The 229975-nt window shown below is 43.4% G+C and overlaps 3 protein-coding genes, 1 long non-coding RNA gene and 1 pseudogene across 17 annotated transcripts; 2 read left to right on the top strand and 3 right to left on the bottom strand.

Annotated features, from left to right (window-relative positions):
* Positions 1 to 26023: 26023 nt before the first annotated feature.
* Zcrb1 (zinc finger CCHC-type and RNA binding motif containing 1) lies at positions 26024 to 41761 on the bottom strand. 2 transcript variants are annotated; one of them, XM_060388776.1, is made up of 8 exons: positions 41621 to 41761; positions 40766 to 40851; positions 38068 to 38096; positions 33601 to 33712; positions 33206 to 33313; positions 28071 to 28183; positions 27904 to 27979; positions 26024 to 26206 (listed from the first exon to the last, which is right to left on the bottom strand). In XM_060388776.1, exons 2-8 carry the CDS (start codon positions 40847 to 40849, stop codon positions 26075 to 26077), a joined length of 654 nt encoding a protein of 217 aa, XP_060244759.1. In that variant the 5' UTR covers positions 40850 to 40851; positions 41621 to 41761; the 3' UTR covers positions 26024 to 26074. The 2 variants fall into 2 exon arrangements, with proteins under 2 accessions (XP_060244759.1, XP_060244758.1); XM_060388775.1 differs by having other exon boundaries at positions 41504 to 41644.
* On the top strand, positions 41658 to 125297 carry Pphln1 (periphilin 1). 11 transcript variants are annotated; one of them, XM_060388773.1, is made up of 11 exons: positions 41930 to 42003; positions 42753 to 43019; positions 50861 to 50952; positions 59278 to 59484; positions 62444 to 62505; positions 80850 to 81058; positions 90136 to 90192; positions 93385 to 93464; positions 98325 to 98444; positions 103761 to 103901; positions 122874 to 125297. In XM_060388773.1, the coding sequence occupies exons 2-11, from the start codon at positions 42980 to 42982 to the stop codon at positions 123066 to 123068; spliced, it is 1203 nt and encodes a 400-aa protein (XP_060244756.1). In that variant the 5' UTR covers positions 41930 to 42003; positions 42753 to 42979; the 3' UTR covers positions 123069 to 125297. The 11 variants fall into 11 exon arrangements, with proteins under 11 accessions (XP_060244751.1, XP_021520446.2, XP_060244755.1 ...); XM_060388768.1 differs by lacking the exon at positions 42753 to 43019 and having other exon boundaries at positions 41658 to 42003; positions 80940 to 81058; XM_021664771.2 differs by lacking the exon at positions 42753 to 43019 and having other exon boundaries at positions 41658 to 42003.
* On the bottom strand, positions 103267 to 103555 carry LOC110566867 (enhancer of rudimentary homolog; annotated as a pseudogene).
* A 5045-nt stretch (positions 125298 to 130342) lies between the features above and the next one.
* Prickle1 (prickle planar cell polarity protein 1) lies at positions 130343 to 220701 on the bottom strand. Of its 3 annotated transcripts, none has more exons than XM_060388764.1 (8): positions 220490 to 220701; positions 142282 to 142471; positions 140616 to 140729; positions 139754 to 139891; positions 139094 to 139297; positions 136147 to 136333; positions 134212 to 135075; positions 130343 to 132547 (listed from the first exon to the last, which is right to left on the bottom strand). In XM_060388764.1, exons 2-8 carry the CDS (start codon positions 142411 to 142413, stop codon positions 131694 to 131696), a joined length of 2493 nt encoding a protein of 830 aa, XP_060244747.1. In that variant the 5' UTR covers positions 142414 to 142471; positions 220490 to 220701; the 3' UTR covers positions 130343 to 131693. The 3 variants fall into 3 exon arrangements, with proteins under 3 accessions (XP_060244747.1, XP_060244748.1, XP_060244749.1); XM_060388765.1 differs by lacking the exon at positions 220490 to 220701 and adding an exon at positions 148425 to 148534; XM_060388766.1 differs by lacking the exon at positions 220490 to 220701 and adding an exon at positions 147909 to 148128.
* LOC132655762 (uncharacterized) lies at positions 140641 to 144102 on the top strand. The gene is made up of 2 exons (XR_009593583.1): positions 140641 to 140771; positions 141265 to 144102. It is a non-coding gene; the product is annotated as an uncharacterized LOC132655762 (long non-coding RNA).
* Positions 220702 to 229975: the final 9274 nt, after the last annotated feature.

Below are 229975 nucleotides of genomic sequence, written 5' to 3'. Positions count from 1 at the left end.
CCGCCTTTTAATGCCACGGGCGCTCTCTTGGCCCCACGGGGCTCTGCTGCAGTGGCTTGTTATGAAACGGAGGCTCAGAGCCTTCCTCCGACCAACGAGCCTGCCAATGCCCCGGACACCGCCTGTGCTTCGGATGTCACATCTCGCCCCAGACCCTAACAAGGCATCCCACTGGTCCTTTAGGCTCTGCCCCCACCTAGCCGGCAACCCACAACTAGTCAGCGAGCCGTCATCCTCTGATGGATCAAGAGGCGACCTTAGCATGGCAGTCGGTGAACCGCCTTGAGGAAAGCTGGCCCCTGAAGAAAGTAGATGAAATCCATCCTTCACAGAGCCCTGTCTTTTAGGTCTACTGATGGAGGCCTTGAAGCTTAGCGTCAGGTTTAAGTAACTAAAGAGGACCCAGTTCAGGCACAGTGGACTTACTAGCTCTGTGACTCGAAGATGGGGTGTACTGTAAGGGTGTTCAGAAAAATCTCCACCCAGCTGGGACAGAGCAGGATGGAGCAAGTTTTCGTCACAATCCTCATAGCAGGGGGGCAACTAAAAAAAAATGATGAGTTAATTATTTATGAAATCCTTAACACTTCGAACTATATTGTCTGTGGGTAATTGAAATAGGAGAGCAAAGCCTCAGCTAAGGGGAGACTACCGTATTGATGTATTTCTCACTAAGCAACAAGAGCTAATAAGCTAATAACCGAAATAGGAAAAGCTATCTTTTTATCATTGGGAATTAGAGATTAATTGGGGTAATTAAGAAGGAAATGGACTACAAGCCTCTGAGAAAAGGAACTCAAAATGAAGTATAGCAGAATGAGCGAGGTGTATTGCTCGGTGGTGGAGCAGTTGCTTTGCATGCACAAGGCTTGTGTGCTAAGGTTTGAGGAAAAAAAAACATTTAAAAGATTGATTCGTGTGGGTTTTGCTTGGTTGGTTAGCACTACTTTATTTTTGCAAAACAGAGATACTGATTTAGTTCAGGATACAAGTTACATATTAGAAGCTGCATTAATTTCCCAAGGTAAAATGAGTGTTAAAGGAAAAACGGCTTATGCAATGAAAATGTGTTTTCCCAGAATACTGGAGGCTCCAAGTAAAAGATAAGGATGCCAGCCAGGCTGGTTTCTCCGTGGGCCTGTTCTCTTTGCTTGCAGATAGCCATCTGTGTAGGTCCCACTTTCACAAGGTCATCTTTGTACGTGGGTCTGTATACTACTCGCTTTTTATCACGTGTGCCTATGTCTCTTATTCATTGGATTAGGGACTAATGACTTCATTTTTTTTTTCCAAATAATCTACATGTGCATTGGTGTTTTGCTTGCATATATGTCTGTGTGTTGATGTTGTGTCTCCTGGAACTGTAGTTAAAATTGTGAGCCGCCATGTGGGTATTAGGAATTTAACTGGGGCTCTCTAGGAAGATCAGTCAGTGCTCTTAACTGCTGAGCCACCTCCCCAGCCCCCTAATGACCTAATTTTAATTACCTCTTTAAAGAGAAGCAAGAAGACCAATGAAGTCAGTAGTGGAGAAACAATCATCTTCTACTGGCTTTATGCTGGCCCTTTACCTCTCCTGGCAGAACCTACAGACATATACCTATCAAGCAAATAAACTGTGTTCAGCATCTGCAGTCTTCCTTTCGGGAGTTGCTCATGAGGTCCTAGTTGATATTGGTTACTTCTCGATCTGAAACTTACTAGCTATGTAACCTTGGGTATTTAATCTGTGCCTCAGTTTTTACATCTTTAAAACAAAGTAATAGTAATACATATTTAGGATTGTTATGATCGTTAAATATGGTTTTTCTGAGATAGTTCAGTAGAATGGCTGTAGAAGGGTGTCATCCTCAATCATACTCTGCCACCTTTGTTTGCGACCAGGTCTGTTATTGAACAGGAGCTCTCTCACCAATTCAGATAGGCTAGATAGTCATCAAGGTCCAGGGATCAAGCTGTCCTCAAATTCCAGATCCACCTGCCTCTGCCTCCTTCAGCAAATCCTACCAGCCTGAGCCACCAGAACCGGCAAGATCCAGCTATACCACTCCTAGGCATATATCCAAAAGATGCTCAAGTACACAACAAGGATATTTGCTCAACCATTTGTAGCAGCTTTATTCATAATAGCCAGAACCTGGAAACAACCCAGATGTCCCTCAACAGAGGAATGGATACAGAAATTGTGGTACTTTTACACAATGGAATACGACTCAGTAATTAAAAACAAGGAAATCGTGACATTTGCAGGCAAATGGTGGGATCTAGAAAAGGTCATCCTGAGTGAGGTATCCCAGGGGCTGAAAGACACACATGGTATACTTTCACTTATGTAGTCCTATAAGATAGGATAAATATACTAAAATATGTGCACCTAAAGAAGATAAACAAGAAAGAGGACCCGGGGTAAGATGATCAGTCCTCACTTAGAAAGACAGATGGGATGGACATGGGAAGTAGGAGAAAACAAGAAACAAGACAGGAGCCTACTGCAGAGGGCCTCTGAAAGACTACCTAGCAGCTTATCAAAGCAGATGCTGAGACTCATAACCAAACCTTCGGCAGAGTACAGGGAATCATATGATAAAAGGGAGAGTTAGTATGACCAGGAGAGGACAGGAGCTCCACAATGACAAAATATATCAGGGTATGGGGTCCTCTAGGAGACTGTTTCTCCAGCCAGGGATCATGTATGGATATAACCTAGAACCCCAGCTCGAATGTAGCCCATGGTAGCTCAGTATCCAAGTGGTTTCCCTAGTAAGGGGAACAGGAACTATTTCTGACATGAACTCAATGACTGGGTCTTTACCTCCCCACCCTCCAAGGGAGGAACAGCCTTGCTAGGCCACAAATAAGGACATTGCAGCCAGTCCTGAAGATACCTGATAAGCTAGGATCAGATGGAAGAGGAGGAGGACCTCCCCTAGCAGTGGACTTAGAAAGGGACAGGGAGGAGATGAGGAAGGGAGGGTGGGTTTGGGAGGGAATGAGAAAGGGGGCTACGGCTAGGATATAAAGTAAATAACCTGTGATTAATATTAAAAAAATAAAAATAAAAAAAGATCCAGGGATCAGCCTGTCTCCCCAAAGCACTGGGGATTTTTAAAGGACTTAATGCCTGCAGGTTCTCTCACACTGAGGACCAGACTGCCCTCAAACTCATGGCAATCTTATATTTCTAAATTGCTGAATTGATAAACTCCTGAACTACTTTGAAATAATAGAATTTTATGGATTTAAAGCTACCTAAAAACTTGCAAATCCAATTATATATATTGCTAGGTGTCATGACACACACCTTTAATTCGAGAGGTAGGGGAAGGTTGAAAGCCAGTCTGGTCTGTATAGTAAGTTCCAGGCCAACCAGGGCTACATAGTGAGAGCCTGTCTCAAAAACAAAACTCTGTGTGTGTGTGTGTGTGTATGTGTGTGTGTGTATGTGTGTGTATGTGTGTGTGTGCACATTCTTGACTGTAGACATGTTTGTGTTGGTGAGCCTGCATGCATGTCGTGGAGGCAAAGGATAAGGGTTTTCTTTCCTTGGGAACTTTATTTTTATCCTAGTTTTTTGGATTTTTATTCATTTGTTTGTTTTGAGCCAGGGTTCCTCATTAGTCTGGAAATGGGACCCTAGGGATCTGCTCGTCCTTGCCTCCTTGTTGCTGTAATTACATGCATGTGCCACCACGCTCAGCTTTTATGTGTGAGTTCTGGAAAGTGAACTCCTCACTTTTGTGCAGCAAGCACCTCAACCATTAGCCATGTCCTCAGCCCTCTCTTGCAAGGTTTGAAAGTTCACATTGAGGGCTGTGGTTGATTTGAGCAACCTTTCATACAAAGCTCAGAGTGAGAGTAAGGTATATGCCTCACGTCAGATCCAGTTAATTCAGAACTATGAGAGTATTAGTCCTTTCCTGTTGAATTGCCTTTGCACAATTGTTCAGAATCAACTGGCTGCGTTTTGAAGGGTTTATTGCATGACTCTATTATGTTCTATTGGTCAGAATGCCTGTTCCTCTTGCCAAGCCCAGGCTGCGTTGGGCATTATAGATTAGTAGTTAATGTTGGAACCTAATCTAATAGACTTTGGTAATGAGGTTCCCCGTGCTGGGATTACAGGTATGCACCACCATGCCCTCCATGCTATTACGTTTTACTTTTATTTATTGGTTTCATTGTATCGTTGCCACTTTTATTAAAATGGTGACAGTAGCCTTTGACTTGGGAACAACTGGATGTTTACATGAGCAGTCTGTTTTGCCTTGTGTGGGGCTTGAACCAGGACTTTGTACACGGCCGTGCACTCTGCCGCTGAGCCACATCCGCAAGCCTAATGAAGTAGTTTTGGTACGCTTATTTATCGTGAAATAAAAGTAAGTAAAACTCACTATTTTAACTTCTTTTGTTTGTTTCTTTTTGGTTTTCGAGACAGGATCTCTCTGTGCAGCCTTGGCTGTCCTGGAACTCACTCTATAGACCAGGCTGGCCTCCAACTCAGTGATTCACCTGCCTCTGCTTCCTGAGTGCTGGGATTAAAGGCGTACACCATTACCAGCTGGCTATTTTAACTATTTTTAAGTATACAGTTCTGTAACTTGAGCTACATTCACATTGTTAGGTTACATAAGCCCCGCCAACATTTCCACCAGCTTTCAACTTTCCAAGGTGAAATGTTAAACACCAACCAACACTCCTTGTCCCCAGCCTCTGTTGACCACCGTTTCCTTCCTGTCTTTGGGAATGTGACTACTACCAGGTACAGACAGACCCAGAGGCCTTGTCCTTTCGTGCTCATGCTTGTTTCACTGTATGTCTTTGAGGTTGAAAATGTGTGAAAACTTCCGTTTCCTCTAATGTTGAGTCATGTTCCACTGTGTTCTAACAAGTACAGCTTCCCTCATGCCTGTGAAAAGACAGAGTCACCACCAAGTGTTTTCTCAGTGTGAGCCTACAGTGTGTCCTAGCTGGAAACACACAGCAGCACGCCGGTCACGCCGCGCCCACCACTGGAGAGCAGGGGGGAATGCATGCTGCTCCTCAGCTGGCTTTCACCTTTGGATTCTGTCCGGGACCTCCACATAAGGAAGGGTGCCGCCCGCATTCGGGCTAGGTCTTCCTTGCTCTGTTGAACCTTGCTGGAAATGCTCATATTGAGGTGTATTTCTATGGCAGTACCGAATCTAGTTGGGTACATAATGGAGATGAATCACCACAGGCGTCTACACTAGTTTGTTTTCACCCATTCATCTTGCCGGTCCTTAGGTCGCTTCCCCGTTTTCGATACGGTGGTGTTGTAGACGTGAGTAGATAAAGAACTCTGAGTCATTGATTTCAGTCCCTTTGGGCGTGTCACTGGATTAGAATTTATTGGATTGTGTATTATTTCTATATCTAATTTTTAAAGAACTGACATACTAATGGATTATAGACTTCAAGGAATGATGTGGTTATTTAACACTGAATTTTACATTAATGAAAGACCTATAGAAATGATATAGAAAAAAGTGATTTTTTTTTTCTATTAATGGGCAACATAATAGGTGGTGGAAAGGGCCAGGAAGGGCAGCTGAGGAAGACATTCTGTCTTTTCCATGAGCTTTACTAGTATTAACGATGCAGTGTTCTTCTAGGGTCATTGTTTGCTTTTAAAAAAGAATTATTTGAATTGAATTGATGCACACACCCATGGATGTCTATGTCTGGGTGAATGTGTGTGGATGCCTGCCCAGGCCAGAAGAAGGCATAGGACCCCCTGGAGCTGGGTTACAGGAATCTGCAAGCCACCTTATATGGGTGTTGAAACCTAACCTCAGGTCCTCATGACTGAGCAATAAGTGCTCTTAACCATTAAGCCATCTCTCCAGTCACTTATTAGTTGCTTTTAAAATGCTAATGTTTGTGGTATATTCAGCATCTGAAACTTGGAATATTTTATTGCCGTTTAAGTTATGTATTTTCTTTATATATATGGAATTTCTTTGTGTGTAGCCCTGGCTGTCCTGGAACTCTCTATGTAGACCAGGCTGGCCTCAAACTCACAGAGATCATCTTTCTCTACCTCCAAAGTGCTGGGAGTAAATGTGTGTACCAGCCCTGCCCGGCTTAGTTACCTTTCTATTGCTGTGAAGACACCACGACCAACAGAGCTTATAGAAGGAAGAGTTTACTGGGACACTAAAGTTCAGAGGGTTAGTCCATGCCTCATGGGGGGGAGCTTGGCAGCTTCCTGGCAGGTGTGGTGCTGGAGCAGCAGCTGAAAGCTTGCATTTGATCCACAGCCAGAAGGCAGAGGTAGCTAGATTTGATGAGGTCTTTTAAAACCTCAAAGCCTGCCCCTCATCACAAACCTTCCCCAAGAAGGTCACACCTCTTAGTCCGTCCCTAACAGTTCTACCAGTTTGGGACCAAGAGTTCAAATATGTGATGCTATGGTGGCCATTTTCAGTCAACCGCCACAATTACTATTCAAAAAAAAAAAAAATCACACTCAAAAGAACTTAGTCCTGGAAATAGTTTTTCTATAGGGGTTTTTAGAAAATAAGCCAGGTGTGTATGCCATGCTTATAATCCCAGCACTCAGGAAGCTCAGGTGAGAAGACAGCTATGAACGTGAGCCATGCTGGATTACCTAGTGAGTTCTGCAGAAAAAAAAAAAAAATATATATATATATATATGTATATATATATAATGATATTTTATATGCAATTTTATACCCTAATCCAACATTTGTTATAATATTTTAAGCCTATACGGAGGTGATATCTTTGTTGTCAGAAGGAACAGAACACACATGTGTATTCATATATACATAAAATGGGGTTTATTGGATTATAACAATGGCTGAGTGCACACAGGAGAGGCCAAGGTTGTTGAGTTCAAGAAGCCCCTGCAGTGCCAGTGCAGCGCTGAAGGCTGGGAGCTCCCCAGGGTGTTACAGCTGTGTCTATGCTGAGAGTCTAAAGAAAGTGACGTCCACAGGTGATGGCAGCAGTAATAAAAGTACCAGCTTGGGAAGAACGGAGCTTTAGGGCACTGGCTGGCTCTGTCTGGGAACTCCCATATTGCCTGTCTTTACTGAATGGCCAGCAACAGGGATCATGCAACGTTCCGTTTAATACGCCAGTGAAGTGTGAGAGTTCTTCACAGAACTATAGAAAAGGCCTCATTTACTGCGACACGCCTGAGGTTTGGACTGTTTTTATTTTTATTTTTTTTAAAGATTTCATTGCTTTATTTTACGTATCAGTGTTCTATCTGAAGAGGGCATCAGATTCCGGTATAGACGGTTGTGAGCCACCATGTGGTTGCTGGGAATTGAACTCAGGACCTCTGGAGGAGCAAGGCAGTGCTCTTAGCCACTGAGCCATCTCTCCAGCCCCGGGACTGTTTGTAATCTCAAGGTCCACCCTAAAACTTGGCTTACCTCCATCATCGCCACCGTTACAACTGCAAACTACTGCCTTCTTCTCCAGCAGCAGAAGACTATAATAAGGAACTACTCTGGCGCTCGCTGCTAACTGCTCCTCTTTCCCTGACGCCACGTTCATACCTTCATTCTATTTCTGGCATCATAGTGCTGCCATATCAAACAACCGTGACTTGTGAAACTTCCATCAAAACTGGAGTGACTTAGCTGGTCACGGTGGTGGCGCGGGCCCTTAATCCTAGCACGCATGAGGCAGAGGCAGGCAGGTCTCGGTGAGCATGAAGCCAGCCTGGTCTACAAAGCAAGTTCCAGGACAGCCAAGGCTACACAGAGAAACCCTGTCTCAAAAAACTATATCTATATGGGGGGGGAGCTCTATTGGCATTTTTGTTTTTTGTTTTGCCAATGATATTTAAACAGGAACCTTCTTCAGAATTGCCTGGCAAGTTATCGTTTTACTATGTAAAGGGGCAGCTGTGACATGAAGCCCAGGTTGCTAGTATCCTGGGCTTCAGTCCCCCCAGAACCTTATAAAACTTGAGTTCAAGGCCATCCTGGGCAGTGTGAGACCCTGTCTCAAAAGAGGATGAGGGCCAGGCACACATACCCCTTCCCTCCTGTCTCCTGCCTTTCCCTCCCCTTCCCTTCTCCTCTGTGACTAGAGCTTGAGGCTGATGGACAGGCACACGTGAGGGACAGACATATACTGCCCCTTTCCTTACCTCCTCTCCCTCCTCTCCTCCCTCCCCTCCTCTCACCTTCCCTTCCTTTCCCTCCTCTTCCCTTCTTCTTGTCTATGACTGGAACATGATGGCTTGTTTATTACATTTCATCTTGCTGCCCTGAGAGCTACCTGCCAAGAACGGTGCAGCAGGAAGCAGAGAAGATCTTTCCCTGATGACTTGTTGAAAGCTCTGACACTAATCCTGCAATTCTTAAACTTCTTGTCTCCTAAGACTCATAAGTTGCCCATCTGATCAATCCTCTCTATGTTAAGGTTTGTTACTGCCTCTCATATGAAAATTCTCATGCTCACACATGTGCTGAACCGGTGTTCCCACTAAACAGTGTTTGCTGCCCTTGCCTGCTCTCTATTTTTTAAATTTTTTCACTTACTCACTTGACATCCTGATCGCAGCCCTCTTCTTTCTTCCTGTCTTTCTTCCTATAATGTTGCTTCCATGTTGCCAAGCATAAGGAAAACAGGAACTGAATAAAAATCTGAGGTCTTCTGGGTAAAATTTATTGTCATTACAACTAATATTATACCTTTTCATTTTATTTGTCACAGCTCCACTATATATGCTTGTATGCATGTGCACACACACTCCTATTTCTTGGTTATATTGCAAGAAGGCATTCAGATTAATATCTTTTAGATTAATAGGCCATAGAATTATACAGGAATAAAACATAATATCTGTATGAGCTTTGTATATAGATCATATGTGGTGAAACTAGCCTACTTGCAAATCAATACTCTAGTACTTAAATCTGCATAAAATGCAAATGGCTTCCTCATTAATCCCATTTTCCTAAGTTTTATTTTCCTACTTTTATAACATTGCATCCTCAAAAAAAAAAAAGCATAGACTTTTATATAATCATAAAATAGAAATATCAAAAATATCAATGGTTCTTACTGCCAGTGTTATGGCATTTTGTCGTTAGGTTATATGAAATTACATCTCTTGGCATGTGCATAACTTGTCCTTTATTCCTACTCCTACACACGTTAACTGAGATGGGCAAATTAACTAATGCATTACTGATGCTATTTTAAAGGGCCTGTCATTAGATATCCCATCCCTTGTCCTAACAAAAGCAGCAAAACTAAACCCTCTGTCAGCCCTCTCTGCAAATGAGCTCATTAGTCCTGCCTAACAAGGCAGACAGGACTCTAAACTCCTTCATTGAGAACAGTCGTAGGAGCTCCTCATTAACCCTGATATATGTGAAGATAGACACAAGAGAAAAGCAAATAAGCAAATTTGGGTAATCTATTAGAAGTTCCCAGGTAAAATTAGCTGTGAGGTCTGGGTATGGAAGAAAACATTCTCCACTAGGATTCTGGTTTGTTTATTAACATAGCTGACGTCAAAGCTAGCAATCCCAATAAAGGTCCCAAGAAAGGTGATAAATGTTCTCCTACATTAAGAGCCACTGGCAGAGCCTTTGCAAATGGGCCAATTCCTGCTGTTCAGAAAGCAAGACAAATAGGGCTTTATCACTTTATTTGCTGATTTATCACTGGCAGGTCATGTGCCTGAGTTGTTTCCTGATAATAGAGACAGATTTACACCCATTCTCATGCTTTCTGGCTCAGCACTTGTGCAAACACCTGAGTGTATTTAAGATACAGATGAATGGTGTGTGTGTCTAAAGAAGAAAAATCAAAGCACCTGACCACAGGATCTCTTGTTAGCCTCTATCAGAAGTCAGGTTTGAGGGCTGTAGGTCAGTGACAAAGCATTTTCCTAGCATGAGCAAGGCTCTGCATTTCAAACACATACATTCGCACATGCACGAGGCACATCAGGTTTAGTGCAGCATGTCCTTGAGATCACTGAAAATCAAACTACACAGCACATCTTATTGGATTCTACAAAGTTGTTTTTTTTTTTAATGTTTTTCCTTGGTTTGACTCTTTTAGCTCAAGCTGACTTAACCCGAATTTTTTTTTAAGGTTTCTCTCTTCTATCTGTCTCGATCAGCTTTCATTGTCATTGGACGACATGGCTTCTGTCCTTTGGCGGTCTCTGTTTCTGCTTCTGCTTTATTTTCTGAAGCCTTGTTGACCTGCTCATGTCATGCTCTGTATCTGGCTCCAAATTGTGGCCTGCTTTATCTTAGCTGGTGTCTAACAGTCTGGGAAGCCCTTGATCTATCTCACAGCCAAAACAGAGGCATACATTCACACAGCGGGAGCTGGTTCTGTTTGCCCTCTGACCTCTGTCTGCTAAAATGGTTTCATTTGTGGGCTGTTTAGTTGAAGCTGCCTGACAGCCTTGGGTTACTGGCCTTCTGGTAAGAAAGCTGCAATATAGATGAATAGAAAATAAACATTTCTTTCTTGCTTCCTATCCTTCCCATTTGTAGCATGAACAGTTGCGCCTTCGTGATAGAAAGTGCTTCCTTCATTTACCAAACAAATCCAAGCAGAAACATGTTAATTTGGAGTTATTTCATAAAAATAAATGTGGAATGACAGCCCTACTAATTGGAGATTAAAATCAAGAAAAGAAAAATCTTAATATATTTTTGCAACTAATTGCCAAATGTGTCTTTTTGTGTATGTTTGTTTGATGATTTTTCAGGTTTGTTTAAGCTAAGGCAGTATACACTACACAGTAATGTTTACTATTTTAACTATTTCATTATTGCTGATATCTAGCAAATTTTTTTTTTCAGTTATTGATGGATCATTGCATTTCAGAAACTGTGTTTCGTATAAAGACTCAAGACAGAAGAGTACATAGCAAACTTGCTCCCGTAGTTTGTTATAATTACATTTAGTGAGGAATATCTGAGGTTGGTGTTGGGCCTGTTACTCCTGTCTGTGACGGCATTGGGGAGCTCTCTGCCCCCAATTGGATGAAACAGGACAAAACAATCCTCCACTGTTAGCTTCTACCCTAATGTGAATCTAGAGAGGTTAGTAAAATCTAGAGAGCTGTGTTCTTGGGTCTAAGGACACAAGAACCTTTATCCAAAGCAAGTGGAATTCCCAAGGGGAATGATGACTTATCAAGTAGTCATATAAAAGTGAGTAAACGACCTTTGTATATTTCCTAAACAATAAGATTTCTGAGAAATATGCAGCAGTCAATTTATATTTAGTGAACACTCAGAATATATACTTATGGTTCTTTAAATATACAAAACAAAATATAATAAACTGAAAATGTAGCCAGGAATACATAGTGAAACCTTTTCTTGAAAAACCAGTAAATAGAAATATAGAGAGATGGCTAAATCTGAAAATGTAATATCCAATGTATAGAGTACTGATTATTATTGTCATATGGTTTGTTTTAATTTTTCACAGCTCCAGAGACCACCCCCCAGAAAGCCTTCCGCTCTGGCTTAGTACTGTTAAAAGTCCAACAGAGAATTCTTTGTCAATGCTTATTTGAATATATCTTCCAAAACAGTTCTTCTGAAACTGATAGTTTGCCTGGTGCGGGAGACTGAACCCAAGACCTATGCATATTAATTTCTTAATGTACCAATGAGTAAATACGCCCCAGCTTGATTCTTCCCTTAATCTGTGAGTCAAATCATGTTTCCTGAGGGAAAAGAATAGAGTATGAAGCCAAAAGAAGTAAAAGTCTTCCTCCACATGCTAATCAGTTGTATGCATTGTCACTGTGTTAACAAGCACGAGAAAACTAAACTTAAAAGGGAACACGACAGCTTGATCTCTAGCCCCAGAAAACAGGAAGAAAAGAAAAGGGAAAAAAATGGAGTTAAGATGTGTTTTAGGGGCTGGAGAGATGGCTCAGGGGTTAAGAGCACTGTCTGCTCTTCTAAAGGACCTGGGTTCAATACCCAGCACCCATATGGCAGCTCACAACTGTCTGAAACCCCAATTCCAAGGGATCTGACACCTTCACACTAATGCACATAAAATAAAATTAAATAAATTATTTTTTAAAGATGTGTTTTAGTTCAGTGTCGTGTTGGTCCATCATGGTAGCTAACGTGGCAAAGCAGAGCCATCCAAGCTAGGAAGCAGAAAGGGGACTCCTGCATTTTCCAGCCTGGTTCTTTCTCTAATTCCATCCACTTAGGCTCCTGGTCCTTTAAGTCAGGGGTTTAGCATTGTCCCTGGGGGTTGCCATCCTGGTTCCTTTCCTCATGCTTGAAAATATAAATATTTGACACAGTGTGATATGTAGAATGAGTCAGGTGCGATAGTAGACTCAGAGTTGTGGATATGCACTGACACTGGCATAGTTGGTGCCAAGATTCACTCAGAAGAAAGTGATTGAGGTTGATGAGGTCTCAAGGGTGCTCAACAGAGAGTTTTGTTTTAAATGCTGTAGGTGTGGCCATTGAAGAAGTCAAGAGACTCCATTCTTCTGTTGGGCAAAAAGTAATCTGTAGGTGTGGCCATTGAAGGATGGATGAGTCAAGAGGCTCCTTTTTTCTGCTGGCCAAGATCATGGCCTCAAGCCTTGACTGGAAAGAATTGTTACTATGAAAAATATTTCTAATTACAGTGAGATATCAAAACAAAAGCAGACATTCACAAGTTTTTCAAAAGAAGAAAAATTTCATATCTTTTGATTTAATGTAATGTTATATGTATGAGTGTTTTGTCTGCATGTGCTTCTATATACCATATGCATGGCTAGTGTTTACAGAGACCACAAGAGAGGAGTGGATCCCCTGAAAGTGGAGTCACGAATGGTTGTGAGCCACCGTGTGTATACTGGAAATCAAACCCAGGTCCACCAGAAAAGCAGCCAGTGCTCTGAAACGCTAAGCCATCTCTCCAGCCCCTCTTTTAAGGTTTGTTTGTTTGTTTTTTAAACAAAGTTATTTGTGTATGTGGGCTTGCATATACACATGAGGGTACACATGGCCCAGCTCATGTGCAAAGTTCAGGAGATAACTTATAGAAGTCAGTTTTCTCTTTCTAGCAAGTGCATCTAAAGGACCGAACCCAGGTCTTTTGGCTTGGTAGCAAGAGCCCTTACCTACGCTGAACCATCTTGATAGACATTAATATTCATGTCTTTGATATTGCTTTGTTCCCAACTTAGGCTCCAGAGGTTTGCTCTTGCCTTTGGGAAGGTGTGGTGGTTTGAATAGGAATGGCCCCCCATAGGCTCATGTTTCAATGCTTAGTCCCTAGTCAGTGGAACTGTTTGAGAATTAGGAAGTGTTGCCTTGTTGGAGGAGATGTGTCAGTGCAGGTGGACTTTGAGTTTTCAAAAGCCAGCCTGGTTTACAGAGCCAGCTGCAGGACAACCAGGGCACAGAGAAATCTTGTCACAAAAAGAGACAGCAACAAAAGCCGGGCGCAGTACACACCTTTAATCCCAGTACTTGGGAGGCACAGGCAAGTGGATCTATGTGAGTTCGATGCTAGTCTGGTCTTTAAAGTGAGTTCCAGGACAGCCAGCCCTATACACAGAGAACCCTGTCTTGAAAACAAACAAACAAACAACAACAACAACAAAAACAGAACAAAAAGCAAAAAAAGCCCAAGACAGGTCCAGTCTCATTCTCTCTGCAACTTACAGATCTGATGTGAGCTCTCAGCCTACTGCTCCAGCACCACACCTGCCTGCCAGCTGCCACACTTTCCACTATAATGATCATGGACTTACCTTCTTAAACTGTAAGCAAGTCCCAGTTAAACACTGTCTTTTAAGTTGCCTTGGTCACGGAGCCTCTTCACAACAATAGTAGAGAGACAGGTAAAGTTAGGGCTAATCAACCATAACCAGATGTTCTGAGCATGATTAACAGGCCTACAGGAAGGGTTGGGGAGGAGCAAACTCAAAATAAGATAGACAGAAACAAAATGAAGACCAAGAAGCCAGGCTTTCTTCCTGTCTTTGCTTAGCTTGAGGTTCCAAGTGAGAAATCAGTGGTTTTCAGCAAAAATAGTTTTTAAGTTCCTGCTATAAAAATACCAAACTGTGTCCTCCAGACTGCCCCCCCCCAAAAAAAAGTTCTAGATAAGAAATTCACAGGAAGTGAGGCCTATGAAGTGGCTCAGTGGGTGTAGGCACTTATATAGTCTGATAAACTGAGTTCCACCCCAAGAATACCCATTATGAAAGGAGAGAATCAAATGCACGCACACACACACACACACACACACACACACACAAATATAACAAGTTCTCAAATAGAAGAAGGAATTAAGAGACCTCAAGTATGGTAACTGTAAACCCAAATGAGCACAGACTATACAAAACAAGAGTAGCAGTTTCCTGTGATGGTCAAACAAATAGGAAATGTGTGATAATATTAGTTATCAATATTCTGACCAATTTGTGTTAGAATTTGCTAAGTCATGAGTATGTTCTCAAATCCCAGCATGAATCCTTGTGTCTATTGTGAACTGATTTCCAGCAAAGACACTGGGTGATTCAATTAGAAAAATTGCTTTACAGTAAAGGATAGTTTCTTTACAGTTATTTATTTACTTACTGTATGGGTATCTGTGGGTATATGTGTAGTGATATGTGGCAGTCAGAGGACAACTTGGCAGTCAGTTTTCTCTTTCCATGGTGTGAGTCCTCAGGATCAAACTCAGGTCATCAAGATTTGCAGTGAGCCTTTCCTATGGAGTAATCTCACCAGCCCAGGGAGGCTGTGTTTTGTTTGTGTTTTCTTTTAGTTCTTCAAGCAATGTTGGCTGCCCACAGTACACAGGTTCATACCTTGTAATGTTCAGGAAACTCAACTCAAAATGGACTGTAGACAAAAATGTAGGAGCTAGAGCTACAAAAAAACATTGGAAATAGAAGAGAACTTCACCTTATCCATAGGGTGAAAAAAAATCTTAAGGCATCAAAAGCACAAATGATAAAAAAAAAAATGTAGTTTGTATCTTATAAAAATTAAGAACTTATCCTTCAAAGACCATGGAAATAAAGTTAAAAATAAAGTCACAAACTGGGAAAAATGTAAATTATACATCTGATAAGGGGCTTGTATCTAGAATATACAAAAGGCAGTTACAACTCAAGACTAGGAAGACAAAGCGAAAACAATTAAGAAAGTATACGAACGTCCTGTGTCCTTGAAAGCTGTTCAGCATCATGAGCAATGATCTACATGTGCACATGTGGGCAGTGGAGACATAGTGAGGGGCGTTCCAAGCCCACAAAGTGACAGATGGGCTTGGGGTGTGTACAACGACACTTGCCTATCATTTCCCTAGTGCGGCATGAAGGCCCAGGTTTGATCTCTGAACACAGACCAACAACAACAAAAACCTCAAAGGCAGCAATAAATTGAGAAACTGAAACCTCCATATACTGCTCTAAGGAATGTAAACTCTTGTAGCCAGTCTTGAAAAAGCATGACCATTTCCTAAAATGTCAAACAGCTCAGCAATTTTTCTCCTTCACATTTACTCATGATAAAAGAAAACATATGTCCACACAGAGATTTCTATACAAATAGCCAAAGAGGTATTATTCACAGTAGCCAAGAGAAGAAAAAGCCTCAACACTATAAAATGGAGCTGAAGAAATAGCCTGGAGGTTAGGAGCACTGGCTGCTCTTCCAAGAGTTCTGGGTTCAATTCCCAGCAAGCACATGGTGGCTCACAACCATCTATAGTGAGACCTGCTGCCCTCTTCTGGCGTACAGGGAGAACACCATATAAATAATAAATAAATCTAAAACAAACAAACAAAAAAACCTCTATAAATGCCTATAATCTCAACACTTCAGGCTTAGGCTCAGACACAGGGAACTCTTGAGACCTTATTTGTAAATATAGCCTTTTTGGTTTTGAACTCATTATACAGCTATAAATGACCTTGAAATCTGACCTCCCTGCCTTCCCCTTCAGAATGCTGGGACTACAGGCATGTGCCGCCGTGCTAAGGTTTAAGTGCTGAGGATAGAACCCCAGGCTTCATGCATGCTGGGTAAGCTCTGTGCTTCATCCCAGCCCTGTCAGGACTCTTGTTAATCTGTGTTTAGTGGCATTCTGTGATGGCTAGTATTGACTGTTACCTTACAGTCAACCTTAGGGTGCACTGAGATGCCTGCACTGTTGTGGCTGATGTAGAGGGGACCTGCCGCGCCCCTTAGCTTCTTTCTCACCTCGTGTACAGCAGATGGGTTTTCAAATAGGGCCCGTCATCAGGATCAGCTTCCAGCCATCCGACCCCAGGCATCAGGACTCCTGGCCTTATATCTTAGTACCTAACATATACTAGCCCCAAAGTGTGTTCACTTTGTAGTAAAGCTCTTTCCTAGTGAGGGTCCCCAGCAAAACCTGTCTTTGTTCCTTTGATTGTTGCTAGATCTCCCATCCTAGCTTCCTTCTCCCCAACCCCATGAGTAGCTGGTACTAACAGAAATTTCACCTGAGATCCATTTTATTTATTATTATTTTTAAAGATTTATTTATTTATTATTTATACAGTGTTTTGCCTGAAGGCCAGAAGAGGGCACCAGATCTCACTGTAGATGGTTGTGAGCCACCATGTGGTTGCTCAGAATTGAACTCAAGACCGTTGGAAGAACAGTTAGTGTTCTTAACCTCTGAGCCATCTCTCCAGCCTGTGAGATCCATTTTAAAGCTACTCTATCTAACCTGAAACATATATTTTTTTCCCTATTTTTGGGCCAGTGAGGTGTCTCAGTGAGTAAAGGTGATGAACAAAATTTCATCCCTGGGTCTCACATGGTAGATAGAACTGACCCCTGCCAGTTATCCTTTGACCTCAACTTGTGCCCTGTGGCATGCACCCACACATATACACACACACACATACACACATACACACACACACACACACACACATAAATATTTTAAAAATATAATAAATCGTTCTTATTTCATGCACTAGATGTTGATGTGTAAGAGGTAAGCGAACATGGGTTTTGGGGGCAAGGGCTCTTTCTATTTGCTCAGCTGCCAACTCCCCACCAGCACCACACTGCCATTACCACCACCATCAACACTCAGGCTTTGCTCTATTTCCAGGAGTTTTTCCTCTATTACTTGGATTCTATTGGCCCTTTTCTTTACTGGTCCCTTTATTCGCTCTTTCCAAGAATAAATGGTCTCAACCTGCTTGGTGTAAGGGAGACATGGCAAAGTGTGAGGAGCTTGGAAAGGAGAGGGCCCTCTGTGGGGGCCAGGGTAATGAAGCTGTGGCCTGACCGTGCACTGTGGATGGGGCAGAGTGCAGAAGGTCCTTCCTACAAGGTGGCCTTCTAGGAAGAGTTACGCAAACTGTGGTGAGTGCACGCACGTGAAAGCAAGGACATGAAGAAGATGCCCTGACGTGACCACACTACGTCTGTGCGATGAAAGACAAATTCGTTTGCTCAAGTCACTGTCCACTCAGTGATCACACACAGTAGCAGACAGACCTGTTAGACCAGATTCCGTAAATGACTGCCGTCTGCTCTTTTCCAAAGACGTTTCCTTTCCAGATATAAACTGTTTCCTTGGACTTGGCTTGAGTCCCAGCACTCAAGTTCTACCTACAAAGTTACTGTTCTTCTGAACCTATCTTGTGTCCATATGAGGACTCTGATTGTAGTGTGCCCTGTAACTAATTTTAATACAGAACTATGCACATTTTATGCCTATATGTGTAGCTGAACACACACACACACACACAAACACCGTCTTCGGTAGGTTTTATTACTGTGAAGAGCCACCATGACCACAACAGCTCATAAAGAAAACATTTAATTGGGGCTGGCTTACAGTTTCAGAGGTTTAGTCCATTATCGTCATGACAGGAAGCACGGCAGCTTTCAGACATGGAGCTGGAGAAGGTTTTTGGGTTTTGTTTTTTTGTTTTGTTTTGCCTTTGTTTTTTGAGACAGCGTTTTTTTTTTTTTTTTTTTTTTTTTTTGTAGCCCTAGCTGTCCTGGACTCTTTTTGTAGACCAGGCTGGCCTCAAACTCACAGAGATCTGCCTGCCTCTGCCTCCCTGAGTGCTGGGATTATAGGCGTGCACCCCCCACACACAGTTTAGGGGCTGAGAATTCTACACTTTGAACCACAGGCAATAGGAGACTAAGTGCCCCACTAAGCCCTCCGCCACAGTGACACACTTCCTCCACAAGGCCACACATCCTAATAATGCCACTACGGGCCAAGCATCCAAACATATGAGTTTATGGGACCATTCCTATTCAAGTCAATACACACACACACACACACACACACACACACACACACACACACACGTCTGTCCTGATACCTTGGATTAGTTGGCCTTATAAGCAACAGTTATCACAATATTTTCCCATTTGCTCCTTAAGGAATGAGATAGAGCTATGAACCAATCTGCTAAATCTACTTGAGTTTACTTTGAAAAGTCACTTTGTGGGGCAGGTATTCCATGTTGAGTATAAGAGATTGAAGAGATGGTGAATCAGGATAGTAACTTAATTCCCAGGTAATACACAAATCATATAGAAAAGGAATTAAGGTGGTTTTATTTGTATTATGACAAGTGAATTGAGGTGAAATAGAATATGGCTGGGCCCTGGTATCACACACCTCCTATAATCTGAGCAGGAGGCAGAGGCAAACAGATTAGGTGTTAAGGTAATCCTCTGACACGTGGTGAATTCAAGGCTAACCTGGACATGAGCTGCTGTCCAAAGGCAGGGAAGAAAGAATGTGTTTTCTGGGTTAGATGTTTTCTGTTCTAGTAATAGTTTGCCTGCTCTCCCTCAGACTCTAGATGATATTTAAAACCTTTAAAGTTTTATTCAATATTTACTGATTGATTGACTTAATATATTCATTTAATTTTGATACAGAACTCTCAGTAACAGGATTAAATAAAGTTAACCCTAGTCAAGAGGTAGAGCAGGTAACCAGCTGACAGGGATTAAACAGAAAGGAGGGACTTTGAGTTGAAGGGTATTTAAGGTAGAGTGGAGAAGAAAGGGCTTTTGGCTTCTTCCTTCTGGGACGTGAGCTGAGTAGGAAGGTCAGCTGGGTGCTTTCTCTACCTATCTGAGCCAGTAGGCTTTTACCCCTGAATCTGGCTTCTAGTCTGTTGCAGGATGTCTAATCCCACTGTGAACCCCCAAGATTGTGAACTGTAAACCCTGTTTCTTCTTTGGTGTGGTTGAGTCCTAACACACACTTTTAATCCGAAAACATTCTGTTTATTGTAAACAGATGATTATGGTGTGGTTCAGCCAGCCCTAACACTCACCTTTAATCCAAGAGTTTTCTGTACACAGGATTTAATAAGGTTAACCCTAGGTCAAGAGGCAGAGCAAGAAACCAGCTGTCAGGGATTAAAGAGTAGAGGACTCTGAGTTGAAGGGTATTTAAGACAGCATGGAGAAATAGAAGGGGCTCTAGCTCTCTGGGGTTTTGGGCTTTTTGACCTTTGGCCTTGGCTTTTTTTGGCCTTTACTTCCTGGGCTGGTGAGCTTTTTCGCTCTTTTCCTCTGAGATGTGAACTGAGTAGAAACATCAGCTCGGTGCTTTCTCTGCTTCTCTGAGCTAGCAGGTTTTCATGCTAGCATCTGGCTCCCGAGTCTTTAGTAGTAAAGATAAAACTATTGGGAATTTCAATCTTTAATAACAACATGAGTCTTCTTTGGTAAAATCAGACTGGGATTTTCATTCTTTAGAACAACAGTCTGAGATTCTTTGTGATGACATATATTAATACCTTCCCCAAGAGCATCTACCATTTCAGTCATAATTTCATCATGAGCGGTGTCTGGGATTGCAGGAATATTAATTTGAATACCCCATTGCTGTAAATGATAACTTTGCTATAAATTTATGGGTCTGACAGCCACATATGGTCTCAACTTTCCTGTTCAACCTTCCAGGCCCACACATTTAACCCATTAGATACTGTGTTTTATTTGAGGTAAGTTTCTAATTCCTCTTATCTGTGTATAAACTTGCAGTGGCCATTCTAATTCCAAAATTTTGGGGAAATGATAGTCACATCAGCTTCTGTATCTAACAAACCTTCTATTCTAACACTATTCACTTGGAATTTTAATTTTGGCCTCTGATCTTTAGCCACTGTTTGCCAGAACACAGGTTTTCCCAGTACTTCCAATTCCCCCGGTTCTTTCTACTGGAGTAGCTTTAGCCTTTAACATAGGAAAACAATAGCAGCTGTGTAATCCTATCCTTCATTAATTTGCATTTCTTTTTCTACATAGACTATAATTTTAATCTATCCTTTGAAATCCCCATTTATAATTCCTGGATGCACAATGAATCCTTGGGGAATCAATCCACTCCTTCCCAAGATCATCCCTACTGTCCCTGAGGGCAAAGGACCATAAACTCCAGTGTTTGTTTTGTAGCATTGAATTTTGGGGGATAGGGCAAGTGGTTGATCTGTGGCCTAGTCTAGAGCAGACTATCTACTCTGTGTGCATGAGATCGGTAATACTTAGTTGTGTTTTTTTCTTCCTGCTTGTTATTGCATGGCTGACAAAAGGAAAATGGCTCTTTTTTTTTTTTTTTTTTTTTTTTTTTTTTGCTGTGGGGTCTCAACTGTTAGGCCCACCATTTTGTTTCCCGACAGCAAGAAGTTGGCTTGGATATCCCTCTTGGATTTGCACTCATTGATCCAATGGGTGGTCCCTTGGTCCCTTGCCGAAATGTCTGCAAAGCACAGGAAGCCTAGGCGCTCTATTGGAAAACCCATTGTGGAAAGTACTGTTGGTAAAAAGTACTGTATTTCTCACAGTTAATGCACACAACATTTTGAGATCTGAGGCTTTTAGTGGCTTGGTCACAATTTCCTTGTAAATGACCAAAATTTCCATAGTTGAAGCACTGGGCATTTTGATACTGAAGACCTTTAGGTTGTCCTATGATATTAGCATGTTACTTGTGAGACCCAATATTGGTCATGTCCCTTATCCGGTGGTCTATTGGTGCTGTCCATGCCTTTAATGGTCTAGTAACTCTTTTACATTTGGTATTTAAATTTTCAAATGCAAGGGTCAACACCTGCCTCATGCCAGGGTCTGATAAAACTTTGTTCAAAGCTGAGACCAATCTTTGTAAAAAATTCAGTGGAGGCTTTCCCAGAGCCTTGTATAATCTTAGTAAATGAGGTACAGCTTTTCCCAGATTTCTCAGCTTTGTCCCAGTCTCTTAAAGTTGCTAGACTGTTCTCTAGTGGCATCATCTAGTCAAATCTGATCTTACAGGTCAGATTACTGGCTGTCGCCCAGAAACTGATCTTTGACAATATTCATTTCCCTTGCTCTATTTTGCTGTCCAAAATTCTCGGCTTCTTCCCTCTACCATGTTAACCATTGTAGCTGCTGACTGGCTTCTAGCACAGCTGTTACCAGCCTCTTACAATCTTGGTTCTATATTGTGAGGCTCAATTACTTAGAAATTGTTTTACATATGGTGACTGTATGCCATAGGAAATCATGGCTCCTTCAAAACTGCCTCAGGTCTATTATTTCTGTAGGACACTACCCTATAACTTTCAGGAGACTGCACTTATAAGGTATACTGACTGAAATATGATGTTTATATTGTTTTGTTTGTGTGTTTTTGGAGACAGAGTTTCTTTGTGTTCCTTGGCTGTCCTGGACTTGCTTTGTAGAAAAGGTTGGCCTTGGCTCACAGAGATCCACCTGCCTCTACCTCCCCAAGTGCTGGGATTACAGGCATGCACCACCACACCCACCTGTTCTAAGTCACAAAATTTAAGGCAGTTTGTTATAGTTGAAACAGAAACCTGCACTGATAATTTCATCTTTCTTTTGCTTTTTTGTAAAAGCTTTTATTTATTTATTTATTTATTTACATCAAGTATATGAGTGCTCTGTTTTTATGAATACCAGAAGAGGAAATCCATTTCCTTACAGGTTATTGTGAATCATCATGTGATTGCTGAGAATTAAACTCAGGACCTCTAAAAAGAGAAACCAGTGCTCTTAACCACTGAGCCCCTCTCAAGCCATTCTCTTTCTTATGTTACAGTAGCATGTGCCATGCAAGATAATCCTTCACTCTGCTTTATCATCTAGCCAACAATGTTGGCTATGGCAATTCCTATCATCTCTTGTACCTGTAAGTTTGGTAGCACTGTCTTTTCTTTCATATTCTATCTGTCCATCCATCCATCCATCCTACATCAAAAGGTATCTCAGTTTTATTGATGTGGTGAGCTGAGCTGACTTTTGGCCTAATTGAATTTTGATTACCATTATGAATTTTGTTTCTTTGTTTTCTGCTAGATTTGGGCAATGCTTAAGCTAGAAACATTTTGCTCTTATTTTTTTCTGATACAAGTGATTAATTTAAATTTAGAACTAAATCTATGAATTAATTCTAAAGCCACAAGTTAGCTCTAGCATGCAATGTTTGATATATTGAATTTTTAATATAATGTAGATAAAGCTTCCAATTTATTTCATTTTAAAAGGTTTTATTTATTTTATTTTAAAATTGTGTATATGTGCATGTACCCACCATAGCCAGAAGTTAATTTTGATTTCCCTGGGTTGGAATTAACCTCTGTCAGAGGTTAACACTCATTTCTTCAGTGTGTGTGTGTGATGGGGGCAGGGTTGGGGAAAAGAGGAGAGGAGAAGAAAGGGAGAGAAGAAGAGGAGGGGAGGGAGAGATATAGGAGAAGGGAGGAGAAGGAAGAGAGGGAGAGAGAAACAAGATCACAAATGATGTAGTGCAGGTTGGCCTCAAACTATTTAGATACCTCATATATGTGAAGTCATAAAATACTTATTTTCAGTTTTACTGTTTTTCAGATAACTCCGGTTACCTACACTGCATAGTTCACAGGTCTATGTGGCAATAGGGCCACTGAGATGTAGGTTTGTCTGCCAAAAACAACTTTCTGAAACAGAGTTTCACTATGTAGGATTATAGTACCTAGAATTTTTATTTATTTATTGAGTATGAGTGTTTTGCCTGGTGTCTGCAAAGACCAGAAGGTGGCAACAGATACCTTTGAACTGGAGTACTAGATGGTTGTAAGCTGCCATGTGGGTGCTGGGAACTGAACCCAGGTCCTCTGCAAGAGTAGCAAGTTTTTAGCTGCTAATCCATGCTTTTAGCCTCTGGCCTCATATTCTGTCTCCTGCCTTGGCCTAGGGAGTGCTGGGATTACAAGTGTGTATCCTCATGATTGACTACATACCTGCATTTCTGATTATCACTGTGGAATAAAACAGGGCAAGACTTCTGGTCCAAAGAATAGAACATATTTGATACTTACTAAATTATGAGCCACATTTTTGTGTATATTTTTAATTGTCTTTTAATAAGGCTTCCTGTAGCTCAGCTGACATTAAAATCTTGAACTCCTGCTTCAAGCCCCCGGTGCTTTCAGTTTTTACAGCATGTTTTCTAGTTAGTAGGTGAACTAGAAGTACTCTGTTCTTCTGCCCTGTTACCTTATTGAAATTTGGAAGATAACTTTGTTTTAAAGCTTCACTATTAAAAAGTGAGAATTTTTATATTCAAATTACAGAAACTTAAATAGAACATTAAAGACTCCAAAATACCATTTTTACAGAACTAAATAGAAAGGATTTAGAAAGGCTTAGTCATAAATACAAAGAAATATAATTAAAGACATGAAAAATATTTACATCATTATTGCCCTTCCTTCCCCAAATACAAGAAATATCTAACACGATCTAAAAATAGTGCAAAGATGGAGGAAGGCTAGGAGAATAACAGGAAAAAACGACAAACAAAAAAACCAGAAGAAAAAAACCCTGCCTTATCCTTTTACGAATGGGCAAAGGCCCATTTTATTTAGCAACATGTACAAAACCATGAAAGGGGATGGCTAACGAGTATGTGCTTCTAGGGAACAGACGTCAGGGCACAGGCAGCAAACAACTGTTTAATTTTAAGCCTTTTGGAGCAAATTTAACTATTTCATTTTGTTCTGTTAAGAAAGGGTGGCTGGGCGTGCTGGTGCATGCCTTTGATCCCAGCGCTCAGGGGGCCAGAGGCAGGCACATCACTGTGAACTGGAGGCCGGCTTAAGTTTACAGAGTGTCCAGGACAGCCAAGGCTACACAGAAAAACCCAGTCTAAAAAACAGTACCCCCCCAAAAAAGGATGGCATCACACTCAGGCATAGCTCAGACTCTCCTCTCACTGTGTGTCCCCATGCAGAGGTTCGTTTCATGAGGATTGACAGTTCATTCAAATTGGGGCAAAGCACTCATCTTTTTGTTGTTGCTTTCGATTTTTCAAGGTTTCTCTGTGCAGCCTTGGCTGTGTGTAACCTTGGCTGTGTGTAGCCCTGGCTGTCCTGGACTCACTTTCTCTGCCTGCCTCTGCCTCCCGAGTGCTGGGATTAAAGGCATGCTCCACCGCTTCTGGCTAAGCACTCATCTTTAAGGACACTATTCTTTCAAAAAGTTTAACAACAGATCATTTATTGTTCAGCCTTCATGGAGTTTTTGGTTTAAAAACTGCATTTGGAAGAATCTGAGAGATGGCTCAGTGGTTAAGAGCACTGGCTGCCCTTCCCTGGGTTTGTTTCCCTACACCCATACAGTGGCTTACAACCTTCTCTAACTTTAGTTCCAGGAGATCTCATTGTAGAGGAACTTTAATTCAGAACATGGCTGTTGTGGCAAGAGATCATGTCCAAAGACCTTCAGCTGAAATATAAACATGCCTTTAATCCCAGGAGACATAGGCAAGCAGATCTGAATTCAAGGCCATCCTGGTACAGAGCAAGTTTCAACTAAAGAAAACCTGGTACAGGCATGATAGTACATGCCTTTAATGCGAAACAATGAAGGTAAAGTTAGTTTGTAGAAGGAAGCACACACATTTGAAAGTGATGCCTAATTGAGCAGCAGAAACAGTGAGGAATCACAGAAATACTTGACAAAATAGGATATGCCCACCTCTAACGAGTAGAGGAAAGAGAAGCTACTTAAGGGGCAATGAGAGGGAGAATAGGCAGTTTTACCAGGACTGTCATAGAGAGGTGGGTTGCAGAGAGAGAGAACTCAGGTGAAGACTGAATGAGCCAGAGAATGAGAAGGAGCCAGAAAACTAGATGAAACAGCTGGAGTTAGTTTGAGGCCAAGTAGAGCAATCCAGAGGTCAGGAAAAAAAGGCACATTGAATAAGTCCGCTTAGAGGAGTTTGAGCCAAAATAGCTGAGTTGAACCAACCAGCTAAGAGCTCAGAAAGATCAAGGGTGAGCTTCTTAGCAGGAAGTCTCAGAGGCTGAAAACATTTTAGGCCTAGGTTAGTGTGTACAGAGGTTAGACGCTTCCAGGACTAGGTCTAGAATATCTGGAGGAAGCTAGAAGCCTCCGAGGCAACTAAAAGGGGTGAATAAAAGTTCTTTCTACATCTCACATCCTTCTTCTGGCCCTCAGGGGCATTGTGCGCAGATGGCACACAAACATATATGCAGGCAAAAAATTAGAAGTTTTCCACAAGTCCTCACGTGCAAGTCAGGCAAAAATGAAGCATTACAATTAAGTTCTCAAAGAGTTTTGCCATCTACCCGTATACTTCTGATAGTTGGCAGTATTATGTTTTAGTTTCAAGATTATTTATAAAAAATTCCGATTTCAGTACAAATTGAGTGTACTAAATGTGAAATGCTTTGGAGTACAGTAGCTCAGCTTCTGGTATAACTGCATATACATAGAGATATTTAGGTAATAACCTAAATATCTAAATGCAAAATCACTTATGCTGCATATACACAGCATCTTCTACAGTATCAACAATGTTGGGAGTGGAAGAGTTTCACCGACCCACTTGAGACATCATGTTGGTACTCAAAGTTAGAACACTTTAGACACCGGAGTTTCAGAGTTAGGATTTGCATTGTGTAAGGCAAGCTAGAAACTTTACTAAAAACAGTCTCTAATCCACAACTGCATTTGGTACTGTAAGATTTTATTTGAATAATATTTACAAAATAAATACAATCTTAATCACTAAGTTCTTCTTCATCACTGAAATATGCACTTTTCTTTATCCTTGGTCGTCTAGAATCATCTGAGGTTGAGGGACCCCCTGGACTGGGTCTCCATTTGTTTTGCTCCTCTTCAACTTTGGCTTGCTGTAATGTGATTCAGAAGCAGAACAAAACCAGTTATTATGGCATATCATGTTCATTCAAAAGAATTACCATGGAAGAACCAGAACACAAATACTTTCCACCTCCTGGGCCATACTGACAAACTTGGTCCCCATTACAGCCCTACTCAAAATTATCGTAAGGATTTTTCTCCTTCTTCCTGAGATAGAAGTGTTGAATTCCCTAGGTAGGAAGGACAACTTTGAACTTCTGAGCTTTCTGTCTCTACTTCCATAATGCTGGGACTTCATCCCCAGATTTATGCAGTGTCCTGGAGAGTAAACCCAGGGCTTCGTTCATAACATCAACTAAACGAAATCCCTAAACCCTTCTCCCCACCAAAGCCCCATTTGTTTTCTTTTGACACAGAGTCTCACTATGCAGCTTCTGTTGGCCTGAAACTTGTTAGGTAGCCCAGGCTAGCCTTGACCTCATTATCTCCTGCCTCAGCCTTCTCAGGTGAGACCACAACTGTGCAATGTGATTATTAGCTCCACTGGATGCAATTTCTAAAGATTCTTTCTGGATGAGGTATAGAGATGTCTTTTCAATGATATATTTTTATTTCATGTGCACTGGAGCTTGTGGAACTTGAGTTACAGACAGTTGTGGGCTGCCATGTGGTTGCTGGGAATTGAACTGGGTCCTCAGGAAGAGCAGCCAGTATTCTTAGCTGCTGAGCCATTTCTCCAGCTCCAAGCTATAGAAATTTTTAACAAACTGTTTTAACTTAAACAGTAAATTAATTTCTGAGATCGGTGTCATGTTGCCCAGCTTGGCCTTGAACTCCTGCCTCTACTTCCCATATACTAGCATTACAGATGTGTGGTAACTCATCCAGCTAATCTAATACTTCCATCCAATTTTGTTTAATAATATACTAAAAGTATGTGAGACCTTACAATTTAGAAAAGCAAATGAGAATGTTTCATTCAGACAAAGATCTTAGAATAATGTGTTGTCTCAAATTTATGAGGTGAGAGGGAAACATAGACGTTACTATTGAGATAGGTAATCAGTACAGTGATATAAAAATATTAACTATAGCCAGGCAGTGGTGGCACACAGCTTTAATCTCACCACTTGGGAGGCAGAGGCAGAGAGATCTCTGAGATAGAGGCCAGCCTGGTCTACAGAGTGAGTTCCAGGACAGCCAGAGCTACACAGAAGAACTGTCTCAACACTCACCCACCAAATAAACAAACAAACAACATGAAATATACCATGGTGCCGTGGATAATTTATAATTTTTTTATATTATTTATTCAGTTTTTGAGACAGGGTCTCACTCTATAATCCAGGCTGGTCTCAAACATGTAATATTCCTTCTTTAGCCTGAGTGCTGAGTTATAGGTACGGAACACCATGCCTACCACATTTCCCCTTTTTTCTGGGTTCACAGGCATGGACCACTGTGCCTACTACATCCTCCCTGTTTCCTGAGAAAGGGTGTCCCTGGGCTGGTCTTGAATCCCTAGGCTTCATGGTTCTTCACCCAGGCTCCTGAGTAGATAGATAAAGGCTGTAGCAGCTCTCAGTTAAATCCCCTGGAACACTAAACTCCACACTGTAACACAGCATTTCCTGGCCTCTCCCACCCCCCAAATCCAGTCCTGCCAAGCAAGCCGTCCATCTTGAACCTTGTCCCAGCCACCAGTCCCTTCAGAACAAGTCAGTACCTGGAACGCTATGGCCTGACTCAGACTGTCCAGAGCTGGGTCCTCCCCCTCTTCTTCACTCACTTCTACTTCCTCACTAGGGCAACAAAGAGAAAAAATTCAGATGTGGTCAGCTGACAGTAAAAAGGCAAAAGAGCACACCATCTCATTGAGCAAGATATACATACATTTCTTCTTCTGGTTCAGGGACTTTCTTCTTCTTTTTCTTCTCTTTCTTCTTTGGAGGCTCACGCTCTCCAAGCATGTTTTTAGGACAGGCATAACTTAGGTGTCCGCTTTCCTTTTGTTTCATATTAGAAAAGAAAGAAAAACAAACAAACAAAAAACCCACTATAGTTGCTGTTACTGATAGAAACCTGCCCTGACCCTATGACTCAAAGGCTAGAATCCAGGAAACAATATACTCATTGTGGGAACACAGGACCAAACCTGTCCCTTTCGCATAGAGGAGGCCGATCCTGGGACATTCTAAGTGCTGCCACGCTACAGTAGCATTGGGGGAGCAAAGAAGTACTCTTTTCTTAAACATTTTAAATCTCAACTCTCACCTACAAAAGAACTATGATCTAAATGATCATCAACTCTAATACAAGTTTTAGATTAGCCTGATAAACGGGGATAAAATTATTTCTGCTAACTTGTAAGATGTTGCTGAATATTCAGCTTTAAACCAAGCAGGGGCTGGCAAGACAGCTCAGTGACAGCGTTCCTGCCCGGCAGGCACAGGGCCCTGGCCTTGAGCTCTGGCGAGCACCACACTACATTTTCTCTTCCTTTTTTACACATATGGCTTGTATTATCATCCCATTTTACGGAGCTGGATTAGTCCAATGAAGCAGAATACTGAATGTAAAACATAGAACTATAAACTGCAATCTGTACATCAGCTCACTAAACTACATGAAATAGTACAATGTTAACTTGTGTAGGAGACTGAACCAAGATTATAACACAAGGAGAAAATTATTTCACACTGCCTCAGATAACCTGTACTTTGTTCTTGGCATATGGCTGAACCCAAGATGTACTATTTTCTGTTAATTTACATTTTGAGAGAATTCGATTGTTTTGGAATAACAGTAACAAATGTTAACACATATCACTAAAGGAAAAGGTTACTAGTAAAACTGCTTTGGGAAAACTCAGATATGTAAATGCAAACAGATCTTGTTTTTAGGGAAGAGTTAAGGCACTATGGAGATGTACAGTGTAGGAGCAGGATGCAGCTCAGTTGCTGCAGAGCCTGCCTAGCCTGTACAAAGCACTGGATATGACTGCCCTGCACACACACAGCAAGGGCGGAGGCTCGAGTCTGCAAGTGGAAGAGGATGGGAGGTTTAAAGACATCTGCTACAAAACAAGTTTAAGACTACCCTGTGTTAGAGACACTGTCTTTAAAAAACAAAATGTATTGACCCTGGTATGGCAGTACAAAACTTTGATCTTAGCACTTGGCAGACACAGGCAGGCAAATCTTTCTTAGTTTGAGGCCATCCTGGTCTACCAATGAGTTCCAGGTCAGCTAAGCTTGCATAAGGAGAAAAAGTAAATAAACCCCCCAACACTAACAACAAAAATGTACAAAACATGACAACAAACCTGTCTGAATCCATAAATCAAAAGGAGTATCTAATTCACACATTTATGTAGTGCTTCTCAGATGATCTGTATTCATTCTAAACATGGAGAGTAAGGGAACTATCCAGTAAACAAACAACCTACTGAGACAGTGTCTCTCTGTGGTCTAGGCTAGCCCAGAATTCCTTATGTAGCTCAGGATAATCCTAAGCTGGAAGTCGTCCTGCCTGAGCATCCTGACTGCTGGACTACAGGCCTGTGCTACTTTGCTCAGCCAGCACTGTTCTTTTCACAAACTCAATAATTTTGAATAGTTTCCAAATAATCTTTTAACAGGATTTAAACTCTGAACTGACCAAATTAGCATGCTTGCTTTCTCGTCATCTATGCACCTGTCCACAATGTATCTTGGGAACAGAGGGAAGGGGAGGCGGCTGAACAACAAGGGTGTTTGAATGAATGAGAATGTCCTCACAGGCTCAAGTATTTGAATACAGGGTTCCCAATTGGCGTCCCTGCTTGGAAAGGACCAGAAGGTGTGGCCTTATAGGAGTTGGTATGTCACTGGGGATGGGCTTTGACGTTTCCAAAGACTTGCAGGGATCTCAGTGTGGCCCCTTGTTGTTTCCTGTTTCTGGATCTCATAGGAGCTCACAGCTGCTGCTCCAGTGCCATTTCTGCCTACAATCATGCTCCTGCCAGGATGGTAACAGGCTCCTATAGCTCTGGAAGCGTAAGCTCCAAATAACCCCTTCCTTATGTAAGTTCCTTGGTCAGGGTATTTATCACAGCACTAGAGAAGTAACTAAGGTGCTAAGGAATTTCAGGTGTCTTCCCGGTAACTTTATAGCTATGACAATGCCTCCAGACATCACCTCTCTGCCTCTCCATTATATGTCTGGATCCAGTGTTTAAGTATTATACAGTCATTTTGTAGGAACTTTCAGCTATGAGACTCAGACAGAAATCCTCTTGGTATTAAAAATTAAAAACAGGTGTGGTTCAGCACACCTGTATAGTAATGGCTACTTAGAAGGCCAAGGTGGGAGAATCACTCTAGGCCATGGGGTCAATACCAGCCTTGGGAACATCTTGCAATCCTGTCCCAATAATAACAAGAGAAGTTCAATATATTATCTTAGAGCAGAGGTCATATGATCACACTGATAGTCAACTCTGATGCTTAAACACTGGCAAAACAAGATCAAAAACACATGCAACTATTAACAGAAATTAATATGAGTTAATTATGAGTTACTTAAAATCTTTTAAGACATTAAGATAACGAGCCTTGTATTTTTAGAAAACAATTTTGAAGGGGCTGGAGCGATGGCTCAGCAGTTAAGAGCACCGATATTCTTCCAGAGGACCTGGTTACAATTCCCAGCACCCACATGGTGGCTCACAACTGTCTGTAACTCCAAGATCTGACATCCTCACAGACATACATGCAGGAAAAATACCAATGCACATAAAATAAAGAGAAATAAATTGTTAGAAAAAAAAATCGGAAGACTTAGAAGCTAGTAAAATAACTTTGTATTCCTCCTCAAGGTATTTTTATTCTTTTGTTCTTTTTTGTGCTCTGTGATGCTTGGGGTTGAACCCTCACCCTTCTGGGTACCAGGTAATCAATCCCCCTGGCACTCAGCTCTGCCTGCAGTCCTGCTCCAGGTATCTCTAGATACCACTCTTTCCTTTAAACTTTACTTATTCTTGTGTGTGGACGAGCGTTTACTGCAGCCTGAGTGTGGAGGTCAGAGGACAAGTGTGGGTTAGCGTCTCTTCTCCACCTTCATGTGGGTTCCAGGGTTGAACTCTGGTCATCAGGCGTGCATGGCAAACACCTTTACCCACCAAGCATCATGCTGGCTCCTGAATACTACATTTCAGTGATGTTTACTCAGATCAGTTCCAAGTAAGATAGCTTTTATTTATTTATTTTAGATTTATTTATTATGAATACAATGTGTGTTTCCATGTACACTTGCATGCCAGAAGAGGGGATCAGATTTCATCTTAAAGGGTTGTGAGCCACCATGTGGTTGCTGGGAATTGAACTCATGACCTCAGGAAGAGTAGCCAGTGCTCTTAACCTTTGAGCCATCTCTCCAGCCCCGTAAAATAGCTTTTATAACCTGGTGACCAGGAGGTTAAGTTCAGATGGTTCCCTGCTTGCTTAGCATGCACAAAGCCTTAGATTTGATTCTCAGTAGCTCATAAACTACAAGTGGTAGGACATGCCTGGAGTCCTGGCACTCAGGAGGTGGACGCAAGAGAATCATAAGTTCAAGGTCATCATCTGCTACTTGGTGAGTTAGAGTCAGCCTGTGCTACATTAAACCTATCTCAAAACAAATTGAAAACAATCTCAACAAAAACAAAATTATGAAGAGGCTAAAAAGATGGCAAGGAAGAGTGCTTGCTGCCCAAGCAGGAAGAGCGAAGTTCAAATGCCCAGACCTCACATAAAAGAACAAAAAGATGTTCATAGAAGCTTTATTTATAATAGCCAGAACCTGAAAACAACCCAGATGTCCCTCTATGGAGGAATGGATACAGAAATTGTGGTACATTTACACAATGGAATACTACTCAGCAATTAAAAACAAGAAAATCATGAAATTTGCAGGCAAATGGCAGGATCTAGAAAAGATCATCCTGAGTGAGGTATCCTAGAAGCAGAAAAGACAAACCTGGTATATACTCACTTATATAGCCCTATAAGATAGAATAAACATAATGAAATCTATACACCTAAAGAAGATAAACAAGAAAGAGGATCCTGGGCAAGATGACCAATCCTTAGGCAGAAAGACAAATGGGATGTACAATGGAAGAAGGAGAAAAAAAGAAACAGGACAGGAGTCTACCATAGAGGGCCTCTGAAAGACTCTACCTAGCAGTGTATCAAAGCAGATACTGAGACCCATAACCAAACTTTGGGCAGAGTTCAGGGAATCATATGAAAGAAGGGGGAGTTAGTAAGACCTGGAGAGGACAGGAGCTCCACAAGGACCAAATATATCTGGGCACACGGGTCTTTTCTAAGACTGATTCTCCAACCAAGGACCATGTATGGATATAACCTAGAACCCCTGCTGGGATGTAGCCCATGGCAGCTCAGTATCCAAGTGGTACCCTAGTAAGGGAAACAGGGACTGTCTCTGACATAAACTCTGTGGCTGGATCTTTGACCTCCTCCCACCCCCCGAGGGGGGAGCAGCCTTGCCAGGCCACAGAGGAGGATATGGAAGCCAGTCCTAAAGATACCTGATAAGCTAGAGTCAGATGGAAGGGGAGGAGGACTTCCCCTATCAGTGGACTTAGACAGGGGCATAGTAGGAGATGAGGGAGGGTGAGATTGGGAGAGAATGAGGGAGGAGGCTACAGCTGGGATGCAAAGCGAATAAAAGGTAATTAATGTAAAAAAAAAAAAAAAAAAAAAAAAAAGACAGGCATGGCTGTATGTGTGTGAAACCCCAGCAGTGTGTGTGCACACAAGACTGCTGCAATGTGCAGGTCACCAGCTTAGCCCATGTTACGAGAGAAACGCTCGTTAAAAGGGAATACGTGACAGAAACAGCCAGCACTTCTGAAGCCTTGCATCCTCTACCCACCTGAGTGCCCCCTCCATGCACACCCCCACTGGTGGTCACCACTGAAAGACTAATATGAAGATCACTTTATACCACAGAAGAGGCAGAGTTCTGGGTTTACTCACCCCACATTCATAGCACTTAGATTTATCGAAGTAGTTTCGCCTCCGGATGAACTCAGCTGCTCTTCCATTGTCAATAGCAATGCTCGCCTTGATCACTCTACCAAACAACTAAACCAGAGAACAATGTCAACGCAGAAGGACGTGGTCGCCAACACCTAGTTATCAGATACCATTTCCTCAATTCTTGTTGAAATGAGCATGTGATAGACTCTATGCTTTAATTTTCTCACTTAAGATTTTTTTTCCAGTGTTTAGATAATCAGTACAGTGTTGACATCAGCAAAATGCTCCTGAATTACAGATATTAATCAAACTTTACCTCCTGCACCCCCATAGCTTTTGGATTAAATGAACAGAGATTTTGGATTAAAAACCTGATAAAATGAATGGCTTACCTGTTTGTTATTTATTGCTCTGGTGCAATTTAAGGCAGAGTCTTTATCCAAAAACAAAATAAATGCAACACCTTTACTCTTCCTTGTATCTTTGTCTTTCATTATTGTAACCCTTAAAGCACAAAGAACCAGTTAAAAGTAAATAAAAAACATGTAACTACTCAAGAAGCTCAAGATCATTTCTATAAGGCTAAATAACGAAACATTTGAAATGATAAATAAAAAGAAAAAAATCATGCTTAGTGGTAGATGCTTGTGATCCCAGTACTCAGCAGGGGGAGGTGGAAGGAACAAGAGATCGGGACATCCTTGGCTAGAGAGCTTGAGGCCAGCCTAGGCTATGAGAGCCTCTCTGAAGAGAGAGACTGATTTAAACCATCTGGCTCTTCAAAGTCATGAGGGATACAGGAGAATGGAAATGAAGTGACACTGACAGTACAGAGGAACACTGGGGAGCCAATCAGAGCTTGAAAGGGTCCAGCCAAGAGACTGTTACATCATTATCAAAATGTATATCCTCTTCCGTACTAGCCCTTCATTTGCAAAACCCAATACATAAATTGAGGTATTCTCTTATATACAAAAAACAAAATGATTTACCGCTTTTTTTCAAGTTATATATCCAAGTGTCTGTCTTTCAAAGACTCTCCAGTTTAGTGCTGCTTAGCCCTACCTCAGCACCCCTGGGTTAAGAGGACTGCTATCCACATATGCAACTGAGAAGAAAAGTGCTGGAGTCTGATGTGGTGGAACATGCTTAGAATGCTTACACACAGGACACTGAGGCGGCAGGACAGCACCAAGCTGAAGGCTAGGGTAATGTAAGTAGCAAGACCATGTCTTATTTACTTTGAGAGTTTTATTGTATGTGCATTGTTGATATGATCTTTTGGAATGTATACACCTTACCCTTGTTCATTCAAATGCTGATTTCTCTCCCCAACTATCTGGTTTCAATCTGGACATTGCATTGTGATACTTATTCTAAGCATCACCTGTCTCAAGTTTGTGTAAACAGGCCACCATTTGTTCTCCAATTTGTCAATTAAAATAACCAGCCACAATGTTGAGCAATGGAGAGGATAAGGTGGGCATCCTGGTTCAGAGTGGGAGGAGAGGAAGGAAGCGGTAGGAGGGAGAAGGGAGGTACCGGAGGAGAGGAAGGAGTAGGAAGGAGAGGGGAGGAGCCGGAGGAAAGGAAGGAATAGGGGGAGAAGAGGAACAGAAGCTGGGAGAGAGAAGCTGGAGGAGAGATCTTGGAACAACCTGGAGAAATGAACTGGGCCTAAAATACATGGAGTAACTATTGCCCACCATTGTGTTCTAGGTTAACCAAATAAATCCTAGTCTCAGTGTGGTGATTTGGTTATACAGCTGTTTAGAGTAACTGAAGTTTTACTAAAAGATATATCAATAGTAAATATTTAACAAATACATCAGTGCATGGATGTTTTGCCTGCATGTATGTCTGTATACCATGTTATACAGTGTGTGAGTGCCAGGTGCCACAGGAACTGGAATTACAGTCAACTGATAGCTGCCAAGTGGGTGCTGGGAATTAAACCTGGGTACTCTGGAAGAGTAGTCAGTATTCATAATGGCTGAGCCATATCTCCAGTCTGAGACCTCATCTTAAAAAACAAAGCAAATCAATGTTTTGCTGAGCTCTATGGGAAAAAACAACGGTTGCTTTTAAGTTGAGCAGGGTGGAGGCAAGAAGAACCTGGAACTTGAGGTTACAAGAAAAAAAATTAAACAAAACATGAACATAAAATAGAAGCCAGCTAGTCACTGCCTACCAGCCAACTACAAGACAGAATAAACAGACAAAATAGTGATTAAATTATGAAATACGGGAAAAGTTAGTGCTTGCAAGTCCACATGAGTGATAAAAATGTGAAGAAGGGAGCCCAGCGACTACTGCTAGGTACACAGCAAATGCTGAATGAGGAAAGCACCACTTTGCAACACTCACGGTAGAGATCAGATCAGAAAAGAACCGACAGCACAGGTTAAATAAAAAATGATGCTCTTGTGCAAAAGGGTACTTGTGCTGCCCCAAACACTGTTTATTAATTGCTAAGGGAAAATAAAGCATATACTGAAAACAAAAACAAAACCAAAATGGACATCACCTCAACCGAGTCATGAAAACTATCACCAGTGGACAGCAGATGAACAAGTCTCCAGGGATGGTTCCCTGAACAGGCCACATCACCATCATCTGCTAAGTACATGAACCAGAAAGACATGATCAGGATCTAAGTAGGGGAAAACACCAGTTAGAGGAAACACTTGGCTCTAGAGTGAACCATGCACCAGAGGGAAAGGTTCCCTAGGAATCTACTACCTCAAACGACAGAACAGGACGGCTGTCTGGTTCAATAAGAGCTTCCAAAGAGGTTAAGAAGCTGGCAACTTTGCTGTGCTTATATAAGGTGCACCTTTAAAACACATTAAGTAGACAGAAAGGAGAATGAAGTTTGAAACGCATGAAAACAATGTGCACACATACACGTACGCATTCACAGTCAAGAGAGTGAAGCCATGGAGCAAGCTGAAAGGCACCACGGAGCAAGCTGAAAGGCACCATGGAGCAAGCTGAAAGGCTGAGGACAGGTTAATTTGGATGAAGGATCCCCCTTTTTTTAAAAGAGAGGGGTGACACAGTGCTTTGCTGTAGAAGCATGGGGCCCTGGGTTTGAATACCGGCACCCACATGAAACCTGGGCACACATGCCCATACCCTCTGTCTTGACAGGCAGAAACTGGTAGATCCTGGGGGCTCACTGGTAAGCCTAGCAAAAACAGTGAGCTTCAGGTTCCGTGAGAGACCCCCTGTCGACAGAGTACACCTGATGTCCTCCTGTCTTTATGTGCACAGGCCAGGATGTACACACACAAGCAAAAAGGGAGGGGTGGGGAGTTTATGTTAGTTTCACCAGAGCAGTGGTTTTCAACCTTTCTAATGCTGCGGCTGTTTAATACAGCTCCACATGTTATGGTGACCCCAACCATAACACTGCTCTTGCTGCTACTTCATAACCGTAAGTTTGCTACTGTCTAATGTAAATATTTCTGGAGATAGATATTTGCCACAGGGGCTGTGACCCACAGGCTGAGAACCACTGCACTAGATACTTTGTTCTTATTACTAAGCTAAAACCTAAAACGCTACACGTGCTTTTGGATGACTTTAAAACCATTAACTCTGGACTCAGAATTAAACACTTTGAACACTGCACAAAGAAGTCAGAAGTAGCCGGGTATGGTGTTGCCCAGACAGAGGCAGGTGGGATGGCTCTGAGTTCGAGGCCTGCCTTGTCTACAAAACCAGTCCAGGACAGCCAAGGGACACACAGAGAAACCCTGTCTTGAAAAACAAAACAAAACAAAACAAAACAACAAAAAGACAAGCACATTCACCCTCAGGAAGAAGTTCAGAGTCTAGTGACAGAGACTCTGCAAACCACTTACAACAGGGTCTGTCCTTAAAGATCTCTTCTCTGGTAATAGAAAAAGAAAATCACAGCAAGGACAAAGAAAACAAATCTGTGATGACCTCCAAGTTCCTGGCATGCAGAAAGAGATAGAGCAACACTGTTTTCAGATGCAGGTCTGAGGGGCTCATTCAAGCAGACACTATCTTGTGCACCTGGAAGCCACCAGACACTATCTTGAGCACCAGGAAGCCATCCGGACACACCCTCCTTGTTCATCCAGTCCTTGTGTACACCGAACAGTCTCTCAAGGACAAACAGCCTTTTACCTGACCGTCCTGTCCAGGTTTCTTCCCTTGTGTAATTACAGATTTCAGTTTAGCCATCTCAATTTGCTGAAAGTAACATCAGACTGATCTATAGTATAGGAAATTATTTGGAGCCAATAATGATTGTTATTAATCAAATAGATTCAAATAGTCCTGTAGAAATGCTCCACAAATCTATAAAACAGTGCTGTAGTTACTGCTTTAAAACCACAAATGGGTTTGAAATCAAAGTACTTCTTTGTCCAGAGTTATGACTTGGTTCAGTGTCAGTCTCTAAGTGATTTGGGGGATACATAGGTCAACAGAGGTCAACACATGGGGTATCGAATGGGAGGTCTATAGCCAGTTCAAAGGTTTTGCTATAGAGATTCTCTGATGTGGCTTGACAGTACCAAGAGCATGATGTTGCTCCACTGTGATATTCCCTAGACATTTCCAACTAAGCTTTGCACCGCACAGGAATGAGTTGTGGAACCTTTCAGGGGCTCAGTGTGTAGCTCAGGGATAGGAGTTTACTTAGTGCCTGGAGAGCAGCTCTCAGCAATACCATTAAACTATTAAATCTTTACAGTACACAGTCATTTATGGTATGAAAACTGTCATTTGTTTGTGTACATGGGAAAATAACTGAACTATATGTAAAAGTGTTAACAGTATTATTCATATTTAACCGAGCATCTTTTAATGTAAATACTTACTTCACAACTTTGCCATACTTGGAAAATATCTGAAACAAAAGATCACAGAATAATTTATAATTTAAAATATTACCAAATTAAATATTCAGATTGTATGCACTGATCAGATTATATTATTTTATGAAATATTTCAGCCTTCAGTCTATACAAGAGGCTTTACAAAAAATACTCCTACACTTGGGAGACTGAGAAGGAGGATCACAACTTAGGGCAACACAGCAAGACTCTGGCACAATAAACCAGAGAAATATTGCCTAAGTGAGTAGAATAATACAGTCACTGGCCTTGCAGGTAATATGCTCCAGTGCCTAACCTCCTAAGGGGTGGGCAGAGAGAAAGACCACTCAGCATGTCTACATCTATGGCGTATACACTAGGTAGCAGCTGTATTCCTGATCTGTCTGTGGGACCATCAACCCCACCAGAACTCCAGCTAAACCAGTGCTTCAAATACCAGTGCTGTTGAATAAAACAACACAACTGATTTAAGCAATCAACTGTGCTAAAGACAGCTCTGACTGCATATAACGCCAGAAACTTCCTTTAATGAAACAAGCATCTCTAGCCAGGAGTGATGGTATATGGCTATAATCCTAGTATTCAGAAAAATGAAGCCAGAAGGCCAGGAGTTTGAGGCAAGCCCAGGCTACAAAGCAAGACCCTGTTGCCAAAGATCAAAAACAAAACAAAAATCTTTTTATTCCTATAGGTGCAGTACTTTTCTCATCATTTATTATTTTATATCTGATCTTTTCTTCCTTTTACTTCAACATATCCTAACAAACTTAACCATTTCTATAGTTGCAGACAATATCTAGATATTTACAGTTGACTTATCACTTAACATATTGTAATGTGCTTGAAAAACAGCAAGGCTGTCAGGAGTGAGATTAGGAACACCTTTAGTAACAGTAACTAGGTAACACCCTTAAGGCATTAGGCAATGACAGCTGATTAACAGCTGACACGTGTGGAAGAGTGGTAAACTAAGCAATGCCCTGGAACAGGGTATAAAAACCGCAGCCTTCGGGGCTGGAGAGTTAAGAGCACTGTGTGCTCTTCCAGAGGTCCCGAGTTCAATTCCCAGCAACCACATGGTGGCTCACAACCATCTCTACCCTCTACTGCCCTCTTAGAGGCATTTATTTTAATGTGTATAAAATAAATATGTCACACTCAAGTGAGGAGACTACAGGATCGCCAATAACCAGCCAATGCCTGAACTGCTATTGATCAATCCCTGGAAGGCAACATGCGAGAAACCACCACATCCTGGAAGACTGGCTGACAGTCCTTGGCTTGCTGAGACTCTGAAACCAGAACCTCCTGGAGGCAACGCGTCCAAGCCCTTACCTGCGCTCAGGTTGTATTCCCCATGGAATGTGTGATGTGTTATGCGACCCTAAGATATTTGTGCGATTAAAATAGCATTCAAAATCATTCTGGCGTTGGCTCTTATCAATACCCTGCTGCCCTTAGAGGCGCCTCGGTTAAAAGTCCTCCAGCGTAACTGAGTGCTCGAGACACATAGAGAAATAATATTACCAAGAGAAGGCTTTTAGAAGATCTCATCACATGCACTTCAATAATGAAATATTAAGTTCTGAGTCATAGATTTAACAGCATTAGATTCTAAGGCCCAGCAGTGTCCTATATAACTTTTTAATGGGTTCTCGTTTTAGAGTGACAGCCTGCATGAGGCCTGTAAAACCAGAAGAGAGTGGGTTTACTTATATTCCACCCTTCCTCTTCGAAAATGCTGTGCTTTGGACAGCTGTACAACTGCCTCCTATTGCCCCACGATTTTATTCAAGACACCTTTTGTTTGTTTACGACAGTGTCTCATGCATTCCAAGCTTGCCCCAAAGTCCTCATGTAGCTGAGCATGACCTTGAATTTCCAATATCCAGGCTTCACCTTCCGAATATTGGAATCAGAGGTGTGCACCATCAATGTCTCGTTTGCATGGTACTAGGAATTCAACACAGGGCTTTGTGCATGCAGGGCAAACATCCCACCAACTACATTAAACTCCCAGCCCCCACCTACGTTTTAAATAGGTTTTTCTTACCACCCAGTCTAAAAACCCCTCTTTACTTTTTCCCTTTTGTGAGACAGGGTCTACATTGCCCAGACTGGTCTTGAACCCAAGCTCTCCTGCCTCAGCTTCCCCTCTGCTGGGGTTAGTGTGTGGACTATGCTAGGCAAGTGCTTCACCACTCAGCTACATCCTCAGCTTATTTTTTGAGACAGAATATTGCTATGTCCTTTCAGCTGGCCTTGAACTTAGAATCCCACTGTCTCAGCTTTCAGAGTGTTAGGTTCATGGGCACCCACTACTTTCTCCTTGTTAATAAAGCACACACTATTTTCTTAATATAAAAAGAGTAGTGGCACAGGCCTTTGATACCAGCACCCTAGAGGCAGAGGCAGGTGGATATCTGAGTTGGAGGCCAGCCTGGTCTACAGAGTGAGTACGAGGATAGCCAGGGCTACACAGAGAAACCCTGTCTTGAAAAAACAAACAAATAAAAGAAGGAGTTTAAAAACTCTTTGGATATATATATATATTATTATTATTTTTTTCACTAAAATTTGAAGCTATAAAGAATTTTCCCAGGGAGCAGTATTGGCTTAGCTACAACTTCTCTCTTAAAGGGAGAATTCACTAGTTAGATATATTGATACTAAAACTTACCCGGTATAAATCATTGTTTGTCAGGGAGAAAGGCAAGTTGGACACATAGACCGTGCTCTTACTTGGAGCCAAGCCACCGCTCATTTCTAAAATGGAAAACAAACCATCAGGAATCTTACTCCACGTAAAACCAAACACTGGCGAAGTCTGTGGTAAATAGGGCAGAATTCCACACCATCCATTCATTTAAAGAGATTAGAGTAGGCCAGTGGGGGTGGGGTGTGAATTTCCTTTTCAAGCAGCGCCAGGTAGGTCTCAGTGCGGCACTGCGGTTGGAGAAGAGGGCTTTTAAAGAGGCGGGGAAGCCACGAGGCTATTATTGACGTCTTCTTAGGCTAAAAGCAAAAAGATGCTTTCCAAGTATTCGCCACATCCTTTGGAACAGCTATTTATCTCCCTGTTTTGTTTTTCTACTCAACGTCCAGCATCTACGTCTGAAATACTGAGATTACAGATATAGGCCGCCAATGCCCGTCTCATTTTTGTTAATTTTGGGTTATTTTCACATTTTTGATAAAGTTATTTAGAATCTTTAATGTACACAACCAAATTACGAAATGACATACTTTATTATATGAATTACGTGCTTTGAATAGAACATAAACCTGTACCATGCTCAGTAATCACTTTCACTGCTTACAACTCTGTAAATTACCAGTGAAAATTATATATCGGACCCAAATGAGTTCAAAAATCTGATTTTCAACCAGCGCAGGAGTCGGCAGGAGTAACGAGTACCTGGAATAACAAAGTACGTGCTCTACGAATGACAATCGACGCAGGAATCCGGAAGAGTGCTTCACGCTGGGCGACTGGGAGGATTATTTAAAAAGCCTCAGGGTAGCCAACACCTGCCTGTCACTTTTCAAGGGTCGCAGGCTGAGGAGCGGGAATGCAGGCTGGACGTCCCCGCGTCCGAGTCCGGGGCGGCGGGAGTCGCGAGGCGTGGGAGCTCACCGTCAGCGCGGCGGCCGAGGGCGGAGGATGCGAGCCCGCAGCGGCCTCGGCCCCCGCTGTTCTCCGCCCCGCGCCGAGGCGCGGGCGTCGGCGAGCACGGCGCGGTGCAGGGCTCCTTCCTTTACCCCGAAACCTGGGCGGACGCGGGCCCGAGGCCGGCGCGCAGGGCGACGTCACCCCGCGCGCCGGAAGTGCCTTTTGGCGGAGAGGACGTCTGCCTTCGCGGGTTTCGGCGGCGGCGGCGGCGGCGGCGGCGGCGGCGGCGGCGGGGCGGAACGTAGGTGAGTGAGTAGCTCTCGGCAGAGGCGCGAGGGGCGCATGCGGCGGGTGGGGGTGGGGGGCCCGGGTGGCCGGGCGGGCGTTTCCTGGCGCGTTGAAGGTGTGCATTCTTCTGCGCTCGCGCTGGAGCCTGGAGGCACTCAGTGGAATTGGGCGGAAAGCAAAGTCTTGAGTGTAAGACGCAGGTTCGGCTTCTAGTTAGTAGTTTAGTATGCAAAAGGAAATGCGAAGCTTAGGTAACTTCAGTGACTGCAGGTCGGTCAGGAAGTCTCTAATTTTTTATTTTTGGACGTACCCAGCTCTGTAACGGGCACTTTCAGAGACTGAAAAAAAGTGCAGAAATTGCCCACTTGCTGTTGAGAATGTCAGCGTGGCTGGGAAACAAAGCCAATGTGGGCAGAGCTGGATTCACAGAGTGACCCATTCTTGAGTACTGGCATGGACAGATGTTAAGCTACTTGGTACCTTTTTTTTTCTTTCTGTAAATATGAAATGGGCACGCACTGATTCTTCTTTTTTGTTTTGTTTTTTGAGACCGGGCTTCTCTGTAGCTCCGGCAGTCCTGGAACTCGCTCTGTAGACCAGACTGCCCTTAAACTCAAAGACATCCGCCTGCCTCTGCCTCCCAAGTGCTGGGATTAAAGGGGTGCACCCATGCCCGGATACACTGATTATTCTTAAGAGCTCGTCATTTCTACAGAGAAATCAGAAAATAATGCATGGTAGTTTAAACTTAACTTCTACCCACCAGCACACACAGACCAGGCCTGTAACTACTCCCTGGGAACCTGCGTGTCAGCAGCCCGGAGCCCAGAGCCTGTCCTGGAGCCTGCACAATCAATCCTGACTGAAGCGGAGGGACGAAGTGCAATCCATCCAGGGCGCAGCTGAGTTTTGAGAGGCATTAATGCCTTGGCCTCCACCAAGGGACCAGTGGGACTAATTCTCTTGGCAAACTTGTGGCCAGCCAAAACTACCATGCTTCACATCCCGGTTGTGCTTGGTTATCGCCCAAGATGTAAGCCCCTTTGGTCTTCTATGCATTAATTATCCGTGCTGTTTTGTGCTTCTTCTCTCTTGATTTGGGGCATCACTACTCCTTCCTCAGTTCACCCCTGAGCGCGTTGTCTGAGCTCCTTGGAATCGGTTTTTGTCTGCTTAGCAAACGCTCACCTATTTAGCCCTGTTTTGAAACTGCCTTTCGTTTTCTTACCCTAACTAAGGAGTGGCTTTCGCCTTTAAATTGAACTATTTCTGACACCTGTGTTTTAAGATTGGCTGTTGCTCCATCTATATCGAATTGATTGCATTTCCTTAAACGTGTTTTTTTTTTTTTCCCTCCTCAATGTCCTGCTAAGTCCTCATTGTTCCTTTTGGTCCTATGATTTCATCCCACCTTTTTTTCCCCCTCTCCTTCTAAGCAGGGCCTGGAACTGGTGCTCCCTTCCATCCCCATTTCCTCCTCCTTTTTTCCCCCCTAAGGGCGGGAAACTGGCGATCTTCTTGTTCTGCTGCCTCAGCCTTCCTGTGTTCTGATTGCTGTTCCTCCCCAGGCTTAGTGGTGCCCTTTTTTTTTTTTTTTGAGTAGTCCTTCTTTAAGTGCCCTCTATTTCCCTCCTAGCAGGAGGTTGTGTCTTTGACTTTATATTTAAATTAAGCTGTGAGGGAGGGTGTATTTGTTTTTTTTTCCTTGGAATCCTTGTGGTTTTAGGAGTTAGGGTAGCTCATTAATGAGTATGTAAGTAGCAGGATATGGCCTACAGCTACTTGTGAGATGTGAGCTCAGTGTTGCTGGGTCATCCAGTTTGTTCAAGAAACAGTTCAGATATCCTTCTTCCCTCCCTCCTTCCCTTCCTTCCTCCCCCCCTTCCTCCTTCCCTCCTTCCTTCCATGTGTGACGGTGGACAGAAGTCTGCCTGCTTCTGCCTCCCTAGTGATTAAAGGCTTGCACTATACCCAGCTCAAATACTCTTAACAAACAGCAACAGAAAACACCCTGCATCTCAGGCCTCCAGCCCCCCAACCTCCAGGGTCTCACGGTTTCTCTGTGTAGTCCTGGCTGTGTTTGAATTTACTCTGTAGGCCAGGCTGGCCTTGAACAGTATTCAACTGTTTTTGACTCCCATGTGCTAGAATTAAAGCTGTGTGCCACCACACCAGGTTTATTAGCTTTTAAGTGTTTTTCAGATAAAAGTCACTTGTTGCTGATCACTTACCAATTTGAGTTCTCTTTTAGGTGTTGGAGAGTTCCGATGATTTGTTTTTAGTGATTTATGAGTATGGTTGGAAATTGAAAGTGTACAGGAAGAAGTACTCATTCCTCTTTGGTGAAATCCAGGCTAGCAAATGTGGGGCAGTGAGGCATAGATAATGCTTTTGTCTAGAATAAGTTAGGAGAGAAAAGAAAAGACTATGGAGGGTAGAGAAGTTTGGACTTAGGTTTAGTAAGAAACTATTTGGATTCTTGATTATGAAGCCACTCATGATTATACACTAGCTATTGGTTGACTATTTTATGTGAGATGGAGGGAATGGCTGTGAAAGGAGGCTGATCAATTAAGCTCTTAAGCTTCATACAGATGTGAAGATTTGGGTTCATAAATATACACAGGCATATGTTTGGCATTCTTGCCTACTAACATAATTTTAGTTAATTCATCAAATGCAGTGGACAATTAGGCATTTTTTTCTACGTATCTAATGAAGTACAGTAGGGTTTATAAAAGGAGCAATTTAAATATATTGTTGACACAAAACTTTGGGGATTAGAATTTATTCTGGGGCCAAGCGCTAGTGAGTGTGCCTTGGAAACACAGATTCCAGTTACTGTCTTAACATGGTAACAGTTTCAAAAAGTTTTTATAGTAACAGCAAGGAAAATCATAATTTGAGGCATTTTTAAAGTACATTGAGGAGCTCACCAGTTAAGAGAATCGGCTGCTCTTCTAGAGGTCTTGAGTTCAATTCCCAGTAACTACATCTGTAATGGGAATCTGATTCCCTTTTCTGATGTGCAAGAAAACAGAGCAGTAGTATACATAAAATGAAGAACTCTTAAAAAAATTACTAGATACATCAGGTAGGCAGCTCCATTACAGCAAAGTGGGAGATCTCAGCTATTTTCTTAGCCTTTTGGTGGGTGACAGCCAGTGGTCTAGTTACTACCTTTGAAAAGGTTCCTGTTAGTCACAAGGCTATTGGATCAAACACAGATAAGCAAGGAATGTTAGGGGGTTAAAGATAGCCCAAGGTAAACTGTAATTAGGTTTCAGGCTTGCAACATTCTAATCTCTGCGCTCAGTGGTATTCTAATAGGTTAACCAACATTTCTGGAAGTTCAGAGTAAGATGTGGTTTCTTCATTCACAGTTGTGTTGGTCATGCACTGTTTGTGCCGGCGAAGACCACATATTACTTATTAAATATTAGTCTTGTCTCAGGTCATTTATTCCTAGGATCTGACGTAAATGGGGTTGAATGGCAGGCAGGAGAGCAGTTTTTCAGAGAAATAGCTCTTCAAGCCATCAAGGAGAAAGCTCCTGGATCTTCAAGCTCTAGGATCCTAGTGTGACTTTATCTACTTTCCCCTTGAATGTGGTATAACATGACATATAATAGGAGTAATATACCTAAAATGAAAATCTAGAATGCTTCACAAAATGAAAGAGAACAGATGAGGTAAATGTAATTTAACCAACTGAAATTACATTGTTTAAAAACCAGATTAACTATGTCTCTCTGTATTTACATATTTTTGTACCCTATGAATTATTTTTATTTTACAATTGGAGTATGTAAACAAATTAATTCTCTTAATTTTAATGCTTTGAATTATTTTGGGTGAATTTGATTCTCTGCATAACCTCATGTGGAATGGTTAGATTTCATTCTTTGTAAAGTTTGGTCTTTGGTATCTAGACACCCCATCACCACCACCAACACACCCACAGACACAAGGTTTCTCTGTGTAGCCTTGACTGTCCTGGACTCACTATAGACTAGGCTGGCCTTAAACTAACAAGAGATCTGCCTGCCTCTGCCTCCCTGAGTACTGGGATTAAAGACATACCATTTGTGCTCTGCTTGGTATCTAGATAATTATAATTTATTACTCTTAAGTGTAGGTACTGACTTGCTCTGCTTTATCTTCTTGGTGTAACACCAGATTTTAGTTTGGGGAAGAAAATTAAATTACAGAATAAATCAGGTAACAATATTGTATTCTTGTAGATCAGATGCATTCAGGGTGGTATGGCTGTAGATAGAGAAGGGCAGTGCAGTATTTAAATTTTAACAAAATTGGTTGGGTGGTGGCACACACAGGCAGAGGCAGGCAGATCTCTGAGTTTGAGGCAAGACTGGTGTTTTTATGCCACCCGCCAGAAAGGGGGATTGGAGTCGGCCTGACATCGTTCGTTCGTTCCTTCCTTCCTTCCTTCCTTCCTTCCTTCCTTCTTTCTTTCTTTCTTTCTTTCTTTCTTTTGTTCCTTCTCTTTCTCTCTCTCAAACTTGTTTTTTGGTTTTGTTTTGTTTGAGACAGAGTTTCTTTATGTGGGCCTGGCTGTTCTAGACTCACTTTGTAGACCAGGCTGGCCTACAAAGTGACTCAAATAGGTCCCTTTTTAAAAAAGCAGTATTTGTGGGGGGCAGTGCTATTGCACACCTTTATCACAGCACTAGTGAGGCACAGGCAGGTGGGTCCCTGAGCTCTAGGCTAGCCTGGACTGCAGAGCAAGTTCTAGGACAGCCAGGGCTACAGTGAGAAACCCTGTTTCAGAAGAATCAACAATCAACCAAACAAAATATAACTAGCTTTAATCCGGCTAATTGTACTATAGGACACCGTAAGTAATCAAGAAACATCAGCTGAATAAATTATAATAAATAAATATATAAATTAAATTAAAAAAAGAAGAACCTCAGTTGTTGAGGTATAAATAGCCTGTACTGTGACCCTGAACACTCACATCTTAGGCTGCACTGTCACTGTCACCAAAGCTCATCATGAGTTTTTCAGAGGGTCAGTGGAACTTTTCGTTTATACTATTTGAAAATTTTCTTTTAAAATTTTATTATTTTATATGTATGGGTGTTTTGCTTGCTGTGTGTGTGTGTGTGTAGCACATATCTGGTGCTCACAGAAGTCAGAAGGCATCGGATCCTCAGGAAGTGGGGTTATAGACTGTGTTAACCACCATGTAGGTACTAGGAACCAAACCGGGGTCCTCTATAAGAGCAACCAGTGTTCTTAATGGCTAAAGCCATCTCTCCAGCACCTACTGTTTTTACCTTAGGTAGAAAATCATTCAAGATGTGTGTATTAGTGGGGTAGCATCTAATGTTTCAATACATGTATATATTTCATAATTTTGGGCCAGGATAAACATTTCCCTTCATATACCATATTTTTATGGCAAAGTCTTTCAAAATTCTTGTACTTTTTGAAGTGAAATAGCTATTATTGTCCATAGCCATTCAACTATACAGCAGAACACCAGGACGTCTTGCCCTACCTAACTATAACTGTGTCCCCATTCATTAACCTCTCTCCAGCCTTTCCTTCTCCTGCTAGTTTCTTTGGTTCCCAGTGACTACCATTTTAGTCTCAACAGGGGTTTGCCTGTTTCTTGACAGGGTTTTGCTACATAACCCATGCTACTTGAGATTGGCTATGAAGGTGTATGCCCTGCCTCTGCTTTCTGGAGATCTTGGTTTATAGACATGAACTACCACATCTGGCCTAAAATGTGTAGAGTGACTTGTGAAGCTAGTAAGAGTGAAATACTTTAAAGGTGCAAAATTGTGGGAGTTCCAGGTTGTTCTTCTTAGTGGAAGTGAATCTCAAACTTCTGCCCTCTCCCCTCCTAAACTACCCCTGGTCTTGTTGCTCCTGTCCTTGCCAGTCCATTTTGTATGTTCATACATTAACCTTCTGAAATGATATCCTTCTCCCTTTTATTCCCAGGGCTAAAAGCCTGTGCTGAATGCCTTATCTAGATTTTTTTCATTATTTGATGTCTGGAACCTGTTCTGTTTGCTTGCTTCTTTTCTGATATTGGGAAGACTCAACTCTGGAATTTCAGTTTTTGAGAGCCTCAAAAGTTTTTATGTAGAAGTGGGAGATTGTAACTCCATCATTAGGATGTTTTCGATAAAGGGTTTAAATGTTTTGAAAGTTTCTTGCATTTGGAAGCAAATGAAAATTTGTCAGATGCTAGAGTAGGTAGGGTTATTTATCATTGCTTTGTGATCTTTGGTTAGTTCTTTCTCATGCCTTTTCTTGGATTCTGCTGTTCACTATTGTCTATTCATTTGAGTCATCACTCATGATTCTATTTATTTTTATTTTTTAAGCTTTCTATAAAGTTTTTGTACCTCATTCTTCATGCTTGTTCTTAAACTAGCTCTCACTTTGTAGTCTTGGCTGGCCTCAACCCCTCAGAGCTGAGCAATAAGTGATGTATCCGTACACGGCATACTCTTGAGTACCAAGCATCACAGAGTTCTAGGTGGGAATCTGAGTGGTTTAGGTGCTATCAGTGAGTTTCTTTCAAAGACTTTAATTATATTCTAAAAGGAAATGGTTTTGGGTTTAGTTGTCTGGAATTTTAAACATTTTCTGCCAGAAGGAGTCTTACAGTTTTTAGCTTTAGGTCAACCCTTAACGCCTCCTGGATATCTGGAATAAGTTTTCTTCCCTTTAATCTGGGTTTTAGCCTTAAAATGACCTTAAGCTCTGAAAGCACTGAAATCTTGCCAAGGGCGTTTTTGGGGACTTTGAAAAGGTGGGAACCTGGGTAGTGTTGCTCTTAGAAAAGTTCCTGATGTTGCTGGTGTGCAGCAATTGAAGTTCACCTGGGAATGCTCGATTAAAAGTTCCTCATCCATAGCTGGGTATGGTGGCCTGACTTTAATCTGCCTTTAATCTCAGGGCTCAGGGAGGCAGAGGCAGGGCGACGGCTGTGGTGGCATGGGCCGCCACACCTGGCTTTATTATCCTTACCTTTAATGTCTGTTTCTTTTTGTGATAATTTAAGTCCAGCCCAAACAAGGAATTAGCTGAGTTGCAGAATGCTAACATATGGAATGGTGTGTCAAAAAAAAAAAAAAAAAAGGCACCCTAGGCTCAGGACCCAGGTTGGTTAGAAATCCCTCTTTTCTAGGTCACTGTTCTGTGGCTGATTCTTAGAGTGCTTCTAATGTCTGAGGTATCTTGTCTTCTAAGGTGGTAGGCAGAAAATTCCAAACTGGACCAGGAACAGCCAGAAAATATGCTCTCCACTTTGCCTTCTGGTAGTGTGTCACTTCCTGAAATGTCTGTGTAGCTAAGAGAGCACGGTATCTGTAGGAGAGCATCCGGCTAGCCTTCGGATTTCCTGTGAGGTACTGAGTGACTTGCACACCATACCCACACTCTTAGTGAGCCTTGTTAGTGCTACGATAAAACACCATGACCAAAAGCAAAGTTGGGGAAGAAAGGGTTCATTTGGCTTATATTTCTACATCATAGCCCATTACTGAAGGAAGTCAGGACAGGAACTCAAACAGCAGGAACTTGGAGCCAGGAGCTGATACAGAGGCCATGGAGGGGTGCTGCTTACTGGTTTGCTCATCATAACTTGCTCAGCCTGCTTTCTCATAGAACCCAGGACCACCAGCCTAGCTGTCCTGAAATTCATCCTGTCAACTAAGCTGGCCTCAAACTCAAGAGATCCGCCTGCCTCTGCCTCCTGAGTACTAGGATTAAAGGCAAGTGCCACCAACTGGCTCTTTGTCAGATTACTTTTTAAAATTTTAAAAATTAAAAAAAAAAACCAAACATCTTTTAGAGAAAGGGTTTCTCTGTGTAGCCTTGGCTGTCCTGGACTTGCTCTGTAGACCAGGCTGTCCTCTAACTCACAGCGATCCACTTGCCTTTGCCTCCCTGAGTGCTGTAATTAAAGGTGTGCACCGCCATGCCTGGCCCAGATTTTTATATGATATATTAAGCACATCTTTAGATTTACTGATTATTGAGGACTATGATGGTGCACTGCTATAATTCAGCGCCTGGCAGGAGGGTCGGTAGTTTAAGGCCAGAAAACCAAACCCAGGGCTTTGTAAGATGGTTTTGTCACTTGTCACCAAGACCAATGAATTTGGACTCTGGAACCCCCATGATAGAGCATACTCCTGCTGTCCTCTGACTTTCACACACATGTACATGCCTATGTGCCTACACATCATGTACACATATACAAATAAATTAACATACTTTTTTTTTGTTGTTTGCTTTTCAAGACAGTGTTTCTCTGTGTAGCCTTGGCTGTCCTGGACTTTGTAGACCAGGCTGGCCTTGCATTCACAGTGATCGGCCTCTCTGCCGTGTGCTGGGATTACAACTGTGAGCCACTGTGCCTGGCTAATGCAAAATTTTAAAATACAAACTAAAGAAGTCAAACTGTAGCATTACATGCTGGGATATACCTGTAATCCCAGCACTTAGGAAGGCTGAGACAAGGCTGCTGTTTCCAGGCTAGCTTTGGCTACATGGTGAGTCTGAGGCTAACTTTAATTGGAGTAGCTATTCTGGTCTGCTTTTCAAACTATTTATCAAATGGTATCCTTTCTAGTTTTTAAAATGGTTGGGTGGAAAAGTTTTATTGAACTTTTAAATAACATTTAAAATAGAAGGAAGGTAGGCCCACATATATACATACACAAACAGGCATGTTTTTCACATGTCGAGGGAGGGATACTTTGCTTTCCTCCCTGTTGCCCTCACTCACCCTACTCCAGGTGTCTTGGCAGGCATTTGCTTCTTTACTGTCTCTTCCTTGCTGACAAACAAAACCCAGAGTTGTTTTTGTTTTCTTTTTAGTGGCTTCCACAAGAGATGAAATGTGGTCTGAGGGACGGTATGACTATGAACGACTTCCAAGAGAGCGAGTGCCTCCCCGGAGCCATGCCAGTGTGAGTCGCTGCCACAGGGAGAAAATCTCATCCTGCTATGTCATTCTGTCTTCATCTTCTCCAATGCTAGCTTACCAGCCACCTTGAAAAATAGGTCCAGGTCACCTTTTAAAAGCCAGAAAATGCAGTCATATTTTACTTAAGTTAAAAGCAAAGCCTGTACTTTACATTAAGTTATTTTACAAAAAGGTTTTGAATTTAATTTAGTTGGAGGAGAAAATTTTTTTTATAAATATTATACTATGCATTAACAAAGAAATGTTGAACATCTGTTTCTACTTGTGGCTGCCATTTATTTGTCTTCTTAAAATATTTATAAATTGAGCTTGTTACGCATTTACATGCCTTTCATCAGCACTTGGAAGGCCATAACAGGTGGATCTCTGAATTCAAGGCGAGGCTGGTCTACATTGCAAGTTCTAGGCCAGGCTACCCAGTTTGACAACAATTACAACAATGACAAAATTAAAGTTAAAACATAAATTAATATGACATTCTACCCAGAGATTTTTTTTTTTCTCCTCTTCTGGAGCAGAAGCATATTGATATCCTGGTTAGCATTCCAAATGGCATGCCTCTGTCTGGTCAGGTAGATTGTAGGTTGAGAAGAATCCTGGGGGCTCAAGGGACAGATAATAATTCTGATCACCTTTCTCTCTGTCTGTCTCTGTTCTGAGAGTGGGGAATCTTGAGCTGGACTCTTTCTCATAATGTTCTTGATAATATTGTTTACTACGTCCAGAATTGTATCTAAGAGGTTCAGCATTTGTTAAGTGAGTGGATATAGTCTCCCATGGAGTTCTCCATGGAGAACTAAGGGGAGGTTTGGAAGTCAAAAAGCTGTTGATCTTCTGCACAGATGCATCTTTAACATTGGGGCATGAGGGTTTCAGCGTTAGACATTTTATCTACCACAAAAGGCATAAGTATTTGTGTACATGTCAGGAATTTTTTATTTATCGTATTAAAGATTTGTGTGTGTGTATGAGGAATTGAATCTAGGGCTTTTCTCATGCCAGACAAGCACTTGACCACTGACACACTTGACCCTTAGCCCTTTGTTTCATTTCCTATTTTGAGACAAAGGTCTTATTAAAATTCCTAGTTTGACCTTAAATTTACTTTGGCTCCTATGCAGGCCTTGCCCTAGTGATCTTTCTGCCTCAGCTTTTCAGGTAGCTTATAGGACTATGCAACCAGGCCTACTTGACAATATGTTACTTATCCTGTACCTTACCTGGATGAGCATTGTCATCTTCAAGGTTGTCGTTCATTGGCTTGAATTACAGCTCAGTTTGAAATTGATAAAAATGATTTAAGATAGAAAGAAAAGCTGGGTGCAGTGGTGGATGCCTGTAATCCCAGCACTGTGGGAAGCAGAGGCAGGGGGATTGCTTTGAGTTTGAGGCCAGCCTATTCTACAAAGTTAGTCCAGGACAGCCAAGGCTACTCAGAGAAACCCTGTCTCAGAACAAAAAAACAAAAAAGAAAAAAATGGAGGAAGCTCATTATATTAAGATGGACAGACCTAGTAATTATCCTGTCATTCCTTTCCAGGTTTTTCTAGAGACTTTCTAATAAATTTTTTAACTTTATAAATTTATTTTATGATTCATCTAGAAGGATTAAAAAATAATATATGCTAAGTGTCATAGCTGTAGGATACCTTCCAAAAATGTTTCATGTTCTTTTTCCCACCAAAAATATATGAGTAGAAATTTTATTTCGCCAGCTGGGCATTGATCTGAAGATTTGAGTGTGGTTTTTACTGAGTAGCATACTTGTGGATGGGAAAAGAAGATTGTATGGATTTAAGATTGCAAGATGATTGCCCAGGCTGACATTGAAGAATTTGACTCAGAATCATTGAGGTAATTCATTGGGAAATGACCTCATGAAGAAGAGAGAACTGAGAGGGAACTAGTTTAAAAGAAATGGGGTTTGGGGAACAAGGAAAAGCTGCTTGAGGTCTAAGGCCACTCTTTTGGTAGAAGGATAGGCAATTGGTGTTTTAGAACATGGATTTCCCCGGGTGGAAGTATTATGGATGAAGTTTAGTATGTTGATTGGCCAGAGTGTTAGTTTAAGGATTAGAATTGAAGGGCTGAGGATGTAATTCAGTGAGTGCTTGCCTAGCATGCGGGAGCTCCTGGACTGATCCCAAACACCTCAGAAGAGAAAAATCTGGGCATGGTGTCGCACGATTTTAATCCCAGCACTGAGGAGGCAGAGGCAGGTGGATCTCTGTGAGTTTGAGGCTAGACTAGTCTACAGAGCAATTCTAGGTCAGCCAAGGCTACACGGAGAAACTCTGTCTTGAAAAACCAAAAAGAAAAAGTAAAGAAGTCAAATTGAATGAGCATTTTATAGTAAAACATAAGCAAGCATTTTTATCTAATGCCATTTGTGTGTGTAAATGTGAATAGTCATCCCTGACTCCTCCTCCTCATGGGGTGTTGGCATCAGTAAGTAGGTAGGCAGAGATGTTTTACAGCTCCAGCGTGTGTGTTTATGATCACAGTAATTGTGTTTAGATGTCTGTTCTCCATGTCTGGCTGCTTAGGTACTGATGGTGGAGGCTGAACTGCTCTTCCTTGAAGAACACAGAGCCCGTCCAGACCTGTTTATTACTGTTATTTTCTGTACCTCCACTGGCTGAGGTCCCACTTTATTGGTTTGTGAGCCTTTATTCCTATAGCTCTCTTCTCTAGAATTCAGATTTCCACGCCTCTGGTGAACTTACTCTTGTGTGAGTGACTTGAAGCTTTCTTTTTGCCCTCCATGTATTTTGCTCTTCAGAGGGCTCTTGGAATTGGTCCCTTTGCCTTCTTTGTCATGCTTACAGTTTAGTTAAGTACAGTGTAAGTTTTAAATCTTTTTGCCCTTTTACTTACCCAGTAAAATATATGGATCACTTCTCATGATGCTCCCACTGTCTTTCTGGAGGTAACTTTCTGTGTATTTGAGGCTGGTCATGAACTTTCTGTGTATCATCTGAGGCTGGCCTGATCCCTTTTACCTTTTAAGTGCTGGGATTATAGACATGCTTCATCACACCTAGAATGATGCCTGAGATCCCTGAGGTTGGAATACAACTAATAAGGTATAAAAAAAATCTGATGTTTTTAGGAAGATCAGTTTTGTTACTCTTTTTGCGTGTGAGCACCAGTGTGCATGTATGGGTGGGTGAGCGGCCAAAAGAGGCTTTTACATCCTTTGGAGCTGTTGTGAGATAGCTTGTGGGAACAGTAAGAGTCGTTAACCATCAGGGCCAAATCTCTAGCCTGCCCCACGTCACCCCCTCCCCATCCTGCCTGGGCCCCCTATTTTATTTTATTTTATTTTATTTTATTTTATTTTATTTTATTTTATTATTTTTTAACGTTTTTGAGACAGGCTCAGGTATGGCTCAGGCTGGCCACCAACTCACTGTGTACTTGGATAAATTTGAACTCCTGCTCATTTGGCCTCTTCTCCCAAGTGCTGGGATTATAGGCGTGTGCCACCTCCTGGCTTTTATTTAGTTTGTAGTCCAGGCTGATTTATAATTCTCTGTAGGAATTATAGACTAGGCTGACCATGGGCTCATGGCAGTCCTTAGCATCTCAGGTGCTGAGCTCACAGGCATGAACACCTAGCTCAAAACCTCAGTTTCTGATTTAGTAAGACTTAGTTCCTCAGAGGGTGTGTTAGCTTTGCCGTTGCCCTAACACTACTGGAGATAAAAAGAAATAAGCTCATTTTGGCTTTGGTTTTGGAGGTGTTACTCTATAATGAGTTGGCCATTGACAGTATATTATGAGTGTGTTCCAGGTCCAAACTACTCACCTCATACCCATGGAAAAGAGACAGACAGACAGACAGACAGACAGACAGAGAGTAGGGTGCCACAGTCCTCCTTGAGGACATTCCTAGTGACATGATGATTTCCTGTCAGGTACTAGGTCCTATATGCGATATCTCAGACATTTAATGGGAGACATTTAAGGCCTAAGCTATAGCAACAGGTGTCTAAATATTAAGAGGTAGTGAAAGGGATTGCTTTAAATTAGTGATGAGTATACATGATTGAGGTGTGAACAGGTAGCTGGGACCTGATGTTTTAGTTGCTTTTCGGTACTGTGATGAAACGCCACTGCCAAGGCACTTTACAGAAGGAAAGGTTTGTTTAGGCTTACACTATCAGAGGGATATGAGTCAGTAAGCTGCAGGCATGGTGGCTAGAGTAGCAGGGTCAGTCTTAAATTGCAAGGGCAGAGCACAGAGAATCAAAATGGTGGCCTCTAAACTCTAGAAGCCCAGCAACATACCTCTTCCAACAAGGTCACACCTTTTAAGCTTCCCGAAATAGCACCACCAACTGGGAGTACGTATTCAGATGCCTGCAACTGAGGACACCATATTCAAACTACTACATTGATTTGAAAACACTGATGACTTCTGTTAATGACAGTCACAGGTGGCTCTTGCTGTTGTGTTGTTTTCTATTTAGGAAGAATAGATTTTTTTCCTTCTTCAGCCTTCTTCAGCTGAACAGTGCTTACAGTCGTGCGCCTTGTGAAGCTAATTTTATATTCATGTCTGATGTAAGCGGACTCACTGAATTTGCAGAAGTGTTTAACAGTAGACATGTAAATGCAGCTATTGTTTCTGACATTGGACTTAGTAAAAACCTACCCTACTTAAAGCTTTAAGGAGCTAGAGAGATGGCTCAGTGATAAGAGCGCTTACTGCCCTGGAAGACTCATATCAGGCATCTGTCAGGTGACAGGTGTCTCATGTCAGGTGACTCACAGCTGCCTGTAACTCAAGCTGCAGGATACCTTCTGGCCTCTGGCCTCTGGCACCAGCACTGAAGTGGCATACATTCACCAGGCACCCACGTACACACAAAAGTGAATAAAGTTCCAAAGTCTTTGAGATCCAGAGAACATCTAACATTATTTTAAAAATCATATTGTCTGTATGTTTATAAGCAACATTGCTAAAAGCTTCAAGCTGGCAGCAGCCTGAATGTTGAATAGGAGAGTGAATGAGCTGTTTAAATAATACAGCAGTTGGGTAAGTGGCCTACTGCCAGATTCAGCAACACGGTTGAACTCCACAAACAGCTCTGAAGGCCGGAAGCTGGGCTCAGCAGTGTATCTCCTAGAGTTTCTTTATATAAACATTTCAAACAAGCCAGAATAACCAGAACAGTGATCACTACCAGGAAGAAATACTGGGAGAGAACCCAAGGAGAGATTTGTTCTGCTAGGCACGTTCAGTGACTTGATCTGGGCAATAAGTTCATTGCCAGCTTCCAGGAAAATTCGCCCAGCAGCACTTGTGATTTGCAAGGAATCTGCTTTGTGTCTAGATTCATTCCTTCCCTCTGTATCTACCTCCTTTTCCCTTCGATAAGGAGCTCCCCGCTTTTCCCCATCAGATCTATAGTACCAAGCTATTGGCCTTACCCTCTTCCCACCTTCTGTATTAACCTCCCCTTGGGAGCTTCCCTTTTGCCATCTCCCCCACCCCACCAGATCAATTGTGCCCTGCCATTCTCCTTGCAGCTTTTTGTATTTAAAGCCTTCTCTCTTACCTATCGATCCCTCCCCCTTCCCATTTCCTCTATCCTGCTGTTCCCTTCTCTGCCCTCCAGACTTATCCTGGCAATGGTCCAGGTTATGTTCCTGGCTTCTGTAGTTACTGTAGGCAGTGTACTCATTCTTCTGGCTTTCAGGGACTCTGCTGAGAAATCGGCTGCTATTTGATAGGTTTTCCTTTATATGTTGCCTGTGTTTTTCTTTTGCACCTTTCCGTACACTTCATTTGACTTGTTATGTGTACTTAGTGGTTTGTTTTTTGTTTGTTCGAGACAGGAGTTCTCTATGTAGCCTCAGCTACCCTGGAACTCACTCTGTAGACCAGGCTGTCCTCGAACTTACAGCCCTGAGTGCTGGGATTAAAGGTGTGTGCCATCACTGCCTGTGTTGTATACTTAGCGTTTTAACTAATATTCTGTGGGAATTTTCTTTTCTGCTGGGAGCCAAAGCTATTTACTGAAGTCAAAGCCAAATAGTGAGCCAAAGCTATTTACTGAAGCCAAAGCCAAATAGTGAGCAAAGGTCATTTTAGTGGAGACCTAAGGCCAATTAGTGGAAGAGTTATCTAGGACCCTAGGTTATGGGTGATAGATTTGTGAGGACATCCATTTGTTAGTCTTAGAGCATCCGTGAGATATCTTAAGAAAACATCCTTATGGTATCTTGCAGGTGCAATATTTAAGCCATGAAAGCACTCTTGCTATCTTCTGCAGCAGTAAATTAGCCTCCCCCCTTTCTTGCCTTCTTCCTATATAAGTTGGGTAAAAATTTCTAATAAATGAGGGTTTGATCAGACAAACTGACCTGGCCTCCTCCTTCGTGTCTTTGTCCCACCATTCTTTTCACCCTTCCTTAGGAACCTGTTGAACTCCCGCTGGACAGGAGTTTGCTGTTGTGTGTGCTGCTTATATTTGTATGTGTGTATCCTTAGTTTGGGGAAGTTTTTTTCTTCCGTGATCTTGTTGGAAATGCTGGTATATTGATATGGGATTTTTCTACCACAATGTTTTTGTGCTAAAATAAGTTCACATATATTTAATTGGTGGGTTTTGTTTTGCTTCAGGGAGTTAACCCAAGGCCTTATGAATGCTAATCCCTGCTCTACAACTGAATCCCACCCTTCTCAAGAAATGCTTTTACATAAATGTCCTAATCCATTTAATTTGTGTCCAGTTAGCTATGAGATTTAATATTTGTAGAGTTATGTGTCAAGCTATTCAGCTATTTAGCTAATGCTTTTACCTTCTAAAATGAACATAGCTTTCATAGTAGAGTTTTAAAAATTGGGATATATAGAAAATTAAGATAATCATTTATTTTTAAATTAATTAGTCAATTTACTTATTGTGTGCATGCTAAGCCACCTATAATTCTAGCACTCAGGAGGTTAAGACAGGAGGATATCTGTTCCAGGCTCCCCTTGGCTATAGGATTAAACCCAACCTCAAAAAACAAAAGAAGATTGTGCTCTGGAGGCCATCCTGGACTGTGTAGTGAGATCATGTCTCAAAAAATGTAAAACTGCTCGGATTTTCCTTATAGGTGGATGTTCCTTACATAGCTTAGGTCAGATTATGGCACATGTACTGTATAGTTCTCTTCCTCTTACCCTAATAGCTTCTAGCTCATATTAGCTGCTAATGTAAGATAGACTTTGTTTTCTGTCTTATTCCTCAAATCACACAGACCCCTTTTGGTGACAGTTTTTTAAAAAATAAGTTTTATTTATTATGTATATTAGTCTTTTCCCTGCATGTATTAAATCTGTGCAGCATGTACATGCAATGCCGAAGGAGGCCAGAAGAGGACTTCAGTCTCCTGGAACTGGAGTTCTACCATGATCTGCATGTGCTGAATGACTGGATTCTCTGAAAGAGCAGTCAGGGCCCTTTCTTTACCAGTGGGCTATGTCTCCAAGCCCAAAAAGTTAGTAAAAACTTTAAGTCATTGAGACTGCATTACTTTTGAAACTAGTTCTAATGTTAGATTAGCTTTTATACCTTCTGTCCAAACTTAAAAAGCTAGAAGTTCCCTCTCTCTCCTGTGCTTCTGGAAAAATAGCAGAATGTTCTCTTTTGTTCTTTCTAGTTCAGTACCTACTTCCCTGTTTGCTGGTTTATGGGCACAAGTCCTGTGTTAGAATACTGATAGAATACTTTAAGCATAATACACCAGACAGTGTGCTGTCCTTGTTGTCATTAGGAGCAATGCTGCTAGAACCTTCTTATTGGGTGCGGGTTTTTGGTAAAATGACTTTTTTCACTTACACTACATTACTTAGATTTATTTTGCGTGTACAAGTGTGTACCATGTGGATACAGTACCTACAAGGGCCAGAAGAGAGTGTCATATTCCTTGAAACTGATTTTACAGACAGTTGTAAGCCACCGTCTGGGTGCTGGGAACTGAACCTAGATCCTCTAGAAAAACAGCAAGTCCTCTTAACCCCTGAGCCATCTCTCTAGCCCCCTTTTCCTAAAATTATGATTGTCATCTTGTATTGTTGTGTGTTATTTTGGATGTTTGAGATCGTTTTTCATAGAATAATTTCATTCCCATTTATCTATATGAAGATGTTACTATTAGTAATATTCACATTTTTCATTAGCGCGTTTTAGTTTGCTTTTACATTTACTCTGTTGAATTATGGACAAGAATTCCTGTGCTTGTAAGAAACATTTCCAAAGCCAAATAGAGAAATTAGTGATGTCTCTATATTTCTTTTTGTCTGTTTTAGGATGGCTACCATAGAGTAGTTAATGTTGTGCCAAAGAGACCGCCTCTGCTAGACAAGAGACCACCTCTGCTAGACAAGAGACCGCCTCTGCTAGCCAGACCTGATGAAGGAGGCTACAGTAGATATTACAGTCATGTTGATTACCGAGAATGTGACGAGGGCCGCAGTTTTTCTCATGATCGAAGAAGTGGCCCACCTCACAGAGGAGTATGTAAATTTCCCCCGTGTACTAATTGTTCTTTCTTTCAAGTTTAAAATTCGTGTATGTGCAGGCCTTGACAGTAGAATAATCACCTGCTGCTTGTGTTCTGTTATGTTGCTAGGCCTGGTTTTATTTGCAGCCTCCCCTACTTCCCTTTTGCAATAGGGTCTCACTCTATAGGGCAGGCTTGCCTGGAACTTGCTGTCCCCCTGTCTCAGCCTCCTGGGTGCTGGAGTGCTAGGTTTTTAGGGCTTGGTTACCATTCCAGTTAGATGCTATTGACTGCCGGCTGTAGCTCCAGAGGGTCCTAGCAGTCAAGGATCTCATGATGCTGGATAGTGAGCGAGCATCCCGGAGAGCTCTGAGTGGTATTAGCATTTCCAGTGTGCTTGCTTTGTGTGTGGTGCTGGGCAGCAAGGCCATGGCCTCCCTCATGCTTACCCCATGGTAAGCACTGTCCTGAGCTGTATACCCAGCCTGTAACTTTGTTCGCCTTTTTACCTTAAGCTTGCAGGGCTTTGCAGACTCACGCAACTTAACACCTGACAGTCAGCGGTGAGCAGGTGCTCAGCACTGCCACTTCATGCTTACAGTTGCTTTATGTTAACACGAAACACTGCGTGAGGTGGGTTTAAGTCCATTATCTCATGTTTCCTTAGAATTCTTAAAGGTCTTTACTTTTCAGATTAGAACTCGGTCAAGTTACTGATTCAGATGGCAAACAGTTTTAAAATGTAAGCTACTAAGTTTATTAACATGTTCTTGATAATCTAGAAGCTATTTAAGGTTTCTGATAATTTATTACTTTTATCAAAAAATCGGAAGCAATTGCTATGTCTGAGCTTACAAATTTACAATACTCCTTTTCTATACTGTTCACCTATTTTTTTAAGATTATTTATTATTTATACATTATTCTGCCTGTATGTATGCCTGCATGCCAGAAGAGGGCATGGGATCTCATTATAATGGTTGTGAGCCACAATATGGTTGTGGGAATTGAACTCAGGACCTTTGGAAGAACAGCCAGTGCTCAACCTCTGAGCCATCTCTCCAGCCCCACCGTTTGCCTTCTTTTCCTCTTTTCCTCCTTCTCTATATATAATATATAATATGGTATACATTATATCTCTATATATAATGTATAATATGGTAACCAGTAGCATATATTTAAACACTGTACTGTTTGACCTCATGTTGGCAATTAAAGAAATGGAGGTGAGTGATTTCCTCAGGGTTAACAAATTCCAGGACAGCCAGGACTATAGAGAGAAGACCCTGTCTCAAGAAACCAAAAGAAGTTTAGGAGTCCAGTTCTCATGCTCCTTCACAGTTTTGAGTCTGACAATTCTGAAGTACTGATGAGACTTTGTAGTGGTTTCTGAGAGGGTGATTCTTCCTGAAGTTTGCAGGGCAACAGCTTCCTTCCTTGCATCACTGGCTTTTGCTTGTTTATAGTGTCATGCTATTCCTTTAGGAAGGTTCTCCATGCTGGGAAGAAAGCATCATTTCTCTACTAGAGCCACTGGGTTTTCCTGTCAGACCCTTCTCCAGGGAGGCTCAGGGAGAATGGATTTGCTCACACCAAGAGCATCTTGTACTCTTTTGTCAAAACTCCTTGTGGCTGTTTGAGGAGTTTTGTTTTCACTGGGTCTTTGTTTGATACCTCATGATCGTGACTGTTTTTCTAAAAGCTTGTAGTAGTGTTTCAGAAACAACACAGTTGCTTTACTTCATTCCTCCAGGTTGTCTGTGCTGCTCAGCTCAGGGGTGAGAGTTCTTGCTGGGCATGTCGTGGTCCTCAGTACCGCAAGACAAAGCCATGTTAACACAAAAAAACTTAGAACTTTTAAAGCACCAAGTTTTATATTGAATTTACTTTGAATTTATATTGAATAACTATTTACTGGATCTAGTACTTTATTATAGCTTTGGCCTTTTTATTTTCTCTTATTTCTATATGACATTAAGAAGGAAAATATAGATACATTTTATTTACACACGTGTTGGGTTTGTTATGTTATATGAGGAACATGAAAAGTAACATTTTAGCTATATCAGTTTCTCTTACTGTAAATCATTTGCATTTGTGTTTATTTTTGTTTCTTGAGACAGGGTCTCTGTAGTCCTGGAACTTGCTATGTAGACCAGGCTTGTCGTGAACTCAGAGATTTGTCTGCTTTGGCCCTGGCATGCTTAGATTAAAAGCATGTGCCACTTTGCCAAGTTTAATTTTATTTTTATTTTATGTTTATGGGCATTTTGCCTGCATGTGGATCTGAACCACATATGTTCAGTTCCCATAGAGGCCAGAAGAGGGCATGGGTGAGGCCCCGGTGAGTGCTGAGAATCAAGCCTGGGTCCTCTGCAAGACCAGCAAGTGGTCTGAAACACTGAGCCGTCTCTCCAGCCCCCTATGTGGTTGATTGTGTGTGTGTATGCATCTTCACACATGTGTCTTAGAGGACAAAAAGTGCTTCATTTGATTCATTCTAATTTTGTATCAGATATTATAATATTTCTTATCAGTGCCAATTCTTGCTAGATTGCTTCTAACTCTGCATTATTAAGTGATAAATGAGAAAAGAAAATAAGCAAAATGTGAAAAGCACTAAGTTCTTCACTGAACTTGAACATGAACATTGGTCAGAGACCTTGGACAATGAAAAAGTTGATCATTGTCCACTTGACTGGGGCCCTTGTCCCCAGACAGCCAGTCTGTTTTCATGTTGTTACATGTATCTGTGGCACTAAGTCTGTGAATTTACAGGTAAGTGGTGTGGCAGGTTCAGTCATCTTTAGTTGCTGAAGTGTGTAACTTGTAACCTTTATTTACTCTGTTTTGGAAGCTCAGGAATTCCTAGAGAGGTTTTACTCTCTTTGTAATTTTGCCTCAGATGCTGTTCAAAATAGGTAAACAAAGCCCAAATTATCAATCAACTTATTTATTTACTTATTTTGCAGGATGAACCTGGCTACAGATGGACAAAGGATGATCATTCCACAAGCCGACAGCCTGAATACAGGTAAAAAGATAAAAATAATGAGTACTTGGATCTGATTTTGTGATATGTGTTGTGGGAATCTCGGGTGACGTGCATAGCTGAATGGCCTCAGTAGGGCTTGAATTTGAAAGCACAGCAGTATCTTCTCTTTGTGACTGTGCTGAAGTAAATAACTGGTGCTCCTTATTTGTTGCAGTTTATAATTGACTATATTTTAAAATAAGTCTGGATATTGCTAGCTTTAACATTATTAAATTATCTTAATGTGTGTGCATTATGGGGTATAGTTTTGCTAAACTGGAAAGTAAAGCATTTTTCATTTTTCCAGAGGTAGCCTTTTGAAAATACTGAACCTTACAAAGTGTCTTCTGTTATAAGGTATTTTCTCTGGTGGTCTATTTCTTTACATGTTTGAATTACTTTTGTTTATTTGTATGTGTGTATTTCTGTGTGTCATGGGCTGTGTGTGTGCTGTGTGGAGGGAAAAGAACAACTTTGGGGGTTGATTATCTCCTTTCACTGTGTAGGTTCCTGGAACCTGTGCTTTGACTAGGAAGTGCTCCCGGTAGGCTTATGTGCCCTAAGCTGTCGATGCTATTTTGGGAGGAAGTTAGGTCACCTTGGTCTTCATAGCTACCGGAAGCGAGTCTTCCACACATGCTCCCAGTGCTATGATGTTTTGTCTCATCTGGTTAGGCGACTCACCTTTTCCAACAAGAAATTCTCAGCACTTGGAGATAAATGGAAGTACTTTCATTCTCGTACAGCTGTGGCCTCTAGCTAGGGCCTCTAGAGAGGCCCTGTCAGAAATGTTTCATAGCTTATATATGCATAGTTGTTACCATAGTCTTGTCTATGAGACCATCCTAGGGTGGTCTTTTCATTGCTACCCCAAAGGAGAGTTTTTTTTTTTTTTTTTTTTTCAGAGCAAAGCAAGTTTTACAGAAGGTGAAATTTGCAGGTTTCTAGTCAAGTTAGTTTTATGTTTAAACTTGTTTGCTATCTGTGCTCATTTCCTGAAAAAGAGGGAGAGGAAAAGCAGGTTTAGAAAAACAGACAGTGGTAGTTGAGTTTCATCTCTTTTGTCTCAGGTGAGAGTTTCTCGTTGTTTTCTCATTCCTATGTAACTGTTACCAAGCAAGCTTTTTAATCCCACTTAGCTAACATCAGAGCTTGCTGCTTTTCCTTCCCCCCTGTGCCTGCGCCCCACAGCAGGGCTATAGAGCAGACTCTAAAATTGGGGTCAGATGGGTCCTGAGTAAATCCGTGGTCCCCAAAGTTGCTGTTTCTCAGCTCTTTGTTACGGTGAATGAAGTATCCTAGAAAGTGTTGGGCGGAGTGTGTTGCTGTGGGGCCATGGGCCAGTGGGAGCGCCTCTCGGAAGGATAGCTTTACCTGCTGCAAGTAGGACTTACCGTGGTTCCAGAGAGAGCTCAGAAGCCGAGCACACAGATAAGCATTAAGCATGTGTGCAGGAAGACCATTCATTAGCTGTCAGGCAAAATGGAGAAAGAATACTGTCTGTAACTGTACTGGAGGCCAGTCATGCATGTTATATTGTGGCAAAGCCTTGCGTTTCATCTTGAACATGTCCTGAGCCCGTGCCAGCTGAATTTAATAAATGTGCTGAAAGAGAGTGGAAGGCAGCCTGGTATTTAGGTTGCAGTGTGTTTATTGCTGGTCTCTTACATCAAAGTTTACGGTGAGAATCTGAGCAAAAGGCACAGTGGGAAGGTTTAAAAGTTTGTAGTTTGCCCAGAAAACAAGTAAAAATGTATGAAGAATTCAAGACCAAGCAAAGTGTAGCTGCCAAAGAGATCTGAGCTATGAGAAAGAAGCTGTGCACTGGGGATGCAGTTCAGTGGTAGAGCACTTTGTTATTCTTGTTATTCTCTTTTTCTACTACTTCTTCCTTTTCCTCCTCTTTAAGATTTATTTTAATTTTATGTATATAAATATGTTCCTGATACCCAAGAAGGCCAGAAGAGGGAGTCAGATCCCTTGGAACTGGAGTTACATACAGATGGTTGTAAGTTGTCAGATGGGTCCTGAGAACTGAACCCAGGCCCTATGAATGAGCAGTAGGTGCTCTTAACCAATGAGTGATCTCTGTAGCCTCAAGTAGAACACTTTCTTAGTATGCTCATGGCCCTGGGTTCCATCTTTAGCACTTAAAAAAACAAAACAAAACAACAACAACAACAACAACAACAACAACAAAGGGCAAATACTTGGATATTAAAGAAAATGCCTTAGATCATTTCAGGAATTGGCTGTTCCCACCTTTGAATTTCCTGTGCTCAACTGTTAAGCCACTCAGGCTGCTGTAGGGTGGAAGGCCCAGATACTGGTTCCACTAGTGACTGACCTTGACATTGTCCATTGACTTTTTTCAGGTAGGCAAAATGGAAGTGTGGAGACTTCCAGAATTTCAAAGGAAAGCATAGGAGGCAGTGCCTGCTAGGGTTGGAGTGCTGGCATCTGCCCCAGGGGTGATGTTTGAAGCTGTTGAGTGAAGCCCAAGCCGCAGTTAATATCTGAGGAGCTTGGAGATGTTAGGAATGTGGAACATTTGTTCAGGAAAGCTGTAGGTAACCCACAAGATAGGGCTTGCAATAAGGCTGCTGGGGCAGGCTGCTAAGCTTTTTGGAGTTCTTATCATGACACCTGGTACTTTGTTATAGTTAATAAAAAGTAAATATTGGTGTTTATTATTAATTAGCCCTTTGATTATCATGGAGGTATTATCTAACCTGCCATCACAAATAATGACACAGACACCTGTTAGATTTATAATTGCCTTATTTACTGTCAGCTGGGCAGATACTCCTATCTACGCTGTCTGAATCACCATACCATCCATCTCCCAGCTCTCATCCAATACCATCCTCCTTAACCATCCTATCTTCTATCCATAATCTTGTAAATACTTGCTTTTATTCTTCATCTGGGCCTTTTCACGCCTTTATTGGAGTTCTTGGTGACCCCATGTGGTTTCTTCTCCAGGCTAACCCATTGCAGTGTCCACCTTCTTTCTCTCTTCCTGTCCTTCCGTCTGTCTCTGCCTCCCGTGATTCTTGTGATTCTTCCATCCTCAAAAGCCTGGGAACCCTAGCCAGGCCTACCCCCTTTTGCCTTGCCCAGGTACAGGCCATTTAATTAACCCCGTCAGGTAGAACATTTTAGGCAGGTTTACACAAACAAGGGGCATGGAGCTACAGGATTTGCCGTTTTGCACATGCATTGGTTTGGTTCTTTGCTATTCAGTTTTTCCTTTTGGAGTGGGTGTTTTTACTGTTTGCCATTGGATTCCTTAGTTATGGGGAGGGGGTAGGCTCATAAACTTAAAACTAGTGACACAAGGCCCAGGGAACTCAGTGGCAAGGTTCACAGAGCCCCTCTCCTCATTATAAATGCAGTGAACAAGGCAGGCTGAGGCCAGAGATCCCAGCAGAGCTGACTGTCCTGCAGGGAGCTCCAGAGATGTTGCTTTTTGTGTCTTGGCATCTTGCCAAAGTGGGCTTTGGAGTGACACAGCTGCCTTGAGTCACTCATAGTGTTGTAAGTAACCTGAGGCCTCAGTAAATCCGTATTTTGGTTTGGTTTAGTTTGGCTTGGTCATCAGGGCCTTCTTTGGGGAAAGGAAGGAAAAGTCACACAGCACATTATATATTGGAAATATGTGACTTGGTTTTGGAATTTTACAAGGGCTCACAAGAGTTTGTTAGGAGTCTTTGAAGAGATTTTGCTCTTTGGCAGAGGCTGGTGGGTCTCAGAGTTTGAGGCCCGCTTGGTCTGCATAGTGAGTTCTAGGCCAGCCAAGGCTAGATAGTAAAACCCTCAAAAACAAACAAACAAACAAACAAACAAACAAAAACACATAATAATAAGACTATGAGGAACTCTTGAAAATCAACTGAATACATTTTGTGTTCTGGAATGGAAGTGAGCCCTCTGGGGCCTTGTATGCTACAGTTTGAATATAAAGTGCCCCTCACAGTGCATATGTTGAACACATGGTTCCTAGTTGCTGATAATATGTAGGAAAATGCTGGAAACTATGAAATGGGGCTTTGCTGGGTGAGGTGTGTCACTAGGTGGGCCCCAACTTAAACCTGAAATTGCGATCAGTCTGGATGTTGTCTTCTTTAAGTGGCAGTGAGAAAAGCTGACTGTCACTTAACTTTTTCATGAACTGTGAAGGAAAAGGTCCTGAGTCTCTCAGAGAATTGTTTTGGGGGCCCATCGATGAGGGCTGGTCATCTAGGGGTACCATTTTATATGTTGGAGGGAAGCCAGTGAGGGCTGCAGAAGAAAGGCTTCTATTAGACAGTGAGCTGACAGGAGACAGCGTAGGCAACAGCCTTAGGGGGGGAAGTACACAAACAACAGAGGTTTATTTAAGCAACAGCTCCCAATAGGATGATGAGAGAGACCCTGGAAGTGGAAGTGGGGAGCGAGCCTGTGAGCCAGACTTTTCACAGGGTCTGGGGTCTTCTCTTTTTCAGCCTATTCCCTGTCCCTTCCCACCGTCATCATTGGTACCACTAGCCATAGCAATCTGTAATAGTTACAGAGTCCTAGAGAGGAGGAGACAGCGCTAGTGGCAAGGAATAGCTACTCTTAAAGGGACCGATTCCTGTATCCCAGGTCAGCTGACGTTGCCTTGCTCCTCCTTTAGAATGCTAACTGCCACAATTCTATAGGTTTCAGAATTAGACACAAATCCATTTGATCCAAGCAAGTCAGTTGCTATTCCCAGTCAGCTGAAGTATTAGTGTGGGAGCGCCAGTTAGCCACTCCAAATCTCAGAGTGTGGTATAGTTGCCAGAGATGGTAGGTATGCACAATTGGCTGAATTTGGGCTAAGGAACCCCTTATCAAGAGCCAGAGCCTTGCCTAGAAGCAGAAACCAATTCTCTTTTTTTGTGAATGAGTAGCTAATTCACAGTCGTGCTGTGATCACCTTAACCTAGATGATTGTCTCTGTATCAGCTATTTTACTGCTCAGTAGCACAGGGTAATTAAATCTTAATGTTTGGCAAATTCAGATCCATTGCAGACTCTGTCCCCAAAGAAGCAACAGAAATAATGACACTCAACGAAAGAGTTTGTAGACGTTCAACAGTGTTTGTGTAAGGTATATAGCCAGTTGCAAACAGAGAGAAGGATAGTGACTTGATGAGCGTCTATTTGCTATTCTGAGTGGTGGTGTTAGGACATTTGTCTGCACCTGGTATTCCTGCTTGCCCTGGTTATGCTACTTATCTTAGCTTGTACAGTAGAGAAAGAAGGGTTAGTGTGAAAAACAAAACAAAAAGCAGCAAAACTATTTAAAGACACTTCTGCCAAAAGTCTGGGGAATCCTACTGACTATTGGAAAAATTAGAAAGTTAGCAAATAATAAATTAACTATCGGGAGCATAAACTAGAAAATATTTTAAAATATTCCAGCATAAGAAGCGTGTTGAGTGATAAAGGAAATGGCTTGATTGATAGTGGAGTGTCACCAGGCATTCTTGGGCTGAGGAGAGCACAATAAAGATGTCAGTTAACATCAGGGTGTGAACTTACTGTTTCCATTAAAAAACAAACACATTTCAACTTTAAGGTTTTTTTTTTTTTTTTTTTTTTAATAGTAGAAATTGATAAACTGGATCTAAAGATAGCATGAAGAAATAAAGGGGCAAGTGGGGAAAATAGCCTTGAAAAAGGTATGAATACTATAAAATATATAAATACATATATGTGTGTGTGTGTGTGTGTGTGTGTGTGTGTGTGTAAATATAAATAAAAGACTAAAGCTACCGTTTGGGACAACACTATGGACACAGTTGTATTGTGTGGAAGAATGAAGCAGGCTAGGAGGAGACCTAGCTAGATGGAAGGTTTGAGCTATAGCAACAGTGTGGTCCATGCTTACAAACAGAGAAAAAAAGTTTTGAATCAACCATGTTGGGAGAAATATTTGGAGAGATAAGAAATACCAAGCTTAGTATGCCCAAATAATGTCATCTCTAGCTTGCATCTTCTACTGATCGAGGTATCAAAGCAGAGGCTGGGTGAGACCCATAACCAAACTTTGGGCTATGAAAGAAGGGGGAGATAGAAAGCTTTGGAGGAAACAGGAACTCCAAAAGGAGACCAACAGAGCCAAAACAAACAAACAAACAAAAACCACAAAACAACAACAACAAAAAACCCCAAAAAACTGGGCCCTGGGGTCCCAGCAGAGACTGATATCCCAACCAAGGACCATGCATGAGAGGACCTAAAACCTGGCTCAGTCTCCAAATTGGTGTCCTAGTAAGGGGATCAGGGGCTGTCTTTGGCATGAACTCATTGGCAGGCTCTCTGATACCCTCCCTGTGGGAGGTGTTGCTTTGCCAGGCAACAGAGGAAGAAAATGCAGCCAGTCTGATGGAAGGGGAGGAGGACCACCCCTATCAATGGACTAGGAGAAGGGCATGGGGGAGAAGAGGGCGGGAGGGATTGGGAGGAGATAAGGGAGGAGGCCACAGCAGGGATATAAAGTGAATAAATTGTAAGAAATAATAAATAAAATTAAAAAAAAAAAGGGAAAAAAGACCTAGCCTGCAAAGCAGGTTGCAAAAGTTGCTTTTGTGTTAGATTGGCTAGTGGTTTGTCTTTTTCTCCTAGAGAAACAGTTCTTAAGACTTTACTGCTTTTCTTCTTTTTTTCCCCCAAGACTGGGTTTTTCTGTGTAGCCCTGGCTGTCCTGGCGTTTGTTCATGTGTGTGCAGTGCTTATGGAGGCCAGAAGAGGATGTGGCGATCCTGATGCTGGAACTGCAGAAGGTTGGGAGCTGATGTGGGTGCTGAGAACTGAACTTGGGTTTTCTGGAAGAACACAGCTGACAGTTAACCACTGAACCATGTCTCCAGCCCCCACGCTGATTTAAAAGAAAAGTTAGAAATAGAAACTAACGGTGACTGCAGAAATGTCCCAGCAGTTGCGAGCACTTGCTGCTCTGCGGACGTGGTTTCCTTACAGTCCCAGAAGCTTGACTCGCTCTTGGCCTCTGTGGTTCCAGGCCATGTGTACACACACTACTCATACACATACAATTAAAAATATTTTTAAAAAGAAGCTAACTTAAAAGGTATATGTGGCTTCTAATATCCATAGCCATGTTAATATATATTGGCTATAGTATATTCTGTATTTTTACCCACATTCATAAATAGAATTTTCAGTTTTGCTTGTAGGTTCATGTTAGACATACAATTTATACATTTTTAAAAAAGAGTTGTTTCTGACAGTCCCACCAAGATTCTATCTGTCTGTCTGTCTGTCTGTCTATCTATCTATCTATCTATCTATCTATCTATCTATCTATCTATCTATCTATCTATCTATCTCTCTCTCCCTTCCTTATCTGGTAGTGCTCAAATAATAGTCCACAGTGTGCCTGGAATGCCAAGAAATTTAGTCACTAGTTTTACAGCCCCAAAGCACATATAGCAGATCCCAGTGTGTAGTAGCTTTATAGAACATTACTTTGGTTTTCTGGTAAGTTGTCAAATGAAGAATTTTTGGATTAAAGGGAACATGTTTTTGCGATTTGATAGCTGTCAGTATGCCTTTTTTAAAAAGCTGAAAAGTATTTCTATTAAAAAAATTAATTTTAATTTGGATGATTTTGTTTTCTTTTTTCCTTAATATAAATAAGCTTGCTGTTTCCTTTATGTGACTGCTATAACTGTAACCCATAAGTGTGAGGCCTTTTTATTATTCTCGTCCTATATTGGCGTATTATAATTATTTTCTGATCATACAGTGCTCCCTGTAATTATTCTACTTTGAATTTCATTTGCCATTAGTACATTTTCTAATTTGTAATTTCTAGTACATTGTCAATGGGTATTCAAATAAGATAAGTCTCTTTATGATATGGAGTTCATTGTATGGGCTATCTTCATTTATTACATTTCTTTTATGCCAGATACTCTTCTTAGCCTCTCTGAGTAAAAAGGTGCTGCATTCATGTAGCCCTCATTTGTATAATGCATAGAAAGCAACTTATACATAGTAAATAGACATTAATTATGCATCGTTGACAAATAACAAAGCGAGTTTTTTTTTTTTTTTTGTAATTGTTCTCCCATCCAGTGGATTATACACAATGATTATTGAATTGTGGGAAGAAACTGAAAGAACATTTGAAGTTTTAAATTTATATACAAGTTAGAACAGGTGTCCCTATATTGGAGGTCTTATTAATGTCCCCAACAATGACCTTAAGTGGTTTAGAAAGATTGGAGTGGGTTCACAAATAACCTTTTGGGGGGGTCAGTAGGAGGCATTCAAGAAAGGGTTTCTTTGTGTAACAGAGCCCTTGCTATCCTCGACTCACTTTGTAGACCAGGCTAGCCTTGAACTCATAGAGATTCACTACCTGCCTCTGACTCCCAAGTGCTGGGATAAGGGTGTACCACCATGCCCGCCCCGCAGATTACCCTTAAGGTAGACTTTATTTTGGAACAACGTAAGTCTTTCCTCAGGGCTCCTGTTTTTGGCAAGATGTACAGTGGGAAGGTATTCTAAAAGTGTTATATGCAGTACTTAGGGACTGAGTCTAGGTCCTTACATATGCCAAGCCAACATGCTGCCACTGAGCTTCATCCCCAGCCCCAGATTATTTTTGTGGCATGTTCTCAGTAAAGTCTAGTATTTCCTCATGATTAGATCTGGGTAGACATTTGCTGGGCATCCCCTAAAGTGATGTGTTCTTTTGAGTCACATACCAGGCTGCACATGTTGTTTTGCAGTTTTATGATACTGATTTTGTCTCTTGTTGAAGCTGGAATTTGTAGACATTTCTACTGCGAGTTAATTTTCCCTTGGGAATCAGTAAATGGCTTTTGATGGCTGTGCTTTAAGTCTGTGCAACTGCCAGTCTTTATCCCCTTTTCACAGAACTCTCATGACACCAGTTTTTCTAGCCTGGATGACTTATTGGAGTTAATGTTCTGACATATCTTCCTTCAAATTCATGTTTTGAAGTTTATGTTTAATTTTGTTTTTTGTTCATTCATTTTGTTTTTTAAGTTAGGGTCTCATATAGTTCAGGATGGTCTTCAGCATACTATATAATAGAGTGTGACTTTGGGTTTCTGATTTTCCTGCCTGTACTTCTAATGCTGGGGTCATAAATGTGTTCAGCCACACACCTCGTTTATGTGGTGTTGGGGATGGATTCCAGAATCGTGTATGCCTGACAAGTACTCTACCAGCTGAGGTACATCCCAAGCTCTATGGGTTGAAATCCTAATCCCCAACAAGATGGTATTAAGTCAGGCTTTGGAGAGGTGTTTTACGCATGGGGGTGCAGTCCACTTAAATGGGATCGGGGCCTGTAGTAAGAACATTGAGAACTTAGTTCTTCTTCAGCATATGAGGCTCTAACAGGGAAATCAACCAACTGCAAATCAAGGTCAAGGACTTTGCTAGACACAAGATCTGCTGGTACCTTATCCTAGCTTTCTAGCCTCTGGAGCTCTGAGGAATAAGCATATGCTAGGTGGCCTTTGTACAAAGGGGCCTGCACTTTCCTAACCATTTGTTGTATTCAGTATTTACTTATACTGAGGACCTGGAATCTGTTGCACAAACATTTTCTTTCTGTCAGCGAGGGCTCTGGCTTTGAGAGGTCAGGAGAAACTCCTGTCCTCTGTGAGTTTTTGTTCTTACACATCTTACCAAGGTTTTGAAGGGCCTGACTACTCATTACTCAGGTTACTCATTACCTAGTTAGTGTTTGCAGTGACTGACTTTTCCTCTTTGTTCATAGTATAGGCTTGTTTACTACTTGATGTAAAAATGTTGGAGTCTGCATACTCTGAGTTCCTCACTTATGAGTTCTTCATTTGTGACCTGAGCCATGCATGCATGCATACAGGTGGTATACATTTAGACTGGAGAGCAGTGGGGACTGATGCTACCATGCTAATACTCTTACTGATTGCTGCTGAAACAGAGTTCTTGAGTTTGATAAAGAAAACTTGTTTCTGCTGCCAGCATCTCTGAAACATTATGTCATGTATGAGCTTGGTAAGGCACAACCCCATCCCAGACCTGACCTCAGTATCAGTTTCTGCTCTGTATTTATTCATGTTCTTTATGCAGTTAGTCTTGACCCTGCAGATTTTACTTTCTAGTACTTTTTTGGTTTGTCATTACTGGCTTCCACAGGACCACCTTGCTTTCATGTTCCTCTGTAAGCCTGTCACCGGCAGTTGAACTTCTGATTTCCTAACTTTTCTTATTTCTCCTTTGTGGCATTTTACAGGCATGTGAGCTTCATGCAGCAAAAGAGAAGTGTTAGTGCAGCCCAACACAAAATCACTAACTTATTAAGAGCATCTGAAGGGCTTTCTTCTGATTGTGCTGCCTGCCTTCCTGTCTGCCTTCTCCACTTCCCTTTCTTCCTTCCTTCCTAACTTGGTAGAAATGGGTCATCTGTATGTCACGTATTTACAGTTATGTTTCTTTTTGTTCAAAACACGTTTTAGATAAAATTCAGAGTATTTTAGTCTTTATTTTGCTTTTCACTAAAGGAGTATCTTATGCTTTATGAAGTTACTGATTCAGACAGAAAAAGGTTGATTTGCACAGTCATTTCCTGCACTTTAGTTACATGGTCTTATATAATGAATATTATGATGTAACAGATTTAAAGTATTATTTAATGTGTAAAATTAGGGAACAAGAGTCAAGTGGTCAGCAGAAATGAAGTGGTTTTTCTGTATTCATATGAATGCTTTTTTCCTTAAATATTAATGGTTCAGCATTTTCATACTTACTGTTATTTTTAATTTTATCACAACAGAATACTTTTCTCATCTTGGCCTCTTAACAAGTGACATAGAAACACAGATAGGTAATGGGGTTTGTGTTGAAGGTTGTGTTAAGTGATGTAGAAGGGTAAGAAACACATTTGTCCTGTTGGGAAACTCACTCCAAGTAGCTGATAATATGAACAGATCTTGAAAGAAAACTATTTACCAAGAGAGGACTTGTCAGTTTTTAAAAATTTTTATGTATCTTTATTTTATATTCATATGGGTGCTTTGCCAGCATGTATGTATGTGTACCTACCACATGTGTGTTCCTGGTGCCTGTGGAGGTCAGAAGAGGACATCACCTTCTTGAACCTTGCTTATAGATGGTTGAAAGCCACCATGTGGGTGCTGGGACTTGAACCAGGATCTTTGGAAGGTCAACTAATGCTCTTAACCCCTGAGCCAACTCCTCAGCTCCCCCAAAGAGGAGTTTGCTTGTATGGAGCTGAACAGGATAGAGGTATCAGCATAGGTGGATAACTTGTTAAAAACACCGTGAAAGGAGTTGGAGAACGTTGTTAGCTGGAGAAATCCTGGCTAATGAGAGACCTTTGTGTCACCTCTTCTTGCTTGCTGTGGGTGGGTATGTGCTCAGGAGTACAGGTGCCTGTAGGGATGAGAGGCTTTGGCTCTTCCTGGAGCTGGAGCTCTAGGCAGTCACTCCCTGATAGGAAACCAAATGCCAGCCCTTGACAAGAGCGGAGTCGTGAACCTGCTGGGTCACGTGCCTGCCCTTACTATTCACAACACTCAAAGAGAACGGCTGCACCTCTCACTCTCCATTTTCCACACCTGGGACCTGACTTCAGGGAGGCAGTATTTTCTCAGCTCCCATGCTTCCTAATTTTTGGATTTGTGAGATGCATTCTGGTAATATTTCTTATTCCTCATTGCTTACTCCAAGTCACTGTTGTCCTTTGAACTTGCCCACTTCGATAACCCCACCCTTACCTATGACACATTTGTAGGATTTCACCCTTTTTCCTTGATAATTAGAATTTCTAGCTCACATTATTTTTGGCTCACTTTGACTGCCTGCCCATCTCTAAAAATATAGAACAGTTTTTGTTTTTGCATGTTCCAGCTATCCAGCAGGCATGGTCAAACCTAGAATCTTCTCTGGGAATTGCTAGAGCTCTATCCTGAGCTTTGAATTTCCCTTCTGTCTTCTAGCTTGTGGAAAATTCTGTTATACATATATACTCACATATTAGTAAGGTACCCTGTTTCAGTCCTTCTCAAAGAAATTCTGTGAGCACAGGAGTCTCCAAGGAAGTGTAGTGGAAATTTTAATGTCTTTGAAAACTCAGTTAAGGGGGCTGGAGAGATGGCTCAGTGCTTAACAGCACTGTCTGTTCTTCCAAAGGACCCGGGTTCAATTACCAGCACCCATTTGGCAGCTCACAACTGTCTATACACCAATTCTAAGGGATCTGACACCTTTACACTAATGCACATAAAATAAAATTTAAATAAATTATTTTTAAAAACCTCAGCTATGTTCTATAAACATATTTTTGTTTTAATCCCAGGTGTGGGATATGGGGCTGCTTTAGGTTGTTCACAGCAGCAAACTTGTTGCCTTGTGCAGGCTCTGAGAGGAGAATGATCTTTGCCAGTTGCAGATAGTTTAATTCTAAGGACTCTGGAGAGGGAATAAATGCTAATGCTGAGAGTGAGGGGGCTGGGTACAGATGGACACGCCTTTGAGGAAAAAGGCTGCTGCTGTTCCTGGTTGCTGTTGTTGTGGTTTGACAAAGAAAAAGTTGGAGAAAGTTGAACTGAAGCTTAGACTTGCCTGAAGGAAGTTCTAGCCAGCAGGAAGTAGCTAAAGAGAAGCACATCCCATGTCTCTGCTAACCTTCTTTATCTCTATGTGGTGTTGGGGTGTTGGAAGGGATCTGGGTGGAAAAGGGAGGTAGAAACATAAGAAACCCAAATAAAATAGATTTAAAGACAGCTTTTCTACAGAGAAGCGTTGATGACTTTTAGAATGCAGAGTTAGAATGCCTGGGGGTTCCCATGTGGCTAGGGGTGGAGCCTCCTTCGATCTGTATTCTGTTGTGGTTACAAGGTGATATTGACAGGGGTTTGGGGTTGATTGCGGCCTGTTGCCCCATGCTTTCTCTTGGCACCCTCCGTTGCCACTTTGCTGGGATGAGCCCTTCTAATGGCGGCTACCTACGACTTCCTGTGAAGTTCCAGAGCGCTCTTTCCCTACTCTTTGCTTCATGGTCTTTCTTGTCTGTCTGTTCTCTTCATTGCTTTTCTCTCCTATTGAATGTCTAGTACCCCCCTTCTTTTTGTCAGATTCTTATATGTTGGATTTTCAGTTCCCATTCTGCAGTAAGATGGCTTTCTTGCTCACCTTCCACCGCAGATAGGCACCTACCATCCCTTCTGCACAATTTTCTCTCTCTCCCAACTGAGAAGCATTAGCTTGACACTTTAGTGACAGGTGTTTGATTCATAATAATTGTTTTTTTCCCCAACATTTTAGTAGACCAGCAAGTCACATGACTTCTAAATCCTAAATGTAGATTTCTCCTAACATCTATAGTATTTCATAAGAACTTTTCTTATGCTTTCTGCCTTTACTTTTTAGTTTCTCTTCTGATAGTTTTTACCCACAATACCCTTTAATCCCTCTCTGTGTGCTGTGGGGCTGACATGCTTTCTTTGGACCTGAATCTGGGCTTCCAGGATGCAGCTGTCTGAATCTGGTGGCCTAATTAAAGCACTTGAGATTTGACTCATTTAAACAGAGTAAGTATCCTATAAGTGAAAAATAAATAACCATGGATTTTCAAGGTTTAAGATGAAAACACAATGTAGGTTTCCAAGTAGTGATTATATGTTGATAAGACAGACATAGTGGCAAAGTGAGCTAAGTTGGAAGTTGCTAAAATCAGTTTCATTTGTCTATCTTATCTCATAGACAGGCTCTCACTATGTAGCCCTGACTAGCCTCACTCACTTCTTTAAATATGGTTGCTGCATATTTGACTCACTGAATTCCTACTACAGTGTTGACCCAACTGTCAATTTTCCTAAAATACCTAAATCATCATTTAGGTTTATTGTCAGGATGACCACTGACTTCACTAAGTAGCTAAGAATGTGTGTGATTGTTTTGTCTGTTTGTATGTCACCATGTTCTTACCTGATGCTTGAGGAGGTCAGAAGAGGGCACTGTGTGCCCTGGAATTGGAGTTATGGATAGTTGTGAGTCTCTGTGTGGGTTCTGGGAACAACCTGGGTCCTCTGTAAGAACAAAGGGCTCTTTTTTTTTTTTTTAAATTTATTTAGTTTTATTTTATGTGTATTAGTGTAAAGATGTCAGATCTCTGAAATTATAGACAGTAATGAGCTGCCATGTGGGTGCTGGGAATCGAACCGGGTCCTTTGGAAGAGCAGACAGTGTTCTTACCCCTGAGCCATCTCTCCAGCCCGAGTAGCTAAGAATGATGTTAAACTTTGTTTTTAAAAAACACAAATTTAGCCGGAGGTGGCGGCTCACACTTTTAGTCCCAGCAAAGGCAGAGACAGTCAGATCTCTTGAGTTCAAGCACATCCAGTGCTTCACAGAGAAAGCCTGTCTTGAGAAAAACAAAATAAGAACAAATTTGTTCATTTTGTATGTGTACATGTCTGTGTAAGTATGGGTGTGCTCCTGGCACAATGGGCATGTTGGTTCTCTCTCCACCATGTTGTTTTTGGGGTTTGAACCCCGACTGTCAGGCTTTATAGTAGCTGCCTTGTCATCCTGATTCCCTTGCCTCCATCCTTGGAGTACTGCTGAGCTCAGCATTATGTGTACTGCAGATAGAATCCGGGACTTCATGCAAACACCCTTCCAACTCAGAGCCCCACATCAGGTTTAAAACAAACAAACAACTTACTAGTGAGACTTTAGAACACTCACTCAGTCTTAAATGGGATGTTTTTCATCAGATGCCTTCCCTTACGTGTCAGGGAGCTACTAGAAAGAGGAGAGAGAAAGTTTTTAAAAGCCAGTGGGGCTGGCAGAAAGCAAGGAAAGAAGGCCTCCCAGACACAACAGCACTGGTACACACATGAACTCAGACTGTGGCCCATGCACAGGCTCTCCACACGCCTCAGCCGGATGAGGTCCCAGTGCTGAGAGAAAAGGAGCTTGCCAGTCCCCACCCTAACCCTCAAGCTATCTCCAGTCAACTGCATGCAGGTGAAAAATTAGTTCTCCAAGGGAGTCTCACTGGGAAACAAACCCCACTTACGGGCAGCTGTACCCAGCAGGAGATGGCCAGCACAAAACAGACTCAATGTTGCTTTTGGATGTTCTTTTGTCATTGCTTTGTTTGGGCTTTTTTTCTTCTCTTTGTTAATTTTACAGAATTTTTTGTGTATATGGTTCCCTAGTATGTTTTTAATGGGCCTTCTGTGTGTGTTTGTCAGCATCTGTATGTGTTTCTTGTGATTTCTCTTTGGCTCTTTTTTCCTGTTTGTTTTGTCCTATTCTGTTTTTTTTTATTTTATCTTATTTTGCTTTATTATTATTAATTTTTAGGTGCTTGTTTTTATTATAGTGAGGGAGAGAGAGAGAAAGGGCATGGATTTGGGTGGGTAGGAAAGTGGGGAGGATCTGGGAGGAATTGGGGGGAGGAAAAAATAATCAGAATATAATGAGAATAATTACTTTCAGTATGAAGTGAAAAAGAACGAAAGCTGAAAAACAACAACAACAACAAAAGAATAAAACGAAATGAAAATAGGCCCAGCAAGCCATGAGGACAAAGCCAGAGCAGCACTCCTTTAAGGCCTCTGCTTCAGTTCCTGCCTCCAGGCCCTGGCCTTGTGTTCCTGCCCTGTCTTCCCTCAGTGATGGACTGTGACCATGATGTACAAGCCCCACCTCCACCTACCCAACCACCCCCCGCCCCCCAAAAATAAAACCACCCACCTTTCTAGTACATATATACCAGTATGAAATTGTAGAACCAGCTCCTTTGGACATTTACCACCAATCCTGAGACTGACGCTAAACTTCCCTGGAGTCACAACACCTATTAAGTAACTGACATAGTCCTGCCCAGATAGCTGACAAAGTATTAGCACTCTGCCAAGCAGGTACTTAGGGAGTTGTTTGTTGTGACATTGTTGCTCACTCTGGTAGGCAGCAGCTAGGCTTGTGTGAAGTGGCTGAGCAGCAGCCTAGCCACTGACTGCTCATTTTGAGCTGTGCTTTACTTGACTGCCCTCTGGTGTTGGGATTAGGAAACTAGCTCAGTGGTTCATCTTTTCAAGACTGCTGTCTTCTGATTGCTTACCCAGATATTGCATGCATACTTCACGTTTACATGCTACCATTCAGATGCCATACATCCCGTCTCACCCATCCTGTTTCTCAGATTGGCTTTTCTCACTTCACCAATACGTCATGCTAGAATTCTGAGAATCTGCATCCTGGGTCTTTCATGCTTGTGTAATCAAATAGGCACCATCCCCATCTAAGCTACCACTGTTTCTTCCCTGGAATACATGAATTCCCTTGAATTCTCCCGCCTCTTCCTGACTGCGTCCACATGTGTTCTAGGCCAGCTTTTCCTCCTGTCCTCAATTCAGGGATAGCAGGATCCTATAGCACCGCTGCTGGCATCTGCTTCTCCATTGGGTCTGCAATACAGTTCTTAAGACCTGCATACATAGACATTTACTGATTACTGATATTGGAGTGAACCATACTTAGTTATATTACGGTTCTTGAGTGCTTCCTTTAAATACTGATGCTTCATATGAGTTCACTTACATATAAATTAATTTTAGATGCCTTTTACTTTTTCCTAGGGAAACTTAATTGTTACTATTGGGCACTATATTTGGGGAATTGATTATCTAGCACTCAATTGAACTTAAGACAACCAGCTACTCATGTAGTGGGGACTGATAATCAGTTTAAAATTATTTTCAGAAAGAGCTGTGGGTTTGGTCTCCAGCCCTGGGAAAAGAAGGAAAACAATAAGCAAGCAAACAAAACACATCCTTGGTTTGCATTGGCACTTGTCTGTATAAGGTACAGTGCCTTGGCAGGTCTGGTGATACACACGTGTAATGCCAGCTCTTGGGAGATTGAAATCTGAAGATCGCTGTGAGTTTGAGGTCGGGTACATAGCCCAGGCTAAGAGTAAGACCCTGTCTCAAAACAAAAGCAACAAAAATAAACAGCCAAGTCCTGGAGAGATAGCTCAGAAGTTAGCTCTGGCTACTTTTCCAGAGGTCCTGAGTTCAATTCCCAGAAACCACATGGTGGCTCACAACCATTTGTAACGAGATCTGGTGCCCTCTTCTGGCCTGCAAGCATTCGTGCAGTACAGATGCATAATGATAAAAAATCTTTAAACATCATTACTTAAATCTAATATGAAAGTATGCTTATTTACAGCTTTCCTTGGTCATTCTTTTTATAGAGGTTTTAATTTTAAGATGTCTTGTTTTTATAATATCGATGTTTATATCTTGATTCACTTAGAAGTTTGATTTACTTTGTTCTCCTGTGTAAAGTTTTTCTTCTCTCTGCCTCTTCTACTTTTTTCAGTGCTAGTGTCACACCCACCATGTCACACATTCAGAGTGATCGCTGCAAACTGAGCTGTATCCTCAGCCTTGCCTAAAATTGTAGTAGGCTTGCTTGCTGCTTAATAAAGAAACTGAATTTATGAAAAATCAGAGTGATTTATAAAGGTGGTAGGATTCGTACCAGTCTATGTACTGAGGACACGAGGTCGGAGAGTAAGGATTTAGTAGCTGGAGACAGGGTTGGCATCCATAACTTTTGGGTTAGATGGATTGCTTTAGTTTGTATGGCTTTGGTGTCTTGGGTATTATAGGATTCTAATGACATCCTTGGCCACTACCCATCAGTGCCCCCCACACCCACGCCAATGGCCATGAAAACAAAACGTCTAGCTACCAACTTTGGAGATAAAAGACAATGGTGGAATATCTCTTTAGAGAGGCTTAACATGAGTTTTCTGATTTATCTTTTTAAAACATGTACATAAACTATATGGAGCGAATATCCCTGGTGTGAACTCTGAAATGTGGCAGAGTAGGAAACTTAGTGAGCATCTTGGGAGTGGATGCAGGTTTGTGACTTTGGAGCTTTTGGATGAAGGATGTCCATTACATTTAGAAAGGAATGACTGGATGTGAGCTGTTTTTCTTGGAAGAAATTACAATTCCTGGGTGTTTCTGAGAGCAGAAGATACCATGTTTGTGTTTTCACATTTTGAAATAAAGTAGCTTTGCACCTGATAATCTGGCTCTATCCCAGGCTGTGAAAAGTGGTACGTTCTAAGTCATGTTTTACTGAAAGTTTTGCTTTGTTAACTGACTTCAGCATCCGGTTACTGTTAAAAGGGGGAAGCAAGACTTCAGTGTAGACAGTAATTTGATCCTTTGCCATTTGTGTAAATTTTTGTATAGAAGATATGATTAAACTTTTTTTTTTTTCCTTCAAAGGGACATGAGAGATGGCTTTAGAAGAAAAATCTACTCTTCCCATTATTCGAGAGATCGGTCTCCCCATAAAAGGGACGCTCCTTTTTTCAGAGAATCGCCTGTAGGCCGGAAGGACTCCCCACACAGCAGATCTGGCTCCAGTGTCAGCAGTAGAAGCTATTCTCCAGAGCGAAGCAGGACTCACTCCTTCCATCAGTCCCAGCATAGAAGTATGTATGCTTTTCTTTTTCATGTTTTCTTTTCTTTGAAAGGTTTTTTGATACTTTTCCTTTTAATCTCCACTGATGAGAGTGTAACTGAGTCAGACTGATTTGGAGATGTAGGATGAAATATTTTTTTCTTGAGTAATTTCAGACATTCAGAAACTTGGCAGAACAGTGTAATAAGTACATACATGTAGCTTTCCTCAGTTCCCTGTGTGCAACTAGAGCCTGTGTGACAGTCAAGTTTGAATTCGTCAGTGTGTGAGAGGGAGGCCCTTGCTGCCATCAAGCCATCTTTCTAGTAGTCCAGATAAGAACTTCAGCAGCCTTTGTCTCCTCCTCCCACCAGTCCTCAGGTTCGCTCTTAGTAGCTGTTGTTGGATTCTTATGTTCAACAAATATCTATAAGTTGTCTGCAAAGCAGTGAAGCATCACAAAACACATGTTTGCGTGTGGGTGTGTAGGTGATGACTGAGGTAAGAATGTTGTTCGTGGGCAGAAAAGAAGGCCCATTGGACAGAAGCACTGTGTGCACAGATTTTGATCCTCAGAACCTACGGAAAGGAGAGGCGCAGCGTCTACTCCTGGCCCTCCTAGACAACGGAAAGCTTGCAGACCAGCTAGCCTGTCGCCTACAGTGGTGAGCAGTGGCACCCACCTCATACACGGTAGAGAGGAAGGACCGACAGTCAGGGTTATCAGAGTTCCTTGTGTGTGCCTGACACATCCATGCCTGTGTTCCCATATGTGAACATGCACACACATACACAAAGAAAAAAGGTTTTTTTTTTGTTTGTTTTTTTACTTCATGTGTATGAATGTGCTGTGTGCTCCTATTCCTGTGCATCAGCCATTATTCTTGTATGTCTCTGCCTGCCAAGTGTCCTAGAAGGCCAGGATGGAGCATTGGATTCCCTAGAATTAGAGTTACAAATGGTTGTAAGCCACCATGTGCATGCTGGGAATTTAACTGGGGTCCTCTAGAAGAGCAACAAGTACTCTTAACCACCGAGCCATCTCCCCAGACCCGAAAATAAGCTACTTTAAAAGTATGTTCTTTGAAGAACAGAAACAAACAGCAGTGTACACATGTGTGATTGCGTAGGAACTCCTGGAAACTGTGAGTTGTGCTATAAAGGTTAGTGTCTGTGCATTTACTCATTTGCTTGTTTTTTTCCTCTGATCCCCCCAACCCAGGCAGCCACGTCTCTCTCCAAAAGCTCTCAAGACAGTAGACAACCTCTAACTCTACTGAATGCTATAGTGGGTAGAGAGATACTAAAGAAGGCACACCTTCAGGCTCCCCCACCCTCTTCAGAAGAGGACGTCTTACCAGTTTGCTGGAAAAGAAAAATATCTTTGAAAGCTGATAGTGAAGTCTGAATTAAACTTAAAATAGTAATGGAAACAAGGCTCTTATTTGATAGCACCTAGAGAGCCTAACCTTCTGTTTATACTCTAAAACAGAGATTGCTTTCTTTTGGTTCTGAGACAGGATTTAGCAATTATCCCAGGCTGTTTGTGATCTCATTGTGCATCCCAGAATAGCTTTGAGCTCTCAGTAGTCCTCCTGCCCCAGCCTCCCGAGCACCAAGTGCCACTGGACCTGGCTTGCAGCAGAGGTTTCTAGGGAAGCATTTTCCTCTGTCTCCACTTTGGGCTGCCATGGCCCAGACTTGGGAATTTGAAGAGGAGTGTGAGCCGCTATGTGGTGTTGGTCAGGGTCTCCAGGGCTGTGTCCCACCATCCTGTGTCTGCAGTGACATAGCAGTAACAAAGACAACAGAGTGTGAGGTAATCAGCAAGCAGACCATAGGGACTTGCTAAAGCCACCATTCTTGTTTTCTTCGCCTTTGGATTGGAATTAGCTTTTGTAGCTAATATGCTCTCTTACTAGTTACTTTGACTCTTTAATGAAAGCTATTCTGAGACAGTGTTTTATATTTCTTTCACACTTCAGAGTACTCAGTAGACCAGCTTACAAAAAGTCAATGCAAAAGTCTTGTTTTAAGCAACAACAACAGTAATTATTTTGACAGTAAGTAGCAGGTTTGCTCTGGTCTGAAAGTTTGTGTGCCCACAGCTCCTCCATTACTAGTGGCTTGAGTGAAATTGATTAGTAGTGTGTTAATGTTTATAAGTATAAATATAAGGTCAAGATAACAGTTTTATTATTCCTTGTGCCCTTATTGTTTTAGTTCTTCAACCTACTCCCTTTCCCCCAACTAGGGACTGAGCAAGAACTTTGAAGACACTAGTTTCATTGCTGAGCTAAGTTTCTAGCCCTTCTGTGTGGATGTGTGTGTGCACATGTGTGTGGGGGCAAGAGGACATCCTTAGGTATCACCTTCAAGAAGGTTGTCCACCTTCTTTGAGACGGTGTCTCTCTGTTATTGGGCTGGAGCACACCACTTAGGGTAGACCAGTGGTTAGCAACTAGGGATCTGCCTGTGTCTGCCTCCTCAACACCAGGATCGCAAGCATGCACACCATGCCTGATTTTTCTGTTTAATTTTCAAATTCTATATATTGTGTGGAGGTTGCTCACATATCTTGGCCCATGTGTGGAGGTCAGAAAACAACTTGTAAAAGTCTGTCTCTCCTTTCATCGTGTGGATCTTAGGGACTGAACGTACCCTCATAAGGATGGCCGAAAGGGTCTTTACTCACTGAGCCATCTCGCTGACCACATTGCTGGCTCTTTTACTGGGGTCCTGGGGCTCAAACTCAGGTCCTCGTGCTTATGAGATAGGCACGCAACTGCTGCAGCCGCCTTTTCCCAGACTTCAGTTCTTTATAAGTAGTAGTGCTTTTTAATTTGCTTTTGCCGTGTATGTTTGCGTGCGCACATGTTTACAGTGTACACATGGATGTCAGAGTACAGCTTAGGGAGAGCCAGTTCTCTCCCTCCACTGTGCGAGTCCCGTTTAATTTAACTCAGGGTGTCAGCCTTGGCAAGGTTTGGAATTTCAAGTGACTGAATGACTTTGCTCTCCTTTTGTTTGTTTAGTTGGTAGAGGGCCTCATGTAGCCCAAGTTGGCTTCACCTGGCTGAGGACTCCTTACCTGCTAGCTCTGCCTTCTGAGTTATGGGGTTGTGGGTTTGGCCACCATGCCCAAATCGTTAGATCGACTTCACTACTTTGAACTTTTGTCTCCATCCCCGTAGTGGTACTGATGTGAAGACAGCTGTGAGCTCATTGGTTTTAGTTGTCCATATTTAAATGCTAACTGCATGGTGACCTGTTTTGCTTTGCTTTCTTTTCTTCTTCTTTTTTAAAAAATATTTATTTATTTATTTATTATTTTTTTTACAGCATTGTGCCTGCCTGGTGCACCAGAAGAGGCACCAGGTCTCACTGTAGGTGGTTGTGAGCCACCGTGTGGTTGCAGGGAATTGAACTCAGCTAGTGTTCTTAACCTGAGCCATCTTTTCAGCCCTACTTTACTTTACTTATACTTTAATCATTTATAATTTTTTATCAGTAATGTGACACCAGAACTATCAAGTTCAGTCTACACACCCATTCTTCAAAGTCCTTATGTTTTTTAAATCAGTATATATTTTTATTATGTCTGTAATGTTATTTGTGTGGTCCCTTTGTATTTGAATTTTAGAGCTTCCACTGTTAAAGAGAAGCCCAGTATAGACTCTGTGTTGTGGAGTTTGTTTCTTGCATTATAATATGTCTGGCACGTTCATGCTTCTTAAGCCCTGCACTGAGTACAGTAGTTTGATGACATAGCCCATAACTTCATTATCTATGCTCATATTTTCTGGTTTTGGTTTTCTACAGTATTCTTTGTTATTATATGATTTGTAAAGAAAGAATAGCAGTTGTTAAAGTGGATGTCTCTGGTTACATTTATCTCCGCTTTTAGCAGGAAATGCTATCTCAGGAAGAAAGTATAGTAGTTTTATTTACTGTTTGAAAACTTTGTGCATGTATTCAGTGTTTTGATAAATCTATTCCATATTCTTGTCCTTCTATCTTTTCCTAAATCCATCCCTCCCTCCCTCGTTGCCGTGTGTGCATTGGTGTAGGGTCAGCACTGCAGTATGAGCAACCTCTTAGGGCTGCATCCCCGAGGAAATGGGGTCTCCCTCTCTGCATAGCTGTCCATTTCTCCCCCACCTCCCCAGGTAGGGGTAGACTTTGTGACATCCCCTGTCCGTGCTGCAGTGTCGGCTGGTCTAATCTTGTGCAGGTCACAGTGCACAGCACTGTGAGTTCTGTTGTGTCTGGAAGACAGTGTTTTGCAGCAGTCTTCCAGAACCCTTGGCTCTCAACAGGCTTTCTGCTCCTCTGCTTCAGTGATCCCTGACTTTGGGAGGAAGGGGTGTGATGGAGTTGTGACATTTGCAATTTGACCAGTTGTGCTCAAGTCTCTGCATTAGTTGATGTCTACTACAGAGTGAGGGTTCTCTGCATGGGTGAGAGTTCCACTCGCCTGTGGGTGTTACAAGTGAAATTGTGAAATGTGCAGGTAAATGAACAGAGTTGGAAATCAAAAAGTGTGATTTAATTCTTTGAGACATGATCATGCTGTATAGAGCTGGCGGAACTGTAGCCTAAAATCCTAACCTGGCTTAGAACTTGCAATCCTCCTGCTTCAGTCTCTTGAGTGTCTGATTATACGTATGCACCACCATGCTGGGTATTTCACTTCTTAAATCATAAATAGACAAGATTTTTACTTTGTTCCATTACTTTCAAAATTTCTGTTCCTTGATTTCTTTCCTACACCATAATATAAAGATCAACTTGTTTATAAAGGGGAGGATGTCTCCTGATAGTGAGCCGAATCTGATGTAGCTAATAGCACAGTGAGTGTACGAGACAGATGGAAGACTGTTGTGTTCAGCTTCAGTTGGCACCAAGGAAGACAAGAGGAGCAAATAGACTGAGATTAGGTAGACCACTTAGAATTGGAACAGGTTAGACAACACAGAGGAAAGAAAGGTGTGGCCAGGAAGATAGAGAAAATGGCACTAGGGCATGGAGCATACCCAGAGGGCTGTGTGAGGAAGGAAGGCTTAGTCCTTAGCCCAGAGTGCTGGGAAATGGTGTGGTGAGAGGAGGGTCCTGTTTGGAAGAGGTTAGGTTAAGATTTGTTGGAGTCACAGAAGTGTATCTGGGTTGTCTTCCTGATGTCCCTGCTGAGATAAGTCTAGGCCTTCCCTATCACTCGCGTCTCCATGGTTACCATGTGACCATAGATTATAGTAGTTGGGCCGAGTAATTGCAGAGTGTGGTCTTCCAAATTCTGAGGCCAAATAAGCTTGTTTATATTCTGTTTATCTTGGGTATTTTTTCTCACTGTGGTAAAAGCTGAACGGCACAGATATAAAAATCAAATATTAACATCTTATTTATGAGTCATTAAAATTTATTGATGGAGAAAGAGTGAGTCAAGTAATGCAGGCTAAAGCCGGTTACTTGACTGTCTTTCTAGGGCAATTGGGACCGCGATTTCCAGCTGGACTGGGCATGGTAGAATTCTGTTTTGAAATGTTTTTACTTATTTATTTACTTACTTATTCAATCACTTATTTATTTATTTATTTGTTTATTTATTTATTTATTTATCTATTTATTTGTTTATTTATGGTATTGGCCTGTTGGGTGCTGACCCTGTGGGTGGCTACAAATTAGGGTCTTTTTGTTATGATCTATTAATTCCCCTTCGGTGGGGGTAATTGCAGATACTTTGGAGGAACCCTTGGTTTCTTTGGTTTTTCAAAGAAAGATCACAGTCTTGCTGACTATGTGGACACACTGTGATTCCCTCTGTGACCCTCAGTGGAACATATACTGGTTAGAAACAACCCCTGAGTTCTTTGTGTCCTGGCGAAAGGTCTGATGACCTCCTGACCTCCTGGTTCGGTGGCAACCTTTGTTGAGTTATCCTCTGGTCTCCTGAGACCTGCTTGACCGGAGACAAGGGTAGAAATACTGCTTGTTGTCTTAGCTCCTTACTTACCATTGGCATTCATCTGGAAGCATGGCTGCTGAACATGTCAGTTAAAACAGTCTTGAAACAGGAATAGTAGTTTAAAGCCTGTCTTAAAACATAACCAAAACAAAGTTTTAAATAAATTCTAATTCTTTTTGGACTTAATTAGCTAAAAGCCTGACAAACTCGGTAGAAAATCCCAAGCTATTATCTTGACAAAATATAAGGTCATTCATTGCTCTTTAAACAAGTATTTTTAAAACCAAATCAGTGTGTGTGTTTGTGCCTGTAGGGCCCAGAGAACAACTTTGGATGTTGGTCTTCAGGCACAGCATGCTTTCTTTTCTTTCCTGCTTGCTTCTTTCTTTTCTTTTCATTCTTTTTTTTTTTCTTTTTATGTTTTGAGACCTGGTTTCTCCCTGTAATAGCCCTGGATGTCCTGGACTGTCTTTGTAGATCAGGCTGGCCTTGAACTCGCAAAGACCCACCTGTCTCTGCTTCCCAAATACTGGGATTAAAGGCCTGTGCCACTGCCCCACAGTCTCCCAGACTGATAGCTATGGTCCTCAGGTTCTCTTTATCTCTGCCTTCCCAGCACTGGGGTTACAAGTATAGACAACCACTGTGGCTTTTAAAAAATGTGGGTTCTCTGAATCACAATACACATATCCTTGTAATTGCAAGGCATTTCTATACCACTTTTTTCTGGTTTTTTTTTTTTTTTTTTTTTCTGTTTATTTTTTTTCCCTGGGGTTGGGGGAGCGTGGGGGCTGGACAGACAAATTTCTTTTGGCTCTTAGTTCCTTAGGGTACAATCCATCATATTAGGGCAAGAGCTTGAGGCAGCTGCTTAGATGGCACTTACAGTCAGGGAGGAAAGATCGTGACAGATTGTGCTCAGTCTGCTTTCTTCGTATTCAGTCGTGGGTGGCTCCATAGTGGGTGGAGCTTCCCTTCTCCGTTAGCCTAGGTTGGTCTAGTGATTGTAGATACTGTCAGGTTTGAGATTGTCCATCACAACCTTTTACTCTTCATACCCATATATTCACAGTCATCTCCTAATGCCAATGTGTTCAGTCCAACTCCCAGCAGAAACTCAAGGCAACCTCTTGTCTGCACGCGTGTGTTTCAGAACTATATGTATAGTGTGACACAGAGTTAACATTCTCACTCCAGAAGGGGAAATTCAGGCCATAGTAATGAGGGATCATTACTATGTGTGTGAGAGAATCTAACAGGGCAAACACAATCCTGTAGCTTTTCATTTGCCATCTGGGCTGGTGATGGAAAAGATCAGGCTCTAAGGGGCTTAAGGTCACCCTGCCCCACCAGCTCTGCTGCCTGCTGCACACCTGACTTCTCCCTTGGCCTGGCTCCGCAGACATCCTGTGGTCCTGTCATCTCCAACATCCTTGGCGGGGTGGGGGGGAGGGGGCACTTCAACTTAGGCTTCCCCTTTACAGCCTTCAGAGCCTTTTCCCAGGGAATCCTGGCTTCAGTGGGTTTCTGGGAGCCTGATGCAAGACTCTCTGACCCGCTCATCTCTTGAGTCTTGTATCTGCAAAACCAAGGCTGCGTGTATAATGCTGCCAAGTTCTGCTCTCAGCTCAGGGCGGAGACTGACCCACTGGAGTGCAGCTGCGTCAGCTTGTGTGTGCTGACCAGTTTGACGGTACAGTGTGTCATGTCAGGGAAGTCATGGTGACAGAGCTGGAGGCGGCTGGTCACTACCTCTGGACTCACAGAGCAACAGATGCTCCTTTTATCCTTAGAAGCTAAACCAAGACGAGTTATCTTGTAAAATATTTTCTGTTTTTTTTTTCCAGTTTTTCTTGTTACCTTTTTTAATGATTAATTTCTTTTTTATTTTTTTATTACATGCGTGTGCACACATGAGTGCAGGCTTCTGTGGAGGCCCCAGGTGTCAGATCCTTTAGAGCTGGCTGATTCGGTTCTGGGAATCTAACTCTCATCTGTGTACTCTTAACTGCTGAGCCCTTTCTGCAACCCTAATGTGTGTGTCGTTGTAATCTTTACTTTAGGAGTTTTGCTTGAGTAGATAAGAAGTTACTATGGAAGGCTCCCTATAATAACACCTTTCCCGTTTGAGAAAGGCAATGTGGAGGGAAGCTCAGGAGTTGTTTATTTTGTAACAGTTTACTGGGTCAGGCACTGAGCAGCGAGGGTCTGATTGTTCCTGAGTGGGGGATTCTGCTTTTGATCTTGGGCACTTTATTTTTGGTGTTGTTGTCTATATAAGAAGATATGAAAGTGATTTGAGATTCTAAATATAGCATAGTGAAGGGTTCAGCCAGGATGGTAGCCATAAATTTGTATCTGAGGAAAATTCAGGTATGAGAGACTTTGTAGAGAGAATCAGTTTTTGTTATTGCAATATTAGAGTATTGGTAATTCCTCTGTAGAGAACAAGTCAGAAAACTTTTTTGTTCGTGTGTTTTATTTCTGATGGTGACTTTCCTTCCAGTGTACTGACCGACTCCTTTCCCACCTGGTATGTGATCCTGTGGCAAATCTTTGAATGTGAACCTTATGGTTCTTGCGTGAACAAATGCCGCTACTTAATGTTTGATATCCTCTCATGGCATCTTTGCCTGGTCTCCCCCCAACACTTCTACTTGTTTGAACTTCATAGAGAAATTACTACTTCTGTCATCTCTGATAGGTCGTGATTGAGAAACTGATAGGAGACCGGCCAGATAATTGGACTTTAGAATTTTTGAATACAGGTTACTGGTTTCTGGTGGGAAGATGTTAATAAGCTGTGGGTGTTTGAATGGTTGGGCACATATGAAAGAAAGCTTTTCTTAGGACACTCATAGTCTCTGGTGAGCTCTGAGTTGTTCTCAGACTAGGTGACAGTCTGTCTAGCTGTGCTGTTAAACTCTAGTCTCTAGACCCTTTGTTAGATAGGTTTAGGGGGCTCATACAAAGCCTTTTTTTTTTTTAATCTACTTAATAATCTAGGTAAGAACATTTGTCTTGTTAAAAGATAGTTTCTAGGAACATTTCGGTGTCTGTTGGCTCTCTGAGTGGCCACTGCAGAACGTTTGGCTCTTTCCTGTTCTGCCTTGGTTTCTTCATTCCTCCCTGCCACCTTTCCCTAGAGTCTGCGCGTGTTGGTGCTTCCTACAAACAACAGAATGAAGCAAATCCAGGAAGAGGTGAGTTTGGACGTGTTGATAAGGGTAAAGTATCTTCCTGCTCTCTCAAGTCCTCTGTCACCAGGGTTGGATAGCAATACAGCCAGGTAGTTGGTTGTCTGGACCAGCCATTCCTGGTCAGGAATAGCTGCCACAGGAGGATAGAGCCTGTAGAGTAATGAGTCTGCTGGTAGTGGAAGCTAGGGATTTCTACCCACTTTGCGATTTTGCTCTGTGTTTGTCTTGTCCCTTGCTTCTTGCTTGTCCACTCATTTATGCAACAGGTATAAATGAGTGTGTGTAAGAAACTGTCTCTGTACTCAGCAATCCTTTGCTTCTGCATACCAAGATTGGTTGATGTCTGCTTCTGTTAGCCATTGAGCATCTGAAACAGGAAGGTTCTGGGCTATACTTGGGGTCACACCTGGCCTAGCTACAATAGCAATGTCTTATTTGTAAAGCAAAGTCTGAGATTGACAGCTGTTTGAGTTGTTTGCCATCTTTTCTGTATGAGTTTTGCTATTTTTTTCTTGTGTTCTAGCTTATGCATGCTAAAATTGAGTTTATAATTGGAACCAGGATTTTGCTCTGGCCATCCATGAGCTCCCTATCCCTGGGACCTTGAAAATTGTTAGATGAGGCACACGGAAGGTAGCATATGAGATAATAGGTGCTGCTCGAGTACAGAATTGAAAGGAGCACGCTTGAAGGGTGAGAATGGCCAGTGGCCAAAGGGACCGTTTCTCCATCTACAGTCTTTCTAGTATTTCTAAGGTCTCTAGGACCAATAGTTTGTCCAGAAGGGTGTGTTCCTACAGAAGTTATTGATAAGCCCATTTGGATTAACTCTTAAAGAAGACAAAAAAGTATATATTTATTTCTTTTAGCTCCACAGTGATATTCAGATCTCTGCATAATCAAATGCTATTTTTTGACCCATAATCAAGTTTTCTAGTTTTAGTTCTTAGTTTTACAAATTGTTGTGTTTGAGGGAGAGGTCTATCCCCAATGACTGACCTTTAAGCCTACTTATACACAACTACCACAATTATGCCTTTATTTAGCTTGGGCTGTGCTGATTGGCCCAGCATAATCTTTCAAAGGACTGGTTAACAGGCAGAGAAGACATTGTACTCTAAGTGTAGGAAAATAAATTGGTTTTCTACCTGACTTTGTGTGCCTACTCATGTTCTGAAGTCCTCAGACTGAGTTGACCATAACTATTAGAAAGTGAGAGTGTTCCTCCAGAACAGTGGTTCTCGACCTTCCTAATACTACAACCCCTTAATACAGCTCCTCATGATGTGGTAACATCCAACCATAAAAGTACTTCCTTGCTAGCTTATAACTGTAATTTTGCTAATGTTATGTCGTGTGGATATCTGATGTGCCACCTCCAAAGGAGTCATGGCCCACAAGTTGAGAACCGCTGCTCTCAGAGCTTTTTGCAGTAGGACAGGCTTTAAGTGTGGTGTATAATTTGCCACAGGTATTAGGAATACAGTAAGGAGTGACTCAGTTGTGTTCTTGGCTATTGGAGGATGTCATGATGGTTTTATCATTTTTTTAAAATTTAGTAATTTATTTATTCTAAAAATAGGGTCTTACTAGTTAGCCTTGGCTGGCCTGGAACTTATGGTACCGGGTTTACCACAGGAGTCTAGATTCTGTGTTTTTCAAAAACCTGTTGAAACTTCAGAACTGGAATACTAAACCTAGCACATGGGTTCTCAGCCAGCCTCAGCATTGTTGAAGCTGATGATTCTGGGTGTGGCTCCCCCCATAGAAGCCACTCATGTCATTTTTTTTACCTGCAGTTGTGTATGCCAGTGGTATTCTCTCATTGTAAACAACCAGAACATCTTTACACTCTACCCAGTGCCAGGGTGGGAAGAGCAAAACTGTCTCTAGCTGTGAGCCACTGGTATAGAGTGGCACCTGTCTTCCGGACCTTGGAAAGACCTGTTGTTTAATACCACCACAGGTGCTTAGAAGCCTGAGTCTCTAGAGCTTGCTTAGCTGTGGCAAGAAAGTTTGAGGAGACACTCCCTGAAAGCTGGCTTTGCTGCACTCTGCAGGTGACCTGGCATCTGCTTTTGCTCTTACCTGCGCTCCTGGCTTTCTTTCCCTTTCTAGGCTTTAGCAGCATTTGTGTGGCCACTTTCTAAGACAATGTTGTTACTAATATTTTGGGTTTTCCCAGGATTTAAGATTACGGGAGTGATTATGTATTAAAAGGTATTAGTAAGGGGTTTAAAAACCAGGAACAGCTTACTTTTAGTAATTTCTATAAACTGGTATTAAAACAGTTTAAGTAAATTAGCTAACTAAAAACGAAATTTAATTAAATAAGTTTTGGTTGTTGAAACTACTAAAGTAATATTGTTCATATGTTTTCTGGCTTATTTTTCTATTAATAATGGTTCCATGCAGCATCATGTAAGTATCTGAAATAACTAACGATAGTGACTTTATCTCATAGAGATTTATCGTAAACAAAAATATTTGTTAACATCATTCATGCCAAGCTCTGCATCAGTTTTCTGAATTAATGGATATCTAAATTTTTTTTTTTAATGGTGTGAATGTTTTAAGATTATCTGCTAAATTTCCTGTGTATAGTACCCTTTGGGCCACCCTTAACTGACAGCTCTGCAGTATCTACATACTAAGTATAATAACATTACATGTGCTTATATTACACTATGTTAAAGATTATCTGCAATAGGAAATGTCATGATTTCTTCCCACTGCCCAGGGGCAAAGTGGGAAGAGAACTGTCCCTGGCTGTGAGCCACTGGTGTAGACTGGCATCCTGAGTTTGGGACGTGTTGTTTAATATCAGCCAGGCGGGCAGAGGCCCGGGTCTCTAGAGCTTGCTAAGCTGTGGCAAGGAAGTTTGAGGAGACACTCCAATTAAAATGTGTTTTGCCTTTCCCAGCATCTCTATGATTACACTTAGCAGCTGATGTTGCTGTGGCTTAGACTGCCATTTATGGCATTATTTCATTCTATGTTACTTTAATGTTTTGTGATGTTACTAAAAGAGGTAAATTTCGATGTTATTAAAATAATATGGTGAGAAATTTCAATATTGAAGTGCATATATGGCTTTCCCTACTAATTCATCTACAAAATTAGAAACACACAAAATAGAAAATCACATCTTACATTGTTTCTTTTCCTGTATTCTTTCTTAACATTGTTATATAGGTAAAGAGAGATCTATCCAGTCTTTGAAAACTTCAAGAGATACTTCACCCTCAAGTTCTTCAGCAGTTTCTTCATCCAAGGTTTGTTACTTTTCAAAAGTTAGGTAGAACTACAATGTAAAGATGGTGGGTGTACAGCACAAATGTTATGTTGCTAAGGGACTCATCTGAAAGCTTGAATCCTAAGTCATCACAACTTGAAAATATTACAGAGGCCAAAAAAAAGATAATTTTTCTAATTGATATTTTTCATAGCTTTTCTATGTAGCATTTGGCCTTCACCATAACCATTTAGATGGAGTGTGTGTTCATAGGGTTTGCTTCAGTTTGGGGGACTGAGGACATAGACAGAGGCTTAATGTGATTTTAGAACTGCTCAGCTCTAATATTCGTCATTTCCTCTCTTACTAACTCATACAAAAGTCCTATAGGTAGATTTAAACCTCAGCCTTATCGGAACTCAAGCCAAATCCATTCCTGAAAGTACTAGTTGCTCCTCCTACCATTATTTCGCTTTCCCGGCATCTCAAAACGTGTTGGAAAGGTGGAGCTATGTGTCTTTGCTTAGTTCCTTTATCACCCCCACACCCCATCTTTCTCTCTTAACTTGTTTTAGGTAGTCTTTACTTTTTGTTCTTTCTTTTAAAATTTTTGACATTTTAGCAGAAATACTTATCATCTGGCAATCTGGTATTGGTCTATAGGGACAACAGTTTCTTAGCCTGCGAGGAAAGTGATCTTTCTGTGACATTTTATCACTGGGATCCCCTCAGAGATCTTAGGATTCGGGAACATTGGTTGCATTTGCTTTCTTTTGTGGCAGTGGATGGTGAGGTCCTGCCCTTGGAGATGTTGGACAGATGTTTTTACCACTGACTCTCATCCTGGCCCTAGAAAGTCACGTTGTTGAAAATTTTGAAGTGTGTTTTGGAATTGGACCTTACTAAGTTGTAGCATAGGCTGGTCTTGATAATCCTGCATCTGCCTCCTGAGAAGTTCCATGCGATAGCTTTTCAAGTGCACACACCCAACAACTGGAAAACAGAAAAGGCATGATGGTAGGCTTTACCTGCTACAAGAACTCATAAATCGGTAGCTTGCTTTTGCTTTATAATTCATTTTGATTTTTTGAGACAGGGTTTCTTTCTCAGTGTTGCCCTGGCTGTCCTGGACTCACTTTGTAGGCCAGGCTGGCCTCAAACTCACAGTGATCTGCCTGCCTCTGCCTTCCCGAGTGCTGAGATTACAGTTGTGCGCCATTGTGGTTGGCTGTTCAATAAATCTTTTAAAAATATAAACCTCTCTTAAAAATTAAGTATACATTTTCTTGAATAGGCTCTTGTTTACTTTAAAAATTTTTTATATATTGTCTTAGGATACTATTTTAACCCTCTGATATGTGTAGGCATCTTATGCCTATAAGTCCCCTGCACTTGAAGGCGGAGATAGGAGGGTTGTATAAGCATGAGCTAGCTTTGGCTACAGATTGATACCCTGCCTCAACAACAAAACAAACAAACAAACAACCCAAACCTAGATTGGTAGAGAATTGAAATGAGGGGTGTAAGCTTATTTAATGGCCGTAGAATATATTTTGGAGGTAAGCTGTGCATTTTCTCTCTTTCTTCTGTAGGCTTGATGATTTTAGTCCGAAATGAGTGGACAATAGACAGGTCTGAGGAAGACAAACATGAGAATTTGTATGCGTGTGGCAGCCATACAGCCAAGATCACATATACAAGGCATCAGTCCTTAGCTAATCGTATCCTGCAGTGTGCAGAGGCCTAGAAGCTAGCATTGGTTGGCTGTCTTCTTTTGCTTTGTTTTCACTTTTAAAGTAAAATTATTTTAAAATTATATATATGCATGGGTGTGTGTATGTGAGTGCCAATGCCAGAGATCAGAGGCAGTTACAATAACTGGAGTTACAGGTGATTATGAGCCAACCACTTGGGTGCTGGGAACCAAATTGAGGTCCTCTGTAGGAGCACCGTAGTTCTTAGCCATTTTAGCCATCTTTCCAGTCACCAAAACTATCTTATGCAGACCAATTCTCCCAGCTGGATCACTGTAGTAGCCTTTCTAGGCTGTTCTTGTGGCCTGTGATCAGCTTTCCTCTCACAGCTTTTCCTTACTTTGTTTATGTAGATTTCTTGTTATAAAATGATAGACAGGTTTTTGGAGCCATTTTTAAGTTCACGGAGAACTGTGGTTTCTCTCTGAATAATTAAGTCAAAATAGTCAAGTATATTTGGAGCAAAATATTTTTTCTTTTGCAATGTTATTTGTATATCATGATAAATATTGCTCATGGTCAGCCTGTCCTTTGGTGAGGCTTAGTTAGGTGTAGAAGAAGCCCATGTACCCCTTCCTATCTGTATTTGTTAGTGAGCTTAGACGTTACTATTACTGTTACTGTTTTCTAATTTGAGGTAATGAGGCCTGCCCAGGTTCCTTTTGTGGAGCTCTATCAGAATGTTGTTTGGTTTGTATATAGAAGTACTTTGTTCATAGCAGTCTGCCAGTACTTCCGAGGTGTTTTTGTTTTGTGTTTTCATTGGAACTATACATTAGGCAAGGTTTTCTGGAGACTTGAGTAGAGCCTCCCCAGTGTACATGGGATGGAAGGGTAAGTAAGCACTACACCGGCTTACATGACAGGGGCTGTGTAGTCTGTGGGTAGCATCTGCACACAGCAGAGGCCGAGGACCTGAGCTGCTCAGTCCACACGGCTGGATGCCTCTGTGGTCTCAGTCTAGTGCTGAGGCCTGAGAGACTCCTGGACTATTGCTGATGCCACACCTGTGATGGAAGGCCAGAGAAGCTGGGCGCAGATACGTGGAGGACGCCAGCCACAGCACAGCCTTTTCCTCAGACCTCTTCATGTCCAGGACACCTGTTAGATAAGCCTTCCCCCACGTAGGCAGTCCTTCCTGAAAGCTGCCTTACAGACCCACCAGAGGCATGCTCCTTTCTTTCCTTTCTCTTTCAAGCTTTACACACTTGTTTGTTTGTTAGTTTAATATATATGAGTGCTCTATCTGCATGTATACCTGCATGCCAGGAGAGAGCATCAGATCCAAGTATAGATGATTCTGAGACACCCTATGGTTGCTGGGAATTGAACTCAGGACCTCTGGAAGAACAGTGCTCTTCATTGCTGAGCCATCTTTCCATGCCCCCAGAGGCATATTTCTTAGTTGATACCATATTCCTTCAAGCTGAAAATCAAGATTAGTCATTATAGACTGTCATCTGGAGGAAGGAGATATTTGTAGTCAGTGACACACCCTTAGAGAAGTAAGAGATGGGATCAGATTAGAGGTGATGGCACATAGTTGGCAAACATCGTCTTAGGAAATAGGATGAAATCCGCAGCCTACCATGACGGGGCTAAGGAAAGGTGTGCTGTAGCTTCACTTATTGGCGTTACTGGAACTGAGGGAGCCAGAAAAATATTTTGCCTTTATATTTCTGCCACGAACTCACTCATCTTTTTCAAATACATCTTAGTATAGGAGATTTGTCAGTAAATATAGAGAAAAGGCTGGGTGTGGTGGCGCACACCTTTGATCCTAGCACTTCTCTTCTAATGTCTGTCCTTTTTGCTATTCTGAATGAGCATCTTGTTTAGCTTCTTTAGGGCTATAGATTTTTGTATGTTTATATTATATGGCTAATATATGCTTATAAGGACAGGATCCAGGCAGTCCTGATCAGACTTGATATGCTAGGCTCAGATGGCAGGGGAGGAGTGGATTAGGGGAAGGGAATTGAGGAGGGGGAAGAATGTGACCAGGAGGAGATGAGGGAGGGTTCTACAATCAGGATATAAAATGAATAAACTGTAAAAAATAAATAAAATTTTAAAAAAGCCCAGCACTTGGGAGGCAGAGGCAGGTGGATCTCTGAGTTCCAGGCTAGCCTTGTCTACAAAGCTATGGAGTCCAGGATAGCCAGGGCTACACAGAGAAACCTTGTCTCAAAAGAACCAAAAAGAAAAAAAGAGAAAGTGCCAGATATTATTATATTTTATTTTTATTTTATAGATATTTTAGTCTCACAACTGCTTTGTAAGGGGAAATGTTCTTTTTGCTTTATAAGTGATTGAATAATATTGCATGCTGAGATCTGCCTGTAGCTCCAAAGCCCATTCTCTGACTACATTTTGTTAGAGAATTTGGTTAGAGAAAGAAAGTGTTACACCAAAACAATGAAATTTAAGTCTTTAAACGCTTGTGCAAAGAGTATGATTTATATTATTTATCACAAATATTAAAGATAACATCTGGTCCTTTTTCATACATTAAGAATTTACCTTAGGGGTCAAGAAATGGGTCTCCTAGAGTACCCGAGTTAGATTCCTTCTACGTAATGCATGATGGCTCACAATCCTTGGTAGTTCTAATTCCAGGGAATCCAGTGCCCTGTTCTGGCCTCTGGGTGAGGCACAGACATACATGCAGGCAAGAAACACCCATACACATTAAAAAATAAATACAACTTAAAAAATAGATTTACCTTAATGAACTTTAACCATTGTTTTCTTTCATTTGAACATAATTATAGAGTTGTAATCAGTATGATGTTATATGTATCCTTCATACAATTTGTGTATATATATTTGTCAGTGTTTTTTGTACTGGTTCTTTAGATGAAGAATGAAATTATGGGTGATGTGGTCCATGTGTTTAATGTGTGTAGTCCGTGTGTCCTAAAGGAATTGCCACTTACAGGAATTCTGGATTGAGTTTTGTGTTTGTTATTGTTATTTTGATACTTGCACTTCTCTCTTAGGCTTCTTTGTTTCATCCTGCCTGGTTCTCTTTTGGATGTTTTTGCAGGAGTGAAAAGAGGATATGCTTGCTTTCAATGCATTGTGCTTTCTGCTGTTAGAGGCCCTTAAGAATGCTTACAAAGATGTCTCTCTTTTTCTCCTAGGTGTTAGACAAACCCAGCAGGCTAACTGACAAGGAACTTGCAGAAGCTGAAAGCAAGTGGGCTAATGAAAAGCTAGAGAAAGCAGATGAAAATAACTTGGATGAAATTGCTGAGTTTGAGGTATGGTTTAATTTCACTTTTATGTTTCACACCAGAATGTTTTGTCTGGATTCTAAAGTGGATGGAAGTCCAGTATAGTACCACACCCCTGTAATACCAGCATTTAGGAGGTACAGGCAGAGTATCCTCAAGGTTTTCATCAGAGCATGCGTGAGAACAATGTGGTGTGCATGAAATCCTATTTAAAAAAAAAATAAAGCAAAAAGAGTTTAGAAAATAGTTGCTTTATTTTAGCACCTCAACATGTACTTGGAAATATCTTTTGTGGATTATTGAATTTACCACACAAAGTAGGAGTATGTTTTGGGATGACTTTAATGAAAGACTTTTTAAAGAATTTTGCTTGGCTGTGTGGTGGTGAGGCACACCTTTACTTCCAGCACTTGGGGAGGCAGAGGCAGGTGGATCTCTGAGTTCAAGGCTGGCTGGTCTACAGAGCAAGTTCTAGGGCAGCCAAGGATAGACAGAGAGACCCTGTTTCAAAAAAACAAAACTTTTTCTTTTTTTTTTTTTTTCTTCTCTCCTTTCACATCTTTTGCAGTCTGGGGATCAAGCCTAGGGACTGCCGCTTATATCCACCCTCATGGAAGGTTTTATGATAGACAGTTGTTCATGGATGTAACAATAGTATCCTAACCCATGTCTTCATGCATGATAAACAGATCATCCCTACATGCCTACTTATGATGTGCATAAGTCAAATGGTTAGACGTGGAGTCTGGATTTTTTCCCTTTTGTGTGTTTGTTTATTGTGTGGGAAATGGTGGTTTGTCATTTAGATAGCAATTCCCTTAAACAGGTCATTTTATGTGTAATTATATTTTTAGTATTCTTAAAGTAAATGTGTCAAATATATCAAGCTGTTCTTAGCACTTAGTAATACTTGAAGCACAGACTAGAAATATTGAATTATTTACTTAATGTTGATTATTTTAAGAATTTAGACTAAAAGTCCTTATATTACTCCTACTTAATAGGTCCAGTTTGAGAGTAAGACTGGTTTCTTATCTACCTAGTTTTTTGGTATTATTAATATATGGAAGGAAGTTTTGCTAATAGATGACTATTTATGGTCTAGTCACCTGTCTCCATGTAAGACACGTTCATATGAACCCCGAGAACCAGACATGAGCTACAGATACCTTTACCCACTAGTCAATCAGAAATTTAGTGTGTGTGTGTGTGTGTGTGTGTGTGTGTGTAAGTATGTGATGTGAGTTATGGTGTGTGTGGACGACAGTAGAAAATTTTTTTGGCATCGTTTCTCTTTTCCACTATGGGATGCAAGGATCAGACTTGAGTCATCAGGCTTGAGGGTCGAACACTTTTACCTGCCAAACTGTTTGCCAGCCTCAGCTTGCTTTTTGCTTTTACAAAATCTCCCGTTACCTGTGATGTGTTCAATATGCTCCCGAACTCACATCTTTGGGTTTGGGATGAGGTGTTGTTCAGTTGTGCTGCTGACCCAGGGTACCTGCCTGAGACCAGGCACTTTACACAGACCAAGACTTACTTTTCACCGTCCAGAATCCAGGGAAACCCAAGGTCAAGGTGCTATTAGCCTTGGAGTCTAACATGGTTTTGAGTCTGACATGACACCTTGAATGCTCTGTACTCTGGAAGGAGGAGATCTGTTCCTCACATGACAGAGAGCAGAGAACTCATCATGTAAAATTCCCTTTGAGTGTATCTTTTAAGTTTTGTTTTAATTTTCATTGAAAAATTCATATGTATGTGCAGTGTATCTTGATCATTTGTGTCTTTTAATCTCACTCTAGTCCAACTACAACTGGGCTTCCCCTAACATATATCCTAACTGTCTACCTCCAGCTCTGTGTGCTCCCATTTTTGGTGTGTGTGTGTGTGTGTGTGTGTGTGTTTCTCTCTTATATTAGCAGCTAGTAGAAGCAGGTATTAAGGCCTGCAGCTACCACTACCCATGGCAATAAGAGGAGTCTTTGATCACTGCTGGGAACAGCACAGCCCTGTGGGTATAGACACAAACACTTAGAAGGCAGTTTTAAGACATGACCATTTAGCAAACCAACACCAGTAGGTTACCTCCTCGGGCCTGTGACTTGGGTTTGCTCTATTAAGTACAACTTCATTGCTGTGGAACATTCCTGAAATCCAGTCAGGAGAGCAATTGACTGTGCCCATACATAGAATGCCATATTGTGCCCTTGGGCACATCTTGCCCAATAGCTTGGTTGTAGGGCATTTTATTGACTAATTGATGAGGGATGGCCCAGCTTACTGAGGGTGGGGGTCCCAGTGTGACTCAAAGCAAGAAGTTCTGGGTTGTGCAAGAAGGCATGCTAAGCAAGCCAATAGCAGTGTTTCTCACATGGCTTCTGCTTTCGTTTCTGCCTTGACTTCCCTCGGTGTTGGACTGTGGTCAGGATGTGTTGATAAACCCTCTTCCTCCCTCCACGAATGGTAATGGTGTTTATCACAACCTAGAATAGATAGTTAGGAGTTCATGTACAGAATAATTATATTGTCTGTAAATAAGGGCAATTTGACTTATTTTTTGGTTGGTTTTCCTTTTATTTCCTTTGCGTGTCGTACTGCTCTAGCTAAGACGTCAGTCTCTATATTGAGAAGTAGTAGACCCAGTGGACACCTTTGCTTTGTTCCTGATCTTCATGGAATGCTTTGAGTTTTTCTTCATAGCTCCATGGTAACTATAGGTCTGTTTACACAGCTTCCATCACATAGAGATATGCTCTGTCTATAATCCACTGTTACTTTTCTCAGGAAAGGGTGCATTTAATGAGATGGTCGTGTGTTTTCTATGTTAAAGTATATTTACTTGATGGACATTTATTATTTTACACATTTTGACCTTCCCCACATTTCTTGAATGAAGCCAGCTTGGTTGTGATGAATGATCTTTTTCATATTGATCTTAAGTTCAGTTTGTCAATATTTTGTTGAACTTCATATCTGCTCATCAGGAAGATCATTCTGTAATCTCTTTCTTTTTTTTTCCTTTCTTTTTGTTGTGACTTCAGCTTCATAAAACAGTTTGGAAGACTTTCGTGTTTTTTTTTTTTACTTTATGGGATAATTAAGTAGTATTTGTGTTCTTCTGATAGAATTCTGGAGTGAGTACATTAATTGGGAGACATTACTGCTCCAGTCTCATTGCTGGTAATGGTTCCCTTTCAGCTGTTTATTTCATCTTTTTAAAATTTTGCTATGTTGTATGCATATAGAAATTGTTTTTCTTTTAGATTTTCCAGTTTAATGTAATAAAGGTTTACAAAATTTTATTTACTTATTTTATGTGTATGAGTTTTTGTCTGAGTGTATGTGCCTGTTGCCTACAGAGGCCAGAAGTGGGTGTCGGATCCTTTGGGATCAGAGTTTCGGACCGTAATGCCGTGTGGGTGGTAGGAAGTGAACCTTGGCTTCCGCAGGGTCACTCAGTGCTCTTAGCTGCTGAGCCGTTTCCAGCCACTAATGTAATAGTATTAAAAAGTAGACTTTATGGCTTTCTGAATTTCATAGGTATCTCTTATGCTTCCCTTTTCATTTCTAATTTTACTAATTTGGGTTTTTTTTTTCCTCTCTTTTTTAAGCTGGCAAAGCATTTGTTATAGAACCAGCTCTTCATTTGATTCTTTTAGTTTGTGTTATATTTATATAGTTATATATTAATTGAGAAAAATGCCTTACAGCTGGATCTCATGGAGGCATTTCCTCACCTGAGGCTCATTTTTCTGTGATGACTGTAGCTTGTGTCCACACAAAATCAGCCAGCACACCTGTCTTGGTAAGAGTAGTGTAGAGAAAGCATTCTCTGTTCCTGTTTGGGGTTAATTTGATTGCTTCTAGATTACTTATTCACTATTGGTTTGTTTGTAACAGAACAAATGACTGTTGCTTTGTTGTGTCATTTCTAATGGTTCTGAGAAAAGGAACAAGGTGTTTAGCTTGTGAACTTGGGCACATTCCATGCTTTCTCTCAGTGTGATCTCCCGTTTACATTAGGGCCCTTTCTTCTCCATGGTCCATATTCCAGAAAACTGTTTAAGGAATAACCATAAGACAGAATCTTTGAGTTATATCTTAATCTGTATTTAGTATATTTATCATAATTTTAGAATGGCATAAGGCTTGGTATTATAAAAACTTAAGAAAAGTAGCAATCACGTCCTCTAGCCTTCTTCACATATGCACATTGTGTATCATGACAGTAGACTGGTTTTTTGTTTTGTTTTGTTACAACTACAGAACAGTTCTTTAATTTTTACTAAGACTTCCCCAGAGGACATAGTTAACCTCGTCATACACACATACACCCAACAGAGGGTTAGTGCTGTAAAGCAAGTAGAGGGGTTTCAAGGACTGGAACCAACCTTAAATGACAAAAACACTTTTTATCTGAATTATCATAAAAAATGTTAAGGGGCTGGAGAAATAGCTGAGTGGTTAAGAGCACTGACTGTTCTTCCAGAGGACCTAGGTTCAATTCACAGCACCTACATGGCAGCTCAAAACTGTCTGTAACTCCAAGATCTGACACCGTCATACAGACATACATGCAAGCAAAACACCAATGCACATAAAATAAAAAGAAAGTTAAAAATATTTAGTTAAAAAAAGAAAAGAAAAGGGGCAATAGGAGTTTCAGAATGAAAAGATCATTCATGTTTCATGTAATGTATGCAGTATTCTTGGCTGTACATATGACAAATGGAAACGGGATGACTATCATAAAAATGTTCACTGCAGCATGCTGTATGCACCTGTTCCAAGCTCAAACCAGCCTGTAATGCTTCCAACTCAATTACTGCTCCCCCCATTGGCACTGTCAACGGAGGAGCACATAGATCTTCTGTTTGATCCAGTCTTTGTTATAAGGCTGGTATGTCTGTGTATCAGATCAGTAAACAAGACACCTGAGATCTGTCTTGTTTGTCAATAAAATCAAACAGCTGACTGATATCATGGGGTGGGGAGGCTGTTGGGACCCATTGTCTTCAGGTGTTCTTTATATATTTTACAAACACCTGGTAGGCACCCATTCACAGACTCATAGTCAGCGTTAGTCCTGCCTCAGGCCTCTTGGTGGGCTGGACCAGCAAAATGGTGAGAGACATCAGGTCAGATGCTTTGCTGCAGCCGCTGCTAACGCCACGGCTAACACTGCCGCCACCACACATGAGCTCAGCCTCCCACTTTTTTTCTTAAAATTGGTTAAGCAGCACTTCCTTTTAATATACTCTTCTCTTAGTGACCACTTACATCATCTCAAATACTCTCTGTCTTTTAAGAAAATAACTACGGACTTCCTCTGTTTTCAAGGTGGAAGCCACAGCACCCTTATTTATCGACCAGACAGAAGAACCCGAGTCAAACACAACAGATGGCACGGAATTGTATGAAGACAGCCAGCTGAACAGTCGCTCTAAAGCAATCGCATTAAAAACCAAAGAGATCGAGCAGGTAAGAATGTAGTCTTCCACTAGACACAGCTGGTGGTTGTGACACTGCACACACACATATTTGCACTAAATAGATACAATGCTCTTGCTTTGTCTTTTCCACTTGTAATGTGTGTGGAAGCTAGGGCGACCTCAGGTTTTTTGGTCTCCTTTCCCGAGACAGGGCGCTGCAGGAAGCTAGGATGCACCGGTCTCCATCTTCCAGGCACTGTGATTCCTTTGTTTGATGGGGTCTCATACTGTAGCCCTGGCTGATAGACAGATGCTGTCTTTGAACTTACTGCAATCTTGCTATGTCAGTTCTCAAATGCTGGGTTCATGGTATGAGCCACTAGTCAGCAATTTTTTTTTTTTAATTCACTTGATGTGTTTGTTCACTTGTCTCTTACCATAATAGAGATTTCCCAAGAAGCACTACTTTATTCTGCTTAGTGGTGTATCTCTACTTACAACAGGAGTTCATGCATAGCCGACTCGTGAAAGTATTTGTTGGATGGATGATGGTGTGAAGTCATAGCTCTGACAGTGGCCCTTGAGTGGTTCCTGAGTCACTTAAAATTGGGGGTGGCCTTATGTTACTGTCCACCTGGCTTAGGTGTCATTCCTAACAGTGAACATTAACTCATTCAGTGAGTGAATGAGTTAATGTTCTTTTTTCTTCCTATGTTATAGCGCTCTCTCTCTCTCTCTCAAGGTTCAATAATTTTCATTTTATGTGTTTGTGGATATGAGTGTTTTGCCTGAATATCTGTCTGTGCATCACATGTGTGCTTGGTGCCTTCAGAGGGTGAAGAAGGTATAGGGTCTCCTGGAACTGGAATTACAGGCAGTTATAACCTGCTATGTAGGTACTGGGAGTTGAAACAAAGTTTTTTGGAATAGCAGGCAGTGCTCTTAACCACTGAACCAACTCTCCAGCCCCCTCAGATGTAGGTTTTTAAAGACAAGTTCTCTTAAGAATGAAAAAGAAACATTTGATAGAACATAGAAGAAGGAAATATTTTCTCTTGTCATTTATAAATGTTTTCATTATTTCTTTGTATTGTTATTAATGGTTGATGTCTTTGATTGTGAGAAAGTTATCAGTAAGTTATACAAACTGGCTTGATGGTGCACTGAAAATTATTTAGCATGAAGCCGATTATATAGCTCTGTGTGGAAACCTGCACATGTTTGAGCTAAAAGACTATCTGTTTAGAGCTGCTGTTTAAACACATGGAACAGCTGCTGCTAAAGCATGTGGAGACTATTGCAGGATGACAAGTGACCTAAAGAAAGAAAAGAGAACCAGGTATGGGTGTGGTGCGGCCGCTATGGGTGTGATTCCAGTGCTGGGGGCAGAGTCAGGAGGGTCTTTATGAGTTCCAGGCCATCCAGAGACTGTGTCAAAGAGAGGATGAAGGGACAGGAATGAGGGAGGGAGAAGAGGGGAATAAAGAAATGGAGTTACTACATTTTGGTGTTACTGGAGGAGTAAAGGGGTTTCTGAAAGAGTTATAAAATAGGTGGGCATGGTACAGGTACCTGTGGGAATGATGTGGGAAATGGATGCAGGAGAAAAATGATTCGATAAGCATGAAGTACATCCTGAGACCCTGTCTTGAAAAAGTAGGTATGGTGATATAAAATAGAAGATACATAGAGCTTTCTCTTCTGTTTGAGACTTTTGCTTTCACACATGAGCAAGAAGTAAGGCCAGAATCCCCCCAAATTCAGGAAGCCAGCATATAAGTATACGCTTAAAACTAGTATATGCTTAAAACTTCTAATTACTAAAATAAATAATAGCAATTATTTTATGTGTATGATTATTTTGCTTTCATGTATGTCTGTGTACCACGTGCATACCTGGTGCCATCAGAGGCCAGAAGAGGGCATCATATTCCTATAATAGACAGTTGTGAGCCACCATGTGAATGCTAGAATTGAAACTGGTTCTTGTGGAAGAGCAGTCAGTGCTCTTAACTGACAGCTCTCCTTAGGCTTTGAAATCTGAAGTCATTTAATTGAGGCAATATTATAGCTTGAATAAAATTCCACTTGAAAATTTTATAGTGACCACAGTGCTACAGTTCTTGATGTTTAAAGACAGACAGATTGATAGACTGTACTGAAATTACCTCCGTATGGGGACATACTCTTTTGATGTATTGTCACCTTTTCATCCCTGGGCATTTAAGAATTTTATCAGAGTTAAGGGTGTAAGTGGTGCCTTCCTTCCTTCCTTCCTTCCTTCCTTCCTTCCTTCCTTCCTTCCTTCCTTCCTCCCTCCCTCCCTCCCTCTTTCCTTCCCTCCCTCTCTCTCTCCCTCCCTCCCTCCCTCCCTCCCTCCTTCCTTCCTTCCATCCCTCCCTCCTTCCTTCCTTTCTTTCTTCCTGTTTGTTTGGTTTTCTCTGTGTAGCCCTGGCTGTTCTGGACTCATTTTGTAGACTAAACTGTCCTCAAACTCATTGATCCACCTGCCTCTGCCTCCTGAATCCTGGGATTAAAGGTGTACTACCACACCTGGCACAAATGATGTTTTTTATATATAAGATTCAGGTTAGAATTATACATGGTATAATTAAAGATTGTATAGTTCATTATACACGGTATGGTTAATGAATAAATTCTTCATTCAGAAATCCATTCATTTCTAAGCATCACTGTCTTGCTAGAGATGAGCAGCATGTTTGGCTTCCTTATGCTTTGGACTCTAGGCATTCTCTTTTCCCCTCATTTCTCTGATTATCCTTAACCAAGGTTGGTCCATCTTTCATATTAAATTATTGGTTCACTTTTCTAGGGTTTCCTGGCTTCTGAGCTTAGAGCACAACTTTTAGGATTTCTCCTGGCCTTTTGCTAATTCTAAAGAGATCTAATCCCAAGGTCATGTGGGATTGATACTCATTCATGTGTTTGTCATCAATCCCTTGACTGAGATCTTGTGCAAGCCATCATACATATATTGTAGTTATAGTGACTTGTAATAACATTTTGTTGCTTGATATTTTACCAGTGATAAATTCTGTTTCTTATTAAGTTGTCACTTAAGTAACCAAGTAATATCCTGCAATTGCATGTCTGTTCCTTGCAATGTGGTAGCATTGCTCTTCAAAGTCCTTTCTGCTTTGATAAAATGGTGCTAAGTCATAGCCCATACTTGAGAGCCTGTGTTCGTGGTGTTCTGCCATCAGATGTTACTTTCAAAAGTCTTCTCTTCTGTCTTCAGATACATAAAAAACTGGACTATGTAAATGTCCACATGGAATGACAGTGAGGAACAGAAGCCTTCCCCAGGGAAGTAGCTGCTAGAGAGCTGCTGAGGGGCTAGGATCCAGGGACAAACTCGTCTTACAGAGAAAAGGGAGCCCTCAGGCTCTCCACTTTCAAGGTGCACATTCTAAGTCTCAGGTGCTTTGGTTGTAAGATAGAGGACTCTGCAGGAAAAGGTGCTTGTAACACACACCTGGCAACCTTAGTTCAGTCCTAGGACCCATGTAAAGGTGAACGAGAGAACCAACTCCAAAGAGTTGTCCTTTGTCCTCCATAGGTGCAGACACACATGCCCAAACAGATCATATACGGTAATGAGAATATTTTTAAAGACACATACATTGTGAATTTAGTGTAATATTGTTAGGTATCAGAGCTTCTAAAAAGCACTTATTGATTACTTGTATTTCATCAAAAGTCATATTCTTAATCGGTATTTCTGAGTGGGGTATTAAGATTTGAATTTTCTTACATATTTCTATTTAATGCTGATTCTTCTTCCTCTATTTAGAATGAAATAATTAGAAAAAGAGATCTTTTTACTTCTGTTGCTGTAAACAGTGCCACTTTCATTATGCGGGTTAGAAAGTTCTATATCTATAATGTAAATTGAGGTACAGTTAATGAACAAATAAAATGTATGACTTAAATATTCATTTGAATGAGTTTTGACAGTTGTATGTCCATAGAACTTCATTTTAGATGAGTACAGACAAGAATGTGGCATTTAAAAGCCATGACATGATGCTGTACAGTGTTTCATTCTGCTTAAAACCCTGCCAGTGTTCATCAACGTACAGATATGTTGGCAAAAAGTAAGCTGATAAATACGTAATTCTGATAAATACAGAAAAAGGCAAGCAACTTTTAGACATTTTATGATTTAGAATTCGCCAGAATAAGAAAGTATCTCTAGGGTTAGCATGATGGCTCAGTTATAAAGGTACTTGTAAGTCAAGGCTGATGACCAAAACATTTGATCTTAGAGAGTCTACATGATGGAGCTAGAAAACCAAGGTATCTGAACTCTAATGGCGTGTATCTGCGTGTGTACACACTTGCAAATAAACAGACAACTGTAAAAATGTTTTCTCTACATGCTCTGCACAAGATAGAGGGTAATGTTTTGTAACAGTGTTCACCAGCTTCTTTATCTTCTTCAAGCCATCTCTGTTAAGTTGCACCTTAGAGTCAGGAGACATTATTAATCAAAGATACACTTCTGGAGCAGTGTAGATCACCAGAGGCCAGGGTCTCATTACAGCACCCAGTAAAGTGTATAGAAGGGCATTAAATAATCACCATAGGACTTGGTAAGAAATTACACTGTCGATGGCTGACTATACCTGATATGGATGTATGTATGTGAGTGGGTTTCAAGACACCGTAAGCACATTTCACATGCTTACCAGAACGGATCTTGTGCTTTTTGTTCAGATAAATCAGTCATAACCCAAATATTTAAGGCACAGTTCCTTTAAGCTGTGGCCTGAGAAAGCTACAGATCAGTGCTGTGACTTGGGAGGCTTCATATCACTCTCCAGGTCTTTGCACCTCAGTCCATTTCCATGTTACTTGGCCTCCTGCATAGTGACTGAACCTGTGGGTAGTCAGGCTGGATGGTGGTCACCATCACCAAAAGCCAGTCGAGGGCCACAGGAGTCACTTTATGCTCTCCTACTAGAGAGCATAGAATTGCTTTAATTCTATGCTTTAGTTCTCTAACCATTTTTATAGTTGCATTGTTTGATTGTGTGTAATAGTATATCTTGTATTTTTATATGTCCTTTCCAAGAGCACTTTGACTCACTGAAGCCATGTTAATTTGGTTAACACCTATTCAGTGTAGTTATGAAGTTTTAAAATTGAATGCAGAAACGATGCAAAGAAATGGTAATCTACTTGAGTGTCTTCCACTTCCGGTCCTTTGTGTTTTAATGTGAAAATGTAAGAACTGAGAAACGAGCCTGCTAAGAAGCCGAGCCTGCTAAGAAGCCGTTGCTGTTCAACCCCGCAGTCCTGGGGCACCTCAAAGGAAGTGCACTGCGGTTAAGCGGACAGGCCAGAGCTTTTGAGTAGCACTGTGCGGCTTCACCACAGCACGTCTGTGCCCAGGTGAATCACATGGTAGACTTCTGGGTGGAAAAATAGTGGATTTGGGTATTTATCTGCATAAAGGACATACTGTGTGATAGGCAGTCATCGCTACTGCCCTTTGCAAACATGTTTTTGACTGAGAACAACTGAAAACTAAGACAGACTTGCTCATTGAAGACTGTGACCTAGTCGTTCAACTGGTTCTGTTGTGGGATGGCTGACAGGAAGGCCACCACTGGGAGAGCTCACCTGCAGTTAACAAGAAAGGGGACATTGGGAATGAGCTCTTCTAGGGATTTATTTTAATGCGGTGGGTGTCACACACCTAGAATTATGTCTTATCAAGTACAGAGAAGGACTGGTGTGTTTGTTTGTGAACTAGTGGAGTTAAATAGGGTTACTTACATGAAGATGAATAGAGGGTTATTTGTAAGAGTACAGGCAAATCAACAGTGGCTACATCACCAAAGAAAATGTCTGTCCCTCTTGCAGCAGTGACCAATGTCTGTAAATCCTTGCTGGGAGTGGGGCCTTGTCGGCCTCCTCCCTCCAGGATGCAGTATTGAGGGGCCTGATCTTATGAGGGTGATCACATCTGCTGAGACTTCAAGAGTACAAAGGTCCTCTCATGCCTGTAAATGTTATTTCATAACACCTTGCCACATTCTGTCTTCTGTAATGTTCCCTGAACCTAGGAGTTGGTGACATAGATGTTGTATTTAAAACTAAGCATGTAACATCACTCACTTTCAGTACTTTGACCATTTTTGAGCCTCTACAGTCATTGCTCACTGCAGAAAGAAGCTTCTGTGCCAACATGGAGAGTAACTCCAGTCGGTGGCCATAATTGTTTAGAGGGTAATTAACAAGCACATCGTATCCATGCTAGCAAAAGGTAGTGGTCCCTTGCCTACTAGGATCTTTGCTCTCTCCAGCCCCTGCCTTTGACCATGTGTACAGTACCAGGTGTTTGCTCCTAGGGATCAGAACTCAAACCAACCAGGAAACAGTTGCTGACCACTTTCACCTGTGGCCACATCTTGCCTCTGTTGATGTTGCATGTTGGTTCTGCAACTTGGGGGCACTCTCCGCTGAAGCAGCCTGCATAAGCACCAGTAGGGGATTGCTGAATGGGGTTTCGGTAGTGCCTGAGTTGGCTGGAGCGCCTAGTTGATTCCCACTTTTGTAGATTCTGAGTCTGTATTATATTTTAAACCACTTTGTAAGTAAGGCTAAAGAGTACAGTATATGAATATGCAGAGAATTCTTGGTTTCTTGCTTGTACTAATCACTGTGAATCTTTCTTTAAAGTTAGTAACTATAATTAACAAATTATAAACTAATAAAATTGTAGGAATGTTTGAACATCACCCCTTTTATCCTTGCAGTTTTGTGTAGGCTAAACTTAAATTTCTGTGGCTTAAGCAGTGGCTTGGATGACAGGCGCATCTTCTGCCTGGCCTAGATGCATTGTTCATGGTATTCTTCAAATCATAGGAAACGACTGTTTGAAGGGGCCCCGGGTTATGCAAGATGTTTTCCTTTGTTTGTAATAGTGAAAGAAGGTACTCAGAATTCACTTCTAAACCTCTGGCTCTGTCATGTGTCCTAAAATACTGCTGCTTTATGAAACTTTATTTGCCTACTAAAATTTGGACTGTTGTTGTTTGTTTGATAATTCCTAGATGAATGTGGTAGGAATCGGACCTCGGTTGATCTTATTTTAAAGGCGGGATTTTTCTGGGTAGCCCTGCTGTTCTAGAACTCTCCATGTAGACCAGGATGGCCTCGAAGAACTCAGAGATCCACCCGCCTCTGCCTCCTAAGTGCTGGGATTAAAGGTGTGCGCCACCAGTGCCCGGCTTGAGGATAGGACCATCTTCAGGAAGGGTGCCCTGCTGTTCCTCAACATAAAGAATAGAGTGAATCCTGTGTGGCTGTTCTGGTGTTCTTTTAACTTAAAAAGACTCGTGCTGTGTCTGTGCATGTACACATACTGCCAGTGCACATGCACGCGTGCACGCACACACACTCACACACGTTCTTGTCCAGGCGCTGTTAGTCACAGGCCTGGCATGGGTTGTAGTATAATAGGTCATAGCTATTCAGGAGATCCAGCTTCCTTAGAAACATCTAGAAATCACTTCGTTCTCTGCCTAGTCATTAGCAGATAAGCTAATAGATGTATCAGTTTGTAGTTTGCCTTAATTTTTACATTCTAATTCTTTTTGTAACTCAGTTTTTTATTTTTTCTGTAAAGGTTAGACTACATAATCTTGGACTTTCATTATTTAAATCATTTGATGTTCAGAGCTAAACCTCCTTCTGTGGCTACAAACCTGGTGCTTGTTTTCCTGTCGCCCTGGGGCGCAAACCCAGGCCCTCATGTGCTGCGCAGGCGTGCGGCCGCAGGGCTGTGTGCCTAGCCCTCTGCTCTCTCTCTTCCCTATCACTTCACATTTAATAAGAGCATTTGGTGTGTTCTTCGTCTTTAGCCTTGTTTTCACGAAGCCCTCATGGGCCCTGCTTGTGCATGGAGCCATTAATGCTTCCTGACTAGAGCGGAGTGTGCACCCTGTGGCACACAGTCAGCATATCAGGACTGTGGCTTTCTGCTCACAGGGGCTGCTCACAGCTTCTGTCGGCAGCTGCTGAGTCCCAGCCCTCTCCTGAGCGGATGACCGTGGAAATGTTAATGAGAATGTGGACACAGAATCAGCTTTCAGTTTATGATAGGTAAAGATGAAACTTTTCAAATAGAGGAGTCCTGTCTATTGCTGTGTGTACATGAGGGAAGCATTTCGCCTGCCTCCCGTAATAGAAGCGTCCTCTGTTTTTCCTTGTTATCAGACAAGTTACAAATGTTCTTAAGAGTACAGCTCTACTGTGTGCTATCTCGTCTAGACATCGAGTCTACCCAATTGTATGTAACAGTCCGTTACCAGCCACTTCTTCAGACTTCGCATGTATAGATCTAGTAAAACACCCCCCAAGATTTGCCTTTGAAAAAAACTCTAGCATAATTAAAAATCATTTATTTTCGCCAAATTATAAGGTTTTTGAAACGTATGGTTTACAGTTAAATCTCGCTTGCAGTATTCCTATAGGGAATGTCTGCTAATGTGTTAGGGTAAGGTTTCATTTTGAGAGAAGTGTGTGGGGCTGGGGACAGCACCACGTTGGTAGTTATCTGGCGTGCATGAGGCGCTGCATTTGATTCCCCAGCAGATCATAAACTTGGTGTGGCGCTGCCACCTGCAGTTCCGGCACTCAGGAGGTAGAGGCAGCAGGCTGGAGGAGGAGCCAACGAAGTATGAGATAAGCTAGTACATTGGAAGTATCAAAATTAAGTCTCTCAGCCTTCTTATTTTAATTAGTCATTTTATGCCTGGCATAAGTCCATAATAAGTTTAATGACCTTTTCCAGTAAAAATATAGACAGTATGAATTCCAAACTTTAAGAAAAAAACCCATTCTGTAAAATGGTACAAGGATTGGTAGCCCTTCTAGACCTTATCCTTAGGGATGCTACCCCAAGGGAATGCAGAAAGAGCTGTTTAGGCAAAATGTTCCAGTAAGATTAGGCCAAGCGCAGGCTACTCCCAGCCACTCCCGCCGCTGTTCAGTGTCCTGTGACTAGAAGACTTTCACTGGTGTAAATTACAGTTCCTGCTACTCGGTTGTTTATTCTAAGTCAGCAGTTTTATTTGTCACGAAATAAAACATTAAGGACATTCATAAAGCACAGTGCAGTTGCCACCAGTCTCAGTGCTTTATGAGCTTGAAGCCCCTTCCCACATTTATTAAATTAAGTGCTGGTTCTGTGGCGGGCTGACGGCCTGTCTCTGACAGCCCCCTGTAGTGGAACCCCCAAGGCCTCATGCCAGCGCTAAGTAAACTTGCCTGACTCCTGGTGACTTGGAGGTAATGACTGCTTTTGGATTCCTTCTGGGGAATCTTTATAGCACTCATCTATCTATGGCAGGGCTTGGACCCCCTCCCTCTTGTGCCTGCTGCTCCATTTTCTCCCTATGGAGCCCAGGATGGTCTTTCACCTTCTCCTGTTCCTGGCTTGGTCTATTATTTCCCACTTGTTTTTTCTGCATACAACCTGTACATAACCCCCATAAACTTATTCTTAGCATTTTTTTTAATGTAACATTGGTCAGGAACTGAACTCAGGTTCTCTTCAACACCAACAAGTCATCGCTCCAGCTCCTCCTTTATAATGAAATAAAATGTAATTTAAACAAACAGCAACAATAAAAAAAAAGAGGGAAAACCCTTGATGGATGGATTAAGCAGTAAATCAGACAAAGTTGTAGTTAAGAATCAATCCAAACCAAGACAACCTACAATTTACGATTAAAAGAAAAATTGGGGGTATTTCTCCATGGTAGGATGGTTGCCTAGCCTACCTCAGCCCTATGTTTGATCCCAGATATGCCCCACTCCTACTCACCAATAGAAAAGCAACAGCAAAACAGTGCTTTGGAATTCACCTGTGATGCCAGCACTTTGGAAACTGAGGCAAGAACATAAGTTCAGGGCCAAAGTGGACCACAAGTGCCCACTTCAGTATTGTCCCATTCAGTGTTCAGAGAGACCTTTTATTTTGTGTTATTTTATTACTTTATTTTATTTTATGTTAAACAGAGTCACTGTAGCTCTGGCTATCCTCTATGAAAACCTGGCAGGCCTTGAACTCCCAGAGATCTGCCTGTCTCTGTCTCTTGAGTGTTGGGATTAAAGGTGTGTACCTCCATGCCTAGCAGCAAGGGCATTTTATAACTTAAATAGCTTTAATGAAAATGTAAATATTCAAAACGGAGGCATGAATTATCTTAAATATAATCAATTTTTCAAAAGATTCATATCTGGATACATTAGAGGAAACTACATGTAATAGAAATATATTTTGAAATAAAAATAATTTCTTACTTCCTTCTATTGTCAAGATCAGTTAGATCACATAATTTTTTCATATTAATCTGCTCAGTATGTTTCAACCACATAATAAATTTATGAGAAACCCTTCAATCTTGTGGACGCAGGAGTCATTAAAGTCAGCTTTGCTTCTAGCTTCTAAGTACTTGAAAGGAAACACTGTGAAGACTGCCTGTAGCATTGAGATCTACTGGCCTGAGTTAACTGATGGCAGAACCAGAACCAAACTGCACAAGACAGAGGGTCGTCATGCTCCTTCAGGGCCACTGTCAGCAACGAAGTGGACACTGTTGGCTGACTAGAACAAAAGTGCAAGTGCCCGCTTAAGTGAAGTTTACCTATGAAAAGAGCAATGTGGTGGTTGGATACATTCTGTGCCTATGCAACTGGCAAGCAGTTGTTACCTGAATAAATGGTAAAGTCCAATCAGTAAACATTTTTCCAAGTAAAAATTTAATAGCCAAGTATGCTGTAAACACACACACAATTCCTTTTTGCTAGTTTCAATTGAAGATCAGCTGACTTACTATTTACTGTTGTTTGGCTTTACATTCAGCCTGTAATCATAAAAATCATGGTATGGAAAACTTTTTTTTTTTTTAAAAAAAAACATCTTTATGTGAGATTATTCTCATGTAAAAGCCTCATTTTTGGACTTGCTCATATTAAAAAACACGTTATATTTTGTCCTGGACAACCTCAGCACCTGTAGCCCCAGAGTTGAGTTCAGCAGCTGTATCTGCTGGCTCTTACTCATTTTTAGAAAGTTCCCTCAGGGCTTGAGATTTGGAGGTGTTAGTTTGAATTCAGAAATTCAAATTGATGTGGATTTCCACCGGAAATGACATCTTCTTACTAGAACAGCTCAGAACCCAAGAAGGCTCTATACGTCTATGATTTACTGCAAAGGGTCCAGCAGGGAGGAAATGCTGTTTCATTCCTGACTATTCCAAATTAGTATAGATCCAACAAGATAAAAGGCACAGTCGGCAAGGATTAGATGTGAAAGACAGTGTTAGTATGAAGCACATTTACTGGAACTTGGCAGAAAAAATCAGAAAAAATATAGTACCTAGCCCACAGTGGCTATATAAGCACGCGTGGGTTGGGGGCAGGTTTTTGAAGAATTCTGTTGGTGGGCAGAAAAGCTTAGGGATGAATTTCTAGCACAGGCACACTGTGGTCAGCATGTTTTGGACAGATTAGTGCTGGAGACATGTAGAGAGTCTGGATTAGAGTCGGGCAGTGTCGGAGAGAGTGAATCTGTTTTTGTTAGTTGAGGAGGGAAACTCAAAGGAGCTAACTTTGAAAGTTCCTAGCAACCCTTTCCTGAGAAGAAGGGAGAACAGAGTGGTCCTCTTTTTTTTTTTTTTTTTGAGGTGGAAAGAAGATAAGTCGGGAAAGAAACAATTTTGCTAAGAGCAGAGAAACAAGATAGCAAAGTGGGGAGTCCTATCGGCTGCTGTAGTTCCTGAACTGGGTGTGGAAAGGGCTTAGAATACTCAGCGTGTTGAATGCTGATACAGAAGTCTACCAGAGAGTAGGGAGTTCACAGTGGATTGAATAATTGCAGTTTTGGACTTCTTCCAACAATTCATAGCATCCTGTGAGTAAGGGTAGACAAGGTAAACCAGACTGCTTAATTAACCAAGTTGTAAACCTTGCTGGCTGATCAAGTGAAAATATTGTACATGGTACCGAGTAACCAAAAATACTCACTCATCAAAGGTGATGATTTCATTAAAAAGTTACAAACTCTCTTTAACCATTAATTATCTCATCAGGTTCTTGAGCCAGTAGATGTTGCACAGTTTAGAATTAAAGAAGCAAGTGATAAAAACAAGCTTGTACCTATAACTCCGCTCTAGGCACTGATCATTAAACATTCAAAGGATGAGGGGGACAAAACATTCCCCACATGTTAAACATTTTAAGGAAAAAAATGGGCAATACATTTCATTATTTAGAAATTTCAAACAAAGGACAGCTCCTCAGTACTTGGCTTGGTTTTACCAGGTAGCCATGTGGAGTGTTGGATGGTGTGTGCTGTTCTTTAGCCTGTAGGCCTGGAGTATAGTAGTTTCTTTGAATCCCTTCAGGTTCACCATGTTTACTATTGAAACGCAAGCTCTGGAGACTGCTGGTCCTCACTTCTGTCCCTCCCTCTGTGCATTGGTTTTGGCACGGTGGCTGGCTTTTCAAGGGAAGATGCTTGTAAGGCTGACTGCTGGAGTTTGCTCTCCAGAACCCACATGAAGATGGTGTTTCCTGATGTTCTCTCAGCCCCCCCAGGAAAGTCCTGTGAGCTAAGGCACTATAGTAGTCCTTACATTATGGCAAGATTAGGGGAAGGGCTCACAGCACTCCAAGCCTATAGATTGTGTGCCATAGACTTCATCATCACTGTGCCTTATTCCCATTACAGTCCACTAAAACTCTGTGCTGTGAGCCACCTCTTAGAGTAGTTGTATAGGGAGTTTTAAAAATGAGACTTTTTTTCTTCGATTCTGAAGATGAAACTATTTAAGTTAGATTTTTGTTGTTCAGTATACATGCACAATACTCATAGACCTTTTTTCTTTTTTGCCTAAAATGGAAAGAAAATGATACTCATTTTTATCTCTGATGGTTGTTTTTGTATTTTTTTTTCCTTTTGTGACCATGCCTATAGATATGAAGGGGTTTCCAGGGTTATAACAGTTGGCTCTCATTGTACAAAGTACTGAATTTGAGTATTTGACTGTAATTCTATTTGTGGGAAATCATTTGGAGGCTAAAAGACTGTTTAACCTGGTTCCCATTTGGCCTGTTGGAGACGTTCTGTGCATGTGAGCAGAATGCTACTTAGAACAGAAAATTTGGGACATTATTATCAAGATTTGACTTAATGTTGTGTTCGGTTGTTCCAGTTTAACATGGTTTGCCTTGCCTCTGAGGCTGAAGTGGCTACTGTTTAGGGAGAATAGAATACAGAACACTGCAGGAACACAGCTGAGCTGTTTGGCATAAATATTGCTGAACTCACTGGAGATGATGACTCAGAATCTGAGAAAGGATGCCAGATCCTTCCTGCCTAGCTGCACAATGGAGACAGAAACAGAAACTAGAAACATTTCCCTCTAACTGTTGCTTGTCTTGTACTGTGTCATCCTTTTGACTTTTTGGTTTTTGCAAAAGATGTATTAAAACATTTCTCATTGTGTCACTTACTAGTGATGTAAACTCCAAATGGACAGTGTTGTATTGCATAGGCCTTGTTTGTGGTATAACTGCAGATGCAGAGCCAGCAATCACTAAGGATGCTTGAATCTAGTTTCACCACTGTGGTTGGGACCTCTGAAAACATGTAAATATTCCTTTTTAATATAATGCTCTAATTTATCAGGTAACTTACAGGAGATTGGGATTTATTCAAGAAATAAATCCTAGAGTTTTAATTCTCACAGTGTGAATACATGGAACTCCCTAATGGTGGAGCTACGCTATTTTAAAGTTTGTATTTTTATGATCATATGATCCTGGAAATATATTTGGAGATGAGAGTGGCTTAAAGCATTTTTCCAGGGTGTGTTTATATGAAAACCCCTGTGTCTGTTCTATCTATATGAGCACGTGGCAATCCAGTGAGGGGAAATTTAAAGAGGAAATGACCGTCTGCCATTCCTTTGGCTCACATGGCAAGGTGGGAGGCCTTTGACCCTTATTATGTTTTAACCAATCAAGTATTCAGTGACACCAGTCCAAACAAAAGTTTTCTTTCTGGTTTTCCCTGTTTTTCTTACTCCAGATTTATTCATTATTCTGGTGATTTACTAAACAAAAGAAGCAGTTTTTACACCAGTAACTTGTAGGCATACTTTTTAAAAGCTCTTTTATTTACATTTTTTAAATCGTTTTCTCCCTACTTCACCCCAATCCCTTCCAATGCCCCAACCCAGGTAGGAGAAAAGCTTAGTAGAACAGGGGACGCAGTTCTCTTAGCTACTTTCTGCTGCTGCTGGTTAGAGTCGTTGGGTTCCTTGGAGCCAGTCCAAACCTAGTTTCAGGAGATCTCTGTCTCACAACAGCAACCAGAAGCAACCTTGTTCTTTCTCCTGGGCTCTGGCATTTACTCTCTCTCCAGAGTCCTCAGATTTAAACTGTCTGCAGCTGGCAAAGGGCTCCGCTCAGAGCCCGCAATAGGCAGATAGTCTGCTACTGTGGACCATCTGAATAAACCCCACATCCCATACCTAGGACCCAAACAAGCACATGTTTATACCCACAGCAGTAGCTCAACTTTGGGGAAAAAAAATCCATTTAATAGACTGTACTAGAGTAAAAATACAGGTAGGAGCCTGGGTTCAACCTTAGACTTACAAGAAAGCAAGCAAACAAAAAAACTTTGCTATCTGACACATCCCTGATGCTTGCCAAGATGTTGTTAATCTCCACAAATACTTGGGGGTTTCACAGCTGCCTTCTGTGAAACCGCATTTCTACCTTCACTGCTCATGTAATTCATTTGTGATGAATTTTAATCATCTCCATTTTCCTCTGTCATCAGTATATGACCTGAAGCAGGACATAGAATATTTTAAGAAGATGAGTTTGCTTTAAGGAAATGTTTTGAGATGATGAGGCAGCAACCGGTAAGGAGCGTTGGAGGCTGGTGTAGAGCAGGGTACCCCGCCCCACCTGCTGCCCTGACTGATGGTCAAGGTTCGCAATGCATGTGCTAATGGCAGCTTATCTTGCCCATGGAATAGACAGTAAAAGTAGTGTTCTTTAAGAGGAGGTTCATATCCTAACAACCTGCTTTGTTTGTTTAACTACTTAGTACAGTGCCATCAAAGACGCATGCTTGGCAAGCTGTCTGCCAGCTCACCTACCTGTCCAGTCCCAACAAGCCATTTGAAATAGAGCAGTTTGCTTTGCCAAGATAGCCTTTAGATTCAACTGAAAGTATCGTTTAGATTCAACTGAAAGCAATACCGTTGGGTTTGATCTGAAAGCATAATTAGTAACCAAAGTTCTGACTGGTTATTTTAATATATTCTTTTATTCCTAGAAGTCCTGTGTGAGAAGTTGGTTGCTAACACTTGCCACCATAATAAAGGGCTGTGAAACCACATTGGATGGTGTTTATATTCTACTGACAAATTTAGCTGTCTGTGTAGGGTGTGTGAGCTCCACCCGGACATTGACCTGCTTCCTATTTTTGATGAGGTCCAAGCACAACAAAACCTGCAGCAGAGTCTTCCTGTGTGGCCTGTAGCTATCAGATCTGCAGGTTATTGATGCATTTCCAGCTAGGGACCATAAGCAAACAAGCTTTAGCAGAGAGCCACACCCATCCTGCGCGGGATTGGATTCACTGTGGAACAGATTTCGGAAATCGGTTTTTGACAGTTTCAAGTAGTGTTTATAAAACCTTATAGGGCGAGGTTTTCCTTTAGCTAAAACTATTTCCTATTTGATGTCCAACTGGTCGTTTTTAAAAGACTTTGAAAAGGATTTCTCTCAAGTAGAGAATTACGTTGCTTTCAGTAGTTTTGGTTACTTCTTTAAAGAATAAAAAAGCACAAACATATTTGTATTCCAGTGAGTAATTCAAAAGGACTTCATAAAAACATATACTAGCCAAGAATGCTTGTGGCCTGTGACAGGTTATGGTCTCAATATTAGAATTTTAGGGTGCTTTTTTCATACACAGATATGTGTGGCACAACTGTCTTCTGTAATGGGCTTTAAGGAGGAAGCAGATTGACATTAAAGATTTTGCAGGTGAGTTCAGTGTAACATTACCTTCATCTAGTGCATCTGTTATTTTAAAAAGCCAGGAAAATAGTAGGCCACCCACAGAGCAGGCTGCTGAGGCCTGCAGTTGGTGTTTGCTGGGATTTACCTCAGTGCAAGCAGAGTGACTCTACTTCCCACAGGACTGTGTTCACTTGACTGGGATAGCATGTACTGTGCCTGTTGCCATAGTACCACATGTAATGCGTGTGAACAAAAGGCTGTTTCTACTTGGTTTGTAAGACGTAAATGATAGGTCTCTGCTGACAAAATGAGCCAATTCAAGCTAAACTGAAGTACATAAAGGCAGGTTTATTGGGGGCAGCTCTCTGATGGGTTCATGATCTCACAAGTGGAGGTCAGGGAAGTTGCCCTGCAGACTGGGAGACAGAAAAAGAGACAGAGACAGAATGTCTGGATATATAGTGAAGAGCCTTTGGGGGAGAGGAGGCTTAGCCCCTGGGCTGGAAAATTCAGGTAGGGACTTGAGGGATGCTGGGAGAACCTGGAGGCCAGGTCCACTTTGGTATGTTAAAAATGCCTTTGCTGCTTGTCCTGGGTCTGAAAACCAATAACTAATACCAATTCCATGTCATGGAAGCCTTAGGATAAACTGAAATAAATGGCTGAGTTGGACTTGATAGGTCACAAACAGATTTTATCATATTAGAAAAGTATGTATGTTTATTAATATGTAAATATGTATGTGTGTGTGTTTTTCCGCTAATAAGGCAGTTTCATTACTGTGTTGCGTGTGTGTGTACATGCGTGCATGCGTGCAGTTGAGAGTAGCTGAGGTTCTCCCCTGCCATGTGGGCTCCGACACTCAGGCGCGCAGGCTTGGCAGCGAGCCCCCGTTCGTTTACCCATCCCCCGCTCCCCTCTGCCTCGCAGACAGCAGCTTATGCATTTATTCTACTGTCATGTCGTTGTAAAAACTTTGTCAACTTCCTTGGAACTGGCAAATATATTTCCTTTCCTTCTTCCTTCTTTCCTTCTTTCTTTCTCTTCCCTCCTTTCTTCCTTCCTCTCCCTCCCTCCCTCCCTTCTTTCCTTCTTTCCTTCCTGTTTGTATGCTTTGTTGTTGTTACCATGTTTTTGTCACATAGGATTTTGTGATGTCTCTCAGCCTGGCCTTGAACCACTCAGGTTAGCCCAAAACTGATAAACATGGTCCTGTTTCTTCAGCTTTTGTGAGCCCACAATACCACACCTGCCTTTATGAGTTAACTTAAATATTATCATAATGAGTTTTGTAACATTTAGCAATGTAAATTCAGTATGAGTCCTTAAATAGCCGTTTTTTTTAGCAGTTAAGATAAATTGCAGACTTCAAGACACATACTTCAGTGAGCCTTAGGTGCAGTGGCTCAGCGGCTAGACGTGCTAGCCTGACAGCCTGAGTTCAGTCCTGTGAGCCCACAGAAGGTGGAGAGAACCACCTCCAGAACAGCTGCTTTCTGATGCTGTTCTGGGTGTGTATACAGAAACACACACACACACACACATCCATATGTATAGATGATCTACACGCAGTGTGTATATGCATATCCAGCTACACTCAGTGTGTATACACACACACACAGATACAGATCCACACATCCACACATTCATATATACAGGTCTGTCCACACTCAGTATGTATACATAGACACACACACACACATCCACACATATATACATTCATATTTACAGCTCCATCCAGTCATACACAAACATATATACAGATCATCTGTACTTGGTGTGTATATACATACACATATACAGATAATCTGTACTTGCCTTATGTATACCTACCCGGCTGCACTCACACATACACAAACCCACTTACAAAACAGAACCTGTCATCAACCCATTTGCAGCTCAACTCTCTGACTTCAGGATGAATAAAATCAGTTTCTGGAGAAAAATAGTATGTTATTGTACATTAGAAGAACAAAATGTAAAGAGATCTTTTGAATCAAATCTCTAATTCACATACATTTTACAAAGACTTCACATTATTTTTCCTTAGGTACATGAACAAAGGTGTACAGAAATTAGAAAAATACATTTTATAACTGCAAAAACTAAGAAAATGATTTAGTGTAGAGGAAATATACATTTACTAGACAACAAATACCCAGTTGCTATTAACAAATTTACATATTTTGAAATAAAAATATGACCATTAAAAATACACCACATGCATGTGTATTTATCATGTACATGAATATTGTGTGCACACCTGCCTAGGCATATTCTATTGCTTTAATCTTAACCCTGTTTTGGTAGCTTTGGTTAAATATTTTTAACCAAACTGTTTCCCCTCAGATAGATGCTCAGCATTCTTACCAATTTTTGTTGTATTCCAAACAATTTTGAATTTGTCAATTAATTGTGATTCAAAGAATCTGAAGTTCAAGAACTTTTTCTGGTGTTTGTTTGTTTGTTTGTTTGTTTGTTTTGGAGATGAGGTATCACCAGGTGGTAAGCCTGGCTGCCATGGAACTTGCTTTGCAGACCAGACTGGCCTCCAACTCAAATATCCCTCTGCCTCTGCTAGGAATGAAAGTGTAGCCACTGCAGGGGCTAGCCTTGTCCTTCTTAGCGAGTGAGTGGGTGATTCATTTGCCGCCTTCTGTTCTTACCTCTGCTCTGACTCCCTCCAAGAAGTCTGCCCTGCTTCAGATGTGCACTGCACTTCTGCTCTCCTGGTTGTGTCACTGTCCGTGCTTGCTCAGTTGTGAGCCCATGTCCAAGACAGCTTCCTGCAGTGCCTGTACCGGTCTTGGGAAGGGTCAGCCGGGGTACTGTATCTCCCTCGTAGATTTCGCCATCATAGTTCTGACAGCTCAGTTAGCCATGTGTTTGTTTAATTTCACTCAGCTAACCAAATTGTATTTCACCATTCTAGGTTTACCGACAAGACTGTGAAACTTTCGGGATGGTGGTGAAAATGCTGATTGAAAAAGATCCTTCATTAGAAAAATCTATACAGTTTGCATTGAGGCAGAATTTACATGAAATAGGTGAGCGGTGTGTTGAAGAACTCAAGCATTTCATTACGGAGTATGATAATTCTACTCAAGATTTTGGAGACCCTTTTTAGAAGAGTTAGCACCCAGGTCAAAACAATGTTTTTAAAGCTTCTAGATCTTTTTCCCCCTTGGATTGTGTAAAACCTTACTATTTTGTGATGAAGAGAAATACTTTATGATAGCTGACCACATTTCTAGTATTAAATAAACATCTACAATGGCTGATAAGGCATCATAATCAGAATGTTTTTCCTATGTGTAGACTCTTCTACCATCTTCAGCTCCTCCCTGCAAAAGAAAATTATGTTTTTTTAATGTTTGAAAGAACAGTTCTGGATCGCAGTTTTCAGTACTTACATTCAGTAGTCTTCCATAGTGTGTGATCATTTGGTCTCAGGAGTGTAATTTGCAGTTAGAGATCATTCCAGGTTGCATATCATAGTGGCACTGTTAGCATTTTGAGTTGTGAATTCTACTTGCTGCTTACTTTTCTTCAGCCTTGTAACTTTTGGTGATGTCAAAATATGCTGTCTTAATGAATTCGAACTTTGCTTTTTGATATTTGCCTTGAGAATAATTCTTATTAGTATAGGGAAAAAAGCACTTGAAAATCTGTAAAAGGCACATTAGAACAAAATCTTCTTCCCAAGTCAGTAGACTTAGTGCATCTCTTCTATGAAGTGTTCCTGAGGCTCCTGACTGCTCTCCGAACACTAACAGGAGGGAGCTTCAGTTGAGATTCCTCAGAAACCCTTCTGATGGATATAATACAAGATGAGAATATACAAGAGCTCTGGAATTTTCTTTTAGGCCCACACTGTATTTAAAAGCGACCTGACCTGGAATGCATGCTTGGGATTAAATCACAGATTACTCTGTTAATTTCATAGACTTAGAGGATCTCACTCTTCCCAAATGTCCTCATAGTATGGAAGCAGAAAATAGCAAGGCCGACAGTTCCCCTCACCTCCTGAGTGAGCCAGTGAATAAGTGAAGAGACAATTAGGACTGCCCACTCATTTTCTGTCCCCTCTAGCACTGCATTGAGCCAAAATACATAATCTATAGCATGAGGTACCTTAAAGATTGGGATTAACCTCTTTATAGATCAGGCTGCCCCTAAACTCAAAGGAAATCCTTCTGCCCCTGCCTCTCACATGCTGAGATAAAACGCATGTGCCACCATGCTCAGTATCCTTTTCATTTTCATTCAGTTCTTCCCTTTTTACTTTTTTTTATTTGAGATAGGGTCTTACTGTTCATTCTAGACTGGTTTTTAGCGCTTGCTTTTCCTGCCTTAGCTTTCCTGAGTGCTAGAATTATAAGTGTGAGCCACCATGCTTGCCATTACTTTCAGTTGCCTCTTTGATATTGTCTACAGAGAAAGCCCTTAAACTGCATACAGATTATAGTGAAAGTACAAATAGCTGTATGAATAATTTTAATGAGCCCTGCAATGGATGTGTTAAGATATGTATTATGCCATTTTGGAAATAAAAAAAAAAAACTAATTAAGGACCTTTTCTTTATATACGTTTCCTAAGTGAGAGCACTTGGTGTTATTTTTTTGGCACCGAGATACTATACATATCTTTTGTAAGGATATTCCTCCTTAATGCAAGCAGTGGTCAAACTACTGATCACTTCAGACAGACTGAAGATACTGATGCTATTTTTTCTTTTTTCTTCCCACTAATTTTTAGCTCTTTAAATCAAGCTGTTAATATATATATATAACTATTAATTTTTTTTCTGTGTAGTCTTGGCTATCCTGGCCTTGCTTTGTAGACCAGGCTGGCCTTGAACCCACAGCAATCCACCTGCCTCTGCCTCCCCAAGTCTGGATTACAGGCATATGGCACCATGCCTGGCTGCAAATGAATTTTTCATTTGGTAGAAATTGATTAAAAAGAGAATCTTACTAATAGGTTTATTTAAATGTAGGACCAACCAATAATCTCCTTCCCTTAAGTTACATTCAGCATTTGAAGCTATTTTTAGTTTGCCATCAGTGTTCTTCTGCTTGGCTTGTCAAGTGTTAAATGTCTTGTTTATTTTTGTTTTTTTTAAATGCCTTTTAATGTCTAATTTTAGCATGTGTACTAGAATGTGTATTTTGTTAAATGTTTTTGATTAGGGAGATTGTAAATTAGCCATTGTTTTTGAGTATACCTAATCTGTGTGATAACATTTTCATTGTCTTACCATAAGGCCTTGATGATCAACATGGGGGAAGCAGATACTGTAACATTTTTTTGTGAATTTTAAATATGCAAAATAAAGCAACTGATACTAAGTAATTAACTTGTCTTCTCTCATTTCCCCAGCTCATATTATGTGACCAAAATGTAAACTTTTTTAGTCTCTGCCTCCATATTGACTCTTGACTGTTCATATTACCACTCAGCAGCTGGCTAGAAGTTGAGACACTTCATTTCAAATATTTCTGGAGTTGATGTCACAGAAGCCAGTCGTAAATAGTGCCTAGCACATGATCCTCAGTAATTACATACTTGTGAGTGTGATTTTTCAAAGAACTGTGGGATTGAGAGTCCTCCCTCAGAGCTGTCACTCCAGCAGAGTAAGACCCTCACTCCTGGGCTGGAAAGATGGCTCAGCGCTTAAGGGTGCTGACTGCTCTTAACCTTGCTCTCCGTGCCGGTCTGGTCTGAGCACAGCTCTCCATGGTGTCAGCCTAAAGCTGACTTCAACTTTAAGTGAAACTTGACCCCTGGGACTCAGAGAAATATGGTTTATTCAGACTGAGAATTACCAGAGGTTCAGAAGTACAGTAGTGAAAGGTCAGTATAGGCCTGTGTGGCCACAGTCAGTTTTCAGTGCTGTGACAAGTACTGGAGAGGAAGCAGGGGAGGATTTATTCTGTATTGTGATTTCAGGCATGTTAGCCCTCGTCATTGGGCTTCTTTGTTTCCGGGTCTGTGGTAAAGAATGACTTCACAGTGGTGACCTTGGAGCAGAGCTGAGTTGCTCACCCCATTGCAGCCCGGAGGCATAGGAGGGAGGTTGGGAGAGAGGGATGGTTACCACATTCAGGGAGTGTCTTCACTCTTAATGTCCCTTCTCTAGCAATAGCTTCGTAGGTATCCTTTTCTAATAATCTTCTAGGTGCTTCTCAGCCCAGTCAAGTGATGGTGATAGCCATGACTTTATATATGATGAAGAGCGTGAAAGAAGCAAGACCAAAGGCCTCAAGCTGAAGATGCAGTGTGGAGCTCTGCCCCTGTGTGCGCACCACAGGGCCAAGACTGAAGGAAAAACGTCTCTCACAGTGACGGGGAGCCATTGAAAATCTGCCCTGCCAGGACCAGCAGGACGGTGGATCTCTTCAGCACTTCCGGAACCTCTGAATAGAGTGATGTTCCCCACCAAGAACAGAAAAGGAGTCTTTCAAGAAAGTCCACCCTTTTCACCCTTTCCCCACTCTGCTTGTCTAATGATTGGGTCTAAATTATTTAAAAAGATGGTCAGCTCAGAGATTTCTGCTGTAGCAGATTTTCTTCACATAAATTAGCTTGTATTAATTATACATAGTAAGTTCCATTATGTTTTTCATATATGTTAATCAGATTCATCTACCATTACTCCCTCTTGTCTTGCTTCTACTGATCCTCTTTCAAGTAGTTGCATTCTTTCCTGTGTGTTTTGTTTGTTTTTGGTTTTTGTTGTTTTTCTTAAGTGGTGGCCCAGTATCACGGGGATTTTGTTACAGAAGCATAGATGAAAATTTATATATAGGATCAGATCATCAACACCTTACTAATGGCAAAACCAGTAAAGAAGAACCATTAAAGTAACTATTAATCTTCAGAGACCCTCCTGAGCCCCTCCCCATTTCATGACAAAATGTTGGTGTGCCTAGTCTTCTATGGGTATATGCAGGTAGTCAGAGCTGCTAAGAATTCAGGAATATGCTGGGATGGCATGTCTAGAAGACAGTTTCACAGCACTTTACCCCATTCCTCTGGCTCTTACATTCTTCCTGTTCTCTATTCTATGATATTCTCCGAACTTTGGGCAGGATGATCTCGTGACTTTGAGTATCTTCAGTTACTGCTGCCCACTGCAAAAAGAAGCTTCGCTGATCAAATCTGACACTGGTGTTAATCTGTGGGCATTTATATATTATTTAGAAGGTGATTCAATTAGAACATCTCATGCTCTCGTAGCAAAATAGCAACTGTAGTTTCCCACTAATGTAGTGGGATTGGTTTCTTTAAAAACTCAGTTATGTTATGTAAATATATGGGCTATAGGGTTGCCTTTGTTTATCCACAGCTGATAATTGCCTTGTATGGCCATGGTCTTTGCCAGATGTAGTTAATGGAATTCTGAGGACTGGAAGAGGTTATAAATACCAGAGATGAGACAGAGAGAGAGAGAGAGAGAGAGAGAGCTCTTCAAGGAAAGCCCTGAGAAAGAAGGCTCTCCTCACTGATGCTGGTTCTTCCTTCTCTGGTTACTGGTTAGATGGACTGCTGGATATCCTGACTACAAAGATCGGAGTTGCCCAAGAAACTAAGTCTAAAGAGGTCTATACACACTTTGCCTTCTAACCTTTTTTCTCTCCTCCCTAGTGTTTGGGGTTTGGTGCTACAAGGGATAAGAGATGTAGAAGTATAAGAAAGCAATAAAGTAGATAAAATATAAGCCAACACTAGGGCCTGTGTCCTCCCTAGCCATCAGCTTTTGTTCAGATTTATGGTATTTTCTTCATAAAAGTTTTGCTCAACATTTCCCACTTCTCAAGTTTGAGGTTGCTCTTCTTTTAGCATTTCTCCGCAGTGTGTTCTTCGTTGGAATGCTGCTCAAGTCACACTCATTCCCTGCTGCTTTGAGTAGCTTTTTTCTTCTGAGCAAAAGCACTGCACATGTTAATATCTTGCTTATGTTTTCTTACTCTCTCTTCTGTTACAGGTTTCTGTCCAAACTACAGACTATTTTTTTTTATGTATGTGCGTGTGCATCTGTCTTGTCTGTACATGTGTTTGCAGAGTCCCAGAAGTGTGCCATATCCCCTAGAGCCAGAGCTACATGTGTTTGAAACCTGCCCATTGTGGGTCCTGGAATCCCCTACTCTGGTCCTCTGATTGAGCAGGGAGCACCCTTCACCACTGAGCTTACTATCCAGCTACAGCCATTGGAGATGAAGAGTAAATACATCTTCCTTCTACGGGAAAAGGTAGGTTACAGTACAGTGTGAAGAATGTTACGGCAAGCTTGTTGCTTTACTTCAGAATGAAATTTGAAATTACATGAATTATGTTATTGCCAAAATTCAGCTGTCAATTGCTTCTTAGCCCTGAGGCCAGTTCACAGATCCTGTACCTCATGGACCTGAAAGCCAGATACCCCTAAGAAACAACTCTGCTGTGCTTTGCCAGAATCAATACTCATGTCAGTTTCACCACAGGTTTTGTGTAACACCCTAACCTCTGAGGTAGGCTCTTACAGTTCTTTGGCTACTGCTTTGGGAGATTGTGATCTTTCACCTCCAAAGGATTCATTGGGGGCCAACAGTCAGCGTTGGAGGTGGCCCATTTTTTCGGCAGAGCTGGAGCTGTTGAGAGCAAAGGCGAGAGCAAAGGTCTGCTTGCCAGACCAAGGGTGGGCTACACATGGTGTATTGTTTTCATGCCGACTCTTGAGAGCATTGATGTTATCCTACCCTATTCAGTAAACAAGAAAAAAAAAAAAAAACCCAGCTCCAGGGTACGGTGAAACAAGTAACGTTGCCAGCATATAGTAGTGGAGTGACGGACACTGAAGAACCCTGACTGTATTTCCCCTGCCATCCTTGTGGTTAAGCATGTGAACTAAGTTCTTATCTGTGGAATTTCAGAGGAGGTGCTGCTCTGGACGGGGGTGGGGGCGGTCCTCTGCTTTTTATCCAAGCATAGGAGCAACAGCAGTGCAGCCTTCCTGTTGCTGCGAGTTAGGCTGCTGGATGATGTCAGGGTGAATGTCTTTAAGTGCATTGCTGTGTGGCAGCCTGACATGGAAGTGATTTACTGCAATTGGGTACTTCATTTTGTCAATGCCATCCGAAGCTTAGCTTCAGTAATGTGGGTCATTACTTAGCCTGTGCTGGTCACACCCGTTCCACTTCGTCGTCCTCATCTTGGGTTGGGGGGAAGGAACGGAAGGTGTAAAGGCTCCACCAGTGCTCTGAGGTTATCAGTGCACATCCAGCTGCATGTGACAGACGTGACAGTGACCGAGGGCACAGCCTAGTATGCACTGGGTTGCAGCAGGCCCAGCATCCCCATAAGATGGTGTTCCAACGCTAGGTCGTTATTAGTATAGTTGTAAGGTTTTCCCTCCCCATTATTTGGAAAAGGTCTTTCCACTACCTTTGTAGAGTAGATAATACTATATACTACATTGACTACAGCTTTATTATGTTGAAGATTATATTAAACTCCGAGGAGCGGCTAATCTCTAATTCACTGTGTGAACAAGGTTCAACTAACTTCCCCTGCAGTTTCACTATATGTGAAAGTCTTTTCACATGTAATCCTTTGCCAGTGAATTTTTGTTCTCCGGTGCTGATGAAGCCCAGGCCTAGTAAGGACTTTGCTCCTTGCTTTTGGTGTTGGTAACAAGAGAAGTTACACCTTAGTTGCTGCAGGAGGTTACCTGTCAGGGCCAGAGAGAGCTTTAACCCAGTCTTTCCAGTCTGTGATCAGAAGTGTTGGAAGAAATAGAAAAGGTTCGGTTGTCATTCACAACTGGTTCAAATCCTGACCCCCCAGTGCACATGAGCTGTTTGGTGTATATGTAGCCAATATGTAATTTAAGTGTAATGGATTATATATACAGTTAATAACATTGTAAAACCACTTGGAAAAATTAAAATCTTGCTTGGTGTACCTCCCTCTCTCACCCCCTCCATCCCTCCGATTGCTGCCAGATTACTAGCAAAAATAACCCACCTGAAGTGGGTGCGGGGCACCATCTTCAGCTTAACACCTGCGCTCAGGCCTGGGCGAGGCTGCTCCATGCCACACAGCGCTGCCCAGGGCTGCGGTCGTTTCTGAGAGAGCACTACTGCGGCGTAGGCGCTCACATTCACTGCAGCATTTCTGAAGGGACTCTTTCTCGCCTCGCCCTCTAGGGATGGGCACTGCGAGGGCTTGTACCAAGGTTTACCTACTGGCTTCACGCCTGCCCCTTTGGTGGCTGCTTTCCATAAACACGCAGTTTCTGCTCCTGAAGTCTGGGGTTCAACAGAGATCTGTAGTGGTAGGAGGACTGCGGGACCAACTGCCCGAGCGCCGGCCTGAGCGCCGCCAGAGCGAAGTGGAAGATTCATACAGAAAGGTCATTTATCATTTATTAAGCCTTTATTAAACACCTCCCTGAAAGGCCCAGGATGACACTGGGACCTTTAGTTAGAACTGAGATGTAAATGCAAGAACAGCACAGACCAAACCACTTGCTCATTAGTTCAAATCCAACATAATTTTCCACTGAACCAGAGCCTCGTGAATTTGAAGTACCCTGGCTTGATGTTCTAACTGAAAATTTTTAAAAGAAAACTGCAACTGGAAAGCCAGTTTTCAAAATTGCTTTTAAAGGCCAACAACCAGTTGGAAGGGAAGGGCAGAAGAAATAACCTCTCTTTTTACATAGTAAGTCTACACAGATGGCCACAGAAAGCTCTTTGTGTGGATGGCCCTCACTTGCTGAGACCTACCCCTGCCCGGGGAAGACCGCCCGGACAGCCTCTCCTTGGTTTCACCGTATGCTCCAGAGGTATGTGTGGGGTGTGTTTTTTACATTTATACAGTTTACAAAGCTTGACCCATAAATAACACTTGTGATTAACAGGGCCTCAGTAACAAGTATGTACATAGCCCCACCATGCATACAGAGCCTTTTTTTTTTAATATTGAAGGGAAAAAAAAACAAAACAAAACAACTTTCCATCACTAAGCAATATAAATTGACTGTCTAAACTGATAAACCCTGACTAAAATACAAGCAATCGTCTCATCCATAAATGCTGTTTCTGATCTCCTAACAACTCTAGCACGGCAGTGTAACAAACATCTTGCAATTCAGGGATATAAAAATATCAGCTTTAAAATCTGAACTGTACAGTATATACATTAATATTTGCACCGTTAAATTAGGAATACACTTAGGTCAATGAAATACTACATATAAATAGCAAGTCCTTTCGCTCTGTAGCTGGAAGTAATACAGTATGATTACCTGGCTAATGAGGGCTGAGGGGGAACAAGCTCGCCTCACACAAACGGGACGCACGGTGTTAGCTAGGTCATCGTGGTGACAAGGCATGCCTCACAACAAGACACCAGTCAGGACCTGAGCCAACATGACTGAAGTACGGACTAGCACTATTGCTTACAAAGGTAGCCATCCATCTTCTCAGACACTGTCCAGTCACCTGCAGGCGGTTTCTGGGGTGTTCTCTTGTAGACCGGGGACCAAAGCAGCCGTGATCTACCTGGCACTACCCTGGAAGGGTGGCTGGGGAAACCACCCCTTTCTCGTGTTACTTTGACTGTAAACAGCAGTAGGGCTCTCATTTACATAGGCCGAGAAAGCACTTTACACTATTTTAGCGACTTTCCTATGATGAATAAAAGGTCAAAAGTCCAGGCTGAGCGACTTAACGTTTTAAACAGATAATCTCCCTGTCTACTTGGTTAAGAGATAATACAGTTTTTGCCCTTGTGTCCCTTTTTCTTCTTGGATTTAGTTGTCCTCTGACTAAACTGTGGGGTGGGCAGTGCAGAAGCTGGGCTAGAAAGGTCGTCTGTATAGTAGGTGAATCTCTGTGGCCTCGGCTGAGGAATTGGCTGTCCCAGAAAATACCCTTCTTCTTCCGAGTCGGAGGAGGAAGTGGAGGATGAACACCAGGAGTCGTCATCACCGTAGAGCCCCAGAAACCGGTTCATTCCTGGGTTCTGCAGGGCATAATCAGACGTGGCGTGGGCATACTGGCCGTACAGGTTGGCATTCTGCATGTAGGCTTGCAGCTCCCGGGCGCCTTTATTCTGTATGAATTTCTCATAGTTATCAGGGCTGTACAGCCGAAGTCTGTCCTTGGCAGGGTACTTCCTTTCTGTGACCAGGTTCAGGGCATTGTCGGAGCGCGACTTCCTGCTTCGCCGGTGGCGGTGGTGGTGAGGCCTGGATCCCCTCTCCTCGAAGTGATACACGCGTCTCCGAGTCCTTTCGCTCATCGGAGGCTGCCGGATTTCGATGTCATAGCTTCCGTTGTCAATGACGTCGTCTGAAAACTTGACCTGCTGTGGTCTGGACTGAGACTTGGATCTCCTGAGCACCGGCAGGTGCACTGGTTTTTCTTCGGGCATGATTTTCTCGGCACATAACTCGGAGTTGAGACTTTTTAAGGACTCGGCACTCCTGTGCAGCATGGAAGAATTCAGAGTGCCCATGTTGCTCATCTTCTCACAATCCTCCGCCTCTATCTCCTCGAAGTTTTGGAGAGAGTATAAGGATGGTCGTGGCTTGCTTTCTCCATCCACCGATGCCCCTGTAACAGAACCCAGAGCACGGTGTCATTCTCACAGCTGTTAAAGATGGTCCGGAAGAGCATCTCAGGGGAAACTTTCTATTTAACTATCTGATTAAAACACACCGGGGAAAGCACCGTGCATTGTTTACCAGCTGAGAATATGACCCTCGTCAATGCTAAATTAACACCTATTCACAACAGAAGCCTCTCCATCCCTTTAACAGAAGGTATGACACCTACACGTTCTCATCTGTGTCATCCGTGAACCCCTTTGGTGTGGGCGGTGGTCTTCATCTTAGACCGGCAGCCTGCCCTGTGTGGTCACACCGGAGCACAGTGGCACAAATTTGCCCATACGCTCCCTGGGGCTGCTTCCCCCAGTGGCAGAACTGAGTAGCTTGGGCAGAAAGTATATGACCTGGCTGAAAGGGACGGTCAAGCCAGCCCTGGGTCTTGTCAGTTATTCCACTTCAGTCTGTAAAATACACCGCCTCCAGACTGCTCGCATTTCTCAACCAAGATCTGCTAGAATATGATTTACTCAAAGGTCTGTGGGCCCAGGACAGGCAGACTGTCAAGACTAACTCCCTCCCCATCATTCTCAAGGGCTATCAGCCTCTAGCATTTTTAGATTTTAGTTTTCAGCATTGGGGGTTTAAACCGAGGGCCTTTTTCATGCAGAGTGCCTGCTGCCCTGAGCTTCAGCTTTTGACACTTCAACTTCCACCTAATTGTAGGGGGTCTGGCAGACAATCTCACCCACCACGCTTCCTAGAATCTCCTTTATGACAGAACTCATGTATGACAGGCCAGGAGCGGAGATGGAACAGTATCTCAGCCTTCTACACAAATCCCTCTTGCAGGAGACAGTATATGGCCCTCTCCTGGCTGTATTATAGCCATACAACACACTGCTTTTTACACCAACCTAATCTGGGTTAAACAGCCTAATCTGCTGTTAAACTCCCATTTAAAATACGCTTTCTATAGATCAGGGTTATTTTAACAAAGTATGGGTAAATAATAGGAATTTGCCTTGAAAACACTATAGCACAATTTACTTTTTGCTGTCTATCATCTATCTATTTATCTATCTAGCCATCTAGCTATCTACCTCTCTGTTTAACTGGTTTCTTCAAGACAGTGTTTTTCTGTAGACTTGTCTGTCCTGGAACTCACTTTATAGACCAGGCTGGCCTTGAACTCACAGAGATTTTCCTGCTTCTGCCTCCAAGTGCTGGGGTTAAAGGTGTGCACCACCACCACCTGGCTTAAAGTGCAATATAATGAGAAAAAAACGTTTAGGTTTTTGTTTCTTTGTTTGCTATCTCTTGCCACAGAGCAATCTAGACATTTTTTTCCCCAGACTTAAAAATCTTATGTTCCGGCTAATTTTAATATTTTAGAATTCATACAGTATAATCTAAATACAGAATCTCTAATAATCCAGACACAGACTCCCTTATCCAAATCCGTTTTCTCCTGTCACAAAGATTATGTTCAGAATGTTACACGTGTGTGCTCAAGTACACGGATACATCCATTTTCCTAACCTGTGGCACGTAAGTGAACCGCCTTCCTTAGTCCAGAGTTTCAAACAACCCGCCCTCTAATGGCACTCGGCTGTAATTTGTAATTTAGTGCCTGCTTTTCCAAACACCCACGACCCCTGGACGACATACCTGTGATATTGGACAACGCCAAAGAATCCATAGAATCCCGGACACTCTGCTCTGGTTTCAGGTCCGACAGGCACTCCAGCGAGTCTTCATACCACTGGCTTTGGTCCTGATGATAGGCTGCGGCGCCGTGGTCCAGATCCAGCTCCTGCAGCCTGCGGCTGCTGGCAGGCCCCGGATGGCTGCCATAGGCAGAGTCGCCCAGCCCGTCTTGGGACTGCGCCCAATACATGTCGGACTGATACTTCTTACTGGCGAGGCTCTGGTGGTTCGGCTTTACCTGGGGCTTACCTGGAACCATGCTGTCGGGTAGCCAGTGCTCACTGGCTCTGACGTCCGCCTCGCCCGACTGCTGCGGAAAGAGGTTTTTGTCGCCGAACTTGAGCAGGAGCTGCGTCATGTAATCTTCGTGCTCAGCCCATTCTTCGGGGTCTTCAGAGGCTTCTTGATCCGCTCTGGCTTTCCAGAATTCCTCATTAGTGAAACCTGCTCCCTGCCTGGAGAGACTCAGGTCATCCAGCTTCCGAGAAAGGGTGTCGTCAGCATTGCCAGAAAGCCCGGGGAACTTGTAGTTGAGGGCGGGCGACAAGAGGAGAGACTGCCTGCACTGGTCCGCGGAGCGGCTGCTTCTGCCCATGCGCACGCTCCGGCGGGAGTCTCTCGAGCGGGCCGACTGGAAGGCAGAGTCAGAGGAATCAGAGGCGTGGATGTCTTCACCCAGGCTGCAGGTCTTGGAGCAGTAGATCTGACCCTGTTTGGGAAGGAAGGGGCATCCCAGCAGAGACGCCTTACACTGAGCACAGGAGAAGCAGGCCTCTGTGGCGTGCCAATGCTGCCCATCGTAGGTCATCTGCGCATGGTCCACACCTGTGTTCAAAGAGGACGGGCGGACGGTTAGGTGCTGGGGAGAGCTGTGGGCAGGGGGAGCTGCGGGTGGTGGAAATGTCTCTGGCTTGGTTTTGTTGTGAGGCAAGGTCTCACTATGTGGTCCAGGCCAGCCGTGAACCCAGGCTGGCTCTGAGTTCCTGCTCCTCCTGCCCCCGGCCTCTGGGTGCTGGGGCTGCAGGTGTACATACACCACACAGCTGGCGCTGTGTTTGCCTTGATCTTTTCACATGCGCCTCACACACGCTCAGCGGACCTTCCTTGTTTGTAGAAGATGTGTTTTCCAGTTTACCCATTCAAAAACTCATCGGTAATCCCCAAATTGACAGCCGTAACGGGGTCACGGGCAGACCTGCAGAAGGATCACGACTCGAACTGGCCAACGTGCTCCTCACTGAGGCTACACAAAGGGACCCACCCTCTGGCTTTACCTCCCGTACTAGAATCCAGTTTCCTGCACCTGATGTGTTTAGCATCAGGTGACTTCCGTATTTCTGTGCTTTTCCTGCTGGTACTTCTGCAGCTGAAGCCCTGTCTAGCCTGCGCACACGCAGATACACGTATTACATAAGCTCTGACCACGGAGACCGTGCTGCTGGCTAAGACCTCATCGTTGGCCTGCTGCCAGTGTATTTTCAGTGAGAGGCTTTAACACCAGGCACACACGAGACAGGTGTGTTAACAGACCGACAAAAACGCCTTTCTTAGTTTCTGGGTTTTGTTCCCAGGACCACCAAACCAAACCGAACCCTGGAGGCTCCTGGGACTTTAACCGCGCACGTGCCCGGAGTCACAGCTCAGCGTTCACTGACTCCGTGTTTGCTGCTTGCTGTGAATAATCAGAACCCAGCGTTCATCTGACAGCCGCTGGGGTGCCGTGCACTGGCTGCGGCATGCCTCGATTCTACCTCAGTCTTCACAAACGTTAACAAAGGAGCCAGGCTGCGCCGAGCGACAGGGCAGGCGGGGGCGTGGGTGGGGTCGGTAGAGGGCAGGCGGGGCGTGGGTGGGGTCGGTAGAGGGGCACGGGGCCGTGGGTGGGGTCGCACCTACCGATGTGTTCCCCGCAGGTCTCGCAGTACTCGGCGTACAGGGACTCGAAGCAGCCGCAGCAGAAGGGCCGGCCGTCCTTCATGATGTATCTCTGCCCGCCCAGGACCGTTTCGCACTCGAGGCAGCAGAAATGCTTCATGTGCCAGTGGCGCCCCTCGGCTTCTGTGCACTCGTCGGCGAAAATTATCTTTAGAAAGAAACACCGAGCCTCAGGAGGAAGATCAGCACGCGCTGTCTCGAGAGACACGCTCCCATCTCTCAAACCGGAGCTGAAAGGCCCTGATGCAGGTCTCGGGGGTTCATTTTGTGGTGACGTTCTTGCTGCAGGGGGCCCTTGTGAAGGCTGTAGCCCTCTAGGTCACCCAGCAAGAGAAAGAGGTGAGGAGTGTGTGTGAGGAGCTATAAAGTGGCTGTGTCCACTTGTAGTGGCACAAGTCACATGCCACATCTTGAACAAGTACAGGCTGTTCGGACGAGACCCAGCAGTGAGGCGAGGAGAAGGAAATGGGAGAAAAATCTCACCAAGGAGGAAATGGCATGTGATGGAGCAGGAAGGGTGACACATGGACAGGGCACCCAGACGTGGAAGCAGATTCCCAGTAGAAAAGCTCTTGCTCCCGGGACTTGGCAACAAGAGACCAATGGAGTTTGCCGGACAGTGCTGAGTGACAGTATGCAGGATGTGAGGGGCCCAGGTGTCTAGAAGTCAGAACAGCGTCAACAGAAACAAAGCATGGTACTGCCCAGGGGAAACCCAGGCCCAAGCTGTCCTTGCGCTTTTATTTGCTTTTCAAGCCTTAAATTGCAAGCTCTGGACTTTTACAAAGAAACGTGGAAAAGAGTACACGATAGCTTCGAGTTGAAGGGGGTCTTTGATCTGGAAGGTAACTATAATTGTTCTAATTTTCTATCCTTCTGCTCAGTTAATCCTGATCGGGGTCCTTGGTGACCTTGAAGAAATAATACTTTCCTACTTGTTTGATTTGCGCTGGTCTGAAGAGCATAGTACTTTATTTGGTTTCTCAAGACAGGGTTTCTTTGTAGCCCTGGACTGTCCTGTCACTTTCTAGACCTGGCTGGCCTGGAACTCAGAGATCTGACTGCCTCTGCCTCCTGAGTGCTGGGATTAAAGCCATGTGCCAGCACCGCCTGGTGAGCATGGTGCTTCATAGCCATAGAAAATCTGACCCACTGACTTCAGTTATAACTTTAGTTATATTGTGTTTATACTCTTGGCGTTCATCATACATGTAAGAAAGAAATGGTCAACTCTACTATGAAATGTATCTGTATAGATAGCTACAGGCGGGTACTGGCCTCTCTCAGTGCTTTCATTTCACTGACAAAGATCAGTCTACAAGAATATGAACTGACAGTGTTGCAAAGGGGAAACTAAATAAATCGGCTTAAACACGAAAGAACATTTCTTCCTTGGAGGTAGAATTCATTCGTCACACTTTTATTCCCGAGGATCATTTCGGTAGCATGATCTGGCAGAGCACACGCTGGCAGTCACGTAACTTTTGGTCGGTGCATGTTTTAACTGAAGTAAAGTGTCTGTGGAGTGGACAGAGCCACAGTGATGCTGGGGCGGTGTAAACAGTATGTGGAGTGGACAGAGCCACAGTGATGCTGGGGCGGTGTAAACAGTTGTGTAGGAAAAGCTTCATCTGACCCCGCAGGGCCACCTGCACACTAAGGACTGTAAGATTGTCCTACTCCATTGAAGAGATATATGTGTAGGTATATAAACTGAGAACTTTCTGCCCCAGACTGAAGAAGACATGCCAGGAGCAACACTGGATTGCACCGTGGAATATTAAAAGGACCCTAGAAGGTGACCTGGGAAGTTAAAGCAGGAAGATCATTCCTGCTCCCCAGGTTCAGCGTCATTCATTCTCTACATGAGTTTGAGGCCAACCTGGGCTACACGAGACTCCTGGCTCTTTTAAAGGTGAGGCTCATATGTTCTCAACTTTTAAACTTACTTTTAAGCCTTACTTAATCTTTAAACCTTCTTGTAACTTACATAAGCTATCAGAGGGGCGCTTATGTCCTTTGAGCACTGTGACCCTGCCAGGCACAAAGTTATCTTTGTGTGTAGCTGGCCACCGTGTCAACCCTGTACAACATCTTAGGAATCACATAATGCCCTGTTTCTATATGACTCTGCCTGAGTAAACTCACTGTTGGCTCCAAAACAGGGAAATGAAATCTAAGTAAAACCCATAGCTATAGGCACTGCTTGGTAGTTCCCGCTCTTGTTCTCCACTATTAGGGAAGATGTTAGCACCAGGGAGCTGGAAGAAAGGTGTATAAGGGGCTCCGTCCATTATCTGGTTGACGCTTTCATAACTTAAAGTTACTTTAACATAAAAAGCTCGGTGGGCATCGCAGTTTGTATCTACTATCCCAACAACACTCTGAAAGCAGAGGCAGGAGGATAGGGAATTCAGTAGCTCATTTCAGCTACATAGTAAGTTGGAGACCTGCCTAGATTCATTGGGACTATTTCAAAAATAACAAGAACTTTATTGAAAAAGATAATAATAATGTAAGAGACAGCAGCAATTCATCTTACACTGTCATCCATCTTCTACTACACCCTGTACTGACCTGGTCCATCCATATCTTTGCTGACTATACGACAGCATTGAGCTCTTTCTTTCCTGTATTTTCAAAAAGGATCATTTTTTTTAAAAGACCATATTCTGTATGTTCTTCTGCAGTGTTTTTTCCCCCTACAGTTGATCAGACACAACACGGACAAGCAGAGGCACCTGCTGCCCTCTATTTATCAGCTACATAGAATTCCGGTTATCTTCAAAATACCCATACAGAACAAAAGCGGGAGACTCGCTTATTTTGCCTAGTTGGGAGCAGTGGAATATTGGCTATTATTATTTTTTCCATCATTAAGGGATGAACTTTTTTTTTTTTTTTTTACCTCATCACAGGCCGAGCACCGAGGTTTGAGCAGCTCTGCATGGTGCCTGCCACAGTGAATTTTTCCATCCTGATAGAAGTAGATGAGGTCGACCAGTAGCTCATGACATGTGAAACAGACAAAGCAGGATGGGTGCCAGCAGACTCCAGGGCCCGCGCGGGAGGCAAACACTGCCACCTCGCCTCCGTTCATCTGTAACCCACACTAAAAACAAAGACTTGAAGTTAGAACGGCCCTTCGTTTTCAGCTTTTCCCGCTTTAAAATAAGCCACAAGTCTGTTAGGATGGCTTTAATTTCTGTCTGCTCCTGCTGGCGATTAAACGGCTAGCCAACCTTTGATGGCCTTACTGAGCCACTCTTCCCAGCTCTGTCCAGTATATCTGAGCTGATCCCCATTTTAGAGGCTTCCCACTGGGGTGCGTTTCCTACTGAGAACCACTAGTAAGGGGCCAAATGCCTTCACTATAATCTATGTTTTACATTTAGGCTTTCCCCCCTGCAAGGCAGTTTCATTCAAACAGACCCACTCCTGTTGTCACAGGAGTCACAGCAGTGAAGACGTAAGAAAACGATTTTTAAGGAGTTCTTGTAGGGTGTGTGCACCCTTGCCAGCCCCCTGGATCACCCTGCAGCACCCCCCCCCCCCCCAGCGCTCCTACCTGCTCGCACACCGCGTGCATCACTGCTCTGGACAAGAGCTTAATGGTCCCTCTCCCGAGAGCTTCTTTCTTCCTTTGAGCACTGAACACCTGCAACTCCTTTTTCTCCTCTTCACTTAAAGACTGGCAGTACCGCACCTTCATAGGAAAGAGAACCGAAGAGCATGCTGGGGGACCGTCATTACTGGTCTTCATTCCCAGAGTTTTGGGAAGTAAAATACTAAAACTCACTGCCCTGCCCCAAATCCTCACTTATAATATGGCATGGCTGCTCATGGTGACACCCAGCTCCCATGACCCAGAGACCTGTAGATCTTTAGGAGTTCGAAGCCAGCCTGGTCTATATACCCAGATCCAGACCCTGTCTCAAAATAAATAAATAAATAAATAAATAAATAAATAAATAGTAACATGGACCTCAAGCTCTGTAAACAAGACACACTATCTGACAGAACGGTGTGGCTTACTATTTTCTAAATGTGAACTAATCTCGGTCCTTATCGGCAAAAGAGATACCACCTTCCTGAGAAGGTTGAAACTGGGTAACTGCCACTTTCACTCTGTTCTGCGGGCACTCAGGCCTTCAATCCAGAAGGACCCGAAGTGCCCACCCTGCATGTACAAGCAAAAGGTACCGATAATAAGTGGGTGGCTGAAAACTATTAGAAATAACCTTCGTAAGGGGAAGGAAGCTTCCTGCTGCGGAGCTCTCTCATCTTAAAATTAGGAAAAGCTGTAGTCTTGGGGTGCGTCTTAAGAAGGGCCATCGAGAGGCCTACCCAGTGAAGAGATTTCGAAAAGGTCCCTTGACGCTTCCTGTTTATTTTCTTTTCACTAACGAGCTTTCCTCCTGTTACTCTACCTCGTTATCATGCGGCGGCAACTGGTACAGAAGCTGCTTGATCCGGTGCTTCTCTCCGGGGCTGTTGACATAAGGGACCTTCTCCTCTGGCAAGCACGCGAAGTACAGCTGGATCTGTGGGAGCAGCGCGCGATGGCATCAGTGCACGGAGGGAAGGTCTGGGCTGCCCGGCTTTCCCTTTCCCTCCTTGCAGGGTTTGGCCTCCTGCAGCTAATGAGGGGACCAGCTGAGCCGACTCAGCAGCCGTGCAAACCTGCATCTGCTAGCACCCTCTCGCATCCAGCTGCTAAATTGCTCCTCAGGAATGCAATTTGTAGTGACAATTAAGGGCATCATAAATTACGTGCTATCAAATGTGCGCATTTATGGTTACTGTTCCCCAGTCTTGCAGAGGTCAGCTGAGGGATCAAGGGGGAGTGCTGGGTGAATTCTGCAGACGGGCCACACAGGCTGCGTGACAAGAGCCAAGGCCCAGCCTCTAAGCATGGTTCTCTCCAGCATGAGCTTTACAGGCTCCCTTGGGTGGGTGGTATGTACAATAGCCATCTCCGGTTTCCCCAGGAAGCAGGCGAAGGGAGCTGCTGAGCTGGTCTTAGCTCGATTTGAAAAGGGGACTTAACGTCATTTTCATGTTTCTGTTGTCTTTTAGGAACATCCCTTGATGGACGCTGCAAAGGACATTGCAATGCTGAGATGGAATCAGGGGCACTCGAGGGAAAGATTAGGGACGCTGGGACTCGCCTGCTAGCGGCAGTTCTACAGACCCAGACCCACCCGGAGAAGTAAGGGAGTCTCTCCGCAAAACCGTTTGTCAAAATTCCACCTCCAAGTGCAACAACCAGCATCCCTCTGCTTCCCGTGCTGGTCTAGAAGCTTTCCGGTTACCTGACTCTCACTAACCACTTAGGGTCTTGACTGTATAAGGATACCTTATCTCAAAGGGGTCCCCTCCCCCCTTCCAAGAAAGGTAATTCGCAACCAGACATGGGGCTGGCATCTTTTGTTTTGAAGGATAACTTTGCCTGTGCAAGGTCTACCGAGAATTTTCAGTAGCTTCATCGTGAGGAGGTTGGAAAATAAAACAGGCATACAGATCATTTCCACCCTTCCAACGGCGGTAACAAAGGAAGTGCCGCAGTGACACTTTTCTAATCCCCACTGCACTTATCAGGCCACAGTTACTGGCAGCACTGCATGCCTCTTCCATAGAGAAGCAGAATGGAGAACTGTTCTGGGGACAGTCCTTTTATTTCCTTTTCTTCTTTCTGAAGCTTTGAAATGTGTAATAGTGGCACACACCTTTAATTTCAGCACTTGGGAGGCAGAGGAGGGAGGTTGGAGGCAAGCAGGGATTATACAGTGAGTCCTCATTTTAAAAGACAAACAACACCCTCCCCCAAAACCCCAGTATGGGGGGGGGGATCCAAATCAGGTAAGTTTCTCTTCCTCCCAAGTCCGAACAGAAACACCCATGGTGCCCTGCATTTTATTACTCAATACAGCAGGGCAGAAGCAGGACTTTGCTGTGGGGCAATGGGATCCATGAGTGCCATGACAGAAGCGTCCACTGAGAAACCAAACCAGACCTTAGAAAGCAAAGGCAGCCAGGGAGGAGTGGAAGAGAGCGGAAGTCCCTGGAAAGCAAATCAGAGAAGCCAGTTCCTACCTGCTCTGGCCTCAGGCCTGGTGGCACCCAGGCATACTCTTCCAGCGCACAGCCGGAGTCATCATCTGATGTGGAACTCCTCTGGCACCCGAAGGCCAATTTGCTCATTTTGGGCTCCATCTCCAAAGGCATAATAAGAATGAAGTTTCAAAACCTGGCTCCTCAGTCACAGGACATCCAATGGCGGTTGCTGTGGGTGACAGAGGAGAAACAAATGTTGAAAAGGAAAATGTGTCTCTACCAAGAGTCACCACCTGCAAGCCCAGTGCCACTCAATTAGGGAGTGACACCCCCCTCCCCCCGCCTCGCGCCTTACACAGCTCAGTACCGAAGAAAAAGGCCACCAAGATAGTGTTGTCGGTTGCCTTTAGAGGATGCTTCCTGCTCATGATTTTACTTGGCAAGGAAAGTACTCTGCTGGCTAATTTACCTACAAATGAAATTCTGTGAGGTCTTAAGGGTTTAGAAAGAAGTGTTGGGAAACAGGCTCTCTGCCTCACCCACCATCAGCTACCCAGAAAGATGGCGGCAGAGACCCTGCCCCATCATCTGAATTTCCTAAGACAGGCCAGTGTAGGCTGCTGAGAATGGATTCCCTAAGCCACAACCGCAGTGTAGACTTTAATCCCTAGCACCAAACCTGACTTTCACACTAGTCAACCAACAGTAAAGGAGTACAGAAGCCGGCCCCCATGTCACAGTAAAGTCCAGCCTGGTGACTTGATGTTTAATCTCACTATCAACCAACATTTAGGAATGCTTATTGAGTGTGAAATGGAACGAGCCCACTATTGTTCAAAGTGAGGTGTTAAATCCCAGAAAAGGGACACTAACTGTGTCAAGATGCTGCTCCTGACCCTGGCTTTGTTAGCTCTGTCTATTCCCTCTGTCTTCTAGTTCTTAAAAAATCACCCCTCACACGTAAGGCACTAAGAAAGAAAACAAGAACCTCCAAGACTCCAATAGAAAGAAAATTGTGATTAGTCCAGTGTCCAGTTGCTTTGGAGAAAGAAGGACTCAAGGACAGCAGATGACTTGTACAAAGGTCAAGGCCTAATCCTTCTGATTTAGCAAATGCCCTCACTGGCTCACACTTGTGGGAGAGGGTGAAATCTTAACCAGTCCCAGCCCGAGGTGATGTGGTCCAGTAGTTCTCAATGCATCACTAAAGAGTTAAGTCTTGTTGGGTGGGGTGTGGGGGTGGCTATCAAAATTTAGTTTAGTTTTTTTTTTTTTTAATAGAAATCCAAGGACATTTTACACTTCATGCTTTGAACAGCTCACAAAGGACTAGGGTTAAAAGAGCACCTGCCTTGTGGCTGCAGTCAGTCCCGCAGGAGAAAACGTGACTCAGCAGATACTGTCACTCGGCTAGTGAACTGGGCTTTCATCCACCCCGGCAGAAGGGAAGGCGGCAGAAGGGAAGGCGGCCTCATTTCCGACGCCTAGGGAGGCTGTCACCTTCTGACCCAGTCATTTCACACAGGTGCAGACCATTCTCGGCTTAGGAAAGGCTCTCCAAACAGAGGTGCATTCCTCGAACCCCTCAATAAAAGGGGACGTGTAAATGAAAGTCAGAAGACAGGCTTGGGTCTTTCCCTTTTGCCCTGAAAGACCCGCCCCCAAGTGTCAAAAGAAGAGGATAGAGATTAAGACTTTAATTAGTAACTCACTGACTCTCACCAGGAGAACTGGTACTTTCAATGCAATTTAACCTGAATTTTGACATGGGAGCATTTGTCTGGTTGCCAAACCTGGCTGGGGGCTGGGTAGGATGAAAATAATAGAATATAAATATTAAAAAAGAACCTAAAAACTAAATGTTACTCTTATTTTAAAAGGAGAAAAATGAAACAAGATACTGCAAATTATAACAAAACCATGGTTTTTTTCCCCCTAAGCTTTACTCAACAATGCCAAAGATCTGCGTCTCTGTTTAGAGCTCTGCTCTCTGAAAACATGGGGTGCATCATTCTCCTGATGGAGGTGAATGGTGTGAAATAGCACCAACCCCCTCCTCTGGTTATTTGGACATACTGGCCACAGTTCAAGCCTCACACTCTCACAGGTTCATTCCAGCCTCTTGGACTTATTTCTTGACAACATGAAGGGTACCAAAATTTTAGGCAAACAAACAAGAGAATCATTTTCATACCAACGGCAGTTTCCGGTTTTACTGGCAGTGTGGCCAGCTTGCTTGCTACTATTAGCGTTACAATATTTAAATGCTACACAAAGAAAGAAGTGTAAACCGGGAGGTGTCTCAGTTCTCACATACTGCGCCTCGGGACCAGCTGTCCAGGGGCATGGAGTTTAGGAGCCTTGCAGCCAGACCCATCTGGAGGTTGGCAGAGCTAGAATACTTTTCCAGGGGTTATCCTGGGAGTGTTCCCTGCAACCCAAGCCATAGGAGTGTGAACACTTCCACTTCCCTCCTTTGTCTTTTCTCACCCCCTTCTTGAAAACTAGCTAGCTACTTTCACCGTTTAAGAAGATGGAGGACTTCTCAATCATCATATAATTGTCAAGAGAAGATCTCACCCAAGATGCTTTCTTCTGGCTTCCTTGGGAGCCAGGTGAAGGCGCAGTGTACAGACATACATGCAGGCAAAACATGCATACGCATACAATTTTACAAGACAAAATTAAAAAGGTGGCAAGCGACATTCCGTAGGGAGCCAGGACTTTGAGTGAAGGTAGCCGGTGCAACGGGAATGCTTCCAAGCTCCCTTGCTTCCTTAGTGAGAGCCTGTGTGTAAATTACAGGACTGAGCCTGTGGCTGGTGACTTGTTTTCGTTTTGAGCCCAGTGCAAACTGCACACGCTTCTTATTTGGAGAGACAGTAGACAGAATCCATCTGGGTGACCTAGACACCTGCCGTTCACCTGAAATGAGGGACACTGGGGTTATCCCCAGCACAAGGAGCGGGAGTCCAGGGTTCCAGTCTTTGACCTTTGATGTTCTAAGGCCTGTCAAGCTTTCTGGGGTGTCTTCCTCAAGCTGTCATGTTTGTTTGTTTTTCTTTTTTGCTGTTTTCAAGACAGGGTCTTATAGCTCAGGCTGTCCTGGAATTCACTATTGGCCTCAACTCAAACTCACAGAGATCCACCTGCCTCTGCCCCTGCCCTGCCTTGCCTTCTAAGAGTTGGGGTTAAAGGTATGCACCACTGTGCTTGGCTCGCCACTACCATGTTTTGATTCCACCATACCTGCCTGTTATTAAGTAGCTTTACCTTTCTGCCCCACAACCAACAACTTGGAAAGCTTTACAAATCTGTCTTTCAATATTTTGTGAAAGTACGAACTGCTTGCATTACAGCAAAGGCCTGTGTCCCTCTGTCAGCACAGGAGTTGCTGAAGGCTTTCAGGACATGTCAATCAGCCTAGACAGCTCCTTTACTCTCCTCCCTCCCCCTTCTAGTTTGGTCATTTGCCATCACTTTATTTTCTTTTCCACATAGGATGGCTAAGGGTTAGTGTTCTGACTGACCCTGAGTTGTGAAAATCAGCCCTGGCTTTTGTTTTTTCTGGCTCAGTGGCTCTCAATCCTCTTGACGCTGTGACCCTTTAATACAGTTCCTCATGTTGTGGGGACCCCCAACCGCAAAACGATTTTGTTGCTACTTCATAACTGTCATTTTGCTACCGTTATGAATTATAACGCAAATATCTGATGTGCAGGATGTCTAATGTGTGACCAACCCCTGTGGGGGTCGTAAGCCACAGGTTTGAGAACTGCTGCTCTAGAGCGTTTTCTAAGGCAGCAGTGGAAAAGATGGCTTTCCTAGGAGACAGATTCTCCCAAAGAATGGTACCTGATCAGACTGCCAAAAACCGTACCTGCCAGGCAGGGTACTTTAACCTTGACACCATAGGCAACGGAGAAGAACAAAAGATGCCACGGGTTATTTCTGGCTTTCTAAGAAGAGTGACATTGAGAATTATGGCCAGGAAAGAGGAAAAAAAGCCTGGGAGGGGCACCTATTTCCTAAGGAAGCGGATCCAGCGTGTCTTGGGAGGGGAAAGCAAAACAAGCTAGCAGGAGAGAGGGAAGTCAGTCGAAGCCAGAGTTTTGAGATGCTACAGTTGGAAGAAGGGAGGGCAACTTGGAAGGGGAGTGAGGAACTGAGGGAGTCAGGAGCCTCCGGAGTTTGTACTTGTGCTGTGGTTTTTATTAGTCATCGTTTTCTTGGACCAACTCACCAAATCACATCAAAAATTATGCAAATATAAAATAACTGCGGGGGGGGGGCTGGAGAGACAGCTCAGCAGTTAAGAGCACTGAGCAGACCCAGGTTCGATTCCCAGCACCCCCTATGGCAGCTCACAACTGCCTGTAACTCCTGTTCCAGGCGATCCACGGCATCAAGTAGACACGCACATACATGTGCGTGCAGGCAAAATACCCACACATATTAAATCAATCCTTAAACAACTGTCCATGTTTTCCTGACTATGAAGTCTAAGATTATATTCCTAATTGTCAGTATCTCCCAATGAAGTTCCAGCTAGCTGCTAGGTGAAGGTTGCCATGGTAGTGCAGGATCCTTAAGAGACTCTGATTACCTGAACAGACACTGATCTGCGAAGTCATCGGGCGGGCTGAACTCCCCTAGTCGTCTCCCTGCTGCTCAGTGCCACACAGGTGAACAGCTTCTCTTTGTTCATCTGCTTGTTAACGAGACCTCAGTGCACCCAGGAAGTCACCCCACGATCCTTACTCAAAACGACTCTAATCCTTCCAGCCTAAATGTACAGGTCAACTAAGGGTAACCAAGAGCAAACATGGCAGAGCACAGGTCCTGTGTACTCTGTCCTCAAAACACCAGTTAGAAACAGCTTTATGGAAATACACCTTTCCTTGCCGGTGATGTCCTTAACTTAAAGTGAGCCCAGAGTAAGCAAAAGCGTTGGAATCAAGATTTGAACTTCCCAGCCACACACACGATGTCATAATTTCTTTAAAGTTTTCACACACCTCAAGAACTACTTGAGACAAAAGCCGGTGCTTACACAGCCCGGGTCAGCTTCATACGTGCTGGAACGCTAGCTACCCTCAACAGAGCTCCGAGAAGGCTGCTAACGCCACTTCCCCTTTGAAAGAACTTCACAGCAGCAATCGCTGGCATCTGGGCATTTGCCACTGGGTATTTTCCAGGTAAACGTCCGTCCCATTCGCCCGTTTCCCCCGCTGTTATGTGCCACCAGATACCAAAATACTACGCAGTTTTTTCCGAGAGGGAACGCGCAGCTCTTCGACAGCCTTCTAACTTCACTCACAAATAACATTCCAGGACAGCAAGAGGCGGCTTAACAAAAGGAGGAAATTCCGTGACAGGGCTCGGTTCCTTGTCAGAGAGACACTTCTGGAGAGACCTGCCCTTGCATAGTGTGGCAAAGCCATGTCTACCGACGTCTACCAAGACCATCATTTTCCACAGTGGGAGACACATTTTCCCAAAACTGTGTTCCCGTCAATCTCTGACTTTTTTTTTTTTTTTAAATTTCTATTTTCGGCAGCGGCCCAAGGAAACGGCGGCCAGACCTGACTCCAATGTACACACGGACTCGGGTTTCACCCCGTCACCTGTTGGCTCCAGAACAACATCCCCTTTGTGAAACTTACAGCTCTCCCGAAACGCGTTTCCCGAGAAAACGCTTCCATTAAAGCACGCGAGAAGAGTCGAGTTGTGAAAACAAACCACTCCGCACACCGCCCGCTTTAGCCACACGCGGACTGAAAAGATGGGCTGGGAGAAAGGATGTCTCCGTCTCCGGGGGCCACCCAGACCTCGGAGCAGGCTGGGTCCTCGCGCAGGCGGCGGCGGTGGCTCTGGCCGCGAGGGGGCGCCTCGCCCCGGTCTGCCCCGCGCCCGGCGGAGGCCCGCGACCGGGCTCCCCAGACCCGGTACCCGCCCGGCGCCCGCACCCAGCCAGCACCGCGCACTGCCGCGCCCGGCGAGCCCGATCCCCACCCCCCACCCCCGGGTCCCCAGGGCGCACGGGCCCGTGGCGCTGCTCCGCGCTCCGCCCGGCTCTCCGGGGCCACCGGTCGCTTTCCAGGAACTGTCACGCTGACCGTCCGTCCCCTGGCAGGTGTCCACCCCGGCCCGCCCGCGCACGGCCTTCCTGGAAAACTTACCCAGACGCCGGAGCACCGCCGCCCGCCGCGCTCCATCCCCGGCGGCGGCACAGGACTGTGGCCCGGGCGCCGCGCACGGCCCTGCCAGCTCCTGCAAACTTCCCCCCGCCCGCAGGTGCACGGGCGCAGGCGAGTGTGCAAGGGGGCGGTGCCGAGCCTCGAACTCACGGCCCCTCGCGGTGGGCTGGGCAGGCGCTGGGGCCCAGTTGTTACGCCCCCGGCCCCGCAGGGCTACGGTTTACGCAAACCATCTCCACGCTGTTCATAACAATGCCAGCAAATGGCGTGTTTAACCCAGTTCTCACTCGAAAGGGCTTATTAACATACGAATCCTCCCCCCTCCCCTTAAGACTTCCTTGTATTTAAATAATTCCTGCGGCTTTAAAGCCGGAGATTTATTTATTTATTTTATAGGTAAATAACAGCAAAAGCAAAGGAGTCAGGCACACGAGGCACTTAAGTAGCTAGTTAAGAGTTGTTTTGTTTTGTTTTTAACTGTTATCCTTGAAACACAAGAAAATGCCCCACTCACGTTCATGTTAATCTTGTTTCTGTGCTATTTATAGGGGCTCTAAGAGGGGAGGAATTTGGCTTCAGCTGTCTACAGAAAGGGCTCAGAGAAACAAAAGCTGGACCTCAAAGCCAGCCCAGGAAGCAGCGGCAATTAGTAATGATCATTGGCAATTAGTAATCGGGAGAAGTCCACATTCTCCTGGGCTACAAGCTATAGTCCGGATGACAGCTTTATCAGGTGAGGGGAGGCCACGATAAGGGACAAGGAGCAAGCCTGGGTGTCCCAACCTCCCTAAAACGCTGACGAACAGACGCGCCTTGACCGCCACGAGTTTCTACTTTAAAGGGCGATTTTGCGACAAATACTTATTTATATAGAGGACAATAGCCTATTGTGACAGTGATTTAAAAAAACACAGCTTGCCAAAAATAGATCCCTCAAGTAAACGGTTGTGTGGCCGAGTTCTGTAATCTCTGGGGCAGAGCGCGGCGGTGGAGGGCAAGCTGGGTAAAAAGTTTGTTTGTTTGTTTGTTTGTTTTTGTTTAAGTGACAGAGACCAAAAGGTCTGGACTCTGTTCTCAGATTAGTTTGGAAACACTAGTTCAGACATCACAGACCATTATTTGCGATTCAAGTCGACTCAAGCTTTGCAGATGACTCCCGGAGTGAGCGCACCTCTGGCCCGAGGGCATGGGAGCTTGTGGGGAAACCTCTGACGGGCCCACTTTCCCCGTTGATCTGTGAAATTCACCATGATCGTGAGATTGTGTTTTATGCTATTATGGACAGGGTTTTCCATTCAGTCTAGGCTGGCTTCTGACTTGCTGTGTGCCCTAGCAGGGCCTCCTAAGTGCCGACATTATCAGAGCTGCGCCCGCCACTCCTGCCTTAAATTTCCCCTTTGCTACTTAATTCTCTGAGCTTCTCGGGGAAAGACATCAGCAAAAGGCATCCATAGAACAAATTGCAACCAGTTATTGATATACAGAACCCTCTAAACTGACCTGTCAGTAAAATACAGATTATATGCGGCCAGGCTGACCCTTTCCACAAGGGCTCTTAAAGGAGAGCTAGCTCCACACTGAATGTTGAGAAGCACACACACTCCCACTGCATCCTGCAGTGAGGCTTCTCAATATAAAATGTAGCCACCGTGGGCGTGTTACAAGGTAACTACTTGTAAATACCGTTTGCCACGTTTCCAACAGGTACTGTCAACTTGTCTATTGTGTTTCTGCCAAGGAAGCAGTTTGGGGACAGTTAAAAACTTCCTACTGACTTTCAATCTGAATGAAACACTTTCCTCAGGTCTGAGAGGCGGCACTGCAGTCTACAGTGAATTTATGCAGATGGAGAGCAATGGCCCCAGCTGGCATCCTTTTGTTTCAGCCAGGTAGAATATTCAGTAGTTTGCAGATCACACTTTAGGGGGCTGAGAAAGGAAACTCAAAAATTCTCAGGGCTTAGCTTCCTCCATCCTGATCTCTATTCCACAGTCCCTTCCACTGAGAACCGCCCCCCCCTCCTTTGGCCGCACCTAGCACTTAACACGGAGTGCCTATTTAGTCATTGCCTTATTGTCTTCTCTTCTGCCGGAACTTCTGGAGTTCGCCACTGTGTTCTCAGTGTGTGCCCTCCACATTGGGGAACAGTGTGGTGAGCCTGCCCTAAGTGAACAAATGGCCTTCACATGTCCACACCTTATCCAAGTAACTCCATTTCTAAGCTTAAAGCATTGTCCTAAGAATGGAGTTGTTTTAGGAAAACAAATGTGGCCAGGGCTAGAAACAAAGGGCTACTATTTTGTTAAATGCCAGATTAGCCTTGTTGAGTCTGGTAGAGAGAGATAAAGCCCTGGGCGTGAGCAAACCTCGGTGTTGGCGTTCTACAGTGACCTTGGTCTCTTTTGTGAACACTCTTCCCTGGGCTGGGGAGGTGGCTCACTGGGTAAAGTGCAAGCATGAAGACCAGAATTGGGATTCTAGCATCCAAGTAAAAAGCAGTGGTGGCTGTGCACATCTGTAACTGTAACATCTATGACTGAGGCTGTAAGAGAGACAGGTGGGTCCTAGGAGTTCAGTACCCAGCCAGTCTGGTTAAGACCTCAAGCTCCAGGTCCAGTGGGAGGAGGGCCCTGTCTCAAAAGTAACATAGACAGCCATACAGGAAGACAGCTAGTGTGGACTCTGAGCCTCCTCATGATCGTGCATAGCTGAGCATACCTTCACTCACACACACACACACACACACACACACACACACACACACACACAGAAGCAAACTGCGGACTTCTTTCTTAGTGTTAAGGCTGTATTGCCTTGACTTCTTAGCTATTGTAAAGGCGTTGATAATGGAATGCCAGTGATCAGGATGAGTACATTCTCATTAAAAGTCTTTTAAAATCAGGAGACAGGGATAACTGGCTCCAGGATTCATTGTACTGGCTCATTTACCTTACTCTGAGAGGCAGCTGACAAACAAGGATGGTTTTCGTCTTCAGTGGGGGATGGGTAGGACAGCAGTTGGGTTTTCACGATGTACAGGGTCCCCAGATTCAGCCATTTGTAGAATCACCCACGATTCTTGCTCAGACCAATGAGCCAAACGCTGGAGGGATAACTTTACTAAGCTGTCTTATTCCTGCGAGTTGGTACCAAATGCCTCTGTTGTGGCCTGGGCAACCACAGAGCATTTGGAAGTCCTTAGTCCCATTAGCTGAGTCTGCTCCACCCCAGGGAAGGCAGGTGGCAAGGTCTTTCTGGAGTTAGGGGCATTATGGAGGTTTATGATAAGTTTCAGCTTCACGAGGTCTCCAATTACTCCCTTTACCCTTTGATTATATTTAAAGCATCATGATTAGAGAGCACCATCCCATTGTATTTATGACCTGAACCTTCCAGCGACCCATCTCCCCCACCCCCACCTCAGACAGCGGGGTGGGGTGGGGGGGCATCTTCACTTCAAAGTACCGTGGTCCACAGGGTTTGTAGTTAGAAGGCTAAAGGCCTATCCTCTCCTCTGGTACTTGGCAACACTAGGATAGATCATTTATCTAAGGCTAGCCCTCGTGACAATGAGCATTGTATCTCTAAAATGCCTGTGTTGGGGTTACGTCAATTTTAAAACCTCTGGGGTAGACACACAAACCACTTTTTCAAGTCAAACAGATCTTCTGACGTAGAAACAGATAAGAGTGACGTTGCTCTCAGGAAGTCCATCCACAGACCCTGTGTCAAGCTGCCTGCCCCCAGCACTCCAGTAGCTCCAGTGATTCTTACTCTAAGGGTTTGATTACTGATTGTGGCACTCCCACCAGATAGGGGCTCAGGGCGGTGCTGTCTCCAGACCTCAGCGCAAGCCTGGTGAAGAATGCAGATCTGTGGTGCTCACCTGATGTTTGCTCAGGTTAACACCTAGTGAAGACCAGCAGCCACATGGGCTCTTGCTCTACAGTCCACTCCCAACTACCCTCAGGCACTTCTTTTCACACCCCGAAGATAGGTTGGACAAACAAACTTGGCTCCAGCACAACTGAGAAAGTTGCCTCAGAGTCTGACCTTCAATGTCCTCAGTTTCTTCAGGTCTGGGGTTTTAATACATCTTTAAATTTCACACTTAAAAGCTACCAACATGGAAAGAAATGAAGGAGAAATCTAAAACTCATCGAAAGGGATGTACAATGGCTCATTATCCAAGTTGTATTCAGACATTATGACCACAGTGTTTAGCTGGGAACTTACAACACACACACACACACACACACACACACACAGCAAAATATTGACAGGATATAAAGAGCAAAATGCTAATATGCTTTGAGGGGGGGGAGACCCATTTGAAACTACCATTTTTAAGATTATATTTATAAAATAAACATGACATCAAGAGGGGACCAAGATGAGTGAGGGCAGAGCTGTCCCTGCGGAGCCGTCAATCAGGAGTGAGAACCTGAGGGACACTGAAGTAGGAACAGGTTAAACCATCAAAGGCTGAAGAACAAAAGACAGCTTTGGGGGTGGGGGGAAGTACTAGAAAGTGTGACCAAAGGCAGAGCCAGGGTGTGAATGGCTGGGGAGACACCCACGGGCTCACTTCAGTTATTCCGAGTCAGTGGGGAGCCACAGACACTTCAGTACAAAAGAGTGGTATAAACTATCCATGTGTTAGACAGGAGGGTGACGGGAACAGGGCTGGGAGCCCCAAACAGCACCACAGCAGTCAAGAGCGGGAGCAGCAGGGCCTCACCTGAGGAGGGTGTTCTGGTGGGGGTGGGGCAGGGCAAAAGGCTGGACTATAGCTATACCTGCCCAGTACACGGGGTTGGGGATGCAGGGGTGAGGGGTGGCTGGCAAGCCTGGCATCCCGCAGTGAGTCAATACACTCCCATAGCTTGTGTGAGAGGGGCTGAAGTTTAGCCCTGACACAGGAGAGACTGCAACAGGAGAGACAGAGAATGCAAGGCAACCAGGCACTTCTCAGCCTAAATGTTCTCATTTAGTAATCACCTTTAAAACATAATGCTTAGGTGCTGGAGAGATGGCTCAGTGGTTAAGAGCACTGGCTGCTCTTGCAGAGGACCCCGGTTCTATTCCCAGCACCCATGTGGTAGCTAACAGCCATCTGTAATTCTGGACCCAGGGGCTCTCACCACCTTTTCTGACCTCTGAGGGCACCAGAGCTGTGGGTGGTGCACACATGTACATGCTTTACATACATAAAGCAAAATATTCATATATATAAAACATGTGTGTATACACATACACACACACATATATATATATACATAAAATACATTATAATGCTTACATATCTCAGGGTAAAGAGCTCAAACTCATCACTCTGAAATTAGATGGACCCATGATCTTTATTAGCAAATTCTATGAACATGACCTATCCAACTGAGTGCCAGTGCAGAGGCCCAGATGGCGCTGGGAGCAGGGCTGTGTGGTGGTGGTGGCTGGCATGGTCTGCAGGTCAGCTGTATTTAAATGACATGGCGAAGGAATAGCACTTGATGACCAATTTTAGCTTATGGAATGTTTAGCTTATAGAATGTTCATGTGCTACTTGCTCCACTCAGTTTTGTGTATCACCTGCTTCTGTTGGCTATTTAAGACCCCCGCCCGCTAAGAGAGTTGAAAATGTAGGCAGACCAGTTTTGAACATTGAGACTGGGTGCTGTAACTAACCAGCTCGTTATTTTTTTCTAGAGGGGCATCAGCGAAGGACTATTTCAAGCGGCCAGAAGCCTCTTGCCAAGAAGAAAAAGGCCAGCTGAGCATTCTGTACCACTTCTTTATCTTATCTAAGATCCCAAGGCCCCTTCTGCAACAGTGGGAGTAGAAGGAGTGATCCCACACTGGAGACCGGCCTACCAGCTGCGGCTCTCCTGACGCTCTCAGCTCACACATGGTCTTTGACCAAGTTGTTTGGGCATTTCCTTGCTCCCCTGTGCCCATCTGGACCTTCAGGGTATTCAGCACTGAGTCTGCACTAAGACTATGCGAGGTCCTGGTGCTTTTGATGCTCTCTGGCTGGGGCCATCAAACGTGCCGGTTGGCACACACGAGTGCTTGCTGAGTGGGATTGACTTGCCTGCTCTGGTTTGAGCCTCCACAGGCTGACTTGGGGCCTTGCATACTCTGTACTCATATGTGCCTTAGTAATATCCTGTTCTTCTTTATTTGGACTTTTAAGTAAAAGTGAGTGCTGGGGTGTGGCTCACTGATAGAGATCCTGCTTAATATGTGTGAGGCTCTGGGTTCAATCCCCAGCACAAAAAGAAGAAGAGGAAGAAGGGAAGGAAGGGGAGAAGGAAAGGGAACAGGAAGAGGAAGAGGGTAAAGAAAGGAGGAAGAGGAGGTGGATGAGGAGGAAGAGAAAAGGAGGAGGAAGAGGACAAGGAAAGTTGGGCCAGCAAGAGGGCTCATTAGGTACCATCACTCTTTAGGTACAAGGCTGACAACCTGAGTTCAATCCTTGGATCCCATATGAGGACAGGAAAGATGGGACTCCAGAGAAAAGAGTTGTCTTCTGACCTACACAGACACCATAAGTAAATAAACTTAAAAAATATTATGCCAATTAATTTGAGGTTCAATGTATAGGTTTTTGGTGTGTGAGAAACAGTCTCGCTGTGCAGCTTGGGGGCCTGGAATGTTCTGTAGAACCCAGGATGGCCTCAAACTTGCAGCAATCCAATCTCACTCAACCTTGTGTACTCAGATTACACTGGTGATATGTCATACCTGGCTTCAACGTTCTAGTTTTAATATTTAGAGGAAATTAATTTTTGTTTTGGCTTGTGGGAACCAACATGAACTAAACTAATGGGCTAATCTTGGTTTCTAATCCATAGAGCCCAAAGCCATACCCTCCTCATTCATCCCATATTCCCGGGGTGGGCGTGGTCCTCTGAGGATAAGCAAGATCCGTCACAGCAGTCTGGAGCCTTCTGAGCTCCAGCTACATCCTCATAGCCTACGCTTGTCAGTTACATCCAAGTTACATCTCTTTTCTGACGTTTCCAGGCAAGGGAACTGCTCTGAGCCCAGGGACTGGTGGCAAGCCTGTGCCCATAGCAAGGCCCTGTGTCTGCTATCTGCCCTGCAGTCCCTGTGCCTGGAGACAAGAGCCCGTGCCCGTGTTCATTCTCCTTCACGTGACATCACATTCTTACTTTACATATCTCTTTCCTTGGATTTTTTTTTTCCTTCACACTTCCATGGGCAAGAAAGAAGGCCTTTCATTTGCAGCCCACGACATCCCCCAAGTCACCTGTCACTTGTCACTCCTCCTCTTTGCCTCTAAAATGGGTGGCTCGCGGTCCTGCAAGGCTGCTTCATGACCCTGCCATGTCTTCTACCTCATAGCCTTGGTAACTCCTACTTCAAGTCTGAAAGCGGAATAGCCCAGGAGGCTGCCATGCTGAGACCACACTGGCCCCCCACACCCCGCTAGTCCCAGGCCTTATTCAGGCCAGGCCCTCCTGGTTGTTGTTGGTGGTGGTTTTTGTTTCCTGTCAGAAGTTCTATGGCCTAGAGTGGAGAGTTTAGCTTGTTTTTAAAACTCTGCTTTATTTGGGATGTTTAGGCCTCAACCTCTCATCCAACTTCCCAATCCTACATAGGAGAGAAAAGGTTAGTAGGAAGAGAGGCCCCTTCACTTCTCCTGGCTGTTCAGGGCTGAAGGGTCTTTTAGGGTCTATACCTCTGTCAACAGCAGAGGCAGCCAGCAGTCTCCTTCATGCCGCTGCCCTCCAAAGTGTTTCTCTCCGTCTGTCTGCTCCAAACCACCACACCATCTCCGGTCTCTCCAAACGGCCACATGCCACACGCCAACATCACAAGCCACACACCTCTCTCTGGGCTCCCATATTTATAGTCTCAGAGTCCTAGACCACACCCCTCTCTGTGCCACACATGAGAGGCCGTGACCCGCTGGCAAAAGCCAGCCCCAGCCCCCACACAAGACAACTAACAGGTGTGGACAAACTATTAGTCCAACTAAAAATCTCACCCTTGGGATTAAAACAAAAACGTATTTACATAACATACAAAAAACGTAAAACTTCCATTACACTAACTAGAGTGACAAGGTTCCCTTCCTACATCTGTACACCCACGGAATAGCCCAGAGGCTCCGTGGGCCACTTGGAATCCATCTTCACCAGTGAGAGTATACATCATGGATGTTTTGGTTGATATTAATTGGATATACACATATGTGACACACACAGATATATAACATGCATATACACATGTACATCATGCTGGGGACTGAATTGACCACGTGCAGAAGGCATCTACGCAGAAAGAAAAGAGACTTTGGAAGGAAATGGTGGCTACGCAGTTTTCACGATGCTCAGCGTGGAGACGCTATTTGTTGGGTGTAGAAGCAGGGTCTGGGCTGACCTGGAAGTTCAGACATCACCCACACCCTTTGGAGAGAAGGAGTTTTTCCTTGTGGTGTCCCTGGAAGGTCTGGCACAGGGCTTTCCTGCCAGGTTCTACAGGTTTGAGACTTAGAGGCAATGGTAGAATCAGTATAGAACGGGGCATCAAAGATGTGTTAGAACTGGAGTTATTTTGGGGCGTATCATGTGGTGTCGCTATCTTGGTGATATATTGGGCAAGAAACCAAGAGTGTCAAATGAACCCCACGGTACTAATATGAGAGCTTTGCCTCATGAAGAAGCACTGAGGGAAGGGGATCTTACTTTCCACTTTTAACAGACAAGAAAAGGAAAGAATGTTATTCAAAAGTATCAGCTAGTTAGCAGAGAAGCCAGGATCCAAGTCTGGGTTTCACTTCGAGGCTTATCCTGCTGAGTACTGTATTATTTGTCTCTAAAGCAGTGTTTGTTTTTCAGGACAGTCTATTACACAGCTCTGGCTGGCCCAGAATTCACTCTTGTAGACCAGGCTGGCCTCCTGCTCACTGGGATCTGCCTGCCCCTGCCTCCTGAATACAGGGAAAAGTTGTGTGCCACAGTGCCCGGCATAGAGCACTGAGACTCAGCTAAACAAAAATAAAAATAAAAAGTTTGCCTTCCCAAACTTTTCCCTCAGCAGCAGCACTAGAATCCAGAAGGGAAGTCTGCAAACCTGAATGCCAGGTTATTTCAGCCACTAATAAAGCACTGGTCGTCAGCCTCCTTTAGGACAACTCACCCACAATATATTGCTTTGCTGACCTGCAGAGCCAAACATTTGTGTAGCTCCGAGGCACACTCATGAGGAGCACCCCCCTGACTCTGGAGATCCCTTAACTGAAGTTGACTGTGCCGCTCCAGTCTCGCACACACACATCTGATTGTCAGCACCACGGTCTTACTGAGCTCTTTGCAGGACAGACGTTCTGCTGCCTCTTCATCGCAGCCCGCGTCACTGCATCCTAGAGTGCAGTCAGCAGCTCGCTTACCACCTCGTCAATTCAAAGCCAAGAGTTTGCAGAGCGAGGGACAGGCCTCAAGATCTGTTCCACTGAGACTCTGTGTAACCCATTCTACCACCTCTCACGTGACATCCCAAAGCCAAAGACACCAAAATAACGCAGCCATTGTAAACTTGTCAAAGAAAACTGATGACAGTTCAAGTCATAGGACCATAATGCTTTAAAAAAAAAAATGACCAACATTCTTCAGTCGTGACAATAAAAAAAAGAGGGCAAAGAAAGCAGCAGGATAATTGGTGTCTGGCGGTGCCTGTAGGAGATTCTGCTGACATGCTGCCCAACAAAAAACTCTGCACATGAGCTTAAATAATGGGGGTCCATGAGGACTGGGAATGAAAGCTCATGGGGAATTCACTTCCTTCCACACACACTCTGGCGGCAGCTTAAAACTGCCTACTGCATTGCTGATCGAATGGACTAGGCCACACTGCTGTGACCAATCATGTCTGAGGCTTTTATTAGCCTCCATACCGTATGATCTAACAGGATCCCAGGAACCTCTGAAATGCTCCGTCTTATATGAGGGTGTGAGGCGTTATGCTGGGATCAGATCTAGGCTTCCCCTGTGCTAGGCAAGCGCTCTACCCCTGAGCTACCTCACCAGCCTTGTACTTCTGGGGAGCGTGTGTCCAAAGAGGACAGAGCGAGGGAGTGAGGAGTGACAGGAACATATAGGATGGTTTTTATGCCATATGCCAGACTGCATTTTAGGATGTGAAGTGATGTACATTTTTTTTTTTAAGGATCTGACAAAATGGTTAAACTTGGGGGGGTCCCACTCAAAAAAATAAAATAAGCCAGGGTTGGAAAAATAGCTCAACCAGCAAAGCACTGGCCCTGCAAGCATGAAGACCTGAGTTAGATTCCCCAGAGCCCACTTTTTAAAAGCAGAACAGAGACACCCTGCTTAAAATCCCATTGCCTGGGTAATGAAATAAAGAGGTTCCTGAGGCTCACTGGCTGGCCAGCCTCAGTATCCTGGCAAGCAGGGAGAGACCTAATTTCAATAAAGCAAGGTGGTCAGCAACTGAAACCCAAGATTGACCTCTGACCTCTAAACACATACACATATGTACATCTGTACCCATTCCCACAGGTATCTGTGTGCAGATGAACATGCACATATATGCATTCATTCATGCACAAAAGAAATAAATACATATACATATTTATATTTTTCTAAATAAATACATATATGTATACATATATATATATATATATATATATTATTATTTTTTTTTTTCTTTAAGGACCACCAGATAGCTACATAAGCAGTGCCAAGCATCTTCTTGCTGTTCCAGGATCCTTCAGAATGACACATGCCTGATCCCTAAGGATGCCTTTCAGGAAGTGTACTATGTTTTTAATACAGTCAGGCAAATTAAATTCTACTACTATGTGCCACTCCATTCCTGGTGCTTCGTAAGAGTCTTCAAAGAAAGGAAACACGATGATCATACGTGCAAAACGCTGGGGATGCTCGTACTATGAATACAAGGAGCAAAGCGATTCTAAACACCCATGAGTACTGGCATTCCTGGAAGCAATGGGGAGAGAGCAGGCGGGGTCTGTGCCATGCTGTCTGCCCCGGCCTTCTGCAGGTTTGGCAGCAGCAGCTCTCACTGGAGGTTCGTGGAGGCAGACTTTAGTTTAGTTTCTGTTGTTATTTTGTGCATATGGACGTTTTGCCTGCATCTATGTCTGTGCACCACACCATGGGCATCAAGTGCCCACAGAGGTCCAAGAAGGGTGCCGATCCCTGGTACTGGAGTTACAGCCAATTGTGACTCCCCACCCCCCACCCCCCTATGTGGATGCTGAGAATTGAACCTGGGTCCTCTGGAAGAGCAGTACTCTAACCACTGAGGAGAAATCACACCAGCTCCCCACCCCAAGTTTTTTAGGGTTGAGGAACCAGCAGTTAATGTAGAGGATGGCCTGGGAATGATGGATATTATTTGGTTTTGTTTGTTTGTTTCATTTTGGATGATTCTCAAATGGGAACTACAGGCTCTTCTTAACTAGGGTCCTTCTTAGGTATGATCCTTAAAAAAAAAATTTACTTTTCTGTTCTCTACTTCCAAGGACCCACACTTCACACTGGAATGTGCTTTTCGGGAGGGGCTCAGATGTGTCTCCTCTCTGTCCTTCCTTCCCTGGGAGGCTTTTGAGAGTTTTCTGATTTAGCTTCCACAGCTTCCTAATGCAAACCAGGCTAAGGAAAGCAGCAGACCCAAAAACCACATGTTGCTTCGGTTTGCTTTTCTGAAGCAAAATTCAGTTTATAAGGAGGCTACGCAGACTTCGCAGTTACACTGAAATTAAAGATGGTTTAAAAGGTTCTTAGCCCCAGTATTGGCCATCTTGTAATATTTTAAACCATAAACTGAAACATATGATCATGATGAACTCTGATTCTACTTAAAAGCAAACAGAAGATGTTAAACCCGTGGGTAATGGCAAACTAAATTATTTTTGACTTATGGGGCAATCTGAACATTTTCACCCAGGCCAAAGATAAGAGCCACAATAAAAATTCATTTTAAGCATCCCGGTGTGAAATCAGGACTCCTGCAGTCCTGCATAAATTATTCAGAACTTTTATGGCTCAATTCAGCTGTCAAAGAGATGGGCCTGACAACACCTGACAATACCTCACCTGTTACTTATGTAGTGAAACTCCGTTACTCCCACCTGGGAAGGGCATGTCCAGACTTCCCTCAAACTGGTTTATACAAGAGAAAAAAGGTTCTTTTGAGTGGTGAGTAGTAAAGAGATTAAGACACACTAAAAAAATCCCTGGAATTTCCCCCCAAACAGAATATCTCAATGCTTATCTAACACAGGCCGCCACACTAAGCCAGTAGAAGAGAAGTCTATCTACACACCTAAACACACACACTCACACACACACACACACACAAGTAGGGGCCACTGAGCTGGAGTGTAATCCCAACACCCAGGAGGCTGAGGCAGGAGGCTTATTGTGAGCTCCAGTCCAATCTCGGGTATGTGGCAAATCCCAGACTAGCCTGGACTACAGAATGAGACTTGAGAGGCAGAGGCAGGTGGTATCTCTGTGAGTTTGAGGCCAGCCTGGTCTACAGTGTGAGTTCCAGGACAGCCCTGCCTACACAGAGAAAAGGAACCCTGTCCGGAAAAACCAAACAAAAGGCAAGCCAACAAAACAAAGCAATAACACCACCAAGCCCCAAACACTTCTTCACAAAAAAACCAAGTGTGGGTTTTAGAAGTTCTAAATGTTAATGAATGACAGCAGAATACCAGCTTTCTTAAATGGAGGAAACAAGATATCAGGGAAAGCAGAATTTGAGGGGGAAATGTCATAGAACAGGGGGACAATTGGAGAGCTAGAAAGCTGGGGACAAATGCACAGTCCTTGGAGGTAGGCGCCCCCCCCAGACCTGTCCCATTGGGCCAGAGATGAAATGGGGCGGGCCATCTCACTCATCTTTGTCCAAATGCCTTTCTCAAGTGGACGTTGGCCTCTCCTTTAGTGGGTTAGGACAACTGCTCTTCTGAAGTGGCCTGCGGCATTGGTTTTAACACACAGAACCTTTGAAAACCATATATAGCTTTCCCAAAATGTTTGCAAAAGGAGGTTTGAAAAGAAAACGTGAACCGAGAAAATTTAGAAATCAGCCATTTCATCATCTAATATCCAAGCCTACCAATTTGGAGACAGGCAATGCTTAATTTTACTTATGCAGTTTCTGCGATTTCGACACATTTCTTTTGCACAAAGCTCCGTTTCTGACAGCTCCCTTAAATCACTTTTCAATTTTATTTTTACTCCTCTCTTCTAGAAGCACGGCCATCATGTATAGCTAAGCTCTGTTGATTAACTTTGAAGTTTCCGCTTAGCTCCATTTTTTTTTCAACATCAAAACTTTTTTTTTTTTTTGATTGCTGTAAACCTTTGGCTTTTAGCTCAGTTGGATTTAAAAAATATATATTTAAAGCATTTTGGTTAATTCTTCCATGACCCTAGTATATCTTATTTTTCTACAGAGCCCTTAAGAGTTTCCACAAGCAAAATAAAGGGCTAGCTCCTTCCTTTCTTTTCCCTTCCTTCTTTCTACACAGCCTGGACTCCGGCTTCTGAGACAATGCATCTTCCCATCCTCCTAAGTAGCTGAGAACACAGGCACACCCCATAACTCCGCTTTGCGGCAAGCGCTGCCTCGGAGGGTATACATGAACCACCATCCCGCTGAGGCGGACTGATGGATGTGAAGGCTTGTGGGGCAGCTGCTGTCCCGTTGACTGTAGAGTCTTCATTAATGTCTCAACGTTTGGACCACCTGTCATTTTGGGGTGGGGAGGGACTGTTTGTGGAAAATACTAAGGAGATCAAGTTATACACACAAAGCAAAAAGCAGACAAAACGCGTGACCTCACACCGAGGGGAGCAGCAGCTTTTGAACCTTCTGTCGGGAGACCACGCCCCAATCCCAGCAAATTGACCACTGACAAATGAGACCATCTGGTTATAATTCTACTTCTTCCTCCTTACTGTTACAGTCTTTCTTGGCCTTTCTTCTTAGACCAGTCGGCAGCTCTTCCCTTGCTTGGCCCTCTGGCTTGTTTTATTGCATGTAATACTTTTTTGAGCTACTATTATCCTATTACTGTAAGGAAGACTATCCTGAAAGAACTAACCTCAAATTCCCATCACACCGTCTTTGAAGGCAGAACCGCATGAGCCAACGGCATGGCCTACATGATGTTGACTGACATTTTCAGAGCCACGGCATCTGTGTCGGTTTAATGCCTCGATCAGAAGATAACCGCAGCCAGGCAAGTGCCAGGCTAGCCATAAGCTTAGAGCTGGCTTCAGTCACTGAACGAACAGGATTAGCTTTTGCTCATTAGCCAGAGAACAAGGTGAATCTATTGGAGGCTAGGCTAGGGTTACGGTACCTGTTCCTATGGAGCCATACTGATGTCGCCCTCATTTGACTCAACCCATCAGTTTGTCAAGTTAGCTCTGGATAAACAAACGATAGTGAAAACTCATTTTAATAAGGACTGAAGCACAGTTGTTACATTTCTTTTTTTTTTCCTTTTTAAAAGACATATTCGCCGAGAGGTGGTGGCACATGCCTTTAATCCCAGCACTTGGGAGGCAGAGGCCAGTGTGGTCTACAGGACAGTCAGGACGGTTTCAGGACAGTCTGGGCAACAGAGAAACCTTGTATATACATACATACATACATACATATATATAACAATATATACACAAATTGATATAAACATATTGCTACATATATAAACATTGTCATACATATTGGTATATATACATAGATACATATACACCAATATATCTATATGTGTATATTTTATACATATGAGTGCTCCATCTTCATGCAAACCAGAAGAGGGAATTAGATCCCAGATGGTTGTAAGCCACCGTGTAGTTGCTGGGACTTGAACTCAAGACCTCTGGAAGAACAGTCAAGTGCTCTTAAACCACTGAGCCATCTTTCTAAACCCTAGTTTTTATAGTTCTTTCTTTCTTTCCTTTCTCTCTCTCTCTCCTTTCTTTCTTTCTGGCTGTCCTGGAACTCACTCTGTAGACCAGGTTAGTCTCAAGCTTACAGAGATAGGCCTTCCTCCACCTCCCAAATGCTGGGATTAAAGGTGAGCACCATCACACCGGGTTCCATGATTACACTTCTAAGAACTCATGAAAATGATCTTTCATAACGGTCACAGTGGAAAATGAAAAGTACTAGTAATCTGAGGAAGAAGGAGGGAACAGGGAAGGGGGAAGGGGAGAGTGTTGACCCAACACTATGTATCTTTGCACAGGATTTTCCGCGTTCATGCTGCCTGAAGGCACAGTGAACCTTGTTACACAGCAACAACCCAGGCAGCCACTTCCCTGTTAGAGTGTACTGTACTTCCTGGACATTTTGGCCTAAAATTCTAATGGGTCTGAATCATGCATAAGGTGATTAACACAAATGAGCTATTGTTCGGGGGGGGGAGAAAAAAGCAAGTGGTAGCAAAAGCGTATTCCCTCCTGCAGTACTACCCTCTGCTGCTCTGGGCCCAGGTTTTATATATGCGTCTACAGAACGTACTGGATCAGAAAGCGCACCCTCATCCACAGGACTAGGGACAAAGGATGACTTCATGGACAGTGGTCCTTCAGAGCAGTGGTTCTCAACCTATGGGTCATGACCCCATCTGGATATCCTGCATATCAGATATTTACATTACGATTCATAACTAGTGAGATTACGGTTATAAAGTAGCAATGAAATCATTTTATGGTGTGTGTATGTGGGTGTGTGGGGGGTCACCACAACATGAGGAACTGTAACGAAAGGGCTGCAGTGTTAGGAAGGGCGAGAATGACTGTGTGAGAGCTTCAACCACCTGAAGGGACATTCGACTTAGGCGGAGCGTTCAGGAAGCATCTCAGAACCGCCTGGTTTCTAACACAGATGGAACGGGAGGCATCAGACCGAGGGGCTTGGCTTCTGGTTCTTGGGAGGCTGCAGTCCTCTGTCCTACTTTCTGGCAGAGTGAGAAGGACTGGCCTTGGCTGATGCTTCTGTCTCTGCCACTAACTGGTCAGAAGACCTCTGCTCTCTGGATTTGTGTTTCTAATGCGCAAAATGGCAGGTAGATAGATACTCAGATCTCCATGCTGGGGAGTCCTGGAATTTTCTGAATTCTTTACGAAACCTAGAATGGAGATCGGTGGATGCAGGAGGAATGCAGGATTCGGCTAAAGCCGATTTGCCAGGAACAGAGGACAGGTGTACAGGGGGAGCTGCAGGGGCGGAGGACAGGTGTACAGGGGGGAGCTGCAGGGGCAGAGGACAGGTGTACACGGGGGAGCTGCAGGGGCGGAGGGCAGGTGTACAGGGGGGAGCTGCAGGGGCAGAGGACAGGTGTACACGGGGGAGCTGCAGGGGCGGAGGGCAGGTGTACATGCGTTTGCTGGCTAAATCGACTGCTATACTAGAGGCAACTCCACCCACTCCCCCGGAGTGCAGCCACCTGGGGTTGGGCTTGCTCTGGTTTCAGTGCAGCCAGCGAAGGGCCTGCAGGCCGGACTGGCCACACAGGCTCTCTGTCGTGAGAGTTTCCAACTTCAAATGAAGGTTTCGTGGCATTTACCCTACATTCTCCGTCTCAGCTGCAGCTCCTCAGTCTGGAATGGAAAATTCTATTTTGGGAGGCTGTCTAGAGATGCATTTAGGCTCACACGAGGGAAAGCTGGAAGGCGCCCTTGGACACAAAGCATGCAAATACCCAAAGAGCTGCTGGAAAGGCGAAATTAAACCCTTAATTTAAAGCATACTTCAGAATAAGGTTCCAGGAAACTTCAGCATGGAGCAGAATGGCCTAGCAGCCCCTGGCATGACCCCTCCGTCTTCCCTGCACCCTTCATATTAAAGTGTTCATTGTCTGCGTTGTGCTGGAGCAGGAGACTAACTCCAAGGGTACAGTATCAGTGCTGTGTGTGACGACTCATCTCAACACCAGCTTGAGCACAACAGGTTTGTTGAATGGCTGAGGGATGAACGCACAATCTGAGACTCTCCAAGGTACAGAACACTTACAACTCAAATGCTAGCTTGAAAAAGATTACCATTCATTGCTTGTCTCCTTCCCTTTCTCCCAATGGCGTTTGCTAACAAGTCACAGGTGCCATTTGTTGTGAAAGACAATCAAGATAATTTTGAAAGCATATAGTTTGGTTTCATTTATGTTTTCTTTCTGGCATAGTGGATTTTTTTTTTTTTATCAAGTTTAGACTGATTCCTCTAGTGTGGAAATATTTTCCCCAAATACCTTTTTGGAGTTGGGCATTCTTAAAATAACTCCCCATGCCTGTACTGAAGGGCCTGGAATGCCATTATTTACATGCCTTGGTCTGTAAAGAGCTCCAATAAAATGTGGCCGATAACAAAGCCTTGGTCTGCTTATCTGAGGACTCTTCCTAGTTCAAAGGGTCATTTTCACACCAGGGTCCCAAGTCTTATCAGCTGGCTCCTCAGGTCTCACTGTTGTAAAACAAAGGGCTCCTCTAGTTGGCACCAAAGCTAGATCACCACACTTCAAAAGCAGCAGCCCAGCCTAGAGGATGTGGCGTTTACCCCCTGCTGCGATGTGTGCGTAGCTTCTAAGAGCTCACCCTGCCTGGGACAAAGACTAGGCAGGAGAGTCAAGGGCGCTGGATTCTGTTCTTCCAAGAACACAGGGAGAGGTCTGTGTACCCACCATTTACGCCCACTAAGGGTGGGTTCTCACTTTTCTACCATGGCCAGAGGCTGTGGAGGAGCAGAAACTGGCTGCAGAAACTGAATCGTGAGCCCTAGATGGGGCTGGTGGGCAGCAAGGTTTGTCTGTAATAATCCAGTCTTTAGGTATCCAGGTGGCTTTTGAAGATGGCCCTGTCCTGACATTCACGATACAACAGAAAAGTCTGAAAGGGGAGGCTTGGAGAGGGCAGTAGCTACTGAATGCCCTCAGAGGCTCTGGCCTTGCAGTAGGGCTCCGTTGGCCTTATTTGGGAACCAAATTCTAGCTAGGCCAGTGGTGCTGGAACACATTGGTGGTGCACACCTTTCATCCCAGCATTTGGGAGGCAGAGGCAGGAGATCTCTGAGTTGAGGCCAGTCTGGTCTACAAAACAAGTTCCAGGACAGCCAGGGCTACACAGTGAAACCCTGTTTCTAAAAACCAATAAAGAGATGATAGATGATAAATAGATAGATAGACAGACAGATAGATAGATAGATAGATAGATAGATAGATGATACGTATCTAGGTAGGTAGGTAGGTAGATAGATATCCAAATCTTATCCTGTCAAATCATATCCACAAGAAAAGAGATATAGAAATCCAATGCCCATTGACAGGCTCATCCTTAGATTTCCTCAGCACTTGGAGAGCTCTATGCACTGACACCCTCCAGACACACACACACACACACACACACACACACACACACACACACACACGATGCCCAGACAATGGCTCTGCAAGCAGGAGGCCAGTGGGGAAGAGCTTCATTTGTTCAGGATCAAAGTTTACTTACAAGGTGTTTGCTTTTTCCCCTCAAAGGTAGGACCTGAGCGTTCTTGGATGCCAGGGATTTTTAGAAACAAGCAGCTGCCCTCCTTTGTTAGGGAAAGGATGAGGCACGGGGCTCGGCCGCCACTCTATCCATCCCAGTGCTGGTCAACTAAACATGCCCTAGTTCTTATCTTCATCTTTGCTTCTGTGCTTCCGGGCCTGATGGGATGGCTCTATTGCTAAACCAAACAAAGGATTCAGAAAAACAAAAACAAAAACAAAAAAACTCCCAGAGGAACTGACAGGTTTACTTTTGTCAAGAAATAATTTTAGGGGTTTGAGGTGTAGCTGAGCATAGCTGAGCATGTGTACCGAACTCGCGCGAAAAAAACATTTTTTTTTTAATTTGGTGCCTTGCGCTATATTAAAGGACAAGGTTGTCACAGGCATATTACGCCCTGCTCCCATTGAGAGAGTTGCATCCTCTACTTTCCAAGACCTCTGTTCTTCACCTCTCGGGGGTGACTGACCTACAGTCCCTAACTATATATGACACAAGAGGCATGTTGTGTTTGTTCAGCATTCGCTCTTACCCACAGCCCCATCAGATGATAAGCTCATAAGGCTTGTTCACTTGACTCGTTCACCGATTCCTCGGAGAATACCAATGCACACTGGGCACTCAGTGTCTGTCAGATAAATGGCTACAAAAGACTGCGAGGCTGCTAGGTACGAGGACCTGGAAGGGCTGTTCTTTGTTCACAGGTAATTTACTCTCTGCTTCCTTTATGTATCTTTAATGTTTTCCTCATTTCTGGGTTGTTCTCTCTCTTCAAAGCTTTAGTGTGACTCCTTCAAAAATTATTACAAAATAAAAGCCTGGATACGGCCTCGTTGTGCATTAGGGAGCTACTCACTGAAGCCTGTACAGCAGCCCCAAGACCGTAACACTGAAAATTCATTCGGTGTTTTCAAAATCCTTCGAGGCATCACCATCACAATAAAATAGCTCAATAGCACGGCATTCCCCCAAATCAAGACACATTTATGATCTCATAAAAACAATTAGTTCAGGTTCTTGCAGCTGAAACTACATTTTCTATTCTGGGACTTAAAACGCCTTCTATGTTCTTTATATTTTCCTGTGTGTATGCCTGTGCGCCAAGAAACTATTAAAATCCCCACTGGTTAGTGTTCTCATTCACGTTCGTTGTCTCCCTTCTCTCTCCTCTCTTTTTGGTGTGTGTGTACACAGGTGTGTGGTAAATGTGTATTTCAGGTAGCTGTGTGTGTAGGGAGGCCAGAAATCGATGTCTGTCGTGATTGCTACTCTCCACTCTCGTTTTGAGGCAAGGTCTATCATGGAATGTGGAGCTCATTGGTGCACCTAGGCTGACTGGCCAATGAGTTCCAGGCGTGAGGTCCGCCTGTGCCCCACCCCCACCGTACCCCACCCCAGCACTGGGGTTACAGATGCATGCTAGTATCTCTACCTTTTATGTAGGTGCTGGAGATTCAGACCTTGTATGTGGGTCCTCTTGCTTGTGTGGCTGGCGCTTTATGCCTGGAGCGCTCTCCCCAGCCCTAGCTGTCACCTATGTTACAGTTCTTTGGTGGAAGAAGAACCCTCAGCGTTTTTATGAATGTATGACTCCCTTGTCAATAATAAACAATTGTCCAAATATGGCTTTCTTACTGTTGCAAAAGAAGGACTCCATTATGGCACGTGAACCAGCACAAACACCAGGGGGATGGTCCTAGGCTGCTGATGAGCTAATACCAAATATGGACCATTTTGGGTTCTGTGCTTATCACATTGACAGACTCAGGACACCCAATGAAGGAAAACCAAGATTTATGCTAACTCTATCCTAGACTATTCCATTTTCCTCTCCTTCAATGTAACTTTTCAAAATTATGTAAGGATGTTTTCTTTTTTCGTTGTTGTTTAAAGCAAACAATAACGAAAGTCTTTTCTTGAAAAACAACGGTTTCCTGTTGGAAGGACCCCGCTGTTTGAGACTGCAGTTCTCCCCGTCCAGACAGCCATGCTGAGTTTGACATTAAGGTGCAGGATTCCCTCCCCAGCAGGGCCTCTGCTCTGCCTGACTTCATCGGGAGAGTGTCTTTAGTCATAGATGCCCCTAACCATATTTGATATACGGCCTCTGACACAGGTCCCTGCTGGCTCTCCCCTCCCTGTGCCTATAGGATAACTAGGTGCTGTGTTTCCATTCATACACCAGGAGCGTGATGTTTAAAGCAAACCAAGCATCCTTGAAGTGCCTAGGTCCAACCAATTATGCACACCTATCCTCGGAGCCCCCACCCGCTCCCCAAAGGGTATATGGCCTTTGTTCTCTGGAATCAAAGTCAAACTAGTTCGCTGAAGTGGTTCCTGGAGTGTGTGATCCCCTTACAATGCTGGCCGGCCATTCCGGGCTTGTGACTGCTCTAGTGCCCTTCCTGACTTCATGGGCTGGGGGGAGACAGCCCCCAGGCAAGAGGATCACCACAGTAACCAGGCTCCCTTCCCCCAAAGGAAAGCCAGTCCACCTTTCAGCTAACTCCTCAGCATTGACCTGCAGTTCTCTAGACTGCACTGACATCCCTGCTTCCGTTCTTCCCCTCCTCATCCACTCTGTCGCATGACCCTTCTCCAGGGAAAGAAAGAAAAGCTGGTGAAATCATACATGTCTAAGCATTCTTTTATCTTTTTAAAATTAAATTTCTTTCTTTGTCCAGGGATGCATGAGTATCTGTGTATGTCATGGCATGTGTGGGGGTCAGAGGACAGTCTTTAGGGTCTTTCCTCCCACCTCATGGGTCCCTACTCAGGACTGAACTCCTGAACTCGGGTCCTTAGGCTTGGCAGCAGCTCCTTTCTTGAGCCATCAGGCAGATCCTCTTTGTCTTTAACATCAAATTATACTTTGGTGAGATATTTAACTGCTATGCCCAAGCTGATTTCTCCCTGGGATTCTGAAGTGTCCTGCTGTCTCTTAGACTCTTATACTGTTATTCTGGTCTTCGGTTCTCCACAGAAAACTTCTTCTCCCAATCTTTGAACGTCTGAAGGAGACCCTCTGTTTCCGGTGTTCTAGTGTTTTCTGATGATACTTGCTGATTTGAGTCTGCTTTCAAGCAATGTACATAACACTTTGTGGGCCTTTCAATCTGTGTCCATATCCTCTTGTCCACATATGCTTCTGTAATTATTTTTTGGATGATATTCCTTCCTCCGTTGTCTTTTATTTAGATGCTGGATCTCGGGACCAGACTTTAATTTTCTCGTTTTGCTCTCAGCACACATTTTTGTTTGCCTTTTGATTTTGCTTTCTGAGAGATTTACTGTTCTGTGTCTTCTCTGAGTTCTAGTGAACAATTTCCATCTCTTCCCTCACATATTTCTTTCCAATTAGAAAATACAGTTTATTAAACTAAATATAAAACCCCTTGTAAAAGGACTTTTTTTTCCTCTTGGTTCAGTTGTTGTCTGGGGAGCTTATTACCTCTGTCTGCTCACCTAGGCCTGGTTCTAGAAGCTTCTAGCCTCACTTCTAAGCGAGGCCCAGAACATTTTCAGCCTCTGAGACCCACTGCTGAATAAGCTCACCCTTTCTTGTTGTTACTGAGCTCTGGGCTGGCTGGTTCGGCTCAGCTGTTCTGGCTCAAAGACCTCTCCCAGCTGACTTACTCAACAGGGCTTTTCCCTGGGCCTGAGTTGCTCTGCTTGGTCTCAACCCAATTTCAGCAATCTTTTCTACTCTTCTGGCTCCTTCTCATTCTCTGGCTCCTTCTGTCTTTACCTGAGTTTTCTCTCTATAACTGTCCCGGTAAAACTGAATCCTCTCTCTCTGCATTACCCATTAAGTAGCTTCCCTTTCCTCTCTCTTCTGAGAGCTGGGTGTACCCTAATCTTTCTCTGATTCAAAAGTCAGCTCTTTTTCTGATTCATCACCTTTTCTGCCACTCAATTAGGCGTCATTTCAAACATGGGTGCTTCCTTCTACAAAATAACTTTACCTTCACTGTTTGGGATTAAAGGTGTGCACCAGCAAGCCTGGACTTAAGATTTTCTTGCTCTATACCAGGCTGCCCTTGAACTCAGATCCATTTGCCTCTGTCTCCTGGATTAAAGGCATGTTTCTATTCCAGCTGGCTCACACAAACCTAGAAGGTCTTTGGATGTGATCTCTTGCCAGAACAGCCCTGTTCTGAATTAACATTCCTCTACAATTCCTAAATCAAACATTTGGAGGATGTTTTGTTTCGGTTTGGTTTTTGATTTTTGTTTTTTTGAGGCAGGGTTTCTTTATGTAGCTAGCCTTAGCTGTCCTGCACTTGATTTGTAGACCATGCTGGCCTCAAACTCAAACTCACAGAGACATGCCTGCCTCTGCCTCCCCAAGTGCTGGAATTACAGACATGTGCCACCCAGCTAAGCATTTGGAGTTTTAATTGCAGAATAAGTCATTCTTTTATCTCTGTAAATCCTTCTATTTTTATGAAGGTCTTCCTTTGTAGCACTCTGCACTTGTTTGCAGTTATTCCTTTCTCATATACATTATATCACACTCGATAATTCCCTTAGCCTCCTTTCTCCCTGGGTGGTAGCCATTCTGTTTCTATTTCCTAGTGATTCTTGGCTATTTATATTGAAAAGCTGGTTGGGAGCTGTCTGCTTGGAAGGAAGGACAGGGAGGGAGCCTTTAAACACAGTGTTTCCTCTGGACCGAAGGACCTGGGGTTGGACTCGCTCCCACCCTAGAGAGCCTTTGTTCTAGCCTTGCAAAAATCCTGCAAATCATGCAGAGATGCTCAGCTGTGTCTCACAGATCAGGATCTGCCTCCCGTGGTCTTCCAAGTCAACTGCCAATGTTGTGTTTCTAACTTCCAAAATTCATTTTCATTTTCTTTTATCCCATTCTGTGAGGGTTATAGCTTTTTAATTGTTCATTTAGTGAGTATCTGAAAAGAAACAGTTATTTGTATAAATATGCCACCTACCTTATTCAAGGGAAAGTCTCAGCTTCATTTTTTGCTCAAAGATTAATTTTATTTTGTGCCCGTGAGTGTTTTGCCTGTGTGTACAGCTGTGCACCAAGTCTGTGTTTGGTGCCCATGGCAGTTGGAAGAAGGTGTCAGATCTTCTGGAATTATAGTTATGGATGGTTGTGAGCCACCATATGGGTACTGGGAACCAAACCTAGATCCTCTGCAAGAGCAATGAGTGCTATTAACCGCTGAGCCAGCTCTGCAGCCTGTGTGCATCATAATTTTCACAATCTGGCTTTTAAGGCCATCTCTAAACTCCATTCCCACTGCCTTCTCCTGGCTCAAGGACACTGCTGCTCTTTAAATTCTGAGAGCAAGGGAGGGCAGCATCTCAGCTGGTTAGAAGGCACACTCAGCCACAGACTGAAGAAGAGAGGGAGGTCTCCTTTGGGAGCCTGGAAGGTGATTTTCTCACTATAGATGGGTTCTTTCTGCACATAAAGTAGGCACACATTTCAAAAGCTTGAAAGAGGAATTAGATTCATAATGTCTTTGTAGGCTTGGGCTTCTGTCTCTAAAAGTCACATAATTTACTGGCGAGATAGGTAAATGTATTTGCTGCCAAGCCTGATGACTTAAGTTGGACACTTAGAACCGACCTGGTAGAGAGAACTACATTCCCCAGTTGTCGTCTGACCTCTGCATGTGAGGACACACATACGATAGTAAAATAAAGTAAGATAAAATAAAGAAATGTGATTAAAACTGGTCTCAAGGCTGCTTTGCTCCATTAGCAAGGAGACTGCTTTTATCACTAAATTAAAAACATCAGAAGGACAGACACCTTGACCATACTGTTATCAGCTGCCAGCCAAGAAGCCTGGAGAACGTCTTCATTTTTTGACCCAAGCGCCTTTCCTTAATAAGCACCAACAATAAACATAGAATTTGCTGAAATCCATATGTTTTGGATTTATTTTTTAACAGAGCAAAGTTATTTAAGTTCTGACACTAACAACAGCTGCAAACTTAATTTAAAACTGTCAAAAATAGCCCAGTGGTCCTTAATTCCTATATTTGTCCCCTGCATCTGTCTGCCAATTTTATAACTTAAAAACAAACCATTAAAGCCACCTAAATAGAAGCTACAAGATGAAATTCAGCACCGTTTTTATTTGAAACAAACTTGTTCAATCCATTCCATGTCCAGTGCTATGACCTTGAAAACGCTCCCAGGAGTCCTGGATGACCTTGAAACACTTGCCGCAGTCCTGGATGACGGAAGGAGTAATGCAGCTCAAAGCCCTCAACATGCTAGCACTGATGTCCTGACAGGTTCCTGGCAACCTTCTCTTTCCAGTGATTGGGACTGAGGTAGACCTTGTGCATACCAGCCAGGCTCCGCCACCGAGCCACGGCTCGGGAAAGCCGTCCCCCGCCTCCCGCCCCCGTGTCTGTCTCTCTGTAAACATAGGTGTACGTGTGGGGGACTGTGAGCATACAGCGTGTGCGTGCAGGTACCTGCAAAGGCCAGCTCCTCGCAACTGCTGCGGCTGGAGTTACACTCGGTTGTGAAGTCACCCCCCCCCCACACACACACACTTGGGTGCTGAGAACCAATCTTGGGTCCTCTGGAAGAGCAACAAGTGTTCATAACTGCTGAGCCATCTCTCCAGGCCCTGAACTCTTCTGCTTAGCCCGTGGATCAGCATTTCCTCCAAAAGTTTTCTAAACCAGTGGGCAGGGAAGGAGACATCTCTACAAGGAGAAGGCGGGGTGGGCGTGCTGTGTAGCTTGGAAGCAAAGCACCCGTCCAGATTTAACCAGAGGGTTACCTCACTTAGTAATTCAGCTAGGATTAAAGGAAGGTCTACGCGCTAAATACACAACAGAGTAAAGAAATACACCCCACCCCCAGCCAGATTTTCTCAGTCTCCCTTCTCCTCGTCGCTCCCAGTAGCCCAGGGCACGCCTTACCACGCTCTATAACAGCCTTCTCGGAGACTGCTGTTTTACAGGGTACCCGCGTGCCTCATGATGCTCTGGAAAAATGGTAACTTTGTGCTTCCTTCCCAGCTGATGAGAATGAAGTGCCCTCTATATCTTGAATGATAAATCACCCTTTCCAGCTGGGCAGTGGTGGTGCATGCCTTTAACTCCAGCACTTGGGAGGCAGAGGCAGGCAGATCTCTGTGAGTTCAAGTACAACCTGGTCTACAGAGCAAGTTCCAGTGCAGCTGGGGATACACAGAGAAACCCTGTCCCGAAAAACAAAACCGAACAAACAAAAAAACCAAACCAAACAAACTAAAACCAAAAATCAACCAACCAATCAACAACAAAACACCAAAGGAAAAAACCCACCACCACCACCAACAAAAAAACCCCTTTCCAAGAGTCCATGACACAAGAGTCACAAGGAACCTTCACAAAAAATGGCTGTACCCGCCACACATCTGAAGTAAATCCTGATGTTCTTCCTGTGTCTCTTCAGCATACCTTAAAAACAAAACAAAACAACGCCAAGAAGGAAAAATGCACGTCCTGGTAGTCGTTGTGCATGACGGGAACGCGAAAAAGCCCCTGGCAGGCTCGGGACTCAGGGCATCCTGCGTTAGAACTGCCCCTCTTCTGCAGGCTGTGACTGGGACCAGCCCCTTCATCCTCCTCTGGGTTCATCTCCCCCCCACCATTCTAGGAAATGTGGAGCTTGACGTGCCTGGACTGTGGCTGATGCTTTGCACAGTGGGGGACTACTGTGAGATCTGCCCCCTCCTGATCCTCCTGCATCCACTTCCCGGGTGCTAGGATTGTACTCCTGTGCCACACTATGCCTGGCAACTCAAAGGGCTTTTAACTTTTCTAACTTTTAAAAAGTTCTGCTATTCAGGTGGAAAGTTGAATACCTGAACTTGGTGATGTGCTGTAAAGGCCAAGTGCAGACTTTGAGCCCGCCAGATGTGCACACCTGGAATACATGTAAGGTATTGATGTGGTAAAGTACGCTTGCATGTACCAGTAAAGGGACATAGGGGTTAGATATGCATTGCAGTGTAGCTGGATAAATTAATATAAATTTGGTTATCTAATTTGGCTGAATGTTTTAACAACTGTATATTTAATAAAAGGAAATAACTTTGAAATTAAAATTTAATTCATTTGGAGCTTTTTAAAAATTAATTAATTTATATTGTGTGCACGGGTGTTTGTACGTATGTCTGCACCATTTGTGTGCCCAGGGCTTGAAGAAGCCAGAAGAGGGTATCAGATCCCCTGAGGCTGGAGTTAAAGACAGCTATGAACTGCCATTGGTGCTAGGAATTGACCCAGGGTCCACTGGAAGAGCAGCGAGAGTTCTTAGTTGATAAGCCATATCTGTAGCCTCCTGTAGTTCAGTTTTAAAGTAGTTATAAACAAAATACCTTTTAGAAGCTGTAAGAGTAGAAATTAACCAAGTAGTTAAATCCAAGATCCCAGAGTCAGTCACTTTTTTTGTTTTGTTTTTCAAGATGGTTTCTCTTGTAGCCCTGGCTGTCCTGGAACTCAGTCTATAGACCAGGCTTGGCCCCCAACTCAGCGATCCACCTGCCTCTGCTCCTGAGTGCTGGGATTGAAGGCTGTCCCAGTTCCTTTAGCACTGAGATGCTCACACATGGTGTCTGTCTACATACACTAGCAGCGAAGAATGGGGCCATGACTCCCACAGCGACTTCACTTGCTTCGTTGTGTTAATATTTCAAGCACAATCAGGGTTTGCCAGACTTCTGTTTTCTCTAGGCTCAGCACGGAGGTAAACGAACACCTGCACCTTTCTTGACTTCCTTTCTCTCCAATAATTCAAGCTGCATAACATTTCTGCCATGGAGTTTGTGTTGGGTATTATAAATCTGGCTTCCAAACGATTCAAAACACAGCCAATAGAATTACCACCTAATGTGCCAGGGCAAGGTATATGTTTATGTAAATATAGCTTGCTTTAATAAATACAAGTTCTGAAAATTGGAAAGAGGCCTGCGTGCAATAATAGCTACGTTTGGATCTTGGTAGGGCTAATGTCTTTGGCATCCCAGGTATGTTTGGTTACAGCAGATGTACTGTGCTTACACACACACCTCCCTGGCCGGCTTCACACCTGAAGGCCAGAATTTACGGTTGTATATACCACCACAGGCAGTTTTGGAAACTTTTTTTTTTCATTTAAGAAACTGGTAACATTTTTAAAGTAGAATTTATCTAAACTTGATCTTAAAGGGACCCTGGACTTTTCGGTGATCCTTTTTTAAGAAGAGCCAGCTTTGCGCCCTTCTGTTTTATCCTTAGTCACTTTCAATAACAAAGCCCACCTATTCCTAAAGCAGTTCCTGTCGAATTGAAAAGCAGTTCTAAGATAGAATTCTGAACTTCCATTCTGAACAAGGCGTAGGGAACTGGTGTCCTCATGACAGCTTTAATAAGTGGACGGTTTCCCAGTCTTGTGTTCTGAAATGACTGGCTGATGTTAACTTTTTCGATTGACAGCCTTCAAGCAACCGAGGGAGGAGAACGGTGGGGTCTGCGGGTTTCAGCCACATGCCTGCTTGGTGGTCCTCATGGCTTAAAGGATGCTCAGGGACGAATAGGAACCCTATTGTTGCAATAAAGGGTAAAAATCTGAAGAGAGATTCTGCACTACACATAGAAATCGCCTAGAAACAGTCATAACGCAGTTTGGATGCAGTTTTTAATCTATCTGCAAGCTAGGTAGGAAGACTCAGGGTCTATCCCAAGCTTAAGTGAAATGAAAACTGTCAGCCACAAAGTTCATGGTAATGATCTTTGAGGTTGAATACAGTATTCTGAAGCACATTTTTATTAAATAGGCATTAAAAAAAAAATAGTAGTTATCTTGAAAGCACAGCGCACAGTCCCAGGAAAGCAGGGAGCTCTCAGAACAACTGTGTGGAATTAGTTCGTGATCTTAAACATGCTTTCTTCTGAAATACAGCTTAACACTTTAATTGAATTGACCATGGCCTCGTTGAGCTAATCAGAGGCACTTCCTATCTTTAAGTTAATTTTATTTCCACTAAGATCTGCTGTGCAACACAGGTAATTTGAAACAGCACATACACGTGTAACACAGTGAAGGAGAAGTGAAGTCAGCTGGGCTCCACGGACAAGAAAGGACACAGGGTGTGTCCTACAGGTGAACTGTTTCCCTCCGTCCTCCCTCAGTGGAAGCCGAGCCAAGGTCCACCTCTTAGGCTGTGGGACAAAAGCTCAACCACAGTCAAGACCCGTCAAGACACGGACGGGACTACTCTGGGGCGGTCTGTGAAGTCTATGACCACAAGGAGAGCGCTGAGCATGCACTCTTCGTTTGGCAAAAAAAAAAAAAAAAAAAAAAAAAAAAAAAAAAAAAAATCCTCCACATGACTTCGTTCAGCTGGGGGCTATTCATGGAGATAACCTAGAACCCCTGCACAGAAGTAGCCCATGGCAGTTTAGTGTCCAGGTGGGTTACATAGTAATGGGAAGAGGGACTGCCTCTGACATAATCTGATTGGCCTGCTCTTTGATCACCTCCCCCTGAGGGGGGAGAAGCCTTACCAGGCCACAGAAGATGACAATGCAGCCACTCCTGATGAGATCTGATAGACTAAGATCAGAAGGACCGAGAGGAGGACCTCCCCTATCAGTGGACTTGGGGGAGGGAGGCATGCGTGAAGAAGGGGGAAGGAGGGTAGGATCTGGAAGGGAGGAGAGGGGCTTATGGGGTGATACAAAGTGAATAAAGTGTAATTAAAAAAAATCCTCCACGTGACTTCGTTCAGCTGGGAGCAAAGTCCTCTGCCGCCTTCACTTACAAAACGGAGAGAATCCCGGCAGAAATCAAAGGGAAGGAATTCTTCTTAGAATAAGGCACGGTCAACAAGCACTGGGCGGAAAGGTTTAAGTAGAGATGGGGAACAAGGAGATGGGATGGGAGACCTGGAGATGGAGAGCAAGGAGGTCGGGGGTGGGGGAACTGACTTTACTGATAGAGCCAGGTGTGGAGGCACATGCTAGTAGTTCTTGTATTTGGGGGGAGGATCGGGGTAAGCGGATGAGGAATACAACATCATCCTCTATTACATAGTGGGATACATGAGATCTGGGATTAAAAACTAAGAAACTGAAAACACAAACAGAAAGTATTGCTATTTGGGAGAGTGAGCAGCTAGTTGTGATCTCTTTGTGTATGTGTCTTAGTATATGTCTATGAGTAAGCATTATATTAAACACGGGATACTGGTAAGACATTGCATGTCTAAATACGTATATACATATATTCATTTTTTTTTTAAATTAAAAATTTAGGCAGGCAGATCTCTGTGAGTTCAAAGCCAGCCAGGTCTACAAGGGGAGTCCAGGATAGGCAAGGCTACACAGAGAAACCCTGTCTTAAATACACATACACAGACACAAACACAAATCAGTTACGTGTTTGAGCGTTTTGCTTGCATGTATGTGTGTGTAACCATGTGTGCTCCTGGTGCCCACAGAGGCAGAGGACTGTGTGACGGATCCCTTGGAACTGCAGTTATGAATGGTTGGGAGCCACCATGTGGGTGCTGGGAACCAAACCTGGGGCCTCTGCAATAGCAAGCGTTCTTAACCACGGAGCCATTCGCTCCAGTCCCTGCACAGTTCTCTATACTACGTTAGCCAAATTCTAATAACTATCTTCTTTTTGTTTTTGCAATGAGGCAATTAGAGAAATAAAATGAAAAGCAGGCACCCTCAGATTCACACAGGACAGCCAAATCTGTCTGGCTCATGGAGGGCTCTTAGTTTTGAGAAAAAAATGGTCATTTGCAAAACAGCAACGACAACGACAACAAGTGCCTTTTCATGTACAAAGCCTAAACTCAGGGACCGGGGTCATAGTTCAGGGGTAAACTGTGCATCCCATATGGAGGCAGCCAAGAGTTCAATTCTGAACACCAGTAGGAAACACAAGCAAAGAATCAGAGCAAAGACAAACCCACAAAACAGAGTCTGAATGACATTTCATAATAAAATATTATTGTTTTGTTTTTTTTTTAATCTTTACTTGTCAAGTTTTCTGGATTAACAAAAGAGTGAACCCAGAATGGCCCAGGCGCCCATACCTGTAATCCTGGCAGGTACAGGAATGAGGACTTTTCTTTGCATTTGAGCCAACGTGTGTAAGCAAAGAGTGCCCAGCCTGCATAGCATAGCATAGCAACAGCGACGTTTAAGGGGACTGGCGTACCAAAATGGGGATTGGAGGTGTTCAGAAGACGCACATCGCACGTAGCCGGTACCTCCCTTAATCGTACATCTCCTCGGCTCTCCTTCGGAAATGGAGGATGACTGTGCATCTCGGTGTTCCAGCAGGAAGAAGCCTTTCTCTTCTACCTCTTTCCTAACGAATGCACTGGACTCTGGCTTTTCCCTTGCTGGCACTGCACACGGAAACGTTTACAGAGTTATACTGGAATAAATGACAGGTTTCTCATTTTTCTTTTTAATTAGGAAAAATACCTAGTCCTTAAAACTCGATGGCTCTCTTTGAATTTTATTTGTAATCAAAATACTGCTTTGGATTTTTTTTTTTTTTTGAGTCTTCAGTCTTCAAAAAAAAAAAACATGTTCTCCTGGGTCTTCATGTCACTGACGTGTGACAGACCTGCCAATGGCAAACACTTAATATGGAGTTAAGCTATTTATTACATATACAAGTTTTTAAAAAGCATCAAAATGAGCAGCCTTTGGGAAAAGTGTTTCACACTTCTAACTAGCACAGAGCCCACTGCCTGCAGACCTACTTGTGAGGAAGAAGCTGCTCCAGACCAAGAGTGAGGATGAAGGGCCTGAGCTTGTTTATATGACCCATCAGTTCTCACTTTTAAATGCCATCAAAGGAGGGGGGGGTTATTTGGTGTAATGCATTAACTACACTAGCAGGCAAGGGCCCTGGGTTCAATCTTCAGCACTGCAAAACTTAAAATGTACATATTATACATAGTATATAATATAGTGTATCATATATTATATATTATAAAATATATATTTCTGATAGGCTCTCACTCTGCTGCCCTGGCTGGCCTGGAACTCAGAGACTCTCTAGCGCCTGCCTCCTGAGTGCTAGGATTAAAGGCATGTGCCAGGCTAGTATGACATACTGCGTGTCTCTCTATAGTATATGAAAGGCACACTATAGTGTCTACGGAAGATATGATTCACTGAGGCTGCATTCGCCAGCTGGGCAAGGTGGGCACATACCTGTAGCCCTAGCCTAGCCAGGAGGGTTGCTACAAGTTTGAGGGCAGCTGGAACGACGTAGCAGAAACCAAACCACACCAGCAAAGCCCCAAACCGTCTGTTTTCAAGTCAGTGAACTGGGAAACCCTCCTTTGCAATCAGATGAGAGCCGACATGTGTGAGCGTGCGCATTCCAAGGCCCCAGCTGCACAGTGACGCAGCAGAACCTCTGGCAGCATCTCCAGGACAGTGCCAAGTGGAGCCTTTTCCACCTTGGTTCTGAACATTACTCTGCTGAATCCAGTCTTCTCTCAGAGAGAGAGAGAGAAAAAAAAAGAAAACCCAGCTCAAGAGTTCAAGAGTTTCTGCTTCCTAAGGGCTGGGTTGATTATTCAAGCTCTTTAGACTGAGAACTAGTGGAAAAGGAGGAACTTGCCAAGTCGGATTCGTGTAGGTTCTTATTTTTCTGTCCTCCACTCTTAGACAATGTAACTCATTATTTCAAATGAAACACAGACAGTGAACCAGGCACTTCATTTTGTGCTTCCGAAATGTAACAGACCTTTCAATTATATTCAACTCTCTGTTTGGCCCAACAAATCCTTCCTGATCCTAACTGAATCAAGCCTGTGCTCTACTTCCTGAGTCAGCAGTTCTGTAATACCACCAAGGGGACGCGAAGGAGCCCGGCAATACCCGAAGACAATCAAGAGGAGAACAAAACAAAAGCTGTGAGCAAGCAAGGGTTGCGCCTCAACCCTTAGCTGCACAAATACTAAACAAAGCTAAAAGTGTTGGCGCGCGCCTTACACAGACAGACCAAACCCTACATGTCTCTGACAAGTCATCGCTTAAGCTCGCACCCTATCGCACAGTATCGCAGACCAGAAAATTTGAAGTTATATATTGTTAGTATTTTTCTACTTTTGATCGACTATAGCCAACCAACTTAACCAACTCCTAATCGGGAAGAATTACGTGAGGTTCCGACTCAAGTTGCTTTGCGGTTCATATAAAGTAGGAGAACTCAGTGCTGGCTTTCAATAACAATTTAGTGGTAGCCAGTTTTAATTTACCTGAATACAATTTAAACGATGGCTTTAAATGAAGTAAAATGAACGATGGATAATGACTGGAATGGTATCTTTCTGAAAGACGGAGAAGACTAACTAAATAATGAAAAGCCAAAACATCTGTTCCTGTTCATTTACTTGCTTTTAACAGGATGCATATGTGGAAGATGACTTTGAAAGGTCATTTCACTCCTTCCACCCATGTGCATCCTGGGAATAAAACTCATGTCATCATGGTTGGTGGCTCTCTCTCTCTCTCAGTATTTTTAAAATTTAAGAAAAGTTTATATGACATATGTCCAGTAGAATTCTAATGCTGTGCTTTAAAAATTCATAATAGAACATAACTTAAGGGGTAACATGTCAAAATGTTTACAGTGTTTTCTAGTAAACCTACAATGATTAGAAGTTAATGAACAGACATGTTATTTAATATTTTTCAGTTGGCATTGACTAGAGTTATTATAACAACAAAAGCCTGGTCCTTGGAAAACTGAGGTGTGTTTGTTCTGTATTTCATACTAGCATTACTGTCTGCAGAGAATAATTCACCACTGTGAACAAGACTTGTATTTTCAACATGAGCCCTAACATTTGCCCTTAAAATATGTGTGTGTGTATGTGTGTGTAATTATAGTATAAGAACTGTGGATAAATTATTTCATTGCCTGTTAAATAGCCATTTGTTAAGTCTAGACAGCAATAATAAATAACCATTATTTATAATGTGGCCATTCAGAGTACTTGGGGGAATTGTATAATAAACAGGTAATATGACCACCACCCTCTCAGACCCCACATTCAGAGAAGAGGCTGGGGGTGGGGAGGGAGCAGAGAGAGGAAGGGAGGGAGGGAGAGAGGGAGGAAGAGAAAGAGAAAGTGAGCAAGCACACAAAATGCTACCTGTATAGACATGATCTTCTTTGAAATGGTGAGACAAAACTGCCATGAATGTCTCATACCCAGCATCTGTTCATGTGGCACTTACAGTACCCACTCCTCCCTGAGCCACAAGGCCCTCAGGCCAAGAGCCCTCCCTTGCTGTCAACCCTCTTGCACTAGAGTCTCCAACCACTAGCACTCTAAGCTGTTGAGACAGTCCTCACAGCAGCTTCAACCAAGTTCCCAACACCCTTAAACAGGTCTAGAAAACAGCTGACATTCCAGTAATCCGGCTTACTAAGAAATATTTGCGTAGGTCCTACTTATGATATAAAGCGGGGGCTTCTAGCTAGAAAGGGCACAGAGGATCACCAGTTCATTAAAGATCAGAGAGCAGCAGCAATGGAAAAGAAGACTTCGGTGGAAGAGAACTATGGATCTGTGGTCAGGTAAGGTCTGGGCAGTCTCCTTCCCTGACAGTGGGACCTGGCAGGTATGGTGCAGACAGACCAGAATGGAAAGCAACATGTCCTTGTAGAGGTAGGGCGGAAGAGGCTCAGGGGCGGTGGGGGAAGGTGGGCCAGTGCTGCTGGAATAAGGGAAGGTGGGAAGAGGACCAAAGCCACACATGCTGAGGGAGCCCTGCAGACGAGCTTCACTGCACGTGATCAGGCGCTTAGCATGTTTGGCGAGCCAGACACACATTAAGAGCTTCCCACATGATAGTGGGTTTGTGCCACATAGGAACGTTGGAGGTAGGCATTACTGACCACCTGTGAAGCTGCTGTCTTGTCTACTGGGGCATGATGTGTGAAGTCAGACTCTGGAGTCAGAACTCTGATCCTCATTGGTGGATTGCCTCACCTAAGTTTTTACCCTGATGCCTATGGTCCCAGAAGCTGTGGGAATTGAACAGGTTTTTTTTTTTTTTTTTTAAGGAGTTACTGGGGAAACACATATGAAATAGGATAGGCTGTGTTGCAGATACCTGCCTATGACCTTTGCCTTCCTAATATCCATTTCTCTTAATCTCGTGTGAAGCTGTGCTCGTTAATTTTTGTCAACTTGTCACAAGCTAGAGTCCTTTAGGAAGAGGGAAAGTCAACCGAAACAAAAGAAAACGAATGCCTGTAGGCAAGCCTGCAGGGCTTCTCCTCCAGAGATAATTAATGCAGAAGGGCCCAGCCCACTGTGGGTGTTGACACCCCTGGGTAGGTGATCACCAGGTATATAAAAAGGCAAAGAGGGCAAGCCAGCAAGCACTATTCATTCCTCCATGGCCTCTGCTGGAGTTCTGCCCTGCTTGAGTTCCTACTTGCTGTCACTCAATGATGGATTGGGATTGGGCTAGCTAACCAAATAAACCCTTTCCTCTCCAAGATGCTTTTGATCATAGTCTTTATCACAGTAGTTACAAACAAACAAACCAACAAACAAAAAAACGTAACTAAGACAGAAGCCATCTCTCATACCCTCTGGTGGTCTGTTTCTGAAGTTGATCACAGTGATTCTTCAAACCTAAGCAATTAGAACCCCCTTTTCTTTACCAGAAATTAGCTTGGTGATAGCATATAGCTGATGACATCTGAGCTCAACCCTGGAACTTTCCTGAGCAACTGAAAAGATACAAGTTTCCAGCTGCCTTCATGTTGGATAATACACATGAAAGAAGCCAGTGCAGCAGGAGGAAGACATGGAGATGGAGGCTAGGTTCTTGGTAATTCATCGAGGAGATGGTGATTAAAGTAGATTTACTCCTGGGCTTCTCCTCTGAATGAGCCAACAAGTTCTCTTCCTCCAGAAGTGGTTCTGAGAGATCCGACTTGGATGGGAGTGAGGGTAGCCTGGCTAGTAAGGACGATGTAGAGGGGTCATCAGAATGACCTGTATTCTATGACCACTGAGGGTTCAAGCAACTGGACGACACCTTTCCTTTTCCTTTGGGACGGGCAGCAAACAAAGTGGGAGATGTCGCTGTGAAATGTGGGTACAGATATCCAGTAGTCAGTAGCAATTGGCTGCTTAGGGTGAGCCAGACTGTAAGGTACAGAGAAATGATAAAGAACAAGACGTCGTCCTTTCTACCTTGGAGTTCGTCAGCTACTGTAGAGGGCACATTAATAAAACTAGTCCAAAATGATGTCAGAGCATAGCAAAAATAATTTAATGGCTGAGAAAAAAAAATACAGATGTATTATAGCTGCTCTTTCCTGAGGCACATACAGCTAAGTTCTGCCTCCGAGTTAGGAAATGCTTAAAATACTGACCAAAAAAAAAAAAAAAAAAAAAAATACACCCAGAAACTTTTCTGTCTTTGTCTTTCTAACCTATACCTGTTGCCCTGGAAAGCGAGAGAGATTTTTATTTTTTTCTGATGCTGGCAGAAATCTTGATGTGAGCAGACAGACCCTCCAATCCTCACAATAGCTACCTGCCAGCAAGTCCTTATTTTACTGTAAATCACAGTGCCTGCTGTTTACAGTCAGCTATGAATGAGGAATTCTGCAATTAAGTTCAGAAAGTCAGTTGTCTTTATATTTTAAGGAGACACATTTCTACGTACTAAGCCAAAAAACCCCAAGTCTTCTGTGCCTTCTTCAATGTATTCCTTACAAAGCAGCAAGAAACAGTTTTATGACTGTGTGGGATTGAATGAAATGTCACATATGCTCTAGCTCTGGTTTTGATCTTGGGCCCCAGAGGAAGTTGAAGCGACAGTGGGGCAGAGCCCTTTAATTACAATCCAATGTCCCCCCAAACGTTTGATAGCTCTTCCCGTTGGCATTCTAGTAGGTGTGAAGAAAAGCAACTCCCCACCCCCACCCCAAGCTAAAATGGGATTACACTTTGCATCTACCACGCACGTCTCTCGTTTCATTTAAGATGGCATTTGGCACATTAAAAGATGGAAGTATTTCCAAAGTTAAAGCCGTAGTTGTACTGATTGTACAAAACCTGAGCCGATGAAAGTCTGTGCTGAGACTCTTCACATCCCGACTTCATCTTGGGATGCGTTGCTAAAGGACAGCATCTCACCCCAGAGGGGATGAGAGAGAGCCCCCATGACAGGAAGGCTGGGGCAGCAATGGCTGAGAGCCAGGATGGCAGTTCCCTCCTGAACGCAAATTCTCTGCTCCATCATCTCAGCAAACAGGCCTTAGGAAAATTCACTGTAAAACTCATAATTTTCATCTGTGAAACGGGAATAAGAACAGGACTGTTGGGAGTACTAGCTACTACTCTGACCCTATGTTGCCTGGCACACGAAAGGAAGCATTTATGCATGCTAATTCTGAAGCAAATGCTACTATTAATTAATCAATTAATTAGTTTGATTGTTCAAGACAGGGTTTCTTTGTGTAGCCCTGGCTGTCCGGGAACTTGGATCTGTAGATCAGGTTGGCCTCGAACTCAGAGATCCGCCTGGCTCTGTTGGGGTTAAAGGCTTGTACCACCACACTCGAGTAGCAAATGCTAATATTTTAAGATCAGACAAGAAATTGATCATGTTTCAGTATACATGAAACATTCTTTACCGCCTTTCTCTTAAAACCCTAATTTGTGTTTCTGCTTAGAAATTTTTTCCTTAAGTCGAACACAATATTTATTAGCAAAGTAAGATATTTGGATTTTTGTTTTTTAAAAAGAAGTATGTGGGCTGGGAATGGTTGTGGACAACTTTAATTTCAAGCACTCAGGAAGCAGAGGCAGTCTGATCTCTGTGCATTTGAGGCTAGTCTGGCCTACATAGCAAGTGAGACCTGCCTCAAAATAAATAATAAAAACAAAGAAAGAAAATGAAGGTATGTTGTATGTTGCATCTCTATCATAAAGACTTGAGGTAATTAAGTTAGAATGTTTGTTTCAGCTCAGGACTTCAGAGGTTCTAGTCAGAGAGAGAGAGAGAGAGAGAGAACACATCTTTTGGGGCTTCCTCTTCTTTCTCTTCCTCTTCTTCTGGTTTTTGAAACAGATTTCTCTGTGTAGCCTTGCCTGTCCTGGACTCACTTTGTAGACCAGACTGGCTTCAAACTCACAGAGATCCGAATGCCTCTGTCTCCCTGGGAGTGCTGGGATTACAGGCGTCTGCCACCACACATGGCTATCTGGGGGCTTCTAATGAAGGGGCCAAGTAGAAGGGGAGGAACCAAACCGCTCACTTTATGGCTATAGAAGGCACAGGAGAGTGAAGGGGAAGCCAAGGCTGCTGGTCCCCCGTAGGACACATCTCCACAAAGGCCATGGAACTGACCCCTTTTAACCAATGGGCAGCAGGTGGGCACGTAAGACTCAGACTACAGGTGGACCACGGTGGTGCACGGCTTTAGTCTGCAAATCTCTGAGTTTGAGGCCAGCCTGTTCTACAGAGCCAGTTCCAGGATAGCCAGGGCTATACGGAGTAGCTCTGCCTCAAAACAACAACGAAAGACTCAAACTACAGCATCTGCCTAGCAGAAAGTGCCCGATAGCCGACTCTGACTTAGAGTCAAAAGACACTATAGCAAAATGCCAAGGAATGGTAGTGTGCAAATAGAGTCTACGATGCAAGATGCATCCCCAGCAGGAATGTTCAGACACAAGATTGTTGAAGTTTAGATAGCTCATTATAACAGGGAGACTGGTAATTAGAATTTATGTTGTATAGAAAAAGAATTATTCAAGTCATAAAGAGGGTTGTTTTCCCATCCTTAACTATCTAATTCAAGAATGTGTTGACTCTTGTTTTCTCCTGTGGCGCACAGAACTGGGCAAGGGAGAATGGGAACCATTCATTTCCTCATCTCCATTGAGAGAGTGGTCACGGCGACAGCCTTGAGAGCTGGCAAGCAGGGCTGTCGGACAGAAGGCGCGCATGTTGGCAGCACAGCCAGGTGAGGAGGATCCCTGCATGAGGCTGGCCCTTACCAGCACTGCTTGCAATCCTCCTGCGTCAGTTCCCCAAATGCTGCATTTGCAGGTGTGAACCGTCACAGATCCGCTTTTGAAATGTTTTGAGAGAGCCATTTTCTTTTGATCAGAATTCCCTCTCTGTGTATTTGGCCGGTACAACTCAGTCTCTGTAATCTAGAATAGTCAGTTTTCCTTCTAATGAGAGTGACCGTTGGAAAGGTCTAGATTTGTCTTACACTCTGGATGTGGTGGTTTATGCTGTGTCTCTAAGACACTCTGCCAGCCCCTCTTTGTGACCCCACCGGCAAAAGTGAAGGTGTTAGGAAGTAGATGATGTTATGTGAGTGATGGCTGGAATTAGTGTCTTTAGAGACTATCTCAGGGACCAGTCTTATTCTTTCCTTATCTGAGGACTCAGGATGAAGATGAAGAAAGTTTAGAACCAAAAAGACATATCCTCAATCTATCAGTCAGAGAAGCTTTCAGCACCTTGATCTTGGACCAGTCTCAAACAGATAAAAATAAATTGATGCTTTTAACTGGCCACTCTGCCTGAGGCATTTTATTATAGCAGCCCAAATGTACCAAGATACTCCCCACGTTCCCAGAAACTGTGTAAAGGACTCATTGGATGGTCCACTGGAGTCCTTGTATACCTCACTTTGCTTTACACAAATAAACATGCCAGGTTGCCTCATGACTGCTGAGTTTGATTGACGGAAGTGGCTGAAGCTTAATGATGGTTCTCTTAGCCAGCACACATGAGGCCCCAGGTTTGAACCTAAGCACTGACCGTCACAAGGAGGAAAAAAAGCTTACTTGATAATACCGGTGATCATCAGCTTTCTCTCTGATAGAGACACGAGAGGGAAAAGGCTGTGACATATGGAGTTCCACTGTGCACATAACCCTGGGGTATTGTTTCCTATCCTATTCCACAATCTTTCCATAGGCTGCTCTGCAACTATTCTGTACTGACCTATGCATCTTGTAGCTAATCTTTGTCCTATTTGTCACCTAACATCAATACCAACTAAAATGTCCTCCACCCCATTCAGAATTTGAGTTGAGGATCTGGTAGGGCCAAGTTTCCTCCACTAGAATCCACAGAAGTTACATCAAAGTTTTAGGATCATAGCAACAAGGTGCTGAGGGGCACTGTGGGGGGGCTCCATCAGAGAGTGGCAGCATGGTTAGGTACCCGGGGAGCCTCGTTATGCTTTAGTTTATCGGAGTAATACACACACACACACACACACACACACACACACACACACACACACACGTGTTTAAGATCTAATCAGCGGTACTAAAGCCAGTCCAAACAGCTACTTCTCATATGAGGAACAAATAGAAGACCCCTGGATTATTGAATTCTGTCAACAGCTAGCAACCAGTACGAGACAACAATTAGTCATAAGGCTTGTTGAACATCACTGGATGATCCAAACGCACAAACTCAGGTACATCCTGAAGGTCTCAATGGCAGAACACAGACAATCCTAAAGTCATATGCACAGACAAATCCTTTCTATGTAGACAATCCTAAAATCGTATGCACTGAATTGGTTATTTGTATCTTATTTTAATTTGTTCCTGGAAAACATTAAATGGTTTTAAAAGAAAGACTATCCTGAAAACATCTGAATGATTCAGAAAACAACAACAACAACAAAAAAACCTGCTCTCAAGTTTTTCAAGTAATGTCCATGCTCTTTCCTCTGTCCTTCCCTCCAGCCCTCATTTCTGATATGGCATCATGTCACAATGTCTAGGCTGGTCTTGAACTCCTGGAACAAGTGAACATATTTCTTTAGCTTTCTAAGTAGCTGGGATCTAGACACACACCATTGTATCTGGCTCCCAAGGACTTCCTTTTTATTTTCTTAAGAGAGAGGGTCTTACTATGTATCCCACGCTGTCTGGAGCTTTCTATATAGACCAAGCTGGCCTTGAACTCATAGAGATCCACCTGCCTCTGTCTCCCAAGGACAGCTCATGATGTTATTTTTTATTTATTTTATTTTTGAGTTGTTAATCTTTTGGAAGGGTTGGGGCTTGAATCTAGGGATTCATGCATGCTAAGCAATTGCCTCACCACTGAGCCATGACCCTAGTCATGATGTTATTTTATAGTACCTCATGGGATAGTATACATTGTGTTCAAATAACATAAACTGCTATTACAAGGCCCACTCAGATAAAAAGCCCCATTTTCTATGTTCATAGGACAATAATATACACATAATAAACACAGCTATGTTTATTAGGGGTGTTTATTTTTAAGAATACCAAGGTTATAGATTTATAGTATGTGAAATAGAAAAATACACACTGCAGGTCACCCTAAAGTGTTAGCACAAAACTATTATGTGCTTCTAGGCGTAAGACAATATAGAAAACAGAATCGGGGACTCTGGCAACTTCCACCTGGAAGGACAATCAGGCATCCACATACACCAGAATGACTAGCTACAGAGGCGTGAATGCTAAGCGGCAAATAAGAGACATAAAATAATAAACACTAGCGGAGTTCTGAGGAGCAGAGGCTGGCTGGCTTGTGGGAGGTAAGTTCAAAGGAAAGAGCGGATTCCGAGCTGGTCCTTAGAGCACAAGATTGGGAGGGGAGCAAGCTGGAAGTCATCATTACAGATGGTGGGCGGGCTCTGCCCCGGCTACCCCACCTAGCAGTAAAGACACATACTGGGTGTCTGAAGACACTACGTTTGGTTTTGGCAAGAGAACGGCTCCTAGATTTCTAAATTCAAGACCTCACAGGAAGCTGGGAGAGGAGCGTCACCGGCAGCTGCCTCCACCCATCCCCGTGATCCTTATTTTCTAGGTATGTACGGTAGGAAGCTCTGTAGTCTGACTCACACAGAAGAATCCACACACATGTGAAACAAAGCCAACCGCACGGAGGATGGCAGGCGAGGCTGTCTGCTGCAAAGCTCATTTTGACGGTCCCCCGAGCCCCGTGCAGCGTTCCCAGTGCAAGAATACTCGGGACTCGAGGCCTAGGTCTTTTCTTTACACTCCAGACCCACATGACTGCCATGACAGACGGACATGTCCACCTGGGTGACTCAAGGGTAGTATCACTGTGCTCCTGGCTTCCAGTCCGGGCTCAGGGATGGCTGGCTGTCTAAACCAGAAGCCCACAAACGTTGTTGGACCCCACTCTTTTCTTCTTTCTTCAGGAGACTGCTCATTTGTTTCCCAGTCTGGTCTGACCTCCTCTAATCTAGCCATCCTCCAGACTGCTACCACAGAGAAAGATCCTCACCAGATAAAATCTGAAACTCCTTTCACACAGCATTGAAGGGCATTATTACGGGTCCGGGCCCACCAGCTATCTGAGTTGCTGCCTTGAAATATACCTTTGGCAACGTCTAATTTCCTGAGCAGTCCTTGACCCTCCCCTGCTTTGGGGCCACCATGCTGACAAGTGGTGACATGCTCTCATGGTCCAGCTTAGGCACAGGTGACTATCTCTGCTCTCACTAGCAGCCCAATCGACCAAACATTTGTTAAGTATGACTACACGTCAAGATGAAATCAGTATCATTTGGGTAAAGCCAAGAAGTTGGGAGAGATCTGCTACAGATAATGGTTTATAGGGATGGGGAGGACACGAGTGGGAGGCAACACTCTCCATCTCTTTATCCTTTCTTTGAATCTGCTGAACTATTTATTTTGAAAGCGGGTGCCACCATGCATGCTGCGATGGGACAAAAAAGTAGTGTTCTTTGGTTTCTGTTACAGGATCATACTTTGTAACCCAGGCTTTTTCTTCTTTCCTTTCTTTTTCTTTTCTTTTGTTTTGTTTGTTTGCTTTTCTGAGACAGTGTTTCTCTGTGTAGCCCTTGCTGTCCTGGAACTCACTGTGTAGACCAGGCTGGCTTCCAACTCATAGATCTGCCCGCCTCTGCCTCCCAGGGCTGGGATTAAAAGCATGAACCATGACTGCTTGGCCTTCCAGGCTATTAAACTTGTTATGTATCCTGGGCTGGCTTTGAACTCATTATATAGTCCAGGCCTTTCATAGTGACCTTTCTGACTTAGATTCCTGAGGCATGAAACATGGTGTTTATCCTTTCTAGTATTTCCTGAATTTTCAGTGTTTAAACTATCTTTATCTAGATTTTTATCTAGATTACTTTATCTAGATTATTTCCATCCCCCTTGAATTATCCAAACAAGAAGCAAAAAAAAAAACAACAAAAAACAAAAAACAACAAAACAAAACAAAAAACCCAAAACCCTCACCGACACTTAGAGCCACCAAAAGCAGCAGGGATTTACCTAGCTGGGCTTTGAGAACTCTAAGACAGGACATTAACTGCTGGAATCATTTTTCTTTTAAGGCATTCCCTGAGAGGATGGCACATGGATTCATGCCTGAAATAATAGGACAAAACTCCAGAATCTTGCAATTTTGAGTATTTGACTAATTGTAATCACTTACTTTCCTTGAGAATTAACAGAAACCATCTGTGTAACGATAAAGCAGGGTCCTGCAATTGTTTGAAGAAAAATGTGTCTCAGTCAGCATAAAAAAGTCAGATTGAGGAAGAAGGCCTGTTAGACATATTTTTAAAAAAATAATTAAAGCCAATCACATTCATTCATTTAAAAATACTGCTGTGATCACGTAATTTCTTTACTTAACCCCACTAATGTACGTGTATCTAACCTTCAATTTCAACTTGTTGCACCTTAAATAGCTATAATTGTACAGCAGCTGTGATCACACACCGGGGCGCTGAGGTGATCGTGAGAAAAAAGATGGAAAAACGAATGTCGCCTGTGAATGACATGGCTACCTCTGGTCTGATGCCTACATGGAACAGAGCTGTTTTCCTTCCCAAGCAAACAGAGAGATGGTTATGTGCACTGCAAACAGACTTGCTTTGAACTGGCCTTGTCTCAGGCTCTGGGTGATGCTAACCACAGCCCTGCTAGCAGATGGGGAAGAGGCCCAGGGAAAGCAGGGGGCTTTGTTACACAGCAGCCTGAAGAACAGGGAAGCCACCAACTTCTCTGAACAGCTGTAAATATTGATCCACCTGCAAAGACAGGGGGTGTCATCTCTGTAGACAGCAAATACTCTGAGAGAGAGGGGACCCCGGAAGGCAGCAGCACGTGTGAGCCAGTGGCTGGAGCTGGGTGCTCCTTTGTGTGTGGCCCGAGGGCAGGACAGATGTTCATCTGGCCATCTCCCTTCTGAAAAGAAGCCAGTGGACAGTCTGCTTTCAAATGGGTCCTGTGCTACAGCCAACTAATTTCATAAGCAGAGACCATGTACTTACCAACCAACTGCAAGAAAGATTTTGAACGCATAAAGCAACTGATGGTGTGTCTACACTACCTAAGCCATCTCACTCTCTACCTACTTCATACACACAGACTAACCCAAAACAAAACCGCCCAAAACAAAAGTCCTTAAGCTAACCACTCAACCAAAAAAAAAAAAAAACCAAAAAACAAAACAAAACAAACAAACAAACAAACAAAAAAAAAAACCAAGCAAACAAATGAAGCCATCCTAAAACCAAGATCCCTGTCAGCTGTTCACTGTAATTGTATTGTCAAGAAAGCGACTTAATGTCTTTATGTTATCGCCTACTTCTGTGATTGGGAGCAAAACACGGCATTATCCCCATGTTTCAGAAGAAAAACACAGAGGGTATGGGAACTCGATGAGATAACCCACATGAGTACTGAGGGTAGAACTTGCTTGGCTCACAGGAAGTCAGCAAAGGCGAGCTGCTTTACTCCTTTCACTCCTTCCTTTACGGCCAGTCAGTCCCAACAATCACCAATGTGAGGGAGGCCTCTAGGAGAAGGCATCATTTCCTTATATATTTTTTTTTAATTTGATGTACATTGGTGTTTTAGCTGCATGTATGTCTGCCTGAGGGTTCCAGATACTCTGGAACTGGAGTTAGAGATGGTTGCGAGCTATCATATGGGTGCTGGGACTTATGCTCTGATAGAGCAGAAGTACTTTCAACTGCAGAGCCATCTCTCCAGCCCTTTGTCTTTCTTTGAGAAGGACTGGGGTAGGAGTGGGGGTGTGGGGTGGGTTGGGTGGGGTTGTAGTTCCCTGGTCTCAGGAAGCTGTGAGCAGGAGCAAGTATCACCTCTATGGGGAATGTACAGAGAGACTGTTTTCAAGTTCAGCAAACACAGCGAATTTCTGGAAAAAAGGGGAATGGTCTCCTTGAGTACAAGTATATTTTTATTTCACTTTTTTTCTAAACATTCGTTTACCTTATGTGTGTACATATGTGTACACACGCAGTGACATGGGTGCAGAGGCCAGGGCACACTTATAAGAATTGTCCTTCCACCATGTGGGGGCCAAGCATCGATCGCGCTTGGAAGCACCTTGACCTGCTGAACCATCTCACTGGCCTCGGCGTCGGCCATCACCCTGGCCTTCACTTTGACTGCTGTGACGTTTGAAGGTAGTAGCGTGCACAAGCCCGCCTAGTCAAGCGCTAGGGATGCCGGAGCACTGTCCTTACAGGAAAAGCATTAGAAAAACGCACGAGCAGAAAAGGGTAACGAGGAAAATAACCTATCGTTTCAAAGTGGAAACTTTCAGAGTTAAGTGGAAAGCCTATTTAAAAAAAAATACTCAAAAATAGTAACTGGAGACTACTGTCAAGAGAGCTAAGAAAGTTTGCCTGGGTATCTTATAGAAGGGAGAGTAGCATAGGAGGCTGAAAAGTTCCAAAGGTGGAGGATGGCGCCACTGCCTTGACTCAAACGGTTCACAAACTACACAAAATAAGAACCAGAAACCTTCAGGGATGCAACACTTCCCATGAGATGGGGCAAATTCTAATAAAAAAGTTTGGCTCATCACTAAGGCAAAAGAGTAAAGGAAGTTACTATCTTAACAGTGTCTTGACCAAAGACAGTCCTCTTCTACAGTGAAGACGTCCTCTTCAGCCCAGCAGGCCGCACTGGGAAGGAGGACCTTATAAAATGGTGAGGGAGGAGGAAGAACCTGCCTAGCATCTGGATCAGCCACATCAACCCTGGTGACCAATGGGGTGAAAGGTGACATAGCCAGATGGTCCTAACATCGTTTGTTTGTTTATTATCATTATGCATTCCTGACTGGCCCATAACTCACTATATAGAACAGGCTGGCCATAAACTCAGAGATCTGCCTGCTTCTGCTTTCCCAGTGCTGGGATGGAAGTCCTGCGCCACCAAAACACCTCACTGCATTTTTTTTTTTTTAAATTCTGCCTTTAATGTTTAAAATCTTTCACATCTCTGTGTCCCACACAGAGAATTTTCCTGATAAAGGGCACAAAGATCATCATTCTAATGTTTCTTCAGGTTTCAAAAGACAAAAGAGCTCAGGACTGAAAATGTTTTCATTTTCATTACAACTTTTCTCAGCTTACTACAAAAATTTAAAATATAACAAATGTATATTTGTAAGCTCTAATACATTCTAAACAACCCAGCAATAAGAAATAAAGGAAGCATTAAGGAACAGCTTTTAAGAGCTACCTTCCAGATCCCTCCTGGAACGGTAATTATTTTGGTGCAGCATTTTCTTCACGTGCTTCTTGGTTGTTTAGAATTAGCAATGGCCTCCTTCCTAATGCCAGCACATAGAAACCTTCTATTATTCTAAGGGCCCAGAGAGTCAAAAGAATTACACCTTTCACTATTTAATCACCAAATCTCATTTCTTTATAAACAGCCTGGGGTTAGGTCTATGATATTACAGTGTCTCTAAATTCCACTTGAAGGTAAGCAAACATTTACCACCCCATTCAGTGGCTGAATACAATCATATTCTTTTCTGTGGTTCACACATAAGCCATAAGCTCAAGTTCACACATGAGCCCTATTGATTATGTTCAAGTGGCCACTTACAAGGCTGCTTTAAGCAATTGCTTGCAGAAATTGCTGACTGAGGCTCTTAGGCAAAGACAAAAAGCTACAGCCCTCTTTGAATCTCTCCCTAGGCTTGAGTAAGGATGAAGTCTCATAAGGCAGGAAGACCCTGGAAAGATCTGGTTCATTCCCTCTCCCCAGCTTCATCACAAGTTATGCCTGTCTTTGCTCTTTCTAAAACAAAACAAAGCAACAACAAAAAACCAAAAATGCACCCCACAGCCACCATGCCAATAATAACTAATACCCGTAAGGGGCTCAGGCATTATACGTATGACGGTTCTTGCCGTCTTCGAAGCACCCCTGTAAGAATGCCTGTTACTATTTCCACCTTACAGGCATAGATTGCAGGGTTTGCTGACCATCACTCAGCTAGCCTGCCTGCCATAGCCAGCATCAAACAGGTTCTGTGCTCTGATTCAGAGAAGGGACCCAATATGAAGGAAGGTCTTAGGAAACCTTCATCAAGCCACTGGATGACTGAGATCTACTTCTAGCCAAGATATCTGTTAAATCGTCACTTATTTGTCAATATAAAAATGCCCGTCTTACCAGCTTCAAAGGAGGAAGCATAACACACACACACACACACACACACACACACAAACTGTATTTTATAAGCTTGAACGCACTTCACAAATACCCTCATGCTAAGGTCAGTAATTGTTCCCAAGTACCTACTGTATGCTAGATGTCCCGTCTAGAATGGCACACTGCCTTGCTTTCCGAGAGCTAATGGTTTGGTGTGGGTCACGGACCAAAGCTGCATTTCTTTCGCCATGACTGGCCAGGGGCTACTCAGCAACAGGAAGACGCTAAGCTCTGGGGAGGGTTTGAGACAAACTCTTCCTAAAGGCGGGCGCTTTTCATCACGGGCATTTGGCAGCTACGTATTTCGGGTTGACCTTTTGCGGACTGGCTGGGAATAGCTCCAGTGAGGAGTGAGCAGTAATATTGATTAGATGGATGAATGATGGGTCCTGGGAAGAAAGCAAACTCACTGAACTGCTCATGTCAGTGGGGGAGAATCCACCGAAAATTGTCAATAATTTGCCAGTTCAGACAATTTGTGTTTCTGATCTGTGCTGGAGCAGCGGACAGCCCTGCTTTTCTCTCCTCCCCTCCCCCTTTCTTAGGCCACTGCTCTGTGGTAAAGACATCCACCTGGAGGCGAGAGAGCCGGATACAGCCTCAGTTCACCTGCCATGCAGAATTCAGGGACCCGGGAATGATTACAATACTGAGGGTTCTGTGGGAGTTATCAAAATTGAAATTTTAGGTTTCATGGTTGTTTTATGTAACCACGCAAAACTTCCCTCTCTCTATGGGAAAGTTTCTCAAACATGCACTAAGCTACTTGCTCCAAAACACCACAGTTTTTCTCTTCAATCAAAAAAAGAACAGCTTTGACACGTTAAAATAAGAAACTGTCACATTCAGGATTTGATTAGACTGTTCTTAATAGCAGGCTGGAGTCATTAAAACCAGCTTTTCAAGATAAACTTTATATGCTCCATCAGTGGCATTTTGGAGTGTGACAGCTTCCAAATGAGGCTCCCAAGGATGATGGTATCTTTGAGGCCTGGAAAAAGGAATGCCATGCGTGCAACCTGCCAATAACAAATGTGTGTTTCCAGTGTTTAAGGACACAAACTGCACATCTTCATAACAAAACAATGCTAAATCACATCAGTAAAGGAATTGTACCTTAGAAGAGTACATGCACAGTTTTATGAAAAAAAAAAAAAAAAAAAGATATTCCATGACTATTTACATCACTGTAATTTGCAATATACAAAAACTCTTTGTAATTATTATATATATTTATATATAAATATATATTATATGTATATTTATATTTAAAAATATAACATTTTTCCAGTATTACCATTAAGAGTGAAAGGGTAAGGGATGTCCAATAACTTGTTAATGGTTTAGTAGAAAAATGCCAGGTTAATTAAAACAACAACAACAAAGGCACAATGTTTCTTAAGATTTACTGCCGTTTTATTGAAGGGCAAACCTTCTTTAAAATTCCAGCTGTGAAACTAACTGCCTTAGGAAAATTCCAAGGTTGTAGTGGAAAGTGCAGTTAAGGTCCCCAACAGGACGCTGCTTGCCTAGGTCCCCGGCTGGTTCTACCCTAGGCCAGCAGATGCCAGCCATAAGTGGGTGCTGGACAGAGCACAGCCTCACCAGGACCAGCCTGCTCGTTGCCTTGGGTAACTGAACTACAAAGCCACACTGTTGTAAAAGTCTGCTCACAAAAAGTAATAAAGTGCTCTTTCTCGGCTTTTATGATCTTATTTTCTTTTAAATAGCTTCATTCTCCTCCACAGCGCTGAAATATATGGTGGATAACAGTAAAAATGTCAGTTAAGGGCTGCTTTACTGAGAGAGCAAAAGACATTCTTGAAATGGTGAATATACCAAATTAGTTACTTATAGTCAATCAGATAGCTTTCAAGTGGGATTTTTTTTTTTAAATTTAAAAAAGGACATTTAGCCCATCGCATGATTGACTGTGTACTATTTTCATCAAGAAGTTATAGCTTTTAACTTGCAGTTTTGAGTGAAAATTTCTGCAGAAAAATAAAAATTTGGGAGTACTAAAGAATTTGCAAAAGACCTGGGACCAAAAAAAAAAAACCAAAACAAAACAAACCCCCAAACCAACCTTGAAAACCAAAGGACAAAGAGCTTGGGTACTGTGCTATCCACACATTCAAATACCCATAAGGAAATAATTTTTCCCTCCTCCTTACTACCAACTACCAAAGAAAAACTGTTGTTTTGGAGCAAGTAGCTTAGTGTGTGTTTGAGAAACTTTCCCACCTGGTTCTCTTTCTCAGACTGTTTCCTTGTAGGTTTAGGAAGCAACAATATATCCATTTGAACTGTCAGAGATCAAGAGGTCAGAAGAGTGTCTTTATTGTGAATTTATTTAACTGTACCTTTGTAATTAACATGGACCAAAATTAAACCTATTCAAGACTTGCCATGCTCAGGGAGCCATCCTGCTGTAGTCATTAAAGACAGGTAAATGACCTCCTTGTTGGCTCTGGTATGAAGTCTGCCCAACATGACAGTTTCCACCGTGGTGGGCATCACATTAAATGGGTGGAGCTTGCTGCCCATGTTGAAGGGCTTTCTTTATGCCCTCCACAACCACAGGCCAGTTAAATGATACTCCCTGGTTCCCTAGACATTAGGGAATCTGATCACTAAAAATTAGTGTCTCACCAACATTTTATTTTATTTCATTTTTATTTCTCATGTATTGGTAGTTTGCATGCATTTTCTATATCTGTGTGAGCATGTCAGATCCCCTGGAGCTGGAGTTACAGACAGTTGTGAGGTACCATGTGGGTGCTGGGAATTGAACAGGGGTCCTCTGAAGAGCAGCCAATGCTCTCAACTGATGAGACATCTCTTCAGTGACTCCCTCCCCCACAACAATTCTTAATACACCAGCAAAGAAAGAACTGGGGACCAGCTCTTCAAAACCAAAGCAGAGAATTAAAATTCCAAATCCAGTTGAACAGACTATCTTTCTACTTTTAGGTATGCAGTCTCTGAAATGTGTATTCAAGTTTATATTATTTCTATTGTTCAGGACTATTTGTTGGAAACATGTCAGAGAGAAAAAGAGAGCAAAGGAGGCACAAACAGGAAAAAAGAACAAAGAGGAAAGGAGGGAAGAGGGTTCAACTTCCATTAAAGACTAGTGTTACTACTGTTAGTATTTCTTTAAAAATGATGCCACACACACAACAGATATAATATGAAAGAGAATTATTGGATGGAGGTGGAGAGATAGAGAGGAAAAGGAGGGAAAGAGACATAGTGGGGGATCCCCAGGAAAGAAAGTGAGGCAGAGAGAGCAAGAGAGGAGAGTAAGAGAGGGAGGTAAGAGAGCGACGAAGTGTCGGGTTGGTTCTTTTATAGCTTGTGCATGTGCAGATGAACAGGGCCTGCCACACAGCTGGTTGGTGACACATGATGACATCATAGGTTACTAGGCAACCCAGAAGCAGGCTTGCCTGCGTGCTAACAGCTACATCTATACGTTACTCTGGACTTTCATGCCTTGTCAAGGCTGAAGCCAGTATCTGCAACACAGAGGGTCATCAAGCTTCCAATAGTCATCAGGAAGCTCACACAAGTATAGATGCATACCTGAGTCAAGAAAAAAGTCCCCACTGTGCCAGATCTAGAGCCCAGTCTCCACCTAAGAGGGTCTGGTAACAGTAGTAATACCGCTGGCACTGACTGCTAATAGGGAAACAGTAATAGAATTCTGTCCTGAAGAACAAAGAAACAGTCCAGGGTGTGTGATGCCTGAAATCATATAAATCTCTCAAGACTGCTTATATCCGTCCCTCTTCCCCGAGGCATTTGTCACAGCGCTGACAAGATCAAAATGAGATAAGCCCCAGAAGCCCTTTGAAGCTACCAGAAAGATTATGTTAGGGAAGGGCCTAGAGTTAGGCTATCAAACATCCTTCGGAAGCTCATTAATAACAGACCTGCTACGGCGGGCGGGTGGGACTACAAATCCAGTAAACCCAATTCCCTTTTCCTTGTGTTGTAAGCACTGTTAGGAAAAGGTCCATTTAAAACTACCCACAATAGAAACAACAATGGCCAGGCCTTTTCCCTAAGAAACTTGACCAAGCCACTCCCAGCCACTCCTCTGACCTTTGTTCCACCAAACTTTCCCATCACTCCACCCAAGTTTTCTCCAGAATACTATTTTTTTTTCTATTCTATTTGATTTAAGAGTTTTTGTAGCGGTTGTAGGATGGCTGACTGGTGGCATTTACCTTGGGTGGATGTGTCAAGTCCTGTAGGAGGTTAACTCTATTTTGTCTAAGAATTAATGAAGTATTTTGTTTCAAACTTAAAAAAAACCACAGGTTTGGAAGGTAACCCATTTTTAATTATTGGCCAAAATACAGGTTGCGGATTGCCATTAGAAATTTATCAGCGTATAAACGAGACTTGTACTGTTCTTTATTTAGAACATTTTTAGTATTCATGACCCAGTTCTTAAGTCAAGTGTCTATGATGCCCCGTGTGCAGTACGGAAAAGGCATGTCAACAAAAGGCCAGGATATTATCCAGTCATAACATATTTCTTTTTTCTTTCTTTCTTTTTTTTCTTTTCTTTCCTTTGAAACAGGGTTTCACTGTGAAGCCTTGGCTGTCCTGGGCTGGGTTTGTAGATCTGGCTTCAAACTCAGAGATAGGCCTGCCTCTGCCCCCCAGACTGCTGGGTTACAGGGTGTGTCACTGCACCAGACTGTAAGGTGTTTCTTAATTGCAAACCACCTGCCTGTAATTCCGGACTCCAGAACCTGAAGCAGGGGATATCAAGTTTTAAGCTAGCTTGGGGCTACTGAATGAAAACCTGTCCTAAAAAAATAAAAAAATAAAAAATTAATTAATTAAAAAAAAATCAAACCAAAGTGAATCACAGCGATTGTAGCCTTTAGAGATGTACTGGGAAAATGTAACTCATTTGCAAATCAAAAGCTTAAGAATTAAGGCACATACATATGCTGATACGGTAATATTAAAGAGGGAGAGGCTAGGATGGAAGGGGAAACTCACCAGCGACGGCGACGGCGTGGAGAGACAGAGAATTCAGTTTGAGGTTGTAAAAGATGAACCCTTAAGAAAGAAGAGCCAGACTATCCTGTTTACACATTGAAACTATGGAAGGTTTTAAGAAGTTGGGAATATACTTCAGATAGGTGGGTAAAACACTAACTGCGGTGAATTCTGAATGAGGAGCACTCTGGGGGCGGGGAGGGGGGGACGCGTACAAACAAGAATCCGGAGTGGAGCCTGGTCGGGCATCTTCAGTGCCAGTCAGGAAGCTCAACAGTCTCCGGGCCAGAAGCTCCAGGTAGGACAGCCTGGCTGGACAGAGAGTCCCAGAGATTCTGCCCGTCTCCAGCTGGGACTACAGGTTCTTGTCACCAAATCAGTTTTGTTTAAAGCATGGTTTGGGGGGACCAAATCAGGTCCTCAGGCTTGCCCTTTACCAAATGAACTATTTCCCCAGCCACGTTTGTTTGTTCATGACAACAAGGTCTTGTGCAGCCCAGGCTAGCTTAAAACTTACTAGGTAGCTGGGGATGATATTGAATCCTGACTCCAAACTCCCAAGCATGTAATTACATGGCCCACAATTCCACACCCCCTTCCGGTATATTATTTTAACAGTAAATAAAACCAGGAGGAAAAAGAAATCCTTAATCCCATTTGCCATACCCTGCCATAGACAAGTACATAGACACGATAGCATATTCTCATATATTATTCCCCCCAAAGAACAACCACTTTATACATGCCCTTTCATAACCTTCTCCTTCCCCATTAATATCTCCTGTGTATTTTTCATACTACTTTCCCTCTGTATTTTGCTTCTCAGGAGGTGCATACTTTTTCCACCTTATGGACATAGCACCATTCCTTCTTAGCTTTTAACGTCTCAAAGAGCTCTCTGCTAGCCTTTTTAAAAAGTAACATTAAAGGAGACGGTAAAATAAGTCGGTAACAAAATCAGCTCAGCAAGAGACCTGCTATAGCGTTTATAAGGGACCATCTTTAGTCTTAAAAAGCCGGATTTCCAAACCTCACGTTGCTCCTAGATTTGCAGTTTTTAATGAGGCCCGGTCCTTATAGAGAGCGTGTACTCCCAGGCACGCTTGGTTTAGTAAAGGTCATTTCTGGTTGAACAGCGCCATCTAGTGCCTCTTTTCTTCTCGTTGACTGCGGGGACATTTCTGCAGAGAAGCCACCTTTGGGACGGTCTTACTACCACCCGACTCTTTTAACTCAGGTCTCGGAGCTCAGTGTACAGCACACTTATGGTTCCAGCTGTGCTGATTAAGGAAATTGATTGCACTGTTCTGTGGTCTTGGGTAAAAAGCAAGGCATAGACGAAGAGTCAAAAGCAGTCATTTAACTTTCTTTTCTTTTCTTTTTTTTTTTTTTTTCTTTTAACTGACCTGTGCAATTAAACCTGACCCTTCAAACAAGACAAATTAACTCCTTTGTGGTGACACAGACTCCAGAATAGACGGATCAATTATGGGGACCCAGGCTCTTCATGCTGAAGCTGAATGATACGGCATTTGCAAAGTCTGCTGGCTGGTACGCCTGGAAACTAAAAAGCAGATTCTGAAATTAGAGCTTTGCAGAGGGCATCACAGGCACAGTGTGTGCCAGAGCATTCCTTTTGTGAATCAATTGCAATCAATGTCCCAGAGTGGTATCTGGTGGCACCGTGCTAATGGGAAGTGCAGCCAAGCAGGTCTCGGCCTCCTGAGCTCATTAGCCGGGCATTCTGGACGGATGCCGAGACACCTGGGTGGCTACATCCACCTACCCGACTAACCCTGGCTGTCTCCGTGCATCTGCTTCCCTCTCTTGAGTCATGTGTGACCCATGTTTTATTATGCGTTGTTAAACGGTGGTCGGAGTCCGTGCTTAAATGACTGTCTTCCAAATAGGTCATGAAGTGATGCTGTGAATTCACAAGAGTCCTGAAGAATTATGGAGCTTTTGGCCCTGGTTTTAAGTGAATCCCACGTGGCAGCTCGACAGACGGAGACATGGCTCTGACTTCCACAGTTTAGGGACTGTGATCCGCCAACTCTGCGAGGCACTCCCGTCTCTCTAAAACATCCGGTCTATTCATAACCTTGTACATCCTTAAGGAAGTTCCTTCCTGAGTATTCAGTGTTCAAGTTAGTTTTATATCTAAGAGATGGTTTTCATGAGTATGTACATGTCAATACCAATAATGACAGGGTTTAATTTAATTTAATGAAATAGTTTGGATGAGGTTAATTTTTGGCCCTAAAAATTGCCTCAGCAAGTATGAAACCTTTTAGGATCCCACGCTCCATCACATAGATAACACTCCAAATTGTTCAACAAATCCTACTTTCATCCAGCCACTGGCATGTTGAAACATGGGCCTCTTCTGTAGCATTCCTACATACATATCAAAGTGAGAAGAAAGTTCAAGTATTTTGGCCTCCTCCATATTATTTTATAGATTGGGATGATTCTCAAAGTAAAACAAAAGCAAAACCAGTAAGCATTCTCCCACTGAGTGGCATTCTGAGCCTGATAAAAGCCCTTTTCTGAAGGAGGTACTTAAAGAATAAAATTACAGGTTATTTTCTTCTCTAAGAGAATACATAAAAGCTAAAAGACAACAGAAGAGGGGGGAAAATGCCAGATAGCTTGTATTATAGAGTCGATTAAAAATAAATTCCTTGAAACTAGCCTATGGAGGGAAACCATTGCACAAGGGAGGTCGCAGGAAAAGCTGCCAGAAACTGGCCCCGTCTGCATGCAGTCCAGGCACTGGCCTCCCTTGAAGCAGATGAGTCCACTGGTTGCAGGTTTTGGGTTCGACGGCTTCGAGATCCACATCAGCAGGCTGGGAGTTGGGTTTGCTTTTACAGCATCATGTTATGAATCCTGCCGTGACCTCAGGTGTCCTGGGCCTTTATGTACGGATGGAAACATTCAGCCTGGTGGCTCTCAGTCACCCTGGGACATCAGAACACTCATCAGTCTCCTCCCCAGAGTGACGGGGAGGAAAGCACTGTCCCAAGCACAGCCGAGTCCTGATGGAGGGAGATCCTGGGTTGTAGCTTCAGCTCCTCTTTCCTGCTCCTTCTACCCTACCTCACCCTGTGAACTGAAGGATGAGCTCAAAAACTCTATGGTGGATTAATCCAAAAAGAGAAACACATCTTAACGTTCAACAATTTGAGCAGGTTTCACATAAAAACTAAGCCAGGAAGACAAATAAAGATCTGCAAAATAAAAATAAAATAAAAAAATTATCTTACAGGGTGTGTTGGTGCACGCCTTTAATTCCAGCATTCAGGAGGCAGAGACAGGAGGATTTCTGAGTTTGAGGCTGGACTGCTCTCATAGAGAATTGCAGGTCAGCCAGGGCTACACAGAGAGACCCTGTCTCAAAACAACAACAACAAAAGATCTCCACCCTGGGAGATCTCTACCTAGGACTTTGTCATCTACAACTGCTGAAAACATATGTCTGGGCCTTGGCATATGGCAGCTGGGTGCGAGAGTCCTTCTTGTATAGCAGCATAAGGCCCTGGGTTTGAGTCCCAGCACTGCAAATAACATAAATACAGACACAGAGAGCAGATAAACTGAATCTCAAATATTTCCTTTTCATGTTTTACAAGTAACATGCTTACAGCACATTTCCTTTTTTTGGGGAAAAAAAACCCCTAACGAATTAAATCATACCCTATCAATGCATCCATCAAAGACTAAGCCATGACTAACATTTTACAAATATAAAATCTTTCACAGTTGGCTAGTCATCCATGGAGAGCAGCACACCTCAAGTCCTTAGGTTGCCTTAATCTCAAGATAAGGGCCCCAGTTTCTTCTACATTTTTTAAATATTTTTTTTTATCAGCTACTCGGGGAGTCCCCTTAGTGCTAAGGAGTTATTTCCCCTAAAGCAAACATGGTGGCTTCTGACTGAAAATCACTCTGTACTCATGCACACCGAGGAACTGAATGGCTGGATAAATAAAAACACTCTGCGGAGGAGCTGGCTAGCAAAATGAGAACAATTTCCCAAATCTGTGGCCTCGGAAAAACAGACGTGCTTTGCTGAACATCGAGAGCAAGGCAGGGCCTCTGAAGGCTTTTGTCTTCTAGACCAAAAGACAAGGGCGACTCCATGACAGCCAGCTCCAACCCCTGTCATGGTCATATCAGGACCATGCCCATAGGTCCTGTTCATGTTTGTCTTTATGTTGTGTGGTGCAAGCAAATGGCAATCACCATTACACCAGCAGCTCTGCTCCCCTCCCAGGAGGCAGCCTCCATGTCAGCTTCCGCACAGGGGTGACAGCGAACACTGCTGCTGAAGACGGGAACTGACGGCTTTGATCAGAGGCAAGAGAAAGGGAAGTGAGAACAATAACCCTAAAGATAACATGTGCAGTTAAGGCAGCCTCAGCAGGAGGAGGCTCAGCACCCAGGAGGGCAGCCCTCACTCCTTCTTACTGTTTGTGCAGACTGCTGCTGTCTGTGGCCTTCAGATGTGTTCAAAGAGCCAAGCAGCTCACCTGTCCAGGAGACAACGGAGCTGGGAGAGTAGGCTCTAGCCACCAGCTCTGCATTGCAGTATGAAACACAGAATGTGTAGGTAGACTTGAATCCCCATAAACAGTGAGTACTTTTTAGGGAACATGCAGTGTCTGTACTGAACTTCAAGTCTGACTAGCATTTGGGTTAACAGGGAGCCTGATGCAGAACATCTTTCCTGCCTCCCAACATGGCAGCCTAACTCCACATGCTGGGCTCCAGGTAGCATGTTTGCATAAAGCAGCTAGCTCCCCCTACCATGCCATCAGAGTTTGAAAACATCTTTGCTAGATGGATTCTCAAGCAATGCGTCTGAGCCCCACTGTCTGTGGATTTCCCATCAATAAACCAAGAGCATCTGGATGCTGAGAAAATTAATTAAAGCTTGTAAAGTTCTTTGAAATTGGCACGTTCAGCCACATATGCTACAAAATATTTATCACATGCCAGACTGCCTGGAAACATGGTCGGTAGCCACTAGAAGACAAGAGATTCTAAAACGTTAAATCAAGAATTAGAGTATTTCCACGTTAAAGAACCATAGCTTTAAGAAGAGAGTTTACCTTTCCAGAGACAAATGAACATGATTTACCTTCAAATGAGTATAGTCATTTATATTGTTATTTCAAAAGCTGAATTATAGTTAAATTTTTTTTGTTAAACTTTAATTTTTTATAAAAGCATTTCAAGAAATATAAACAAATAAAGACCTGGGCATGATGGTGCATCCCTTTAATCCCAGGACTCGGGAGGCAGAGGCAAGTGGATCTCTGCAAGCCTAAGGTCAGGCTGAACTAGTTAGTGAGTTCTAGGACAGCCAGGGCTACATGGTGAGACCCTGTCTCAAAAAAAGAGGAGGAGGAAGAGAAGAAGAAAGCAGTTAATCTGCCAATCTCCTATGAGTCTATTGCTTCCTATTTACACTTTTGTAAGATTTTTTTTTGTTTTTGTTTTTTAACATTAAAGAAGGTTTTATGAAAACAAAACAGAGACATCAATGTAGTAAGTCACGGTCCGAGGCTACACTCTTTCAGGCTTTTCCTCTCTAACCATTCATGCCCACGCGTTCTCTCCCAGAAACTAGCACAAGCATCCCTGAAGCACATCCTGTATCCTTTGGTGTTATCAAGGTGGAAATTCAAGCCTGTCAATGAGCTGAAGAGTTGGGTACGTACGGGGACACATGAATGCATGCCTATGTATACCTAGGAGCAGGGCTGGCTGTTCTCAGCCTGTAAGGAGCCGACTTCTATTCCAAAGCCTAAGGCCACCGTGTGTGAGTGAGGGAAGCTCAGAGGCAAGGCTGTCAAACTCCTCCCTTACTGCTGACTGAAACTGAGAGTTTGTAAAGGGGCAACAAGCCCCTGAAGAACAGCAGAACCAACACTTGAGCTGCATAAACTTGCAACTCTGTCTCCACGTTTCTCTCCTGCTTTCTGTATGCTCTGCCTTGTATCTAGAGTGACACAGCCTCTGGTTCTGCTCATCCTTCAGGATCAGCTCAACCTTCTCTTCCTTCCTGATGCTTTCCATCACAACCCACACAGGACAAATGGCCTGGGTCTTCACCTTTATGCTAGTATAACAAATATATATCAAACCATATATATAAAATGAATACATGCATATGTATGTATGTATATATGTACGTATGTATGTTCCTGTTCAAGTGTCTTTGTTTTCTACCAAGAGTGAGCTCTTTCAAGATTGGAATATTCTTACCTAATGTTTGTATTGTTAGGCCCTTACCCTATGGTACAATACAATCACTCAATGAAAGCATCTTGCAAGGAAACCATGTCCCCAAATTGAAGTAAACATTTCAAAGTTGCATATTAAGGGCTGACACACATATATGAGGGCAGCGTCAAGAAGACAAGGAAACATGCAAGCTAGGCATCAATACTCTGATGTGACCACACTGTGAGGAGAAGAAGAAAGGGCATGGGTCTCCATTTAAGGAGCCAGAGCGACAGAGGCTGCTGTGACGTCCCTCAAGAGTCTCCACGAAAGTGTGCCAGCCATACCCTGAAGGGTTAGCCTCCAGACCAAGGGTTCAGGCGGCTTGATTTCTGCTCGCCTCCAACCGTGCTAAAGAGGCACAAAGGTGTCATTAAGAAACGCGGTGCCTTTCTGCTGTACTTTCTCACACACTCATTGCCATCGGGGCGGCGTTTGATCTTGGAGTCACGGCTGAGGTGACCCAGATTCAAACTGGTGATTATTAATGTCACATTTGTGGAGTCCTTCCTAGGGCACGGTACTTGGAAGTTGCTTAGGAACCTGCTGGGGGATGTGACTCTGTGTCGCTATGCTGATCGGCGTGTGGAACGTGCCGCCGGTGGCCTCACGCTTCCCAGTGGGGGCTTCTGATTGAGTCTGGCCTCATTAGAATGACGGACACTGGAGGTCTTGATGATCTTCTGCGAAGTAAGTGGCTCCACTAATCACAGTGCACTAGAAGGTGCTTTTGGCTGGGTCCGGTCACATGGACAACTTGTATTGGCCGGGACCAGCACAATGCAGCAGGGACTTGGCTGTGCACATCTCCTTAATGTTGTCTGTGAGAGTCAATCAGGATGCTAGCGGCGCTCCTAAAAATATTAGGAGTCAACTCAAGTGGTTCTAGCAAAAGCATGAAGGACGGTCAAGGCGCAGACATTCTAAACATAGTTGTTATTACCTATGTGACTATACAAATAAAAGTGAGCTCACACTTTAAATCCTCTATATGTCCTATAATGAACATAATGCTTACAGACAAGGAGATAAGGAGGCTGTGGTTACACATTCAGCACACTGGTAACTTCCTATTTAATAACCCTGCTTTTCTGGTTTTTGAAATTTTATTTTAGGTTTTTCGAGACAGGGTTTCTCTGTGTAGCCTTGGCTGTCCTGGAACTCACTCTGCAGACCAGGCTGGCCTGGAACTCACAGAGATCAGCCTGCTTCTGCCTCCTGCGTACTGGGATTCAAGGTGTGGGCCACCACTACTATTTTACCTTCAGCCATCATAGTGTACTGTAAATGACCTATTTAATCCAGTTGTTGGGTTTTGGAAGCATATATTCCCCAAGCCCTTCAAAACAGAGCAATTTCTGCATTTTGAATTTGCCACAGGGAAGAATGAACAAAGCTGTCAGTTGGACCTGGCTAATGGGGTATTTTCGAGTGGACGGCTAGATAATTCTAATAATCCGTCCAAGTAGTTATGGTGATCACCAAATATCACTTCAGATCTTGTAGTTATCATCCAGCTCCCCTGAAGAGATAGCCTCCAACTGTAGTACTTCAGAATCAAATAAAGTAGAAACTAGAAATATCACCATGACCAAGACGGAGTAGAATAAGAAGGTCAGAGAACTAACCAACACATACGCGCCACAGACATCAGCCATGTTGGGTCAACAACAGGGATATTTATTCGACCTTCTAGGTTGTCTTTCGTTTGAAACCCTCATGCAGACATGGTTCATTCAGGAGCTGCCAGGCCACAGTTGCCTAGCAACTGGAGTCTTGAACCAAGGTGGAATCCTCATCAGTACATTGGATTAACCTTGGGTAGGCCCCTCCACCAAGCCAGAGTAAAGACACATGATGTATATCTAAAGGCACTTTGCACTTGGGAGGCATCTGTCTTCCAATAGTAAAAATGTGTCAGATTAAAACATGATCGTCTCTGGACAAATCACTTGGCTAGGCTTCTTAAAAAGTTGATCCATGGCCAATTAGTCCCTGGAACCTGAGACATTAATATAATAACTCAAGCAACCAGGGTTCCTAGCAAGCTGGTTGGAATCACTTAGAGGATTAGACTTGCAGCCCTGGCATTTAGATCAAGAGTAAATGACAGCCTGTCTTTGTCGGGCAGCCCCAAAGCCTCTCTGAAGATGCTCCTTCTACCTGCCTGCAGTGTGGCTCATGATGAAGAGAAAGGCCACGGGGCTTCCCTGCTGTAGGCGTTCATCTTGGACAAAATCCCTCTCTGCTGTACACTTCTGGTTCATCCACTATGGCTGGGAGGAGGCGTGGCCACGATGAGCTGGAGGCGTGGCCAGGCCCTGTTCTTGACTCTCACCATTCTCCAGCTTTATTCAAACGAGAGGGAATTTTCTCAGAAACTTCAGCAGTGAAAATAAAATACCCTGTCAGGCAGTGGTGGCACATGCCTTTAATCCCAGTGCTTGGGAGGTAGAGGCAGGCAGATCCTCGAGTTCATAAGGCCAGCCTGGTCTACAGAGTGAGTTCCAGGAGTGCAAGGGCTACCCAGAGAAACTCTGTCTCAAAAAAGCCAAACCAAACCACTACCACCAACAAACCCCAAGCCCCAAACAAGAAAGACTGAGAGAGAGAGAGAGAGAGAAAATTCCAGCTTCTTTTGTCTTTATGACATCTATAAAATGGTTCATAAGTACCAGCTCTGTAGAGAAAGGAAGTCATTTGCCAACTTTACAGCCTCAGAATCAGAATGCAACTAGATTAAAGCTTTTTCTCCCCCGAGTGAGTACTGTGAGCTGCTGTATTACAGTGAGGATTTGCTCTGTTCACAGTTATTAAGCACTCACCACTCTCCCCAAGGGGTTCTTGATCTGGGGACAGGTTCGCAGACAGGGAAACAGAGAGAGGAGTCCCAGGTAAAGATGGCGGCGGCACTGGCCTGCTGCTGCTCCTGAGGCCATGGAAGTCAGATTTGGCTTATCTTTCTGATCCCAGGTGCCTTGAGCAGAGACATGAAGGGCACAGTGACCCTGGAGCCCATGTGCCCTCTTCTAGGCATCGGAAGCCAGCGCAAACATGAGATTTGCAGTGGGACTTGAGAGTTAAGCTCTCGAATACAAAGGGGGGGGGCAGCCTTCGCTCAATCGCCAAGGATCCTTCAACTCTGTTGGCAATGGCTTACCTCTTCCTGAGTGCAGTACCTTGCAGCAATTCACAAAAATGCCTGAAAGTGAGAGTTTTCAGTTACACTGTGCAAACAACCGGAGCAGACAGTTCAGGGAGGAACGTTTGACAGCAGTGTACATCTGACAGGGAAGAGGCAGGGAAGCAGTTGACTTTGTGACTGGTTATACCTACACAGCACGAAGTCCCAGGAAAGCTGGAAAGTTAGTCAGGTTTTAGCATAGAGAACTGAAAAGCCTTTTTGAAAGAATAAAATGAAATTGAATCGAAACCACAATAGCAGGGCCCTGAGGTGGGGGCACAGGCCTTCAATTCCAGCACATGAGAGGCAGACCCAGCAGAATCTCTGAGTTCGAGGCTGGCCTGCTGTACAGAGCAAGTTCCCAGGACTGCCAAGGCTACACAGAGAAACCCTTTTTTGAAACAAAACAAAACAGAACAAAAACCAAAGACCAAAGCAGAACAAACAACAAACAATAGCAAACAAACAAAATCCATAAAACTGGAGAAGCATCCAATGTCCTCTTTGAGTTTTGCTATTCACACACATAGCACTAGTGATGTTGACTACTATTTTTTTGTGCCTTCGTTGTGTTGGGGAAGGGACCCAGGGCCTTATGCTTGCTAGGTTCTTCCACAGCCAGAATGGACTTTTTAAGTTCCTTGAAGCCTGTGTATGTCCACATCAATGGCCACACTGGATACTGGCAAAACAGCATCCAAATTTTCAAAGACAAAGTAGGCAAAGAAATCAGATGGGCAACAAATTCTATTAATCGATTCTCACAAAACCATGTGATCACTCCTCTCCCCATGCTTGATAGGAAAACTTCAGACACAGTATCCCAATGAGGAGAAAAACTGTGTGTTTGCTACACTTCACTGAGATTCTTTGAGATGAGCCTCTGTTCACAGCATGAACACAGTTTTAAAGAACTTCATGTTATGGAAGATAAGTGGAATTATGTCTGTGAAAGGACAAAAACGCCGCTGGCTATAGAGACGGCTGTGATTGGCTGGTCTAGAGATTGCTTAACTAGTCCAAAGAGACGGGAACTGGTCTAGAGTAGCAGTTCTCTACCTTCCCGAGGCTGCGACCCTTTAACAAAGTTCCTCACCCCCCAACCTCAAGATTATCTTGTTGCTACTTCATAACTGCAATTTTGCTACAGTGGTGAATTGTAAAGTAAATTTCTGATATGCAGGATATCTGATAGGTGACCTCTGTGAAAGGGTCATCCAACCCCAAAGGGGTCATGACCCACAGGCTGAGAGCCTCGGGGCTAGAGGAGTGGCTAAGACTCCTCCAAGGACTTGGGTTCGGTTCCCAGCACCTACGTGATGTGTCTCACAACCACCCACAACAATAGTTCTAGGAGAGTCTGATGCCTTCTTCCTGCCTGTGGCCACTTTACTTACATGCACATATCCCTGTTTTTCTGGCCCACCTCCCAATTAAGAAGAAAATGAATTTGAAAAACTAGAAATGGGAACCAGTCTTGTCGCTGTTGAAAGGACAGACCAGTGTCTATGTACACACAGTGGCTTAGCTACGGACTCACATTAATAAAATTCTATTTAAAAATGTCCGATCTTGTGATTCAAAATACTTAAAAGTAGGATGTAAAATTGTAAATAACACTGTGATAAACTCATGACTTGTCAGATAAGTGCTATAGTTGAGTAATAGTTCTTAAATTAAAATATTTTTTTCATGATCACAAACCCTCAAATTTATTTATTAAGCCACTACAGGAACTCAAAATATAAGAAGACATAGGATAAAGTTATTTTTAAACAGTATGCAAATTGTACTTTCTCAAAAACTCACTTTGGAATACGATGCAATTTTTCCTTCGTCTCCTAATACCTTTTTTAGGTAGAGTACTTTCTAGTTCAAAACAATTGGCCAATTGTTAATCTGGAACAAATTACAATAAATACGCTTTGGAGTACGGTAAATGTACAGGAAAATAATATGCTTATTATGTTCTTTTTCAGCTTAGTGAACACTAATGTTAATTGTTTCAAAATTGGAGATAGTTTTACCTAAAAAGTGTCTCCAAGGTGACAAAAAATATTGGGTACATTATTTGAAAACATAAGTCACATCATATTTTCGCAAAGCTCTTTGACTTCAGGCATGTGTTTTTGCTGGGGGCCAGTGAGTGTCAGGCAGAGGTAGGCATCTGGTTCCCCCCTGACACGAACCACCATGAACCACAAGCACAGCAGAGATACTGATATCATGAGGCAGGACAACAGTTTGTCAGCAATAGAGTGAAAGTAGCCATTCAGAATGGATGAACCAAAGAGGAAGGATGGAGGGAGGTAGAGGGGGAGAGTGAAGAAGTGAGTGGGAAGGGAAGGGAAAAAGTCAGAGAGCATTGAGTTCAGCCTCTGTGGGGCAGAGACACAGTTTTAGTACTGGCAGATAATCTCTAACACCATCTAATTCGGCGGCTTCACCACAGCTGTGTACTGGAATCACCTGATTGGTTGATTCAGGGCGTGTGCCAGAGTCCACCCAGGGGCTGGGGGTGTGGCTCAGGGCCAGAAGAAACCTTGAATCCACACAGGTCTTCCTTGGGTTAAAAAACCAGTACTGAGAAATAGCCCTCATGTTCTTAAAAATTTTTGAACATTATTCGTCCTTTGGTCCTTTGACAAAGTTCCACAGATGTGCTGGGGCGGGGGGTGGGGGGAGGCAATTTTATCAGGACAGTAATAGAGAGATGAGTTTCAGAGAGGGAGAGAACTCAGGTGAAGACAGAATGAGCCAGAGAACGAGAAGGAGCCAGAAGACCAGAAAAAGATCGTTGGAGTTAGTTTGAGGCCAAGCAGGGCGGAGAGAGAAAGGCAAGATTGAATAAGTCAGCTGGGAGAGGATTTTGAGCCAGAACAGCTGAATTGAACCAGCCGTCCCAGAGCTCAGTAAGAACAAATAAGGATGAGCTTATTCAGCAGTAACTCTCAGAGGCTGAAAACATCCTAGGTCTAGGTTGGAGGCTAGGCTTCCAGGAATAGGCCTAGGCTAGCAGCCAGCAGCAGTACGCCTCTGAGACCACTGAAACAGGAGGATGAAAGTGACTTTTACACAGGTGTTTGTGACTGAATTCTTAAACAACTACATATGGATCTAGCCTAATCCTTTCATATGAGGAAACTGAAGCCCAGAGACGCCAAGAAACTGACTCAATGCCACACGGCTACTGTTTGGTCTACAGTCCCACTTTTACCATTTTCAGGAAGAAACAAACTGTCTTCCTGTGCATGGTTGTCACCTGTGAGCTCACAGCTGTCTGTCATAGAACCCTTGTTGAGGAACAAACAGGATAAACGAGCAAACTATCCTGTAAACGTTACCGAGACGATGTTAAAAAGCCGGCGTCTCCAGAAACAACCAGTAGAGTCACCATACGGTCCCCCCCCGGCACAGCCAAGCCAGCTGTGCAAAGCGTGAGCATGGAACAGCATTGGGGCTTGGATCCATGGGTCAGGAAGAGGAGGAGGGAAAAAAAAAGATTTTTCTTGGCTTGCTCCTTAAAACTCAAAAGAAGGTTAAGAAAGTACATTTTCCAATCCCTCAAAATGGAGAAAGCTGGCCTGCTTTTCTCACACTTGGCAGGACTGAAGGACGGGTTTTTGGCTATTAGCCCGCCTCGCTGGTTATGCTTATAGATGGCCCACAACAGGAGCATACATGGTTAAGCTGGTCAAACATCGACGTGTATTTTCTTCCCTCCCTTCATATTTACAGAAACATAAAAGGCTAAAGCATTTCAGAACAATGTGAGGGGTCAAGCTATCCCGTCAGCCTGTTGCTCAAGACTTGTGTGCGAATGGGGGCTGAGGCAGCTCAGTGGAATTACTCACATGATCCTCGGAATGAAGAAAGCTGAGCACAAAATGTGGTGCAGAATTCCCACAACACATCTGCACTTTCTATAAAAAACATCTGCAGCGCCATTTACTCCAGACATCACTTTATCTTTTTTTTTTTAAATTATGTAACATGCATGAACCCCAGCCACTGACCATACTTGTTAATTACACAGACCCCGAAGAACTGAAAATGTCATTTCTCTTGACAGAGGTTATACAAGTGTTCAAGCATCTTATGTGCAGCCTAAAATGGTCTGGCACAGGTCTTTGAAAGCAGAGCAAAGCGCCATACAATTAGCCTCCTTTCTGCTCCGAAACAAGGAACTTAGATTGTCCAAGCATGTAAATAGCCTAATTGGAGATATCAATTACACCTACCAAGTTATGGATTTCTTTAGACCCATAACCACACTATTTGTCATTGAAACAAACAAAGCACACAAGTGCCTCCTCCAGTGAAAATATATCATAGCTCCAATCAGTTCCCTTTTAGAAAGTGAGACAGTGTAATATTACTCTTAGTCTAGTGTGAATGCATATATGCCCCCACTCTGTGTGTGTATGCACATGTACTCAGTATTTTAACCAGGACAGAGAACTGGACAATATAGAAAAAAGATTCTACATGTTCTATTTTAACAGTAGCTACTACTGAGGAATTGGTCCCTGTAGCAAAGGGCCCATATGAAGAGGGTGTGTCTATCATCCTGGGTTCTCATCAGCAGTGTAGTAAGTAGCTCAAGACCTGGTTTTATTGCTAACTGAATCAAGGTCCTCCAGGGAGGTTTACTGAATTGATAGGCAGCACCCAAGAATGAAGTGGGATGAAAAAAAAAAAAAAAAAGGACCCCTATGTAGAAGCCACTAGATGCTTTTCAGTACTATTCTACCCAGCCCAAGCTAACTCCTTTTATTTTGATGAAAGGTCCCCAGTAGACGTAGTTAGTGGTCACATTGGGATTTAGGCAGTAATCTAACCTCCAGGCTTCAATGATCCCTGGTAGCCTGGGTTAATTTTTGCTGTTCCCGCAGGGGCTCCATGAAATATGGCATTTACAAATTTGGACTAAACAGCACTATTTATTACATGGTGGAAATTGTCCAAAAGTGCCAGGAGAGATGTTGGCATCTCTGCAAGTCAACTACTGTTGAACCCAAAGAAGCACTCTATTCTCCAGGATGCTCTTGAGGCACTGAAAGAGCCTGTGTGAGAACCCTTCCTGGGGACCATCTCAGCACCTCACCCATTGGATCCCCTCTGGCCGTGGGTGTTGTGTTTCATGGGGATGGGCAGAAAACCTTTCCGGAAACAGAGCCCCACCCCCCACCCCCCAGTCCCATACCAGCCCACACAAGCCAAGTCCCAAGACTGTTTATTTTCAAGCTTACTCAAATATATCTGCCGGCTGTTAGAGGATTAGAGCCACCACTGTGTTTAAAAAGTTGGAAGCCCCCAGAGGAGCTGGCTTAGGACAATCTGGTGGCTGTAGAATGGATGAAATTGTTCACTGTCTCCTCTTTTGGCTCAAGTATGTTTTTAACTTCTCTCTACTCTTTCAGTATTTTTGGTTTAAACCATTCTTCATGGTCCTTCAAAGGGGAAAATGGAATAATTTTAATAAAAGACAATGTGTCAGATGATATCCAATGGCCTAAGAGGATGATTATGATTGGTCTCTAAAGAAAAAAGGAAGAAAACTTCAAAATCATTAGCTACTTACAATGTGTTACCAGATAACCTTTCCCCCTTCCTTAGGGAAACCCAATGGCATACAATGTTTCTTTATGATTTCTTTATTAAGTACAGGGTGTTTGCTCAAAGCAAATGGTATCCTAGAAAACTAGGGTCACATCACATTAAGTGGTGGCTACTCTCTGTAGGCTTTTTTTTTTTTAAGGCAACACAAACAGAGAAAAGGGTGGTTATAAAAAACATCACAGGAAACCAAATAGCCTTTATTTAAATTAAAAGCAATCACAGCATGATTCTTGGAGCACACTAGGAAATGCTTTTGGCATGCAGCTGCTGAGTGGGGCCAATCTTATGTGTAATTGGAAACATTTCAAACAGAACGGTTACTAAAGTCACAGATCCTAACTGTTAGCTGTGGGCTCAGTACCTCCATAAAGAAGGAAGGCCAGTGGAACTGTGGGAGAGGGAGGACTCAAGGAACTGGGGGCACCTCAGTGCAGAATGTCACCCATCACGGACACATCTCTCTTTCCAAGTGCCTAGTGAGAACAGAAGAGCACAGCAAGGCTGGTGGGAGCTGTAAATCTGCAAGCAGGACAGAGTACCAAGACAGAGTCCTAACTCGTTTTTTGTTTTTGTTTTTTTTTTTTTTCCTAACTCCTTTTCTGAAGAGTATGCAATGAATGGGATCATTCCAACCTCCCACCTCAGGGAGAAAAATGCCACCTCAGCTTAGCTGGTCAGTTGATTTTTAGGATCACCTAGAACAAAACCCCGGGATGGGAGTTAAGTAAAGGTGAGTGGCAGCTGTTGGCTCATTTGCAGTTCCGTGTTTTCAAGTGTTTATACTGGTTTCTGCCTATCTGGCATTTTTTTAGTTGTAGGCATATGACCATGGAAGGTTGTTCTGTCTCCCTGCTCTCAGAGAATTCCCTTCAGATGTGACCATGAGCATGTAGTTTAAACAGACATAGGAAGAATTATTGAACTGTCTGAGAGGCTTTAACCTCCCCCCCACCCCGCCCCGAGTAACTGGAAACAGCCTATGCCCGTGGACCAGCAGCTCGGGAACAGCTCGTGGAAAAACCGTGTCATTCTGGCACACAGAGAGGGATCTGATTATTGTGTCGTATCTTCGTGCCAGGAGCGTCATGACGTCAGCATGCTCCAAGCTATAAAGTAGTCTCTTTCTACCGCTTTCTTCTTCAGGAGAGAGGGTCAGGGGAAACAGACTTGCAAGAGCTCCTGTTGGCCTTGCTGTTGGCCACTGCTTTCCACTGCTCCTGGATGCTCACTCTCTAGCCCTCTTCTCGGCACCACTATCAACAGGTGCATTCCTTGGTTACCAGGAAGCGGAGAGGTGACTTCTGCACATGTCCAAAAGGAGGGGTCCAGAAGGGCAGGGAGGCTCTGCTGCCTGGTCCCGGGTCCCTGGCACTGTTGGAGCCACTGGCTCCAGTCACAGCAGAGGACCGGAGGCACTGCACTGCAACAGTGTGAAGACTGGCCTCCTGATGACTCTGTCCTCCTCCCCCAATCATCTGCTCATGCCCACTTTCTAAAAGCACCACCGTGCAACCCTACAATTCCTTATCCGATAACCAGGGCAAACATAATAGTCCCTTAGCAAACCCAGCAGAAAACGCCTCATTCACTTGCCTTATTTTTTTTAATATTCCCACACTAGTAAGAGTTGAACAGGGAACACTGCTTTACATAACATGGAAAACCCAGAACTACTTTTCTGAGGGGAGGAGTCTATGTCAGTGAGATGACATAATGAACATTTCTATGCACACACGAGAACCACTGTGCATGCATGTGTGTGTATATGTGTGTGTGTGTGTGTGTGTGTGTGTTTGTGTGTGCGCGAGCATGCATGGAGGTCAGAGGTTAATGTAAGGCATCTTCCTCTATGTCTCTCTACATTATTATTTTATTATTACTATTATTTCAGACAATGTCTCTCACTGAACCCAGAACTCACTGATGTTCTAGGTTGGCTGGCTGGCCCAACAGCTCTCCAGATCCCCTTGCCCTGGTCCCCTAGTGCTGAGATTACACACATAGGTGACCTTGCCTGGCTCTGTACACACAAGGGTCCTGTGGGTCTGAACCGAGGCCGTCGTATTTGCAGAACAAGTACTTTACCAACTGAGCCATTTCCCCAGAACCCCATTTTGATTTCTGAAGTTTTACTTCTTTAAAATGGATGATTTATCCACTATAAACTACTTTGTTTGGGGAATTAAATGCTGTAATTAAAATACCAGTAAAGGATAAGCTTGACTTGACAATTCAAAAAAACATAGGGTAGGTTATTCTAAGAGCTACTTGATGGTAAATAATTTTTAAAGATTCTCACTCTATTTCTCCAGTATTAGGAATGTCACTCACTGGGGTGTGGCTTACCCACAAGGCCTGGCACCCACACTAGCCCCCTGGTACTGCTAAGATAACTTATACAACTTAACCTTTTGTGCTCCACTGACAGGTTACTGTAGACTTTAAAGAGATTATCTAATCATGATATTTTAAAAACTTATGTCCCAGCTTACTTTTGGAAATCCCTAAGGAAACTGTAAAATTTTAAACTTTGTTTTAGGGCCAGCTCTCATAGTCTAGCTATTAACTACAAAGTTTCTTTGTCTTTCTAGTTTGTATTAGGTGTTCCTTTCATGACCCTAGCTGACTCATTACAACAAGAAGTGGACCCACCGTCCTTAATTAGAAAAAAACAGTCAACCTTTTAAGCTTCATTGGTATTACCAGCAGGACTGATTGAATCTGTCACTTCAGTGAAATATGGCAGTTTTCTCTTAAAAAGAGTCTATAAATCAACAGGCTCACTCAGAGGTAACTCTCCAATTAGTACCACATTAAGAATGAAAAAATTAAATTACTAAACTCATTCACTCAAATCAACCTGTCCATCTTTAGACATCATTCCCCCTTCCTTTTTTTAAGGCTTAGTTAGAAGTATGAGTAATTCATTCACATTAGCCATGACTTATTATTTTAGTTATCAGTGATCGTGCTCTTAACTGAGGGTAGCATCCTTTTCTTTCTAGCCCCCTCTGTACAGCCCTTGCCTTATTAACCTTTAAATCCTTTGCATAAACATTTCTGGAAGCGCTTATAAAATATCTCCTCCTGTGATTCTCGGCTGGCCAGTTGATGGCATTTAGAACTCTCTGGTACCAGCAGGTGCTGCATTTTGCTTTTTTTTTTTTTTCAGCCTCCAGCTGGCTACAGTGATAGCTTCTTGTCCCAGCCACCTAGGCTAGGACCACATTGGAAGCAAAATGAACCCAGCTTCACCAGACACCAAGATAAATGGCTGCTGTTTAAGTTTTAAATCCCCTGGTGGGAGTAAATATTGTTCCAGTGAAAAAGGCTTGACAAACATTGCGTCATCCTTATGAAGCTGATTAAAACACAATTTTTAGATTAGGTTGGTCTTAATCTAAAAGCGTATCTATCTTGCTGTCAGGTTTTTTTTCCCCTCTCCTCCCCCCCTTTTTACGCTAAGAACATACGTATTGTTGGGGATGGTCAAACACGGCTGACACCTCCCGAGGGGCACGGTCCTACTCTGGTAATAGAAGGCTGAGGCACACTGACACTTCACTGAGGATAATGGCGACAGCAAAGGCTTAGTCGGAAAAAGGCCAGTTGTCACCTAAGTGACAGGCAACAGCTGAGCTCACACATCTGGAGCTAGAGGAGGGCGAACCTTAGCAGCCCTCACCCGTCTACACCTTGGGCCTGTCTGAAGAGACAGATGGAAGTTTCCTTTACTCCAAAAGTACATTAAAAATATCTGATGGTGAACCGCGTCAATTATATAACATCAGCGCAGACACTGCCTTCCCAAAGCGCTGATTAAAACCAGGCGGCAGACAGAACTGTTCAGGGACAGATAGGAGATACAATTTCATCAAGTATAATTTGTCATTCATAAAACCTACCCTAAAAGCCACAAATGCAGCATTCTTTTTTTTCCCTCCCCACCCCCCCAGCACAAGTGCACTTGGTCTCCGACAGAGATTTTTACATATGCTCCTTTAGGCCGGTTCGCAGTGCGTTCTTCTCCTTGATCGTGGCTGCAGTTCTGCCTCTGACACGTTTTAAAACCAGGAACCAAGTGCGTCAGGCTTAAGAATCTGAGTCCTCCAGGGGCGGGCTGAAACTCAAAGCGGTGCCAGCCGTCCCCGCGACCCCCCGGGTACACCCCCCGTCTTCAGTCTCCCCCGAATGCAATCTGTGGACAATTTTCCCGAAGTCCCAAAAATAACACGGCCCTGCCAATAGTCGTTGGCGATGCCGTTTGTTTTTCTTAGAGGGCAATGAAAACTCAACAGCTTTCTGCTGCATCCCGAGTCCCGCTCCTGCTAATTATTAACAGACCTAGTTTCTTCAACTTTTTCTGCCAGAACGGAGGACGCCGCGGCTCCCCTGCCCTCCCACGGGCAAGCTGCGTGCAGAGCGGGGGGTCTCCACGGAGGGCAAGGCTGCGGCTGCCTCGCCCGGGCAGGCGGCCCTTTCCCCGGCGCGCTAGGGGCCGAGCCTCCCGCCGACGCCAGAAGGTGACAGGCGAGCCTCAGCCTCTCCCCCTCGCCTCCCCGCACTCGCTTGGCCGGACCCCGCGCCGTGCAGCCGGCCTGGGCGCAGGGCGACAGCCCGCACGACCTGGCTGCCACGCAGCCGGAGGGGGCCGTGCGCCCTGCCTCCGCGCAGCCACAGGCCAGCAGCCCTCCCCGCGTCGTCCCCGCGCTCCCGGGACCGCCGGACGTCCCACCCCGCGCCGTGACAACGCGGCCCCGAGCCGCGGCGCCCCCCGCCCCGAGCCACTCACCTCACGCGCGAGCGGCAACGGCGGCGGCCGCGCCGTCCTCCTCGGCGGCGCCGGGAGCTGCGGTCCTCCGCGCCAGGCGCGCGCCCGCGTGCGCAGCCCCGGGAGCGTCCGCAGCCCGGCCCGATGCGCGGCGGCCGCGCGGTCCAGGTCAGCGCAGGCGGCGCGGGGCTGGCATGGTGGCGGCTCCCCGGCCGCTGCTCGGCTGCAGGCGGAGTGCGCGCTCCGGCTCCGGCCGCCGCAGAAGCACCCGCCCCCGGCCGCCGCGCGGGCGCCAGCGAAATCCCGGAGCGCGGACGCCTGGGATCCAGGCGGCTCTGCGCGCCCACGCGCACCGTGCGGGGCCGCGATCCCTCCCCGCGAGGCGGCACCCGCCGGGTTGCGGTCTGCAGGCCCGCGAGGCCCCGCCCCGCCCCGTCCCGCCCCGCCCCGCCTCCTAGTCTCTGCCCTTTTTTTTTAATGCTGTCGCCCTGGTTCGGCCAAGGATCCAGATGGATTGATTGAGAGATAGGAAGGGTGAAGGGGAGGAAAAGGCAAACCCAATTTCCTCTGATCAAACAGTTTGATGGGGTCCCTAGTAGGGTTCCCCTTTCCTTTGGGGCGTGTACAGAGGGCACTAGTTAATTAAACTCTTGCTTCCTTCCGGGCTCTCTGGACCCTGGTAAACCCACCTGGACTCGATTCTATCTGGTGTAATCCTCCAGCCTTACTTAGTCTGCCCCGCAGCCAAGGGGGAGAGATTTCAGATGACGAAGGCCAAACTGGACGTCTCTAGGAAAAAGCCCAAGGGCTATAGCCGAGAACCCTCGGGGAACCGCGGTGTCTGGGGCCAGGGCCGAGTTAGCGTGGCGCACTAGATGCGGGGTCCAAAGCCTTCATTCCGTCATGAAGATTTTTCATTGACTGAGCCACAATCCGTGTTTTCACTCTGCCGGGTTCCCAGGGCTGGGCTGTCAGGCTCAGTCGCCCACGTTCAGCAGGGACTCAGCCTCTTTAAAAGTTCTGCCCTGACATTTGCTTCCCCTTAAATCTCAGAGCCCCTTACCTTCTCCACTTCCGGATCTGTGGAGTCACCCTGTGGACACTGTGGCGGCAGATCTCAGAGGGCAGACCCTGTTGCAGCTGGCAATGCCAACCTGACAGGTGTCCCTGCAAAGCTGGACCTTTGTGGACTCTCCACGCCCTCTAAATCCTCCAGGATGCTGTGAGTAGCATCTTCCAGGAAGAGGAGGTTTTGTGTGTTGGGAGTAGGAAGGATAATGTTGACTGACGGATATTTATCTCTTTGATACAAAAGCTGTTCACTTTAGGACTCTCTTCAGTGGCAATTACGTTCCATTTCTTCAGCGGCGAAGCAAAGCAGAGCCTCGGCAAAACATGGAGCCAATGCTAGGAAGATGTAAAGTAATAACAGCTAAAGACAAACGAAGCCCCAAAGCTAGTGACCGCTCTCCTCAGCTCTTACCGGGGCTCAGAATTCCTCATTGCGCGGACACCCCGGTTCCCCTTACAGTCGTAGGCAGTGGCTATTGAAACGATGAGAATCTGAGCAAGAATGACCCAAGCCTCCTTGCAGCTCAGCATTTCATTGGCCACGGTCTTTAAAGTTGTGTCTCTTCATCTTGTCTGGTATACAAACGCTTCTTCTAAGCTATTAGCATGGAACTATTAACTAACCTTCCTGCCCAAGAAAACTGCCCCCCCCCCAAAAAAAAGACTCATTTTATTTCCAGACATAGTGAATAATTAAGACTTTTAAGGGCGAACCTACTGTCTTAGAACGTCTTGGATTCCTGTCTGTTTTCCCCCCTTACAGCTTCAGAGTCGAGCGGGTTTCAATAGTTCAGAAGGAAGCAATGGCTTGGAGGACAGAGTCAGCTATTCCCCGCAGTCTCATTTCGTGAGAGGGTCGCCTCCTGTGGCGGAGCTGGGTGGGAGAAGCTCCTGGAACGGGCATCTGCATAGCCTGCCCTTGCACCCCCTCTGAAACGGAGAACGTGTTAGTATGTTATAACGTGGCATGAGTATGGTAGCCAAGGGCTCACAGCCGTGTCGCCATGGAAGCTCTTATTAAAACTGAGCATCTGTCATACGTGGTGCAAACACATTACCCGCCATCCTCTCAAGAAGCCGGTACCTCTGCAGGTAATGTACTGGAAACAAACATCTTTGTACCAAAAACGCTTGCTTTTCAGCCAAGAGGTTCAAGAAATCACTCGGGCAGTTCAAGCGATGGTCTGAGACTAGAGCAGCCTGATTTTACATCTCAAGCCCCATCGTTTACCAAATGGAGCCTAAATGGGATGTCGGTAGCACCGCTGACCCTCAGTTCCTCCTTCGTAAAGAGGTTTTTTATCCAAGTCAGAGAACTACTGGATTCCTGGGCTGAAGAAAAATTTCAATTAGTGGAAAGATTTTATAGATGACATTTCTATGTCACATCTTTTCTCAATCACCTTTCTTCACTCCTGCCCCCATGCGAAACCCCACAAAATAGAAAACAGACCCCTCCCTTGTCAGTATTGGGGATTGATTGTAGGGCCTCATGCTTTCTAGGCAAGAAGTATACCACAGTGTCTTAGAGTTCCACACAGGCTGGTTTTGAGGAACTTGAGAGCGTCTCTCGGGCCCCTGGGTCATTATGGGTACAGATGCATGCCACCATGCCTGGCACGAGAAAAGCAGGAGACTGTTTTAAAGTTCAGTGTGTGTTAGGCCTGTACAGATGGCTCTGCAGTTACAAGTATTTACTGCTCTTTCAGAGGACTGGAGTTCGGCTCCCAGTACCTTCATCCAGAAGACTCACAATTGCCTCTACCTCCAACTTCAGGGGATCCAAGGTCTGCCCTCTCCTGGCTTTCATGGGCACCCAAAATAATTACTCACATAGGCTTAGACATGCACATAAATAAATAAGTAATAAAATATAGCCCTTATTTTGATACAAGGTTTCTCTGTGTAGCCTTGCCTGTCCTGGATTCACCCTGTAGACCAAGCTGGCCTCAAACTCACAGAGATCTGCCTGGCTCTGCCTCCCCGAGTGCTGGGATTAAAGGCATGCACTACCATGCCCAGCTACAAAATATATCTTAAAAAATAAAGTTTAATGGCTCAAATGTAGTCTGCATTGTGAACAACTGGGCCCTCTTATTAACGGGGCTCTCTCTTCTTTGTCTTGTCACAGAAACAGAACACCACACTTTTTAGATGCAAGTAAATTCAGAATCATTTTAAAGGACTGCTACCAATTTTATAAAACCTATACCCTCGTGTATTGAACTGTAGCTCCAAGTTTCATATGTTGAAGCCATTATCTTCAGTGCTTCAGAGCATAACCTTATTTGGAGACAGGCTTTCCACAGATATAATCAAGTGAAACCAATCAAAGCTACTAGATTGAGCCCTAATCCTCTACAACTGAATTTTTTCTTTTACTTGTTTGTCTGTTTTGAGACGAGGGTCTTATGTAACCCAAGCTATCCTTGAGCTTGCTGTGCAGCTGCGGAAGACTTTTGACTTCTAATTCCCTTGTCTTCATCCTCCATACCAGGCCTGATATGACTGATCACATGAAAAGGAAATTTGGAGACAGATCTGTGTTCAGGGAGGGTGCCACAAATGTGGAAGTGGAGATTGTGGCGATATTTTATGAGCCAAGGGACATAACAGATTGCAGTAAATTCTCAGAAGCCAGCAGAGTGAGGGACAGCTCTCAGAAGGAACCAACTCTACCTTCTAACTTGATCTCGCACTTCTCCATTCTTCAGCTGTGAGGTAATGTATTTCTATTGTTCAGGCTAGCCCACATGTGACACTCTGTTACGCAGTGCCTGTCACCGAATGTGGTACCCAGCAATGCATGCTAAGAATGCTCTTACCTCATTCAAGATGAAGAACTCACAACAGTTCAGACATATTGAACCCGGGAGTGTTGTTGCCAATCCTGACTTGACATTCAGGTCTGATTGGTTCTTATCTCTTGTTTGGTTTTTGGTACCTGTGCCTCTTGACCCCAAACCTGACATTCTGTGACCTGAAGACTCAGCCTGACCTAGGGATCGTAAGGTACATGATCTTGAGCAGGTAGTGAACAGCCAGCTTGGAAGGCATGCTCCCGTGCTAACAGTCTACCAAAGACTTTCTGTGCCTTTTGGGACAAAGCACGCTTTCCTCAGAGTAGGGAGAAGGCCCTCACATTTGCATGATATGGATTTCCTTTCTTCCTTGCCTGTGTTGGCACTCACCATACCAAACTTTTTATAGTTCTTCAAAAGCTACTTGAGACGTCTGTGCTTTGATGAAACCTAGAAAGCTATCCCCGATCACTGCCTTCTTTATTATCAAGTTCCTTTCTGTCCTTAGAACCTTTGCTTAAACACTCACTTCTTGGTAGTTTATTAATGCTCATGCTTATATGGTAAGCACTTGACTAAACCACCTCCCTGGTCTCAAATTTCTAGCTTTTCACCACCAAAATGGAGATGCTGATACTGAAGAATGGATTGGTGTTTTGTTTAATATTACTTTTTGTTATTGTTTTGAGCCAGGGTGTCTTTGCATAGCCCTGGCTGTCCTGGGATTCAGAAAGTAGACCGGGTTAGGCTCAGACGCAGAGATCCACCTGCCTCTGCCCTGGAGTGCTGGGATTAAAGGCGGTCACTACTATATCCAGACTGTTTATTTTGTTTCCTGATTCTGGTTTCCTTATTTACACCCCAGGCTCCATACTGTCAGCTTCTCATGCCTTTGAACTTGAAAAATGAGAAAACGGAAAGTCCCTATTGTGCATGGCTGTCACAGTCCTATCTGTTGTGCCTTGTATCTTCTTTGTCCAATTCAGACACATAAGACCTACCAGCTCACACTGGGAAGGGCTAAGAGCTCAAGAGAGTGCCACGCTGGCTTCACATTCTTTCTGGAAACAACCCTGGGCTAAAGGTGCCTTGCCTTCTCATTTTCATGTAAGGAGAACGCTGGAATGTAGAGTGTGCTCATGGAAGGAAGGATGAGACATTAAACCTTCTCTCTACCTCAGAAAGGTTAGCTCTTAGGTGTTCTGTGTCTATTTGCCCTTCTAGAAAAAAAGTAAATATAGTAAAAACAAACCACAGCGATTCCTGCTCCAGACTCTAGCTGCTTCTGCTGCCTTTGGCCCCAGGCTTGCAGATCTTTTCTAGATAGCACGCAGCATTCCACAAATATCTTGTGATTCCACTTGTGATGTCTGCCGTAGCTTTTCCTTCTAGAGGGCTGTTTCATAACTTGGTCAGAGGTCTCTAGACTTCTGGGTCAGGATGTTATTTCTGCTTCTGCTCCCCACACCAGCTTTCACCTAAGCCCAGGATTTGTGGAGTACTAACACTGAAAGTGTAGGAAAGAAATTATTACAGTAATAATAATGGGCTGAGCATGAAAAAGGAAGAATTTTCAAGTGGAGACTGTTAGATTTGTGCTCTCTTTTTCTTTCTTTCTTGCCTGAATTTTAACTAGGAGACTGGTTGTGGCTCTGCTTGTAGGTTTCACAAAACAACTGACAGAATTCAGATCAGGCAGTGAAACGGCAGTAGCAGGCTGGGAGAAGCCTGGGACCATCCTTTCTGTTATACTCCTGGGATCTGGCTCCCACACCAGCCCCATCCAGGCAGGATGTGGTTTCCTCATAGGTGAGAGGCTTTGATGGGCTGGAAATTACCCTTTTATGTCAGGGTGCTAGCCATGTGACCTTGTGTGACCATCCCAGAGCGTTAGCTAAGTGACGTGTCACTCATGATGTGATTGAGCAAAATGCACAAAGGAGATCAGTTTACTGACTCTATTAGGTTAAAAGGCAAATGGAGACTGAACCAATGATCAGAGGGTAATATTTAATCTTTAGAATTAGTTCTCTGACAGCGAATTTAATTTGCTTTTTATGTTGCGAAATAATGAGGTTTAAGGAAACTTATAGAAAAATGGAGAAAGTCAGCGTGCCATGTGACTCAACACACTTCTTTCTACGGGACTCCTGAGCTCAAACCTACTCTTTTCTCGCAAAAATGTCTTTTTTTGCCTAAAAGTAGAATAAGAGGAAGGAAAAAGAAGTCCACAAAGACACTAAAAGTGACTCAAAGGAATAGGTTTTCCCTTAAGTGAATGACTTGGGGCTAGTGAAATGGTGGACCAGACTATCCCTACCACTTGGTCTTCTGCCTTTGCAAGTTGCATGAAATCTTGTTTTATAGGAAAGTGGAATTTATCTGTTAACACTTACAGATCTGGTCTCCTTCCCATCTGGTCGAAAGGGAGACAATCAGTAGGCAGTCCTGCTAGCTGGCTAGAAAGAAATGGGGACACAGTAGTATGCTTATGTCTTTGCTCACTGATCACTCTGCAAGAATCAGGGGGAGAGTGGGGGCGACAAGTGTTGGGAGAGAAAGGAAAAGGGGTGTTTTCCAAAATACAGCCAAAGAAAAGGAAGTTCTTGTCACAACCAGAACGGAAGGCGTTGATGCTATTTTAGCCTGACAATTGAAGGAGTGTTGGCTGTCAGGGGGTGTTTTCCCGTGGCATTAAATTATTGAAACAGATATAAATGATTCAATTTCTCATAGTGCAACTGCACATCAACTAAATGAAATGACACTTGGCCCATTATCTTATTACCACTATTTTTATTAGAGTCTTAGGGGTTAATAGCTGAACACTGCATTTTCTTCTCTCTTTAAAAAAAAAAATTTACATTGGTGTTCTGCCTCCCTGCTTGCGTGAGGGTGTCAGATCCCCTGGAATTGGAATTACAGACAGTTGTGAACTGCCATGTGGGTGTTGGGATCTGAACCTGGGTCCTTTAGGAAGAGCCACCAGTGCTCTTAACTGCTGAGCCATCTCTCCAGCCCTCTTCCCTCATTTTAAGTTAAAGGCACCTGTTGGTTTAAAACATTTAAGCAGAAAACTAGAGTTTATTTTTGAGCATGATGTGGATGGGGAAGCCAGTGGTGTTGCTGTCACTCAATGGCTCAGTCTCTCCTTATTCAGAGGGAGTTTTGTTTGCATTCCTCTACATGGTCTCTAAGTTTTATCATTTTGACCCCTCACCTGTACCATACACATCTCTTCATAATGTTTGGTGCATTTTTCTATGGTGCTTTAAAGTTCTGATTAGACTCTCAGCTCTTGAAGAGCACAGGTTATTTCTCAGAATTTGTAGATGTCTCATAGCTTGGACTTATACCTGTAGATAACCTGAATTTAATAAATACTGAACTAGTGCTGTGGTATTTATTTACTGCACAATCTCACTTGCTAAATTATGTTCTTATACAGAATCACAGTTTGAGTATTTGAGACAGAATCCAATGCAACCTGGGTTAGCCTTGAATTCTCTGTGTATCCAAGGATGATCCTGAAAGCCCAGACCCTCTTCCTCCATCTCTGAAGTGCTAGGAGTCCTGAAATCTCCCTCTACTTCTGGGTGAGCTCGAAGTTTTATTAGAGAGGTAAATATAAATGGTCTCTGTGTAATGAGAGACATCTCTGCAATATAATAGGGCAGCAAAAAATGGGTTGTCTAAGGATTTTTGAGGAGGTGATATAGTCTGTTTGAAGGAGGAGGTTCAGTGGAGGAGAGGTGTGATGGAGGGACTGTATGAGGCACATGGAGGAACCCAGAAGTAGTTTAGTGTGGGAGGAAGGTAGCAATCTCAAGATGCTGGACTTCCAGGATGGTGAGGAGGAAGGCACTGACAGAGCAGAAACAGACTCCACAAAGAAAGGTTTCCTCAGGGTAACCTAACTGACTGGAAATAGTACTATTCATCTCATTTTCCTATAAAGATGAAAATTAGCTCTTGACAATGCCTTTTGGTTTAGTCCTTAGATTTGAACACGGAGTATGTGATTGTGTTTTTTGGAGTCTGAACACACAGTTGTCTGACTTATGTGTCAATTCAAAGTGAACAGAAAAAGTAAAAGACTGAAAATTATGGAGACCTGGGTTCTGGGTCCAGGCCCCCCCATTAACAGATCATGTGAGGTGATGACAATGGGAATTTCCCAAGGATTTTTAGCACAAAGATTAGGTATTTGACCTTGCGTGGGGGTAGTTGTGTGTTTGTATGGTGTATTTATTTGAATAAATATATCTAGACTAAATCCAAAGAGAATGGGAGGCAATGTGCAGTAGGGAGATTATAAAGGTAAGCAAGGACAGAGCCAAATAACCCAGGAATTCTCACTCCAAACTGGGAGGGGATTAGTGATGGAATCAGTCTTCTGAATGGCAACCATGCTAAGTTTCAGCCTTCTACAGGTGAAATATGTAGTACCATGAAAAATCTTCTTGCTCCTCCTGGCCCCCCAGCCTGTCCCCCTTAGAACCACACTTTGTAGTTGGCAAGATAAGGCAAGAAAAATGACAGGTTCAAAGCTTTCAATGATTAAGGTGTATCACAAAAGACTTTAAGCTTAAAAGGGCAGACTCTGAAACTCCCAAGATATTTGTGAAAGTGATACTTACACAGTGGCCATTAAGGGCAGGAGACTCAGGAGTGGACAACATAAAGAATTTTATTATTTCTGAGTGCTTCATCTATTTAAGAACTGAAAGAAATTTAATTCCCTAAATTTGCTTCCAGTTTAAGAAAAAAAAAAAAAAAACACAAAACAGACTTTGGTCTAGAGTATTTTTCAGGAAGAAATCCACCCCCCCAAATCCTCATTTACTTTTTTGCTCAATAGGAATCTTAATTTAACTTCTGAATCACGTTCGATTTTGAATAAGACTGCCGACTGATTTGTCTTCCAAGATCGTTTATTTGGCCTCAGAATGAGGTCATGTGTTACTGAATGGAGAAGTATTTGAGATAAATTTGTCTGTGTTGTACCATGCCCTTTCATGGCTCCAGGGAGGGACCTGACCCCAGTGGCGAGGGAATGAAGAAAAGACAATCACACAGACAAAGCGAAAGGCTGGGATCCGGGTGACTGGGCTCTCTGATGGAGAAACGGTGGCCCTGCAGAAGAAACTCAGGATGTTTGTTATAGAAATTTGACCAGAGACATGGGATTACTGCAAACAGTTGAACAAAGGATGGGGTTATTACATATAGATAAAGAGGCGCGGGTTTATGGTATACAGCTGGATCAAGGAGACATGCTCAGCTCATCTCGATAGCAGCTGTCTCTGTAAAGGAGCAGTCTCCAGGCTGCAAATATCTAGAAGTGGGAAGCCGTGGTGGACATTTTCTGCACACACTATTGGCACCCACACTCCTGAGAAAGGCTTTCACCATGTTGGAGAGGAGGCGGGGCTATAGTCCTATAGTCCTTGACACCGGTTGTGCCCCGGTTGTGGCAAACAACACGCTTTCACTCAGGGCTTCCCTCAAGGCCTCATATGGTGTTACCGTTGCATATTTCATATATGTCTGACATAAGATGGAGCTAAGCTTGACGAAATGACTATGTAGCTGCTGTCGTAGACAACAGTCATTGGTCAAGAGGTCCAGCTGC

Source organism: Meriones unguiculatus, chromosome 8, assembly GCF_030254825.1.
Source record: "Meriones unguiculatus strain TT.TT164.6M chromosome 8, Bangor_MerUng_6.1, whole genome shotgun sequence".
Taxonomy (NCBI): Eukaryota; Metazoa; Chordata; class Mammalia; order Rodentia; family Muridae; genus Meriones; species Meriones unguiculatus.
Note: the sequence above shows the minus strand (reverse complement) of the source record. Positions and strands in the feature narration are given on the sequence as shown.

Excerpts from the sequence above, each read along its gene's own strand:
- Zcrb1 (XM_060388776.1), bottom strand. The coding sequence starts at position 40,849 with ATGAGCGGTGGCTTGGCTCCAAGTAAGAGCACGGTCTATGTGTCCAAC. Across the intron at positions 27,980-28,070 it reads CCTGAACCAGAAGAAGAAAT|TGAGGAAGTAGAAGTGAGTG; the intron begins GTATGTATATCT and ends TTGTTGCCCTAG. Across the intron at positions 26,207-27,903 it reads GTCAGGCCATAGCGTTCCAG|CAAGCCAAAGTTGAAGAGGA; the intron begins GTACTGACTTGT and ends ATCACATTACAG.
- Pphln1 (XM_021664771.2), top strand. The coding sequence starts at position 41,658 with ATGCAGGCTGGACGTCCCCGCGTCCGAGTCCGGGGCGGCGGGAGTCGC. Across the intron at positions 81,059-90,135 it reads CCATCAGTCCCAGCATAGAA|AGTCTGCGCGTGTTGGTGCT; the intron begins GTATGTATGCTT and ends ACCTTTCCCTAG. Across the intron at positions 90,193-93,384 it reads TGAAGCAAATCCAGGAAGAG|GTAAAGAGAGATCTATCCAG; the intron begins GTGAGTTTGGAC and ends ATTGTTATATAG.
- Prickle1 (XM_060388764.1), bottom strand. The coding sequence starts at position 142,413 with ATGCCTTTGGAGATGGAGCCCAAAATGAGCAAATTGGCCTTCGGGTGC. Across the intron at positions 139,298-139,753 it reads TGCACGCGGTGTGCGAGCAG|TGTGGGTTACAGATGAACGG; the intron begins GTAGGAGCGCTG and ends CTTTGTTTTTAG. Across the intron at positions 135,076-136,146 it reads GACCTGCGGGGAACACATCG|GTGTGGACCATGCGCAGATG; the intron begins GTAGGTGCGACC and ends CTTTGAACACAG.